General features: G+C 37.4%; 3 protein-coding genes across 4 annotated transcripts; all 3 read right to left on the bottom strand.

The window, feature by feature from the left end:
- Positions 1–38,389: 38,389 nt before the first annotated feature.
- On the bottom strand, positions 38,390–43,288 carry LOC140319603 (histamine N-methyltransferase-like). Its single transcript, XM_072397298.1, has 7 exons — positions 43,207–43,288; positions 42,944–43,086; positions 42,382–42,434; positions 41,853–41,960; positions 40,621–40,751; positions 40,096–40,189; positions 38,390–39,764 (listed from the first exon to the last, which is right to left on the bottom strand). The coding sequence occupies exons 2-7, from the start codon at positions 43,075–43,077 to the stop codon at positions 39,412–39,414; spliced, it is 873 nt and encodes a 290-aa protein (XP_072253399.1). The 5' UTR covers positions 43,078–43,086; positions 43,207–43,288; the 3' UTR covers positions 38,390–39,411.
- A 1,200-nt stretch (positions 43,289–44,488) lies between these two features.
- hnmt (histamine N-methyltransferase) lies at positions 44,489–52,062 on the bottom strand. 2 transcript variants are annotated; one of them, XM_072397292.1, is made up of 7 exons: positions 51,994–52,062; positions 51,323–51,473; positions 48,627–48,679; positions 47,750–47,857; positions 45,850–45,983; positions 45,581–45,674; positions 44,489–45,354 (listed from the first exon to the last, which is right to left on the bottom strand). In XM_072397292.1, the coding sequence occupies exons 2-7, from the start codon at positions 51,457–51,459 to the stop codon at positions 45,002–45,004; spliced, it is 879 nt and encodes a 292-aa protein (XP_072253393.1). In that variant the 5' UTR covers positions 51,460–51,473; positions 51,994–52,062; the 3' UTR covers positions 44,489–45,001. The 2 variants fall into 2 exon arrangements, with proteins under 2 accessions (XP_072253393.1, XP_072253394.1); XM_072397293.1 differs by having other exon boundaries at positions 51,323–51,469; positions 51,994–52,016.
- Positions 52,063–59,740: 7,678 nt separating this feature from the next.
- Positions 59,741–239,617, bottom strand: thsd7ba (thrombospondin, type I, domain containing 7Ba). Its single transcript, XM_072397299.1, has 29 exons — positions 239,421–239,617; positions 196,051–196,379; positions 191,151–191,327; positions 160,511–161,369; positions 155,949–156,197; positions 154,896–155,065; positions 152,833–152,991; positions 147,527–147,727; positions 137,093–137,284; positions 134,331–134,562; positions 130,362–130,477; positions 129,286–129,418; positions 128,550–128,653; positions 116,018–116,209; positions 103,884–104,150; positions 102,894–103,072; positions 84,822–84,955; positions 83,620–83,776; positions 78,701–78,845; positions 76,609–76,724; positions 75,194–75,311; positions 73,493–73,638; positions 69,762–69,930; positions 66,363–66,536; positions 63,422–63,517; positions 61,732–61,814; positions 60,957–61,152; positions 60,515–60,602; positions 59,741–60,219 (listed from the first exon to the last, which is right to left on the bottom strand). Exons 3-29 carry the CDS (start codon positions 191,308–191,310, stop codon positions 60,138–60,140), a joined length of 4,917 nt encoding a protein of 1,638 aa, XP_072253400.1. The 5' UTR covers positions 191,311–191,327; positions 196,051–196,379; positions 239,421–239,617; the 3' UTR covers positions 59,741–60,137.
- Between the last annotated feature and the right edge of the window lie 21,042 nt (positions 239,618–260,659).

Below are 260,659 nucleotides of genomic sequence, written 5' to 3'. Positions count from 1 at the left end.
AAGAAGACATAGCTAAATGACTAAACACCTCAATATCATTGTCTTTGGTTCATGTCTTGAATTCATCAATGTGACATTAGACTTTTCATACTGAATAAAAATTGCACGATTGTTCTTTGATTAGTATGAACTGTAAACCATAAGTATTTTGAAAGTTTCTGATTCTACTTTTAATGTAAAAAATAACTTCCCGCCCTCTATTTGAACCACACCCAAAGAATAGAAAGTGACTTGATCAACAAACCACCTACTGTCAGAATTGAACCAAGACTATTCAAATTATTAGCCCCACTTCTTGACCTATGGTGCTTCACAATTCAATGTAACCTGAAATGGAGCACCACATTTGTATTAGTAGACACATCAGCAGGTGGTGCTCTATAGTACTGGGATCATTTTGAGCTTTGTCCAGTTGAAGGGATACTTGTATGGGCTTTGTGACAATAATCAGTTTCTCATTTTAAATGAATGCTTATAACTGTTCATATAAAAACATTTTGCTTCAAAAACAATCAACACATTTCTGTATTTTCTACATATATAATATTAAATGTGTGGAAATTATGTAATTTTGTTGACCACTTTTCACCCAAAAGTGAAATAAGGTTTTGGAATAATGGCGTCTCACAACATTGTGTCTTTTTCAATTCTCAACTGAACAAATGAACAAAATGAGTAAACATATTAGGGTTTTTATGTTGATGTTACAACCGTTTTGCAAGTCAAACAGTTGATTAAAAAAGGTCTTCCAAAAATACAAATCTACCACTTTCAAACCAGAAATGAATGCTGAAATCTAAGTTGTTGCTGGTGGGACATCTATAAAAAATATGTAGAGATTTGAATAAGACAGAGTTCACCTGTCACCACCGAAACAAGTTGAAATAACTATCAGCTAATGTTGGAGCCTTTAAATAAAGAATCATGACGAACAATTACTTTTTTCACACGACTGTTATTTTCTATTTATTACAATTATGACAAGCAATAATGACAATAATTTTAATTGGCACTACTTCAAATAGAATCAAATGTTGCTTCCCCAAATATGTCATCACTTTCCACGGGTTGTTCTTACACATTTCTTACTGTTGTTCTTACTGTTGTCAACAGAATCTCTTTGTCTTAACCGTGATTTATTCTACTGTGCATGAATTTTGTCACAAAATGACGATTTTAGAAAAACCTGTGGAGCTGACACGATGTATCATTTTCATCAGATTTTTGAGATAACCGGTATTATTTTCGATTGATGTTTAATTCATGGGAAAAGGAAACATGCACCCCCAAATAAGAAAATAAGCTTTGATATTACAGGTATCTTTATTTGCTGAACTTTTTTTTCCCATTTGAATGTACTGTCACAGCCTGATTTACCTGATCTCAACCTCATGAAATTCCAATAATTCTACAGACTGTTCTGAACTTTGAGTACTGTCTAACCTTGAAACACCTTGCCAAACTAATCACCGTGGCTGAGAGAGAATATATGGATTATTTCATGGAAAATATGCAAAGTAGCAAATGAGTCTTTTCTTACATTGAGAGCATCATGTTTTTTGTTTTACTCCCAAGGTGTCCTTTACCTCATGCATCAGAATAAGATACAGACTCGTGAAATATGCACACCTCTCAACTATTGCGCCACATTAATGACAACGAAACGCACGAGACACAGACAGTTGTTTGGAAATATGACTTACTTTGTTTTAATGTTTGGCATGTTGCCTCTGGACCCCTGATGATTTTAGCTACTATACATCATTCATGCTGTGCAGCAAATGATGTAGTGCTTTTGCATAATGATTCAATAATTAGTATTAAAGAAATTAATTAGAAATAATGTGTTAGTCCCCTCATGATGTCTACACTGTAGATTAATCCAATTGTTTACACAGAAAAAAAAGAGCCCATCATGAAACTAACATATCCTTTAAATTCACTGTAAATGGTGGTATGTGTCCAACAACATTGTTGCTGTCATTCTGATCCATGGGCACATTTCTGTGTAACTTCACTCGCAATGAGTGTAATTTTTCTCCCCTCACCAGCTATGCATACAGCTTTATTTCAGTAAGAACTCCATGATACAATGTCACACATATGACTACAGAATACAAGTGCACTGGATCTCCATTGCTTTAGGCACAAAATTTAAATCAAATGATGTGTTCTAAGTGAAGGTCACCCTAATTCTCAGCTGATACAATTTATTCAGTCTTTCTGCATGTCATCTGTCTGTGTATACGTTTCATTCGCCGTGTATCGCTTGTTAGACCCCAGTCACGTTCTTATTCTTTGTGGGATAAAACAAATGCCTTTTATTGCGTGTGATTGTGAAGTGGCCAGAGAAACTATAAAAATGTGGCAATTAAAAAAAAAAATCTAAACTTTGATAAGCTAAGTATCATCAGTGTTAAAATGCAAGAGTTTAACACTAGAACTGTCTAAAAATGAAGTGCAGGAGGAGTGCATCAGACTGAATGTAACACCAAGAAAGATCAAATTACACTTGTGTCCATTTTTGTTCTTAATTAAATGCTTTTCAAGTCTTCTGTCTCAACCATCTCTGAGCCGTTTTTAGAATTTTTGACAGGGCTGATTATGTAGCATGAAGCAGATGCTCTCTTGCCAAGATGTCCATTGACAATTATTGCTATTCTTCATAGCTCATCTCCCATGGAGCAGCGAGAGCAATTGCGCACTGGCTCTATGTTATTAATAGCGTCGCTTGATATGGAAATGAGACACTAATTTAACCAAAATGGGCAATTTTTATTCTGGTTTGATTATCACATGAACTATGACATTCTTGAAAATACATTCCAGTTATTAGTTTTGATAATAACACATTTCAGACACATTTTGCCATGTTTCACTTGATTAAAGAGAACAAATCTAATATGATATCTTGACAAGCTGATTTTGGACTGTGCAAGTTGTACATGTCTGCTTGTTTGTGTGGCTGTGCTGCTTAAACAGAGGAATACAACTGCATCTTTTTAGGGTGTATTCGCTCATGTGGTGAAAACAAAATGCTCATTTTTTGCTCTAAAAACTCTAAAAGGTGGTTGTTGTGGAATTATCAGTGAAATACGTATGTGCACTTTTAACACCTAGTTTGTCCATGCAAAAGAAAGTTGCTAAATCTAAATAGCCAGCCCAGGTTCACAAGACAGGTCTTTTGAAAGTTCCTCATTCAGCCATTCTGATTTACATTTCAAATTTACGTCACTCATCAAATTCAAGTTCCTCTTCTGCAAAGCCTCAACCTCATCTGAGCCCCAGCCTCTTGCATCTACCCTGCCAGACTGATGAAGCCTGCTTTGCGTGGAAATGTTCTGTTGTCAGCTGGATTGAGGAGCATACATCTCACATCTACCACCAGCATCAGAGGACAGAAGAGCCTTGTGGATCACTTGAGGGTAATGTTCCAGCAAGAGTTAGCAGAAGTCCGTAGATGTGCAGTAACCACTTTTCATCAGACTGTTTTAACAACTTGGTCCAGTTCAACACTGGACTGAAGAAACTGAGCCACAAAGAGGGATTAGTTTCAACTCTCGGTGCTTGAACTTCAGACGAGGCAAATGTAAGCATCTGAGAAATAATTTGTCTGGATTTATTGATGTATGTATTCATTTATTTTCGTTTAGCACTTGGTAACACTAACAGCTCAGGGAAAGAAGATGACGCACACCATCTTTTGAGGAGTTATTTCTGTAACTTTTTGAAAGAATAACCTTATTGTTATAACATTACTTTCTTAATTAAATGCTTTATAGTTGAACAGTAAAGTTCTGGGATTCAGACAACCTGCAACTGTGTATAAGGCATGCGTTCGGCACAACATCGGCCCTCTTCTCACTCACATTACCACACTGAAGGCTGCGTACTGCCGTACATGTGTGTTAACATGACATTATCAGCATGTTTCTAATAAAGATGTAGGTACAATACATAATTAGTACAATTATTTAATGATGTTAATAAATACAAAACGTTGAACTATAGTAATTAATGGCACACATGCATTGCTACGAGTAATGCTGTGTACTCATCTGGCTTAGTCCATCTCTGTTGATGACAGAGTATTGTTTACTTGCCTCTATTGTTAACTTACAGCTACACTGCTAAACTATTTTCCTCTCAAATCAATAGAGTAACTATTTATATCTAAATAGTGAGCAGGAGTGTTTTTGGTATGACTGAATGAATAGATTAATTATTTTTGCATTTACTGCTTTGAATAGCACTCCTGCCCATGTTTTATGACAGGTAGCATTCGTAAGCACAACATATGATAAAAACTCTTGTCAGCAACAGCCAGCACGACAGTCAGTGTGTCCTTACTCAGCGTACAAACATACATAAACTAAACCTTCACCAACGTCCTGTTGAAGTCATGATGATTGAACTTCTCCGGGAGCTCCTTCTTAACTCCAGTCTAACTCTGGTTTAGTATGATATAGTTGGTATTGCTCCAGTAGCTACTTGAGTACATGTTGTGGTGTGTCGTCTCACTGGCTTGCTGGTTTTAAATTAACAACAGTGTGGGAACCCTGGGCTTGTCAGTCCACAAACTATAGTACACACTCCTTCTTAAATATAAAATGTTATGAATTATTTGCTGTTACGTAACGATTCCACAAATCATCAGCAATCCACTAAGCTAGGTTGAGGTAAGTACATTTTATTTTTCAGTCATAAAAGCTCCTTGTATGTCTTGTGTATATGCAGTTCCCTCAAACTCCACCTTTGTAACATATGTTTTCAAAATTTAGCACAAACAATTTGGTGTTTTATCTGGAGCGACACCTTTTTTCAGTCAGCTGACAGAATGCAAACAATTATGAAATGAATGTCCTTTCTGCACTTGAGTAAGACTTTAGCTGCCATGTGATAGCAAACTATTTATTTAGAAAACTTTGATTTCACTAAAAACAAAAATTCAATGTAAAAATTAGCTTTACAAATGATTTAAAAACCGTGACAAAATATGGTTATTTCATTTGAGTAAGCAAAGCTGTACAGTCAGCCTCCCATGTTTGTAAACAACATTTCGTCTGTCACGTCAAAAGTGAGAATGATTGGATGGCAAAGTGGAAGAAATAAGACATCATGATTTGATGACGAGGCGCTCTTTCTCAAGCAAGGAGCTGATGATAACCTGTCGTTCTTCTGGTCTGCTACACCTGCACACTAACAGGCTGCTGAATCCGGCTTCTTCCTGACAAGCTCCTGTCTTCTCTGCCCTTTCATCTTCTCGCTCCACAAAAGAGAGTTTAGAAGTCTTTTATCTCTGCCGGAGGGTATAGTTTCAAGTCTGCCAAGAGAGGAATTCAACCAATTAAGCTACTGGTACTATGCTTATGAACCGTGCATCACAAGACCGGCTCTAAATGTTTTTCAATATTTCAGTCTGCATAATTGGCAAGCACCTCTCTAGCCAATGAAAAAATAATCAAATTCAAAGCAGCCTGTTGTTGTATTCAATGTGGGTATATAATTTAAGGCTGTAGTCTGTATTGATAGAAGAGCGTGCTTGCTACTGTTGAAGAATTCAATTATTTTAATTATTTACTACCTTTTAGGATTAAAGATTCTATCACAACAGAACAATTCCAGTTTAACTAATTTCCTCTCCTGCCTGTCTATTTTAGTCAGACTGGAAGATGCATTATCATTTAAATATCTTATGATAACAGAAGCATCACTCTGTTTGGCTCATCTCTGCTACTCTGCACGTTCCTTTTACTCTGCTAAAATCAGTCCAATAAAGCTAATATTTCTTCTTTAATGTAAACTTTAAAAAAATCCCTCTTCATAATAGTACTTTAAATGCTCTCAACTCTCTTTGTCCATTGTATACACTTCTTTCTTGTTCATTGCATTTGCAAAGCACATACTTGTGCTCTGAAAAGATACAGCATGGCATCACCGAGCGACTGGCGGTGAGCAATTGCTGATTCTGGGGATAGATAAAGAGAGCTGGGGCTGTCTGAAACCTGAAAAAAGGAGCTGGAGAGAGTCATGGAGCATATAGACCTGGAAGGTCACCAGCTGCCACAGAAGGGCCAGACCGTCTCCAGAATGTCCTTAGCTTTTCCTCGATTTCCTGACACTAATGACATTGGGAGCCTGCAGTGTTGCAGTGTATCAGTAGGAAGACAAAATTATATTTGAGGCAAAGAAAACTGCTCTTTGACAGAATGAACATTAAAACATGTGCCTTTGTGACTACAAAAACAGAACAAAGACATGATCAGTTTGAAATCATGACAGAGTGATCTTGGCCTTAACACAAAAATGCAGATTGAAAGTGGATTGATTAGAAGATATGCAAATGCTAAAATCCGCTGGACATCCTCACTATCGCTACCTTTGCATATGGTCATTTTAAGGACACCCTTATCTCTGGCACCATGCTAATAGATTTGTTTCCTGACAACTGTTGACAATCATCCCCCCCATACATTTGCATTTGTTTGGGGATCTACGCTTAAAAGTCACATTTTCTCGGCCAAGAATTTTACATAGCTTTGTTCTCGTTTAAAGCTTAGCCACTTACTGCCAGCACCCAGCGTTTTTCAAGGAACAATGTTTTCCAGTGTTTTACATTCATTGTTTTTAATCTCTCATTTTCTCTCTTTGCTTGGTACTTGTCAGACAATTTAATCTTATTTTGGATCTGTACTACCAGATTGCAGTAGTATTTAGTCACTTATTTATCTGCAGGCTTCCCCAATCACATTTCTGGGCAGGTGCATGGCTGCCCTCCACAAATTACATCCAGGATAATTTCATATTGATTAATGCAGATGCGTTCCTCTTGGCTCAAGCACTCTACCTGCAGTCTATTTGGTATAAATTACTGAAGCTATTTTGCTGCACAAAGCCAGCCCTCTCCAATAAGGTGCTGGCTCATGTGTCGACTGGGGCCCCCAAACTACCCCTCTGCCTGCAGGAACCACTAAAGCTTTTAATTGCCTTCTGTGCAAATGGTCCTTATGCACTTGATAAAGTATCTGAAAAGCCTGGCACGGGCTGGTAGAGGCTTAGGGGAGTCTGTGCACTTTCACTGTGTGTGAATGAGTCAGAAAGTGTGTGTGAGAGATAGGGAGGAAGAGAAAAAGGGAGTGAAACAACTATATAGATAGAGTGACTTAGTGTCAGCTGCTTGGTGAATCTTATCCATGATATTACAGCTTTTATGAGTACAGTGTTAAAGTTATCCCTTTATGAGTGCAGTCACCACTCAGCAAAATGCTCGAATAGGCCTGCTTGTGGCATACAGGATTATTTCCTTCTGTGTACATTCACTACAGTAGAGTGGCCGATAACCCCGGGTAAAGCGATAAACAATCAAAGCGCGGCTTCAGTGGAAATGATTGCATTCTGTACCCTGCCCAGAGACGGGGGCCATTATTAACGTGGGTTCTGTCCTGACAATGCTATTTTCTGGAAGGTAATTGCAGATTCAGATCTCTGAGAGGGCCCGACTGAGAGTAAATGCCACCTCTTTAATTATGGTCTCCTCCACGTCTCCTCTATTGAGCTGCGGAGATGTCTATCGCTCCATGGGATCCTGGGGAAAATGACTCTAATGGGAAATGACCAGTGTCTGGGAAGCCAGCTCAGATTAGAAGCGACGTTTCTAATTGATGGCTAAAGAAATCCCTGGCTGGATAACTGGGAAAAGTCACTTTGGAGCACATGTAATTGGAGTGATTGTGGTTCAAACAAGAATCAGTGGATAATCTCTCCTGATTTAAGCTTGTCCTAGTGCAGACAACAAGCTCAAACAGAGCTTGGAGTATGGTAGAAATTCACAAATGCCAGAGTTTGACACTTCTATACATTATACAGTAGAGAGTTAAGATGAAATACAAAATTAGACTCCCTTCGACACTAGAGTCTATGGAAATGTGAAAGCAAAGCTAGTGTTAATTGATGTGACCATAAAAACAAACAAAAAAAATGTTTCTTCAGATGTGTTGTGGACCTGTGCCCATTAATTGTTACTGGTGATTCATCTTCTTACTGGTAACATAGACGCCACTGTGGTGGTTTCACCCAGCCACAATTTTTTTTTAATGAGTTTGTTCATCAGATGATGATCTTAATTAAATCCAGTCTTTCTTCTACCATTCAGAACGAAAGAGTGAAGGTTTCACACCTCCCTACTCAGTGCTGATGTAAAATGGTCACACAGGAATCAAAAGGCAAACACAGCAATCTTTGATCTTCTTTCATTTGATATTTTGGTATAGGAGTCAACTTTATGTATTCATAATCAACACCATGGCCCTTTTTCAGATTTTGGTGATTAAATACTGGCTTCAGAGTCTGAAAGAATCGTGAGATGACAATGTTTCGGTAGGCAGTTGTTTTATGTAGGGTATAGCATTACATCTTTTCTACCCACAATCATGAATTTTTAAACACGTAAACCTAATCATGTACATTCATTTTAACCCCAACCACATACATTCAACTCCTAACTGTAAGCATAAGAAGTTTGGAGTGATGCAGTAATTGCAGAAGTACAACAGTGAAAGGACTTTGGAAAGGATTGCATTGGACATCATTTTAACCAACGATCTCTGACATGGAGGCCAGGGGTTTGATGCTACATCATCAAGCTGCGACAGGAATGGAAATGACGTCAGCATCTGTGTCGCAGTAGAGAACTGAGGAAGAAAAACATAGCTTTAGTACAATTTTTGAGCCTTCATTGTAAAATTGCTACATATTTTTCCATGGACCTATGTAAGAATCTTACTGTCATGAGATTACATTAGAGGTAACAAAAACTGGCTTTACACAAGGGCACTCTATAGGTCTTGACAAATACAGACACTTACTTTCCACCTTGTTCCTTATTATGTTGACTTTGGTTTTTATCCTCCTTCACTTTTGACTTATGATTCCTTTTTTCTTGCTCCAATTGAATGAGATTCATCTTCATCAATAAGTCGTCCAGTTTATATAACCAAATAGGTTGATTGTTCATAGCCTTAAATGCAACCAAAGTGCTTGTATGTGTGTGTGTATATTGATTCATTCAATTGTGACAAAAATGGAATGACATTATTGCATTTCCATAACAAATACCTGCATAACTCAAAATATGCAAATAAATTGAGCTTAATGTATTTATTTGTTACATAATTTGAGCTTCATAGACTGAGAAAATATAAAAGCAGCAGTAATTTCTTTGAAGATTTCACATTGAAGTCATAAATGCAAAGTTTTTTTTTACTAGTAACTGTACACATTTTTTTTCTTTTTTCATAACAAAACAAATAATTATGCACATTTTAAATTCATATATTTTCAAACAGGCTAAAACAAGCTTTTGCACTGCTGCTGTATCACTAGACCTTTCAGACTGTCTGCAGCCTGTTGTTTTGTGGATGTTCTCTCTTGAATCCATCACTGCTTTCTGTCAATGGTAACAAATCTGCTGCTCTTTTCCGGCTGTCCAGTCATTAGTTGACATTCTGGTGCAGGGCAACAGGATCACTGAGGTTCTCCTAGTGTTGTAAAAAGTTGAAATGACAAAATAATAACAACATCTGTCTTGTGTCCTGTGGTATTGACATAACATTACAGGTACCAAATTGTTTGTGTTGTGAAGTGTGTCTGGATGATACCTCAAGCTTATGACTCTCACAGCTCCAGTCTGTGTCAGGCTTTTTGAGAGTTGTTGGCTGATGGTTAGCTGGCAGACAAATATGTGATGATGTAACTGCTTTTGACTGAATGGATTTAATAAGGTGCCTTTAAGGTAACATATTTTGCTATCTATCTGGCTGCCTTAACAGTAACCTTTGCAAGATCTTTATGTAGAAATATCAAAGCAGAGGAAAAAACTCATCACTGTCAAAGTGTAGTATTTCCCACTTTGAAACACTGCACCCTAAGTGCTACATCAGAGTATCGTTAGCAATGCTGTCAAGCTCTTTATTGGATTTGTGGAAGTTCACGCTCCACTAACCACAGACAACCTGTTGTCTTGGACAGCATTACAACTGTCAAACACACCTAAAATTATTTTCTTTTGCAAGCTTTTGTAAGTAAAATATGCAGGCTTATAGCATGAAAATATGAACAAAAATTTACATAACCTTAGCTTAACAGTGACTGCAGTCACTGAACTAATCATCCACATAGGAATAGTCTGATTTTATTTATATTTTCTCAAAACTTACTTATAGCTTAGAGTGAGTATTGCTGGAAACCAGATAAAGTACAACATTAAATTTGAAACCAAACAAATAGGGGTGATCTCATTAATGGGGCCCTCTTCTGTTCAGTCGGTAAGGGATAAGCCTAAGTAACCCCTACTGCTTGGCATCTTCAAAAGTACATCCTCTCAGGCCGCACAGAGGAAGTTACATCTACCTTCAATGATGTAATTCTGTGCATGCCAGTGAGTATTACATTTGTTGTTATACAAGGACAAACAAGCTTTAAACTGAAATACAAGCAGCTTCTGGAGCTGGTTTGTCACATATGCTAAAAGTTGTCAGTAACAGTAGTCATGTCACTCAAAAAAATTCAACAGCTTTAGGTTTAAAATGCCAAACACACACAAACATTTCCATGTATTTATATAGTTACATACATACATATATATATATATTATGTGTACACAAGCAAGCAAAGCAAAAAATATGTTAGGTATGTTAGGTATATTAGATAGGTTTCCATTGACATTGGTTTACATTTTATGTAGAAGATGTAATTAAGAGAAGCAAAAAGGAATTATTAAAATCATAAGAATTTAATAAAAACTTTAGAAATGTCCACTAGTTGCCATGGTTCATGGTTTTTGTGCTTTAATTTTCTGGGCTTTGGAAAAATGGCCTTTTCTGTGATTTTGTTTTTTCTTGGTACCTGGGTTTATTCTCTTTTCTGTGTTGTTGGTTGGCATTTTGCTTAAATTTTAATCCTTGTATTCTGTGCTTAGTATTTAGATTTGTGTTTCTTGTCATTACCCTTAGATGTCCTCGCTCTCTAGTCAACCTCATAATTTGCCTGATAATTGATGTTACTTTAGATGTTGCTATTGTCATGCTCCTTGTGGTTTTCTGGTTTTAATGTAGTTTGTTATTCCTGCCTGAGCAGCACCTTTGATTCTTTTATTTAAATAACCGTTTACTGTCACTGCTTGTCTTCACCTCCTTTCTCAGGTTGTCCTGCGTTTTGGTCCTTAACCTTTAGTCACGCAAATCTTGATACTAATGTGCAATAAAGTTTGTAAGGTGTTTTAAAGGAGGCTTGATGTGGAATGGTAGCAACTTTGTGAATCACATCTGACCTTGCAAGGATTAAAATGATGATTCACCAGCTGGTTCCTGTCTGAGTTGGCAAACAAACATATCTGATCAGTGTCTTGCCAGATGGTATAAAAGTCTGTCCCAGATATTCCCAGAGTTCTCTCTATTTCCTCCCTTTGGATGTCCACCACAGTTGTTGCTTTTTTCTTCCTTAAAGCTGGTTTACAGTTAGGACAACTGCTTCTTCTATCAAATTACAACCACTAACATGCCTGTGTAGTTGTCCTAATCAGAAACTAGAGCTCTGACATCAAGGGGAAACAAAATGACAGCAACTCCAGTGAATAGATGATGAAAATGTTTCTTCAAGGATGACTTCTCTGGGATTATTCCTTTTCTATTCACACCTTCTAAATGTAAATGAAAACTGTCAATGGAAATCTTTCTTGACCACTTTTTTAGCTTTCAGAAAAGGGCTTATGAACCAGTCAAATCCTGAGTCCGCTGTCTAACGATTAAAAATAGTTTTACCACTTTCCTTGAAACATGATACAGACCCCACATGTAAACTATTTGCTAACGTCAGTGCATTTTTTTTAGTATCTCAGGTGTGAATTTAAATAGTTACTGCTCTTTGGCCTGTGAGTGTGTAACTCAATCATAGTGGAACCTTCCCCTTGTGTGAAAGCTTTATTCACTTCCAAAACGGTGTGTGAACTCTCCCTCTCATATAAATATATATATTGAAATTATTCTCTTTTCTACCTGTTCCCAAAGGTCAACATTCACATCTTATTCACTGAGTATTTACTGACCCTGTCACCTACTTTGTATTGAGTGTGGATGAATGAATTAAGATTCAAGGGTCTTGGTAATGGAAAAGTGTTTTAATTTCCCTCTGACATTAAGATGTTGTGCCTCATAGGCATTTGTGGCGCATTACTCGGCGCCTGCTCTGTGGCTCCTCCAATGCCCCCCATGTTCCACTTAAACACTTCAATCACAGCAAAAGATCAAAGGAGCTGTTAAACTAATCAAGTGGAGACACAAGAGATGAAACTCCCCCTGTATTTTGTGTTTTTCCTATTAGGACTCCCCTTCTCTCCCTCCTCTTGCTCCCTTCTTGTAACCCTATTAACGACCAGTGTAAATCCAAAGAGGAGGTTTGCTGGCTCAATTGTCTGCAACATATATAGAGCAAACAATGATCCTAAACAAATGGGTGTGCGTGTTCTATATGAGCTGCTTTACTGAACAAATACTTCTATCTGCAGTGCTTATAGAGCAATATTGCCATCATTGCCCTAGACACAGTACTGTGTAGCATTAAGTGTTACACTGAATGCACTTACAGTAGGGACAGTTCCATTAAAGGGAATTTATTTCTGCAACAACCCAAATAATGTATAAACTTGACTTTCTAGTGATACTTAATTAGAATAAGACAAATAAATCCATATACAATGACCATGAGAAAGAAATGGAAATGTGAGAAAAATATATCTCCAGAATTCAAACCTAAATTTGTTGTCATCCAGGAAGTTTAAGAGGTAAAACTGTGAGAGATATTTATAAAGACCAAAGAAGATGAGACCAAAAGTGAAATGGTGGCTGTGTGGTTTCATAATGTAACACTAGGAGTTGGAGGGACAGTCTATTGTAGTCCTTAAGAGTCCATACTCCAGCTTAATAATATCCCAGCACAGACCCTTTTTCCACTTTTCACAAGCTCTCATAAGGCTGCCACATTGGAAGATAACTTGGTAACAAGCAGCTAAAAAAGAGGCACATTTTGAAGAAAAGGTCAAGGGGTGAGGCTGCTCACATTTTCCTCCAGAAGAAAGCAATCTTTGAAATCTAACAAAAGACAAAGTTAGAAAAAAACAGGCAGTTTGTGCAACAGCAAAAACAAAATAGCACATTCAACATTTGTAAGCTTGATATCTTACCAAGGCCCTTGAATCTTAATTCATTAACTTGATTCAGGTCCAGTAATTCTCATAAACTGCTGAGTGTTCTGCTACATTTGATGAGGCAGAAGATATGCTTTGAATGGATCATTGTTTCTGCAGGCCATTGCTCTCATTCACAGCAGCGCAGGACGACATCTTTTAACATTGTGCCCTTTTTCAGGGCCTCATCAAGCCCAGACATATCAGTTTTTTCAACTGTGACCTATATACTGATATCTAGTACCAACCTTGTAAAAATTCATTTTGGTGTAATGAAGAAATGTAATGTAGTGGAACAAGGGTTAATTTGACAGGTCTTTATGTTTCAATCACTAATTAAGTGGTTTCATTTTGGAGCCTAAATAAGGCAAACATTCGACGAATATATGCTACTGCAGAAAAAAATGTCTACAGCAGAACCGAAATGAAGCAATTAATGGTGAACAACAGAAACTCATTAGTTTAATGGGGAAATAACAAAATAGAACAGTGCCGAGGGTGTTTTCATGCCATTGTCCATTTGTTTGCTTTTACTGATGATAAATGTGCCTGCATTAATGATATGACCACATTTCCTTTTTGTATTTTAACTCTGTTATCATAATTGCAACATTTGTTTTATTATTGAATGGTGTCCAAATTAGATTAATTCATTCATGAAAAATTTACACAATCATCTAAATATCACATTTCCTGTTTTATAAGTGAAGGACTTCTAGGGCACTGCTTCTCAGCCTGAGACAGAAAAGACTAAAAAAAAACAAACAAAAAAAACAATTAAAAGCAAAAAGAAAGTACATAGAGGATGGAGAAGTTTCGATCTGATTACAGAGGAGGGAAAGTTGCTCCTGACAAGGCACACAAACTCTTTGGAGCCCTGTTTTGAGTCTCCTTCTGCCAGTCCTTTCACAAGGAAGTTAATGATGCTGGCAAGAAGATGAATCACCCCAGACAGCACACAGAGCAGCACTGACAAGTGAGCACCGGCAAGTCTGACACCTGCAAGTACCAGAAGAAAGACTAATAGTCATGTCAGCTGCTACCTGTAGGAGTTGAGCTATGTCTCTCTGAGCTGAAAGAAACTGTCCCCATGATTGTTGGACTAAAGCAACCTGAGGGATATGGCTGACTGGACTATAACAAAACATGTCCAATGTGAAGAAATGTTTGATGACTTCTATTACAACATTTTTTGAGGTATGGCATTTTATCACGTAAACCCCATTTGGCATTTTACTTATTTTGCAACATATTTGACTTGCACATACAGCAGCAGAAATAAGTGACCTATCTCTCAAAACTGTGACTAAGAAATTATGCCTATAACATGTAACATGATATCATAACATTCCTTAAAAACAGTGCATCTTATGGGAAATTTCACGTTGAATTTCAACATGTTTTAATATCTTAGCCATTATTTTTATGCCATTAACTAACATTTAAATTTAAAGTTTGACTCAGCATTCAGGGTGAGCTGCCATTTCATAGGGATTCCATGGGACTAAAATAAAACATAAAATGACATAAATAGTGACTTGGTATGTTATTCCTACACTTTCACATTGCATGGCTGATCAATTGTACCCAAATCACTTCAAACACATTTCATTTAATCAGTATCATAACTTAATACTTTTATTTTTTTAACAGTAAGTACAGGTACAAAAACATGTTGTGCTTATAAAAAGATGTTTTTTGTTAAAAAGATGTTTTTTCTAATTCAACCCCTGTAACTGAAAATGACTGAGTCCATATGTCAACGTGCAGCTCAGTGTCTTTGCCTGTAATTTGGTCCTGAGCAGATGGGCCATTAGTTTCTAAAAGCATATTTACAAGATAGTGAGACATGAGCAGCCAGGTCTAAGTCCTAACTCCTCATATAATGTATGGACCTTGGCAAGTTGTTTCAGAAAAAGGATATTTCTCCATTTTATGCCTGCAGACCTCCCTTAATGTTAAAGTTAGCCTGCATGTGATCAGATCACAATATTCTAAACTGGTGATGTCAAAGTTGTTTGAGCACCCTGGTGGCCCAGAAAATGGAGGAGAAGCTTGTGAAAACTGACTAACAATATGAAAATCAGTTTTTTAAAATTTATACTGTGATGTTTTCCCAAAATGAGAAAAAGTGGTTTTGTTGTATAACGAACCAAACAACATTAAGTGAAACATATAAAACAAATCATGGTTTCATGTTTGGAAGTCCTGTGGTGTTTAAATACTCCCTAACCAATAAAAACTCAATAAAACAGTAACAAAATTTGTCAGAAATTAAAATTCCTAAACTAAACCGAAAATAAGTAGATCTCAATCCTGCTCATTGACACGTGACTCTAAATGGGGAATCAAAATTTGTTCTTTGGGGAGTCAAGGATACTTTAAAGTAACTGTTAGAATGACTTGAAATTCACTAAAATGGCGTCAGGCCTGGAATCGATTCATAATGATTCTTAATGACTCCTTTCACATCACAAAATGTAATTTTGTCAAATAATTGTTCAATTTAACAATGCTCAATGAGGCAGTTAAAAAAAAACAATTCCTGCATCTTATCAAATCTCTTGTATGTTGGTGGGTCATATTGTAGTGGCACAGCAGCTTGTGTAGTTACTGAGGTCTTGGCTCAAGTGACAAGGCAGAAAATAAAATGCAATAAATCCTCTAAAGTATATATTGCTCTAATAAATACGAATTGCTATATACTGCTAGGAAATTACAGCAGAAAGAGATAAAACAAAGGAAAATCAGCAATTGATAATTAAATACACTGAAAAAAATGAATGATGCTGAAAACATAAACATCAGGAATATATGATCAAAATTGTTCATCAAGATTATTAGTCATGTTGCTTTATGCAGCCTTTCAGTTTGAGCTGAACTTTTTATAATATAAAATGTAACACAAAGTGCTCATAAAAATTAGATGTGATATTGTTAAAATTCATTAGCATTGTAAACAGTTGTTATGCCTTAAATAATCAAACAATGAGATGAAAGTGTATTTATTACTTCATGGTTGAAAAGCTCAGAGTTGAGTAGCAACAATCATGAGAGATTACCAAGGCTAGGAAAAATAAGAGCTGTGACACATGGTTGAACGATAATTGTAAAAAATAATCACGCAACTAACAAAAACTGTCTTTAAATGCCCCTGCAAAAGCATACAGATGTTTTCTGATATGGCTGAATACTGTAGGGCTTAATAAACTAAAAAGGAGGCTCTTACTGTCCCACCTTCACAAATGCAGCAAATCCATCAAATGAGTCAGTGGGAATCAGTCAGACAACCATGTATCTAATCAGATAAAATCATTCTGCAGGTTCACAGCGCCATCAGTTTTCAGGACCCTAAAATGATCTGTGTATGTAAAATACACAGATCATAAAAGTAAATGTGAAAATAGTCCATAATCCAGTCGCTTTTCGCAAAAACATGCAACTCAATGATAATAAAAGAAGACATGCAAATGTTTGATAGGTTTTCTCTTGCCATTATCAAATGAGCAGTAATATGTGCATCAAAGGCTGCCTCAGATGATCTAAAAAAATGAAAATCAAAGGCCTCCAGGGAGACTATTGTTGCCCCTACTGACCCCACAGTTTCTCATCTTTAGAAGCGCACAATGCAGGAGTTAGATAGACCAAATGAAATACACAAAATGATTTGACTCCATACCTCAGTATGTGTGTAATGAGATTTGGTACATGAGCTTCCTTTCTTCTAATCACTCTTCAGTTGAAAAACAATCTGGTATTCTTTCCTCAAATGATAAGAAAAACTATAGCATAAAATGGAAGTCATTCATTAATTGATAAAAGATTTTTCTTTATTGTTCTATGTTTATTTGCAACTCCTGATCCTTAAAGAGAGATAAAATTACAATTAAATCGGACAGAAAATTATGTATAAAACTAAGATTAAACTGGAAGTGAAATCATTTCATACAAATGTTCAATTATAACCACAAATATGAATTGTTCCAAAAACTACAGTATATTTGCAAGAAACATCTTTCATATATTTTTCCTCACTCTGCTGTTGAATTATGTTAGGTAATCAGTTACATCCATCAGCCTCAATTTTACAACCTATGAGTGATTAACACCAATTATCTCGTTAAGTTCTGCTGGGAAAACCTGCATCATGGCCTTCACAGATGTTACTTTGACACTTACCACTGCCAGGGCTGGGCAATAAAACCATCTCAAAGTTTGATTGAAGGTCGAAATTAAATTAATGTTGATCTCAGTGACAAGCATCACATGTTTTCAGTTGATCCATTGACAAACCAAACAGCCTGTTCTTCATCAACAGCCAATGTTTCTGGCCATTACATCGAAGTACATACATATTTTTTAAAGAATCCAAACAGGAGACAAAACACCAGACTGTTATCAACAACAAGTAGAAAAGCCAGGTTCTGTGCTTGTTTGGGGTCATAACAGTGGCCCCTGCAATGCTCATCCACAATTCTGTTATGGCAGAATTAAACAGGAAAATACACTAAGATTTTACTATTATGCTGCCTTCAAGACTACATCTAATTTAGGGACAGCTGTGTATTCTTTAACAGGACAATGCAAAACCACATTTCGCAAACTTTACAAAAGTCTGGCTGCGAAAGAAGAGGTTACTGAACTGGCATGCCTGCAGTCCTGATATGTCCCAAACAGAGAATGTGTGGAGAATTTCGAAGAAAAAGAAAAACAACGACACTGTGCTTTTCTATATAAGTGGTTGCAGAAAGAGTGGGATGAATTTCAAGTGTTATGGGAAAGAATGGCAACATTAGAAAGTCGTCAAAGCTTTACTGTTTTAAATGGCAAAATATGTACATTTTTGCAGGCCCGAATAGAAGAATTGTTGTTAACAAATTAAACAAAGTTGAGAAAGGTAACGGGATCCCAATATTATTTTGTTTTGTTTGTTTTTTCTTTTGCATCTACTATGCCAGCTTTATAAATTCAGGATTGTAAATGCATTAGCTTCAACAAATGTAACCATAGATTAGTACGGGTAATAACAGATAGAGATGGGTATCCACAGATCCAGTTGCTGGGCAATGAAGAAATGGCTTAATGAATTTAAATAACAGCAACCAACTACATTATGTTATAAATCCCCTGTAGCTGCATCCACTCACTGCTGGCTTTTCTCTGTATAGCTGTTATGACTTCCACCAGTATTTTTGGGAGGATTCAAATAACAGGCTTAAACCTGAACCAATCTGAACTACTACAAGCATGAAACAGATTGTCAAACCCACTCTGTGACAGCCCAGTGTTATCGGTGTGAGAGGATGTCGTCACAGCTAAAATCACAGCCATGTGTTAATGAGAAATTCCCGTGTGTATCATCTTTTAAAGGGGAGCCATTATCAAAAGCAGTAAAACAAATGTGACAGCCAAGAGATCGTCCTTTCTCCCCAGATCCTCGTAAAGTCCCCACAGGGATGGTGTGATGAACGATTCAAGGCCAGCTCTGGCCCAGGGATGCTCTACTGAACCATGCTTTGATCTATCATCTGGCCTTCCCTTATTAATGATGAGGTCATAGCGTTGAGGGTCACAGCATTGCTGATAAAAGTGCAAAGACTGCTATTTGTTATGAGCCCAACTTGACTGATCATAAGTCTTTTGATGAAAAGGGACAAGATTTCACACCACTGTGCTGTCACTGCCAAGACAGGCCTGTGCTCCTCATAATATACTGTCTTGTGAGGCTCACAGTGAATGAGCCCTATCATAGGCAATGTAGAACTAAATGAAGTGATTGTTATCACTCATGGGACAATGATTATGGTCTTCTGGGGATAGTTTGTGACTGCAATCCTGCTGATGAACAAGTGTGCTTACTGTAGGCTCCGCTAAAAGCGCTCTGACCGTGTGTAAGAGACATAAGGGGTGGGAAAACACTTTAAGGTGGACTTAGTCAATTTAGGGTTTGTCTCTATATTATTACTGTAGAAAAAAATAACGTTTTCATGTAAAGTACACTTTACTTTGTGTAGTTCTATATTTTTTGGCATTTCATTTTCAATACTTTTGTAAAATTTGAATTAAATTTGATTATATCTATAGATATATCTATATCTATATCTATATATATTTAAAAATCCTCTGAAATTGTCATTGTAGTTCACGGTTTAAGAGTTAAAGTGTTAAACAAAGCAGTTAACCATGAATTTATTAAGTAAAGAAAAAAAAAACTGACAAAATATGCTAATGATTGAGAGAGAGGCAAATACGACTGCCTGGTGTCTCCTATCAAATAAGGCAAATACTGGCCATAAAAGTGTGTAGTTCTGTAAATTGCATTTTGTTGTACCAGGATAAAGTGTACCCTTCAGCATCTGGAGAAGACGGTCTATGGTCAGCTCTGAGTTATTTATTTTGCTGTGTTTGCTAACATATGAAATTACACTCCTCTTGAAATGGTGATGAGTTCTGCAGAAGAAAATCTGCTAGCAATATTTGGTCAAGGAAATCTTGACTTTCAAAGAAAACAGATAAAATCTTAAAGCTTTACAATAAACATGATCACAATTGGCTGATACGGTCTGTCCTGACTCGCAGAGCATACAGCAGTGGTGTGACAGGGAGACAGTAGCCATACACGCTGACTGTTTAAATTCAGGATTTAAAATCAGGATCTAAAATCTAAGCTCTAAGTATGATTATATGTAGTGCTGTTACAATATTGCAGAAGCTGGACACTTGTAGTATGCAGAAGCATCAACTGATATGGGGTGAACCACTAACTAAATAGTGCTGGTCTTAATCATAAATTTAATGGACCCATGCATTTTACTTCTCAACTCTACCTTCTTGTCTAAATATGGTCAATTTTGGCTCTTGAAAAATGGAAATTTTCAAATGAAACGCTCAGGTCTTCGCCACTGCAGCTTGCAGCACTGCAGCGCCACACTGAACCAGTGTGTGACGTGTCCGTGGCTGTGCCCACTTTTGTACAGTCTGTGATGAATTCTTTCTGTATTTGTGGTCAGATCGATCTTCATGGAGGAGTATGTTTAAGATCTGTGGTCACCAGCTTGCCCAACCTGTCTGCTGTTAATCATAATGTTTGTTGCATCTCTATGCTTTTGTCTTTCTCTTTATTTCTCAATTTCATTTCCATATTATCGACTTTCCCAAAAATTCACTAAAGCCTCCAAGCTGAATCAAAATGCTGTAGCGAGGGGTCTGATGAGAATCATCAGGTCAGATCAAATTTGTCGGATTCTAGTTTCTCTTCAATAGCCAACTTCAGAATATAAATCAAAATTGTTCTACTCACATATACAGTTGTTAATTACCAAGCTCCATCATATTTTAAAGACATAATAGCTCCACATTTCCCCAAAAGAGCACTTACTTGTGGTTTCTAAAGTGGAATGGGATGAGGCAGATGGCTGGCCTTCCTAAGTATGGTTCTGCTGGAGGTCTCCTCTTGTTGAAAGGCAGACTTTCCTCTCCACTGTCCCCTGCCGGTTCAGGAATGCTCAGAATAAATTAAACCGAAGATTCAATGCAGTTTTTTTGATTCCTTGGCAAGTTTTCTTTTCTTTATGAATTGGCATTGAATATATATATATATATACATCTACAGATATGATAGATTTAAGAAAAGCAAATCAAACTTTGTAGCTGCATCAGATTAAGTTGGATTCTAACTAAACTGCAAAAAATTGTGTTTGACTGGATTAGTTTTTTTCTCTCTTTGAGGGGCCTTGAGAAAATATATTTTGTGAATTTAACTTTATTTCTCTCCAAATGTTGCCATATCCAGCTCAAAAATAATCACCAGGTTTCTCTACGATATAGTGACTAATTTCAACTGAAGCAGAAAAGAAGAAATTATTTTGTGTTGCTGTATTTAACCTTTAGTTCATCCTAGACCAAGGTTGACATCTTACAATACTAACTCAGATTATTTTTTTTTTTTTAAATTGTGTTAAACAAGCTTCAGTGAAATCCTCACCTCTTTGTCTGTTTGGTGAATCTTGTTGTGACATCATCTTTCCCAAATAGTGATATACACTCTCCAAGTCTGCCACTGCTGACATTTTTTTTTTTTAGTCATCTCTTGTTGAAGATTAGATGTGTTCTTTGAAAGCTTTTTTCATTGCACAGCTGCAATGAATAATGAATCTGATTATTTCCCTCTGACTGCTGTCATCATCAACCCTTCTGTCCACAGGACTGGAGACCACTAGTGCTTCTTTTTTTTCTTCTGTTTTTAGAATCTAAGAAACAGTCATATTAACCCAGCTGGTGCATTCATGCTATGGTTATTGCTATTCTATCCTATGATAATCCTATAACCTACTGCATGATCAAAACCTCTTGACCTGCATCTGCAAAGCTTTTTGAACTGCATTGCTGCACAGTTTTAACTGAAAAATGATTTGTAATGTAATTCAGTGAATGATAAGAAGAAGTGACCTGATTGGTTTAAAAAGTGAGTGAAGTAGCCTACGTGACAACTAAATGATGTTGTGTTGATGTATCTTTCACTTCTCCCCCATCTTTTTGTGTCCGTTGTGCAGGAGATGTCAGCAGCGAACAGTAAGTGAAGCTGTCACATAGCACCACGACCCACGCATACATGCTTTCACATCTATTCAACAAATACCATCATTACGTTTTGTGCACATTAACTTATGTTAGTGTAATTAGCTCCCAGCAATATTACAGTGACCTGGCCTTAATCATTCACAGTGCACTCTTAATGTCTATTATGGAGCTGTTTGCTAAGATAGGACCTGTAATCAGTGTAAACTTCTGCAGATATACAAGTTTTTCTGAAGGCACGCAAAATGAATGAGTTTTCCTTTTAAAAACCTGTATTGTTTTGTGAGATTGAGCTATAAATGGGCATTCCTATCTATTTTAATGCCATCTTAGGTTCTAAATCTGAATATAAACTTCTTATATGTGACAAAAATGTGTTTATTTCGATTACTACTTAAGTTGGACATGAGCTGAATGTGTTAAAAGCTGTTTCTTCACCCATTTTCAATATTACCTCTTTTACAGTTTAATCTTCAAACACATTAAATCTTCACATCAGATTCCCCAACCTATTCTCTCGCCCTTGGGGATGTATTGGGGTTCATTGAATGAATCTCAAACATCAGAGCAATCACTGTCCCGGCTGAGTGGCATTTCTCTCTGCACTCTCAGTCTAGCAGCCTCGTTCTGCTTCATTTGAGCCAACATCCGGCCATAGAATGATCCAAGCTGCCAGAGGAGTCTTCCCAGACGTTTTGTGGGCGTATAGACGTCTTGGGCTCCTCTGTATTCATTAGCAGGCTAGTCACAGTGGTGCGATGGAGCATATCCTCTCAGCAGCCCGCAGGGACTGTCAGTTGAATGACTGAGACAGATCGCAGGTGGACTGGCGAGGAGACCTGCCATAGATTAACTCGTCTGCCAGCAGGGGGACTTCATGGTACCATTTGTTTTCACCTCAACAGATACTTTTTCTAATTAACCTTTAAGTGCATTTTCATGTTAGAATTAGAGCGGGAAGACCAATGAATACTCATGTTCCTGGGCGTTGATGTAATAAGAAATACCTTCAAGAGAATTCCTTCAGCTTCAGGCTTTGCCAATGCCTGCTAGTCAGAGGCTCTCATCGGCACTGTGAAATGTCTGCCATATGCAATATGTCATCTTGGTTTTTCTCCAAAATTAAACCATGTAGTATTGATCCAGTATATAAAGCCACTAATGGACCTAGAGATTAAAAAAAAAAAAAAAACAAGGCCAAAAAACGTTGGTTTATCCATGGCATTTAACATTTAAAAATAGGTTTGGGGGACTCACATGTCATGGAAAAATTGTATGGAATTAAACCAAAAAATTAAGAAGGAATTTTGTAGTTTTGCTTTCTAGAAAAGATGAAAAAAAGACTTCTCAAAAGTAGGCGTATTTTCATTCAGAGAGTTGGATGATAAGATTTATTTACTTTTGCATTTTCTCGACCAATATAAGGCTGACATGCCAGCGAGCTAGCTAGTATTTCAAGCCTTGTCCTGTCTGGCAATACCAAAATCTACCTAATACCTAATGTAAAAAAAACAAAGAGTTTCAAAAACTTTGAACTAAATTAGACAATATTTGAAGGATTATAATTAATATATTTAAAAATAAAATTATTAATAGATTGCAGAGAAATAACAGATACAATAATATGTCATAGGGATCTCCAAATATGGTCCTCGAGGGCCACAGCCCTGCAGCTTGTAGAAATATATATCCCTGCTTCAACAAACCTGATTCAAATCAATGCATCACTAGCACGCTTGTGCGGAACCCAACTAGTTTTTGAAGAGCTCTATTTCATTTGCAGGGAAACATCTAAAATTTGCAGGACAGCAGCTCTTGAGGACTGGATTTGGACATCCCTGGATGTTTAGTGTATTGCAAAGATATTTAAATTTCCACGCTAACCAGAGAGTGCAGGTCCATAGCTCTATGTTACAGCTTACAGTAGCATAACAAGGTAATCAGTACTTTTCCATGAAAAATTATTTTAGCTTTAGTTATAGCTTTTTAATAGATTGGACTTTGCTTGTACCAATATACAAAAGTGAAGGGGAGATTTATCTTTTTACTGAAGTATGTTCAACTCCATTTTAGGTTATGATATACCATGGACATCTTCACAGATCTGTATATTTAACAAAATCATTACAAATTAAATTTTTTTAAATGAAATGCCCAGTATCACCTGTGCGTACCCTTTGTTAACGCTGGCTTTTCTTGTCTCACTCGTGGGTCAAACATTGTGACAGGAACTTTGGAGCACCTAGGCCACTTTGCCTTCTATTGAACACATACGTGCAAACCTCCAAATCTGGATATGTTAGTCTGATATGAGGGAGTGTATTACTTTTTCTTTTTAACAGGACCTAGCTCCCAGTAAGCTGAGATCTTAAAGCTTATCCAGCAAATAATCCTGTAGGATGGTCATTATATGGATTCTTTGTTTTCATAGTCTCTGGCAATTGATGGTTGTATGTATATTTAAACAAAATGATGCAGCCTTATTTTTCTCAAATCACATGCATTTACAACATGCTGTAAAAGTTTGACTTATCTCAGATTCTAACCAAGTAGACTCAGGACATTCAGTGTCAAACTTCTTATTAACCATCAAATGCTGCCCCCCGGGCAAGACACTGTCTCCTCTGCAAATAAATCCAAAGTGGCTATCCCAAGAAGATTTCCCCAAGCCTCAAGACATTCATGCTTTAGATTAAAAAATGTGTAATTCCATAGCCATCTGGCTCGAGAAAAGGAATTTAAGGGCTGTGTGGATGCCAGCCCGATGCCACATCTTGGAATGGGCTATTGCTTTCCAAACTGCTCGAGGCTGTCCCCCCCCCATGTATTTGTGCAATAGCATTAGGTTGTTTTGTCTCTGCCCTACCCTCCTCACAAAGTTTAAAAAGTAATCTTTTCTCAGGGCATGGCTGTTTTTGATAAGGAATCTAAACTGGGTCAAGGACTCTGAGTAAAGTCACTGAACAGTAATTAAAGCATCCGCCAGTGCTACAGTTCAAAATGTCTTCACCATGAGCTTTGAGATAGAAATCCATTCAAGGATTTGGAGAGCCTTTGTTTCTCTCTCCTCATGAGTAAAATCATTTTACTCTTTCTTTTTTTCTGGGAAACTGGGTAATTAAGTGAGCCGAGTTATTATCGAGCCACTGGAGGGAGAAGTTCTGCCTGATCACCTATAAAATATAATGTCAGTCATTCAAATGGTGGCTGAAAGCATTTGCAGTGCTGGGTGCCCAAGATGCTACAATCTGGCCAATCTGACTTTGAAACAATCCAAGAAAAACACATAGTATGTGGTGTCAGAAAGCAAAAGATACAAGTGAAACATGATTTTCCATGTTTGTATGCTACAACTGCTCTGTGTAATCCCCAATAATCCTTATATGATAACTCAATTAAAACTTGGCCATTATATTGTACTTTCCACACCAATTACTTAATTTCATTGTTTCCTTATATAAGCGAGGAACAAAGCAAAATAGTATTAAGAAAAAATTACACTCTGAAAATTGTCTTTTCATCATGGTTTATTCCTGGACCTGACCACACTGAGGAAGTTCTGAAAGTCAGAAAAATAAAATAACATAAACAGAATTACATTTAGATCTGGAGAACAATATGTGAACTAATATTCCCACCAATGGGACCACCATTGCCTTATGAAATACATAATCCCCATCTGTAAGAAGATGATATTTGGCAGCCACCTCCATCTACTGTAACATTGTGCCTGTGGTCTTTTGCGTCTTTAGGAGAGCCACTGGCTGAGCATTTGAAGTTTTTAATCTGGAGCTCCAGAGACTAAGGTCACCTTTCACTATCCCCCTCTCTCACTCTTTTATTTGCTCTTGCTTAGTTCTGGCAACCCTGCTATTTCACACACTATTAAAAGAAATCTGCTAATGCAAGAAGCGAGGTCCTTGGCTTGTGGAATGGAAAATGATGGCATTACTGAATTCTGTCTCTCTAAAAAGACCCTGGGCGTCTTGTGCAGGGTTTATGACCCTAAGATTAGTCACTTTTTGGTGCTGGATGTACTGCCCTGGGCTATTTCTGCCAGAAACTGATTTTCATATTGATGTGCGACGTTGAACCCTCTCCAGTCCACATATTGGCTCATGCATCACCTGGATTGTGCAGCTGTCAAGCCTCAGTGATAGCAAGTGAAGCAGACAATTTCTCCGTTAATAAATAAACAAGTGCAGCACTGCAAGTAAATATTATATTCCGAACGCTTGCGGCATGCAGGGCCAAACATTTCATTATCATTAACATTGCATGATGTTCAGTCTCAAGTTTGTACAGATTTCCTGTTGTAAAGCAAAGTAACTTACTGTGTGGCTAAATTAAAATCATGCTGATTCACAAGCTAATAAAATGCTACATAATGACAACCTATTCTGAGCTGCCATTACTTTGTAACTGACTCTCAAGTGAGGATTCATTTTTATTTGTCTTCACTTTTAAAACACCAAGAAATTGAAAAAAAAGACATCCAAACGTAGACTTCTTACTAAGTTCTGCTTGTCCTGCCTATGTACAGTAAGTATAAACAACCTTTGTGTGGACAAACCACTGACACAGGCTTATGTAATAGTAGGTCCAAAAAGAAATATTCAATATACTTCACACTGCTGGCCTTTTTACACTTGTCAAGGAAAAAAAGAAAAAAGAGAGAAGTTGGCGAATTACATGGAGCAGAGCTTTGCATGCATTACAGCATAGAAAACTAAGGAAAGATTAACCAAGGCCAGATGTGCCTCTCTAAAAGGAAAAAAAAACTGCAGTCCGCTAAGAAGCAGCAACGTCCTGCTGCCGCTGGTAAGTGTCAAGCAGTGGGGCGTCAGTGGTCGGCTGTCTGGAGCATCATGCAGTCTGTCTCTGCAAATGCAAGATTTCAGGTTTAGAAAGCGACCGTCTTCTCTTGTTGACGACACATCATCCATCATACTTTAGGCAAATATTTTCCAAGTTAACTGACTGGTGGTAGTGCAGCATTATCTTATGTTTGCTGCGAGGCAAATGTCAGGCCTGTTCATGCATTTTAAGAGGAGAAAATATGGGTTTCAAAATTTGCCTGTGAGACCTGTGACGCTATCTTCCCTATGACTGAAACCCTTTAAAATAAAAGTTAGGCTATATATCACTCTGTATGCCTAATATCGCCACACCCACTTTTTTCCAGCTTAATTATAAAGAGTGTGTTATTTGATGAGCATTTCAAGGCTGCAGCTCATGAGCTATGACTCCACAGCAGAGAAACGAGCATGCTCCTGTAGGTACAGAATTGCGTTTTATTGAGCCGGGTCTTGTCAGCATTTTTGGTGAGCTGGTAAAATATAATTGTGTCATCCTTTATAAAGCAGTGTTGGCTTGACAGCAGCCAGAGAAGCTTCATTACTCTGCTTTTTATTGGGGTGTGAAGAAGGGACATTCTCTTGGTGATGAATAACGTCTCTCTCGCATGAAGTCAAGGTAAAACACACTCACAGTGCTGGTGTGCACCAGTGCATGTACATGCATCATCTAAAATGAAATCAATTCAGCTGAAGAATTAGAACTGGTCGCCATAATGTTTTTTATTTGACACCCATCAATACCTGCATTGATTTGCAAGTCGAATCAAATCTTGGGAGAACTGAGAGGGGGGAAATGCTACATATGTATCTGAGAACAGCTGTGACTAAAGTGTGTGAAGTGACATCTATTTATCTGTTATGATTTTCTTCATACTGGCTTAATGTTTTATGTACCAAAAATAAATCAATTTGCTTCCAAGTGTTTGTGTAATTTTAATGTAGGAATTAGTTCTTTAATTTAGATAAAACTGCAAGTAGAGCACCACCATTGTGGTTCTGGATTTCTTGTGACAGTCATATTGATGTTACTGTGTAGAGATTCTGCTCTCGCTAGTTGCGTTGCTGGAAAACACCACCATCTATGTTTAAAATGAGTTAGCTTCACAGTGTCTCCCAGCTCCTAAATAAGATAGCAAATAGCCCCATTCACTTTTCCTGTGATTTATCAAGTTCAACAGCCATCTTTATTGTGTTTGGATTCTCATCAGGACAGTAAACAACTTTTATACGGATGGAAAACAGCACTGTCTGACAATTTAGCAGAATTAGTACTAGTTCAGATGGAAACATCGGTGAGGCTAAATTAAAACGCAAGGACCCAAGGATCCTGATCATAAGTTATTAAGGCGGGGAGGGGGGTTGCTCCAGGGAGTCACACTTTAAATAGAGCTCTGAAGTTTCCAACTTAATTTTCTCTGCACAATCAAGCTCATACCCGTGAGAGGGAGGATATTTAAGATCCACTGACTGGATGTGAGGCAGAAACGGCATTTAGTAACAGCAAAAGAGGAGATGCAAGTTGATTAATGCACTGAACAATAATATAGCCACAGCAGATCTGCAGGAAAATGTAAGGTCTCATTTTCTTTTTCTCATGACAGGGATTAAGTACAAATATCCCTAGCTGGTATTAACTTCTGGCACGATTGCTCTGTTTCAAGATCAGTTTTTCAGTGCAAGTCTTATATCTCTTCACTATTACAGCTGCAGGAGAGGCAGACATCACCCTTAGTAACAAGAGTAACAAGACACAGCTGATACCGTCTGCAGGGTTCAAATGAAAGGGTATTTGATGGCCTCTGTCAAAGCAATAAAGCTGCTCCGATTCAGTATGGAAATATTTAGTTCCTTACATTTAGTTATTTTCAAGCCATAATGTAATTACTGACTTGTGTTTCCTGCAGATTTTCTTTTGGACCTTTTTCAACACTTCCAAATTGAAATATGTTGTAGCCATTATTAAGATCAATGCTGAATAAAAATTCTGCTGTGCCCAAAAAATATTAACAAAAGCACTACTGACATAGGATATCAAACTTACTTTATGGGAGCAAAAATACTCATGAGCAAACATGAGTTTTTTTGGGTTTTTTTCTAATGCAATAGCATAAAACGACAAGAACAGCCCAGAAACACTCAACCATGAGAGGGGCGTTTAGTGAGGGTAAACGTCACTGAGTGTAATTATGGAGGATTGCGCCCTCAGGAATGCTCCCAGATGACAAAGTGAACAAGTGACGGCGACTTCTTTTTATCACTCAAGCAAATATTGGCTTATGAGAGCATGGCTTAGAGTCAACATCAAGCTGTTTCTCAAAATCATTATCACGGTTTGTCAGGCACAAACAAATTTCTTCTTAAGTAGCCTATTTTTACTCAAACTTTCCTCTCAACAGGAGTTTTACACTTGTAGTGGTAAAACAAATAGTCTGGACTGAAATATATAATTAATGAATTCACTCAAAGTGTTATGTTATCTGAAATTGATCAAAGAATGAACAGAAAGGTTGATTAGTGGCATTTTTTAACCTGGTTTATCTCTAAAACTGCTGTTACGACAGTTGACATGCAGAATGAATATGGTGCCATTGCTTATCTGTGGCAATTCTCCATATTCACACCCACAGGAACAGTGCGGAAGATCAGACTATAAGGCCTTGAATCACAAGATTAACGAGACAGACAAAGGTAAACTTGATTAGTGCAGAGTCACTCCGTTCCACCCTTTCTGATTTGTGGTTAATCACAGTGATTTAATCCTGGAAGTTCATACGATGACTTCTGTGCTGCAAAATTAATCTAGAGTGAGAGAGAAAGACTGCATTCTGCAAATGAAATTTCCTGCCGATACCTTACTTTGTGCTGAATGCTAATTGACGTGAGGCAAAATTTTAAAAAATAAAAAAAGTCCTGAGTATATCGAGTCAAATAGCCATATTCTGCCATAGTCAGACCTTTAGAGGACAGCTGCTATATAACAGCAGCTGCTAAACAGGACTAATTCTCCAGAATGAAATACACCACAGAGGCCGACCATTTACAGGACTGGTATCAGAGCAATATTTCAAGGCCTGGCTGCAGCCTCTGCCCATTAAAGTGTGTCTGATATATTTTAGGGCTGCTTTATGTCCTGCTTTGGTCTCAAAGAGGGCTACAAACTGATAGAGGATGTCTCTGGCCAGATATTTGCTCACCATACAGAAATACCCAGAAGAGAAGTAACATATAAAAGAAAATAAGACTCCTGAATAGTCGGTTTGGCAAAACAGTATGTATGTAGTTTAGAGAAATACCACAATGCCATCATTGTGCAGGCAGTCACAAAGATTAGGTTTAATCCTCGATTTGATTACTGGCACTGTTGATTGAAGCAGGCTATTTTTCATCTTCTGAAACCCATCATCACAAAGATTAGGAGATTTAATGGAAAAAGAAAAGTAAACATGTGGAAAATCACTGTGGACAAAAGCTAAAAACATGGGAAAAACATACAATGGCATCAGCTGCTGTTCTTTATAAAACACACTGGGGATACTAACCACCAAATAACAACCAGCCTCTTTAATAATTGTTTGGTGCATTTGGTTTTAAGGTAGAAGGTAGAAGTTTTAACAAATCTGTGTTGTTTTTTTATGTGTGCATGTGTGTTTTTGGTACCAAACCTTGTTTACCATTACATTTTTTTCCCCATAAAATTCAGGCACCATGAAATGTGGTGAAAGATCCTCATGACACTAAGTCTAAGCACTAAGAGGAAAAAATGTTGCAATAACTACAGAAATTAATACACTCACAAAAGACCTTATGTTAAAATACACAGACATACACCGGAGTGAGCCGCTTATATCAGAAAAAAAAGAAATAAGAGAAGATCAAGATGAAATAACATTGAACATATGGCCTGATTCCTCATTGCACCACAGATGAGCACGAAAGAGTCAGAGGTTAGAAGTTCAAACTCTGATCAGCAACCAGATGCTTAAAAGAAGCTTAGAAGAAGATCCTGAAAGCCTTTTTCACCTGGATGCTTCTGCAACCATGTCAAAATCTTTCTTCAACTGCAACATTTAACCAATATCCTGTGGCGAGTGAGTATTCATGGGTTCTGTATTTTCACTGCAGTGAAAACAGACTGTTTTAGATGCAGTGAAAACAGACTGTTTTCACTGCATCGCCTGCACTATATGAAGACGATGAGGTTCATATGCCGGAAATGTACATGAAACTCTCTTGAGAGATGCAGCTTGTCATGATGGCAGCGACTAATAAGCAGGTGGCAGAAAGTAAATGGATACAATATCTAGCTAACAAGGTAACTATGTCCAGCTGTTCGACACTTTTAACTATAATAAATCACCTGAAAAGCAAGGCGATTTGTAAAAATTCCTCACATTTATCTAGTCAAGAACTTCTTCTGTGATAAGACACCAACAGGAACGTGACGTGAATAGTGCTTGAGGCACATTAGCGGCAAACAGTGTATTGAGGTTGATTATCTCAGTGACTAATGCTCTGTCACTCTGTAGTATGAGGGAGCCCAGCGAGGACCCCTGGTAATGGAGCCGGAGCAGGTGCTGAAAACCCACTGACATCAAGGGGGAGTGCACTGACAAGAATTTCTGATGAATTTCAATTACTGATCTATTAAAGCTAATGAGCTAAATGGGCAGCCAGAATACATTTGCTAGATAGCTCGAGACAAGACCTTTGTGGTCTGACAGACTTTTATGCGTGTGCGGACACAGCAGACGGCTCAGTATTAGAAATGTCTCCGTATTAGCTTGATGAGTGAAAATAAAGGTCTAAGGCCTCAAATTATTTGCTACATTTAAGAACTGCTGATATGTTATGTTTAATAAAAAGTTGGGGTTCTTACTCTCAGCTGTCATATTATGCCACCTACTGGAGTGAGTATCACAGAGCAGAGGCAGGATAAGGTTACTTCTTAGACATGTGGCGCCATCTGCTGGCTTTTCGATGAAGAGCATCATAGGGAAGTTCTAGGACTCCTTTACTTTTGGCACTAATCCTGCTCTTTTGAATGATAATAGATAAATGCCGGCAAATTAATGAATACACATGTATGTACTTCAAGACGACATGATTTTCATTGAAATAGTTACATGTCTCACTTTCAACATTCAATGTTTTATTTGCTATTTTGTGATAAAATATTGGTTTCTGAGATCTGCAGATAATTTCATTCTGTTTTCATTTCAATTTGACAACATGCACCGCATTTTTTAAAGTTTTTTCATTTTTTATTGGGGTTGTATTTTAGAATAGTTCAATCTTCTGGCATACTGTTACATGTCAAAATAATTTCATGATGGTAATGAGACTGAAATGACAACTATGTAATAGAAAATAATAATGAAACCATGAAAGTCTCTGCAGAGTTTGGTGGAAAAAAACCCTCTGAAGGCATATAATGATGAACATCAAGCTTCCGTATGCAGGTGGTCATAAGTTCCATTCAAATTTAAGAATCTTTATTTTTTTTCTTTATGAAGGTGAAGTGAATCTGTATGCCTGAGAAATCCTAAATACTGCAGCTTTGAGGGAATTATCATAAGCCACTTTTACATAATGTAGCTCAAGCTTAAAATTGCAGGGGTTTATACGGGCTACTTAAAGTTAAAAGTCTCATATTGTATATTTGTAATAGTGTCTAAATGGACAAATACAGCACAGTAAACAACGTACATATGAGTTATCAGCCTCATCATTTCATCATTCATCCATAATTTCATAATTCTTGCCAAAACTGTGAGAAAAACACATATATGTTATTTCTGCTACACCTTGAAAATTCCTCTTTGAGACAAAAATATATCCTTGCAAAAGATGATTATGGCATTTTTTGCTTATAAAAAAGTTAAGAATATGGAAATTTATCTGGAAAACTAAAAAAAAAAAAATGATTCATGCTGTAATTGTAACAAAATTGCTCTGTTGGGACACAACAAAAGAGCACCAACACACAAACGCACCTGATTTTTTTTTTCACTACGTACACAATACCTGAAAGAAATATCTGTTTAATTTAACCTGGCACAGACATTCGCAAATTGTTGAGATAACACATTAAATATGAGTAAGTATAAAATAAGTAAGTGTATATAGTGACTTTAAGATGCTGTGAACAGATCATATGCTCTCATTACTGATAAATGTAAAGACTGAAGCTTTGAATAATGCTGCCCTCACAACAACAAAAGTCTGCTTTCTTCTTTAATAACGAGTGATCCCTGCACAAGATTACCTTACATTACTTAGGTGGTACATTAAAGAGTTAAAAATATCTCACATATCTTGCAGAGAATGAGTATACTGTCATGTCTGGGCCAGTTTGATCCACTGTCTTTTGATCCAAGTCCTTTTGTGCATTTATTAATGATTGCAATTGAGATGTTTTCTCTGCTCTTGATACTTTGAAGTGTCTCCTGGACAGCACACACAGGAGCCAAAACATCTTGCACAATGTTTTGTTTACAGCATTAAGAATAACAGATCATGCCTAGCTTAGCTGTAATGATGATTGCTTATGCTTTGATATCAGTACTTATGTTTAAAAGAATCTGCAAATCAACAAAGAGAGAAAAACATATGCCTTGCATTCTAAAAAAGTACCAGGCAGCAAACATCATTGGCGTGCACATGGACAGTTACGCAGATCTTTTCTCTCAAGGGCTCATTCAGACATTATTTGCACTTTGTGCTGCACCAGGGAGCTAGCTGGATAATCTCTGTAAAACGTCTGCACTGACTTGGACATTTAAGCCCTCGCATACATCTTCTCCAGGGAAGTTACAAAATTACAAGGCTGCAGTGGATGTGACAAAGTTAAGATTGCAACATTCAAAGCACAGAGAACACATCAGCTCCCATGAATTCTTACACACCTTATTCTTTGTTTCTTAACCAACATACATTTTTAAATAAAATGTTAACAGCACTTTTACTGATAAATGTATGTAGGAGTGGTAAATGCAAACTCATAACCTATATATTTATATATAATCTCTATGCTGCTTTTCATTAGTATGTCAAGTGCACCTCTAAATGTTACATAACTCATGAACTTTACTTACACAATTAGTATAATCTGGGCTGTCATATTCCTAAAAGAACAAAAAAAAAACAACAAACAACAACAATAATGCATGGTTCTTTATATATAACATCACAAAGCAACTGATTTTATTTATTTACAACTAAAAACATCATTTCCGCCTGCTTTGGACAAGAGCCACATACCAAAGACTGATGACCAACAGTGATCTAATAGTTGAACCTAATAAATCTTTTTTGCTGGTAAGTGTGAGTTTAAATGTCATTGCTCATATGTCTTGTATAAAATTGTGTGTTAGCCCTGTCTCACAATGAATAAAAAAATAAAGACACCAATCCATCTCAGAGAAATCCCTAACCAAAAAAGGCTAGCCAAGGTTAGAACACATTGCTTTAGATGCTCTTAAAACACTAGTGAATTCCTAAATTCAAATTTGACATACGATATTACACTATACTGTATGTCACGGTTATATGACTGTCATTGTCCTGATTGATCTCTGAGTTTCAAGGTAAGTGAGTCTTATCTAGTATGAGGCAATGAGAGGCAGATACTGGAAAAGGAAGAAGGAAGCAAGAGTGCTGGAGCAGCTGCTTCACTGGAGCAGAAATTTCAATCTCAAGGTTCTACTTGAGGTTTAGAGAGCAGTTGACAAATTCATTAAATTATGGTGGGGGGGGGATACAATCCACAATCCTAGCTGGCATCGGGCGGGAGGAGGGCACACCCTGAACAAGTGGCCAGTCTATTGTGCTAATATTGCATTTGGTATAATAAATTCAAGAATGTACAGAACCATAATTGCAACAGGTTGCTTTTTTTCCCCACAAAACATTAGACTAATAGATGAGAGTTTAAATCGTCTCTTCCCTCGATTCTCATAGAAATTGTGAGATTGCTTGCAAAAAAAATGGATGAGCTTTGAGTGCTTACGAGGACACGGCAGGAAAACTGAGAATGCAGTATTATGTGCTCCGTCAGGACAGGGCTGCAGGAGCATCTTCTCTCCAATGCCAATGCATCCAGTGCTCCTCCTTGGCTTTCAGACTTTACTGGCAGACAAAGACATCAGAAGTAGTGGCAAAAGCAAAGATGGAGGTGTTGTAGCACTTTGTTTTACACATGACATTGAACGGTTGACTGTGAGTTCAACACAACTTTACTTACTGACAGAGTTTACCTGTATTATTCTTGTAGCTGTGTATATCTTACTCTACACCAATGCTGACACTACCTGTGATTTTATAAGCTATATATACTATATAAGCTATATATATTATAAGCTTTATACATATACCCCAGTTGTCAACCTGTGATGGAAAAGAATTTGAGGAGATATTCTTCAAGTTGAAGAAACTCTGAAGGGATGCTTTGAGGACTACATTTACTTCCGTGTGGAGACGATCATCCCCATCAGGACAGCAAGTTGCTTCCCCAATAACCAGCCCTCAATCATCGATGGTCTGAAAAAGCTCCTGAACATGAAGAAGAAAGCTCCCAGGGAAGAAGAGATAGTTATTCAGTACTGTTCAAAAACAGCTGCAACAGAAGATAAGATAGAGTGAGGAGTACAGAAAAAAGCAAGAAAGCAAGCTCCAGCAGAACAACGTGAGAGATGTGTGGTCAGGGATGAAAAAGATCAAAAGCTTTTAGGTAAAGGGGGGATCAGACAGACAGAAGTCTAGAGACTGTGAATGAACTGAACATGTATTTCAATAGGTTCAGTTCAGAAGAACACAGCATTCTCCTCCCCTGCCTCCAGCCACAAAGACCTACCGTCCTTCCTGTACCCACAGCTTCCCTGTCACACCTCCACATTGTCAAGTTGGACCTCAGTCATGGATCTTAACACAGCCCCAAAAACATTCCACCCCCCCCATCAGGACACACTGACCTCATCTACCTCCTACTCCAGCATATCTGTCTCCAGCTGTCAGGTGAAGAAGCAGCTTGAAAGACTGAATCAGAACAAGGCTGCAGGTCCAGATGGTGGGTCCTCTGTGTCCTAAAGGCCTGTGCACAACAGCTATGTGGGATTCTTCATAGACATCCTGCCTTGCTTCGGTACCTAAAGAATCTCATCCCTCTACTCTCAACCATTACAGACCAAGTGCCATAACATCCCATGTCATAAAAGTCATGGGGAAACTGTTATTGGCTTACCAAAGTTAGGAAGTGAACCCCTTAAAGGACCCACTACAGTTTGCATATTGTCCTGAAGTTGGCATTGAAGATGCCATCGAGGGCAATAGATGTTTTATGCTTTGGATGAAAAAGACAGCATAGTGAGGATTGTGCTCTAAAAAGCAGATGTCCTCACAATTTTTTGGATAATCATCATCTAACAAACAGACCCCAGTTTGTGAGACTGAGAGGTTGTGTGTCCGAGAAGCTCAATAGCAGCTCAGGACCACCACAAATGACTGCACTATCTCCATTCATGTTCATTCAGTACATCTCAGACTTCCAGTACAACCGAAGAGTCCTGTCATCTTCCAGAATTACTCAGATAACTCAGCATATGTTGGGTGTATCAGTGACAGTGACAATAAGAGCAGACTCCTCATCTCGAGGAGCTTCGGATCATCAGTGTTTGAAACAAGATACTGCACATCTTCTATTAGTGTGAAGCAGATGCAAGCAGTATCTGTCTGTGCCTGGCACACAAACATATAGTGGTAACCTTAATGTGCTGTCGATATCTGAAGGGTTTTTCTATGATAGTCAGGAAGGCAGGCAGGAAGAGCTCGAGAAAGTTGCTGTCTTTCACTTCAGCAGCAAAGTTGTGCTGCCTGATTTTGGTTGCATCATGTCTATAAGCTGCACTGGAGCAAAGAAAACAGTAGAAACAGAGAAGAGGAAGATTGCAACAGACAGATGGAACGCCATAATAATACCAAGACACGTCAGGAAGAGGAAGGTATCATGAGACATGGAGTTAACACAGCTTTTCACGGTTCAAAAGCATCCCGTCACATAGAGCAGAAAGTCTCAAGCATCCATCAATCTATCCATCCATTTTCTGTACCCACCTTATCCATTTCAGGGTTGTGGGGGTACTGAAGCCTGTCCCAGCTGTAATCAGCCGAGAGGTGGGGTGCTCTGAGGCACGAGTCAGTAAATTTGAAAAAAGTGTTAACATAAAAACAATTGATGACTTTCTTGTCATTGTCAAGGTCATCGTTTATCATTTATTCATGTATTTATACTGTTAATCTTTCTGTAATGTGACGCAGAAATTAACTAAGACATGATTTCAAAAGCTATCTTACAACATGTGCATAAAAAGATGACACGGAAGCTTAGTGTGCAGGGTACCAGCATATAATACACAGCTTTGGTGTAAGCACTCTTCTAACAACTTCACATTTTCTACTATAGTTTATCAATCATTTATCTGGCTATGCTGACATGCATTTCCCAAAGAAAAGTGTTTCTCTACTATTTTGATATTAGGCCTATGTTTTATATTCCCTTTAATTAGTGCATGTATTTTTTTAAAAACATTAGGGAAGAAGCAATAATATTATTTGATTCTGGACACCAATGGGAGACACCCCCACCCTCCCTAAAATGGTTAAAGAGACATGGAGGAGCCAGGGGAGTATAAATAAAATAAGGATTGAATGAATTAATAAAACTGTTCATCAAAATTGGCAAAAATTTTATGTAATTTATTCTCATATTTACCAGTTGTTTGTGCTATTTGAACAACAGGAAAAATGTAACTGGTAAGAAGCAAAATGAATAGAATGAGAATCAGATGGGGTGAAGTGTCCACTGCTGCCAAATATTAAGTGGCTCGGCCGCCGTGTGATAGAGGAAAAGTTGGACATAAAAAACAACTTTTCTTCTTTTTATTAACTAGGGAATTTTGACACTTTTTTTTAAACTACATTGGATTATCATGGGGATGAAATAAAGTTTCTCTATGCTCTGAAGTAATACTGAAGGCTATCTTCTGTTATTCAAGGGGTACTGAAAAGAAACAAACAAGTTCTATTCTTCAATGCAAGCAACTTCTATGCACAATATGGCATAGAAGTGAAAACACAGGTATTTTAGGAAAAAAAGGTTTCCATATCATTGTTAAAATTGCTTTTCACCTTATCTATTAACAGTTGGTATACAGCAGAAGAAAGCCATATAAAGTATCAGATACTACAATGATAAGAATCTTCCTATTCTTATTGAGGATACACTGGAAAAAAAATATATCGCTGGTGCATCTATTCATATCATCGCACATAATGAATCATCAAGTGCATTGAATGAGAGTATAATCACATTGCTATGCATGTTTTCTAATTGGATTAATTAATGCCAGGTGTCACCAAGTGAATGTGACCTAAATATGTACAAAATACATTTCAAGAGACAATTCAGTACCAAATGTGAATGAAGTCTGAACTCTTTGTTCACTTTTCAATACTACAAAAAAAAAAAATCAGAGGCAATCTTGTTGTTTGATGTAAATTTGATATATTTTCAATGGCTTCTGTGACACTAAAGCTACAAACTATAGATTTAAAAAATGTACATGGTCCCTGAAAGTCTTACTTTTGTGTCCACAGGACTGCTATATGTCTTCAATCATAAACTGATTAATAAATCACTTTTCAGTTTATTACAGGATGGTGATTTATCTTTTTTTTTTTTTTAATTCAGGGAATCACTTTTGCTTACCCAAGCTCAACTCTGGTATGCATTTTGTGGAAAAGCTGTACATGAGGAGCTGAATTTTGTGTTTTCAACAGAAATAATTAGACTACACTAGACTTATGTGAAAATTCATCCAATAATGTTATTGAATTTCAGTACTTTATCTTGATGGTCTCCTCAAACTTCCTTTCAAGAGACTGGGCACCGAGGAGAACAGTGGATTTTAGAAAAAAGAAACTCAACCTACTCTACACTTAATAACATCTGAACTGTCTCAATGAGACCAAATGCCCTTTTTGCCCATTGTAGACAACAAAAACAGATTCAGATGATACAATAATATAAGCGTACTGTTTTATGGCGATTTCCACATTTCTTAGTCAATATCACCATCTTAGCCTTCATGTTCAGGTCTTAAGAAGCTAAATTACAATGCATGTGGATCTGACAGCAGTAAAATGCAAGTTTAATTCCCTGTCTGTTCTTGTCTGATTTGATCTTTCTCTTAGCCTTGATAGAAACGTAGTTCTTTAGTTGCTAAGTGCAACACAACTCTTATCAAACAGTAGACAATGGGCTGTTGGGGCTTTTTAATTCTCTTGCCTGCTGTGGCCAAAAGTGAGGCAGAGGAATCAACAATATGCAAAAATGATTACTTTGCAGACTATAAACAACAATGAAAGACTCTCGGCAGAATTAGGTTATAAAATGTCTGTAGTTTCTTCCCAGATAATGCCTTCTCTACATTCACGTGCTATTACATTCATTACTTTTATGACAACACTGACTGTGGGGCTTTATTAGAGAAGGTCATATCTGAAAGGCAGCCATTTCTGAATAATTTTTTCCAAAAGACCAACCAGGTTGTTATTTAGACATAGTTGTTTATCTCTCTATGTGATTTTGGAGGGCATCATCTGTTCATACAGTATTCATCAATTAATTTAAGGAAACATATAGTATACAGAGCAATCAAAATGCACAGTATGACCTAGACTTATTCAAGCATGAACAAGAATGCAGCTCAAATTACTGTTGAAGAATACCTTGCCATCTTTTTCAGTGCTGCATTTGCTTCTAAGAAGGTCTAATATGCCTGCTCTAATCTCTGGGGTGAAGGATTCGTAGAAGTGGTCTTTTCCTGTCATGAAACTCAGCAGACGTTCTCCAGTTACGCTGCTTGGATTGAAGCACTCAGTGATGTCAAAGCTGTTAGGAACTGAATGTTCCACATATGTAAGACCCTGGCTCTTCAGACAAGCAACAACTTCCATGGATGCACGGTACTCTTTTATGGCGGAGACACACAGATCCTTGCTGTAAGCCTTCCACAGGATGTCCCAGCCACTGTTGGCTAAATATAATGACATAGAAAATTACAACCTTGTCAATACCCTCCACCCCCGACACACACAGTCTTGTCACGATCTTGCAATTACTGACAATTTTATACGCAGCATGTTTCCACTTCAACCAGGATATCTGCAAACTAATCTGAAGAGGGTACTGTTCTTCCAACAATGACAATGCAAAAGATCATCTGAATCATATTTTGCTCTTTAAAAAGAAACCAGATCCAACCCTTTGCTTCTCAGTCAGAACTGGTCTTGTAGCTTTTACACTACAAAAGAATTGGACCTACACGAATTGAAGTGTGACAGGCAAATTAATTCCAGACTGCTTACTTGATTCAACGATGATCATAAGCCTGCCATTATTTTTCAGAAGGCTGTGGTAAAACTTGATAGTTTCAGGAAGGTTTTCCACATAGTAGATCATCTGTTGAGAAGAGCATTAAGGAGAAAATTCATTTGAAGGCTTTCTGAATATTGTTAATGCAAAAGCCACCTTTTGTTTTCATTAAAGGTATGTCTGCTACGTTTGTTGCTGCATAGCTAACATAATATTACACACTTTTGTCTGCCCTAAAGTGGTGGGTACCACTGAATCCAACAAGCAGTGACATAGAAAGGACCCGTTTTTTTTAAATCAACATGCAGCAAAGGCAATGTGAAAAGATATGTCAAGTCCAGCGCATAAAAGAGAACCCACATTCTTCTAATCCAAATCAACTGTCACTGCAGGAGAACGGAATCACTCACATTAGAGTTACAGGGCAGCATTTTTCATAGGCAGGTGGATCAAACTTTGCAAAGTGACAGTTTAGTGGGCAGAAGCAAACAAGAAAAACCATCTTGCTACAGTAGTACCTGAATCATATGTATGAGGTCAAACCTCTTCATGTCTCTCTTTGCTTTCACTTCCTTCGCATAGTCCTCACTGGCCATGATGTGCCAAGAAAATGGGATCTTCTGAAGGTTAGCGGTCTTTGCTACCAGTGCTTAAAAAAAAAGAGAACAGACAGTTCTTTTATTCCGACCAAAACCTGACTTTGAAAATGCCTGCAAACATGTTTGTCCAACTGAAATCATGCAAAAATTAAGCTCTGAAAGACACTCAAACACTTAGATAATGCGGTTGAGGCTCCTGTATGTATATGTGCAACAAGACTTATAATATATATATATATATATATATTATATTGTTTGTTTGTTTTGTTTTTTGTTTACCAGGAGATCTTTTTTTCTCCCCCAAGTTCAAACTTCAAGTTACTGTCTAAGGTACCATGGACATATTATCAGAACAACTGAATGCAGCAGAAGTCCAAAGCATGATCAATCCAACATGGAATACGTGTTCTTTTAATTTAAATTCAGCATTTTATTCCCCTTCTAAACATACTTTTGCATATTGTAGACACAAAGCTCTATTTAAACTTAATAAATCCATAAAACTCCCAAAACACATCAGAATTACTTAGGGGCTCATTTGTAAACTACTAGCTACTCAAGAAGGTCATATTTGTGCAGGTGTGAGCAGAGCAGAGCATCACCCCTGCAGAGTCTGCTTAGTCTTCCTGAAGATCATTTGCATTCAATCTGGGGCTTGATTTGCCTTTCATATAGTAGTGTTTCCTTCCACACCTCAAGTTGACCTTTACATTTGCTGTTTTCTTAATTATCTTAGAAGCTCAGGAGCTGTAGCAGAAAATACTCAGTTTGTTTTTATATACAGCCTTCTCCTGCTTTGTGGACATCAGTTATTTAAATTGTCAGAGGGCCAGGCAACTCCTTAGAGAGGCGCAGGTCTGCTGGTTGTTGGGTAAAGGCTGGAGGGGTCAGAGTGCTGACAAAGCTTTCATCTTTGCATCAACTGACCTTTCCTAATGATGACTGTGAATGTTCAACTTTAAGCTTTTTGCAGATCAGTTAATCATTTAACTCCTCTCAGTAACAGAAAAAAGATGATTGCTAAAAAAACGTTTGTATGCATGTACGTGAACAATGAGAATTTCAATCAACAATTATGTCACCATTGTCAAGAGCTCATTGTTATAAAAATAAACATGTCAGGGTGTGGTAGAAATGTGAACTGTCAGTACCTTTGAAGTTGTCTATAAGCTCAGAGCTGCCCTCCACGATGTCAGCAGTGATGGGAACTGCCGGGTATGCCGACTGCAGTGAGGAGAGAATCTGAGCATCCATCTCACCTGGAACACACCGTCAAGTTTAAAACTTTAAGATCACAGCTCCTCTGTGTAATGCTGATTTAGTGTTGAAATACTATTTCTATTCTATAGAAATTCAATTTTTCCAAAACATTCAAATTCATTTCAGGATACTGTGTCAAAAATAAATATCTAAAATGACTGTTCTCTGTACACTCTTATCAGGAACGGACTTTGATAGGGCTCTTGTGCAGTAATCATGGTGAACTACGATCAATATCGATCAGTGGTGGGGCACGGCAATAACTGCAATAGTGTTGACAGTCCTCCAATATCCAATCAGTGCCACCAACTATTGTGTTTGTGAATTCTCTTCATTGCACCTCTGTAGTAATAAGTAATGAAGTCCTTTTGGATGAGGGGTAACTTTTATGGTTTATAAAAGCTGCATTTAAATACATACCTCCACCACTTCCAACACCAAGAACATTCAGGCTGCTTTTACCTGCTCCAATTCTGCAACAGAGGTGAAAATCATCATGAAGGAAATGCAAATAATTTGGAAAATATTTGCTTTGACGGTTTATATTTCTGACTTGAAGAATGCACTGTGTGGTCTGCTACTCTCCCAGATTGATAAAAAAAATAATAAGCCTTCTGCATCCCTGCCACAACACTTCACAGTGAGGATCACAAATAGAAACAGAAACAGAAATTTACACAGTAAACCACGACTTAAAATTAATTCATGCCTGATAGCAATTAATCACAAACTCAAAAACTACAGTAGTTCAAAGGAACATTGCAGCAAAAGCAAAAATACCCGCAAAAAGTATGAATGATTTTGGAGTTGTTTTGGTACCACTACCAGCTTTGCGTCTGCAGAAACATTAGATAATTGCATCTCTTTTGCAAAATTTTAACAAGCAATATTGCTATTGACTTAGATCTACATGAGCTCCCTTCAGAAGCAAGAGGGGACTATCAAACATATGTACATATGTCTAGGCAAAAAAAAAGTTAACCTTAGAAATTCTCCAGGCAGGACGTTTTGAACACACTGGAGAATTGCATTGTGTTCTCCTGATTTTTCCAGGTAGATCTGGAAGCTGCTGACACCGGTGCCCTGATAACAGGTCTGCTTTGCCTCTGCAGTCATGATTGATCCCTGCATTTCAATAAATCGTCATTTTGAATAAAATAAAACAAATTACTGACAACAAAGAAATATGACGAGCTTACTCCAAATCACTTATTGATTAAGTGGCACTCAGGCATTAATAATTACCTTGTTTTTGTCGATCTGAAGAACGGACAGAGGCCTTTGCTGGCCCACGTTTTTAAGCAGTTGTTCTCCCCCTGTGGTCTCCTCCCACAAACTCGCTGGCCCCGTTCCAATGAGTTTTTGTACAAAGTTGCCAGGTCCGCTTTTTATAAGCGACTTTAGGCTTGGCCTTCGCGGATTGCTGGATTGCTAAAGTTGCTAAACTGAAGTTGCTTATTTGTGCTTGCCCCAAAGTATTATTCTTTTCCAAAGAAGCATAAATCACCCACTCCCTCCGCTCCTTCCCTTCCCCATACACACAACCAACATTTTTCACATTTTAAAAAAAAGTCCCATCAACTTAGTTTGGGACCTAACTGCTCTGTGTGTGGTTAAAATGGGGAGGTTAATTGAATTTAATCAGAGATTATTTAATCTTTATTGCTGGCCAGATTGTAATTTGAAAGTATCAGGAAGTGGCCTGCCCTTCTCAAATAGTCCATATGCTCACTTGGATTTGTTTTCACATATCTGGATGCTTGTTTCTGTCAAACGATATGGCAACACTGATTTTCTTGCATAACTGAACTTCGGCTGAAACAACAGACCCAGTTACTGGGTGTTTTGTAGCACTTTTTCTTCAACCGTCATAGTTAATATATTGCTATCTTGTCATTAGTTATTTCCATCTTTATAAAAAAAACAAAACGTTGAAAAAAAACACCAACTAAAAAAAACAACATAAAGTTAAGTGCAGATATGAATCACTTCTTTTAAATCCGGTGATCTTGTGTAGATTAGTATTATGAGGAGTGATAAATTACTTTACGTGTTTTAACTACAAATATAGCTTGGCTTGCAATGCTCATACTGCCCTCGAGATGGTGCCAACAGTTCACAAATTGGCCTGAAGTCAAACAGCTGCTTTCTACCTGAGTTTCATCTCAGAAATATATTGTGTCAGTTAAAATAGGGACAGTACACATTAATGAACACTCGTGTAAATGTGTCAGATTTTAGCCTTCGGCTAATTTCCATCCGTTGTAATTGGTATGTGGAGTTGGCCTACACATACCAATGAAGAATGCTGTTCAATTCAAAGGACATTTTGTAAGTTATTCTATAGGTTAGAATGTTAGATTTTGTCACGTTAGTGCAACAAATATGTCAGAATGCTGAAATTCCCCAGTCACTCACTGATGAAAGCACAATTAAAAAGTCCAACATTAAAAATCTCCAAAGTAGCTTCCAACCTCCAGGGTCTTGTCTTTAGTAGGCGCTACTCAAATCACTTCTGCAATTAGAATAGGATTGCCGATGCAGTTTTTTATTTGTCAGTTCAAGCTCTTAACGATACAAATAGTACCTACAACCATCTATTGGATACATCTCATATCTAATGCAAAGATACATCAGCTTATTTTAAATGAAAGGCTTAATTCCCTCGAAAAGTTATTCTCCAATTTTCTATTTATTATCAGATTCCAAGCCCGAAAAAAACTACATGATGGTGAAATCTGAGGCTAAAGTCTGTGTGGGAAAATTCGAATTAACAATGAGAATAATATAAAAAAACATACAGTCAGCATGTTCATTTTGCACAATAATTTACAAGATTAAACAAAATGGATAAAAATAATCAGTAACAATCAACACGCATTAGCTACGTATGGACAGGGTAAAGTGTGTGGATAAAGGTTGGTACGACAGTAAAAAAAAAAAGATAAAGCAATGGTCATTCATTGTCTTTATGTCACTGTCTACTTATAAATCTACTACAAATTTAGCAGCCACTATACTAGCATGTTTTTTAAGTTAGCTAATCTATTACGATAACTCCAAGGTTGTTGTTAAAGATAACTTTGCCCTTGTACTCCACACTACAGTCTTCGTGCCGGAGCAACTCCAATACACCGGCTTTCAACTCTGGTGTTGCTGTCTTACTGAAGTCCAGCACCTCAGTGAGAAAATCAAGAAGCAGCTCTCCCTTCTCATCTCCTTCAGTGAAACACTCGGTGATGTCCATCTGAGATGGCAGTTCATAGCTCTGGTAGCTCACTCCCTTGGAGTCCAGAAGGCTTTTGATGTCACCAGTGGTCACGCACTGACTTATTTCTGTGTTACAGAGCTGGTTCCTGTAGGTCCGCCACAACTTTCCCCAACCACTCTCCCCTGGAAGAATTGCCGCAAAAACAAGACTCACATTAGCATTCTTACAAGTACTGACAATGTTTATAGGCAGGTTCTGCACAAGGTAACGTTCACCACAGTCAATTTCATATTCATACAAATTCCTACTCACATCCCCTAACCCTGAATATTGCTCATAGGGATCACTGTTAAACTGGCTTTCATCCCTAAATACAAGTATCAGCAATAGGAATATTAGTCCACTTACCAGACACCAGAATGATAAGAAGCTTCCCATTTTTATTAAGGACACTCTGGAAGAAGTTGATGGTGGCGCCAGGATCCTTCACATAGTACAACATCTGTCGATTTCACCAAGCATAATGAGCTGGTAACTGCATTGATGGAACGTCTAATTATAATGCCATGCAAGACAGATGCTCTAATGGGATTAATTGTTGCAGAGATCCACCTAATGAATATGACCTAGATGCGTCAAAAATACAGTCCAGGAGCTAGAAGCACATCAGCACCAACCTGTATCATGTGAATGAAGTCTGCTTTCTTCGTCATCTTTTTCACTTTCCAGTGCTCCTCAAACTCAGAGGCGGTCATCTTGTTCCACGTGAACTTGATGTAATCCAAGTCTGTTTTTTTCTGTGACACTAAAACTTAAGATAAACAAAAACAATTATTTTAAAAAAATTAAATGTGAGAGAGAGAAAAAAAATACACAAAGAGAGAGAGAGAGAGAGATAAAAATACACATCCACAGAAAAGTTACAATCCCAAAATTTGGAAGTGGTACTGCTGTTCCTCATTGTCTTGAGCACATGTCGCCTGTGCACTTTTTTGCAAAACCATTTCATTAACTTTGTTTTTACAACCACTATATGATAAAGCAGTTTAATGATATGGGGAGAAATGTCATTATGAGATAAAATGTTTTATTTCTCAAGAACGCAGAAAAACCACATCTGAGTTCAGTGCAGTAAAACTTCTTAATCCATATATTCTAACTAATCTGTCTTGTAAAGTTCTTTGAGTAGCTGTGGAAATGCATTTTGTTTTTAACTAAAATTACAGTAAGTGCAGTGCACAGCTAACACAGTGCTGAGTAGATATAACTAAGCAAAATTATGTAATGCTGATAAAAGTGTCAAAGTTTTCAGCAATTTTGTGTCTCGTGTATTAATATCATTATAAAAACTGTATTCTACAAGGTCCCAAAAAAAACAAAAGCTTGTCATCAGCACATGTTTATAACTTGGTTATTTCAGATCATGTAAGTTGCAGCTGATGCTTGTCATGTTGCCTAAGAAATTAGTGTAATTTGCACCTGGAATTTTTGTAATGTTAAAATTCACAAAAAGTCTTCATCAGTTACATTTGCAGCACGAAGCACAAGTCTGGTAGATTTTCTGAGGGCATTATGCTGGCAATGCACTTACTGGTGTGTTTCACCAGTATGGACTTAAATTTTCTTTACCAAAGAGTCTCAGCCAAAGGGTAACAGGTTTATTTTTCACATTCGTAGTGCTGAGGACAACTAGATAACAGAGGACAAAGTTCAAGAGAATTCACAAGGAAAAAGAACACTGACTCCTCCATGTCTGGGCATTTCTGAATGCAGTAAGCTGTCAGTAATGACAGTGACAGTCTATGTTTATTACAAATCTCATACTTAATGTTACATCACAGAATTACTTGAGTTAAAGCTTACATATGACACAATTCTAATTAATGAATTACTTATTACGCAAAAAATAATAAGTAAAATGAGCAATTGAAATGAATATTTTCATCTAAATTTGCGGCCTTTCTGTGAACTGGTCATTCGCAGCGAGGGCAAGTCAAGAAATCCCAAAGGATTTCGACATGCTTTCCAACATTCTTTTGATAATAGTTGTTCTGACAAAGGTGTGAGTCAACAGACACTAAGCCTGAAAATTCAAACAAAGAGATCCACCCACAACAGATATTGTGAAAGTCCAACACTAGCAAGCAGTGGATATTCACTTTTATTTCAACTTTCAATAGTACATCTTTTAAATATATAAGATTTATGAGTGCGTAACTGGAGCCAACAGTTGTCTTTCTGTGCAAAACCCCTGATGACGAAGCAGCAGAAAACGATTCAGTGTTCTAGTCGGACAATTCTGAGGAGTGGATTCTTGCTCACATCAGTTCTGAGACCTATGGTAGTATTGGTGGTTCAAGGACTATTTTCTACTAATAGACGAGGCACCGTATTACTAATTCATTAAAGAGAAAGCCATCGACCGCTTTAAAACAGTTTCAGCATTAAAAATACAATAAAGAATATACCGTTTTCTTTGCGGTTAAATTAAATATTGAACCATATTTTGGAGAGAATGTGAACCTAAAGATGCATTTTGTGCAACATGAGAGAACCGTGTGCCTGTAAAGACTGTACCTTTGTAGTTATGCAGCTGTTGGCTACTAGGCTCCACCACCTCATTTTCCACCGTCACCCCTGGGTGCTTCTGACGGAGCTCAGAGAGCATCTCTAGGTCAATCTCGCCTGAAGGCAGCAAGGAAGGTTTGATTCTAACAATAAAAACTCTATCTTGCAAAGACAATCTTGACCCACTTTCCCCACAGCACCCAAACTACGAAGGAGAAATTTGTCAGTTGAGTTTCATTGCAACATTGCTGGAAATTAAAGAAAGGCATATCTACAAGCACTTTCAGTTTGTAGAAAATCATGCATTTCATGTGACAAATTTAGAGGAAAAGACAAAGCAAACAGAAAACTAGACCAGCGAGATACCACTTTGATACTTATTTTAGCACCATTTAGCACCAGAGAGGAGATATTGTTGTAGCTTTGATTGAGGGTGACAAATTGCCATGTACTGTGCAGAGGAGTACATTAAAGCGAAGGAGCTGATGTGGACATGTGCTGAATCGTTTTTATTAGAATAATACCTTGCAGGGGAGTTTGTAGTCATTTTAATGGATTTTACAGTCCATTAGAAAATCCATTATGACACAGACATGACAGCTCAGGTAAATTAAAAGGATTGGCTTTGACATAAGTAAAGGGTAACAGCACTCTGGGGCATGTAGTGGGCTAGCTCAATAAAAAATAAAAATTAAAAAAACATGACACAATGTGCAGAAAAAACTATATAATGATGAGGTCACTTTCTCAGACTTTCTTTTTCTTGCAGCAGCCAACGCCTCCTCACCTCAGCTGTCTGCTGCAGAGGTTGCCCAGTTAGTTACTGTGTCACACTGCACATAAGGTCAGTTCAGCAGTGATGGTGTCCTGCGGTGTGTATTCTTACCAGCGCCGCTTCCAACTCCAATGACATTCAGATGGGACTTTCCATCTCCGATGCTGAGGGGAGAGTAGAAGTCTTGTGAGAAGCAAAGCCTTGAAATTCACAGCCTCCAACCTGCCAAATGTGGGTCACATTTGTCTGGGCCTGTAACTGTCAGTTCTGCCTGACGCTCTGGAATGTGAGATGTTCTGAACCAGCGAATGAAACATCTACAAATACCAAGGCTTTGATTGTCGCTATGGTGTGCTCTGTCACTCAATGTCTGATTTTTAATAACACGATTACACCTTTTAATTAACTCGTGAATCATATCTCTACAGATTTCTCTCTGATCTGCTTCGTAGGCTGTCAAAGGGAGAAGGGAGCTTGGTTTGGCTCTCTGCAGCATGTCAGTCATCTCCTACAGTTTATACCAAGAGAAAAATAATCCAGGGATCTTGCACATCATTTTTGGCTGCTTATTCTGTACAATTATGTAGTCAATTAATAGATTTAGCAGGTACGGTGACAACAATGACCTTTACATAGTCTGTTTTGGGATAGAAGTAGGAACAACAACAACAACAAAAAAAAACACTGTTGTTTTTTCTGCATTAAAAAGTGAGACATGACAATCTATTTGCATAGGTTATGTAACTTCATGGTCTCTGTGATGCAGATACATCTATTCACATTAATTTTCTCACGTCTCTGTTCTTGTATTTCTTAAAAGGTCTGTGTTTTTTGGAGAACTTATACATTTAAAAACTGAATTATTTTCTTGTGCTGAGCATTGTAACATACTTGATTAAAAAAAATTACGTGAATAAAATTAATTCAACATAATATCTGTATGCCTTCCATTTGAACCTCTGCGTATTTTTCATAAATTGTCAATTACCTGCTAGTGATGTAGAAACCTAACATATTCCGACACTATAAAGACAACCGATGTTGTGGAATACATTTGTCATACGTTACTCCTACATTACTAAATATTGTGGAATGAAACCTGTTCTTAGTGTCACACATCAACTGCTTAAAGTTCAAGAACGTCTCTTGACCTGTGCTACTCCAGTTAATCAGCAACAATTGTGGCATGTCGCAACACAAGTTATAGGTTTATTAGAGTTCATTTCCAAGGCTTTTTAAAAGCCTTTCAGCAGATAAACCTGTATAAGAGATACCCAGTTTTCTGAATTGACTGTTTTTTTCCATCTATCCATTTTTTTAGAATAAGCACATTAAGTTATTGCTAGACAATAAACAGAAGCAAAAGGCATGGTAAGAGAAGCAAGGAGTTGTCAAAAGGAGTACTAGCACTCTGCATTTCACACATTTATTCATTTTACCAATTACATCCAATGCTAATACTAGCTAAATATATATTTAAAGTTTTAAACCTCAAAACTATGCGCTTCTGGCCCATTGCAAAGTACAACAACTTTTGTTTTGCACATTCCCCTGGCCTGAAACTGTCCCGGAGAACCCGGGGACTGAGATACCGCACTTCATAACTTTGGTTTCCAGACTGGTACGACAGTGTTTTTAATTTACTGCACCATGCACCAGTAACTACCCACTATTACGAAAATAAATATATAAACATAAAAAAAGAAAACCAAGACACAGTCGTCATTATGAATTAAGCAAAAACAATAATAGAAACCCTTTGGCAGATGCAACAAACAGCAAAGGGACCCAAGACAATGATATGGGAGGAAGTAAGGAAGAAGCAATCAAGTGGACTTTCAAGTTAGGGACAAGAAAAAACAAAAATGGATTTTACTGCTGGAGAGAGCTAAGAGGAAAAAAAGGATGTCAGATGGATGCAGAGTTAGCTTAATTGCTGTTGTTGGTTACTATTAACTGACTATGTCTCTTTTTCTGTGGCATTTGATGTGCTTGGCTCTGTCTCTGAGGTTGCACCTGTGCAGGTTAAAATTGATGCAAAGATTATGACCATGATCATTTCTCCTGCTCTGCGTAGGCATGTGAATAAGAGTATACTTAAGACATTTACTTAATGCACAATTTTACAACGTCAGAGTGTTCCTCTGTAGTATGTTCACAAGAAACTGAAACTTCATTAAGTTAGCCAGCCCAGTTCTATTTCAGACTAAAAAATAAGTTATTGTCAAGTACAATTGTTTGGTCAGTTCTTTTTTTGTACAACAGAGTAAACTAGAACATTGCATCTTTTTTGTCTTTGAGCATGTTTTATCATAGTAAATAAAACATGCTGTCTTAATATTGTTAGGTTCTGTAATATTACTGTTCCTGGTCTTTTGGCATTTTTAGTGGCTTCTAGAGGTGTCTTTTATCAACTTCTGTAATCTAACAATGACAATATGTCGTAGAAAAAATGCTTTATAATAGTCGATATAATTATATCACTAGAGGGTATGGTGGGTGTACTATCTATTGATCTATAGATAGATAGATAGATAGATAGATAGATAGATAGATAGATAGATAGATAGATAGATAGATAGATAGATAGATAGATAGATAGATAGATAGATAGATAGATAGATAGATAGATAGATAGATAGATAGATAGATAGATAGATAGATAGATAGAATATACTATAAACATTGACACATTTTGTGACGTTTTAATGTGTCAACGTCATCTTGTACAATTAAATATAACAGGCTATCTATGTCAATATTGTGTCCATGTGGATACATACTGGAAACTACACGAAGTGGGTTACCTGGCCAGGATGTCTGGCAGTTTATTGTGGATGAAGTCCCGCATACACTGATGCTCAGAGGAGCGCTCCAGAAAAAGTTGGAAGGCTCTCTGGTACCTGTTGTCATCATTAACCAGACTCTTCAGTGGAGAGGCCATGGTGCATAATCTGGCTTTGAAAAGAAACATTTTTCACTCTAAATACATGAACATATCACGTTTTCTGGCACACGTCGACCCCTTCAAATATCAAGCTTCACCGACACAGATGATAACATTTGTCAAATGGATTTACTGTCTTACGCAAAGTAGCCTACATGTCGTTTAGTGTAGTGTGTTTGAACGTGAATATATTCACAAAGCTAAAATCCAACCCGAGGCGAGCTTCATTCTGTTGTATATTGGCTCGGTTATAGGAACGCTGAAGCTGCCCCTTTCCTGCTTGTTCCTATCTATGCAAACACGACAGACCTGCCTGAGTCTTTACTTAAAGGGAAGCCCTCAACTATAGCGGAAACACAAAGCAACAGGCGGTCTCTCTATGTCTCTCGTCGTGAGCACACCCGGTCAAAAATGCGTGGAAACGCACGCCGTTGCTCCCTCAGTGGAGATCTAAGATCGCGTAGCCTATGATCGCACGTATGTTCCAAGCAGCTGAGAGATAGCGATAAAACCGCGACGAATATCACTTACAAGTGTGCAGCTGCAGGCTGACGTCCGTAAAGGGGAGGCTGGAATGAGCCCTCCCAGCAGTGTCACGGTTTCGCTTTAAGAAGGGCGAAGGATGAAGAGAACACCGCCCAATCCAGCTAGAACAGTTTGCAAGTCATCCAAGGCCTTTGTGTAATTTCAAACTGCCGTGTACAAAAGGTTATTTGATACTTGTGAATATTTGCTTGAAAAAATTCCCTGCAACAAATAGCTATAATAGCATGAATACAATATATAATCAGGGCCTCCTAACCTAAAAAATCTAAATAACTTCCTGTCTGATACTTGTTATATCCTGGTATAGACATGAATTAAAAGTCGAATTTGCTTCAGTGTCACGGGAGATATTTTGATACAATACATCATAGCTATTTTGACGAGAAATTAAAAGAAAAGGAAAAATTCAACTGCCGTGTTATTTGATTTAGCATATTTTTGTAAGACCAGCATAACTGTGAGGTGTGATGCAGGAACATTTGTAATTTTCTCAAAAAATACTTTTTATAGCTTCAAAATTAACAAAAAATATTTGCTTATTTCATTTACAAAATACAGCCCAGTGTCTGTTCACCTCAGACTAAACTTAAAGTTCCTTTATCACTTCCATGAGCTTGTGCCATCTAATCTCTCTGACCTCATTGTTCTCCATTTGCCACCTCTGCACTCTCAGATATAAAGGTTTCAGACTTTGTGTAATAATGAGAGCTGTAGAAAAAAAAATTAGAGCGAGGAAAAGTTACCCCTCTTCTACCAAGATTTGCGTAATTGCCAAGAACTCCCTCGTCCAATTGATGAAATAGATTCTGCGTCTGACTAAGTATGTCTAATTCAGTACCAGATGCTCATTAGAAAAGCCATATTCAAGCCTGTTTCTCTCTCTTTCTCATTCACACACAAGTCTAGCTGTACTCACGCTCAAAACTACTGTTGTACACATGCAAAAAATACAACACTTATAGTTTATCATATTTATTAGTATACCACCACATAGCTCTGTGATGCTGTGCTTTGGCATAAGGAAGCTTTGACCTAAATGTGAACATACAGCCCTGTTCATCGTGACAGTTGTGCTAACCTTTGATTACCGTAGAAATTATAATGTGTGCTTTCTCAGCTAGAGTTTTCAATTTCATATTGTGTTGGGATGTTAACAATAGTTAATACGCTCTTTGGACAAAGTGTAGCAGAATCAGATGGGCTTGTCTTTGAATGAAATTCTTACTTCATAACAGTTGGGGTATGTGAAATTCTAAGCCATCCCCAGTTTCTTTTTTTCTATTTTCCCCTTGTCCTGTCCAGCATTGCGGCAGCAGAACTGTAATCTGAATACCTTTTATGCCCAACGGATTTGCTTTGCCAAGGGAAGCTTTATAAATGTAAAGCTCTCCTTGAAGCCCATCAACTGCCCATTTATTTATTTTTGTTACAATATTAATAGTGCCGAACCGGACCGGGGGACAATGAAAGAGGAAGAGCAAAGAAGAAAAGCCAGAACAAAAATAGAAAGAAAAACCAGTCAACCAGCTGCTACACCTGTAAAAACAAAACAGACGACAATCCACGGCCTCTGTGGAGAATCCCGCCTTAGCGCCACCAGGAGTACCTGAAAGCAGACAAGCAGAGAAAAAAACAAACACATAAACAAGCACAAGTAGCAGCAATCTCATACAACACAACTGTGGATATAAATGACCTGAAACCACAGGATAATACAGTAACTGCTTTGCGAGCATGCTACTGGGCTAATGAATGCATGTGTGAGTGTGTGCGTGTGTGCGTGTGTGTGTGTGTGTGCGTGTGTGCGTGTGTGTGCATGAACATGCAATACACATGGCACAGGACCTACATAATAACCGTGCTTAGTAATGAGTGTATAATTGTACAGAGCCACAATCCACAGAAGCAGGCAGAGAGGGCCAGAAGACCCAGGCCACCAGCAGCCCCAACATAGCACAGAACCCGGGAAGCCCACTGCAGGGACAACCACACATCCACCCAGAAGACCGCAGAGGAAGCCCCCAGAAAGAGCCCCCATAAGCATAGGGCAGAGGCCCCCCGGGAACTAGGGGCAACAGCCCACAGACCCCACCAGGCCCCAGCCGACCAGACATGGGCCATGCACCCAAACCAGCAGAATAACTCATCCTCTTGGCCCCTCCCGCCCCAGGCAGCAACCAGGCAACAGGGGTGTGGGAAGACCCCCTCCCCATCCCCAGTTTCTGGTAGTTCAAATAGTTTGAGAAGAATTAAAGACCAGAACATAAATGTCAGCTTTACTTAAGAAAAACTTGCATCAATGAACCAATTGAAAATCAAATTTTAGAAACTATGAATATTTGTTGAAACATTAAGTTATGTTGTTAGGGTTGTATAATTTTATTGACATACACCTGTTGTCATTCCAAAGGTGTCAAATGCTGCAGTTTGTCAGTAACGTCTCTGATATGATCACAAGGCGGTTATTGGCCTTGCTCTATCTACAGGCTGCAAGGTCTCAATTTATGACCACTTTGGGTCATGTCTGTTTAATATTATAGCGAGTCATATTTTCTGAAAGAAAACATGCCTGCAGAGAGAATGAAAACCGTGACCATCTAATTAGCAATCAACAACAGTAACAGGTAACGTCGGGTGTATTTGGGAAATTTCATACTTACTTTTAAAGTACTGGAAGACTGGAGAGCTTGGTCTTCCTTTGGCATAGATAGCACACAAGCTTTACAGCCATTAAATCAATTTATGATTTATATAAGACATACAACTCCTTTAATTATGATGTCCCGGATGAATTTATGATATTTTATATGAAATATTAAAGGTATTGAAATCAAATCTTTGTGTAAACTGAATTTTGACTGGCGGTGTACGATGGAGAAATGATTTTCTTGCCAGAGCCTTGATCTCATACTCTTGCAGTATTAATCATTTAATTACTTCAGCGTGATACTCCCTTCCCTGCACTTATCCAGCTACATATATTACATGTAAAATGTATGTAATGTTATATTAAATAAATGGAACTAAATTCTTAAATAGAACCTAGCAGACCTCATGTCACCTGCCAGTGAAAAGTGACTTTTAAAGATTACCCTTGAACTGATCGGTAATGTCTGCTTTTCAAGCTGCAACTGAACAAGTCCTCCTTGAACAAGTGTTTTAACAGATAGAAAAAAAAAATATTTGGATAATCTAATGTTACACACAAATGTTACTTCCATTTCAGGTTACTCCCCTTTCTAGCAGTCCTGCAGACAGAACCCTCTCAAAGATTATGCTAATTCCTTTAAATATGTCGTGCAGGGATTCCTGATCAAGACATGTGAAGAGTTTGAAGTAAGAAGTCTTGTGATCCTCCATCAGCCAGTAAAGTCAAAGGTAACTACATGTGCTCTTTGGTCCTCAAGACATTTCATCATTCCTCAAAGATGCTTCAGCCGTTTTACTGATTAATACTGACAGCAAGGATGTCCAACCCAATCGAGCCTTGATGTGAATGTGAATAACCTGAAGGTGTTGAGTCTTGGTCATCCAGAGGTCTATTATACAACCCCAATTCCCAAAAATTGGGATGCTTTGTAAAATATGAATAGAAATACAATGTAATGATCAGAAAATCTTACAAATCAATGTAGTTGTTTTTTCAAAACTGAACACGTTTTAGATAATTTGAATTTGATGGCTGCAACAAGTCTCAAAGAAGTTGGGAGATGGGCAACAAAAGACTGTAAGTGTTACAAAAAGAAACAGCTGAAGGAATATGTTGCAACAAAATAGGCTGGCAACAAGTCAATAACATGATTAGGTATACAAAAAGGCACCTTAGTCTCTCAGATGTAAAGATGAGAGGAGGTTTAGCAATTTGTAAAAAAAACTGCATCTGCCAATTATGGATCAGTGTCCTAATATAACATTTTAAAGACTTTGAATGTTCCGTGATCTACAGTGCATGGCATCATCAAACAATTCTAAGAATATAGAGAGATGTCAGTGCACAAAGGACACGGCTGAAACTCAGTACAGGACACCTGTGATCTTTGGGTTCTCAGCTGGCACTTCATTAAAACAGACACGATTCTGTCATGGAAATCACTGTAAGGGCTCAGGAACACTTCCAGAAATCAGTGACTGTGAACACAATACAAGTTAAAGCTGCATCATACATAGAATAAGCCACATGTGATCATGACCCAAACATGCCATGACCTTCTTTAGACCAAAGCTCATTTAAAATGGACCAAGGCAAAATAGAAAACGTGACCACTGCAAATTTTACATTCTGTTTTTATTTACATTTTACACAGTGTACAACCTTTTTTTTGGAGTTGGGGATGTACATGTACAACAGGAAACCGATGGTCCAAGTTGGATACCTGCTGGTCATTCCTGAGCAAATGTCTTTTTTTTTTTTATTTCCATCTTTCTTTCAGGAATAGAGGGAATACCATACATAGCAGCTGTGATGGTCTCGGCAACAGCTGTTGTTACAAGAGCATTGACTTGTATTTTGGTCTGCCGATAGGTTCATACACCATAGCCTGAGTGGGTGGTTCTTTTGGGACTCTGACTTCTTTTGAGCACCTGGGCTCAATGCATCTACACTATCTATATAAGGCTCAGCACTCAGCAATATCATCATCACCCTGCCCACAGCCACTTTTTGTTTGCAGTTTGGTTTGTTTTACACTTGACAGCACCATATTCCATTGATTATTTGAACTACTGATTTGCTGATTCCTACATGGTTGATAATTTCACACATAGTTTACATTTTTTATCAAATAAATATTGTCTTTTGATGGCATTTTGCATGTCCTTTCCTGTTTTTGTCACGACCTAAGCTGTGTTGTGACAAATTAATATACATGTTCTAATACTTAAACAATAGGAAGTAATATTCATGAAGAATTCAAGAACAGAAGACTTAATACCACAAGAAAGTGATGAACAATTTCATCTGCAGGGATGTCGACGAGCGCATGTTTAATCAGTGATAAATGATAAATATTCATTATTTTAATGGTTATGCATTGTTCCTAAGTGTTTTCCATGAATGTTAATTGTGCGTTCACCTCTGACGAGCTTCAGTTGACCACATTTTATTTGAATGATCCGTCTTTCATGTTTAGACAAATTAAATAAATTAAACCGGAACTGCGACTGTGTTCATAAATCTTCACTAAAAGTGGCAAATATATCTTGAAAGATGATCAGATGAGATGGATTGGACATGACAAGATCAGCCCACGTCTTTACCACAGATCAGATGGCCATGACACAAGCATTTTAATTCAACCTCATCTTAAACAAAAGTGACAGTCTTAAATAAATGAATTAGATGAGACAACATTTTAAACTCTATTTCCCTTGCAGCCCACAATCATCCAGGGACTATTGGACTGGGAAACTGACCGGAGGGCAAGATGAATCTTATTCACTGCTTATCTGTTCTGGGCTTTGCCTAGAAGCCTGCAGTAATTACAATTTAGCGTGACTCGAAAGTCAAGGAGCATCGAGGAAGATCTTGGCAGGACTAGAGCATCTCTTTCAAAAAAGTTCTTCTCGTTTTAAACCTTGAAGGTGTGCCACAAACAGGAAGGAAACACTGGGCTTTTTTTTTCTCCACATGGTTCAACAATTTATTTGCACTTTTGTCCAGTTCTTCATGTACACACAATAGAAACACAAATAGCATGATACTGTAAACAATGGGTGAACATTCCTTTAGATTTCTGGGACATCTCCCAACAGAGTTATTTTATGCACCCAAGGTTGGCCCTTCTTTGTGTTATAATAAAAATGGGACTAGATAACTGATGATATATTATCTTGAAATTGCAAATATTTCACAATTGGGTGTTTTATTTATTTATTTTTTTTACCAAACATTCACCATGTGTGCTTTTTGTTTGCCAAATATTAGAAACACTGCCTAGAAGAAACTACGCTAAAATGTTTGGCAACATTTGAAATAAGAGTCTTTGCAAGGCCACTTGGAGCACTTTCTGCTGAAAAAGAGATCAAGCATGCCTACATACAGTCAGCTGTTGGAACAGAGTTGTTAAAACATGTTACAACCATATTTGTACAACCATAAAGATAATAAAGTTACTGATTAGATACATTCAGAAGGACGTCGGATAACACAACACCTTCAAATCTTCAGTTTGTGGAGGCAGAATGAGCAACAGCATAAACTCTGGTAAGCACCAAAATCTCCAATTATTCAAAACTCATCTCTTCACTGGGCTGAAGGAATAATGCACTGAAGGATAAATGTCTAAATTAGACTACAGTCACAGAAGTTTATCATTAAATTTGAGCTTTTGGGCTATGGCGATTAGGGGTGTCATGATATAGCCATATTGACAATAATCGTGAAAATAAAAGATCAAAATATCCATATTGTGTGGATAACACACATAATGTCACCTTTTGATCTAAGCTGAAAGAATAAAAACAAGATCGCTTGAAGGATTTTTTTTGACAAATTTGCACCATTCTATTCTAATATATGTTAAAAAAAAACAAAAGAAAAAACAAAGACAAATCAGTCTGATAGCAACGTAATATTTTTTACTTTTCTACAGAGTTTTGCAACAATATCGTTATTGTCAATGATTTTAGCCATGATAATCATATTTTGAAAATTCTATATAGTGTGGCAGTCCTAATGGTGATAAAAATCAGCGATGATTTGAACAGTAAGTGGAAATATGCAAAATAAGAAAATACCCAGCGCTGAAAAACACAAAACTTTATAGAGAACTGAAAATTAAAGAATAGCCCAGATAATTAATATGTTCTCAGATATATTTGGCATTTGCAATGTTTCATGTTCAAAGCCCTGTTGTATTGTGCAAAAATACAACAAAAAAAAAAGAAATATGTAATGGTGAAGAAAACTTTGTCAAAATTATTCAGTGCCAACTGGCCTTGCTTTTTGATGTGAGGTAAAAAAAAAAAAGTTTAAAACCAAAACCAAGTCTGACATCTTTGAAAAAAGTCCATGAAAAAGGTAATTAAAATCATACTTTCATCATCAAAGACACTTTGTGTAACCCGGGGGAAAAATCTTCATTCCTGCCCTCTTGTGTGTTTTGATGATCGATGCTGCTTTGTTTTGCATCCAGTGAAAACATGTACATGAGGTATGATTTTTATCATGCTGGTATTTGAAAATTTGATTTGCCTTAAAGGTCTTTGTGTGTTGTTTTCTGAAAGCCATTGCACCTGGCACTACAATGGTGCCTCAAACATTGTTTAGGTCGTTGCTTCATTTCATCGACGGTGGCCGAGCATCTTCTTGGGGAGGAGAAACAACTGTATCACTGTATGATTAAACTCAAGGCAGGCTCGCTTTTGGTTTCCACATATACATAACATATGGCATCATCGACAAAACACAATCGGACAGCAAAAAACTTGCATTACAGTTGAAACACTAGAAAAGTCATTTGAAAGAAAAAAAAACAGAATCAGCACTAACGTAGTGCATAAACCATCTTGTTTATTTAGAAATTCAAATAAAAAATAAAAAGAAAAAGGCTGTTTAGTTTACCCAAAGGCCTTTTGACGTTTCCTTTCACAAAGATCCCGTACTGATCAGAAAAATTCAAATGTTCTATCTATGGGCCTTTGAATATCATGAGTGACTGCAGAATCAAGATAGTCAGTCTTCCTCAAAATACAAGACCTAAAAAAAAAAAAAAAAAAAAAAAAAACACGCCCCAACCCTGGGAAAAAAAAGGAAAAAAGAGTGGTCCCCCTGATTCTTGAAACACTAAAACCTTCAAAATCAACACTTAGTCTTTACAGTTCTTGCCTTCTTGTTTTGGGATTTGCAAATGGTGCTTCAATTGTGCGTTCATGTTGCAAGCACTTAAAATAACTAGAGGTCCATGTCTTGCTCTCGCCTTGACTGGCTTTGGTTCTGCTTCCTCGAGCTGGCTGCAACCAGCTACATCATCCTACATCACCCTTCATCACCTGTCTTCTAGTTGCTCAACTTCTTTTTTTTGTTATATCCAGCACTCAACTAAAACATGTCAGCGGTATGTGCCGGATAAAGCCTGCTCGCGATCTCAACACAGCCAGGATTCACATCCTTGTGAGGTATAGCACCCTGGTTACATATCCATGTCACCATCGTAGGCCAGAGTCAAGGGCTTCTGTGGTGGAGGAGACGTCTTCGTGTTTGTGGATGGCTGACTGAAAAACAGGCAGAGAGAAAAAAGAAAAAACTAAGAATGCATGTGGCTTGGTAGCACAAGGCAGCCCGATTTGAATCCAGTCTTTCTGGAATTCTATTATCTGATAACAGCAGCACACAGCAGGCAAAATATTGTGGTTAATAGAACTCATATTCGACAGGGTTCTATTCACTGAAATAAATTTCTTCATTCTGGTCTCATACGAAAAGTCTGCGACCAGGCTTCTGTTTTTGAAATCATGCATTGTGAAGAATCTCTCAAGATTATATAAATACATATTATGCAGTACGTACCAGACCATGAATGATAACGCAATGATGAAGAGTATTATGATGAATCCAACGACCGTCACAGCGTAAACCCACAGCTTTACTCTTCCATCTGTGCAATTAGAAAGAAGTTTCTAAAACAAAATTCTAAATACATTTTTTGTCTACATCTCTTGTCTGAATATCTTCAAAGCTTTTCACCCACATTTCAGAATAACAAAGTAGGTTTATTGTCTCTTCAAGCACACAGGATAAGACTGACAAGAAATTCTAGGCAGTTTTGTGGTTCATGAAGGTTTTTTTTTTCTTCTTCCTTCAATCTATAATGACGAGCCCAGTAAAAACATTGACCTAGAATGATTTTTTCCCCCAGCCCATTGATCTTAGAGCTACAAAGGCAATTTCAAAGGCAAGAACAATCTGAGGCATGCTGGCTGAGCCATACATGTGATTTCCATTTCAGTACCTGGGCCAACGGGTCGTAAGGTCCACTCGCTGAATGGGTCACTGGCCTGAGGTGGTCCAGGTTTTAATCTGCCAGAGTTGGTTTTCACATCGGCTTTTTTGCTGATGTCCATCCCTGGGGTTCTTGTGCAGTAGTCCAAGAAGCCATGCGAGGTCATCACTTCAGTGTAGCCTTTCTCACAACCGCACACTCCACTCTGTATGAAGAAGTAAGAACGTTTAAACCCAACAGAACAATTACTACAATGGTTACTTCCTTATTCCAATTCCAACAAAATGCTACTGACAAGAGTTCAACAGGCATTTGGGTGACATTTCTACTCTTAACAAGGTTTGTTTTTTTGTAGATTCTGACATTTAGCTGTGCACCTGGGGAGGGGGGGGGGGGGGGGGGGGGGCTAGATTATGCTACTCTACCTGTTTTAGGACTGATGACAACATGCCCCAAGTCAGGAAAAAAACAGACACAATTTAAAAAAGCTTAAATGCAGTTACATGTGAGTACTCTAAGGGGCAGTAAAATGTCAAGGTATGGCTAGTCTTTGTCATTTTAGTGTAACATGTTTGAAGTCCTGTCCCCTTCCCTAACACACAGGTGCAGTCCTTATTTGACACAGAGCCCACAGTTATTGGTATTAATCTGATAGGCTTTTAATGACCTGTCGTGGGAAAATAAAAATGCCATTAGTCAAAATCCAACTAGAATGCGAGCAGGAAACAGCAAAAGCAGAATTACAGAGATCACAGCTCCCTGATCAAAAGCACAATGATCTTACCGGTGTGCAGTGTGAGAACGGTTTTGTGCACGGAGGATGGCAGTGTCTGAGTGTGGTTGGCCTTTTTTGTAAGAAACAACCCCCTGGAGAAAGACAACACATTTTCAGTTCTGTTCCTTTTAGCCATTGATCACTAAATTAATGTTCTGTCACACCTGATTAATGGGCTCAGTGGCCTATCAGGGTCCCTAATCAATTGGCAAACATTTTAATTCCACCATAGAAAATTGCATGTCAAAGAGTATCAAACGATAATGCCTTGGGCTCTTCTCTAAAGAGGGAGGTTGTTCATTCTGGATTCATATTTGCCAAAAATACTTCCCAACAGCGATCAGATCACATTCGCCCACTGTTTACAGCACATCAAGCCTGCCTAAAGCTTTCATTCCCACAGCTCCTTTACCTTTGTTCTGTTTCTCCTTGCTTGCTTCCCACAAACAACAAATGCATGATTATATTTATATGGACTGAAAGCGTCCCGGCTCAGAGTCTGGCTTATTGATTACTTATCTTAAGAGGGAGAGAAGAAATCAATAGAGGCTGCTCTGAGAATGGGCCAAATAAGGTGTAAAATTCAACTAGAGCATTGTACTAAAACTACTTTGTATGACTGCATCTACATGTGTGTCTAAGCCTATGTTTACATTACCTGCCACATTGTTCAGTTTTGATTTAGTACATAGTCAGCATCTTACTTTCATATAAACAGGGTAGCCCACGGAAATGGCACGCATGTGTACTAGATACGTTTTTGCATTAATCAGTTGTATCAACAGCATAAAAAAAATGTATTTGTGGGAACATGTAGTAGATTCGAATGAGACACATACATACTTCTTAAGTTGAAGCTATCACAGTTAAAGCATGGCAATTATTTGTCCTCCTCTAAAGGAAAAGATTGAAAAGGACAAGGAAAGCTAGCTTTTGCAGTTATAGTAACACTAAAGACATGCATATAAACAAAAAAGGCAGCAAGGACTCTGATATGAGCTTCCTCAATCATGTCACATAGTTATATATCAGATAGATATCTGATGTAGGCCACAAACTGTAGTGACACAATCTGTATTTGAAAATCATAATTCATGACCAGATTTCTGTGTCAACCCAGCCTGAAAAAAGGAACATCAGTTGTAGATTTCATACACAGCAGCCCAGGGATGTGAATGTAGCCAAGGTTTGTGAGTGAGAGAAAGCACAGTGCGTTGGTTAAAACTGCAGATTCACAGTATAATTTTGAGTTGATATCATCTGATCTTCTCCTGAAGGCACAAAATCATATCTGATAAAGATCAAATCTGTTATAGCACGACATCTTGACAATATAAGGGTATTGCAAACTCTAAGGATGATACTTTTGTATCTACCACTGTCAGAGCTCTCCAAATGCCGTGCCTCCTATTATGTTCCTGATCCGATGATGACATCTGCTTGAAATGTAATACTGAACCACCTGCTTCAACCCTCCCTGCTAAATGTAACAGACAGACAACTTATAGAGATAAATATCCATGTGATCCAGACGGAATTGAAAAATGTTCGAACTGATTCACTTCACGGGATGAAAAAAAGGGCTGCAACACTTCCACCTACAGGCTGCTTTAAGCACGAAGCATATACAAGTTTATTACTTTGTGGGTTTCTTTGTGACCTTTCTATAGGGTGGCTTGAGGATACTGCAACTGTTCACCTGTGACATTGACACCATCTGAGCGCTGACACCACACTGCCCTCTGATTGTTGTTCCATCCTCCTGTTTTCCACTGGTAACTGTGGCATTTTCCTCCTGTGGAGTTGGCAGAGACAGTGCTCATTAGCAGTTTGAGTTGGGCTTTCAGACCTGCCTGCAGGCCCCTGTGGATGTTAACCTCCACTTCTTTTAGTAGTGTATCTTTATATCATATGGTGAGACAAAGTGTGATTGTAATGACAGGAAAAGGGAAAGCTTTTACATTGAAATCAAGTGCTACGAAGCAACAAGCAACTTTGGAGAAAATAAGTCTGTATGATATGAATGAACTAGACCTATTATTTTTTTTTTTAAATAATGAAAGTTAGGTTCCAGGTTCAACTTCCGGCTGGGGCCATTCTGTGTGGAGTTTGCATGTTCTCCCCGTGTATGCGTGGGTTCTCTCCGGGTACTCTGGCTTCCTCCCACCGTCCAAAAACATGCATGTTAATTGACGACTCTAAATTGTCCTTAGGAGTGAGTGTGAGTGTGTGTGGTTGTTTGTCTCGTTTGTCTCTGTGTAACCCTGTGATGGACTGACGACCTGTCCAGGGTGTACCCCGCCGCTCGCCCGATGACCGCTGGGATAGGATTAATAATTTAAATTATTAAATAAAAATAGTAAAAGTGGAAGGACAAATAGTTTCTAGGTGTTTTGGGTACATGAAGGTATATAGTGTTGGCAATCAATAAATGGGCTAGATTATTCACAGACATAAAGTTCAGAATCTTACGATAAATCACAACAACCAAGTATTGAGACCGTTAAATAGTTAATAAATAGTTAATAGAGAAATCATTAATCAAATCTCTCAGGCCAGTATTTTGTCTTTGGAGGTGGCAACTGTTACGGTCTTTGGGATTCCATTATCCAAATCATTTATTTCTGAGCTAAGACTTTTTCTTTTGTTTTCCACATAGCAGATATATTTTCAAAAACAACGGCTATAAAGAGTTAAATACTTGGCACATTATAGTTGATAGTTTCAGCCAATACTTTCCAGCTCATCTACTCTCCATTCACACTTGGGTGCTTTTTATTGTGCTAACTTGTGCTTTCTTGCAACCCCTCTCCTTCTATCACACTTCCCATGAGGTCACTCCCTCACTGGTGTCTTTGAAGATAATCACAGGCCGTAAATACACACTGATGAGACAGGGGTCAAAGAGAAATTAATCCGGCTTTACGTATAAATGCTGTGCCGCCACTTGTAGCATGTGTGCCTGACATAAAGAGGATGAGGCTTTCTCATCTTCCAGTTTTGGCTTCTCCATCATTGAGGCTCTTCTTAGCATCTCTCTCTTTCATAGATAGATACTTACTGGGAGGACTAAGAATGCAAGGAAGTGAAGAGACACTCACGCATAACAAAAATAACCTACTGTTTAGCTGCATGTAACCAAGGTCATAGCTCAGAAGTGACTGATAGACCGCACCAGCTCCTTACTATGGATTCTGGATATGTATATATCTGTATATATGTCACTCTTAAGTCAGGAACGTATGGCAGTCATGAGGTGCAAAACACAAAAACAAAAGAGAAAATATGACTCTACAGTAACTATCACAAAACTTTCTTTCACAGATCTAAACATTTGGAGAAAACAGTTGTAAAATCATCTTTTGACCTTTAACTTCATAACTGGCAGTTTTGAGATACCCCAAAGAGCTCTTCAATCCATAATGTCAGTTATGAGCCGTAGCAGTACATTGTCTGATCTGTGTTCTGTCCACGTGCAAACATTATTTTCATGACTTTCCAAGGTAACACAGCCCCATTACACACTGATAACCACTGAGATAGTGTTTCGATAACAACAGGAGCGATCAAAATTTTCTCTGTGGCCACCCTGAGCAGAGCTAAAGTTAACTGAGCATTTATCAGGGGCTGATTTCCACTATTAAGATCCATCTTGAGGAAAGGCTTGAGTTCTGGACCATGCTCTGATAGAAGCACTAAACAGAAAATGGAGAGGTTAAGCTTTTCTGAAGGCAAATAGTGACGGGCAACATCCATGATATTCACATGATGCTATCTTTTCAAAAATTTAAAGAAGAAAAATTTTTAAAGAAACAATGAACATTAACAGCCAAACAGCTAGTGGGAAGACAGTCTGGTCTCATGTAATATAGTGTGTTAATAACATCTCAAGTCATGTCAAGGCTTATTACTACACAATTTGTGTTGTTTGCTTTTCATAATATGCAATGTGCTGTGAGTGGATGACTCACTGCACAGTGTGATAATGTTATAATTATGCTCATTCTTAACCCCAACAGTTATCATTCAATGTATCATCGAAATGACACAAAAAGAAAAAAAAACCATTTATACGAGCATGCAAAATGGGACAGATATGGCTCACTATTTATAAACTGTGACAAGGGAAGATGTTGAGTAAAATGGCTTTGGGGGCACAATTTTCCACTTTGAGTAGAGTTACTCTTTAAAACAGCATTAGCTGATTTTGTTGCCAAATTAGGAGTTGACTCCTTAGGAGACACACTGGAGATCACTTTGCAAAGGATAATATGGTAAACTTGTCATGTCCAGAGGACATGGAACAACATTATCATTTATTTTCAGTCATGGCAAAAACATATGTTATGTGTTAATCCAAGGCTGGCTCTTGCTTTAGCTCTGAAAATTTCAGCTCTTAAAAGTTGCTCTAGTGAGACACATGGGTTTATTAGAACATTTTTTATGAAAACACCAGCCTGCTATGTCAAAATGAATAAATAAATAAACAATAAGAGATCTGAAGATCTCACCATTTTCACACATGAAAATACATGATTTAAACCTGAAGCACCCTTGATATATGGGAACAGACAGAATAATTTTTTTCTTTTTGGATAAAATAGGAATAAATCTGTGTATAGAATTATCTTTCTCAATACCTTTACATGGCCGAGTCTCAAATACTTGATGGGGGCAGTTGTCCTGATTCTCCAAGGCCTGAATGATCACAGCTCTGGAGCGTGCCTGACGACCAGTGGACTCAAAGCTCCGTCCCTCCAGGCAGGTCAACTGGCAAGAGCTCCATGATGACCACTCAGTCAAATGGCAATCTCCTGAGGGCAGAAACAAACAGAAAAACATTGGCACAGCTTGGGCAGTAACATTATCATGCTCTCTCATCTGATTAATTTGAAGCTGGTTTAGATTCATCAGCTCAACAATTTACCAGGTTTTGTTTTATCATCACCCCTGTTATCTCCTGACACATTTGGTGGAGGTTAAAAACATCCTCAGCTGATTATGCATTAAATGACAAATTAATTACTCAGACATCCCCACAGGACTATCAAGAGTTCATTTACATCGAACAACACAAACTAACTCCAAGTCCAGCTGTGAAGGCAACATCAGATAATGAAGCAGATCTCAGGAGAGGAACAATATGGTTTGGGAAATATTTTAGCTGACAAAGGTGAGTTGATTTTTTATATTTTTGTGCGTGTGAGTTGACAAATTCCACACAAACACTTGCTTTTTTGAATGTCAAACACAAATACCCTTTGTAATACTTGATGAGGTTATCCTGAAAGGAGAATATCACATCCACAGCTCCTCACATCCCTCTGATTCTCTGCCCTGCACATCCATTAGTGACTATCTGTGGATTGAGGCATCTCATTATCTTTCATCTGTGTATGGATACTCAGCTCTTTCTTTCATGTAGCTTCATCTGCTGTGGCAAAAGCTGCATTAAACAGCATAAAGCATTTTATGCGTCACATGCATGGGCTCTACACTGCATCTACCACCCTCACATCAACAGTAACATGAGCACACAGCACAAATACACACACTTCTCTTCTCAGTGTCAAATTCTCTTGATCACGAGCCAAGAGTCTCAGCAATGGTGGCTTGAGTGATGAATCAAGCAGAGGATTAGAGGAGAGAGATCAGTTGAGATGACTACTGACTCTTCTAACCAAAGGCTAAAAAGCTTTGTGACGCATCGACTTTGAAAAAAAAGAGGTCTGACAGGTCATTTAATCAGATGATAATGATTGTGTCTTTTAAAAGTGACAGACACTCAAATATAGCATACTTCATGACGGCTGTGCAGCTTCATAAAACAATTTCCATGTGGAAAAGCTGACAGTAGCAAATAAAGCAGAGAAGCTGCCAGCTGGCCACTTCATTTAAAGAAGTGGCTTAAAGAAGAGATTAAACATCAGCAAGCATCATGGGATATCAGTCACATGTGATTTTCTGTCCTTTTGTTGCTATGGTGATGCTTATAGTAACAAGTTTGAAAAGATTTAATTGAAGAACACGACAACAGCTTCTGTTGCAAGTCCTTAATTTCCTCAGCTAAATGATCAACTAAAAGCACACTGTGACTTTTTAATTTCAATGCGAAGTGTAAAAAAAGCTACACTGTTTTCTCTTTTCATATCAACTCACTGTCAGCATACAGGAGCCTGCATAGATGAGCTTCATCTAGCCTGAATTTTGGAATTATATTATATTATATTATATTATATTATATTATATTATATTATATTATATTATATTATATTATATTATATTATATTATATTATATTATATTATATTATATTATATTATATTATATTATATTATAATATATGTAATGTACTCGCTGACCCTGTTTTACCTATCCACCCATTTCCACTGATGAGGTACACAGACAGTGAATATGTTGCATTTCTGATCCTAATTTCTTCATTAATTTCCCATGTTGGCCCTCTGCCAGCACTGGTGCTCTTTTCAATGTGATCCATTACAAAAAACTAGCCCACAGGCAGTTTTATACATTTAGTTTATTCCACTCTATTTCTTAGTTGCCTATTTATTAATTAATCAATTTATTAAATAGTGAATTTTTACACTGAATTAGGATTACATGTTGCAATGACAATGAAGATATTCTTTTTTATTATTTTCTAAACATTAAAGGGAAACAATTCCATGTTATCTTAAGCTTCATGTATAATCTAAGCATTTACTCCATATTTTAGGAGGATAGGTGATTTTAAAATGCGCTGGAATTTGGTTAATGTCATTAATGAAAAAAAAGGAGAACATCCAAAATGTTCTACATTTGGAAACTAAAACTAAGATAAAATTGAACAAAGTCATGAGCCATGATTGCAGAGTTAATGACTGATGACTATCTAGACACTGTGCCAGTATTTCATGGCAGAAACAATTAGCTAAAGGACACAAAGGAAGACTTAAAATGCAAAAGCACGCAAAGGGAATATTCTGTGAATTTGATAAATGTTTCACCTCTGAGTACTTTCTACTTCTGTACTGCTCTTCTGCCTCCATAGGTTTAGTTAAATTAATAGGCTATAACACATTTCCTGTTGCAGATCTTAAGACACTGTCGGAAAAATCCATCAAAACTAAGGTTCAGCTTTTGTTATTTGCTTGATGAATAAGCTTTGAAACACACCTACTTCTAATACTTGACAAAAAATGTGCTTAGTTTAAGATAATGGATAAAGTATTAAATATTGTCTTGGATTTTATTTGTCAGGCCAATGATGATCTCAAAACTGCTCTTCATGATTTTACTCTGAATCTGATGAAGAGTTTTGCTGATAGAACATCACTGACTTTACACTTGCACATAAGCTAAGCTCTCCTCATGCAGAATTCCCACAGGCGTTAATGAGTTCCTGTGATGAGTGGAGTGATTGCTAGAGACTAGATGCTCTTGGCAATGTGATCTGTTAATCGTTTCAATTAGCACAGAATAATTTATCATGCGTTTGTTATCTGTCAGTTTTTAGACAGTCGAGTGTAGAAAAGGGAAAAAAAAAACTCTTGTTCATGTTATTGATCATAAATTCTACTTTTAGTCACTCACTACTGACTATTTTAGCAATGATGTTTACACCAAGTCAAAAATCTTCAATTAATTTTTTTCTAAGTGAATGGCATAGCATCTCCAGGCTAAACAAAATCATTGAATGTTAAATGGGGCATTAGTTAATCTATGACTTTTATTGATTTTGCAATTACTATATTTAGTAGCAGAAAATGTCAAGCTTTTGGAGGAGGGAACAATGTATTGGCAAACTACTGCAAACTCATTTGCGTTAAAAGATGAGATCATTGATTGTTTCGTCAGGCAGACTCAATAATTATTGAAAGAATGAATCTAAAATGATGACAGCTACAAATAATTCTTGCAGTCATGTAGTTTTCTACTATTTAAATCAACAAAAAAGCCACATGGTTGTTCTTGTATATGGGATTTGAGTATGTTTAAAAAGCAAATATAGGAATTCAATAAATTTGAGTGCAGCTTTGCCTGGGCAGGGGATGAAGCACAGCTGCTCCATCTCCTGTTGGACGCGCTGCCTCAGAATATCTCCACAGAGCTCTGTGTCTGCTGGCTGAGGAGCAGACCCATCCCAGTTACCCCAGTGGATCACACATGACAGGTTCCTTCTCCGGACCCCCTCACCGCACTCTGCACCCTGCACCAATGCAAACAAACACAGACAACATATATCATTTGTCAGTTGCTGCAAGAGCAATTTCATTACCTTATGGACCAATGTGTTTGTAGAGTCAGTATATTTCATGAGATGAAATTAATAAAATCTGAAAAGTTCTCAGTGGGAAAATATTTATTGTTTAAAGAAAAAAAATCAGAAGTAGCTTTTTTTTTTGTCTGCACATCAGCATAATATGTCAGAGGTTTTGTGTGTATATACCCATGCTGAATCATTTCTATCCACATAAAACTTTTAGCAAGTCCATTTTTACACCTGTATCATGTTTACATCTGCATTGTTTCGATCTCTGCATACGTGCATGAGTTCATCTTTTGTACTGTTGCAGTTTCTTGTTTCTTAGTTTGTTGCTGACACGTGTTTGTTGTTGAAAAAGTTTGAAAGCATTGGCACACATGTTTGTTTCTGTACACATGCGCAAACAAATCAGGGATCATCTCAGAAAAACAATTCTCCACAGCACCTTAGAAAATTGAAACCTCACCATGGAACTATAATGAAAAGTAACAGCTCAGTGTGATTTCATTCTCTCCTGCAACTGGAAATAATCAAAGGAATTTTTTCTGAAATTACAACTAAATCACGATATGCTCAGCTACTGCAAAAATGCAAAGCCCTTTGATGAGTGGATTTACATGCTAAAGTCTGATTCTGTCACTGGGAGCAGTTAAGCAGGTGAACAACAAACTGTTCTCTAAATAACATAAAGTAAAATAAGGACTAAGTGAGATCAATTAAACCATATACAACCCTGAATCAGAAAAAGGTGGGGCGACAGATAAAAAAATAAAACAAAACATGGATTCTTACATTTAATTTTACTTTTATTCCAAAACTAAAAAATTAATCCAAGATATCTACCCATACATCAAATTTAGCATTTTAGGCTTGCAACACAATAAAAAAAAAACGTTGGAACCAAGAAATTGAGGGCTTGTAATGGATTGAAAAAAAGAGTGTGGTCATAAACAGTTTTGTTAACAGGTGATTGTAAAAGTTGAAAATGAAATGGTACAAAAGCAGCATCTATGAAAGGCTGATTCTTTGAAGAGCAAAGATGGGCAGAGAATCTCCAGTATGTCAATACATGTATGAGAAAATTATCAAAGTGTTTGAGGATGATGTAGTCAGAGATGGTTCGAAAGGGATTAGCATATTTCTCCATTCAAGGAATCTGGAGGACTGTGTAAAGGCTAAGGCTGATATCCTAAGCCAGACCTGTAATCTTCTATCTCTCAGATGGTGCTGAATCAAGGACTCTCATCCATCAACAGCTGATATGACCACATGTGCAAACTCTTGTCGAGCACTAAAGATGCCACAGAGTTACATTCACAAATGCCGCTTCAAACTTTGCAGTACATAAAAGAAAATAAACATCATGCTAAGCTTGTTCGAAGGTGATGTTGACTTCTCTGGCATCTGGCATAAACTACCACGCAGTTTAAAACGTGTGATATGGTCATAAAAATGAGTATTCCAGGCCATTTTGGAAGAAATTGACGCTATATACTTCAGACCACAGATGAAAACTCACCATCCTCACTAATATAAGCAAAAAGTCCAAAAACATGGGGTCCGTATAGTATGGGCTTGTATTAGTGCCCATTAGTGCCCTTTGCAAAGCTCATTCACACTTCTAAGTAAATGAGCTTTGCCAAGGAATAATGCTGTAGAGGACATTGAGATTTCAGAGCAACGCATGCTGCCTTCAAGATAAATCATTTTTCAGGGGTGTTCATGCATTTATTTAACAAGACGATACAAAAACGCATTCTGCACACATTACAAAGGCATGGCTGAGGACGAAGAGGGTACAGATACTGAACTGTCCTGCCTGCAGTCCTGACCTGTCCCCAACGGAGAACGTGTGGAGGAAAATATAATAATGTGAAAATGACCCTGTACTGTCAACACCTTAAAAACATGTTTGTTGGAAGAATGATAAATCAATAACAACAGGAACTCTGATTGTTTGGTATCTTCCAGAATAATACATATTTTAAGTATCATAAAAGCAGTGGCAACATTACAAAGTGGCAAAGGTTTTATGTTCCATGTCTTTTTGGAATGTGCTGCAGGCCTAAAATAAAAACAAAATAGATGCAATTTAGAAAATTAAATTAAGTCAATAAGAAAAAACACTGAATATCTTGGTTTCATACAGTCTGCAGTTGCAATGAACAGAGACTAAATGTAAATTAAGGTTTTTTTATCTATTAATTTTTTAATAGTTTTTTTTTCTGATTTTGGGTTTTAAAAACATTGAGCCCACAGACCTTGAATTAACAATCAGCAGCTTAGGGCTCCAATAAGCAGCTTTGTAATACTGAAAATTAAATCAATTGATGCCCACTAAGCAGGCAAAGGCTAAAATTAGATAGCTAAGCATTTCAAGTAGCTGTATCCTCAGTTCATAATACAATCAAGAAATGGTAAGTACCATGGAAGTTAACTTGAGGAAAACCAAGAAAACTTTCCAAAATAACTGCTAGAGGGACTGCGGGAAAGGCAAATAACAGCCATCTTTGACTGAAGACCTTGCAGATTTTGCAGAGTCTTAAGTGGTGGAGCATTTTTCTTTATTTAGCAAAAAAAAAATGAAAATAATTTCTTTAAGGAAATCGTCTGATATATACAAATGAACAAAAAGCTTAATGCATTGTCCATGAACAATGTTAGGTGAAATAGAAATATTCAATGTAAGAACAACCTTTCTTGTGGTTAAACGTTCCACAGTCAGTAAAAAAATTCCTGACTATAACTCAAAATAAATAAAGGACTACCTCAAGAGACATGTTTAGAATGTTTCCATCCCTAACAGTACAAGCCTCAAAAGAGCAGTGCATGCAAAATGACCCATTTATCTAACAGACATTTTGCAGGAAAAAATGGACAAACAAGAACTTACCGACAACAAAAGTGTTATCAAGCTGTGATTCTTGCAAAACACAGTAGCAGCAAGGTTGAAGATTGCCAGTGTTTTGCTACTCCTGGTCTGGTCACATATGTCAATTCTGCAAGCTATGCTGGTGCTCTTGGATAGTTTGCCAAAACAGTCGCTGTCCATTGGTCTATACTGCTAAGCACTGGTTGGCTGCTGTTGTCAGCATGTAAATCTTAACACAATGGCTTATTTCCAAAAAAATTATTTTGTTGACTTTATATGATATTTTTAGATATGTCACGATTGTTGACTAAGGCAAACTTACTGTGGTTGTAAGGCTGACCTCAGCTAAGTGAGCTCGTATAAGCTGTTATTTTTTAGGCACTGACAGTAAGTATCTTACATTCAGATGTTTGAAAAGCATGTAATCCAACAACAGAAGAACAAAGGATGGGGGTGGGGGGCCTTCTTTGAGTTCAAGTGCATCTGTCTTGTATGGTCAGTAAAGATAAAATTCAAATACAAGCTCCGGTTATATTACAGTACTAGTTTTGAAATTGCATTTCTGGCATTATACTTCTGTCACAGAGTGAATAGAGAGAAGATCAAGCAATACCTGCTCAGTGCAGGTCATACCTCTACAGTGCATGGGAACCAGTCACTGAGCAACCACACGTAGCAAGGCCTTATGGGACATGGTTTGGTCTGGGTGAGTCGAATGGGACAGGGACGACCCTCCTCGTGAGCCTCTTGCAGGATTCTCCGCGTGCGCACAGACTGACCTGAATTAAATCAAGGCCGACATTATTTTGGAAAACAGTTAACCAGATCCTAGTATTTGCAAGTTGCAACTAAGGCGTTGTAAACAGTTTTTGCCCTCATAAATGTGAAATTCCATTACAGATATATTGTGAAATGCTACTGTTAACATGAAAAATAGTCTAAGCATAAAAAAAACCTGGGAGTCATACTCTTGGGACTAAACAGCACATAAAGCATTTTGAGAAAAAAAAAGCATCAGTGCACAAACATAAGGCTCCATAAAATAGCAGTTAATAAAATGAATGGCTGATATGAATGATCATCATTTATTTAAAAGTGAAAAAAGCTGCCTTCACACTTAAACCAGTGAAATGTTTTCCTTTAGACAAAGAAGAATTAGCACAACAGCACAATACATCTGTGTCATTGGGCCACTTTATGCTGTTTCCTACCAGAGTGTCTTGCTTAAGTGAGCCATTAATAATGTGTTAAAGTACAAGTTTGGTAAATGACCACATAGCTGTACTGTATGTGGTAAGTTCTGCAAGGCTCAGTGAAGATATAACCTCCACTGGCTATCCAACTGGCAGCAGTTGGGTTTGTATGTGTATGTTTCGTTGGGGAAAGATGCAGAGCTCTGACAGCCCCAGGCAGACACAGTAGCTTTGCCATCTCAAAAATCAAACCAAAAACATTAACGGTCCCATGGCATCCTGACAAAACAAGATCCTTGTGTCGTCTGACACAGATACGACACAAATCCCTCATCAAGGCTGACAGATGTGTTTCACTATGTGTGAGAATGCATAGAGAAAGTGGTAGAGAAAGTCACAGCAACCATGACAGAGCTGTGAGAGACACTTGGAAGGTGCCTGGAGTTTAAATCTCTAGTTAAAAGCCTTAGCCAGAGTGAGCTTTATTGGAATGAGGGGTTATCTGTTGGTTGACAGACAGCCAATGACAAATTAAAATTAATGAACTTAAGGAGACAGAGTAGACTTTCTCTAATTAGCAGGATAACACGCTTCTTCTATGGGAGATTGACTTTGTGAAGTCCAAGAAAGAATGTATGCATCCAGGTTAAATCATTAACTTTGGTATATTGGATGAGCTTCTGACATGGCTTTCTCAACATGATGCAGAAGAAGCCACAGGTTGGTGATTACTGACTGCATTTTTCCCATCATGCATATTTAGGCAAGCTTAATTATTTAGGCTGCATGTATAGGTGAGCTGCATGGAGATTAGTTTAAATTAAGCCCTATTCTTAAAACATAAACATCATGAAGCAAGTTTCAAGCTGATGCATACATTAAAATAACAACATAGGGATATTAATTAATAAATTACTGAGAAAAAACCCTGAGTGCTGAGTTTCAGTGTGTAATAAGGCTGTGAATTACACAGGCCAGTAAATATTTTAATGCATTTAAATGTATTCATTCAGAGTTCAACATCTTACTGAATGTTTGAAAAGATGGAGTAATAAGGTGCTGAATATGCAGTTCAGTGTGTGTCTGGTCAACAGAGTATTGTTCCAATCAGTTTAAGCTAAGCTGCTTTGCTCATGTTTACCTTGGCTTCCACAGGTGTGCGAGCATTCTGCCCACGGCGACCAATCAGAGAGTATACAGTTGACAGGACAGTCAACCACGCAGCTCTCCAACAGCCGCCACTCGTTGATCAGACCAAACTGTAGAAAAGGAGAGCAGAGCTGAGAGGAGGGCAAGCTAATTATTGCCAATCACAAAAAAAAGGAAAAATTCAATATTCCAAATTGGCTGCAGTTCATTTCAGGATGGTGGGGATGTAGCAATCAAATGTTATAAATCTTTGTTGTCAGTGCATCTAAAGTTACTTGAGGCACAGCAAAGACCACCAACAACGGCATTAAGCTGTGCTTGATCTCGTGGCAAAATCCTTGGAGTTGGAGATTATAAACATACATATGTAAAACAGACAAGTGAGCTCCCAATAGTACATGAAAAAGTGAGAAAAGTAGAAGCTGCAGTGTAGCATTATCGATCAAGATCACTTAATTTGAAAAAAAGCAAAACTGTACATTTTTCAGTTGTAACATACGGGTGGATCCCTGTGATTTGATTCAAGCGATTTGGCTGCGGCTGGCTGTAATATTTTTTCTTTCAAAAGCTGCCCAGAATAAAAACCTTTGCACTGTACATTTGCAGCAACAAATGTGAGCAAGAGTGTGCAATCCCAAGATAATTTGCAGTGGGATTGCTGAATGAGAAGCTGCTGATTATCAAATTTCTCTCAGCTGTGAGTTCCAAGCTGCAGTTGCGGTTGCCATGGTGAGACGTTCCCACGAACACATATGTGATATCTCTGTTTCTGGTGTAAATTTGGACAGCCAAAAAAGTTAAAAACAGTTTCTTTTTCTCTGAAAATACTTCATTTTGTATTGGAGTCTATGGGGTAGTAGAGGGTGTAATCCTGTCATTTGTAAGATTATTGCACAAAACAGTGAGTCTGTTGGTTTTGAGAGTTACATCGTGAGTGAAGACAAATTTTCCAATGTTTTGATAAAAAATTCATGCCTGTTGAGGCAAAAGTGTAGGCATACCAGCAGGTAATAGAAAAAAATATATATCTGAAGGATTTGTCAGTATTCCTACTCTGCTGAATTTTAGCAACATTCCCCTGAGTCGTTTCACTGGGGGTTACTTCTGGAAAATTGGTTTCCTTCTGAGAAGGAACAATGTATGTCTGAAAAAATCAAGCATAGCTTCACTCAAACAAGTTGGTCGTTTTGGCGTTTGAACGCTTTTCTCTGAAATCTAGTGATGAACACTAGTTAGTTGCCAGAAAACAAGGAAGATTATTAATTCGACCTGTCCAGGGTGTACCCCGCCTCTCGCCTGATGGGATAGGCTCCAGCCCCCCCGCGACAGATTAAGCGGGTATAGAAAATGAATGGATGGATTATTAATTCTTTAACCATCAGATTTAAAGCTCATTTCAGTCATTACCTGCTCGCACTTCTGCAACTCGACAATCTTGCCATCACTTCGGACGCAGTCCAGGAGACGCAACCGTGAACCCTGACCACAGATGGCGTTTTCATTCAGCTGGCATGTACTCCAGTCTGCACACACAGCAACACATCTGTATTAGCCTCAATCTCAGATCAGGATTTTTTTGTTACAAAAGAAAGCAAAGTGTGTAAAATGTCAGCATTAGAACACTCAAAACAGCCCTAACAAACTCAGAAACAACTGATGAAGTAATTTCAGTCTGTATATCTGTACAACGGCTCTGTTGGCTCAATCCACTTTACACATATTGGGTGTTGTTGCTGGAACCTGAGTGCAGTGTTGTGTTTGAAGTCGTGTGGATGAGTGCTAATTATATGTTGGCTAAAAGCTGCTGTCTGTCATGCTTTTCCCAAACTGCTACAGAACATAAACAGTGGGCTTTTATTTGCATGTCAGAGCAGAATGTGACAGGCATATTAGTCCCAGCAAAGGTAGATAACATAGTTAATTGCCCTTGTCAGAGTGAGGGGATTATGAGGTGCTATTAGGAGGTCACTAAGGAATGTGACATTATCTTTTAAACAATGATGACATTTTGTTTAAAGTCATAGTTAGTGACAGAGTGTTTTTGATGATATTGCGTCGCAACAGGAGCAATATGGGCTCCAAATCCTAAAACCAATCCACAGGTATCATCTGTCATATCTTTTTTAATGTTGCCAAAAACATGGGTGGCTGCTCTAACCCACAGCCTGACCAACTGAATTAGAGAAGACCCCACCCACCCTTCTCTGTGTCAGGATCAACATAATTCTGTATGCTCAGTGAGTGTCATTTTATTTTCTTTAATGATAGATGCATAAAACTACAAAGCAAAGTCAATTCCAAAGAGAGGATTTTACTCCCACAGAAGACACTGCTCTCAAACTACCTGCAACACCCATATTGTAACTCAGCTTCTGTAACAACTAGTTGTATAATACCCACTTAGCACATTTGCGTGATACAAAACTAGTAGCTAGTTTGGCAGAGCTAAAATAAATGACCTTCTTCATACTTCACAACCATTTGATTTGCTGATCAATTTGAGCAGAATGGCCTTTCAGGGAGAGGGACCTTACAGAATCAAGAATAAAAACAGCATTTTAAAAAAGAGGGTTATGTGAAGTACGGTAGGAATTACAATATATATATATATACATGATATATATTAAAGCATTTTCTAACCTACTCCTGTTTATCCTTCAATACAATTAAGAATATGCGGGAATGACAACAGGTCATTAAAATCCCTCAGGAGACTAAGTGTACAAACTTAAAGCTATATTGAACTCTTTCATGACTAATCCACAGGGTAAAAGTAACCAATGTAACCATAGTTCAGACTTGGGATAAGCATCTAGTGTTTTAAAAAAAGTGGTAATAATGCAAGCAGACACATATCTGTAAAACAATATTCAGAAATAAGAAAATCAGGTAGATTTGCCACAATGGCAGACTGCTAGGTAGCTGAACATTTGCCGTGTCAGAGGATGAACACTGGTGGTGTCTGATCAACCAAACAATGCTTATCCTTTTTAGGCATGACAAGAGGCATAAACCTGAATAATTCTTTCAGCGATCCACTCTCTAATGTGAGGAGAAGGGGACGAAAATGAGAATATAGATATTTTTTCATATCGTTCACGTCTTTAGACTGAAAAAATTGTAAATGTGTCATAATTGCATTTAAAAACCATGACAAAGTGAATTTTTCATGATATGCCATCTTTGATTAACATTCGAATGATTAGATTAAATCACCATGAAACAGAGAGATCTGCAGGTAAGGATAGTCAACTCGTCCTGACAGCACAAATAATGGGTCATCAGCATTGAAAATGCCAATGTTTCCTATCATTTTGTGTACTATGGTATAGCATGGTAAACAGTAAGGAGTTGGAGTAATTATTAGAAGGTAACTGTAAGAACACACATCAAAACTGTATCAAAAGCATATTCACAAAGAGTGCAGATGAGTGTTGCTGCACTCTTATAAGAAGTAAGTAACAGTCTTGGCTCAGTCATCACGGGTTGATCTTCCTACCTGTGACTTTGTACTGGTAGGTGAAGCAGGTACTGTTGAGAACACATGGATCTGACTGGATCAGCTCCGGGCAGGCTGCGCTATCTGAGGATGGGAGGCGGATGATAACTCTGCTTCTGTTCCTTGCTGTTCCTGGATCACATTGCTGCACAACAATGACAGCACCAAAAAGAGTAGCTTTAGTTTTGGAAACAAGGGTTAAAGGATAAAGTCAGTTGGAATCTAAGCTACCTCTTGCACATGCACATATAACCACCTGACTAAAATATTCTAATTAAATATTACATTATCCTTCTGCTGTGTGTGACTAATTCTAAATTTATCCTACCACAATAACGGTCTTTACAACAGTAACTTGAATTTACTATTACAATAATTCATAGTTTTCAGTCAGTTCTAATATATTCTTCTTGTTGTCTCTCTCAAGGATAAACTCAAATAAAACATCCTCATAAGACATTTAAAGGAGTAATCTATTGGATTTTATTTGCATTTGCTTATTTGTGGGAATATATTGTCCCCTCCTCTCATGATAAACACACTCTATGTTTTTGTTGCAGAAAGAGGATGAAAGGGGAAGTCAGCTCTGGGTTTAAATCTGATATGACCTGCTGCGTTCACACTAGCATTGTATTTTTCCTCTTGAGTGCATATCAATGAAGATAGTCTTAAAAACAAAATGACAGCTTTCATCCTATGGTCAGTAAGATAATGTTAATGTGTTAGTATCAGAATGAAAGAAAGTGCTTATGATTTCTAGGTAAAAAAAACAAACAAAACAGCGAAGGCCAACTCTCAAGAAACCATTTGTCCTTTTCTACCAGACTTTCTACCAGAATTTCCTTGTATGTCTGGAATACACCATAGACTTAAAAGTCACTGTGTAGAAGTAATTTATTTATAATGTAAATATTGCATACGTGTTTTATTTTAATATATAATTTATTCGGTTTGATTTTTATAGCCTTGTTTATACGGTATATAATTACAAAAATGAACTTTAATATTGTCACATCACGTTGATAGAAGAGTATCATGTCATTATGAGAACATAAATGGTTGTAATGACATAGTATCACAAAATTATGTACTGATGCTTCTAATGATATTATCACACACGATGAGAACACTTTGGTATTAAATACTTCATGTTTATGCACATTCACTATTACTTATCTGTCTTAATATATTTAAATCTCTGTGCAGATAAAAGCAAGCATGACAATTACTGAGAGGGGAATTATGAGAACATTCACCAAATATCAACCATCAGGCATGATAAGAATGTGTAAATCATTCACGCCACATTATGTGAGCATGGAAATCTGTGGCCAGAGGAAGTGTAAATGTTGATGAAGGGTGAGCTTCTGATTGAAGGGGAAACAGATAAATGTCTTTGCACTGAGCAGCATTTGTGCCTCTGCACCTGACGCACAAGGACACACACCTCAATCACTGTCAGCTCCTAATGAGGAACCTGTGTGTGAGGCTTATCAATCAGCTGCACTCACTGTACTGTTATAGTGTTCGCACTTCCTGTCACAGAAACACACACACACACATTTGTATGCAACATGCAATCTTCTGTGAAGTCCAGCATTCTGAAAACTAAAATTTGTGCTCTCGGCAGCTGACACATTGGGACCAAGTTCAGATTCTTTTTTCTTTATTCTACAGTACAACAGCACTTTATACTTTATTCTAGTATACGGTGAGGAAAAAAGCAACTGAGCTCCTAAAATTAATTCACTAAAAGCCAAATGAAAATGTTAATTTGCAAGCTGGGCTGCCATAGGTTCCAGTAAGTTTCACATACGTTGTCACATTTCCCAGACAGAAACACCCACACAAAGTGGAGATTCTGTGCCAGTGCTGTTCATTATCTACAACTTTTACCAATTATGCAGTCATTGCGACTAGTTTACATTCAGCTAAAATGAACTTAATACGTGCAGGAAGCTTTGACAGCAAAAGCTTTGTCAAATTGAATATGAAAATGTTTCTTCTAACAGAACGTAGGAGTATTGTTCATATGATGGTAGGACACGATATCACTGAAATTCTTCATTTATGAACACACTGATGTCATATTGGGACTCCTTGGTTTATGTATGAGGTTGTGTCCCAGTTCCCTAAGTGAAACATGATATGTTTTAAAAAAACCTACTTAGGCATTGTCCTGCATGAACAAATACCATATACGCACAAGCTCAGGTTGGAGGCTGCAGGTTGGATGAAGTCCGAATGTAAGAACAATATTTTTCACTTTGTGTCAACTTGGATTCTTATGTTTCAGTCTCTTATCAGTTTCATGTAAGACATTTTTCACTTTCATTCTAACTTAGTTTTTGATTAGGTTTAGGCATTAAAACTTCCTGGCTAGTGTTAGAAAAAAATCACAGTATGATATAAAATTGCCTAAAACCTTTTTAAATCATCAATATTCCTCACAGAGCTTCACTACAAGATGAGGTGGGAGTGCACTGGACTCTTCTGCCCAAGAAACATTTAGATTATTCATATCTATGTTTTCTAGAAACACATTAGTTGGCAAAATTTTAGTCCTTTGACTGAGCTGGGGAAAGTATTGCCTTGAGCCATGCACATTAAACATGATACATTTTTGGGGTGTCCATTTTTCCAAAGTAAAGAAGAGCTTTACATGGATGAGTGCATGGATGACTTAGAGCAATTAGATTACCTCCTATTTTAGTGGACAGGCATCATGCACAAAAAGGATGTTTTTCTTTGTGTGAATTAAGATAGATACTTTTTAAGATCTTTGTCTCAGTCAGATGTGCCAACAGGTGGGTGTGAGGGAGTTTTGAAAAGATCAAGGATGTTAGTCAATTATTAGTCAAGAAATGGAACAAGGAATGGAACAAAACACACAAGTCATGTTTATATTTTGCATAATTTGTAGGCTTGGAGCCAAACTTGGAGCCAAACAAAATAAACCGGACTGAACCAGGGTTTAAACCATAATCTCAGTGCTAAACAGCCAATACTGCACCTCCATCTCCACTGCACAATGGGTGTTATCCTTTTTGTATATTTTGTATCAACAAATAATCCTATAGTTTTCATTATGGATCTATTTTTCCAAAAAATCATCCTCCAAGTTTATAGTTTTGTGATTATCATATCCACTGATGCATTTGTGTATGTTTCAGTGCTGCTAAAAGTTGCAGATAGAAAGACTGAATGAGATTAAATGTAGAGATAACTCACAGACTAATTAAGTGCTCTAGCTCTTTTTTCCACATTCTGCTCTTTCTCCGAGTCCAATGTTCCAGTTCAATGAACTGTTATGTCTGACAGAAAATCCATAACATTGCTACATGGCTATGTGACCACTAGCCTGTGGCTACAAACACTGGGGAACATAGGCAGCATTGTTTAAGCCTGAGGCCTACGCTTCAGTGGAAAATGGAAACACATTGGTAAACACAATTTACATGGTGCCCAAAATTGGTCAAAAGGGTAATTTTTGGTATAAATAACTCTCAACAGCGTACTAACACATTCTGATAAAGTCAATTTGTGGTATATATGATATTTTATAAAAATGTTAAATTTTGCTGCTCTGTTTTGGAAGTTTAATGACTCATCATGCTTTCTTCCAAGCATAACTAAGACATAATCATATAAATAATGAACAGTTGTCAGTATTTTTAGTCTGAAAGCTACTATCTGAATTTTCAAAAGTTTCGGATATTTGCAAATTTGGACCATACAAAACATTAATTTTTAATGACATAAACATGATTTTAAATTAGGTCAGAAAGCATATTTTAGCATTTGTAAGGCTGCCAGCAGCAAATATTTGTAAATTCAAATTCAATCAATTCCCACAACTATTACTATATTATGGAAATTGTTAACTTATGCACTACTTGACAAAAGTTAAAATGGCCACTTTCCTTTTTTTCTTCTCTTTAATCTTTTAAAAGCTTCACATATGAGATTAAACTTGTATGTGCTTAGATGTAAATTATTAATACTCTTAAATGTACATGTCTACTCACAATTTATGTAAATCTACAGATCAGTCTCACAAGAAAAGATAAAAAAGGTAAGTTTGTCCATATTCACAGTTTTGTTCAGACTGTAATATCACGAGGGTCCATAAATCATCAGATGGTAATGTTTTTCATTGTCTGTTGTTTAGTATAAGGTAGCGTACAGGTGACACAATACCAACCTGTAACTATGTACCCATTCTCATTTAAGCCTCCCTATTTGGTTTTTGTTCCAAACCCAAATTACAGCTTTACTATTATCTCAACCTAATCATGTGTTTTTCATGCCTAATCTTAACCACCTGCGACTGACATCAAAGTTGAAAAGTGAAACGTTTGTGAAGAATGTTTGGATGGGTTTAAAACCTTTGTGACAGTCTGCGGTGTAAGACCACTTGTTGTATACCCCTTACCTGCCTTCTAATATGTGTTTGGGAACATCTAGTACAAGTGCATTATTTCCCTTGTAAGAGTTCTGCATAATGCAAATGTAAGCATGTAAAACATAGGCATGTCATGCTTTTGGAAGCTTGAAAATACAGTCATTTAAAAGTGTTTCTCAGTATGTGTGGCATGGTAAGATTTTGAAAGGCAGGTGAGGCATATAACAATTTTAAGAAGGTGTTGTAATTATTCAATTTCAAATCTTAATTTTAAAAACTACTGTGTTTTGTTGGACCAATTTAAATATTACACATTCTGTTTTGAGACTGTATTGAAATAAAAGTATGACAAGACACAGACTAAAATGTCATACCAGGCCTTCTTTTCCTACAAACTCTTCAAAGCATTTGAAATGCATGCATATTTTAGATGGATGAAGAACACAACAAATCAATCACCTTCCTGTTATGGTCAACTAAAACAGAAAACAGCCAAACAATTTTTGCTTCTTACCAGAGGGCAACTGTTCCAAGGTCCCCAGGGTGCCATGACACAATCACTGGGGCAGGCCAGATAGCAGACCTGGGCTCTGGGTGGCATTTCGTCCTGATCACATAGACTATCGTCCACACTGCCATCTTCCCGACTCATTGCTCCCTTTTTCACACACCTAGTAGAGCAGCAGATGCATCTGTATAAGTAATCTCTAGGGCCATCACAGCTGAGCCTCGATTTGAGTTTGAAAACCCATGTTAAAGTTTATGACTCAGAATGATTTGCTCTTTTCCCCTCAGGTAAGATTGTGAAGTTAGTTTATTCCATTATTCCATTTGAGCTTTCTAAACATCTAACTAAACCAAGCTGAAACATCGGCTCAAAAAGTTGTTCCACTGTTTTTGAAAGAGAAATGACAGAAACATACATTTTTCTTCAAACAACTATCCAAGTAGAGCAACCTGTTACAGTTATGTGAGAGATTGTCAGCATGTTTACATTCAGAGGCAAAAGTCGAGGTTGCATGACATTGTTGTCCTGCAGCTAAAAGAAAATGGCTGGGTGATTAGATTTACCAAGTCTTCTTTCTTATTAGTATTTCCTGAGGAATTACTTCTTTGTGTCTTTTGGGGGCATTATATCATCAACGACTTTGGAAGAAAGCGGTTCCTATTGCTCTTCAAAATGACCAAATTGCTACCTTATGTTTTATTAACATAAAATCTTCCAGTCTCTTCTCAAGCGGCTCATTATCTCCGAGTTAGTCCTTGACTCTGAAACATTTGAGGACTTCTCTTTTACTTCTCATTATCAGGACAACGCTGTTTTGCTCTGTGGAAACTACTCGCATTTGTGTCACATTGTACTGTCACCTTCTCTCTTCCATAGATGCACGATCCCGTTTTCGTTTCTTGAACTTAAAGTTGCATTTCCTTAAGGCATCCAGTTCAGTGTCTACTTTTTACAGAGGTGCTCAATCCAATTCCAGTCAACAATTCACTGCTCTCCCTGTAGCTATTCTAAGTGCCACTAAACTGCAAACAACCTATCAACACTCATTGTGGCACATTAGTTTGGTGTGACTGATTGTTTTCCCTTAGTCCTGTGAGTGTGAATGACTAGTGAGAGTGCCAGCCAAAGCTGCGTTGGCAGTCTGGCTCCTCCTGTTGTGTGTTGCAGTGCCAAACCAGCAGTCTGCCAACCATAACCCGTTTGCTGACCTGATCTTGCGGCTTTGGACTCCCTCTCCGCAGGCTGGCAGGTCATTCATTGCATTGATGGTACAAATGGACCAGGGCTCGGTCCTCCACTCATACTGGCTGCACTCCCTATCGCATGGCACAGCCTCGTACACCTATATGCATGCATAAGCAAACCCACAAACACACGCACACATAAACAAAGGGAAAGAGACATACAGCATATGAGAAATAGGAGAAAGAAAGTACCTGAATTTGAAAAAAACTTACATACATTGAATATAGAATCAGCCTAAACACTCATATGTATACTGACCTGCCTTACAAGCACAAGCATGCGACAGGTACAGTTAAAACTAGTTAGTCCACAGCACAGGAGAAAGGTTGTTTTGGACACTTTCATGTTTTATGATTAACTAATACTATCTGTTTGGGTTTGAAGCAGTGCTCCTCTAGATTTCCCTTAAGTGAATCTTCATGCTGAAATATATTGAAAGAATATATTTGTGTTTTCAGGTATAATCTCATATAATGCGAGCTAGAATCCTCCTTTTCTTACAATTATTTTTAAGATCAAACACTTATGCTTCTCTGGGATTCCACTTGTGCTTCTTTGAGGTCTGATGAGGCTTAATGTCAGAACAATTTTGCTTTTATTTTAGACATCCCGAATATGAATGGAGCTAAATATTAATTATTAAAAAAAACACAACTGAAAGCATGCATGTACATTTAGAAAAAAATGAAGTTCAATTCTCTTTTTTAAAAAAAGGATATTTTACTAAAGAGGGGCTGATTATTACGATGCTGGTGGAAAGAAAAAAACTGCAATCCCAGAACTGAGGAGACCAGTTGGTAGACCTTTGGGAGAGGAATGTTGTCCCATTATTATCTGATATAGGATTCAAAGTGCTCAACAGTTCTGGGTATTCTTTGTTGTATTTTGTGTTGTATGATGCATCAAATGTTTTCAGTTGGTGGAAGTCTGTGGTTCAGGCTGGCCAATCCAGCACCTGGACTCTTCTGCTACAAAGCCAAGCTCTTGTAATAGATGCAGTATGTGGTTTAGCATTGTCTTGTTGAAAGATGCAAGGCTTTTTCTGAGAAAGATGTCATCTGGATGAGAGCATCTGCTGCTCTAAAACCTGCATGTATCTTTTTGCATTGATGGTGGCTCTTCAGATGTGCAGGTTGCCAGTTCCACAGACACTAAGGCATATCCCCAGAATTAACAAGCCAGGGGATCCCTCTCCTCTTTGGTTAATCATTTCCAAAATAAAATTGAAAAAAAAACCATTTTGACCACAGAACAGTATTCCACTTTGCATCAGTCCATTTTAAATGAGCTTTAGCCCAGGAAAGACAGCAGCGTTCCTTGACCATGTTCACATATGGTTACTTCTTTACATGAAAGACCTTAAACCTCATTTGTGGATGGGACAGAAAACTGTATTCACAGAAAATCATTTCTGAGCCCAAGCAAAGATTTCCATGACAGAATCTGACTGTTTTTTAATGTCGTGCCACCTGAGGGTCCAAAGATCATGGACATCCAGTATCAATTTTCATTGTCTCTTGTGCAAAAGTATTCTTGATTCTCAGAATATTTTGATGATATTATATACTTTGGAAGTCATAATACATTTACACTGAGGAGTATTATTTTTTATAGATTGCCCATCTTTACCTCAAGGAGACGCAGCCTCTCGAAGGTACACTTTTTATGCTCTATCACACCTGTTGAGATTTAACCTAATTAGTTGCAGCGTGATTCTCCGGGTTTTTTTTTGTTAGTGCCACTGTTGTGCCCATCCCAACCTTTTGTAAACTTGTTGCTGCCATCAAATTTAACAAAAGCTAATATTTTTCATGAAATAGTACAATATTTCTCTTTTAATATGTGATATATCTCATATGTGCAATCGTGAGTAAAATATTGGGTCATGAGATATGCGAACCATTGCATTTTGTTTATATTTACATTGTACAAAACGTAACATCATTTTTTTTAACCAGGGTTCAATCTAAAGAAAACCTACGCCAGACACTGGGAGGACAGTACAGGGTAAGTAAAACGACAATGACCACGGCAACAGCCCCATCGGCTGTCGATGTAATTGTGTGGATTTTGAGCCAATTCACTCCTCCCTACTCAACCAGTGAATCTGGCGTGTCTGAATAACCAAGGGAGCAGGCAGCACAATGCTCCTGTAAAACACATGTTTACTCTCAATCTATGTAACTGTCTGCCACAGTAAAAGGTATGCTCTTGAGGACAGTTTGGGGAAAAAGCTATGACAAGCTGTAACGTGTGCCAGAAAGTCTATGAGTATGAGTGTGTGTATGTTTGTGTGCGTGTGTGGGTGTGTGTGTGTGTGTGTGTGTGTGTGTTTGAGTGTGTGTGCACAGACAAGAGAGTGGGAATGAGTGCTGAGTATTCCCTCCCCTGCGGTCCACACAGATGCCTATTACACACCGTCATCATCTCCCATCTGTCCCTGCAGATGCCCCTGCTGGGTAAACTGGCAACTGCCCTCTCACTTTCTCAACTACTACCACAGAAACACAGCTCAGTAACACCAAAAAAATATGACTTGTGGATCACTTTTCTCACAATACATAAAACAAATTGAGCAATAGAAGCATCGAGAAACATTGTGCTACCATAGCATTAATTGTTTGAGTGCCACAACACATTAGATATTGAATATTGAATAGACTCTTACTGCAGTTAAGCTAAAGTCAGGTTACAGCTGGTGTACTAAACTACAAAACAAAGATGGAAAAAAAGGATTTGCTTGCAAGGTCACGCACATTTACAGGGAGCAGAAGAAAGTGGAATAGTAAATCAGTTTGAATCATCTTCTACAAACCAGCACCACTCATTGGTTCGTCTCTATTTCTGCTCTTTTGTTCTCTTTTAAAAAGTTCTGGAATCAATCTCTTTCATAAGCAATACAAGTATATAACCCTGCTCAATTTCTTTGAGCCCACACTCAAAAAGGTACTACTCAGGATATAATGAAGTCCTAATATTCAAGGGCAGATGAAAAGCAGATGGAATATCATCCAATGCATTTCACATAAATAATTTCCATCCATGTAATACTCTCCCCCATGAAACTATTGTCTTCGCTCGAGTTCAAAGTGGCAGAGAGGAAAGGAGATAATGCAACTTGGACAGATCTGGCATGCACTTTGTCCTCATTAGCTAAAGCAGAGTACATGAACACAATGAATGGCACTGACCTGAGCCTGCGTGGATGTCCATATTAGCAGTGCATGACAAGCCAGAAGTTGGGGAAGGGAGAGAAGAACAATGATATGATCATTAGTTTAGGTTTTGCCTGTAGTGACAGAAATGTATAGCTCTGCTTCACTTTGATTTAAAAATCTACTGCATTCTGCTCAGTGTTTCATTAATGAGGGTGAAGGATGATTAGGTACTTCATCATCTGCAATGAATCCTGGATATATTACCCAAATAGAATGATTCATTCTGCTGAGAGCCTTTCAAAGTTCTGCAGTGTGTTGTAACAGCTGTACACTGACCAGGCTTGCAGCTGAGGGCAACTCAGAGAAAACTAATTTGTTTGGAGATGTGAGCATGAATTAGCATATGCTCTGAAAGACTCCCTGCTGTGTATCAAAACAAGGTTCCGAATAGTAACTGGTAATGTAAGTGATTTAACAAAAATGACTCATCTATCAATTATGAATGTCCTCGGTATTGTCCAAAAGTAAGTTGAGTAATTCTGAGTTTAAACATGAAATTCCTTCATGATAAATGGTTTGCTATGTTGTTGACCAATTATCGTTCTAGCAATATTTTTATTTCAACTAAAAAATAGCCTTTTCATTGAGAAGTGATGATTGCAGGCACCACTGGGTACTCTGCAAATGCCTGCTGACATTTATTCATTCATTTATGACTCTAAGTGTCTGAATGGTCAAGCCATATCTGAACAGTTAATGATTAAAAAAGTGTAAGGCTCAAAGAAAAAATACAATATTGTGCAAAAGTCTTGAGCCATCACATATCTCTCTATATTGGCAAAAAACTGAAAATAAATGTAGCAATTTGTTAAAATATCTGCAAAACTGAAGAGAGATACAGCATACAAGGCAAAAACGAATTTGTACAATTTCAGTGAGCATCAAATCTATAATTTGGTACGACCACCTATATTTCTCAGACAGCCTAAACCTTTTTAAACAAGCTTTCTTGTAATTTTCCGCAATAGTCTTCAGATTTCATCCTGTCCCTTAAAGACATCACTTTATGATACTGTTCATGTGACGTACATAATCCTTTTAGGCCTGACTCTTCTTCATTTCCCTGCACTTGTCAAGTTTCCTTAAACTTTCTAAGGACACACAGCACATTAGGCTGAGATATGTCAAGTTTTTTGGCTAATATCTCTTTCTATTGACCTTGTTGGTGTAACAGTACTATGTCATGTCTGCCAAACTGTGTTATCTTCGACATTTTTTTGTAGATGCAACTTTAGAAACGCCAATAAATGATGTGTCTCTATGGCAGACTACCAGTAACAAAATGCCTAAGATACAATAAAAAATGGTTCTTTGCTTAGTTGTACATTATGTTTATGAGAATCAGATGTATACAGACACATATATAGTACACAATCAGTGCACCTCAATACTGATTCTACAAGTCAACTGTACTGAGGGTGTGTAACCCATTATTCTAAAAGATGTTTCCATGCTTGATATTGGTCCAAATGTTCCCGCAAAATCTTATTCAGGCATCCAATTAATTTGAGATGTTTTGATGGGATGTATTACCCCCCCCCCACACACACACGCACACACACACAGGATAACAGAGATGCCAGATCCTCTCGTAGTAAGGATCAAAAATAAATTTTTTTCTTTTAATTTGCAAAGCTTTCTTACAAACCTTCTGTAGGTGCCTACAGAAAGATACATCAGCACATAAAAAGACCATGCACATGAATATACACAAATAACCACAGAAAATACCAACACAAAAATACCTGAGAAGCTTGAACAGGGTATAATGCTGGGATGGCGTTTTTATTGTAAAAAGAGAGAAAATGGAACACAGAGATTTGAAGCAGAGCAGCCTTCTATAAATCTCTCTAAAAGCGTCAGCGTGTGACCACGACTTCAAATAGTCTCTGCTATTACTGTCGGCAGGCCCATGGATGAGCTAAAAAAAAAACAATGGCTCCTCTGAGAAACTCTGGGATTTCTTCCCATGTGATGATGACCTCTCAAATGTACTCATGAGATGACAAGTTAAAATGTGCCAAAAACTAGAAAGCACATCATTTGTAAGACTCTTACGAAAGACAGCTGTGTATGAATTTTCTGCAAACACTGTGCCCAGAAAATGAGCTTTAATCTTGCTAAAAACTACATTGTGATATTTATATCTGTAAATTGAGCTTGTAAAAAGATTCAGATAATAGGGACTGAGAAGAAATTGGCTTCCAAAGAGTGAGAATGCAGCTGTTGAAAACCAAACAAATGGAAAATCACTCACTAATTAAAAGTTGAAACTGAGGATGGCAAAACCCAACAACAAGAGAAAGACTGTGCAAAAACAACAGTTCTGACTTGCTCATCCATTCTATCTGGATCTTTTCAGATGAGGAGGATAACACAGATAATCTTCTATGCTCTGTAGTGTTACAGACACATTGAACATGTAGTGTTAATCAGCTTTATACAGCTTATGTTTTGTCTTTAACCCTCCTCCTTATCTCAGCTCCTCTGTTTCATAACTTTCCTTCAGACAAGTTTCTCACTATCCAGGCTGTCAATGAGCCAGAGCCCTAACAAGTTTTGCAGTATGTTTAACATCCTCACCGCATCTACTTTTGTGTTGGCTCAAGAGTGGAACAACAGTATGGCCATCCACAACTGCACAAACTGATTGGCTATCAAGCTCTGAAATCATTTCCTTTTCTTATTCACACTATAATCTATTACCAAGGCCCAGTTCAACAAGACAAGAATGCATTAGTTGAGACATTTCATAAGCACTTAACCTTGTACCGTAACAACAGCTGTGGTCAAATATATTGTACCACACACTTTAGCTCATGCTGCCACTGACTCACTTTTGGATTAGTAATGAGTTCACTATTTAAGCTATACGTACGTCAAATAAAAAAAAAACTAACAGAAAGCACAACTGTTCATGGTTTTGAACCCTGTGTACACGCCATCACAGCCATGCTCCAGCTTTAACTGCAGTCAGTTAAAGGTTGCAGGTGACCAACTATGGTAAAGAAATTAATGTCTACAGTCTTTTCAACAAGAACTTTCTCCAGTCTTAGCTGAACATGTACAATGACCATGCATGATCATTTCTGGAAACACACATCATGAAAGAATATTACATCAAATGAAAAAAATCAACATTTAAACACTTCTACACTGTTGCACTACATACATGAAAAAAAATTGCAAATTAAATTTGACAAAAGAGTGTACAAACTTGAGAAAAAGATATAAATATAAATGTAAATGTAAATCACGACAGGACTTAAGCCTAGTTTATGCTTCTGCGTCACGTCGATGGTGTAGGACGTCATTGAGCATTCAAAGTTCTGCGTCAAGGGAAGGTTTTGCTCTGCAATTCACCATGCCGCTAGGGGGCTTTGGTTTCAGGAGTTATAGCCAAATCCTTGCTTTTTCTTCCGGTCACAGTTAACAACAGTAAACAATTGCAACCGAGCAGCTGCAGTTGGAGCTCATCAGGGTTGAAGAACAAATGCTTATATTGCAAATGCTGAAGCACAGGCGACAGAGAAGACGTTTGTGGAGGTGGTCTGGTTCACCCACCGAGGGACCTGGATGAACAAATGCTCTTTTGATACTTTCGAATGTCAACGGGTCGATTGACGAGCTTCTTCGCTGTATACAGCCATTAAGACCGGAAAAAGCAGCTGCTGGAAATTATAATCTGCGCGGACTAATCACAACCCTTGCGGTCCGCGTCAGCTTGACGCATAGTTAGGATTTTTTGGAGGTGCACGTCAGGCTACGGCCACAAAAAAATGTTGCTTTCCACCTTTAAGAGGTAACTTCCACATGATTCAGACATTTTTTTCAGCTTTTTTTATCAAAAGAAAAAAAAACAACTTTTGTAACAATTGTAAAAGATCACTCCAGCTGTCTCAAAAAGAGACCATTGTCCCATAAACTTGCAGTTGAAGATGGGAGAGGACAATGCACGTGTCCACAACAATCACTCTGGAATTTCTGCAGAGATCTTCCACCTTGATCTAAAATGTATGGGACATCAGTGGATGACACGATGAATGAACGTGTCAGGAAATGTCTGGGAGCATTTGCTGCCACTGTGAGAGTGAGTGTGCTGGTGAGAGTTTGTCCTTTCATCTGAGCGATTTCCACAGCATAATTTCTGCATCAACTGCTGCCTCCTGCATGCTGTAGACGCCCGTTCCCTTACACCCCCGTCCTGCATTCCTGCCGGGAGAGCTCATCTCCAGCAGAAAGCCTTCTGTTGGGGTGTGTTTGTGTAAACAGCGACTGTATGAAATTGTCCGCACATTTTCCTGAGCATGTGAGGTGTGCACACGTAATTACTCATGATCAACAAGCAGAAATGAAGTGGTAAGTAAGTATTAATAAGTACTAGTATTAAGAAAACAACATGATCTCATGACAGATGTAAATTGTTCTGTGGAAAAATATATAAAATCATCACAGTAAAGACTAAAAAAGTGTACAATACCTATGCATAGCTGTTTATAACATTAGCAGTTTATCCTTCTTTACATACGATTCAGTGCACTAACTGGTTAGCAGCAAAACGAGTGCAGATACTATGCTTGTCCATTTTAGGTGCTGCCAACTTGGTGCCTTGTTTCCTTCCTCTTTTATCCTTCTGCCTATGACCCAGAAATCAATTTAAGTACAACATCTTGAAGGATATGTCAATTCCTAAGAGGCATCTGGAACAGAGAGGTAAGAGAATAAAGGCAGCTTGCTGGAAAAGCAAAGATTTATAGTTGTTTTTTTAAAGGTAAGAAAAAACAAATGTTGTGGACAATGTTATGCTCATGTGACAGATCATAAAATAAGTGCTAGGTTTTCCCAAAGCAATGGACATGTATTTCATCTTTGACAAATGCAATAATTAAATGATTTTGTTTCACAGCACAACAGTAATGATATCTCATTTTATCAAATGCCTGTCTTGATTCCTTTCTCCTTGAATCTTTTATTTGCTTCTTCTTCTCCCATCTCAGGTGGGAGGAACTAAGACACAGAGATAAAGCAAGAAGTAGAATCTGTATCGTACAAACAGAGAAAAAAAGAGGAGGGGAAGGTGATTGTACGGTCGCAAAACAGCAGGAATGAAGTTCCTCTTTTAAAGCAAGTGGTGCAGTCTGCCATAGAGAGAGCTGTCACAAGCACTTTTCGGTCTACACAGCAGGTGGAAAGTATTGCACATGGCTCATGTATTGCTCATCTCTTTTATACTTGTGTAATCTAGGACAGAAGATCTCAAACTGAGCGTCACAGCAGCATGGTGTGCCTTGAGTACAGGCCAAGGGGCCATAAGATTGATGACATCATCACCAATTTATTGTATTTTTTACTGCATTAGCATAAACTAGTTATCATATAATATTTCATACATATCAAATAAGAAAAAAGTTGTTCCAAATATGTAATTTGGTATGCATCCGGTGTGTGATGACTTATGCTTTCCAGTTGTCACATTTTCAAGAGTGAAAAATAGTGAAAGTCTGAAATAACATGACATCTAAAACTAAATTGGCTGAAGGCATTGCAGACAAGTTTTGGCTGCTGAGAGAAGCATCATACTCAACAGTGTCTTGGGGTTTGTGCATACCCATCATCTTGTGCATGTGAAGAGGCCCTGTCTTCGCTGGAATGCACGGAAACAAGACTGCAAGACCTGGGGGTTGTGCTGTATTTCTTCACATTCCACTTTGTGTGCAATGGCTGATCTCATTAAAATCACTTTCTGAAATGTTTTAATTTTGTTTCATGACTCTGTAGCACATTTTCAATCTAATTAAAACACAGTTCTCACCCACGCTGACACTGAAAACATCTCAACACACTCTCAAGATAAAACACTGACGTTACTAGTCAAAAGACAGCTAAATTAACAAGAAGACTATAAACAACAGACCATTAGTTCTCCATCGCACCACTGACACAAAAAATGCAAACAGTCCAAGCGACCCCTCCTTAATAACAGGGGGTATTAATAACCTGTGAACTAGGTTTTTCTCCTTGTTGACCAGACAGGATAAATCTGGCCTTTTTTTCTACTTCTGAGATACTGAAAGGGGCAAACAACATTCAGATAGCTGTTTTATTGACACCTGACATACTGACATATGTTGATTATGAGTAACCTGATAAATCTAATCTGAGTAAATTCTTTTTAGAACAAATTTGATTCAATACAGTAAATAATGCAACATCAATAAAGGGGAAAGCTCGGGTAGTGGGGTTATAGTGTATTTTAAAATTATTTCTGAAAATCTATCACTTGAGTAGAAAATTAAATTCATTTGAGATTAGCTGATTAACTATAATAACTAGTATTGTGCAAAACTTGATTCTCTCACACAAAGGGACATACCCTCAATACAGCTGATTTGGAGAATCAATTCTAAGATACAGTCATCTTCATCCACCGTTCATTTCCTCATATTTTGTTTCCATAGAACCAGACTATTATAATCTTTAGTGGCCTGAGCAGTAATTCCCCAAGTTTCTAAAAGTTTTTTAGATATTTTCTTTAAACATTGGCAGATTTTTCACTTATTTTTTTGTGCAGTCATTGTACCTGACCATTTTCAGGAAAATGTGACTTTGTTTGTGAAGCCACTTTACACTGACCTATAAATCATGTGAACCAGTGCTGTGTCTACAAATAACTCACAGTTTAGCAAAGAATCAATTTTAAACAGTATTTTTAGGCAATTTGTTACCAGCACAAAGCAAAAGCCTGTCACAAAGACACATAATTCCTTTCCATTTCTGTTGCATCTATGGAAAATACGACAAAACTAGTGAAAAGCTTTGTTGATTTGTAGCAACCTTTGAACTTATAAGCATTACAAGATCAAACATTTTAGCTTGGAGCACACAAATTATCCTTGAACTACAGCTCATCGACAGCAGATGGTCATTAGTTAATGGAGTATGAATAGCAAAGAAATTTAACAAGAGTTATTTTAGATTGAATCATAATATAAGTTCAACAAAAAAATGTCTAACATTTCTAAGTGCCGTGTGTAGCGTACTCGTGATGACCAGTAAAAGGGGGGAGACCCAAAGATACCCTTTTTCTTTGATCTGTTAGGAGTGGTTTCAAAATAACAACCCCCCTAATTTACAATCATGAGAAACTGAGTGAAAAACATTATAAACAAGGACCTTCCACCTTTGAAAGATTCTGGAGTTAGATTAACATCTGCTTGGCTGGCCAGAGCTGAGTTGGATAAACACAGACCCACCTCTTGGTACCAGATAGGTCAGTGGGGTGCGTACCAAGAGCGAACATTACCATCCTTATCTAAAGAATTGTAAATTAAGACGTGACACTCACCAGCCGGACAAAAGACAGACCCTTATTGGAAATAAAGAAAAGCTACGGAGCCAGTTTCAGATGGATTAATGAATCTGTTACCAATATGCCTCATAATTACCTACTGACTGTGAAATACGAAAAAGGACAGCTCAAGTATCATTTTAAGACTTTCCACGACGCTGTACGTAACAAACCAGGAAAGTTAATATTACGCCATGGAACCCGACCGTCGTGCCGTAGAACCACAGTGCTATCTACAGATCGCGACAGCAAATCTTGGACTTAAAATCATTCTGTATTTTATTCTTCTGTTTATAGTATGATGACTACTGCATTAGTGCAAATTAAATGTGTGTGTGTTACAATGAACTGGAGGTCCAACCGACAGCATAACCATCAGTCAATGAACCATGTGAATAATAAATTTTGAATTCTATTGGTCACTCACCATAATCCATCGTCATCTCTTGTTTGAACATGTCAACTGATTCATGTTTACATTGCTTTTATTTAATGCCTGTGTGATAAGTATGGTATTAATGTATTCTTTGAATGTGCTTTGGGATGCCGGGATAAGAGAGATTAACTTTTCTTTTATAAAAGTTAATTTAAGAATCAAAGCCGCTTTGTGACGCCCAAAGGCAAACCCGCCATTTCATTGGCTGTAATCCAGTGACGAAACTCTGTCCTCGCCAGTGAAAGTGAAGTGCGCTGCCAGTCAGGTTGAGTTGAGTAAAGTTTAGTTTTCTTTTTCAGTCTAGTAGTTTTGAGTCTTTTTCTCCCCATTCTTTAGTTTTTGTTTTAATTTTATTTCATTTTGTTTGTTTCAGTTACAGTTTATTTTACACTTTCAGACTCTAGACTCCTTTTTCCCTTTTAGTCACTTATTTACCCTCTACTTAGACTATTTCACTTATCTCATTTTTGTTACCTTTATGAGACGCTCATTTCCTAAGCAAAATCCACAGGACAAACTTAACCAATCCTTTTTTTTTACCAAATTTACTTGAAAACACAATTTTTGTTGGGGTTATTTTGACTCGACCCTGCTCAAAAGCCACTCAGCCACCTGCCCGCATCATTCTGCAAAAGGGGAGACGAGATACCGCATCAGGTGCCTTAAAGCCGAACCAGAACCAGAGACTGGACCGCACGCTCGAAGGATCCTGAGCTGCTCTACCGGCCACCATTCCACCGGAGAAAAATAATCTACAAGCGTCCGCTTGGGGACTCGCTCATTCAAACTCCTGGGAAGCCGGCGGCCAAATTCTCTGGATTCTGCTCAAAGTAAGGTCCACCCTTGTCTACCTCTCAAGGAACCTCGGCTGTGGTTTGGTAATAAATAGGGCCGAGTTAAAATAACCAAGTTTTCATTCACACAGTAAGTCACCCCTATAATTAGCCAGAGAAATATATACAGAAATATTAAGTCCCATGTCTCTCTTATCTCTGGTCTATTGAACTGAATCTTTGGTGTTATGCCCTCATTACCATATGTCCTGAGTGCTGTCTTAGCCCCATGTTAAATAAATGAGCATATATATAATCGATCCGCGTTTCATGTTTCTTAACTAATTACGGTCAATTCAGAGAGAATTCTAACCTTCAGTAACGACTCTTAATATATATGTCATACGTTCCTGCCAGCTTAAATGGTAGGTGGTGCCCCATCTTCTAAACGGGATCTTAAGAATTAATGTCATATCTAGAATGCTACACGTGAATTAATCATGTTTCTGTGAGGCAATATGAAACTATGTAAAAATAATCATAAAGTAATGACTATATAACAAGTGATGTGTCAAAGGATTAAATGCCACTATGCCATCATTACAATCAAATTGCTTCTCAAGCAGAGCTAAGCCAAAATATCAACAACATCAGAGGAAACATGTATTTATTAAAACTAACCAAGAGCTAACAAGATTTGTCAAAATATTACTGCTGTTGTAAACAGAAGCAAGAAAAAAATGACTTGTTGTTGAGGAAGAAGCAAACAAAAGACTCATCATGGGCAGATAGGAGTATTATTAAAGCTTAGCATGCCAGTTAAACCAGTAGCCACAATGACATTGCCCTCCAATTGAAATTTGGGAAAGCAATAAAAACTTCTCAACAAATGAATCCAAACAATAAAGTGATTTGATTGTTTTCTAGCCTGCTTCGTCTAAAAAGACATCACAGACAGCTGCTTTAGCAGCCTCATTGCTTTCTGACATTTGCCAAGAACACAGAGAGATTCCCTGACTGAGCCAAGACATTAAATCATGAATCCAATGTCCAGGAAAAGACCAAATGCTTTATTTTTAGACATAAAACAGAGGGACTAGCAAATCATTATTGACGATAGTGATAATAATGGTTTAAAAAAGAGAAAAGTAATTAAGGGCAACAATAGAACAAAAACAGTATGTGTTTGTAGACAACACTAATATTAGATCTGTCTTTGCTTAGAGTCACAGCAGCTGCACTGGAATTTAGAGTTCAAACAATGATTTTTCTCTGTAGAGCTGTGCTGAGGTCACAATATCAAATGATTGGTACTCAAACTCACTCATTGAAGAATGTTCAAGAATATCACGACCTAAATGGAGAAAAGCAATGAGAAGACCAAAACTACTACATCATACAATTATAGAAAAGTGAAAGAGTAAAAGCAGCCCAGTTTCACATGAAAATGTGTGATAGATACATTTGTCCACTTCCCCAAAATGCAGTAGTGTCACAGTCGATAGTTGTAAATCTGAGATGACAACATATCTCTTGTCATCTGTTATTTTGTATCAGCCACGATCCATATGACATCACTGTATATACAATCCATGAACAGTGAAATATACTTTCATCTTTACCTACCATATATTCAATAACATCTTAACCTGACTGTGTATATGTTTTACAACCCATATCATCTGTTGATTAAGTGATACTAAATGAAACATGATGATAAGTTTAAAGTTTGAATTATATCAGTCTGCAGTCATCTGGGCTTTTTATGCCTTTAATGGATAGGAGTTGAAGAAAGACAGGAAGCAGCAAAGGCTGCCCGATGCAGGACTCAAACAGGGGCAAACTGCAGTGAGGACTATAGTCTAATGGGGCGCCAGCACAAACTACTATGCTACCGACCAACCCGTTCCTGAGGCTTTCTAATGAAAATCCAACATTTTGGCAAGTAGATCAAGGTAGATAATTTCCGTTTTTTCGTGAAATTTAATTCCAGAGATTTCAGCTGTGCACATAGGATGTTGAAGCAATTTGAATTATTTCTTAAGTTTTAGGTGAAAGTGGCCTATTTAAAAAAAATAAATAAATGAATAAGCCATTTTCAGAGACAGTTATTCTTCAATCTGCATTCAGAGCACACAAACTAAAATTGTAACAGAAACATATCATAAACACTTTTTGTATAAACACAGTGTTGCTGTGTTTCACAGATAGAAGTATGTGACTGAGTTATGTGAAAAAGTTACATATGGAGGTGATATTGTGTGAAAACAATCAAATGAATGATTACTAAGCTGTGAATTCCTTTAAAAAACCCAATAAGAACAACATAAACCGGCAGGAAAATAGTTTGTGTTTAAACGTTCCTGTAACAATCTTTCTCCCAAACAAAGATCAAGAAAAAACTGCACAATCAACAAACATATGTTTCACAAAACTACAGACAAAACAATGTCATGTACATTATTAAGATTTTCCTTGTAGCCTGTAACCTGACTATTCTTGTCAGAGGTGCATAGTACAGCTGTCATAGGCTAAATGGAAAACAAATGAGGAGGAGAGACTGGTGCAAATCTTTTTCTCAGCCTTGGATTTTCACATGTTATCCACACCAATATCTCATCTCTTTCCATATTCCTGTCACACACACATAAAACCCTTCAAACAGACCCACAGGCACAGAAAACACAGGCAGATAGGGAGATGTTTCTGAGTAGAACAGGACCAGAGAGTAGTGGAGTGGAGGCATTATCAGAATTAAAAGCAACTATTTGACTGTTGTGGCAGCTGCCAGACAGTCAAGGCATTTTTTTTTTCATTCGATATGGAACATGTAGTTGCCACTTGACATTTGGCATTTGGCATCAAACACATGTGAAGCAATGATGGAATTCAAATGTCTCCTGTAATTATCGTTCCAATTTGTGTGTTTGTCTGTGAGCTCAGTTTTGACTTCTGTGAGTCTTCCATGGTAATCTTCCAGGTCATCTTGTGTTTAGACATAAGCTTCTGGCAGTGATACTGTAAAATCGGCACTTTGCTGAAAGTGGTACGCGGTTTTTCTATACTAATTTTAAAAAGAAAGAAGTCACACATTGTATAGCATTAAAGAAAATGTTTAAGAAGGTAACGTTTCATAAAAAATAAGGATAGTGTTTTTCTAACACCACACGCTGAACACACTTAATACATACTCTCTTTAGCTGAGGACAGTATGCAAAGGGATCTCATTTAAATATCTGTGCATTGGGTCCATATTCAAAATAAACAAATTCCTCTATGAATCACAATAGACTTGGAAATGTGTTCACCGAGAAACACTCATTGACTATGGGGTGCTTTATAATCTGCTTTTTACTCTTCTACAATAAACATGATTATAACAAAACCAAGGTTAAAAACTTAGGTGTCTATACTCATTCGTGTCATACACTAAATATCTAAAATATTATTTCCATCCAGCCATACTGTATTCCTCGCTTTATCCTGTACAGGGTGGCAGAGGATGTGGCCTCTTGTATTGAGAAGTAGAGTATGACCAACACAGATTGCCATTCTATTACAGGGCTAACCAAGCTCACACCACAGGCAATTCATGCTTTTCTTTTTTTTTTAGGGGGCAGAGAGGTTTATCGTAGCTGAAGAAGCTAAATGTGTCAGCTTGAACTTTCAACCTCCTACCCCATGGAAATAATAAACATTTTACAATATTTTCATAAGCTGCAGCTTGCCAGTTAACTATAGTTTAAACAATAACCCTTATGGTCTTAAATAATACACTACATGGAAATACAGTACAGTGAGATGAAAGTGTAAGGCTCAATGTGAGGAAAAACAATCCTCACCACCTGATGATATATAGAAGTTATGGAAAAAGAATGAGCATCCTATAGTGACATGCAGAGATAGTCCAAGCTTAATATGTTGAACAAATCAGCAGCTTGAGTTTGAACTGTTTCTTATCACATTATAACCACCATGGTCTGCTTAGCTAAGATACAAGACTGAATTAAATTGTCTTTATAATATTGATTTGGAACATGTTGATAATATATTAACAATGTAATTTTGATTTGTTGCGCAGCCCTTACATCATATCATCGCCATAGAGATGTTGTTCTTAACACAAAAAGAATTATCGCCATGTGTAATAGTCTGCTGATCTCATGTATGGCTTATTTCTAGATTTATTCTTTCATTAATTTCTCTTCATATATCCTCATACATTTGCTTAATCTTTTACAAATTCATTCTCTTTTGTGACAAAATATCACAGGACACCTTTTGGCAAAATTTGACTCACTTGAATTGACACATGACATACTGTTATTGCTAAGCTCTGACTGTGACTGCAGTCCTACAAATGTTAACTGGGCCAACCTGGATGGGTTAAAAAGTACAAATTTTGTGTGTATGTTTTGCATGAATGCATGACAATAAAATATGATCTTAATCTTAATCTTAATGTAGGATAAGTTTAGCAAAGACTGAAAAAAGCCTCACTGTTCAGTGTATTAAATATCCTTCCACTTAAAGTATGGTAAGTCTATTTCCACTTGTACATGAGAACCTGAGGGGGCGTATTCACTAAGAGTGATGTATGAATTATTCATGTTGATTAACTTGTACATTGTCTGATTTTACTGTTGCAAAAAAAAAAAGAAGAAGAAAATAATTTGACGACTTGATTATCAACATTCTTATATCTTGCTTCACAGACTTGCACCTACACAGTCTGTTTGACATTCTGGCCAATTTTTGCTCATTATTTTCATTGTGACACTCTGTCTCTCTTACTCCTATCTTTTGTGCTCACTCAGCCATGTGATGAGAGGATAACTTATGCTGTGCTGTATATATTACATCTGTCAAGCCAATCACCCGCTGTGGCTCAAGGGGAAACATCTGCTAGACTTCGGCCAATGAGTATCTCACTGTCACCAGCTGTGGAAAAGGGAGCGAGTGTGTATTAAAGAGGAGGTTTAGCCATTAGGAATGAGAATATTCTAAGTCAATTGTGGGAACCAAATGTAAGAAGCCCAGGTGAAATGCATCGATTCAAAGAGAAAGCTTTCTCTGGTAGCATGTTGAGATGCTTCAGGGGTTTCCTCGTTTTACATAGCAGAAAGGATAAGTCATCTTACTGATCTTACCTCAGTGATACAGCATAAAGGTTAAACTATCTTTCCACACACACCTCAGGCAGACGTACTTTACTTTAAATGGCCAATTTTACAATGTTAACAATGAGCCACAGTCCACCCTCAGGATAAATTCACAAGGACGACGCCAACAATGAGCTTCAATTTCAGCAGGGAGGGTTATTACAGGGCATTACAGCAGAGGCCATATAGACCTTGTTAGTGGGCACTTAACCATCTGTACACAAATCTCCACTAGAGCCCATCTGAATATTTTTCACACAGCCGTGCCTCATCTCGATGCTGACCTCTACAAACTAAAGTGTCCTTTAAAGCCCATTCAAGCATACAGGCAGCATTCGTAAAACACTTCCTCTCTTTGAACCGTGACCCCCATGAGAGATGTTCTGTCACAAAATATTCAGAGCCGTAGTAGAGAAGTAGAGTATGGATCATCAAAATCTCCCATCTGTCCATTACTCTTCTCACTATCTACTCTCTGTTATTATGTCAAAGGAAGTGCACGTCTGGCAAAGCCAATGATTTAGTCTAACTGAAGACAACAGGAAATGAACAGGTCACCCAAGAGTCCAACTGCCTGACGAGTAATAAATATTGTCATTGAAATGTGCCCAGAATGCAACACTTCCACCATGATGACATTTGGATGCAACACAATGAGGGCTGGAAGAAACTATTCCAAAACCATGCAAGAGATGCGTAAAGAATTAATATAGAAGCTGCTGCATGTGTCATACTAATGTTTCCAGTTGGACAATGTCTATGTAAGTAAAGTATGGTGTGTGGGCTATTTTAGTAATAGGCAGGTTGTCACTTAACATAAAGTGTGACTGGCCTATCTGCATTCTATCATATGGGTCTCTGGAACAGGGGAAAAAAGTTCAGGAAAAAATAGAAAAATATAGATAGGGTCAACTCTGTTTCTCAACATGAAATTTGAAATCTGAAAAGAAATATTCACGTTCTCGCAAATGTCTCAAAATATTCTAAAGGATCACTGTATGCGTTTTTTTTTCTTTCACTTTACAACTGATAAAACCGTTATGTTCGTTAAAATGAATTTTCTGCATTGGTATATGAAAGCGCTGAGGCCAGCCTTACCTGGTTCTTCAAATCCAACTTGGGGCATGGGCGCCCTCCATTGAAAGCTTTCTCTCTGAGCCACCTTGATCTGATCTTTAGCCCGCTGCCACACAATGCACTGCAAGCCGACCAGGATGACCAGTCACTGAGCTTACAGTCAAGGGGGCAAGGAGTGTGGCAAACCTCCATGATATAGCCTGAAATTGAACATTAGCAGACAGAGAGGGAAGGTCTGATTTAAACTTGGTTAGCAGCTGCAGTAAGAATCACATTAATAATGTTAGACGTGCTGCTGGCCTGTGTTACCCCAGACCTTGGACTTACTGTGAAAGCAACAGCTAATTATATGACTAATGAGTGCTTCATTTCTATGCCGTGCCAGGGGTTTTCACTGGGTTTCGTCTAGTGCTTTTCATTCCCAACATTTGTTTGTTTGCTGTATGGTTTTGTTAGCATTGTTTACTAAACTTCCATTCACACCTACAGAAGTATGCTTATCACGAGAACTGAGACATAGTAACTACACACAAACCACAAACAAAAACATTTTAACAACTTTTAACTTTTAACAAATATCACAGTTGCATTTCTTAACAAAGATTAGTGTAATTTCAAGCCAACATTTTGGCAACTACTGGTCTCTAATAAGGAGTCAAGTTTTGCAAAAAGTATCCCAGTAAATGTGGTGATCAGTGTTGTATTTAGTTTATTCTCCTAAATCAACACTCAAAACGCAAACTGTTCCCAGAAAACCAACTTACCTTTCATATGAAAATTACATTGTTTGGAAAGATGGGTTTTGGCACACTTTTTTGTTTACAAAAAAGTTGTTTGCAAAAACTACATAAAATGACCCCATTCCTAACAATAAAACTTGACTAACAAGAACACAATGTCAGATTCAGTTTCTGACTTGATGCAGAATGCAGATTGCCTCTGATGATATGACTACGATGAGTAAATCCAGCTCTAAATCTGTAATGGTTGCAATATATTTCTGTCTCATACCTGAGTCTGTGCAGAGCATGGGGTTAACCAGGTGTCCCTGCTGGTTAATGCAGGCCACTGCTCTGTAGCGCAGACCTTGGCCACACTCCTTCACCTCCCGGTGGCTCATCCAACCCTGCAGTGACACGAGAGTTGAAGGATCTGGGAGGATGCACTCAGACCAGTTCCCGTACGGCTGAGATAAAAACTCATCACAGGGACAAGCCTCTGTCTCTTCCAGCGGATACAACTTCTCATTCAGGCAACGCTCCTTCTTTTTGCTGCGACCTAAGGAGATGATGGACAAAACAATGAAAAGTTATTACACTGGGTGCATAATTAAGGCTGTGTGAATAGTGCTTGAAGCCAACTTTGTCTCCGTTAGGATTCGAGGCTGAGCTGCTGAATGCATAAATAGTTTTATTGTTTGATTTAATGACAGTTGATGGAGAGCCAACACATACTGTTCTTTAATTGGGAATGGCAATGACAGAGCTTTGATCAAATATTCATAAAAATGTGAACTACAGTGATTTCTGTTGTTCATATATCTATGATCACGCATTTATAATCTTTCAAAGGTGGGCAGGTGAGGAGACTAGATTACCAGTTAGCTGCTTACAAAGTCTAAATGGTTAATTTAATGTCATTGTAACTGTGGGTAACAGAGGCCAGATTTGGGTACAAACAATTTACTTTTACCATTCTCATATTCACCATCCCTACTTACTTGTCCAGGCCCAAACCTTAAAATGCTGAAAGGGTGTAAAAATTACAAAAAAAAAACTGTTATTCTTAGATTTACTGTGAGTTTTATTCAACCGACATCTGAGCCCAAACTGCAGCTGTTTGCTGAATCATGGTATAAAAGTGTGGAATGTGTAATAAAAATGAGAAACACCGAACTCAAAAAGAAAGTGGTGCACAGAGTTATCTAAGGGTAACAGATATGACAGCAGTCGCTGATGTAGAGTAGTCCGGTTTAATGAGGCTCAAAATTCAAGATGATATGACTGTGCTTCAACAATAAGCCTTCATCAACCTACATCAAGACACCAAATTCAACAATATATGAGACACAAGCGAGTCACAAATCAGCACAGAGCATAAATGATTATCTGAGGATATGCGAGAGGAAAAACTAATTTGCCTACCAATACAGTCTGAAATACAATATGCATAGTATACAGGTGCTGATATTCTATACATTAGAGTACATCATTAATACAGAGTTTGGATAACTATATGAAGCATTAACAGGGAGCAGAGCAATCTTAGTAATTTTCTCTATACTGTAGCATTTATTTTCATACATTATAATAAAGCTACACTCACACAAGGATAAAGGCCATTAAGTCATCTCAAATAATGTACTTTTATTTTGACAAAAACAGAAGTGAGAATAAATGCACCTTCTGCTTTTCCTATATGACGGTTTCCATCAAAGAATATTTCAGTCAGATGACAGACTTTGAACTAATTTATTTCTAAATAACAACTTTTAGTGCCAGTGTGGATGTGCAGTCAGGTTGTTCCTCAATATAACAGTAGTTTATTTTCTTTAAAAGGAAAATAATAAATTAGTAGAAAATGTATCTAAAGTATGTCATAGCTAGTTTAAAATACCCTCAGGGGACTATTGCTGCTTTTAGCAACCACATTAAACTTTAATTTTCCCATTCAATTTCCAACTCAGTAAGAGAATAGTGCATGCTTATATCTAATATGTCTTATTATATATGAGCCTTGATAAGGTGAGACCTGAGCATTTGTTTTTCAACAGGCAGTATTATAGTATATTGACAACTTACACATTCTGTCTAGTTGAAGGATACAACAAACAAGAATATAGTCTGTTCAGCTGAACCCATTTGTATGCTCTTTGCATGCGTATACGCCGTATTTAGGGATTGCATAAACAGACATTTTGTAGATCTATAAAGACATCAAAGACTGAATATTGCAGCAGTCCAGTGTGCTCCCACTGAGCAAGAAGAGAGATATATTCCTTTCAAATAACTTTGATGCTTTATCCTAATACACATTAATTCCCTTTCTTTTTTCCTTTCTATTTCTACATTGTGGCTGCCATTTATTATTTAAGAACACAAGGGCACAGCCTTTGATTCAAGAGGGTGACAACAGTGGAGAAATGGAGAGGCAATGAAAAGCTGCACAGAGCTTGACTGTTGTATCATTCCTCAGATATGCAGCTGTGACTTACTGATAAAGTTCTGCAATTCTCCTTTTAGAATGACCACCTTCCAATCTGCCACTTCTTGTTATACATCTGTTCATCATTCCGTGTCTTGTGCTATGCCCTGCTTTGCTTACAACACCAGAACAGTTTACTTTCTTTTCTCTTTTCTCTTTCAACACACTCCACAACAACCCAAAGAACACATGTCTGGGGATTGCCTTGGGGTCTACCGAGATTTCTATTCATAGAAAATGTACAATCAAAATTGCTTCTGAGAAATGAAACATGATTTTAGGTGTACTGGAAACCTTATTCCATTAATATTTCAGCAATGAATGTTCCCTTTAAAATCTCTTGTATGCCCCAATCCCTACAAGCCCAGTGTCAAATGACAGTGAAAATGATTGGATGTGATGCAATTGTGGATAAGTACCATTGAGAATGTAATATAGCATCTGGAGGGCATTACTTCCTGTCAGAAAATGTGATTTCTAGTATCTGGCCAAGTAAGTGATGTGTCGAACAACCGACACAACTTGTCCAACCTCTCAGAAATCTTCCTCATTTCTTTGTCACATCTGAGAATAGCATGATTTAACATATGAAACAGTTAATTTCTACTGATAATGTTTCTCCTGATTTTATAACCACATCACAACTACAACAGAATTAAAAATGGTCATGTTTTTCATAGAATTTAATAAAACAGTATGCACGTTTCATTAGACCCATCACGTGATTTCTACAGAGAAGATTGTGCAACATTGCTAAATGAAAAATTTAAAAAATGAGCACCATCTCATTGTTGCAGCACGAAATGGTGGCAGCAGGTAATTAGTTGAAACTGACTGTGAGAAACTGTCCTGCGTCTTTAGTATACTGGGCTGTGTTTTTTCTAAACGCACAGTGTGTGATTCAAAGCGTGTCTTGAATGCTGAATGTGTGAAAATGTTAAGGTAAAAACGGAACCGTCTGTCAATCAGCATGTTTTAGATCTGTGATGGTGTCCTCATGCATTCCTGAGTGGTTTGAGTCAGACCACCAGTAAAAATAGGGGCGTATCACAAATGTTAACCACCTTATAAATGATTTCTGTGTGCAAGGGTTGGATGGTCTCTCTTACTTAATATTGCCATATTCTTTTCTATAAGGGTATCTTTAACATGCTTCCATTTTACCTAAGAATTGATATATTTAAAGAAAGTTTTTTTTTTTGTCTTTAGTTCACAGGGTTTATTTTAGCAATTGGTCCAAAAAGTCAGCACTGAACTAAATTTAAAGTAAACAAAAAAACAAATGGATGTAGTTATCTGTGCTCAAACATTAAGTCACTTCAGAGTGTTTAAAGTGTAAAATCACCAAAGGCTACAAGCCACTGGCTCCACTTCAACTCCTCCTTGTTCCCTAAATATCGTCACTTCCCTCTCCAGAAAACCCAAGATGGCCAGATGCTGACCTCAAGGCAATTAATGGCAATTAACAAACCAATGGATGATGTCACGAGACTTTGTTCATCATTTATCTATAGTCTATATAATCAACCTGATTTCAAGAATTATACAGTTGTGTAAAAGTCTCCAATGTCTCACCAAAAGAAATCCAATAGTCTCCACCACAGAAATTGGTTGAAATTATAATTGTTTCAATAATGGCACTGTTAAACAAACAATGGAAATAGAGTGTAATGATTTGACAATTCTGTCAAATATCAGGCAATTACAATTTCCGTAAACTCATTAAAAAGCATACAATGTAAAGCTTTGCTAATCAAAATAAATTATAAAAGAAAAACAACTATCAGAGTAAAGATATGTCACCTGTGAATATCTTACTGTTAGTGACGCATTAGTTTTAGCTGTGGTACATTGGACATGCACTTAAGCAAAACCTGTCATCTTCTCTTCATTTACTTGTCAATATTAAACACATAATGTCTTTGACCAGAGTACAGGCCTATAGGCAGAATTTCAATTTACTTTACAGCATGTAATAGATAGTTACAAGATAATGCAACTGGCAAGACTGGAGTTTGAAAGAAAAAAGCTTTTGCCATATCATTATGTGTCATCACATGAGATAAAGTTAAATTCTGTGAATGAAAGTTGAAAAAATAAACTAATTACTCATGAGTAACAAACACTACTTCTGGCATCTTACTTAAAGTCAAATCCAAATGAAATTATTAGAGAGTTTTCTAAAACTTTAGGTTATCTTGAATGAAAATAATTAAACTTGCAAAATAAAATAGTGATTTCTTATATTCTTGTTACTGTATTTACAGGATGATAAAATAAAAAGTTTATTTACATCATTTTACATCTACATCCAAAATTTAAAATCCCATTTTTCTCACAGCCTTGACGCATCTATCTGCTAAACGAATTGAGTCAGCCGACGTCTCTTGTTTAAGGAAATATATTGAAATGTTATAGATGTTATTTTAAAACGACAAGTATGGCCTTTTTTTTATAACCCTCACAGATTTAACTCAGAATTACAACAACTGTCACTGAGCACCGGTACACTTTGTTCAGATTACACTGCTGCAGCCACCAATAATGCATTTAGCAGACAATCTGCCTGCTGGGCAGCACCATGTAATTAGATGAAATGTAGGTAAATTTGTGTCTTTCTGGGTTTTGCTAGTGTTTATTGGTTAAGAATCTGGAATCTTTAATAGTGAATTAGAAGCCGCAGTAGAAGACGACTGACAACAGACCTCTTGGGTTGTTTGGATGACATGACTGCTCCTAGTCATAAACATCACATTCTTTCCCTCATGGTATGGACATGGCATAAGGCACAGAGGTACTCACAGAGTAGCAGAGATGGCAGCTTATTAAAAGATAGTAATATGACAAATTATATTGTCAATAACAACCAAAAAAGAAGAAAAAAGGAAAGACTACATTTTTATGATAAATCTCTCAGTAAGACGTAACAATTATTTAAAATTTCTTCATGTGATCTTACTGTCCTATCAAGTATTATCACAGCATATTAAACTCATATATATGGGCTAGTAGGAATCTGCTCTGCAGGCTGTTGTCACCCGTATCAAGGAATTCAACATCATTATAAAGTGTTCTGTCTTAACAAACAAAAGGCGGGTTAAGAGAAGGAGAGGAGGTGGATGGATGGAGCCTGTATGAGCAATGCTTTCTAGTGTGGGACTCTATTTCAAGATCATGAAATAGAGTCCCACACCGCCACACTTCTTTCACTTCCTTGTGTTGATTCATCCCCTCTTTCAGTTTGAGTCGCTGTTTCCACATCACAAATTCTATCACTGATTCCTAGTTGGGTTTAAACACTACAAGCAGTTTGTTAATTCTATTACAAGTCATGATTGGGGCTAAAAAACATTATTTCTGATAGCTTATAGTACCTGGACGATGTTTTAACAACAGAATTAATGTACCTGCTGCACCAGCAGGGACAGTCGGCACATTATGACTCATGAGTCTGAACCAGCATGCAGAGCAGGGACCTAATGGCCCTTATGTAAGAGAAGGATGTGCACTATTACCAACAGATAGAATATCATATCAGCAAGATTGTGTTTTTTTCTGTTCAAAGTTTTGCCTTGACTAAGATCGAGGTTGGACAGAAATTTTGTTAGGTGATGAATAATCTGTGTAACACAGAGTAAACGATACAAAAGATTCCCCATTTAACTTGATGAAATAAAAACAACAAATTATGCTGATGAGCTGCTGTATGCATTTACTTTTTGTTTTACGTCACACATGCTGAACTGGAATGAGAGAGAATAGCTAGTAAGAGCCAAGAAAAGGGAAACTGATCCAGTGATGCATCTAATCCAAATACAAAGTTCAGGACAAGACACTCTAAGTTACTGATCATACCAGACCACGCAAGGCCATAAGAACAAAAACATTTTATTTACAAACCAATATTCATATGTGTCTTAATATGGCAAAATGTATTCAATCTTACTTAAGAAAAGGGAACAGATGGCAATATAATATTTTGATCTTCCTATGCTATTGCATCAGGGATTGTTATTTTTTAGCTGTTTGGTTAAAATGAATCCAGCTTGTCCCAAAAGAACAGAGGCAGTCAACACTTTAATGAATTGAAGTCCTCTTGGAATAAACAAATTACATTGTAATTGTCACAATCAAAGTAAACACCTTGTGTACTGTAAAATAAAAGTCCTGTCAGAATTATTTGACCTGAACCAGATGGCGAGAGCACACAGAGACACACAAACATAACCGTGGTAAAACAGTGGCACTGCTGTTTTGCTAATCCTGCTATCCTTATGCAGCCATATTTGTTTCATGGGTCCTCAGCCTCCTGAGCCTCCATCTGTTTCTGAAGTGGGTGTTATTGCAAGCATTCCTCACAGAGTGTGAACCCACTGCTGTCACCCTGCAATTCACTAACAATCTGTTCAATCTACACAACTGGTAGTGGCTGATTGAAAAGTGCCAGTGTGACATCACTTCAGTTTGACAACCACATTACTGGTGATACCAATGCATGGGCCATAAGCCTCAGGCAAACAAAACAATCAATGTTCAAGTCTGCAATTTTAATCATACATGCATCATGGAATACTAGTTGTTTTAATTGATCTGTCTTCTGCATGTCCCAAACAATTTTCTGATTCTTTATTTTCTTCTGCAGTACTCTGGTAAAATTTGCTGATTGGGCTTGAAAAAGCTTGGGAATATGAAGTTTTAATGCCGTGAATAGCTTGTGATTGGTTGATGAGTAGGTCATGAACACTTTTAAACATCTCACATTAAACTTTGATAATAAAATGTTTGTCTGTATGTAGGCCTGATGAATAACATTCATTTAGTGGAAAAAATGGCTCTGAGGCTGTTTTCAAAGACAAACTAGAAAAAAAAACAAAGAGACGCTCTAAAGACTATCGTATAAACAAGAGTGTGATAATACTGACAAATAGTTTGGCTGATAATATTAGCAGGCTTTAGCGCTAACTGATGCACAATTTATGGAAAGCCTCAATTTTCTACATTGTTATGTCCCAATGTTTGCACAGCTAAAACAGTTGAGTAATGCCATGAATTGATGATAACTCACTTTTGTATTCGCTCTATGCCTCTCCTGTGAATTAACCCTGATGTACAGTGACAGAAGAGTGTAATAAATTCTGTAAATACTCTCCTTTTCCAATCCAGTGTTGGATTGAGTGTCCAAATGGTAAAAAAAAAAAAAAAAAATTCCCTTAGGTTTCCTGAGAGTTTTAGCCTATTTATTTACTGCCTATTTCAGCAATAAAGTTAGTAATCAGTCATTATCAATAGAACACATACAGAATAGAAGAAAAACAAAATCAAATTTACCTCCAAAATGAAAACAAAACTAAACAAGAAGAAAAACTTTACCATAGTGAGAGAAAAAAACAACAACATAAAAACATTCATAAACTAGAGAAAACAAAGGAGCAAAAATAAAACTCAACCATAAAATGAAAAACAAATAAATTCTGTTCAAGATGGAAAATTGACCGTTAGAACCGTAATATTTTTATATAGAATGAGTCTGAAATTATGCACATGAGGTACTTAAAAGCTTATTTAGACAAAGCAGACTCAGAGCGATTGTAAATGGGTCAGTAACGATGCTGGATGGGGAAGCTAAACCATTTATCTGCAGTTAAGCTCTTAGAGATGCACACACACACTCTGCTCTCTGATCTTTAGGAGAGATAATTCAGACAACTTAACATTTGAATCCGTATATAACCCTTTACAATGCTGATCAAGAATATATCTACAACTTAACATGCCAAGAATGTATTCAGGAAAAAAGAGAAGAAACAATTATGCTTCTATAATTTTTGAAAATACATTTTTTTCATCGTAGTGAAATTGTCCTTTAATCTGAAAAGGCCAGATTTGTTTGGCTTCAGCATGTGTGTATAATCAGACTTAAATAAATGACCACTTACATGAGAAGATATTAGTATAATTAGTATAAACAAACAGGAAGATAATCTTTTTCCATTTGCTTTTTTATGAGAAAAAAATCTTTCAGCGCTCTTGACAATGAATTACATTGTAATTACACAGGAACCATCTCTATTTTCAAAAAAAAGGATTTAAATTTGGAGTTCTTCAAAGACAGAAGTTCTCCATCTTTCCATCTGCAGTGAAACTTCAGTACATTAATTTCAGTCGAAAAAATGTCATACATATCACAGATCTATTCCAGGTTGTGTTCAACCACAAGCTGCAGAACACCATCCAATGAAGCTACTCATGAGCAATACACTCACCCTATAAAAGACTGTCAGAGACAGTCAAAAAGAAAAAAGCGAATTGATATAGTGACTTCACTTGGCAGCATCCACGGACACTCAGCAAGAGGTGGTAGTGGTGTACAGAGGATGTGTATTCTGGGCAGTCAGACTGTAGGCTGACTCATATTGACACATTAACATATTCACATCTACAAGCAGTTTAAATCAGTTTGAATCCCCACTTCACCTAATCTGCATGTCTTTATACTATGTGGAATTTGAGTTCTTGAGGGCATTCTGCATCGAAGAACCTCCAAACTCACAGTGAAGGCAGCTCTATTGCGGTCTCAGAACTCTCAGAATTTAAAGTAACACTGATTAATACAGAGCCACTGCTGCTTTAATAGACTGTCACACACAGATCGTTTGTGTTCACAGTAATTTCACAAGGATGTTTACAGTCACAGCTATAAAATCAGACATTTTAGGTACAAAAGCAACAATTTGTTTGTTCTTATACACTAAACCGACATGAAGAACCAGTAGTGATGAGAGGCCCCTGCTGGGTCTCTTTGCATCGCCAAAACAAAATAGAACATGAAAACACAGCAAATATGACTTCCAGCTGCAGACAAAGACATAATATTTGGTCCCTCTGGAGATATGCTAATCTGTTTATTTTCTGTTTTGGAGAAATGAGGATGACAAAAGAGAAGAAATTGTGTGTCACATCTTAAGTTAGCCGTTAGCTTTCTGTCGTCACTGCTGCCTCATGCACTAATTCGCTAAGTGGAACAGCCAATCAGAGGAAGATTATTCATCAACAGCTGCAATATCAATTCTACAAGCTGAATCCGCTGAAAAAAAAATCAAAAATACAAAAGAAACAGATGTTTACTGATGGTCTAGACAAGTCTGATAGCCAACTGTCATCTTGGTATACAACGTCCCTGAGAGAGCTGGTACGTGGAGGTGTCAGAAGCTGACAGAAGAGGAAGCACCAGCCATGCAGGTTTGTTTTATGTGTTGTACTTTGATGCCTTTACAGTTTGTTGAACCAACTGTTTGTGTGATAAGTGGCATGTAATGCAATGCAATTACTCAACAATTATTTTGTATAATCCAAGAAAACCCTGACTGTAGAATTATATTTCTTTTTTATTCCAATCAACACATCTTGGTAACAGGTCAATAGTGTAACAACATTAGCAGTTCTTGTCAAAGCTTGTTTACATGACACAGGAAAAAAAATATTATTATTATAGTCTAACCAAAACAGGACTTTTAAATAAATCCAAACATGTTAGTTTGACCAAAATCAGACAGATGAAAGTTTCTAAAAGCCATACTGACACACTCAGATAATGTGGATGGGGTTCGAATCCCTCCTGCATGAATACGCACTGGACACGAATGGGCCTAGTTGTTCCGCACAAGCTCCAAAATTCAATACTTTTGCATTTTCTTGTAAAACCAGTATAGTCTAACTGTATATTAATATAAATTCCCCGTAAAGTTTCTTTCTCAGGCTGCTTAACACATCAGAAATTGTGATTGAAAATCGGCCCACTACTACAGTCAACCTCAAGTATTTCACCTCAAGTATTTCCAGACTGCCACACTGCTCTAATAAAATCCTGATATTATATCACCATTTAAATACACCACCTATTAACTAACTTAAAGAAGGGCTATACTTACATTCATGATAATCTATTTAGAAGTGGTAAAATCTCTCAAATACAATATTTTCCATGGAGTTGGAAACACTTTGGTTAACAGCTTGATTCTCCACCCGTGTATGTATAGAGGAGAGTAGGGCAAGATGAGCAAGTGGGTAAGTTGACCCACCCCCTGTAACTTGGCAACCATGAAATTTCATTTATGTGACCATTCATTTTGAAAGCAGCTATCAGTTCTGCCAGACTGTAAAAAGAAGAGGCATACGGGAGGAGGGATTAGCACCAGTTTTATTTACAAATATCAGATATAATTGCTGCTACAATAATTCCAGTTATTCAGGTAAACTATTTATGTTGTAAGTTGGTAATTTGTCAATGTATAAAACCAGGCAAATAATTTAGGTAAATATTTGTCTGAAGTAGTAAGCTAGCTGGTTTCTTTCAAAATATCTGCTTTGGTGCAAAGTGAGTGTCAGGTCAACTGAGACAGGCAGGAGTTTGGACAAACTGAAAGAGAGAAGCAATCTATTACATTTCACTGCGACCTTGATGAATGGAGTACTGAACAAAGACTTCATCATGCCGATGTTAAATTGGGCAGCCATTTTATTTATTTAGTTTTAGACTTGCTATTTTACATGTTTATTACTTTCAGAGGCATTTATTTATTCATCCTTTTTTTATCAAGTATTATTCAACAATCTTTTTGAAGATAACAACTATGTTGTGGTCTTTACGTTGGGTTTTTATTAAATTCTCTTTAAGAATAGAGACATTGCTATTGTTAAAACAAAAATAGACTATTGTGGAATTTGTTTTCAAAAGAGGCAAGTCTCTCAAACTTCTTGAGTTAGATTCAGTTAGATAAAAATGTCTCACCGTACCCCACTCTCTCCTACTGGGGCAAGGACAATGGTACAATAAACTGGCCGGTTAAGTTGTAACCACAGCGAGAATCAACTGTACATGTAAGCGTACTGAGTTGGATGCAGTTGTAACGACCTTGACCTTGTCTGCCAGTTCACTAATATATGCTGACTTTAGCCGATACAATGGACTATTCACACTTCAAAGAAAGTCAAGAGGCACTTCAACTGAACAGTATTTTGTTGAACAGCTTTTAGCTTCAGAGAACATACTGTCTTAGGGCTCAATGAGGCTTTATAATATAGGTGCACCATCTAAGCCTAGGCCTTGGTATGCTGCCGACTTCTTTAAGCAAATACCGGAGCTTAAAACCCACAGTAAGTTCCCTTCCCATTAATTTCCAGACAGAAAAATTTAAGTAAGCTGTAAAGTTGACATGAAAGAGTTGAAGAGCTGACCTATAATGACTGTTATAAGCCAATGAACATGTGAACACATTCTTCAAGTAGAAGACCACCTAAAAGTCAACTCGTATGCCGTGTTTTGGTTTCTAAGAGCTTTACAGAGGGAGACAGGGTATGTTTACTACAACCCCTCCGGCATCAGATAAAATATGCATGAAGACAAATAGTATCCAGTCTGGTTTGCCACAGCATGTAATTCAGATTTTGTGATCTGCACCTAAAAAGGGATTACAAGCTGTGAGAGACCTAATTTAGACCCAACAAAACACCACAGGTACAGTATAAAGTTACACATGGCAGAGAACGAATGTAAGGAGCCACAGTATATTAGCTGTGTTTGTCAAAGTACAGAAGCTTTTCATCACATGAAGAATATGTTGCAGTTATTGCTGCCCAGTAAAGAGTGAACGAATCCTGTCTGCTAGTGCCTTGGCAAGATCAATAAGGATCAGGCTGTACTGGAGGCAACGTGCACCAGCTATGACCTTACACTCTGTAGCAAGACATGACAAAAGCTTTCCTCTTCACCATTTTAATTTATTTCCAAAGTCACTGCGAGCCATATCAATAAGAGCATGCAACAACATTGGGAGAAAGCTTGACCTTTGAGGACAATCCAATTGTTCCGCTAACAAAGATAAAACAGCCGCCTTGAATGATATTTGTGTCTCAGCGTGTGACAAGAAAAGTCGAGTACTAACCTGTGAGGGAGCGCTTACGAGTTCGCAAGCTGCCGCATCCTGCACAATCAGAGAACTTGGACCATGCAGTTAGAGTGCAGTCATCCTTGCAAGCCACCCAGCACTCTCTGATCTGAGGGGGCAGGGGACCAGCCCATCGCAGGCACTCTGTCAAATTGGCCAACTCTCCATTCTCCTCAATGCAACTGACTCCTGCAATTATAGTATGTGAGAATGTCATTCCAATTTCATGCAGAAATTATTAATAATACCTCATCAAGTAAATTTTTCAAGAGGACATGAATTTGAAATATATATTCTTTTTTAAAACATGACTACTAACTCACTCGCTGTGCCAATAATAAACACAACAGAAAAAAAGCAATTTTATACTGCTGCATTATCAATAAGTAAAAGAGATCATGTAAGGAAGCTTGAGGGGAGAAGACGGGAGAAACCTAGTGCTCCCAGGTAAGAGACTTAAAGTCCAAGTTTTGCTTGTCTTTGCTCTGCTGCTGTACTACTCCTATTACTTTATGTATTACAAATTAGACAAAGTATTTTATTAAGGTTAGGCATGAAAAGAAACTGAGTAACTGAGTTTTCGAAAACATCAGGGTTAGTTGTTAAGATACACAATGAAATATACTTAATGTAGAAAGCTTTACTTCCATGTTGCCGTGGCGATGCGGCCTGCTAATGTCAGCACGGGAAATACAGTAAGTGCAAAGGTGACACTTTGGGATCCTCTGCGAATAAAACTGGTACAGAAGGTTCCTGACCAACTGTCAGCATGTGACAAGTTGGAAGTGACAAGGGATTAGTCTTTCGTCAGGCCATTGAGATTTACAACCAGCTGTTGTGACAGCCAGTGTTCAGATAAGAATTCTCCAGCCTGGCATCAAATTTCATTTGTTGTATGAATGTAAAGCCAAAATTTTTCCACCACTATGAATTTGAATTACCAATTTGGGAAATAAACACAACTGCCCCCAGGACTGCTCTTATGCTTTGCTATTAACTGCAAATTCTTATCAGCAGTCACATTTTTCACTCAACTTAAGTAATAAATTACCATATAATGCTCAACAAGTACTTTCTCCAATGTTTGACAAGATCATGAATAACAAATTAAAGATTGTACATTTAATTAGTAATCTATCCTTCTAGGGAATTACATATTGACTGCCAGGGTTGACAAACCATACCAGACTCCCAAACGAATAAATATTTTTTCAGTTTATCTTGAGAGCTTGAATAAGGGTAACTAGAATTCTGTGTTCCAGTTGCCCTCATTAAAGATTTAAGGGTTACCATTACCTGGATAACTGAGAATCTATATTGACCAATTTCAGGTAGAATGTTCTTTGTTCTATTTTTTTCCCAGTTAGAAGTTGGAGGTTTAGAGTTCTAATTTGTAATCAAATGAGGCATCAATGGGCTATAAAAAGAAATCATGCTTTGCACAATAACTGTTTATTGTAAACTACTCAGGGCAGCATGCAACATCGACTCCTAACCTCAGATTACATAAGAATATATAGGTGAGCTCAGCTAACTGTGTCTGCCAATAAGAATTTTCATACTGGGTATGCCTACCGTGTGTTCTCACATTCAATATAAAGTCTTTTGACAATTATGGAGTGTTATTTGTGTCCAAATTCACATGTGTATGGTGGTGCAAAGCTGTACCACAAATAGAGTTGCAGTTGGGTTGAGCGTCTCACTCCAGCTTCTAAAATTAGTTCTGAAATGGATACTGTGATAAGTAATTCTGTGGAATTTGGACCAAAGCGTGTCACAGAAATGTAATAAAGAACTTGACTTGTGAAAACAAAATGTAATATGTCTGCTTTAAAATTTTATGCAAGATGAACTTTCATTTCTATCTTTTCAAACTTCAAAACAAAGAAAACAAAAAAGGAAACAGTTGCTTCCAAAGGTTTGGAGTTCAGTTCATTGTTTGCACATTTAACTGTTCAAAGAAAGAAAGTGTCACATCTGTTGGTTTTGTTATATTTTTAGTTCTTGGTTTTTCTGTTGTAACGTTAGGTTTTTCATATTTTAGGTTTAGATTGTGTCATTAGTTTTATCATTGTTTTTCCCCAGTCACGCTACGTCATTAGGTTAATCCATGTCACCTGCCTTTGTTCACAGCTGCACTCCATCATGAATCACCTCCACACAGTATTCAGTTTCCAGGTTCCCTCATGTCATTACAAAATCATCATCGTCATTCATGTGTTCAGGTTTGTCTTGTTAATGGTTCACGTTCATAGTATTTTTTCACAGCCATAGTCAAGTTTTTTTTTTTTGTCATACTTAATCTTTTTTAATTCCGGTTAAGCCGCGCCTTGTGTTCCTTTTGTTTTAATAAATCAAGTTTTACTTTAAATATCTGCATCTGGGTCCTACCAACACCACAACCACCAAACGTGACAGAAAAAAGTTTTGTCTTTTGTTGAATGGCCTTAAGAAGAAAAAAAGAAAAAGAAAAAAGGTCCTACACTCAGGTCATGGTTATTTAAATAATTCCGAACCACCTTTTGTGTTAAAATAAGTCTTCAAGAATAACACCTTTGTCAGCCTGTGATAAGTTTAATTTTTATTTTTTTACTAAAAACAGGACATTCATCATAAAAGTGTGAAATGAAGGCTTAACTTCAAATAATTTCTTCTTATTTTGCACACAAGGCCTCAGACTACATAGGCCTTACAGAGCTTCTATAGTCTGGGCATGAATAAAGATTAAAAAAAATTACATTTCTACTGAACAAGCTGACCAAAAATGAATAAAGATATCAAAATTTAGTCCTGAGGCTGCAGTTTGAACCAGGTTGTGCTAAAAATGATAACTTAGAGCCACAGCAGGACAAGATGATTTTATCATATTACCACCTGGTCCAATACTCAGTTGACTGAAAACATTTTAATAAGTTCAGTAACTTTACTTTCAGAAACCTTTCTTTGTCAGAGACAAAGACACACAGTAGCTGGATCAATCAATGGTCGGGAGCAATTGTCACGATTTACGTTCTGTTTCATGTCTTGTCTCGTCGTTTCCTGTTTTATTTTGAAATCACTAACTTCCTCTTGTTTCAGTTACCTTGCCCTTCCTCCTGCGTCAAGTGTCCGATTGTCTTCACTGATTCCCAAGTGTTTCCACCTTTTCCCCTTGGTCCCTCATGTTCTCAAATAGTCTGCGTCTCCCTTTGTTCAGTGCCAGTATGTACATACATTCTGTAATAACATTCTGTTTCAACCTGCATTACTCGCCTCATGATTCACAGCCATAGCCTCCAGACTCTCCTGCAGAGCATATCTATTTGTGAATTATTCCTAAATTATTCCTAGCCATAGTTTATGTATTTAACAACGGTAAGTTCCATAGCCTTGCTTTGTTCCTCCCGTTTGGAGTGATTTTGATTTGTACCTTTCATAGATACTTCCATTAGAGGAGCGTTGCGTTCATTACTTAAATTTCATAGCCAGTTTTGTTCCTCCGTTTTGGAGTGTATAATGTTTTGTTCTTGAAAGATTTTATGTCGCCGTTAAAGACGAGTTTTAAGTTAATAGTTAACGTTTAATAGTAGCTCGGTTTTTTTTGAGAGAGTGTCCTTGTTTAAATCCTTCTCGATAGGAGAGTGTGACCTTGTTTTGTTATCATTCATAGCTTTTCTGTTTTCCTCCTGGAGTGGAGAGGTTTTTTGTTTATGTTAACTTTCATAGCTGCACTCGTCCTCAGCCATAGTTACTGAGGAGAGCGCTTAGGTTTTTCATAGCCCTGTTCATTTGCTCTGTGAGGAGATCCTCATCCTCATCCTGCCTTGCCTTGCCCTGCTGTGCTTTGTTTATTTAATAAACATCTTTGAATCTGAACCGACCCTGCACTTGTGTCCTGTGTCCCGAGGCCGTGACAGCAATAAGCAGAATCGATCCGAGATATCAATCTAACTGACTTATAAAAAAAGAGAGTACTAATCTAAGTGCTAGTGTCATCATGCTCACAGTGAAAATGCTGTTTTGCAGGTTTACTTTTTTTGAATATTTGCATGTTAATCACTGATAAATGACCTATATCATTCTGTGTGAAAGTCAGGCTAGTTCAGTTCAAATCATTTCATCTATCCTTGATCAATCCATCCATCCATGCCTGCAAAATGATGACTAAATATAGTACTTTGCATCTTCAAGTTCTACCTTAGATAACAGAGACATTTGGGTCTAATATGGGTTTCTTTTGGCGTGTGTCATGTGGGCTAGAAGTTGTCCAAAGATCATATGACCTGAGCTAAGACAAATGCAAATTTGGGTCATGTCTAGCTGACAGGATGAAGTGAGTATAGAAAATAGGTATATGGATTATCTGTTGTAATAAATTATTGTAAAGAAGTCCAGACCTCATTCTTTTCCTAAACCTTACCAAATATCCTTTAGTAGTCCAGAATGACAGTTAAGATTGGGAACAGATATCTTGTTCATACAGAGACAGAGACACCAGAGATTTTGTCATGATGGCAGTATTTGAAACAGGTTGTGGAAGCGTGTGAAGTGATAATTACACAGATTGCCCATGGAAAGCAACATGCTTCTTCTTCACTGACTAGGTTACCAAGGTAACAAGTCCTATCTCAGGTGAAGCTGAAAACTCGTATGTGCAAAAGGTTTGAGAAAAGGAATTGTGGATACTATTCTGGGTTCTCTGTTCATGTCAGGCTGCCCAACCATGATCCTTTCCTAAGCCTGAGAGTAATTGTGATGCTTAATCTAAACCACACACAGACTAAAAGGAAAAGTAAAGCTTTCTTGACTGAAGTTAATCAAAAAACAGCTAAAAATATAATTAAACACACGCTACAACACATTGAATCATACAAGAGTCTCTTGATTGAAAATCTTCCAGAGGTGCGGCTGCATCCCTTTATTCCTCTGTTAACAGACTCCCTGCCAAGCCATGACTGTCTCCCAATGTGGCACAATGATCATTTCACATATTTCTGAAACTAGGTTGTGGTGGAACTGTCCATCTCGAGTATAGCTAAAAACATACGCACGTTCATGCAGAAGTCAGACCAGATTACTAGCAAGATATCAAACAAGACATCAAACTGATTAAATCTCAGCAAGGAATTATTCCCACAGGTATCTTTCAAACATGCAAATTTTTTATTGTAGGTTAGTTATACAACTGTTACAGAAACTCTGGTTAATATGTAGATATATGCATGAGCTACTCCAATTCTAATAATTTTATCTACATAGGGAATATCTGGTGGAAGATGGACATTTCATTACTTAATATCTGTATATCTGGGGTTTTAACAACCCCACAAACAACCTCACACTACTCTCGCACTTCATCTGACTTTACAAGTGAAAAAGGTAACACAGACTATCATTTCTTTCAAGATATGAATAGTGACAGTGACTTTGGGATTCCAGTGCCACACTCGATGCCAACACTCCCCAGGCACAAACACAGGATTTTTAACAATCATTAAATCTTGTGATAATTTCCCCTTTCTTACACTTGATCGTTCGGTCTGCATGTTCTTATTGGAAGAAGGATTTGGTGGCAAAATGGTTCGATTGTAGCAAAAGAGGAAACGCTGACCATGCACGGTCAGCTGACTGAGAAGAGGAAGGGATATTTGGAGGTTTGAAGAGGGCACTGATTTACAGGAGCAGCTTCTTTAAACCAAGAATAGGAAGCAAATGCACATTGTAATGGGCACAAGGGATTTAAACAAAGTAATGCTGTCACGGTGCACAGTGAGAAACTTCTCCTCCCCCAAAGCCTCAATGCCTTTGAGGATTCACTGATCTACAAACATGGCTTTAATCCATTGTATTGATTTATATTTGACTTTTAAATTTCGCCCTCTGACAAAAACTGTGTGGTTTCTACATGTCTGCTGTTAATGCGTGGGGTGTTCATTTCCATATTAGACCTCTACACAGGCACTGGAAGGGAGATAATAGTCATTATTAAGGTGCATTTATGTAATTCTCAAGTCACAGCTTGAAATAAAGTATTTTATTTCACAAGGTTTGTGCTCCATAGTGCTGATTTTCAATTAAGTTTTAAAGGTTAATTCCATTTTTCTTTCAACAATCTATTTAAAAAACTAATCCAGACGCTGTCACTGTAAGAACAAATGCATATCTTCATTGGCATTTGTGACAGCCCTTTTACCTTGAGTCTTACCCACCCAACTCCACCACTGACAACCCCATTCTGTCATCCCCGGTGGCTTTTATTAGCAGAGTTATTCTGATATTGAACTGTGGGTCCATACATTTTTAACATAATTATTTCAGTCTCTGGGTTGCCTCAGCCCATTTGTGTGGCCTTTAGCATAATCTCCTCTCACAAATGGTAACATTTTTGTCACGGTACTCCGCCAATGACAGCGTGGTCTTTGATAATTCAGTTACTAATAAAGGTGAGCATCTCTGAGGACCACTTGAAAGGATACGCTTTGGGCAAGCTCGCCAAACTCCAAGTCTTTTTTTTTTTTAATCTTTCAAGTTAATGTTGAGGACTTAAAAGCAAAATTACATTCTTTAAATCAAAACTACTTTTCTTTTCTGCAGGTAGCTTTTGTCAACCCAACCAGAGTATGCTACATTTTCTATTATTACTTTCAGTACCAAGATTTCACTGTTCAGTACTGTTACACCTTACCCACCCACTCATCCACTATTAAATATAATCTTGATGTCAATTCACTGATACTGTTCGTATAATGTTCTTCATAAAGTATTGAGAAGCGTAATGTAGACTGGAATCATCATAGCCATTAAGCAACATCTTTCCTCCAGCTAAAGATAATCAGCGTGACTCATTCTCTACTGAAACACCTTTTACAACAGCTCCAGGTCTACTCAGAGCAGCGCATAATGCTTTCAGTTAGTTATGAGACTTTAGATTTGAATTTAGATGGAGTGTGTTGTTTGTGTAAAATTTGAGATCACTTCTTATTCCTAGTAAAAAGCTACAACTTTAGGTTTTCTAAAATTACAACTGAAGGTTACCCGATTAACGGATTGACGGTATAGAAAATGGATGGATGGACACCTGAAGGTTTTCCATAATTGCCTCCTCCCTTTTATTCAAGCTTTTCTTGTTCTTTCAGGCAAATTAGAAATAATCTTCTAAAATCAAGATTTCCACATTACAATATGTGTGAGACTCATTTGAAATTGATTTGTTCGATTCTTTTCATCCCAACCAACACACATACTAAACAATGACAAAGCAAGCACATGTTTATGGTATGTTTTCTTAATTCATCAGAAAGAGAAGATATACATATCCAGTTTAAGTAATTACCAAGAAACTTTCTGTGAAACTCACTGTTGAGCTCTGGTATATCCTACCTCTATCAGGGGTTTTTGAGATGCACCAAAAGGCACACACCTTTACATAAAGTTTACAGCTGATGGTGTATTTCAAAGTGAAAACTAAGCAACAAGATCCATAAAACTGTGAGTAGACCTGCAGAACCTGGATTGTGTCAAGGTACAGATTTGGTGAAGTATAGAAGAAAATTTCTGTGGTATTAAAAGTGCCCAAAGGCACACAAGCCTTCATCATTCTCAAATGGAGCAAACTGGGAATCTCATTGTGGTTGGATAGAGTGATTAGGTACGAAAAGCCTTGGTCCCACTGTGGCCCCAATTCCCAACAGCGTGTGTGAAGGAAACCAGCCACTGAGCTTCACCTCATTAATACCACCCCTACAGTCAAACAGACGGTGGGCAGCTTCTTCATGTTGGGATGTTTTTCTGCTACAGGGACACTAGGCAGGATAGAGGGAGAGACAGGCTGTAGGAAAATAAAAATAAATCCTAAGTGATAACCTTTTGTCAGGCAAGGCAATGGTTTACATTTTAACAAGACAACAACCAAAAGCAATCTGCTAAAGAAACACACTTCTGACTACAAGAAAACTCTATAAAAAAAAAAAGACTCAAATAGAGTTAAACCAGGAGAGAATCTCTAGGAAATCTGAAAAAAAAAATGATGTACATTAACACTTAGCTGCACTTGAATGATTTGTCTAATAAGAAAAACCTTTTAAGGAAAGGAATGTGTGGCTTCCTTCTCAAGATAACTTGAGGCAGCAGTTGCTCCCTATACTCCCAAACATGCTCAAAACTGAGTCAAAGATTAAAAACTTTTTGAATGCACTGTATCAGAACCTTCAATCTATTCTATCTTTAGCTAGTCATTAGCAGTATTCACCTTTGCAGCTTTGAATTCACATGGGACCAGACACAGAAACACTTAAGGGGGAGGAAGGTCCTCAATCCAAAGAGACTGAATATTAATGTCATAAAAATTTTTTTAAAAAATAGAGTTGATACACTTGTAAATATAGTTAAAACAATACTGGTATACTGAATTCAAACTTTATGGTTTTATATTATATCTACCAAAGACAAACGACTAGAACAATTCTGGAGCTGACTTTCTTGTAACCTCAGATGTTTGCCACAGCATTGTAGCTTAGTTATCACCACAACAAATATGACAGTCAGACTTCAACTGGCTGATTGTGTCCAGAAGACATAAGTACAGACTTGCAGCCTAAATCACACATATACACACTTATCACACAGTCATGATCAGATGTTTTTATAAACATTTACACAGTTGACATGTGTCCGAGTGAATCATACCAATCACCACATGCCAGTTTATATTTTCTCATATTTCTGTTACATATATATTTACAATAATTCTAATTGCTCTATACCTTTAATAACAAGTTCTGTAAACATTAACTGAAAATTACAGTTCTCTGATTTGATCTATGCCATTTACCAGGCCAGTATGCCTACATGGTGAGTAAATAATCATTTTATCAACTAATATTTTATTGAACTGCAAGAGACTGTAATGACCATCAATTTTTATTGCCTTGCAGTCTGATGGGTTACTGCTCTCCCTGCCTAATTTTTAAGTGACTATCTGTATTCTTATGAAAAAAAATCTGCTTGCACAGCAAGTCTGTGGTTTCTTGGAAATTAATCTGTCATTTCACTTTTCTCTAAAGTTTTTAACTGCAGCAAACAACTTTAAATTAAACCTGCACGCGTGATGTAATGATTTTTAGATATGTTGCTTGTTATCTGCAAAGCTAACCACCTGATGGAAACTGTTTTACTACATTTTATCTTGAAAAAGTCTCTATAGGAGAAATATATTATTAAAACATGGAAGGAATATGTTTCAGAAGAGTTAAGAACATGCAAAGACCTTTAAGTTACTGCCTGACATTTGAAAAGTCAGCACTAATCAAAACCGAGCTTCAAAATATCATAACCCTGGGTTTAAGATTTGGGTGCAATTAATCCAGACCCAGATTCCTTATCTTATTAAAATGCCATCACTGTATAATGTTCAATGCATTTTTCTACACTAGACATTTCAACTTGTAAATGTATCTATTTTATGGATTTCTACAGCAGATGTTTGCACTGACCTGCGAGACACTGCTTATATTACACATTTTCATTGCAAGATGCTTTTCAAGAAAACTGTTGCAATGTAGGCAACAGTCGGCATATATTAAGAACTTCACCTGATGAATGTCTGATATGCTAATGCCTCTAATAAGCCACAACATTAAAACTACAGGTGGAGTGAATAACAACGTAGAGTTATGCCAGAAAACTTTTGATCCTGTCATTCATATGGATGTTACTTTGAAATGTGTAAATCATTTTAGGATTGCTGTTTTCTTAAACATCTCTGTGAAAGCCTATGAAAAAATGCTGTGCCAGAATATTTAAGAAAATTCTCTAAATATTTGTTTTTATCTTAAAAACTCATTCGAGTGCTCGTCCACTGTTATTATGACTGCGGGCTGCAAGGCTGCAGTTATTTATAGCACTCCACAATTACTGTCCATGAAAACATGTGAAATAAAAAAATTTGAAAATTAAAAAAATCACTATCTTCATGGTGACTCTTAATTAAAAATTCTTAAATGTACCCTTATCCATAGTTTCTTTGCCCATACTAAACCCATTCTCCAATTATTGTGTCCTAATTATGCAGCGATTTGACATTTACGTCATTTTTATTGAAAAGGTTCAACAAGTGAAAGTTACTCAAAGTTCTTTGGTTTTTAAAAGTCTATATTTAAATTCAGTGTTTCCACCAATTACAAATTCCACCGCTCATACTTCCATTTTTGAAATGTCACAGGTATTTAACTTAGACTTTTCTAATCACATTCAAGTAAGAGGCTATAAAGGTCAACGAGGCTTGCCCTTAACCTGGGACCACGACAAACACCTTTTCCATGCTCATCGAAAAGTCATAGAAATTCACTTGAGAAATGTCAGTCATAATTACATAGCCAAGTAGGAGTGAGCCATGCTGAGAGATGCAGAAATGATGGAAAGTTCTCAAGACAGCACAGTGTGCTACTGCAAACTTCTCTTGAATCAAATGAAGAGATTAGATAGAACAACTCGTTCCTGGGATTTATTGGGATGTTTGAGCACCTATAAATAAGTGTAAAATGATCCAATTAACACGCTGACATTTTAACGGTTCGGGCCAATGGCGGTTGTTTTCACAACAGCAGTGAGAGAAGCATAGATCATTATAAAGAATTTTACCCATGAAAAGAGCACAGTGTAGAAATCACACATCACATCACACTCCTGTCTGCACTTCTAGAACACAGAAAGGTATCAACAGAGAACAAACAGGGCACTGCAGGATGCTGTGCACAAATGAAAAAAAAAGACACACTTTGAACTAAAATTATTTCAGAATGATCATTTTGGTGTAAATACTATACTGTGTTATTCTTATAGAAAAACATTGTCCAGCCTTACATATTACCATTATTCATCAGACACAATTTACGCTGTTGTACAGTCTCGACATAGATACAACGTAATTTGACCTTCCTTCACGATGGTGTCCACTTCCCATGTGTTTCTAAAGATTTTATTTATAACTAGGGTGGAGGGGATGGCGAAAGGGACTAATTACAAATCACTGATTTGAGTCCTGCATAATGATCTCAACAGTAATTGTACTATTCTAATTGATTCCTTACTTTTCTACTGTACTCTCACCCTGGAATGATTAGGGTTAGAATTAATGTAAATGGTTAGGTCTACATGCTACACGATTCCAAAAATCTACTGTTTGTGCACTTTGATATCCATACTTCACATTTTATCACGTCATGTAAGCACTACCTGACAGAAAACGACAGCCGAGAGATACATTACCATCTAAGACTTTTCAGCTTTTATACACTATATTGGACAGGTGATCAAATGGACACGTTACTTGTTTTTTGGTGAGACTGGCTTCTATAGAATATCATAAAGTGCTGCTATATACTATGTGTTATTCCAAAGAGCTTTTAAATAAAAAATGACGTGATTACGCCCAAAACCACATGCAACTCACATTAGGGTAATTTTACTCTCAGTGAGGAAACAAGAAAGATTATCACACAGAATCAACTGAATATGCTTTATAAAAGATAAAAAAAAAGCTGAACTATTAAAAAATAATGACATTTAAACTTAACCCTCTATAGTAAGAAAATAAACTGTGTTTTTTAAGCACTGGCAGTAATTGTTATTAAAAGACGATATCCTTTAAATCCATTTTCAGAATAACAGGTTGTCAATCTTAGGACTAATTTCAAGAAACTACTTTTAATTATTGCATCTCTAATTCAATTCTTGCTACCCTCTTTCCCTCTTCTCTGATGCATTTTTTATATGAAAAATACAATTTGTAAGTATGATATTGCAGTAGCTCGCCAGTTTTGATTGACAGCCACTTTGATTGAAAAATGCATTTTAAATGTTAGTTCACTGGATTCTTCAGCAAGCTACAGTGTTTAAAAGGAAGTTATCTTGCATCTGGGAAGTTTGATCAGAAGGAGACTTTACTTTTAAAGGGGAGTTGTCTGGCTCTGCCCGACTGTCTGCCCTGACTATTAAGTCAAATCGAGTCAAATCAAGTCAAAGTGTATTTTTGTTGAAAATTCAAAACAACCACAGTTGACCAAAGGTGCTATACAAGCTGAACAAATATAAATATATTCAACAATCTTTAAAACAGCAATAAATATGAGAATAAACAAACTGTTAAGTATAAAATGAATTAGTAAAGAAAAGTTAAATAGAATAAAAACAGTTCTTGCATGAATAAAAGCCAAGATATCCCACACAACCAGGTCTAAAAACCCAACATTACATTTCAAACTGAATCCTGAAATTTACTGGAAGCCAGTGAAGAGAGGCCAAACGCGTGATGTGATCTCGCCCTGAATATGATACAATGTGATTTACTGAACAAATATCCTCTTTCTTGAATGTTACTGCCACTCATTATATAATAAGCACTTCTGAGAACCTATTATATCTGGTTAAACAAGGATAGAATGAAATTGGAGGACCTTGAAAAAAATGGCTTAAAACAGGTGATGCACAGTGGCAGCAGCTGTCTGGAGAATAGAGTGTGCAGAAATGGCAGTAGGTCAGGGTTAATACTTGCCTCTTGTCTCTAAACCATTCCCACAGGCTTCTCCTGATCCAGATAATCCCCGTCTAACTGAATCAGGGACCAAAGTGCAACTGTGCCACTTGTGTGTCCTCCACCTACATTTAAACACAAATACAGAATGACCATATATGGTGACGTATCATCAGAAGATAAACACATCATAATCGTCTTCTTATACTTGTTAACTTGTGACTGGTGAGCTGAGCCACATGCAGCCAAGATGCAATATAACTCCATCTCGTTAAGATAGAAAATATGGCACTAAATTTGAGCTTGGTACACACTTCAAAACTACTCTGATTTTTTTAATGAACTTTTCATAATCTTGCTCTAACTTAAACAACTTCACAATTCACAACCAATGAAAACAAGATACATGTTAATATTCATAAGTACACAGTATAACAATTTGTTTATAAAAATGCATCTTTTTCATTCAAATTAAATCTTTATCTTTCGGGACCTGATGAAGCTGTGAATACATGGGCCCATCTGTAAGGTGTTCTCTGAACCGAATTGAACTGAACAAGCATTAGTGTATTTTCCCACTCTGCTCTCAGCTCAGTTACACAAATTTCACTACATAATTTCACCCTTGTGACACAGGGTATTAAACGGCTGGTTCCACTCAACACTTCTCACCTTGTGCTATTATATAGTTGGTGACTTAGGTTAACTTATCTGTACATAAGAAAAGAATACACTTCATGATAAATAGTGTATTTACCTATATTCTGGACACACACAATGTGATTCACACTCCCTCTCTTCGTACAATGTGTCAGGGCACTCTTGACCTCCATTAGCAGGCCTCTGAATGATGGTTCTGTATCGAGACTGCGTGCTGGAGGTTGTATTTTCTGAAGAAAATGAAACACAGTGCTCAGAAAAAGTCTATACACATTCATAAATTGTTTACACAGTATCATTTCTGTGAGCAGTTTCGATGGGGAAAAAGAACATGAAACGACAGAAACAATGCCTCATATATGTCTGGGATGCCAAGCAGATGAAGATTTAATAACCTCAGTGGAGTAAAATATGTTAAAGAGATGGCTGAAAAACAATCGGTTTCAAAATTTATCTGATTCCGAGTAGCGTGCCCTTGGCGGCTGTGATGTCCTCCACTTCACTGCAGTCTGTTTTCGGACACAACACATTGTAATGGCTTAATTTGGTTCGAGTTCCAAGGCTCATTACACAACACTAATTACTAAACATTGAAAATAGTGCAATTAAGAAAGTGATTACATCGTCAGCGGGCCCAATGGACTACAGAATATTTACAGAGATGAGATGCCTGCTCAGTTCTTCTAAAAACAATTTGGTACATTTTGATTTCCAAGATATTACAGTATACATATTCAAACCCATTAAACAGCCATTTTCCTCTTGATGTGTCAGCCTAATGCAAAAGACACTGAACAATGTAATTTACAATTAAATGTAATCATTAACCACACTAGAAGACAGTTATGTGGCAATTTGTATTTGTTGTTTTATAGTCTCACTTTGTGATAGTTCTCTGATATTGTGCATGTACAGGCATATAACTATAGTGTATGACCAGCTTTTTTTCCAGAAACATACACGTCTTTGAATAGCTAATTAATGCTGCTGCAGTTATGTTTAGTTTCTCTCTACCACTGTACATTAATAATGTGCTCTTTACAAAATGATTTGCATTCTAATAAGACTGTGAGCAAAAGTTAAACAGGCCATCTGGCTAATTCTCAGATGGTATTCTAGTTATAAGAAAGACATTTCTAAAATGAGTTGATAGGAATTCACAAAATGAGCTACCTGGAAGGCAAGTTGATGGGCAGGCTGTCCATTCACTGAATGGGGTCACTATGCAGTCTTTCTTACAGGGGAGCGAACAGGGTCTGACAGTCTCTGGACGAGAAGAATCCGAGCACCTAAACACACAAACATTTTTTTTTCACTACAACAGATGAGAAATGTTCTGCTGCTTACTGGTAAGAGGACAGTGCAGTGAAACATCTGCCCTCACCTTGACTTCACACATTTTCCCACAGAAAAATGATTGATTACATATGGCCCTGCTGGCATGTTCAAAAAAAAGGTTTTTACTCACATTCAGTGGTTTCTTTGGGTGCAAATATTTCTCAGTGATGAGAGTTATCTTCATATTATGATTCACAATTCCACCATACGGACCTAATTGTCTGGTTCATAACACATTATCACTTTTAAAATCCAACCATCTCAAAGCTGCTCGAAGGAATATATTTTTTTATGTGAACAATAAAACAAATCGCTCTTTAAAAAGCTTTAAAAAGCTTTATCTGACAAAAAACATAATTTAAGTAAATTAGAGTCAATGTCTGTGCAAGGATTTCATATATATTTATATGTTTTATGATTTCCCTCAGAGAAACCTTGAAGTGGCAAAATGTTGTCAATGTTTTCTCACACAGTCCACAACACTGCAGAATCAGGCTTACTTTGGACAATACCTCAATTCTCCTTCCATGCATGTATGATGGGACAGGGATAGTGGTCTACTTAAATGACCAAATCAAACTAACTATGCAGTTTCATACTGTCAAAAGACAATGTAAAAGAAAAATAGTAGCTTTACAACAAAGACTTGAGAGGCTTGTCACTCTGACACTTTTGGAGAACTTTTTCCCTAATCAAGTACTGAATGAAAATTACATAAAGTCTAAAATGATGATAAAACAAAATCTAATAAAACAAAATCTCAAAAATATAATGGTTACAGTGGCTGAAAAGGAAATAAATTTACTGTCACCAGATGGAACATGAACCTTGGGTTTTTCTGGTCAAAAATGAGACCCAGAGCAGGGGTGTTTTTACGACCTGGAAACACTGGAGGCTTAGCGAAGCTTGGTTATTAATATTTCCAAGTTATTTAAGAGAGGTGTTTTACCAGCCATTTGAACTGAATGGCTTTTACAACATGAAATCAAAACAAATTCCAACCCTAATTTTTTTGGAAGAATTGAGATTAAGGAAGTTCTTTAAAATGAGGTCCCAAACCTGTGTTGTATTCAGGTCTTCTGACACCAGTCACACCAGTCTGAACACTGACACCAGAAAACACCACGCACTTTGAACAAAAATTAGAACAGGCTTAAACATTTTGTTCAATGAAAGTCCTGCAATACCATCACCCTCCAAATTCCTGATGCAGGTGACTTCCTCTTTTTAAAAAGAGAATGCAACCATTGACAAATGTGAGATAGCAGTCCAGTACTGAAGAAACATTGGAAAGAAACAGCCATTTCACATTTTTTCTGCCCATTAAAGGTTTAAGGAATTTTACAGTCTTAAAATAGAAAATAATTATGCATTTCACCTCTATTTAGGTTGGTACAGATCTCGTGGGATGCATCTGTAACAGCCCTTTGGCTGTGTTGTATTTTCTGTGTTGTAGAGCCTGAAAGTGCTGCGGATTAATGCAGTTCTGTAAAATCAAATCATTCATAAGCTTTGATGTCTTCATCAACCAGCAGGCAAACTCCACCTCCTCAACATGCAGACAAGCGCACATAGACCTCCAAATTTCATTTCAGACAGAGCGACTTGCTTTGCCCGACAACCAGATCCAGGTCTCGCTAGAGACCCAGCATGGTGCCACGTCCCACCAACCGCAGAAAGCCGACGAGCACGGGAATGAGATCAAAGCCTGCCAAAGCATAAGGAGAAAGGATACATAAAACCCATCTTTCTACAGGTTTTTCCATTCTCTTCTTTCTCCCTCTTTGCATCGATGTATGCCAGAGGGCATTGCAATGCAACAGAGTAGTTGTGGGAACATTCTTGGATCTGCCCAAAATGAGGGTGTTAGACTTTGAGTCAAGGCCATGGCGTTCAGTTGTGACAACATCGGCAAATTTCAAGGTCTCCTACACATTATTGATTTTTTTTCTTTGAGAATGCAATCAACAAACAAGGCCATCCCCACCATAGAATGTGATATAAGAAATAAGATCAAACACATATATATCAGATTAATATAATTAAATATAGATTATGTATAGATTATGAAAATGTAATGCAAAACTAACTGGTAGATAATATGGGGCTTGTCATGCTATATGTAACATACAGGACATTTAATATTACAGAATGGTACTATGAATATTATATTAAGTTGTGAAAGTAATACAATTTATAATATGTTACACCCTTTAAAGTGTCGATACATAGTCTATCTTCAATATGTGACAAAGGAGAGCAGAAATGAAAATCAATCAAATATTTTCCTGCAGGCTCTGAAATGAAACCATGAGAAAAAAAATAAAAATAAAAAGCACCAGGCTTTGTGTTGAGCTACTGCTCACTGTGGAGATTATTGCCCAGCATGAAATGCTTAGATGTTTGCTGACTGAGGTGACTCTTCTCAAGCAATGCAACATCAGCTGCACTGAAAGGTTGTGAAGGCATTTCTGCATCAGACTCAAAGCTTAACAATTCACCAGGGTAAAAACAATAAAACCCCCAAAGTTTTGAGGTGTGATTTACTTAGATTTTAGATTTATTTTTTTATTTTTTGTATTAACCCAGCAGTACGTTTTGTATGTAATGCCTAACATACTCTTCTCTATATGGACACAATCAAACCTATATATCAGTTTGCTAGGATAGAACAAAGGTCTTTTTTTGCAGGATTAACACACTAACTCACTTGTTACTGACAGTCGAAATCATCTATGATGAAAAGCAACATGCAAGTGCATGTACAGTGTGCCGTTTCATTAACCATCAACCATGAATGCTCCTCACTCACTTATGAATAGGAACAAAGTGATTGAATTCACAGCATACCGTACAGACGAGATCTGTTGGTGGAGCAAAAATGACAGCTTTCATTAAAGCCTTTGTGGTGAGAGACAGGACAGGCATAAGAAAAAAGCCTCTCCATAATCTATTTTATGGCCCTGTCAATAATATATTGAGCCAAAGAAGGGCTAACTTTGTGAATTATTTATAAATCTGTCTTACTCGTGTAGGCTTTAACATCATTAAAGTGACAGCACAAAAGCCCTTAGCAGTGTTTGATATTGTATCACTGAAAGAGGAAGATAATGGGAGAGCAGACGCAAGATGAATCTGTAGTTCCCCAAAAAAAAACATTAAACATACAAACCAAAAGCATAAAAGAAGAGCTCAAAGCACTGAACTCTGGGGATATAATTTCACAGTGCATCACGTCCTCTGGATCGTCTATAAATAGCAAGTAAGATGTTTTTGGAATATGGGGGTTGTGTTTTCAAGAAAACTTTTCTATAAGCGGAACATGACCATGTCTTTGACTCCTCACCCATTATTCAATATTAATTTCTCTGAGGGCCCATTTTCTTGTGTGAAAGCAAGCAAGGCAGTGCTACAGGATAGAGAAAGAGGAAGAAAAATATTTTGACGCAACAAAACATTTCTATCCTAGAAAAAAAAATGAATTACCATTAATATGTTAAGAGTGGGTAAAAACACTTAGCTGACTGAAACCACCCATTGACTTAATTTGTTTCAGAGCAAGTGCGCAGAGGTGGAATTACCAAAGTAACATCGGAAATGGAGGATTAGTTTTCATCTGTGAGAATTAGGGGATACAGTGGATGTCAGATTTAGTTTTTTTCATGTGAGAAATACAAACAATAAAATCTTACAGACTATATGTGGCATTCGTGTCATCTTGAATTCTATACACATGTATGCTTGTGAGAATCAATTATTTTCATTATGACTGCATTACACAATTACGACATACAGCTAGCGCACCTTTTACTTATGACAGGACCAACATTCATCTTCATGCAGCTGACTTTGCGGCTCTGGACACCGACACCACAGGTAGAGGTCCAATTCCAAAAGCTAGTTCCATTGAGATCAGCAGATGGGTCTTTGATACAGGGACCCCATACAGAGGCCTCCCAGTAAAAAAATGTGCAAGGATGGTCATTGCAGACTCGCCACTCCTCCAGGGCTGAAGCTGCCGGACAAGCTTTGCCTGCTGTGAACACACAAGGAGAAACTGTCAAAGTGTGATGCACAGAAATAGTACACAACATGGCCCTTGCTGTGCTTTTAAACAAACTAAATCTAAATCTGCTGGATACATAACACATTTCATGCAAAATACCTGCTTTATGCTGGAATTCATATGCTAATTTTATCTCTGTCACTACCAGTGATACTTTACAAGCTCCAAAAGTTTGAAGGTCAGTCCAATGGAATTCATGGCTGATTCGTGGACTGCTAGCAGGCGCAACACTACAATCTTTTACCGATCCTGCTCCCTGTGCAGAGACCATTATATATTTATTCATTGTTTCTATTCACCCCAAATGAAAGAACAACATTGACAACAAGCAAATATGTGTATACTTGAATTTATTTGAGTGTATGCTTGTTTATGGGTTATGCTTGTGCTGCAAACTGTCACGTTTTATGTTTTGATTAATCTTGTTTTCAGGTTCCTCATGTTTTCAGGTTTCTTGTCATGTTTTTTCACCTGTCACTTAGTCTCATTCAAGTCACCTGTTTCTATTCACCGCTGCACGTCATCACGAATCACCTCCCCACAGTATTTAGTTTCAAGGTTCAGTCTCACTCATTGCAAAATCCTCACTTCACTTACCCTTTCATGCCACAGTCTTGTCTTGTCAAGTAAGGTTTTGCCACCCTTGTCATTGTCTTGTTAATTCATAGTCTTGTTTATTTATCACCATAGTCTTAGTCTTGTTTCGTTTTTCACAGTTTAAGAATTTTGATAATCCGGCTCAGCCGCGCTTTCTGTTTTTGTCTTGTGGTTTTGGAATAAACCTTTTTGAGTTTTTGAAGTCTGCATCTGGGTCCTCCCTTCCTCCTACACCATCGCTGTTGACACAAACCACAAAAGCTACAATAAAAACATACTGAAACATTCAAATTATTTTGTAAAATTGTGGTTGTGATAAAAAGCCACATGGCAATAAGGAGTGATAATAGCTTTTAGTGTCTTAACATCTGCTTATGTGTGTCTTTTTGTATTACCTAGATATGAAACTGTCTTAATTTTTTCATAACAAAATAACATATCATCATCAAACCACAGTAAGCTCTTTCATTTAGAAAAGTTATCTTCTTGAAAGCCAAAATGCACAACACTGATCAGCCACAAAATTAAAACAGCTGACAGGTAAAGTGAGTAACAGGGCTCATTTTGTTACAATGCAACATTCTGCTGGGAAACCCATATCTTGACATTCACATGGCTCTTACTTTGAATCTTGCCACCAACCAAAGGTTCTCTGGACCAGTCATATGCGTGTGGGAAACTTACAATCCACTGGGCCAAAGGCTCTAATGTCCCAGTACCAGACACTCCAGGACACCCTCAGGTGTTCTTTGACCACACACTGAATGAGCTCTTTGGCAGTAATGATATGGCTGATTGATGTAGACATTCTAACAGTATTTGTGCATTGGAGCAAGGACTGTTGAGTCTCAATGGAGGTATAACAAAAGAACAATTAAGTTGATGACAAATTAGATGCGTTACCTGGAAAGGTTTGAGAACCCCAACAACAACAACAAAAAAGAAACCTGCACTTTTCCATTTGCATTGCATTCCAAAGCTCTTCCATTCTGTGACATAGAGTTACCAACATGGCACACAAACTATAAACACATTCACTGTCAGTACCTCTGCCAGGGTGCAGATAGACAGCAACATGGCAATAAACAACACTCTTTGGACCCTGGCTTAAGCTCCGAGATTCTTTCATCAGCTCCTATTGCTGATATGTGTTTAGTTACAGGGATTAATGGGCAGCAGCTGGCTGCCAAGGTGGCCAGGGCTGTCTGACTTGAAAACACAAACACATGGAGTATGCAGAGAAATACTGGCCAGAGGAAGAGTTCCTGATAATGGATGGTCAGCTCAAACTTCAAATGTTTTTTGAGATGAAAAATGTCTATATAAGACTCTTAAATCAAGAGAAACAGCCAAAAAGGCTGCAGTATTTGTGAAACTACTCTGCTAAAGCTTCTGTCTCAATCGATCTTTATTTTCTATTTGCTGAGTTTGGTTTTCAGTAAGCTTTAAATTTCTTAGTTTAGTTTCCCAGTATCAGGAACAAAATGTCTTTCAGTCACAGGGCACTCAACTCATGAAAAACAGTTAAAATCATAAACAATTTAGTGTTTTCATACTGTCATCTAACAAAATTATTGCATGCTATGGAGCACACAGTAATTCTAAAAACTACATTTACAGTGTATAGTACACTCTATTTACTTATGCCCAACCTTAACCTCTTGCCTTCTTTTCCAAATGTTGGCCTTATGCATATCAGTTTGTACATTATTATCTAAGGACCCTGTTTTTAAAGAAAAAATGACTTTCTAAATATCAAAACTTTTTCTACCAATGCTCAACAGATTAAAACTCAAACTGAATAACAAGTAAATCTGAGTTATAAAGTATCAAAAATACAGAAAAGATATAGTTAATTTACACCCAGCCAGAAGAGGCTTAAGTGGAGGAAATTTTGGATTACCTTTCCCTGGAATGGCCAAAACTGTGCGAGTCCGGCTCTGCCTGCCCTCTGCAGTCTTGGTGGCACAGCTGTGTGAGCAGGACGACCAGGAGGACCAGGACCCAACCACACAGTCTGCAGGACAGGGTACCTCACAGGCCTCCTCTGTGGGTGGAGGGTCATCAACACAGTGGGTATTGAGCACATCTTCCCCTGAAAAAGGCACAATAACAAAATCTAAATCGATAAATCGAATTCAAGACCTTACACTCAGCGCAAATTGTGTATATCGTCCTAACTAGGCAGAACGCATGCTAAAAACTCTAGTCCAAGCAGAGATGCATGAGATACCGGTATAAGAAACCCAGAGTAAGTCTAATCTCAGGCCTTGTGATTCAAAGCTGAAAAGACTGAAGCTTCAAGGTAAATTCTTCTTCATGTTAAATATACAAAAAAAACCTGAAAAAGACTGTAATCAAAATACTAGAACCCCTTCAGAAGGAGAGCAGACATTCATTTTAGCTGCACTTTAAGTAAATGTGCATGCATTTTCTATCAGGCACAATATACAGTGACATAATGAATGACTCACACAATCTAAATATGGAAACATCATAATCGAAGTATATCCAGTATAAAATCTTATGCATATGTGGGCATAAAATGTACTAGTATAAGCTAAAATAAGCATTTTAGATGCATTTTTAAAAATAAATTAATTAGTTACTATTCACTATTTCTTTATTACTATTTTTATTGCAGTATGCAGGTATTTTTTTAAAAGAAGTTACTTAAAAGTATTGCAAGTATGCACGCTGTAAATACTGTCACAGTATATTACGGTAAGCAGCAGTAGATTAAACAGTAACTCCCTGGAACAAGAGACGGCAGTATCCCACTGTTAGTATCTGCTCTAATATACAGTACACATTTTCTACCAACATCTTATTTGCCCTGCATAGTTCCCTTTAAATAATTTGCATTAATCCCCAAAAATGTTAAAAAAAAACAATGTTTCAATAATTTCTCTTTTTTTGTAGCAATGAATCATTTTAAATAGATATATTCAGTTCAGTATTACAATTGATACTGCTGAAAAATAAACAACATAAACAATACCATTATCGCTGAATGGATTGAAGCCAGTGTGATGGTAGATAAGTCCTCTGCAAATTAATCTAATCATATCATATCTGCTTTTCAATCCCAAACTTTCTTAAAAGCAGGCTACCAGTTTAAGAATATGAATGTATGACATTGGGGACTATCATAAATCTGGCAACCCTCCACATTCATGGTATCAGTGAGTGAGAGTGGGTGGCATCTGTCTACACTGTTTTATACTGATAAATGTTAGCTGATGGCATGAATTGTTAATTTACATGCAAGAAGTGTACTTTTATCATTACCCACAGTTACTGTGAAATGCAGTTAGATCCTGTTGAAAATGTTGGTGAAAATTTACAACAAGAGATGATTCTGCAAATTGTTGGTAGTTGATGAGACTTGCAGGCAAACTGACATTCTCAAGTATTTTGTCAAACTCAGACAGATTTTTATTGACTCTAAAGAATGTTTTAAAGACATCTCATTGGAATTCTGGGATAGTTTAAAAACTTGCCCTTCAGCCTTCATCTTGCAACCGTGTTGTGAAAATTATATCACATCTTCCAATTAACTCTTATTTATAGGAGTGAAACAGCCAAAGGAAAAATTAAGCTGCTTTTCTTTACTGCGCTGGATCATAATGGTGTTCTTGTTATGTGATTAATCATCATAAGTGCAGAAAAAAAAATCCTCCAAAAAATCCTTGCTTTTTTTTTTTTGTTGGACTCTCCAGAGAGATTACTACAGATTTTTCCAAGGCCCCTCTTTGGCAGAGGGCGTGAGATCGATTTCTGAACCTGGGATGCCACCATGATGTCAAAACAATGCCAGCAGCTGCTGACATATAACTTTCACATGGACACACTTTTTTGTATCATTTACTTGCTTGAATTATGTCACTACATCATGGAATATAGTTTGCAATAACAACCCTTGGGCAGATTTGTCATCGGTTTGTCATTTTTTATCCCCAAGCAAATACCCTTGATACCGAGGGAGGCAGTAAACCCAGAGAGAGCAAATGTTGGTAACGCCTCATCAGATAGATGTGAAATACCCCCTTGGGGAGGTTAAAAACCTTTTGTCCATAAAGTTAAAGCATTGCATATCTACAATGATCACAGTGACAGGCGTGTGTACAGCAGGAGACAAGAATCTACTTGAAGTAATGGTGAAAACCCACAGCCTATTGTAAGCGGTGCATTATTTCCGTCATCATGCAGATGCAAGTGGGCATACAAAGAACTTTCCAGATCAGAAAAACTAAACACAATAAAGGAAAAAAATATCATCTTCTTCAAACATTTTTAGCAAGCAGTACAAGCATAATGGAAGCGAAGGATAGGATGGACACTGAATGATTTGGCATTGAATATCAATACCAGAAAAATAACTATATTTTTCATTATCACAGATCTCTAAATGCACCTACTTGAATCGAAATTGCCTTTAATTGATTTGAAATGACAGCAAGATTTTAAGCTGCGTGGGAATTATTTGCCGTGGTTCACCGTGGCTCCCACCCAGATAATTATTTTATGTGTGTGTGCCTCAAACAAAGTGAGCATAAAATGAAACAGGATATGCACTATAGATTTCTGTAAATCTACCTCCACATTTACAGGGATGAATACAAAAGGCCAGAAGTGGAAAGGGAGCAATGAGATGCAGCAAGACAACATTTAAAAAGTTTAAATAAGGAGCTGAAATGTCAAACGTTTTATTGAGAGTTGAGGAAACGTATATTACTTCTGCTGCTCTCAAAGAAATGGTAGCACAGTACGAGTTTGCCATTTCCACCCCCTATTCCCAACATGAACTGGGAATTGGATTTCCATGTAAAGTTCTATCATTTGTAATTCATACTGTGAAAAGACAGAATAAGATCACTACTGGTTATTCTAAGTTATATACAGTATATGGCCTATTTCACCCAGCTGGAACACATTATGTTTTTCTTTAACACGATCAGTCACTCTCTGCTATAAGTAGTGCTGTGATATATGCTGTATAGTCATGAGAAAAAGCCAAAGCTACAGCAAACACAGAAGCTATTCAGAATCTCACAAGCATCAGCCTATGTACAAAGAGTTATGCAATTTTGTATTCACCCCCATGGGAAACGGGTACTGATTGTACTTATTGACATGTGAGTTTATGCTCCACCAAAAACTAGACATGGCTGCATTCTTTAAAAAAAAAAAAAAACTCATTCATTATTAGAAAAAATATCATCAAATATGATAGAAGCAGAGTTTATTACCCTTTGTAAGCAAACACTAACATGTTGTTAATTACTGTAAAATTATGTCAAACCAACATTTATTGTGACATTTTGTAATCATAATACTATACTGTAAAATGAATTACAGTAAGTGTACTGTTATAAGTATTTTACTGCAATTTACAGAAAAATTCTTAACAGCATAGGGCTATTCAAGGACCAGCTTTATTTGCTAAAGGTGGAATTATTTGCTGTTCTTCTTTCTGTGGAAAAACAGTCATTTAACAGTCAGTTTGCTTGAAAGTCACTGGGTACTAATGAATATATTAGCAAGCAAAAACTCACAAAGCTTTGGCTGTATACATTTCCTAAAGAATAAATGACATGATAACACAGAGCCAAAGTCATAACTCATGAACATGTGAATATGTTTGAGGGTGTATGGTTCTTCAAATAGATGGCTGCCCCTGGGGTCCTTTTGCATTATTAATACAGTTATCTGTATTTAGGACTCTTACTCAGATATAATATTACTGCCTCCTGCATGCAATTTTAACATGATTTCTATTCCACTCGCCCACCAACTAATTAATTCTCTTCATTGCTATTATTCCTGTGGATATAAAAAAAAGCGTCTTTGCCTATGCATGAAAGTTGTCAATCGTATTTATTCAGTAAGGCAGCTTTTAAGGCAGAGTCGAAGGGATAAAAGCAACAAGGTAAATTGAACAAAATTGTTGTTAATATTCAAGTGAGCTCTCACAAACTAACCTGCCTCCATCTGTCAAACATGAAACTTTAGAATTTCATTGTCACTGACAGTCACCCATCTGCATTTACAGCTGCTTTCCTGAGTTCCTCATCACTAACATATTGCCAACCAGTGGAGCAGAAAGGGACTGGCCGATGGGAAACATACTGTTGGGTTGCTGTTGTTGGTTCGCAAATGTGAGAGGCTCTGTAAGTAGTAGGAGGTTAGCCAGCATGCATCCATGAGGGGTTAAATTGGTCATGTCAGCGGTCAATCACAAGCGCACCTAGCATGTTTGAGTCAGCAGGCCCAGTTGTTGGTGGCACTGGCTCCTACAGTGTAGCAGTGTAGAGAGAGGCAGCTGAGTAAGCTGCCAAAACAAGCCTGGGGCAGAAGTCAGTGGGTAAGCTATATCAGCACTTCTTTAAGCTAGTTTACAGCCCATTAAAATTATAATAAATTACAATAAAGAATACAAATGTAGATCCAATACTCATGACTTCACATATAAACTATCGCACATAAATATATCGATGAATAGAACATCTTAGATGAATGACCAGTGTGGCAGAAAATTTGATAAATCCTCAAAAGATGGCTGAAGTTAACCATTCTTCCACCATTTTTCTTTGCAAACCTGCTTCAGTCTTTTAAAGCCATTCCACATAATAATAACCTGTTGGGTTAAAGTTGGGTCTCTGCCAGGGCCACTCTAAAAGGTGGATTTTTTAAATAGATTCACCTCTCTGTTTAGGTTCAACCATAGTTTTATCAGTTCACATTTTTGTGTTTCATGTCATCGTATTCTTTGGAAAACGTACGCACAGAATGTTGATTTAGTTTTCAATTTCTTTTGCAAAACCATTGTGGTGTCCTGCCAGTTAGCGAGCCTAGAAACTAAAATGTATCAGATGTGTGGACAAACATTCCTATCTCACAATTTCTGCTAAGACTGGGCTAGCATATCCCTTCATCTTGCAAATATGGAGATTTGCACCCGTTAAAGATGATAATAACTTTGTCTGTGACAGTTTTATGAAATGTCAGGAGATTTTTACTCCTACATGTACTTATATTCATGCTTATGCCTACAAATAAAAAAGAGAATGATGCGTCCCAGGACATGAATCAATAGATTATGATTCATGGAAGTTTCCAACACTTTGGTGAGAATGTCTTGTGTATTCAGTAGGGACAAACACAGCACATAATCTGTGTGACAATAATGTCTGAGCTGACAACCATCAGCACTCTCACCTATCTTGTGTTAAAAAGTAAAAGTCCTTAATGTTTGCCAAAAAATAACCTAACCTGAATCTTATTGCCATTGAGGTACTTTAGAATATAAGTAGTTCCTTACAAGAAATATATATTTTATAAAGGTTGAATAAAAAAATGACTAAACATTCAAGATAGCACTGCAGTGGTAAGGGACAAATATTAGACCATGATGCTAAAGTCTTTCAGTACTGAGCTTTATCCATAGGACCTGAGGTTGACCGGGTGTTTTCCAGAGTAGAGATGAGAAAAAGGACTGATAGGAAGCAATAAGACCTGTGGCCAGATTGCGTGATGCAGTAGATTGATGTGTTTTCTTCAGAAAAATAACAGTTTTTCTCACAAACAGATTTCTCTGGCTGAGACCACAAAATGTCCTTCAACACCCTGTGCTGTTTGATTCCCTTCTATCCATGTCTGGGTGGTATCGGGATTTATGTTATACATCTGCTAAGCAAAATAACCTAGCATTTAGTAGCATCATAAGAGATGTTTTCCAACAGCCTGAGCAATCGTTGATAAACATTATAAAATATCCATCAGCAGAAGTTTGGCTCTTGATAAGCATAGACTTTCCCCAGACAACTTCATTCATCTTAAGACTCTGGATGCAGTTGTTTCATTCTGGGAAATTGGAAACAAAATGCTCTCTAAATCTAAGAGATTAAATTCGAGAACAACACTGCAGATCGCTGGTGCACATGTCACTTCAGTGTCACTTCAGTGACATGTGCACCTTTCCATAAGCTCACATAAGAGCTGAAAATACAGTATGCATGGTAATAAATGAGTAGTCACTATGAATAATCTATTCTACAGAAAAGAGAATGAACAAATGAAAAATTATTTGCCCAACTACATTGTGTGGATATTTTTTCATATCAGCACATTGTCACTGACATAAATCAGAAGTCAAGCTTTGTAAAGCACAAGTGCAAGTTCAAAATAAGTTATTTATTCCCACATGTTCTGTCTCTCTTCCTGCCTTCTTTTCCTTGCTGTCAAAATGATTTAATACTTGATTTCACCTGCTTTATCAGAGCCAGTCAGCTCACGGCTCGAGTGTTTGTCCAGGTCATCTCATCTGCTTCAGCAATAACAGCATCTGGACTTCCTTTGGGACCCTTTCAGCAACCTTCATCAGGGGCTTTGCTCTTTGATGAGTCAATGAATACTATACTTTAACTTGTCTGTGTGTTGAAAAAAGAAAGAAAAAAAAAACTTTGCTCCAAATGATCTTTACTTACTTCAGCTTAACTAAAGAGAAGTGAAAAAATGTGATATGCAAGAGGCATATAAGTGGGTTAAAGCAGGTCTTATATTAATGAGAGCGAAAGCTCCTGCTTAAAATGGGGACACTGTGAAACTAGACCAAGGCGATAACAAACTGACTTGGTGAGTTCTTCCTATCTCCCAATTAAAAATGTATTTCACTGAACAACAAGATAGGGTAAGCCAAGATGAGCTCAAGTTTAAGCTACACACATATATATATGTATATATATATATATATATATATATATATATATATATATATTCATTATTTTGAGAAACCTGTCACTTTTTTTCACACAAACAACCCTGAACCCATACAGCTCAAGTATGTGTGGTGAAACCTGAGAGCTCCTTGGAATCTACACTCTCTTTGTAGACAAAGACATCTAGGTCAGCTGATTGTATTTGCATGATTACAAGAAACGCTGCGACTATTGAAAAACAATGCATGTGCGTCCTCAAATATCACACTCGGTTCCTGTTTATGACAGCAAATCAGATCATCATAAACAAGCCTTTCATCTCTGCTGATATTTCACTCCCACCTCTCTGCCTTTCCCGTCCTGTCAGAGTAAAAATGATTGAAACCAAGGCAGCGGCAGGTGTACGTGCAGGTATTCTCCACAGTCAGTGTAGACTGCAACAGTCCCACTGCTCTCTCCAACTGTGGAAGTATTGTAAAATATTGTATGAAACATTCTAAATGTCATTACTACTCCATCCGATGGTGAGTTTGTCCTGCTTAGATTAGCGCTGGATGAGTGCTGCTTCCACACAAACAGATTTGTAAAGGCTAATAAATAACGAAAGCTAGAGTTTACTTATCTTGAAGAATAAATTTTGGTATGTTTTTTTTGGACAAATGAAATTGTAATAGAGCATAGTTTTGTGTGAGAAGTTATGTTCGTTATTCTGTATCTAATCATTCATTTTTCTCATTCTATCTCAAGGACAACATATGACAGCAAGAAAAAGAGTGGGAGAGGGGCATGTGAACTTCAGTGACATGTTATGTTTTGTCATGATATTGATAGTCTCTTAGGGATAGCACTAGTGTAAGTTCCGAATACACTCCAACCTTTAAACAGGATTGTGGAATAATTATATTCCTTGTGACAACCAAAACATATTTTTCTTGGAAAGAAGCACACTTCTCTGCCTTGCTCTCGACAGACAAAGTGTCCATCATCCTTATTTGTGTAACAGCTGAAAGTGAGAGCTTGAATGTGTTGAATCTGAATGTGCAGAGTGGCAATTAGCAGCTGCTTTCTCCAAGGTTTCCTACGTGTATATGTCAGACACAACAGCAAAGCAGCTAAAAGCAGATTCTCACTCGAGAGAAACTTGACCTTGATCAAAATGGGTTACTGAGATATCGGCACAAAAATAAGAATTATACTCTTAGTCTCTGTATCTAATTGCCAAATTTTCCATCTTTTTTCAGTGATTCTTTGATTTAAAGAAATCTGCACTATGCCCACAATATTAATAGGTAGTGGCTGTTTCAGGCACAATGAGCACATTCAGTACATGGTGCAGTTTAGTTGACTAATATAAGTCCATCATGAGTGTCAAATCATGGGCACAAGGCTGGTCATTCTGCAAAACTTTTTTTGTTTTTTTTTCTGTCAGAGGTAATTGTAGAGAAACAACTCTGTGTGCGCGCTTGTGTGTGTAGTATTACTATACTGTGTGTACTATATGATTGCAAAAATATGGTAAGTTCTTTTCAGCAGAATCAAATCTAAAACCAACAAACAGATTGCCACAAAATGTTGATCCATTCAACCAGTTTCTATACCTACTTTATCCAATTCAGACTCACAAGTGACTGGAACTGATCCCAGCTGCAATTGGGCAAAAAGCAGGGTACACCTTGGACAGATTTCCAGTCCATCACAGGGCCAAAATAGAGACAAATTACCATGTCTGCTCACACTCAGTCCTATGATCAGAGTCACCACTAATTAGAATCACCAATTAACCTAACATGCCTGTTTTTGGATTTTGGGAGGAAGCCAGATTACCCAGAGAGAATCCACACATACATGAGGAGAACATATAAAATTCCACACAAAAGAGTTGGGATCCAAACCGAGAACCTTCTCGCTCTCAGTCAGCATTGCTGACCATCACATAAGCATGTACAGTAAATGTGTAAAATGTACACAATGTAAATGTGATTTGAAAAAACAACACAAGTTTTTGGATTTAAAAAAAAAAAATCCATGTGCCAGACCTTCCATTAATTGAAAACACTATGGTGCATTATGGAATAAAAACTAAAAAAGTGGATCTGTCTAACTTGAAGGCCCTGTGGACCAGTAAAGCTGGGGAAATATTTTTTCAGTCAACAATGGGGAAATATATTGCTTTCAAAATCCAGAAATGATGTGTCAAAGCAACAGTGATAGATCTGCACCTGCCCCAACTTTTCTGAAATATCAAATTCAGTCATTAAATCTATATCAAATCAATTTGGATATATGAAGTAGATTTTTTTATTTGAATAAAATATATGGTTTAAAGTACTTTAAATGTCTAATTTACTGAATATCAGTATCAATATTCTTTCTTTTATCACTCTTACCAACAGTTCTATTGTTTCAATACAACTAACAGGAGTTTGCATCTCTTAACATACTTAACCATGAAACACAGTGTTAAAGACAGTACCCAATAGGCCTTATTGTTATGGCTAATCAAACAAATTAAAGACACAACCATAACCAACTTTTCAATATTCATTATTCATAAAATAAGCTCATATAATTCATAAACCGTTTCCCTCAAACCTCCCAAAGATCCCGTACTTACTTGTTCGTCAAAACTCATTAGAGTCATATTGGCTAATATATTTAGACTTTTCACTGGCTTTGTGATAAACATACACATGATCCATTGTGACAGAGTAATAAAACATGGACAAAAATGGCTGCAATGGTATGGTTGATAATCAATGGAGATGAGCAATTAATGCACAGTAGAGGGCTGTGATTCTGACTTTTAATCAGGCCAGCGTTTTCTGTGCCCATAAACCTGACAATGGTCCATAATGAATAATGCATGCTCGGTTAATACTGATGTTCCTATCACCAAACGTGATGATATGGCTGAGCACAATGGATCACATTACTCTGGGTGGTTCATGCATCACAATGGAAATGATAGTATTACAACTCCAGACCTAAGCACTGATAGCGCCACTGTAAACTTGATGACTTTTGCCACCACTTGTAGCTTACAGTCTAATTATTTTTATGATTAAGTGCTTCAGTTTCTGGTTAGCACAGACTTAATGTGAAAAAAGGGTTCATGAGCCCATGCATGACAAATAATCACAGCTTTGTTTAGCAGATTTGTACAAAGTTATATAACAAATTCTGAGTTTTTAGATGGATGGATTTTGACTATGATGACATGAATTTGTTGAAGAAATAGTTTGGCATTGTGGGGAATGTTATGCAATTGATCACATAAAAATATTAAATGAGGTAAGCAACTCAAGGGCAATGGTTGGTTTTGCTGAGGGTTAAATGAAAGGGAAAAAAAACTAACTTAGCTGTTTCCAAAAGGAACAAAACTGCCAAAAGCACATAATATTATATATAAATATAAATATAAAAGGTTTTTACCATCTAATTTTGAGCAAGAAAGCATGTAATTCCCAATAATCATCACTTTCTTTTAGCCAGGGTTTAGTAAATGCAAAAAGGTCAGACTGTTGAATGTTGAACTGAAATTTAAAAAAAAAAAAGTGTACTCACAAGGAGTAATTATTAGCGAACAGTTTCATTATGAGTCAAATCCAAAGCATTACCTTCAGCGCTGACACAGGTCGCATTTTGGACTGCAGATCCAGGACCACAGGAGCCTTTGGTGGGAATGCATCCTCCCTCTTGCTGGACCAGCCACAGATAGCAGGCAGGATCCTCACAGGGGATAAACTCTGTCAGATGAGGGCAAGTTCCTAGAGTACCACCAGACTCCCACAACACCTCTCTCCTCCTTTGTCTGAAACCTGATGGGAAGCAGAAGAGAAGGCACAGAATAAGGTACAGAAAATGTCAGAGAAGAAACGTCATCCTCCGCATAGTAGTAAGCACGTTGTGTTAAGCAGTAAATGATACATTACCCTTTAAACAAAGCAACAGAAGAGATTGATAAAATTGATAAATGATTGATACAAAATATTTTGGGGTGATTATTATTTATGTATTGTTATTATTATCATTATTATTATTACTATTATTACTGTTTAATTATCTATGTGAGTATGCTTGAAGTTTTCAGAATATCTAGAAGTTTCTTTTAAACTGCTCTAGAGAGCAACAATGATCAAAGCTGTCATGTTTTTCATAAAATTTAAAGGTGACTACAAAATGTATGTGTCAAAGACAAAAGGGTGGAGAAGTCTTTTTGTTTCCCCTTGATGTCAGTGTCAGGCTTCCACAGCAAAACAAATGCATTTTTAATATGATTCCCTTTTGGTTCAATAATTCTTTGCAAATAAAAAAGGTGTCAGTACACAAAATGTTTTTTGTTATTCATCTGTTATCTTTCTCACTTTTTATGAAGTAAGGTTAGAGACAGAGATATTGGAGAGAAACTGTTACATTTATTTATCAGACTCTATTTCAGAACCAGCAGTTTGTCACTCAGTGATCTTTAAAATTGCTCCGAGGTGAGTGAAACCCAGAGTCCGTGTCTGTAACTTCCACATGACAGGATCAGCAACAGTATATGCATTACCATGATCAATACCTTTGGCCTGGTATTTGTATTATCAAATCAACAACACATATGAAATTTCTGTTTAATCTCAAGGGAACATTTGACATTAGTAGAAAAAATCAAACCCCATTTAAAAGATCTTGTTTGCACTGGGATGAATTCTGTCAATTAAAATGATATAACTCACTTCCTCAAACAATATTTTATTTTAAAAAAAAAAAGCAAGACAGAAAATATGTACATTTTCAAGGTGAACTGAAAGAGAAAGTGAGAAAATAAAAGTTCAGCAGAGGAGAAGGTGTTAAGAAAGTGGAAAAATCAGGTCAAGCTCCAGTAATAGTTTTGTTTTCACAGTGAAACCCTTCTTTCCAATTACAGAGTCTCACTGTTTTTCTCATTTCTGTCACCAGGTAATTGTGGTCTTTCTGAGCTCGCTTGCATATATTCGGATGGATTTTTATAGAGACAACGAAGACATACGCCAGCCAATATGTGAAACTTAAAGCTAATATATTTGTAATAGCATTCAGTAAAATAAAATGTAAAAAGGCAAAGTACATCCGTTAGTTGGTTTCTTGACACAGTATTCTAATATTTGTCATATTTTGGTATTCTTTTATGATCTATGTTTGTTTCTTTTCTTTGGAAGCAAAAAATGTGTTTGAACTGCTTTGCACTTGTTCTGTACTGAATAGGAAAGATTGAATGACTGAAAATAATTTGAAATTGAAGAAAAATCTGTCAAGATCTTCAGCTGGTAATAAGAAAAAAGATAAATCTTATCTCTAGTGTGTCAGTTTATATACCTTTGCCGCTTCCCCCCTCAGCTTAGCAATCTTATCAGCTGACAAGCCATGGGAAAAGAGAAAAAAAATATATATATAAATCTTATACCATATAAATCTGTGGATGTCACAGTTACATGTTCTGCAATGACAATCCCCAATGACTGAGCCTGCTGAAGTCTGAGATTGGGAACTTTCATCTCTGGAAATTTCAATAATAATAACTATAATAACAATAACAAACCAACAGAGCCTTGATTGACAAAACGTGGGATTTAACACCACAGGGGCTCTTTCTTCAGTTTGTTCAGCTTAAGATAAAGTTTAGAATATCCTCCAAACTGTTCATTTTCCCATCCACTAGAAAAGCTTTAGGAAGGGAGCCCCTATGGGGACCTTTGTTCAATATGGACAAACACAAATTGACTTTTATTCGAGAATAACTCACCACTTAGTGGCCTCACTTACTTTAGGATTATCTCATCTCCCAATGCCATGTGTTTAGCAGTATACTTATCATTTATCATATACTTTGTGGATGGCAAATTTCACATTTGATGAATGCACAAAAACACTTAACTAAAACACATTAAAGCAATTAGCAAATTATTGACTAACATTAACATTTTGACTCAGTCATTATCCATATGACAGTTACCTAATCAACCATGTCACACATTTTGATTCATACTCCACTCGCTACTAAATTGATTTTCCTAAAGATGGATTGTTCATAAAATGTTAATTTTTCCATGAAAAGGTCCTTACTGATCGGACAAGTTCTAATCTATACTTTGTATTGACTACTGAGCACTTCCAATTCCCCGATGACAGGACAACGTTCCTGTCGACGAAAAGTTAAAGGATAAAAACGCTAAAAGTTAAAGGATAAAAAAGCTATTTCTAAGCTCCAGCCTTTTCCGCCAGTGGCAGCTGAGCAGTAGAAGCATTTATTTTTGAGCCATACTCATTTTATCTCAGCTCTGACATATGGCAGAAAGGTCCCACATTCTTTCCCTCCACAGGTGGTACTGTCTAACCCCTGGACACTAACTCTGAAAATTACATCCCTCAACCATATACTGGAGAGAAGCTGCAGTTCAGGAGGCTGATGTGAGCGATGCTGCCCCAGTGTGCTCTCCAAGAGCAAAGACACTGTGGATCGATCGCAGTATTGCCCAGAGCACTTACTGCTACTCGCATCCAAGCCACAAAAAACAATTTGGCTGGGCATGCCCTCGTGGATATTAATAATTGAAAGGTTTCTTGGCCAAACCAGGTTTGTTTCAGGGAAACTGGGGCCAACAAGTGATTTTTAGCGCACGCTTGTTCAGTTATAGACCTTCCCTCCAGTTCTGTAAGATCTGATAGAAGCCTTACAAATATTTAATCCAGTAACCTCCCATGTTCAATTCATTTTCTCATATACTGTAGCAGAAAATGTGATGGGCTAAGATAACATTAAAAGATGTGAAGCAAATGCCAGGCAATCTAAATTCGTAATTTTACAGAGAGAAAAGCTGGGCCAGCATTAGCGTTTATGCTGGTTGACTCCACTACCTTAAGACGGGGAATCCAGCGGGACTTCGAGTAGGAGACGGATCACAGTTTACTCTGAAGCAGTGAAACATGAAAAGCTATTCAATGGAAGCAAGAAATTCTCTGAAGCTCGAGGGCTACAGGCAAACGACTTGGATCATAACAATGCCCTACCACTCAATATCAGCTCACTGCATCGCAGGCAACACTGCTCACTGCGAGTGATTCTGTATTGGTTTCATTCTCTGTCTGCTACGCGCTCTGACACTTTATGAATGCCATTAAAAGATAGCACACCACAAGAGAGCTCTGTACAAAACAGCAGATGCTCTGTTTTTCACCTCCTGAAATATATTAATGACAGTGTCTGTGAGAGGAGCCGGTTCATCCCATTGAGATCCAGTGTTTTGAGAGCGCGGCCACTGACCTGAACAATCCACACTTCGGTCGCTCCCCGGGGCGCTTTCATGCACATTTACTCACTGCAGAGACGAGGTCATGCTGCCCTTTCAGCAAAGCACTAACACACTAACAGCTCTGCCACTGCCAGTACACTAACTGTCAGACATACTACGTTCCACACATAGTGCATGGCCTCTCTTAAGCGGTCAAATGTGACACACTTTTCCCTGTGCAAAAAGACAAGAACATTACGATGGATACTTTTGTACACTCACACAAAACACTCACATACAGGAACCAGGTCATCTTCTGGTACTTTCCTCACCCTCCTGGATACTGAGACATGGACTTCAGGTGCTCTTTTTCTTTCCATCTACACGTTCATGTTCTGCTTCTTCCAGAGCACATTTTTTCTCATACAGCCATTCATCAGCAAATTATCTAAATTCAAAGCAAAAAGCTACTGCATCCTGCTCTGACACCATCAGTCTGTTCTGATGAAATTTTCCCTTATAGCCTCTGTCTGACACATGACCCCTCTCTCTGACAGGTTCAGCACTGCCAAAGCATCACACAATCTATCATCAAGACCAAGCATGTGAGTGACAGCTCTAAGGTTAAAGTAAAGGCACTGGCTGATCATACTGCAAGCAGTTTGCTCCTCTGTAACAATCTTTTATACGGCTGATTTTAAATACCCAGCCTGTCGCATAATTCAACAGTTAATTATATTTGAACTCTGTTCATATGATTTTTAATGCTGGCCCATCTGTACAATTCTAAGTCATATCAGCTTGTTAGCGAGTTATGTGTCATGTTTCTCAATGTTGTGTTCAAATTGCTCTGTCTGACCATCTGTCAAACATGGTTTTGAGAAAACAGTATTGTGCAGTAAGAAAACGGATGCATCTTGGAACAATCTGTTGGCATGTAAAAGATTCTTTAATCCATTACAGCTGTTATCAGGGTTATTAGTTCTTGTTATAGCTCCTGTCTATTGTCATAACTAGAACTAATGACAGTCTGCAGTTTTAGGTGGGGCTCTACCATCGTCAAACCCCTTTCCATGAAATTCGGCCTCCATAAAACCATCTAGTTATAATAGATATATTGTCATGGAAACGTTTCTTAAAATGTTTGTTGAAATTTCCTTTCAACAAACTATACATGATACATAATCATAAAATAATCTTGGTTACTTCTGAGTGTATTAACATGTTCAATGAGATTTCTTTTTCATAAGTTTAGACCCTCAGAGTAGATCCTTCAGGGAAGATGTTTATTTAAATCACATTTTTAAAGTTGGCAACTGTTCATCTGATTTGCTTTAGATATTCCAGATGTATTGATGGCAACAGTTTTACAATTAATTCAAACATGCATGATATTATGCAATTTTACAGTCCTCTGCTTTATTTCCTCAACCTCTGGTCATTAAAAAAAATCACAGCAACCATCAACATCCATCATGCCTTAACTTTGTCAATAAATGCTTGCTTAGAATTTCATAATAAGACAACATTTTGTTGGCAAGAGCTGACATAATAAGCACTCCGATACAGTAAGCCCTGACCACAACAATCCAACACTGTAACAGATCTGCATATGGTTCTACAAATCTTTCAAAAGCCAAGTTCGTTTTCATGTCCACTTTACATCCACATACCTTTCTTCCCCTGAGGTTCTTTGCAATTCTCATGTAGGCAGGCACTCCACTGTGACCACTGAGAGAGCAAGCAGTGGTGCTGGCAGGGGACAGAGCAGTTCTGGATGGCCAAAGGGGGCTCAGCACCTTCACACAGCCTGGCATTCACTGGCCTGGACACTGAACAAACAAAAGGAAAAAATGCTGGGAAGGATAAACCAAGCTCAAGTAAAACCACACACAGTTAGCTGTAAAGAGAAAAAGACTGTGTGTGCGCGCACATGCATGTGTGGGACTGCTGCCAAGCAATATGTTTGCGATTGAACCCTTCACAGAGATTTGTGCTTGATGATGTGAGGAAGTGAAGAAGATCAAAAAGTCTCACTGCCATCAGACTGAAAGTACAGATGTAATCCACTTGTGACTGGGTACTGCTACAACTTTTTACGAATGTAATTGTTGTTAAAAGCTGGCAGCATCTAACAAGCTTATTGTGGAAAAAAAAGTGGAATAGATGATTTAGTGGACAGTGGCCAAAAACAGAAAAACAGAATATGAACAGGGAGATCACACAGTGTTACCAATTCACCGCTAAGCATGCCTGACATTATTTGAATATTGGAGAGAACTAAGCCACCTGTAATGGGTGCTGATATTAGTCTCTCTCACAGAGTAAGAGAGTATTTTTTGCCTGTCCATAACATGGGGAGTTATTCAATCTAACATTCCCTTTTGATGCACGTTCGCACATCGCTGAGAGGCAAATTTCCATTTAAATGAGAGCCAATAGAAAAATTCAGTCAATGCCCACTCAGCAATTTGTCTATTTACCAAAGTAATTTACATGGTGTTTGATCTCCTTTTTATCAATGGGATGCTTGCTTAAACAAACTGACAAAGTGCAGCACAGATCTTTCTGCTTTGTTCTCTATGACTGTCAGCCGCATTACCGCTGCAGACAACCAACAGCAGCCAACTGCTCCCCAGATTACATGTACTGTGGCCTATGTCTTTACATACACTAAAACTGTAAGGGTCATCCTAAGGTAGATATTGGATTTGATGTATTGATCTTTGTCCCTCACATTTGTTGGTTGGAAGAGCTGCCTTCTTTGATATTCTATACACAAACCCAAAACACACTTTCAAATTTCAAGCATTTCTCTGAGCGCATCAGGTAAGTTAAGGCATCTTCCCACAAAACTGTCATAACATATCAAGTACAACATGAGCCCACCCAGAACTGAGGCAGACACTATAAGAAAATACAGATGGAGGCTACATTGATATACTTTCCTTTAACAAACGGTAGTACAGTTGTTATTTAACAGGAAAGAGTGTGATTTTCCAAAGAGTATTTTTTAATTGACAGCCATTAAATGCAATACTTGGCATGCCTCATTTTAAATGTATGTTATTTTATAAGGCAAGAACTATAATTTAGCTGTATAATTACGCCAATTCTTCATTCAGTGTTCAACAAATCAGGAGTTAGATGTTCACTTACAATTAATGTATATTTTACATTTCTTCGAATGGCACAACTAAAACATGAATTTAGTGTTAAAATAACACTAAAGCATGTTTCTATTCATATTGTTATGAATTTATATAGAGATTTGGAAACAGAATTAGTCTGTTAATTAGTATTTTTTGGCTCTTTTTCCATTAAACTCAAGTTTAAAATGCTTCATTTCATGAAAGTCTTAAAATAATAAAACATTACATCTTAAAAGGTAAAATTAGCTATCTTACATGCTGACCAGTGGTCCCCTGTTGTTCCACTGTTGATCCCCTGTTGTTGTGGTCCCTTAGCTACAGTACATTGTACTTAGTAAAACATGCTTTGATTGAATTGATGATGTTGTCCATTTGTTTCCACTATAGTAGCTCAACAGGCTTGGTTTGATTTTTTTCCATCCATGTAGCCAACATAATGCTCAGCTAATAGCATTCACAATAAAAATGAAACCACAATTCAAAGTTTACTTGAAATGTATTATTATTGTACCTCTTCAGTCATCATGTACTTCCAACAAGCCATGGGTCTACTGTGATGAGGATGATTTTTTTTAGTTTCTCACCTTCCTTCCTATGATGTGGTGCTGAATCATCAGGGACATGAACACAGTAGATCTTCCTGGTCTGGATGCCCCCTCCACACAGATTACTGATATTAGCGAGCCGCCGGTCCTGCTGGCTCAGTAAGGGTAGTATACGGCATTCACCCCAGTCAGTGGTCCTCCACATGTACCTAACACATCACATAGGCATGGCAAATATATTTACAGGATAAATTAGTAAAACAGCTGGTAAATAGACTTAGTGTCATTGTTTGATATGTCTTAAAAAATATATACACCCAGAAACAAAATGAAAAAAGAATCTACTTCAAGAGGATCAAGTATCAATTTACACACATCTGAGACAGTTGCTTTCAAAAAGTCTCACAAAGCAAAAGACAAATTAGCGTGTGCAGTCTCTGGCAAGAGCTTCTCTCTCAGCGTGTGTCAGGAGGAGGGAGGCATGATTATTTTGATTTGAGAACTTCCAAACAAATGTTTGGTTTCAACTATGAAAAATGCAGTCATCCAGAAAGCAATAATATTTGAGGAGATTACCAGAACAACAGCCTCTAGTAATCTATCAAATGCTTAATTTCCGTAATGAGTTTTCCCTAATCATGTAAATCCTCTGCTCTCAGGCACTCCATGTAAATTTAACGAATAAAACAAAATTAACCGACAGGGAATGTAATTCTCTATTGACTACTTTGTTTAGCGCATGTTATATTAGCTAAAGCCTATCCTAACTCCAGTGCCTGTAAAACAATGTGGGTATGGCAAACCCTGTTTATTACCAAGTCTAGTCATGCCATGTCTGGTCACGTGATTCCAACTCTATATAGGTTTTACTAGCAGGCGCAGGACAACTGAAAAAATATAAATGTTATGTCTCATAACTACTCGGATGAAAAAGTCCAGAGACGCAGAACACCACTAATTGGTTTTGGAGTTTTATGCGTAAACATCTGCATCAAGAGATTACTCATGAGCAGAACCGAACTTTGGAAGAAGTTCTAAAGACTGTATGCCTAAAATGGGATGATAAGCACTACGGTAGATATTAAGAATGACCTGGGGCATTTTGGAAGTAAATCTCCAATGATGTTGCAAGCTTCTTTTTCTTCAAGGGTAGGACATCGCTTCCCCCTGCCGTGTGGGATCTGTGTCATGATCCGTGATCGAAGGCGGTAACCAGGAGACAGGTCGGTGGATCGGCAGGTCTTGGAGCAGGGACTCCAAGATGTCCAATCAGATGTCTGACATTCTTTGGGCATCACACATGCCTGGAATGTCAGGTGGGAGTTATCCTTGGTACACAGACTGAAGATTGAAAAGACTAAATTAGATTTTGACATCTCAAAGAAGGTGTTTTTCAAAACATATTACTTGCACCCCTTCAGAACTTTAGAACATGGTGTTCAACAAATCAGAGTTATGACAATGTTCTCTACTGGTGATTTGTTTCCCCTCCTCCAGTAACTAATGCACTTGAATTCAATTAAACTTAGTTTTATTGTAATCAACTATTTATTGCCTTGCTCTACCATTTGGTAGAGGATATTTCTTAGTGGCTATCCTTCAAAAGATCTGTCATATTAAACCTGCACAAGCCAAATTCATCACTCGGTTTAGGTTAGGTGTGTAATGCAAAAAGTAAACATATGCTAGTACTTTTTCAGTTTTTAATACTTTTACCATGAAGTGACATTTCAAATATTTGTGGAAAAAAATACTCTTAATTGTTGTTTATCCAAGGAAATGAAAAATAATATATTTTAGAAATATTTTTAATGTTTTTTTTCCCCATTAAAAGGTAAAAAGTGACAAAGGCCGAAAAGAAATTGCAACTATGTACTTCAAAATAGCAGTCCTTAAAACCACAATTATGTACAATCACTCAATCAAGCCACAGAATCCTAATAAGGTGGCAGGAGGGAAGGAAAGCACTGTGTATCACTCATGAGATGAGTTCAAGACTAACATATGGCAGCAGGTTTTTTCACTTCTGAGTTAGGCTCCGTGAATATCACAACACTTCCTGGCTGACTTTAGGTGATACTATTAATTCAGTAAGGATACAAAAAGATCATGGTTTTGGTTAAAATACATTTTTTAAATCGTATAACCATTGTCATTTCGTTGGTACTGCTAGTTTCATATAAACACAACATGTTATGACAAAGCTTCGTCCTGGTTTAGTTTAGCCAATAACTTTATTTGGTTAGGGTTAAAAAAAACGTTTTTACATTCATGGACGCCACTTTTACAAATCATATGCAGTTGCCCTAGCAACTGAGACCTGGAGGACAAATAGGACAAATGCATGAAATGCCCCATAGAAGAGTATTTGAACAGAGGGCAGTTAAGTTTGTTTAGCTGAGGAATGTACAAACAATATGACTCAAAATTGTAGTTTCTCAAAACTGACATTTACTTAGTGCCTGTGCTGTCACAAACCAATGGATGATATTATGGTGTCTACATCCATCATTAAATGCGGTTTATGTTTATCTACTCTTGTTCTGAATACCATTAAGCACCAAGATTGCAACTGAAAGCAAAGAGCTAAAAGTGTCCTTCACCCCAAAAGAATACACCTGCAACACATTAGCATAATGACACACACAGCTGTGATTTCTGTTCAGAAATACTTGTGCCCTGATGATTTGGGGTATTGAAGACTTAAATTTGTTCATTCACACTGTCTGCAGTTTTCAAGACTTTGTCTTTCTGGCTTTGCCTGGCAAAAATGTGTTGTTTTTAGCTTGGAGTACATTTTTGTCACTACAAATTTATGAGGAGGTTACTATACTTGATTGTGAGATCCATGTTTTTTGCGTGATCATGTGGTGCTAACATTGTTCCTTTTGGCTCCTTTTGCACAAATATGATAATAGCTGGAGTTGGTGAGAAGCTGACTTTGCTAACTAACTAAGCAACATTGCGATGATGCTTAGCAAGATCGAAGTAGAAAGAAATACAGTGAGTATATGTCCCAAGTGTAGTTGGAATTTAAAAGATCAGTGGACATATTCAATTATGTAATGTATGAAATACTCGAAGAACCTACTAATTCATGGTTATGTTGAGTTCACGAAGTATAATTTACCTTTGCTGCTTCGATTTCTACATGACAAAATACAAAGCTCTTTTAGATTTAAAAAAATAAAATAATAATTAGTCATGTAATTACGTTCTCCATTGTTTAATGAAAGGTTATTGAGATGTGAGTACAATCCTCATCTTAGAATTTTATTTTATAATTAGAAAAAAAGAGGATGAGGCAGAATCCATGTGGGAAATCCATAAATTCAAAAGCTCCAATCTTCTGCTTTAGTAAAACCATGCTTATCAGGTGCTGCACAGTAAATGGTTCCTTCACACTGAAGTCATAAAGCTAGTGAACCATTGAGGATGATAACTCGTGAACATAACAAGGTACCAGAGTTTAAGCTTTTTTGTCGAAACAGCATGGAGGAAAAACAAATCAGATCAAATTAAAACTAGGCTGGCACTTAATTCTTAACTTTACAGATTAAATGCATTGCTGATTACCATGTAAAAGCAATATGAAAAAAGAAAATCATTCAGCCAGAATATCTTTGAAAGTTTTTTTTCTTTTTATATGCTGACCTCAATGAAAGGCAGTCTGATATTGATTTTAACAGCCAGCTAATAGTGCCACTTTACACCAAGTAGATGGTATTTAGTGGCATTTAGACAATAGGCCATAATGTAGATGCAGTGCTTTTTGTTCTCACTGAAGAGAAAGTTGTACATGTAGTTTAGAAATGTGTGTAGAGTATAGTGTGTGTGTTTTCTTGGTTTGTGTTTGAGCAGCAAAATCTATTCTTATCAAATCCAAATACCAATGTTAGCTCCAAAAGCATGGACTGAGGGGAGCACCACTTGACATTTAACACAGTATTACCTCGCGTCCCTGCCAATATGATCGTGAAACACCAGCTCTCGCATATTAGTGTAAAATTGAATAAGTGAACACTATGAATAAGAGGCATCTATTTTTTTTTTCTACAACTTTACATGAATTAAATTTTTCACTGGGATCATGAAGGTGGATGACCAATGATAGTATGCCTCTCATATAACAAAAAACATTGAATTAGGACTATTTCAACTGACAGAAAACAGCATCGTTTATCCTAGATCCTTTTATTTTTTACAAATCCCTCTTTGCTACACTGAAGGAAAAATAGATGTAACACAAATGCAGTTATTTGTAGAGGTCTCCTCACTTGACCAACTTCTTCTGATACAGCAAACCTGCTGTCACTATTATCTTGGGCTTATCTTTGACCTTGAGAAATGCAATATTTTTACTGCGTGGTTAATTTCAATCTAAAGCCATGAAAAATAGGTAATTAAAATTGTTGACTTTTCCCATATATCCTCTTTTTATAATAACCTGGGCAAAGTAGGAGATATAGGCAAATAATATCAAAACAAGAAAGCTCTTCACAATGCATGGAAGGTTTCAGACTAAGTCCAGAATCCTTAGATTGTACACTATGTGGATGGAGGGAAGCCGGGAGCTAGTGAAACTCAGAGTCACTATTGAGGATGAATCAACACAGACCCAGGAATGTGCTAACATCCTGTGGGACTTCCAGATCCAGACTGATAAACCAATGATGGGTACCCAACAGAACATCGTAGTGTAGACTACAGAAACTACAGAAGATGACAGTACTGATAGATGTAGTTTCCCAAAGCAAGAAGGAACATGAGAAGCTTGAAAAAATAATAAGGGCTGAAATAGGAAGCATAAAAGATGGAAATAATGGCCACAGTGTTGTCAATGGTAATCTGATGGCACAGCATGGGCTGTGACCCCATACTTGAAGAGTGGCTCCAACAGATCCCAGGAAAAACATTGGAGATCTCTGTCCAGAAGAGAGCAGTTGTAGGAACAACTAACACACTGCATAGAACCCTCAGGCTCCCTGACCTTTGATAGAGGACCCCTTTTGAAAAGGGGGTGAGATTTTTTTAACCTACATTTCTTTTTCCTTAAACCTATTTCTCAAGTTCACATATAGAGAACAATAAACAAGACTTTGTGACACTCCTGTCCAGAACAATCAGTCACATTTAATTTTTCCTTTCATAAAATAACTAATGCTCACCTATACCTATACCTCTGGCAAGGGATTAAATTTCAGGTGTGATGTTTTTGACAGGCTTTTGCTCATATCATAACAAGGTACAGAAGTCTCCAGCTGGTAGGTGGTACTGAATGGGAATATATTCTTTGAAATTGTGTGTCTGGATGCAACAGCATGTACTCTCATAATGAAAAACTTTTTGCATGCATTCTCAAAGAATATTTCTTTGAAAATGAGTAATTTTGAAGGGTGGAATTGTAGAGGTCTGACATCATGACTATTTGATAAGTACTTATCAACAGAGGTCAAATTAAATCTCCCAAAAGATATTCATAGAATGAGTAATTCAAAGTCAAATTGTTGCTTGTCTATTTATGTCTTAAAAAAGCCATTTCTGGCACAATTTTTTTTTCACCATTACCATAGATATATAGATAGATAGATAGATAGATAGATAGATAGATAGATAGATAGATAGATAGATCACAGGTGAGATGTACATCTTACCTCAGCATGACATTCTTGCCATCGTTTCTTGTGCAGCGTACGTGTCGTGTCTGATATCCCACTTCTAGTTCCAATGACATTGGTTGTTTGATTTGCATGTGAGTACGGTGGTGGTATTTGTGATGGGAGTGATGGTGAGAAGCCAGTGTGCGAAATGTGACTGTGTTGTTCTCATTGGAGCTGGTGCTAAAGTCCACCGTGGTCCTTCCACTAAAAGGGGCCTCCTTGTGATGCAGTAGCCGGCACTCACTCCAGGCTCCTACTTTAAGGTTGTACTGGTACTCATCCTCTGCAACAGGGCAGTCGACAGACTTAGTACAAGTCCTGGTCTCAGTGAAGTTAGGGCAGTTTGTCCCTCCATACATTGGTGTGGCCAGGACATGTCGAGTCCGATGCTGCAGGCCAGCACCGCAAGTTTTACTGCAACTTGACCAAGACGTAAAGTCTGAAACCACACAGTCCTGGGGGCATGGGATTAAACATGCCTGCTCTACTGGTGGTTTCTGGGAAAAGAACTCACATATCCTTGAGGTGACTGTGGTTCGATTTGAAGTGCGAACACAGTGTATACTGCGCCTCTGAATGCCATGCTGTGCTGTAATGCACTCAGCCATCCTCAACTTGAGCTCATTGGAAAAGAAAGGAACAAGGACACAGACCCCCCAGCCAGAAACCTCCCATTCGAAGAGATCCTGGTGCCAGTCGCACATCTTAAAGCACTGCCTCTGGCTTTCTGGCTTGTCCATATGTTGGCAGTGGGAATGATGGGTGGTCCAGCCCTCCACGTGGATGCACCATATTGTCCTTGTCTGAACCCCACCTGAACCGCACTCTTCCCCAGTACACTGACCCCACTGGCCTGCAACAAAGACAACACAGAAAGAGGGTATTTTCATTAAAAACTGGAGCTTTGGACAGAAAAAGCAATGATTTAAATTGCAGCTATCTGGTGGCTTGCAATCAAGCACAATTCAAGGCCATTCACTTAACCTTCATGATTGCTTTATTCATGAACTGAGGGGAAAAAAGGAACAAAAAGAACACAAAGTAATCAAACCAGTGGCAGACATCAATATAAAAAATACAAGGCCAATTTCTCTGTCACAAGGATTAGATTTATTTGATCAATACTTCAGCCTATTAAAGGTATATCCAAAAGTATATTGTTCAGGTGATATGGAGAGTTATGCTGTTTGTTTAATATCCAAACTTTGTGAGTGTGTTGAATGTGGCTTTAATATTAATTATCTTGGTTGTTAATCAAATCACTGTCTGCCTGCTGCTCATCTGTCTTGACTACTTGATTCCATCTACTTCAAACTCAGTGGGTGTACTGCTTGGGACTTGAGTGAGTGCAATGCCATATTTGAGGATGTTCCAATAAGAGGTATTCTCATTTCAAAACTCTTATCCTGCTCTGTGGGTTGTGAATATGATAGAGCCTTAGCGGTTCATGCTGCTGGGAAATATCAAAAAATTCTTGTGACATCCTCTTTGACCATAGAGATGATGCTGAACTTCAGATACCATGCCTTTGAGAGCTGGCATCTCTACTTGTTGTATACCTGCAAAAGAAAATAAAGTTTTCTATAATGTGGAATCCCAATGCAAAGCACAAACCCAAGGAGAGACAGTTGTTGATAGCTATAGCAACTACATTACAGTTTGAAGAGGTTAACATATACATAGAAATACAGGTGACATCCATTTAACTACACTGAATTCCACATCTCACAGGTTCTGACATTTGATTTAGACAATGCCTGAGAGGTCTCTTTGCAGGATATATCAATATTCTTAAAGATAATTTTATCTTAACTTTATCTTTGCTCCAGATGCATTTTCTATTGTAAACTTGGCCATACTTAGACCTGAAACCAACGCAGGACTCAAGTTAGAATACTATCACAAGTCTTCTCACAACAGAAGACTTACAGACAGAGTTCTACCGTGACTAAGCACGACAACTTTATTTGAGAACTATTAGTTCTGACATATTTTATTTGTGCAGCACTAAAAACAAAGCTTGCAAAACATAAATATTTGTGTGACACACAGTCCAGTTGATTAATCTTTAACATTGGCTATTTAGTTGAAAGACAAATTTGGTCAAAGAGAGGACGTAATTGCATCAAAAAATCTTTCATCTGGAGCTTCAAGCTGAGCACAGTCTTGTTTCTCTGAAGATGGAAGCCAAAAACTTTAAATAGCCATATGCAAGCTGAGTTATGAACAAGAGGCAAAAAAAACCAAAAAAAAAACAGAACATTATGAAAAAATATATAACCAGCAAGAGGAAATGTCAGTTACAACAATGAAGTCATCAACCTAGATATCATGTATTTTGACAAGAAGTATTGATTCTTTTTAATCAGAATAATATTCACAGTAAGCTTGTTATCACCCAGAGAAAGCTCCTTTGGCAGTTTCTTTGATTGCAGCAATTATTTTATGAAGCACATGTCTTTCATTGATCATGCATGGAGCAGTTGCTGAATACCAATGTACATTTTATTATCCATCAGTCTCTAGGTCAAGTTCATTAATTTCAATATGCCCTCAAATCAATAATAGACTCTGCAGATTTCATATGATAATGGTAACAAAAAGGGGGCAATCAAATCTCTTTTTTATAATATGGAAATTTCATTACTAAAAGCTCAAAATAAAACCCCCTAAATTTAATTATTTGACCTTTTGTTCTTATTTTTAAAAGTAGTAGACAGAAATCAACATGAGAAAAAAAAAAGATCAATTTGCTGATATAATGTAGTTATAAACGTCAGTCATGTTCATTTCTAAGCCATTTATTTTGCAGCATGCCGTGAAACGGCTAATTTGATTCATTGCTTCTAATTGGAATTAAATTGGTGTAATAATGAGATCCTACTGCTTCCTAAATTGCTTTTGAATGACAATGTGCTGAAACTGTTCTGTGTTTCCATGCCAGAGGAAGCTGTTGTTAACACTTTGTTTCCTGGCCAACTGCCAACATGGCAAACAGCAACAGTTTGAAGGTGAAATGCTCAGAATTCTTTCACAACTCATTAAAGAGTCTTGTTGAGGTTCTTTGTCTTGGCTTTGCAATGTTAATCAGCTGTTATTCTAATGGTTGATATTTTTGTCTCATGCAGTTACATTGATTTCAGAGCAGGTTTAGTGTATCAGCTGAAGTTCACATATGACAGTGAAGCAGTGTGTCGGTTAGGGGAGTAGGGCAGAGTTGATTTGAAACATTATTGTTTTTAATGAGGATGTGCTGTGTATAACATTGTTTATCATAAACAATGATCATAGTAAACAAAAAAACAAACAAAAAAGAATAGGACTCTAATACAATTTTTCTTTTTTGTAAAAAAGGTTTAAATTTAGAATGTGAACTGCGAAAAACATAATTGGTTATATAGATTAAAAAGTGGGTTACATTAGCCTTCTTTAAAAGAGTAGTCAAAACAGAATGAAGTCTGACATTTTTTATAAAGGCTGCCTTTAAAATTTCTTCCAAATTGGCAGCATAAAACATGTGGCCAAACAAAAAAAGAAAAATAATTTCACGATGAAATTGGTTGAGCTTTCCCACGAACCAATTTGATATTGCAATAACGACAGCCAATTGTGTAAAGGCTGAAATATCCAGGGTTTACAATAAAAGAAAGCAAAAAACATGCTTTGCTTCAGTTTTAATTTACAGTTTGAGCTCCAGTTTAGAGGATTTTAAAAGAAGTGAGCTGACAGTATTTATTTCAGCGTCAAACATAGTTACACCTCTTTGAACAGACAGACATGTTGTTTCTGTCAGGAGAAAGAATCACTCACATAACTAAGCTCTGAAAATATCTACAAAGTTGAAAACCTTTTATTTACTCGTTTGGATATCAGTCAAATTGAAATTCAGAAAGCATAGTCACACCCACACACTTCAAACATCCTTGCTAAAAGAATAAACAAACAAACAAAAAAAAACTTTATCTGTTCAGGGTTACAACTTCGAAACAGACATCTTAAGCTTTTCAAAGTAAGCTTTCAAGGTAAGCTGTAAGCAGCACATATTCTTGCTGTTCCTTCAGCTGCACTGCCCTCATGGTCAGTGGTGGCACTGTTTCATGACAAACACTCTTTCATTAGCATGACCACCTTTCCTTTATGGTGCTCTTTTCAAGCTGAGCCAAATATGAGTGTGTGATTTATGGAGGTGTGATTGGGAGAGATTCAGCTGCCGGGGGAGCCAGCTAATACAAGCACTAGTTCATCTCTTAAGCTCCGAATAATCACTCTCTCGATCTGTCAGCATCAGCATCTGTCTGCCTCTCACAGGGAACCAGCTGCCCACAGCTCCTTCATTCATGTCGCACTCAGTCGCCTTGCTTACACCTTAGGGGGGCTCTGGCTCCCGGGGGGGGAGGGGGAGGAGAGGGGGGTCCTGCTGTATTTACCATTCAATTTATGTCCTGGAAACGGACTCTGAATACAGGATAAGAGACTGAACAGGCCAAAACACGATCCAGAGAAAGACCGAAATTAAACTTGGCCACTGTACCGTGACTAAACACAAATGTTCCTTTTCAGCAGTGATTATCTGAACCCCTTAAGTTGGACAAATGATAGTAAAGCTGCACTATAACAGCAAACAACACAACAAAAAGCAATCTCTGCAATTCACCAAGAGTAAACTGATGGCATAAAAGAAGATGCAAACAAAAGAGCAGTGAACTGTCAACAACATTGCTCCACCAAGAGAAAACTGCATCCACCACTGGTAAATCTTTTGCCTGTCTGATCCCTTTAATTACATTTGGTGAAGGCATCACTGAGTCAGGTCAGTAAATAATTTGTAGGATTTCTAGGTGATCCAACTGCATGTATCCTTTTTCATTTGCAGCCTTTGCCACTGCAACGTGAGACTTTTACACTCAACACATGTTATTGTTATTCTAAGTTAACACACAATACTGACAGTTTAATACGTTAAATATTAATAGTAGATTTAATGCTTCCTGTGATGATATTTTTAGCCAACCATACTGCCTCAGTGTTTCAAAAAGCTTTTTGGACCATTGATTGATCAAATTACTTGTGTACTGTTCCGGCCATCTTACTTAGCTAAAAGCATAAGAAATACAGACTAACCTTGTTGTGTTAATCATTAAATACTGCAAAACAACCATACCACTACACTTTTAAGGGCCATTTCTCTCTTCTTTTTTTCTTTTTGTTAATTTAACTATTGCTGAATCAACATGAGAATTAGCAGATAATTTCCTGCAAGATGCACTCATACAGAGCTTTTGCTTTTAGCAGCATTTCCTCACCAACATCTGCTGAGTTTACTTACCATCCATCTTCACATTCTACCCTGAGCTTGGCTGTTTGGATCCACATGTCCTTTGTCACAACACTTTTTAATTAAATGATACCTGTGCCACTGAGCCTAATTATGCGCAGAGCCATCCCCCCTGCCACAAACCACCAGTTGTAATTTATGAGCGGTGAGGTGCATCCTTAATTATAACATTCATAGGTGCAGAAATGCATCAGATTACCATCAGGTATTCAATCCATCTCTGAAAAACCTAACTCAGCTTATCTAAACCAGGTGTTTACATAGCAGCTCATCACCGTGTGCATTAAATGACGCTCACAATCCTCAGCTAAAAATAAAATTTGTGTATGATGAAAATGAGCAAATAGCATTAGAAGGCTGACCTTTCTGCTTAAGAATAAAACATATATTTCCATAATTTCACAAGCAGATAATTGATTCTATCATTTGTATTTTGGATTGATAGTGAGATACATAATGCAGCTACATTTTTTATATTAATGAATTTTATACCTTAGGGCTGCAGTACTACATACTTACATACCCCAACAGGCTTTTGTTATAATTCAGTATTCAGCCCCACAGCGTCGTTCCCTTACCAACATGAATGGTAAATCAGTAACTAAATGGCTAGCAGGATAAAACTGGACTGCACTGACATGTAATCCCCACTAACTAAACAAATGCAGTAATTCAAAATCCCTCTTCAGCCAAGCTAATTCAAAAATGTTTAGTGTTTCTTCAAGCATTTCCTGCCATGAATAAAAATCTGATTACTGGTGTGTGAGATATCATGAGTGAAAATGGACAAACCAATCAGTTCTGATTCACCATGTTGTTACTGTGAAAAGAGACCCTTCCCCATATACAAACAATAATGCAACACTCACAGGGTCTTCAGCACTAATTCCTGTCAAATCAATACCCGTAAGTCCCGAGGATCATTGTAATAGTAGCATTAAGATTTTTAAGTGAGTAATCAATTACCAGTATGAGTGTGACAAAAGTGATCCAACAGAAGAGCCAGGAAAGCATAAAACACAGTTGTCAAACAACATAGCCACATGGGACTCACAAGAAGTAACAGAAACAGAAGGAAGCAGAACAAAACAAGCAGCACCATGCTTTGTTACATGATCATTATAAGGAACACTGTTCCTCCAGGCAATGCTTGTGTGAAAGCTGAAATACAGCAATGGCAGGTGACTTATCAGCAGCTGTGTTCTAACTCCAGCCTTATAAGACAAGGTGCAATAGGTGTCAACATGTCTAAAACGTAGTACCGTAACAATAACGGCACAGAAGTTGTGAGATGGTAACATTTCATTGCTTGTTGTTTGCAGTGGACCATTCAGGTGAAGTGATTTGAACCTGTTACCATGTATTTATCAATATTTACACCTGACCATATGATATTTATGCCTAATTTAAAGTAAGTGCAAGATCGGGTGTGTATTTAACTTTGTCCCCTTCTGTGCCTGTTTATGGTGTACATGCCACAATATACAAAAAGTAAAAGCATAGTGAAAACTTAGAGCATGCAAAAAAATTTCACAAGCTGCAAAAAGTAGACATGTTACAATTTTGAAAAGCAGATGTAGGCATAATAACAATTTTGCATAAAAAAAATTGAGCCTTAACCATGAAACTGCTGAGTCCTGCGCTGTGGACCAAAGTAACTACTGCTAATGGAAGTGAGACTAAATCATTTTACTCCAAGAGCAGAAAAGGTTCCAATCACAGTGCAGAACTTCTTTTGATTTTAAAAATCACACCACTAATGATGCATTAAGTTGCGTCCTAGCAGCAGCATCTCAATATTAGCCATTCTCCTCTCACCCTGTAGGGTTTAAATCATAGGCAGAGGCACATGAAAAACTTTAATGCTACCTTTTAAATAACATTCAGGCTTCTTAGGACTGTCTGTGAATTTTCATCATTGTTACAGAATACCTATATCAACACTGTTTATCTATGGTATATCACATAACCAGTTTATGGCCAATTTTAATGTCTTCATTTGGATTTTAAGGTTGAGACAAAGCCTTGGGTGTGAAGCCATCATTCAATGTTGAGTTGATCAGTCAAAAGAAAACGTTCATCCTGAACTTATGCTAAGCTTTTGCTCAGGGCCAGTTGTACCTTTTTCAGCATATGTTCAGGTGAAAAGTAAGTCTGCATTTTCTTTTTTCTCATCTCTGTTTCAGGTCGTTGCTGGAGTCACATTTATCTTAGGATTTGTTTTGTATATGAATCTTGGTCACAGCACTGGGCTGTCTGGGAGTTCCAAAAGGGGGCTGCTGAAAACACAGGTTAGTTTCTGTTAAGTCAACAAAAGAAACAAGCAAAGGTGGGTGGAAAAATAATTCAGCACTGGACATGACCATCTTTTTTCTGGGTTTCCTTGTCTTCATGATGAAGATCCCGGACTTACTTACTGCAGATAGCCAACTCAGTGGATTTTATGGGTCAGGATAGGCTGCTAATCAGTGTTAGCCTTTAATCTTTTTTTTTTTCAAATCTAGTGAACAACATCTGTGATGTTAGGGAAAGGGTGAATGGGTTTACAACAAGAAACATCAAATTGTTACTTTTTCTGACAATCACTTGCAAATAATTGTCATTTTGTAAGTGAAATGTTATCAAACGCAACGGTTAATTGGTCAAAACTGTTTCTTGGGGTTATTCGCGTACTTGCAATATCATATCGGCAGGACACTGTTGTTTCTATATAAGTACATTCTGGTATAGCAGAAATTCCCCTTCCAGAGTAAAAGTTTTTCCAAACACAAATTGTGGCATGTCCTGCTGTCTCTGTAAAAATATCTTCATTGTCCAATCTAGTCAAGAATCACACAAGAATCAATGCTCTATTAACTAGCCCTGAGAGCCCGTAGTTCATATACAAAACACACATTGTATTTCCTCTTGCAACCCTTTTATATATATAGATCTCAGTTTTATTGTGTTGGCGAACCCCTCTGGGTTTTTCAAAGAGAATCAATGTGTTTGCTTGTGTAAATGCCACAATACTTTGGTTTGTATTACTTTTAAAACATGAAACTATAGAGGGGGACCAGGCAGAGGTGTGCTACACCTCTACAGTGATCAGAATCTTTTTACGTGTAATTGCTTGTCTCATGTGATCTTCTCAAGTCCCTATACACCAGCTCGGTAGAGGTGACATGTAATTGGATAGGATGTCATTCACTCCTATGTCTCACTGCCTTCCGCTGACCTGGGATTTCACTTCTGTAAGCACAGGAGCAGAACTAATGGCCATACCTACAGGCAGAAACCTGAGGGAAAACCCTGGTGTTTTGAAAATACAGGTGACCAGGGCCATTACAGGATAGAAATAAAGTATTTATGGCAGTCCAAAAGACTGAATATGGTACATCAGCTGATTATTCTGGGAAGAAAATTAAAATAAAGATCTGTTAAATTCAACAGCACATCAATGCTAAGTGTCTTGGTTCTCTTGCAGACAGGAACAGAGTAAATCAATTCACCTAAATCAAAAAGAATAAGAATACATGTTTTTGTCTTTTTTTTTTCTTTTTTAAGCATTGGTTAATATAACACAGGGATATACTGTAAGTTAATTAAATGCTTATTTAGTATAGGTCAGTTATTGGGGGAAACGAAGATTAGACAGTTGAGAATAACAGCAGAGGAGCCATTAACAGATATGTACAGTTTTAACAGCTTTAACAAGGTCGCATTTATGGTTCAACATCATGCTGTAACTTCATGTCAGTGTTGGTTGCTGATGCACCTCACAGGTTTACTCTGAGCTTTTCTCACACTGAGCAGCAACAACTGAAGTGCTGCTCCACTTCTGGTCCAGAATGAATTGAAAGCACTTCAAGTTTCCAAATGGTGGGCAGGTTCAAGTTAATGATTACTGAAAGAAAAATTCAACAGTGAATTGGTTTGTATTACTTTTAAAATATGAAACTATAGAGGGGGACCAGGCATCGATACGTAGCAGCTTTGTTTGCTGGAAATATTTTTAAACTCTTTCTAAAAGACTGATTTCTTTTCTAATGTCTGAAAGATTAATTGACAGGGAAGCAGATAGGTGAAACCTGTATTTCCATAACAGGAACTTATTTGGAACCATTGGAGGTCCTCAGTGGAATTCTTCACAGAGATCAGGAGCTAAAATTGAATGCAGGAAGTCATTTTTATGTGCTGATATTGCCTTTCTATGGTGGTAAGTTATTCTCAGTCCAAACCCTCACCAACAGCAGTGGACCTGTCCTCATCCAAAAACATTCACATCCAGAAATGATGAGGCTCCAGTTGAGATGACAATGAGTCTCCACATGGACTGACAGGTGGACTCTGTCTTATCTAATGTCTGAAATCTAGTGTCTGGTGTTATATTTGCAATTGAAATACCCATAGTTCTCCATGGGTCATCAAAAAATAAAATAAAATAAAAAATGACTTGAAATTATTTTGAAATAAATTTTATCAACCATAAGGCAAATCATCCACAAATGGTGAAGATTTTAAAACTGACTTTGGGTAAACTGTATATCATATATTGTTATTAAACTAATGTTCACAATACATCCATAAAAATATAGAAATTATATATAATACATTGACTGATATATGTTAATGTTTGTCATTTACAACAAAGGAGTTTTTAAAGGAGATTGCTGCTGTTTTTGAGTCTCTCCACAGGGTTTCCACAACCCAGTATTATTTCATGGTACAGAAATAATGATTTGTGTTTGTCTCCTGGGCTGAAAGACCACTTCTATGATGACCTCAGAATACGACAGCTCCTCCTCTGACAGAATGATTACTCCAGTCAGGGAGCCTGCAGAGCTGAACCTGCAGAGGATAAATACTTCACACAACCTCCATCTGTCATTTGCATTCCCTTTGTCCCTCAGATATTAATCAGAAGCTTTCTCATGTTTTGGTTATCTGCAGGAGGTAAAATAAAAAATTACTGGACAAAGATACAGCTCACAGCATCTTTATCACCGCTTGATCAAATTCTGCAGCAATAGAGTGAACTACACCAGTGTGGGAAGAGCTTTTGTTTTCTTGATTGCTAATATATGTTTCACAATTTCTTCCTACAGTATTTCAGAGTGAAAGTACAGTTTAAAAAAATACAATATGCTTTCATATGTGAAGCTTAAAAGTAACTTATCAGACTCTGTAACCTATGCCAACATACACTGTTAGCCATTTAATCTCAGTCAACAGTACTAGGCTTCTTTTTTAAGGGATCTAAACAAAACCATCAGCTACTGTGCAGCTAAAGTAGTTGTTATCCCTGAGTCTATTGGAGAGATGCAGGCACCACAGACTCCATTCTGGTAGGAGACTTATTGGAGTGGACAGAAAACTAATGGACAGTTTGAAAGTAGTAATAGTTGAAGGAGTAATTTCCTTAATTTTGGCTATTCTGCCAAACGAGTCAACAGCTCAAAGTATAGTAAAAGGGCTGCAGGGACTGTAAGTCTTTACAATTAGCATTAAACCTTTTGGTTCGACAGAAATATCTCATAAGCTAATTGAATGAGATGCTATGTAAATCAGGAGGACCTTTGATTGTTTCCTAATGATCAAAGCAAAGGGCTTTTATCATTACAATTTTTTCATCCAGCAGCAGCATCAAATATTTTAGCAGAGGCTAAAATGATTTAACAAAAAAAAGATGAGGAAAAAAATTACTTTCAACACAAGAACTTTGGACTTCTGATAGCAGTAAGAAAATATCGGGTCAATATAATTTGATTCAGTATTTTACTATTGTTGTTATTATTAAGTGCTTATTGAACTTGCAACATACAGCTTAATCTTACAAACCTGGAGATCTTTGTATTTATTTTTAACTAACAAGCACTACAAAGTTTATATATACAATGCCAGAACTAATTAGGACTTGCAAACACTCAATTTAACCCAAGCTTCATGGTAAAAACAACAGAGCAGCAATGGGTTAAATTTTCTAAAACTTTGTATTCAAGCATGGCTGTGGGTGAAGGTTGGCAGCACTCACAAGCCACACAGTTATTGTAATCAAATACACAAATTTGTAAAAATAGATTGTGGAATTGACTGCATTACAGAAGCTCAGGCAACTTAAAGGAGATACCATCTATATCGACAACAATATAGGTTAAAAAAGATGCTTATCTGCTGTGTGAAACACATAAGAGAAGAATACTTAGAAACCAAGGCTGACAGTCTGTAGCCATAGCAGGTAAAGGTTATCTTGTTCTACATGATCAAGTGTTTTTTGCTCAATTGCAAAACTTGAAAGTGAAGAAGGAGGAGAGGTGGGGTGAACACCCTGCTGTGCCATGCAAACCACCTGCTTTCATAATACAGCACACAGTTTCCAGGAAACATGCACTAAATATGAAAACCATATAGAAGTAAAAAATACTCACAAACCCCGAATCTAGATTTTTTTTTTTTTACAGACGTAAAGTGTTGTTTTATATCTGGATACAAATGTCACTAAGATCAATACCAACATGCACACAAAATCTACTCTGACTCGTGCTCTTAGTGAATTCCAAAACATGTATGTGAATTTAGCATTCACAAGAGAATTTCAGTTGTATTTTATGACATGGTTTTGTCAGATTCTCATAAACCATCAGATAGTTTAAGATGATTCTTTTTTCTCCCTGCACACTGTTAATCTGTACACAAGATATTTGTAAAATGCAATCTCAACTACAGAGATACATGTTTGTATAGTCTCTGTTCAAATAACTATGTCAGCTCAATAGACAAACAAAGAGGATGAGTCACTGTATCATGAGGATGATAATATGTGTAACATCTTTTTGTGTTATAGCATTCTATTGTTGTTATCATTGTAGGGTCTATCCCAATGTTTGTGTAGCTAAGAAAATGCTGTATCTACTCAACCTAGTCTCATTACAGAGCATGTAATATCTATGTTTGTCCACAGAACAAAAAAGCGTATTCTATTTTGCTGCTGGTTGATGGTTGTTTTTGAAGTTGCAGTTTGAAGTTCAATCTCACGACATGTGATGTGGTGAAACTGAAGCATTTGTTAGTGGATCCCTACTGTTTTATATGTTTTCATTAGCGTGGGAAAATGATCAAGTAGGCTGTAGACAAAAACTTTAGATATATTTTTTTTTATCAGTTTGATTTTGAGTATCTTCACAGATAGTTAACAGATACATTAAAAAATGTGCATGAATCTGTTTAGATGGTCACAATGCCCATGATTCAGTTTTCAAAGAAGAAAATTAAAAGAACTTCAAAACATGTCGGATGGTGTGCAGACTTGGGTCTTTAACATGAAAGTCCTCAGATTAATAACAATGGTCATCCTCCTCCCACCTCTTTTTAAGTTTATTGTGTGCGTTTTAATTATTATAGAATATTAAACAAATGCCATTTACCTGCAAGGCCCACACCGTTTAAAAAGATAATTCCTGTTTCTACTGACATTTTACATTTCACTGAACCTTAATCAGGAAAATTTCTACATTAGAGACTGGGTAAAAAATTAGACAAATCCCCTCACCATTTCCTGTGTAGCTAATCAGGGAGTTTTCAACACTTTATACATTTTAGAGTTAATTCAGATACAGATTCCAGCTGCCATCCGTCAACATGTCACAGTAAGTCACAGATAATCAAAGACAGCTGAAAGTTTTGAATATAGCTGTCATATTTATACTGGTCATATTCCAATCTGGTGCCTTTACAGTGGGTAACCCCAAAGAGAGAGAGTAATTTCTATTTAAATCATGCCTTATATTCTGAGCTTCTCCATGACACAAAAAGAATACTTGAACATTAAGTACACCTCTTATCAATCTGCAAGAACAATAACAGGGTTTTTTTGGAGCACACTGATAGTGGAAAATTCAAAAGTAATTTGTTTGTCCTCATGATGATACAATGAAAAAGTATATAGATATAGAAATTTTTCAGTACTATTAACGTTCGTAGTCAGCATTCGACATTCATATAAAGTCAGAGGCAATCAAGTGACTGAGCTGGTAATAAAAGATCAAACATCACGGCGCAAGTCCTAATTAAAAGTTCACCTGGCTTCTTTCCTCATGATTAAGCACTGGGCGTCTGGGGTTATAAAATGATGCATGGCATATCCAAGCTATATTAATTAGGTTCTAAGAGTTTCCTGCAAAATCTGATCCTGTAACTCCTCAACTTTTTGGGGGATTTCATAGAACACCCCTAGCCAAATTTCAAATGATCTACCAAAAGAACATTGCACTGCAGTGCATTTCTTCCCTGAGATCAATAAAAATGACTATTTCAGGCTTGTTTCTGGGGCTATTTTATAACAGTGTTCTAACCAATCCAAGTTGTTTAATTATGGGAAACCACATCACCAGATATGTACTCTTGGTACTCCTTGATCAAATAACTGATATTATTGCTCAGCCTATTTTCATTATTAATCTTATTCTACGTGATGCTTAATATGATGCTTCTCTGTTTCCATAATGAGTTTGCCTTTTAGACTGAGATACAGGTTCACTCCCTAAAGCACCTATATGGTCGACTAATTATGATGATTATCTGATTGCTACCAGATATATAGATCTTTGTGGGGTTTTTTTTCTTAAACCGTTGCTCTGAATAAGTTCACCCATATCATTATAATAAATATCATTATAGCCATGCTTTAATCCATACTAAAATTTTACTGACTGTCTAGTGTGAAATTAGCCAGGTCTCATGGTATATTCATGCTTTTAAACATACTCCCAGTGACTTGTTCCACTTTATGTGTGGAAATAGGGTGTATTTTATTTCTGGGTTTTCTTTTGTTATCATTTCCTTTTTGAGATGGAAGATAATTAAAAGTCATCAAAAAGCATGAGCCTATGGAAAAATTCAGTGTTTAGATATGGTGCAAACAGGCTCTTTGGATATGGAATATCATCCCACTGGCGGGAAAAGAGCCTGAGCTCGTGTGTGATGTGGAGTGGCATCAACTAGATATACAGTGGCTTGTAAAAGTATTCATTCCCCTTGAACTTTTACACATATAGTCACGTTACGACCAAAAACATAAACATATTTTATTGGAATTTTATGTGAAAGGCCAACACAAATTTGCACACAATTGTGAAGTACACAGAAAATTATACATGATTTTTTTTTTTTTTTAAACTGAAAAGTGTGGTGTGCAAAAGTATTCTTGGCATGTCTTGACTGACACGCTTCTTCAGTGTTGCATGTCTGGGTCAACACCTATGAACACCTATGGTGCCTCCCTGTTCTTGACTCACCTGTGTTCCATCTTCCCTTGATTGCCCCATTAGTTTAAATACCTGGTCTTCTCTGCCATTCTTCGCTAGTGTCTTAATGATTTTGTTATGCCTGTTTGGTTAATAACCTGGATCTTGACATTTAATATTTTTGTGGATTACTTTCAGTTCTTGGAGTACTTTGGTTTTTTTTACCGATCCTGCTGGCCGACTTCTCTGCTCACCAGGCCAGGTTTTTCTCTGTGTGAGAATTTTCTGTTCTCAAATAATTGTTTGAACTAAGAGCTTTGTTTCTCCTGACTCTGTGGCCGCACCGGGGTCCGCACTGCATTAAGGTGTGACACTCCCATTTTTAAGAAAGGGGAGCAAAGAGTGTGTTCCAACTACAAGGGGATCACACTACTCAGCCACGCTGGGAAAGTTTACTTCAGGGTGTTGGAGAGGAGGCTCCGACCGATTGTCGAAACTTTAGATTCAGGAGCTGTGTGGTTTTCAACTAGGTCGTGGAACAGTAGACCAGTTGCTGAGGGGTTCATGGGAGTATGACCATCCAGTCTGCATGTGTTTTGTGGACATGGAGAAGGCTTACGACTGTGTTTCTTGGGGAGTTCTGTGGGGGGTGCTGCAGGAGTCTGGAGTACTGTAGTCACTTTTACAAGCTATTCAGTCCCTGTATAACATAATCTAATATGTTCCCTCAGGTTCTGAGTGAGTCCCTGTCTGAGGCACAGAAGTTTAAGTAACTCGGCATCTTTATCACGAGTGATGGTAAGTTGGAGTGTGAGATGGACAGATAGATTGGGTCTTTGTCAGGAGTAATGAGGTCATGTTGTGCTTCGGTCCATTGTGATAAAGATGGAGCTCATCCAGAAGGTAAGGCTTTCAATTTACTAATCCATCTTCGTTCCAACCCTCATATATGGTCACAAGATCTGGGTAGTGACTTAAAGAATGAGGTCGTGGATACAAGCGGCTGAAATTTTGCTTCCTTCAGAGGGTGGCTAGGCTCAACCTTAGACACAGAGTCAGGAGCTTGGCCATCCAGAGAGAACATGGAGTAGAGCCGCTGCTCCTTTGCATCAAAAGGAGTCAGTTGCGGTAGTTACAGCATCCGGTTAGGATGCCTCCTGGTCGCCTCCCTTTGGAGGTTTTATGGGCAGGAGGCCCGGGACAGACCCAGACCTCACTGGAAGGATTATATATCGCTTCTGGCCTAGTAACACCTTGGGATCCCCAAGGAGGAGGTGGGGGGAGGAATTTCTGAGTTTCCCGTGACCTGACCTCGGATAAGCGGAAGACAATGGATGGATGGATGGACGTATAGCTTACATCTGTCCAGGTGTGGCACAGCGAGCCTTCATGAAAGACTTCATCTTAATGATATTTGCACACTTATTTCTTTCTCTCACACTTGTAAATTATAATGTCAGTAATATCATGTAACTATGTCAGTCAATAGCTGGTCACTGCATGTGCAAACTGTGATGCATAGCTTTATAATAGCTCAAAAAAATAAACTAAATAAACTAAACAAGAAACAAGAACTTTCACAAAGCATGCTCATGAGTATGATAACAATTTTGTTTTTTTTAAATCAGCTTTTATAACATATTCTACTCTTTGCTATATATGACTGCCACTGTTCTTCATGGTTATGCATTGGGATCCTTTTTTGGTGTTCTTGTAAGACCTTGTTGATGTTATTTCGAGAACAGAGCGAGTATTTATAGATTTGTTTACTGGCACAAGATGATAGCTGACTAATCTGCCATTTTAGGTTTCACAGAGCAGTTTCTTTTACACTGTGTGATGAACTCAGTCCAACAACCCCATTCTGTTTTCGCCTCTTCTTTGTGAGGGACTGTTCTAATTTATTTATTTTTTACTTCTGCAGGGTTTCTTTTGCCCTGAACTTCTGATCCCTTTGTTACTTTTTTCCAGTCAACAGTTTTTGCTCTGTTCAAGGTTATAATGACATTAACATGAAAATCAGAAGTGATTTTTTCTGTTTCACAGGTTAGTGTCTCACTTTCACATAGAGTGAAATTGTGTTTCTTTATTTAGTATTGCTGTCATTACCATATCTGACAGCTACTTTGACATGTCATGGAGAGCAAATAATATTTTATATGTAAATTAATAATCAAGAGTGTGCCCATGTAACCAAGCCAGTCCTTGGTACTGGCAGGTTCAGTTCTCTCTTTCTCTGATAGTACCCTGCGTTGTGTTTTAGGAATGGTATTGAGACTGGTTTGATTTCGCCTGCACCGGTCGTTTATTCTCTCCTGCATAACACGTGAGAATGCTGGTCAGGCACGGTTAATTCACAGTTGGGTCACACACATACTCGGATGCATCCGTCCCAATACTGACAATATACAAAATGAACAAAATATGCATTTACCTGCATAACACGTGAGAATGGTGGTCAGGCACGGTTAATTCACAGTTGGGTCACACATACTGCAGGGGAATGGAAATGCTTAATGAAGGAACTTAAAAATAACTCCCACATACAGACTGCTAAAAAGGAACCGACTTACCTCGGACACATCCGTCCCAACACTGACGTCTATCAGATGCAGCTGATGACGTAACCACGCCAGCATTAAGGAGGAGAGGCCCAAGAGCCAACATACCACACATAATGCAGTAACTTCCAATATTAAAATAATAAAGGCAAGTGGAATAATAACTATTTACTCCGTTACACCCATACATGTTCACAGCTAAAGAAAGGAGAGGAAATCAGACCTCTGCGTGTGAACCCACTTGACAAAAAATGATGGTGACACAAACCGCACCTCACCCATCGAATAAATGACTTCCACACTCCAGCTGGGTGGCAAGAAAATAAGAAATTCATAAAAATAAAAAAAACTTGAATTTAAAAATACCCTTTCATTGAGTTTCTACTTCCATTCACAGGCTCAGGCCTTATGCTGCCAAAAAAATAGCCAGTTTGAGAAAGAAAGATCACTGATCAAGGAAACCCCTTTAGCACCCCTAAAGCAAAACCCACCAGCACCCTTTTCCCATCACCGTCTGTTTCACATTGCAGCCGTGTTCTCTCACTTCGTTAGATCTAATTGAAATGCAACTTTGTGAAGGCCTCATTTTAATCTCTGTGAACTGCGCTCCCACTTGAGTTTCTCACAAGTTCGAAGTTACAACTTCAGGTTCTATATATAGTCATACATTTTTTTAAGGATGGGAAAATGAAGTCCTGAGAACCACCTTGTTGGGGAGAATGAAACTTTGTTGGGTACTAGATAACTATTCTCTCAAAACGATGAAATACATATATATATATTGTTTCCCTAGCCATAGTCTTCCTCTAACGTAAATGTTTCTTAAGACAGCAAATCTGTTTATTAAAATATTATTACTGAAGCTTTGGTTAAAGTTACATGGATGGTGTGATTTATTGGATTTACTAAAAAACTTTAACAACTCCAAAAAATGCCGGAGGATTCTGATAAACCCTGTTGACATTCATCATCTTTTGAAATTTGTGAGACACTATTTCTTTCTATCTGTGCAAATTCAACCATTGTGACACATATGGTAAACCATGTTGTCTGTGCTTAGCGTCAGTAGGCTAGCACTGTATCAATGCATATGTTGACGTTTGCATTTAGCAGACTGAGACTGATAAACAAAAGTATAAAAAGAGCAACAATCCTTGAGTGAAAGCAGAAATACAAAACGGCAGCAGACTGGTACATACCCTGTTATAACACTTTCAATCATTCAGTCATTGTATACTTTGTTCAGGCTTTAAATTGTCTGAAATTCAGGGTTAAGGTTATGTCTCATGTGACTTCACACATTTAATTTCTTTCCACAGTAATGAAATGACCCTTACCTGTTGTAGTTAAAGCACTAAATTGCAAACTGTGAAGTGTACCACGAGAATGAAAAGTCACCGCCCCCACAACCACCCCCACCTCCGCAAAAAAGAGGATAACAGGATTACTTCATAAAAGCAAAAAATCTAAGCATTAACAGAATTAATTGAATTGCATTGTTGTGCCCACTGAGTCCAATAAGTTGATCCAGCTCTCCCACTGCTCTCAACAACAAATAATTATTCAGCTGCTCATCCCAGGACAGGATGAATAAAAATAAGCAAAGTGATATAACTGACTGAGAATAAATTACAAAGTGCAGAGGTGTAAGTGGAACATGGACAAACTTAGAAAATAAACGTTCTTCCAAGTGAAATAATGTTTTCTACAAAAACTCCAATTATATTCAGTGGCATCTTGACTGTCTAAATGTTGTGAAAGTCTTTAATTAGTCTTTAGCTGCCACATCATTCCGTGAATCATGCAACTAGACACTGCACCCACTCCAATCTCAGGTAACACATAATAAAGCAACTGAAGTAGAGAAGGCTGTCGAGCTATGAAAGGAACAAACAGACATCCAGGCAGAGATTCATCTATATATTAGTAAGATATCTAAAATGAGGTGCTTTGGTGGTGGTTGGGTTGAGAGAGAACGAAGTGTTAAAGTGTTCCACTTTGTCCACAATGTATTTTGTTGTGTTGACAGATGAGAAAGGCTTTGGATAAAGTGAGCAAAAAGTTTTGACAAGTTCAGAAAAGTCTCAACACTCACAATGAGAGAATTCATAAAAAAAAGAAAATAAGACCCACCCTTAGTAAAGTGCATTGATTCAGAGGGTAAACTGACACTGACAAACTGACACAAATTGAAGTCAGTTCAGAGTGGAGACATTTTCCTGTCAATCAAAAAAAGATTAATAAACCAACTCATTGGGTCCTGTCAGGTCAGGGACAACTTTATTAAAAACTTTACCTCACAAAGGTGAGACTGGTTGCTGGTTTTCTGGGTATAAAAACAACCATGCATTGTTGCTGAAGTTTATTTGCATTCATGGTGGTGGCAACAAAAGTATTAAATTAGGGTCAATGAGTGACTGTGGTGTAAAGGTGGAGCATACGTCTTCTGTCTTATATTAACAAGTATCTCAAGAGTGGACAATGGAGAAAAAAACTTAAATCTAAAATGTTCGCTGTCACAATTCACATCTTGGAAAATAAGTTAATGTAAATTGTTAGGCATTTGTTGCATATTTGTTCATTTAACAACAACAAATAAAGGAAAAAAAATAGGACAAATTTGCTTTTGCCAGTAGAATATAAAAGAATTTGAAGGTGACAGGACTTCTGAGGAGAGTCATCCTGATAGCTTCACGTATCTCCTTCCTGGAGCAGAGCCCAGATCTCATTTACGTGTCAGCCTGGTTTCAAGGCAAAATGTGAAACTGTCATGAAGCAGAAGTTTTGTATTTGTGCAGATGAAAACGAAATCTGTATTTTTTTCCTTACCATCAGGATGTCTGGATCATATGTCCAGCTTTTTCATGTCTTGAGCTAGGGGGGTGAGACTCTGCAGCCAGTAAAGCAGGAAAATATATTGTTATACAGTGCAAAAATAGCATTTCAAAAATTCTTTATTCCCTATCTTAACCATGTCATATATAATATATAACCTATCTATGTGTTTATCTGTTAAGTTGTTTTCATGTTCAGTAGTCGCAAGAAAAACCTGCAAAAATTGTGTTTGTGGACACAAAAAGATTGTGCTTTCATGACTTTCACATTTTGCCCTGAGACTAAGTTCCATTCATGCCCTATTTTCAACTTGTTGTTTTGCTGTTTAATGAGTGACATACCTATCATTCAAAGGTATAATTTGAATTTGCTACTAATACTGGCAGGATAATCCCACTGCAATCCTTTTCACTCAGCCGCTCTCCTCTTTCTTCCACTAGATCCTCTGTTTTGATGAGTCTGCTTGAGCACAGCAGTTGATCAAAGGGTAAAATAGAACAAGCGCTCTCTGATAGACAGTGCTCTGCAATCAGAAAACAACTCATATGGGAGTGTTTCTCAGGAAGGAATAAAAATCTATTTCACCTCACTATCTCTCCAGTGTGTTCCCAGCTGGGTCAAATACAGAGTAAACACAGTAGATTTTAACTATTTTAACAGGTCTCTGAAGATGCTCCTGTTCAAACTCAGAGGAGGTTATTAACATTTCTCTTTTCTCTCTCATTGTGTATAATGCAAAGATTTCCCATCCTCCATAGTTTTGAAATGAGATTTTCAGTGAATATAAAAATCTTCCCCAAGACATAAATATTTTGTTTTTAACTTTTTTTAAAAAAAATCATATAGATATGTAAATTGAGAGTGACTTCCAAGAAGAAATAAGAAATCTCTTTGTAGGTATCCTATTTACATGTAGCTCCGTTTGCAGTGGAGGTGTAACCACTTGTGCTGACAAAGGCAGCACAATCCGGCATGGAGAGCAGCTTGTCAGGGAAACTGCAAAAAAGAAGATTAACACAAAGGATGGCTTTTTGTTTTTCTTCTTTAGTGTTTGGGTTTCAGATCCCTTTGCATATCCTGCAGTTTCTTCCAGGACTAATGATGTCAAAGAGTCGTTGAGACGTCCAGGCTTATTTTTTGCAAAGCGAAGAGGAGCTCGTCTCATTAAAACTATTGTAATTACAACCGGCTTGCAGTGTTTTGTTAATGCAGCAACTAGCTTTTTTAAAAATCTGAAATTACAAAGACGCTTTCTCTCTAGAGAGCATTTAGAGCATAAGAACCCTGACAGAATCAGAACGAAAAAGTAATAATGCTTCATGACACAGTACCTTAATTTATTTTGCATTGTGCAACAGAAGAAGTTGCTTAGAACCATGCAGATTCCATGCAGAGACAATTTGCCTTTATTTGTTTTTTTTTCTTTTTGTGTCTGACCTTTTCATGTGTAAAACCAAAAGTACAAAGACACTCATCAGCCTGAAAACTTAACACTCTCAAGTTCTTAGTAAAGCGTCAAAGAGAAAGGTGTTCTCCTGTCTAGCTCTCCTCATTGCTGATTTACCGGATTCTTTGTACTTGGGCAAATTTGCAGCAGCAGAAAAGAAAAACCTCCTCTCAGCAGTTTTACTTAATATACATTAAAGGATTTCAAGCTGTTGACTAATCAGATTTAGCATTGTGACTTTTTTTTCTTGCTTGTGTGATGATGATGATATGGACACATTGAAATCTAGAAGACTATTTCAGTTGTGCTTTCATTTTTTGCAAACATTACTATCATTATGGTGTGTGTAACCACCTGATTTGTGGGTTAAACAGAATAAGCCATTTTCACACACACACTGGAGTCTTAAAAGATGTCCTAGAGTGGTGGTAAATATCTGAAGCACTCGCTCCAGACTGCTTCCACAGATTTTCCACCCAACGCCCAAGTAAAATCTTGGGGAACATCAGTAGATGAGACAGTGTGGGAACAAAGCAGCAAAAAAACGGAAGCATTTACTCTATGTGTGTGAGTGAGTGTGAGAGTCTACTGGTTGGTCCTCTCTGTTGACCTGTATGCCGCTTTCCCCTCGCTCACCGCAATTGTAGATATGGACAAATACATGTGGGCTTGATATCAACAAGACAAGGAGCGTCATCCACTATCACTATCAGTGATTTCTACAGCATAATTTCTTCATCATGCTGTCCCTCCTGCGAGCTGGAGACAGAAGCTCTCCCACACTTTTTCCTTCAAAGTTTTAATATTGAGAACACATCTCCAGAAGGAAGCTGTCAAACAGCAATTACAGAAAAAAGTCTGGACCAAATCATCTGCATATTCTCCTGAAAATCTCTGGTTTTCATGTGTGAAAACTTTGCCGATATTCAACATGCACACTTGTTTGTGTGGTTGTTTCATTGTATAAAATAAGAGAGATTGCAGAAATGCCAAATAATCAGTTTAATATTACAACTATAGCTCTGTATTTATTAATGCTGTAGAATGATGAATAGCCTCTACGCTTTATTATTTTATTATCAGTATTAAAATAAGCTGTAGGAACCATTCAGCAACAAGATGACCTTCAATTTTTGATTTCCATCATTTACAAAGTAGCACCCTAGGCGGAATATTTTCAGTGGTCACGTGAACTCTTTATAATTACTTCTGTCTCCAGTTACAAACTAGTCTTATGTCTTTCCCAATTCCTTCTTCAATCCTCTTATGAAAAATTCAAACTGTGGGAGATTTGTTCAGAATTGGAACGTTTTGTAAAGGAGTGATGTGAAAGGCCTCTGCTATTTGAAAGGGACTTCTGAGCAGAGAGATGCTTGGAAAGCTAACTATTCAGAGAGAATATTCTCATGGGATTAAAGATCTGAGTGTTACCAGTCTTCTGCCTTGTAGCTCTCGTGAGAGTTGCCACAGGCTTTTATGATGACCTCAATCAGTTTCATGCCAGTCTGAAGGAAGGATGCAACTTCAAGATGACATATCAATTGAAAAATCATTAGGGCTTTTTAAGAGATGTGTCAAAATTTGTCAACGTTGCTTTAATAGCAGGAATTTTTGCCCAGTTAAAATTAGACAAAGCAGAAACTCAGTTTATCACTTGCCTTATTGGTACTTTATCTTTAACAGTCTCTTTACGCTCACAGCAATATTGAAGAATGCAGAATAGGTTTGAAATATGGAATATCTAACTGGGGCAAAATATTTTCAGTCTCAGATCAATAGTCAGCTGTGGATTTTATTCCCGAAGATGCTGATCGTGTGCTACATTTTGCCTACCCAAAAGAGAATCATGAAGGCGGATAACATGCCACATTCCACTACTTAATATTGTAATCAAACAGCATTTGTGCAAATGTACAGGAAACAGATAAACTGCCAAGCCCCACAAATTACTGGATAGTGTAGTGGTAAGATTATATACAGAGTGAGACTTTGTTTTGACCTGAGAGAACATTTTTGAAAAGCACCCTTTTAAGGAGTGGAAAATTCCTGGAAGGCTAAAACAAAGAGGAAACAATGTGTTTGTGACATTTTATACTATAGTGTCACATTTACCTGACAAAGTTTATTGCAGTATTCCAGTTGTGCAGTGAGATGAAAAAGAAAGAGTATCAATCACAGCTCTATGAAAATCTATTGGATCAAATGTCAGACTAAAACATAAATATAGAATAATAAATCAGCTTGAAAAAATGTGCAGTTCCAGGTTAAATTGAAGGCTCTTTGTGATTTTCAGATTTATGAACACTGGGGGTTTCGCCTGCCTCGGTCTCAGCTTATGTGAATAATCGGGTCACAGAGTGGCCTGGAAACACATTCATAATTTTCTACAATATCCTGTTTTATCATAAATTCCTTATTTGTTCTTTACAGCTTAGCATTCTCTTTCAAGGATCTTTAAACTAATAGCACAGGTCACATAAAAACTAAATGTATAATTTGTTGTTGTGCTTTTATGTTTCAGAGCAGGATCAGAAAACAAAAGGTGTGCTTGTTCACAAATCCAAGATGTAGTGCTGTCTCAATAAAAAGGCAGAAAATGGGAGATTGCTGTATTTTAAATTTGCCTTATATTTTGTATATAGCAGTACTCAGTTGATATGAAGCAAACCTCTCACTGTGTATTCAGTTTGATCACAGATAACATTGACAATTCGTTCTCTAACTCTAATCATGTATTATTATCATCTAACCATAACCATATAATTTTACCAACTGACAAAGAAGTATTTTGGATGGTGGTGTAACAATACAATCCATCTCCTCCCTCTCCCTCTCCCTTTATGAGCACTTCTGAATATGGTAGACAGTGCAATATAACTTCTGCTAAAATTTGACTTAATCTAAATGTAGGCATGTTACAATTTACGGAGGCTGTCGTCTTTAATTATTTCTACAGCATTGAAAAAGTCGGAATTCACACACGCTAGACAAGACATAGACATGTTATGATTTTTAATGTAAGACATTGGCTATCAACAGGTTTGACAAATTGGCTGCTGATCATCCTTCCACTGTTAGTGTTTTCAACCCTGCCCCCCATCTGCAGCCCAACAATCTCTCCAAGAAGCCTGAACCTTGCAAGAATCCCCACACCTAGTACCAGTACCTGCACCTCCATTGCAACTAGGGACCCAGCTTCTGCGGTCTTCAGTTCAACAAATGCCGACACTACTGATACCTCTTCTTCTTCTACTCTGGGACACTCATCTGCACCATAATTCACTGTAGATGAGGTTAGAACAGAACTATGGAGACTGAGGCTGGCAAAGGCAGCTGGACCTAATGGGGTTTGCCCACAGGTGCTTAAGATGATTATTCCAGATAATCTTCAACCAGAGCCTACAGCTGGGTAAGGTCCCGGTTCTGCGGGAACTACTTTGGCTTCCTTCCTGTTCACACCGGAACAAAACAGACTTTGTGTACAACTCCACGTCCTGCAATTTCCATAACTATTTGGATGATACTGCGATTGTGGCATACATCAGGAATGGACAGGAGGATGAGTACAGACAGATGATGGAGGCCTTTAGAGAGTGGAGTAATAAGAACAGTCTGCTTTTGAACACTGCGAAGACCAAAGAAATGGTGGTGGATTTCCGCAGGACTGGGCCTTCTCCTCAGCCAGTGCAGATCCAGAATGTAGACATTTAGTGGAGACCTACAAATATCTAGGCTGCCACTTTGGCCACCAGCTGGATTGGCCCTGGAACAGAGACTCTGTACAAGAAGGGACAGAGTCTATTGTATTTCCTCAGGAGGTTGATGTCCTTTGGTGTCTGTAATATGCTCCACATATTCTACCAGACAGTTATGGTGAGTATACTGTTTTATGCCACTGTCTGCTGGGTATGCAGCATCAGGGAAACAGACAGGAGAAGCCTGGGGAAACTGGTGAAAAAGGCTTCGTCAGTAATTGGACTGTAGTTAGACTCACTGAGCTCTGTGGCACAGTGAGGAAGTTGCAAGCTGTGCTAGACAATAAAGACCACCCTCTCCACAACATGCTGGCTAGTCAGACAGGCAGTTGTAGTGGATGGCTCATCTCACCGCAATGCAGAACAGAGAGGCTCAGGAGATCATTTGTCCCCTCTGCCATCAGATTCTTTAACCTAAATGTGTAGAACGTTTTTATTTTATCACCTGTGCAATAATGGCCCCACCCCATCCTTTTAGGTTTGAGTGCACAACTCTTTAAAACTTCACAGGGACCCTTTAGACCCTTGGATCGATTGTGGCAATGTGTCTCACGTCTGTTTTGTCTGTTTTTTTGTTGTGAGCTGGTGGACGATGGAATTTCCATATGTGGATCATCAAAGAATGCCTTATCTTATCTTATGATCTGGCGAATATTTTTTGCAACAAGAGGGGATCTTAATAGTTCCATCAACACCCATGTTAGCCCAAATTTTCTGTGCCCTTTGTTAGGGTAGGGTTATAACTAACAGGGTGTTGCGAGAGAAGAAATCATATGGAGTAATTAGATATTTTCCAAATGCAGCAGCTCATCTGGTGAGACCAACCTCCTGAAGATACATTTCCCTGATGTGATCTTCAAATATAAATAAATAAAAAAAAGAGCCCTCTGTAAATTATTCATGGTTATTTGGTTAAAAACTAAAATCCTCACAGGGCTTGATCCTTGCACATTGCTTTCTCTGAGCTTATTTTGAGAAACAACAGAAGCTCAAGCAGCAGTGGTGTTTGACTTCAGATTTGATGGTGCAATTGTGTGGCAAATTTGCAAATACATACAGTCAGACAATGAAATGAAATGTAAATGTTTACTGCATCAAAGCTCATGAAAGATTATTTCATGCTCGTCGTCTTAGATCCTGAAATCTTATGAAAAGATAAACTATCTTATTCGCTTGACAACTAACCTTTTTCATTAAGGCTGTAGTAGTTAAGGTGTTGTTTTTATAATAGAAATTATATTTTATTAAAAAGAAATCCCATGCACATCTAAAATAACACATAGATATGAGCAGAATTCTACTGTCAATGGAATGAAATGCCTTTAAAAGCTGCAAATACAAGGTCTTCATGCTAAAATCTATCTTTTGCCACCACTTTTGTTTCTAATAAGTTGAACAAATGAGTCAAGCTAAGTTCATTCAGGTTACATTTTGTGTTTTATAAGTTGAACCCATTTCATATAATTAATCAAAGTATGAACTAGGTTAGGCAGTTCCATAAGCTTTTTGAGTGATCCAACAGGAGCCAAGAGTCCTCTCATTAAGAAAAACCCTTATTGATTTCTCAGTCTTTTGCTTATCATTTCCCTTTAGCTGAATCCTACAGTGGTATGTTCCCACATAGCCTAATTATTCAATTCTACAAGTAACTCTTGGCAACAACACAGTAGCCCAAAAAGAAGAAACTTAAGGTGCAACTAAGGCGATAATGATACCGTAGCAAAACCAAAACAGATGCACATGGTGCTATTCTATGATGTATTGTGAGATTTAAGGTGGGGTTTTCTCACTTAGTGTTAATGATGCTTCACTTTCCTAAACTTGTTGGATCCCCTATTCAGCCAAGCAGATAAACATAAAAACAAACAGACAAAAAACCGAGTAAAACTTCATTATTTCCTAAAGGAAAACTTTGATTCACTCTGCAGACCCAAAAGATATATTGCATGTACCAGTGAAGCAATTCCATTCCTGATTTTTATACTGGGCTGTAAAATAATATAAGTAAACTTCGAGGAATTAATTCCAGTCTTTTAAAGGGCTTGACAATAAGACAATGATGGGTATACTGTAATTTCTCCCACAGAGGATCTTTTTGGGTTCGATGAGTTATGGGTTGGGTTTCTGTAGACTTTGCATAGACTCTGCATAGACACCGCATTGTTTTTGTTTCCATCTATAAGATGCTTGACTGGTTTAGTATCCGATCAATGCCTTTGGCGGTTTTTTGTCACGTTTCCCTGCGCAGTTTTTTTAACTGCGATCAGGCGAACTTCCTTCCTGACAGAGAACAGGACCTAGAAATTCCAATATGCGAAGCTGTTTAAATTAGTGATAGGCATCAAAGTAAAATCCACATTAGGTTCCAAGCCATTAAATAGTAATTAAACAATTTGAGTGTAATTCAATTAGGCCAACCTCATGGATAGATACAAATTGGTCTGTGCTGTACTAGTGTGTTGTCACACAGTGTCACAGAGTGAAACAGCTGAACTATAACCCTTACCTTATATGATAAGTCAGAATAACATCTTCTCACAACATGCAAAAGGAAACTTTTTGCAGAGAAGCACTACACCTTTACAGAATGACCTGGTTATTAACTCCTGTTAATATCTCATGATATTTTCTGATAGACCACATGCCAGTGTCCTTTCAGTTAGTGGTAAATTCCGGACTCAGTGCTGAAAAGAAACATGAACGGGTATTCGAAAGGGAATGTCTTTGAGTGGTCATTCTTAAGAGTTTACGAATAGTCCCATTTGCCACAGCATTTAAGAACTCTTTTCTGTTCCTCAAGACATTGATGAAGGTCAAGCATAAACAACTCCAGCTCCGTGTTTGAGCCTGAGACTTGCAGCTTACACATAGCTCTGGGAACTGGCTCACATAAAAGACTTAGCCCACAATGCTGCTGGCCGAGATACACACACCAAACACAACAAAGTGGCTGTGCAAAAGCAGATCTAACCTACGCTGACAATTCCGGCATTAAAATAGTTGCACGTGAGCCAAATTAAAAATCAAAGGCGTATTTGTACCTATTTGTACTGTAGAGGTTTACATACACTCATCATGGATATGAATATCATCTTAATACTTGAATTTTAATGCTTTTACTGGTCTAGGGCACAAAGACTTTACAACATACAATTTGAGAAAAAAACATGAAAGCATAAATTCTGCTTATTGCAAATCTTCCATCCATCCATTTTCTATACCCACTTAATCCAACCGTTGGGGGGCTGGAGCCTATCCCTGCAGTCATCAGATGAGCGGTGGGGTACACCCTGGGCAGGTCACCAGTCCATCACAGGGCATCACACAGAGACAAATGCGACAAACAACCACACACACTCACAGGGACAATTTTAGAGTCCCCAATTAACCTAATATGCATGATTTTGGACATTGGGAGGAAGCCAGAGTACCCAGAGAGAACACATTCATACACAGGGAGAACATGCAAACTTCACACAGAAAAGCCCTGGGTGGACCCCTCTTGCTGTGAGATGACTATGCTAACCACTGCACCATGTTCAGCCCAATATTGTAACTCTTCAGAAGTGACAACTACAACCTTGACTGATCAAGGAAGGTTTTATGGTAAGATGACACAATGACAGTTCTCTGGTCACAACTACCAAAGATACTGTGTATTTGGAGGTGCAGAGGTTAGGCATTCAACTACAAGAATTGTTAAGTTTGGTGAAGACAGCATCATTTTCTGTGGCTGTTTTGCTGCCAGTGGATATATTGAAGTGTAATTAGCTGGTAAAAAAAATTTAAAAATTAGGAAGGAGAGTGACTTTGTATGTATTCTGCATAAAATTAGTCTGTCAGCTTGACAGAGGTAACTTAGAGACAGATATATGTCTCAATGAAACAATGACCCCCAAATCCACACATGCAAAGGCCAAAGCTGACAAACATTAGGCCATCGGAATGGTTTCACCTGATCTTAACCCAACTGTTAATATGCAAGATGTGCTTTACGGTTGGGCCTGTGCCATGAAAAGAACATATTCACTTAAATTCTTTAATCAAAAGAATTGACCAAAGGTGCAGGTGAAGGTGCAAGCTGCTTTGAGATTTCTTACCAAACATAAAGTGTGTTGTAAGCATATTTTATATGTAAAATATATTTGAATTTAAAATTTCTGAAAACCTACTGAAAACCTACTCTAAACCTACCTACAACTACTCTAGAATGTCTTCAGTATCTCAGCTAAAGAAAAAAATTACAATCTGTTTCATTAGAAACTATTACATAGCCATGACATTCATATTAGTGATAATCTCACATAAACTTCGGATCATGCCTTGAACTTATGCATAGACATTGAATGTTTGTCCATTCAAACCAAACTGTGCCAAATACATCTACAGTTTGCCTTTGCAACAATTTATGATTTATTCCACACTGTATCATATGAATAAAATCTGTTATGTTGGAGTTCACTTCAGAGAGTTTTGATACGATTTGTTCCATTCCCATAGTTTTCCTTCAGTCAAACAGATGTAAGGAGGATACAGTCAGAGGTGATGCATTGGTAAGTTTGAGCCTTTCTTTCTTGTTTCTAAATTGATTTTTTTTCCAGTCAAGAAACAACTCATAAGCCATCTTAGCTCTGCAAGGATGTCAAATCCTCACACTTGGTGTCCCGGTTACATCCCTTTTGAACATAAGCTCTTTCAAGTGAAATTAATCAATCTCTTTATCACTTGGGCAGTGTCATTACCCAACCACAGAGTGAGAAATGAAAGCACTAATCGCACAGCAAGTGGGGCTTTTGTGTGGGAAAGCCAAGTTTTCTTCCTCAAGCTGCTTTGCAAATGCATTTTCGACTGAATTTGTGAAGCGAAGAAAGGATGAATCATGGGCTTGCCACAAAAATGTCCTTTAAAAGAGATGGAGGTATGCTATCATTTTTCAGCGCAGTTTTACAAAAAATCACTCACATACATTTATGGTGAATGTTTTCATTCAAATTACAAGATAGTTACATAAAAATCTAATGCTAACACAAAAAAGGTACTTTTGCATTGAGAACAATGTCCACTACATGTAACTAGGGTAAGAAAACATCCTCTCATCGTGACAGCGCATTCTTTAGCGTGAACCAAAATCTCTTAAGCTGCAGTACCGCAGTGTATACATCGTCATAATAACAGTTCTTGCCCTGCTGCTCACACACTGGGATTGTGGATGAATATACAGTTTTAAAGAAAAAAGAAAAAGGTATTATTATGCTCACCACCGAGGCATATGGACCTGCAGGCAGGATGATGTCAAGCAGACTGAGATTTATGTTATTCATGTGTCTCACAAGGAAGAGGGTTACTTTCCCCATAGAACAGGTTGCAATGAAAATTAATGGAATTTTTGTGTTTGATTAGCGGAAATGTTTATGGAAGCAGCAATGGTAAAAAGTGAAAATCATTGGAATATTTGTAAAGTGATTGATTAAATTTTTTACCTGCTTTCCATAAGAAATGACGGTCCTTAGGAAGTACAATATCTGAAGGGACTGGAATGGAAAAGAGAGATAGGAGGAAGAAGAGGTTTAGGAAGTTCCCAGCTTGCCGTGTCCAGGCAATGACCCCAAAGTCATCTTTTAGAGTCATAGTCCAGCTCATCGCTTCCTCTCTTACTCCTGTGTGAAGAGAAATAAATGAATCAGTATTTCACTCAGAAATATGACCAGAAATATGGGCCATAGAAACCAGAGAGAGGATGGAGTTCTTATGGGCAAGGAAGAGAATGTCACTCAGACACTCTCTTGTAATGAAAAAAAAAAAAGTTGTCCTAAAACCTCAAGCTCAGAAATACAATATTCAGTGTCACCCCCACAAAATGCAGCACATTCTTGCACCTATGGATCATAGTGTTTCATGGCTCTTATTTGATTTTTTTTTATATATATATGTGATATCATATATGCTTATACTGCCCAAAAGTAATTAGTGAGGGAAAAAAAAAACCTGCCTCCCATGGCAGAAGTAGACACAAGAACTGAAAGTAGGGAAGACTTTTAGCTTGTAGTAATACAGGGTATTAGTACCTTTTTATTGCAGCTCATTTATTCCTATCTCCTGCTATTGTGATTCACATGTCCTTGGAGTTTTTCAGGATTAATCCTGGATTCACCAGGCTTCTAATTGTGTTGCATTATGCCGAACATGAATTGAGTCTGTAACACCTGATGCTTTGTGAGACTATGTCATGGTGTTTGAGACTGCAGTGTTTAATTTATAAAAAAACAAGTTGTGCTGTACTTGTAATACTTGGATATTGATTGGGGATTCATAACTATCTTGCCATCTGATAGAGCACTCACACCAAATACAAAAACACTTTTTAATAGACACTAAAACTAATTACAACACACTGATATGCTGTTGCATGAATTGCAACCATATCTCCCCAGCAGGTCCTTGAGGAACAGGAACAGGGTGAACAGGGTCTGCTGGCTGTGCAGCACACATGGTTAAAAACTAATGGTGACAAAGCCTTTGCAACAGTGGCTACCTCTCTCTGGAACACTGATCTCTTTTAAGAAGCAGCTGAAAACCCATCTTTTTAAACTTGTTTCTGATTAGTGTTTGTTGTTATGTTTTTATATTTTTCATGTTTCCGGCATTTCACTGTGAAGCACTTTGTGATTTTTATCTTGAAATGTGCTGTATAAAATAATATAATTTACATAAATATAAAGTAATAAAATGTTACTTAATTTACTTTCTTACTAACTCCACATAAAAATAATGAAAATGGTAAAGTTCCACTCCAGCAGTTAATAATCCTCTAAACTCTCATTTGAAGAAGCCTTAAACTGACCAGGGAATGGCTTGGATTATGACCTTGGGTTATACCTTTTTTGTCTTTCAGTGAAATTATACAAGGTTGCATGCACATGGAAGTATCAGTGTGGTAATGTATTCACTTTCAATTGCCTTCTACGATATTAGAAATGCTGACAAGGCTCTCCCGGCTGGTGGCCTTGACAGATCTCCTGGCAAGTCGCTCTCCTGATCATTGACTTGCCGCTCCTTGCTTTTTTTGTCTTCTCAATCCTAACTTATGTTTACTTCAGTAGCTGGCACTTGTTTCTCATTTTATAGGGTCCTCACAGCACATGCAAAAAGGCCAAACAAGCAAGCTGTCAGGATTGTGACCGTACCTCTCTGATACTGTAGATGATAGTCTCCGGACTCAAAGTAGATCTCCTCTGCCTGACTTGATGCCTGATTTTGCTCATGAAATTTCATATAACTAAACAAAAAACAATACATCTTTTATGTAAAAAAGATTACAAACCATTCTTTTGCAGGGTAATGTTATTGTTTTTGCTAACTACTACAACTCCTTTATCTTGACGCTAAGATGCAACTCTTTAACTGGGTGTTGTCTTTGATACTGTGAGAATGTTTTAACCAAACAGTTCCTCTCTTAACATCCTGCACATGACCATAAACTGCATCATGACAAAATGAAAATCTGTTTTTAATTATTTTTTTTCTGAACGCTGCATATCACTACAAAAGAGAGGGTTTACAACATTTTGTCTCAGTGATTAGTCATAATAGTGTATCTAATGGTAGATTAACCACTGAAAGGCAGCAAGCATTTGAGATTCAAGATTATTTACACATATTATGTCTGTGAAAGTGTGGGGCTGTGGATTATTTTTGCTTGATCTCATTTAGGGAAATTAGATTTAGATTTTACTGCTCTAGCTGTGTTTTGGTGGGGGTAAAATTTGTTTAATGAGAAATAAATGCAGGGATGGAGATGGCTTTGTGCCCAGAAGTGGGCTGCCAGATGCACAGTTATTGATGGACTGTCCACTTCTCCTTCTGCTTTGATGTGTGATTCTACAGTCAAAAGTGTTTTTTCTTTCATGTCTGAAGGTTTCTTTCTATCTATCTATCTATCTATCTATCTATCTAGCAGTCTTATGAATTTTCAAACTACAATCTAATTGGGGATGCTTTGACTAATTTTATAGCCGGTATATGTACTTTCTTTGGTTGAGTAAACAAAATAGTCTGGCACTTGCACAGTGGCACTTGCATATGCCAATTAGACACCTCTGGTTGCTAATTACTTGCGTTCATCTTGGGCTACACTGTTTGGAAGCCATACCTGACTGCATCTAGATTACATCCTCCCTCTAGCCAGTCTATTTAACTGTTAATGGGAAAAGCTGCACTCTCTTTTAGACTGACAGAGCAAGTCACAACTGACTGAAAACCATGATATTGAAAAGAAAGAAGCAATGAAAATTTGTATGACTTCAAGGCCTGCCAGTGTTTGTTTGCAAAGTGAACAAAGGTAGATCTGAGGTGAGGTCAAATGAGCTTATAAGATTTAGCTGCTCTCATGCACCTCAGACTTGGACTTGTTCAATCGGTGCATCTCAGTAGAAGAGGAATACAGAATATCCTCATAAAAATACTAACTCCTAAGCTGCTAAATATCTAGGTCAAATAAGCTTGCCAGGCTTTCAGTGGCTGCAGACAACCTGGCAAACAGCACTACAGCTCAGATGCTGGTGTACATCCTATTAGGAACTCCATGATCTGATGGAATGCAATCTGTCTCTCTTTGTCCTGCGGTCCTGGTTTTGGAGCCCACTCACTGGATTCAGAGAGTAAGAACCCTGCAGCTATTGTGGGGGAACAGATGAGCAACACTCTACAACCTTTCCTTTCACAGGTGGCCATAACAATTTAGGTCTGATTAGATGTTTCCAAATGAAAGGCAAAAGCTAGTTTGGTATGCCAAGGCTCTGAACAGTCACCATATGATCCCACAGTCTTTCTTTAAATAAGCCAAACACCCTGTTCTGTTTGGAGTGGAAAGTAACTAATTCCATCCCAGTCTGTTTACCAGAAATGCCATTATTTTCCCTGAAAATACACACGTCAGCTCTTTCTGTATTTACATTCTCAAGAGAAATTTATACATATATCCCTGTTGTCCTCTCTGTATGCTGCATCCTCTATATTCTGGTTAACACGGCTGCAGGTATTTTATCCATGCTGTCGTGCATGTAATTGTTTTTGATTGCTGGCAATAAACACAGCAATCCATCCTCATCCAAACGAGCTGATTTTTGCAGATGTATTCACTGCCAAAAATTACCATAAAAGCATTGAAAGAATCAATGCATAACACATTTTTAGGCTGCTTTGATCACAGGCTTTTGCGAACAGTTTGATTCATTTATCTATGAGGTGTATAGTTATTTATAGTCCATCTTTATTTTACAACTGAATTCTTTTGATATTATGTGCATCCTGCTATTCAGAACTGAAACAAAAACTCAATTGTCAAATGAGCATATGGTGAAAACTCCATAATAAAATTTGTGCTTTTCACTTAATAAAGGTTCCTTTTTTGAATTGTTATCCAACACATTCCCATCCTCAATTCTTCACATACTGACACTCGGCCCAGTTGTCCAGCATTTCCAGCTGCAGAGCAAACAGCAGCCAATTAGATTGCCTGACTGATCACATTCCTGATCTTGTGACAAATTGTCCCGGCATTTTCCAGATGTCAAGCCCACCCACCATTGAGCCTAATCACATCATGTCCATGTGAATTCTGCATAAGTGACACAGCGGCAGCAACAATAGTAAACTGTGACAGAAAACAGTTAAAAACAGGATTTGATAGTTCTTCTTTTTTTGTATTTATTTTCACTTCATTTGCTCTACTACTTAGTTATTTATTGCACATAAAAAGCACCTGTTTGAGGTTTGTCAATACAAACTGTGGATTAAGCTTAGATAACATCAAGGCTCGATTTTAAATTACATTACATAAAAATTACTTCTTTTTTTTCACAAAAGTGAAGCATCCCACGACTGTTACTTTTCCGGTAATATCTGACTGCCCTGCTCACAAGTTATGCTTTGGGGGTAACTTCTGTATTCCAAATTGGTGCAGAGGGATCCTGACCAAGTGTTTGCATTTGATGAGTCTGGAGTGAGAATGAGTTGTTTCATTATGACTATAAAACAAACTGTCACTGCTGATCTAAAGAGAGTTGAAAATGACCACCTGAGGAAAGATCAAGAACTCAGTCCAGTTTAATGACTGAACAACAAAGATTAAATACACTGTGCAGCATCTCCAATTAAAAGTAACAAACCTAAGGGATATGAAATACTCTGTGTTCTAATCTAGTGATAGGGGCAAGCCACATGTTTTATTTTCACTCCTAAACCAATAATGCCTTATGTAACATACGAGCATGCCTGTCTACATTTCAAGAAGGCAACTTAGGTCTTAAACACAAAGATATTACCCTCTTAAACAACTGCAAGCCAAACTTTGTGCCTGTTTCAAAATATTATACACTGTACCTTTGTAAGATGACTTCCAATCATCCCTTTGGGCGATACGGTTGGGACGTTGGCAGATGGTTTTCAGTACACCCTCTGCAGAAAACAGGAGTGAGGCAGAGGAGCTGTCCGAAGATGTTAAGTCTGACGGGGATGGTAAATCACCTGCACCAAGCCCTTCGCCTGCAGCATCATGTAGTGACTTAATTCTGTGTGAGTCAATGTGTTGGAGGTTGGGAGTATGTCACACCTCCAGCACCTTTGAGCACCCCCCTGGTGCTAGCTCTGTCAAGCACCTACTCAACGAAGCGCCCAATGTGGTATAGCCAGTCCAGGCAATCATAAGAGGTCTGAGGAAGACAAAAACAAGGAAGAAAAAAAGGAGACGCCGATATAAATATCCGACAAGAGTACAGTCAGAGCAATGAAATTGTTAGCATTGTATCTTTTCACACTATGGCCAGCTGCAGAGCCACAAACACCAAAAGAAAATGGAAGATAGGCTCCTTCACATGACCCAAATTTGAGGTTTATTCTGCACACTATCAGCAAATACCAGCCTTGAGGTATGACACCTGTGATTTTTAAATCCACTCATCTGTTTTCTCTTATTCTTCCAACTCTTCATCTTAGCAACAGCTCAAAGAGAAAGTGCCTGTGCATATGAAGAAGTATTAGTATTATTATTATTCCAATTTTTAGACTTTTTGCAGCATTAATGGACACAGGCAACGTGGCTTGTGCCGAAGCATTTATAGAATCAGTGTCAGCGGTTGTTGTTAGTACATTTTACTTGAAACAGCAAAGCTAACAGAGATATGTTATTCTCTGTCACATTCTGACAGTGACATCAAAGACAAGAATTAGGCCAAAGAGGTGAGGGTTGGATTTTTTACACTCCTATGACATTCAATGATTACCTGTCAACCCTCCAGCTAAGACTGTTCGAAGAGCTCATCCACAGGACACTGATTCTATCAACGCCTTCTTCCTTTTTTGTTCGATCTACTTCCAAACACTTTCTCTTGGCCCGAGCTCTACACTCTGTTTCCACACTGAACTGCCAACTTATGTCCCTGGAATCCACAGATCCCCATGACTCAAACCTTATTTACGAAAGCTTTTCCCAACCATTCCATTGTAGCTCAAATTAACCTGTTTCTGCAGCTGCACATCTCCACCTCCAGCTGGCAACTAACTATATAAAAGACAACAAATAGGATTGAAGAAAGGTTCTCCTTGACGATTGAGCAATCACAGGAAAACATTTTATTTTCATGAATGAACAATTCATTTGATGCAGTTTCAACTTCTTCTATTACTGTCATGGTGCCTTTATTACTGTTTTTTTTTTGCCTAAAAGTACACAAAAAAAAAACTATAGCTCTTTTCAACTTTCAAATCAGATAATTTTTCAAGTATGATAAGACATAATAATAAGACATCTTCACACATATGGGTTCCGTCAGCTTGGTCCAAAATAACAACCATTAGAAGAATTGACTATTAACATCTGAAACAGGTTTTAAAGTTTCTCACACGATTAATTCTACCAACATTGGTGCTGGTAGAATTAAGTGCTACCATGAGATGACTTGTCTTTTAGTGAAATGGCACAACTGCTTTTGATTGAGTTGTTATCTGTTTAGTAAACCCATTTCAGACAAGAGTGCGATGACTACCAGTCTCTTGAATTTTCATTTAAAATAGACAGGACATTTTGTGAGCCCAAAGTCGTTTCTATAAACAAAAACATAAAGCATCTCTCTACAGTATCAAATAATTTCTGTCAGTCCTCTTTGTTTGTCTCAACAATCATTTGTCTAATACTTCTAAGTTGGCAGGTGTGTACAGTTCATTGTAAGGTTCGAGATCAGCTGGATAAACTGTTTTCTCATAGTGGGGTTATTCCTTTGGTCTGTGGGTCAAGAAAAAGTGTGAAACCCAAAACATCACAGTCGCTTGGCAACATCTCAAAGGTCATCTGATATCCCAGTTACTTGATGTATGACTTTGCAGAAGTTACTCTCACTCCAGTTCATATAAAATAAAAGTGACACTGAGCAATGCACTTCCAGCAAGTCCAGCAAGAGCAGCAGATAGATTGTATACAAATAGACACATTTGAAAGCATTGTTTCCCTCTCAAGGAGTATTCAAGCATTGATGTCCACCACAGATGCTGCAGTCATGTCTCTACCTCACTTCAGATTTATTTTTTACTTCCTGTTTCACAGATTATCAAAAGATTCATACATCTCAATCTGATGAAAAATTTATTCTGAGCCAGAAAGGCTCAAACTGATCTGACTGGGGTGTGTACATGAGGGCTTTCTGATTAGACAGTTAATCTGATTAAAAGTAGTCAATGTAGACAAAGCCAATAACACCCATAATATGGAATGCCAATCTGTTGATGATTTGGGTAATTTCCATGCTGAAATACATAGAACTGGACAAATCTAAACAAAGTTAAAATACCTCTGTCGTGTGCCAAATTGACAAACAATTGCCTTACCCTTCAGCCTCAGCTGTACTTGGCACACATGTTAGCACAGCAGCATACCACACTGATATGGAAAATGTGAAAATATTTTCACACGAAAAATCACAATTTAAGGCTAAGATGTAATGCTAGCATTCACATGTAAAAGCAAAGCTGTTCCTGTACAGCATCATGAAGTCTTGGTTGATTAAACCCCTAAAATAGCAGTTATATATATCATAAATAACTTGTTTTATCATATACAAGTGAAACGGCTAATGTTACACTGAATTACACTATCACACCAAAATAACTCACAAACACCAAAGCTCACAAAGCTGTAGAGGCAACAGTGTCGCCTCTACAGCTTTCTCTGCTCAACACCATTTACCTTTGAGTTCAGACTGTGGGGAAAGGTGTTTGCCATCCTCTAATTGAGACAACAATCACCCCCAGCCTTAAACCTGCCTTTGATTTTCTGTCTGACTTGAAACTGGTTACCCAGTCTGACTTCACACTGTCCTCCAGTCTGAAGGCTAAAGGCTGGCTTGACACAATGACAAGAGTGTTTCTTCAATATAAATCCACAGGGTGCATTTTGCCTCACACCCTGCGTCTGTGTTGTGTTTAGCCTGCTAGTCTTTCACTATTTCAGTGAATATATGCTATAATTACAAGACATTCAATCTCTTTAAATGTCAAACTTGATAAGAAAAAAGTTGACAAAATATCAACTCTTTTCTTATGTGTCTTTAAAGAAACAATTCCCTCACCTTAGTAAACAAATGTCAGACTGGACAATGCAGTCTCACTTCTGAATATGTAATAGCCACTTTGATCTGCAGCACAACAACAAAAGAAAAGGAAAACCTCAGCGAATATGATTACAATATATTTTGGGCCCCTCAATTGTTACATTTTTTCTTTGTAAATTGTAATATCTCTTTGTGTTGTGTTGTGTAAAAGTGTAACAAAAGTGATATTGCACAACTTATATGTCTTCACTAAAATTTTAAGAAGGTAGGAAGGGGTGGAGAATGGAGTTACGCAACAAACTGGCATGCAAGAGTCATTCAAGGTTGATAATGGTTAAGGATAAATACAGGTTTGTATCACTTTGCAGGAACACTATCCTACACAAAAAACAATTGGCAACAAAAAACTTCACTATCTATCAGTTTTTGAACTTCTATTGAGAAATCGCTACATTTTGGACATGTGGACAAATGTGCCAATTACATGTTTTCTTGTGAGATTCGACTACAGTGCTATGCCAGTGAGCGCACATCACAAAATAGGCAATATTTCCAGACTTTGAAAATAATTTTTAAGATGTTGTACGTGGCAGTATCTCAAAGAGAGCGTAGTATCTCTATTCTGCCGGTACCTCAGAAAGTCAGACAGCCCAAAGCAGGTGCTCCTGATGCCTGGGTTGTCAACTCAATCAGCTGCACGTTTATCTCTATGCCTCTGAACATACTATGTTTCTTTCACGCTCCCTCTGTGTGCTGCAGGTGCAGCGGTACAGCTAGTTAAGCAAGCTGACAGGGTCACAGCATTGATAACAGCAGGGAAGAATTTTAAATAAGCTGCATCCATGCAGGCTCACCACACAAAGATCACTTAAATGATACCATCCAGGTGACCTGTTTTTTTTTTTTGGTTTTGTTTATTTACCTCACAAAACTGGGGAACTGGTTTTAGTCTGTATTCTAATCCTTTTCATCTCTACTTTTTTTTTTTTTTTACTTTCAAAACGCTTACAAAAAAACACTTCAGGGTGTGTTATCATTGAATTAGCTGATCTGCAAACACATGTATCTTTGCAGGATTGCTGGATTACAGTGATTTACTGCAAAGTAAATATGATCGGACAGGGCCAATTTGAGAGAGGCAAAAATGACGAGGTGCAGAGAAATTCATAATCAAATGAGTTACATCAAATATGGTTACGAGGGAAATCTTCTCTCTAGTATGCCTAAGTATATTTCTTATGGAGTCACCAGCAAATTTTCAGTTAATCTTGGTTACAGTATTTCTTGCTTCTTGATTAACTTCAGATGAAAGTGACAATTAAACCAAGCAAAGCTGAATCTTGCAGCTGTGTTTAAATTTCAACACTCCTGCTCGACTGTTCAACATCTAAAACATCTGAAAAAGAATGACAATAGCTGCTCAGTGTGACTGATTACAGCACAGCATAATGTGTTTATGAAAAAACAAAATCCACAGAGTCAGAACAGACGTGCATTTAAAAGATACATCAATGTAATGAAATGTTAACAAACCTTGATATTTAACAAAGAAAAGTTCCTTCATGCATCAAAGCAGCTCCAGGCCTATGAAAGGTGTTAAATTTCACAGTTTGATAGTCATGCACCATTTACTCGTGTACACGTTTCCTGTTCAAAGTGAATCAATGGCTCTAAGGGAAAAAAATTCTTTAATTGATGCAGTGCCTAAAACAAAGTCACAGTGCATTGTCTCGTTAGCCTGATTATTTTCACAGAATTTTTTTTTTTAACGCATAAATATTTCACCAAAGACATGGGTAAACTTTTTCATAAAATATGAAATTAGCATGGAACAAAAGCTGCACAATATGAGGACTTTCTTTACTTATTAGAGAAAACGTGCTTCATAGAAATAAGACTGGCCTGCCAGAAATCATTTGTTCCTTCTTCGGTCTTCGGTATTAAGAAACTACACTTCCTTGAGAAAGTGCAATGACATGCAAAATAAAGTGCAAAGGATATGAACTCTAAAAATTAATCAAAGGTTAAATGTATCTGCTTTCTGAATTAGAGCTAAAAAATTATCACACAAAATTCAAAGAGAGAAAAATGAAGAGCCTGAAAGATAGAACAAACCGGTACCGTTTAATCGGATTTGTTTTGTGCAGCCGTTCCACCTGGCCTCCAAACCCCTGCCTTCCCCCTCATTAAAAAAGGTTAATTAACGCAACATCGGCTGTAATCCTCGTCACTCTGCCTTCCCTTTTCAATTGATAGGCACCTCTCATGGGATGGTAGTATGCAGGTGAGCATGTCTGAGTCCCAACTGCCTTGAATCCAGAGGGGAATGTCACCCAGAAAGGGAGAAATCAGTGTGAGCAAGAGGAGTAATGTGACAGCGTCAGGATTAATTTTTTTGGAGGCCTGGTTGCTGAGGCTGGCTGATAACACGGGTCAGCAGTTGCAGAGACACCTGGACCCTAAAGCCACGAGAGTCCCTTTGGAAAAAGATTGTTAATATACTGAGGGCCATGTGTATTCATGCGTGTGTGGGTAGGATAGAGGAGGAGCTGTCGCTTGCTTAGCCTGCAGAAGATGTCCAGAGATGGCTGAAACCTGTGAAAAGTAAATTATACAGAGAGAAAAACATGCGAAATGGGGAATCATGGGTGAAATTAAAGCCCTGCTTCTTATGATAAGTGGTGACAATAAGAGGTCTGGTCAGTTTTTTTTTTTTGGCAGGGAGCTCAAGTGGTGTTACAGAAAAATTCAAATGTTCCAACACAATGGAGAAAGAAGAGGTGGCATGCTATGTGAGAGAACAAAACATGAAGTATGATACTTTGACTGCATTGTAGCTATTGTAGTTTTCTTTGCAAAAATGAACAAACATCCAGTACTCAATAGGTTCTCCACTCACTCAGCAAGAATATACGCACAGCTGCATATCAAGGTATGGTTACAGCTCAGCTTAGTCATTTATCTGGAACACCATCATCGCCCCAATATACATGCACAGGAGGAGAATCAAGTTATTGTCTGTCCAATGTGAAGCAATGCAACATTATGTACTGTAAAAGAAAACATTCTGTTGCCTCTAGCTCTTTTCTCTGGGAGATCACCAGCTATACTTACTGCACAAATGTTGTTTTAATTTACTTGAATCATGATTTTGTCTGATCAAGCTGTGCAAATAAAATCAGGATTTTATTAGAGCAGAACAACGGACCAGATATGCTTTAAGGAGCATGTAAGCCGACGCATACAAGTTTTAGCAAGCTTATTTTCTGTCACAGTCTCCGACGTGTGTAGCCGTCCAACAATAGAAACATAATATGTGAATGAGAGCAACTTTATTGAGAATCTTAGCTGTATTAGTATACGCTGATGATTTACCGTTTTCACAAAAAGATATGAAAAGATGTAACTGAGCATTTACAGAGCACCTAGGGCCATTTGAGTCCAGTTGAGCATATACATGCAGGAGTCATTTAATCCCCAAATGCATTATCTGGGTGTGTTAGTCCGGTTTGGAGAAGCTCAACAGTTTTTTGGACTAACATGTTTACATGCATTGTAAAAGTCCGGTTTTGATTTGTTTGTTTTTTCTAGTGTCATGGAAGCATACTTAACAACAGATGTAACAGAGGACTACTGAAAGTGACCAAATTGCATTAAAAAAGCTGATGTTCAATTATCAAAGCAAATAATTTAGTCTGTTGAGTAACTGCAAATTTCTAGATGAACGTACAGGTGAGAGGAAGCAAACATTTGGAAATCAACAGTCTATCCAAAACTAAGGTAATAATAAAGAAAAATATGCAAAAAAGAACACAGAAAATTAGTAAATATATCAACCGAAGACCCTAAGACAAGTTTTTTTGCCAATGTCTAAGGGACATTTTTTTGAGTCATTAGGAATATTATTAATAACTTTCTGCTTATCTCAGTTCTAAATGTCAGAACATTATGTTCACTTTGTTTACTGACCTTTCCTTACCCAGCAGCACTCCCAGCAGCACTTACAATACAAACACACACAGTCCTTTCTCAGACTGTACTATTTACATATTTGAAACAACAAGACAGTTGGTAGAGGGGGAACTATTGTATTCATTTTGTGCCAAAAGACAATGTGACATTATCAATCCAAGGCCATAGGTTTGACAAGAGGGGTTATTTGTTTTTCTCACTTGAAGATACAAATTATCAAAGGTTGGATTAGCATTGCCATTTCCAATGGCTAATTTCTTATGCTAATCAAAACTCCTTGCAGCACCTGCAGGTGCACACCAATCACTACTCATATTTCTCTGCCATCTCACAGAAGTTAAAGAATAACTTCATTAATAATTCATGGAGAATAAAATTGTAATTAGAATTTTAAAAATATCAAACAAACCAGAAAACTACTGGCAACTGTAGCTGATTCTCCCCAGTGTTAGAGCTCAAAGTTCAATATTTTCAGGAGCAAGAAGAAACAAGCAGGCACTTTGTGCTTGAAGATGGCACAACTATTGCGCTCGAAGGTAAGTTCTCAGAACAATAGAGAAACACTGTCAAAGAGACCGGATACTGAGTTTGGAGGGGAGGAGGGGAAGTGATGTGAGAAGGCTTACCCAACATCTGTTACTGGGAACTATGGTTCCATGCAGAGAAAAAGCACTGAAACGAGCGACTTCCTGTATTGACTGGTGGTGTTCCAGGGATTAAACCTTAACCTTATTGATCTAGTTTACTTTGAGAATGCGGATGCACAGGAAAGGCTCTTGTCTCAAGACAGCTGTTAAATTTCCTCTCCCTGGTTTCTTAGTTTTAATTTTCAGTCACATCACACTAGAGCTTGTTTGTCAGATTTAAATCCATGTATGGAAAAATTACATCCTTTATAATTACAAATCTTGAAATAACCCCATTGAGTAAACTGTGCCGTATAATATCTACCTGTCAAGTATACAAGCAAAGACAAACAAATATAACAAACAATGTCTGACCCAGATGTAACAAACAGCTGGTGTATGTGCGCTGAAAGAATAGCAGCCTGTTAGTTTGCCATCACTCACAAGTGCCGATGCCACAAAAGGCTGATGAGCTGTAAATGGAGATGACAGAATATAATTTGTCACTGACGACATGGGTGTTTATGTCAGGGGTAGCTTGAAAGGGAATGAACAACTACTTTGTTTTGGCAGTGACAATTAGGCTGTTTTAGTGTAAGGGCATTCGATGGAGTTGTGTTCAAATTGTGTTCACAATTTGTGATGACTGCAGTGACTGAGCATATGATGCACTATGGTGAAATTCAGTTTGCAAGGGTAATTAGGTTGTTACAGTGTCAGGTAGCTTTTGTTACCACAAAGATTTACAATAAAATAGCTTTTTGCAAAATATCAATAAGGGAAGCAGTGCACATTTTAAACACAACTCAACATATTTCACACAAAGTCTTTTCATATTGTTCATTTTCTTTAAATAAAACAATATTTCTATTTTTCTGATATGCCTTTTTAAATGTTAGAATTTTGGAGCGAGCCAAATGTGGAAGTGCTCTATCCTTTTCGAAAATGACAGAAAAAAATGACAGAGACAATATCAAACAATGTCAAATTGGGCTATTTGGTACGATGCTATTGATCTAACTGTAATTGTGTTTATTCCAGTACATGTCTCATTCACTTCAAGTCACATAGTGATGAAGAATGTGAATCTCTGTCTCTGCCTGAAAAGACAAATACAGATCACTCATTGGCTAGTCTGCAAGATTAATGTGAGTACAGAATTGCTTCACAAGAAAAACCTTTTTTTTTCTAAATTTGCTGCTCCATGCTGAATTTTTGCCCTGTACCTCGTGTTGTCTCTCTGTGATCTTACGATATGTAAGAGAAGCATACCACTAAGGTGAACGTGCAGCAAGAGGCTTACTGCAAGTTGTGGAAAAACGATAACAAACTAATACTTTACTTTGGATAACAGAAGAAGCAAACATCTCAAACCATGTTGGTAAAGATTGTAGATTTGATGTAATGACCTGTAGAAACAGTGTGAAAATCACAATAACAAAAAACTTTCATGAAGAAAGATCGCATACACGTGAGGACCTGTAGAAAAAAATGTGTGGGAAATCTTCACCAGCAGAATATAATATATAATGTGAATATCTTTTTTCCCACTTGTGTCTAATTTCTCCATACAGGAATAACTCAGTGATTATTACTTCTTCTGCTGCTGAAAATCTATTCTCTAGCATGACATTGTGACAAAGTTGGGTTTTGACCTGAGAAAGGCATTGTGTAGCTGAATCTGCTGAGGTGTGAGCAGGGCAGGGGTGTTGATGAGTGTTGCAGGGTCTAGCTAGTGAGAGGGTGTCAGTATCAACTCATCAAATACCAGCATTAAGTAGAAGTTCTGTTTCTGGCGATAGCTTCAACTTGACTTACAGTCATAATCTAATAACAGTCAGGCATGTAGCATACATTCCTATTTAAACCCCATAAATATTATTGTTATAAAAACCGACTAGGGAGTTGTGTTTACAGTGAGGAAAGACAATGTTTTTGTATGTACTCAACAATTCATGAAAGATGAAGTCCGCATGAACAAATGTCACAAACTAATGTAATTGGGCAAAGTACCATCTTAAAAGTCTACAAACTTTCACAATTTATCCTCACAAAATCTATCGTTATGTGCATGTATTTTACAATAGAACAGCTTTAGACTACAAAATTATGGGAATTGAGATATGGTATTTCCAAGCAGAGTATTATCACATTTTTATGAGTGAGCTGCTTACTTTTCTCTCAAATAAAAAAAAAACAAAGAAACAAAAGTACAATGACTGGTTTTGCAAGTTAGTCTTTGCAGGAACAAAAAGCAAAGACTGCAGTCAAATGCAGATTGCTAGACATTACTTTCTCTCACATATATGCATTAAAAATCTACTTGGTAAGGGAATGAAAACTTACAAGCTTAAATAAAAGCCCCTACTTAGAATCTCTGAAATCTCCTTTATTTCAAGTTGACCTGGGTGACGACTCCTGTCCTACCTTCTAAATACAAAGCTAGATTGCCGGCCTGTCAGGGTCCTCCACCTGAAATACAGTACTTTACTGTGTACATACAGTGATCTGCATCTCTGTGGTCCAAAGAACAGACAAAAGAATGGAGAAATTGAATTTTCTTTGATTTAATCAAACGCTTACCACTAGAATTAAAACCTCTACTTTACATGCCCAGGCAAAAGCCATAACACTTTCAGGCATATTATTGGCTGAGAGTTGAGCATTAGCTTAAGGAACAACAAATAGTTCAACTGAGAACTTGAGGATGATGACGCATGGATCAGACAGGTAACCAACAAGACTATGGCCACAATGAGTAAGATCCAGAGTTTGTTTGTGGAGACAGAAGAAACTTAAAGAAGGACAACCATAGGGCAGCACTCCCCCAGTTAGACATTTAAGGTAGATTGATGTGAGTGAAGCATTTTATCAATAAAATTAGAACCTATTAGAAAATTTGCCAAATGACACATGAATGACTCAGAGCTTGAGAAGCAAAATGCTCTGATCTGATGAACTTGTTGCCCAGTTTTCTGTTTGGATGGATGAGAAATAAAATATGAAATTAATGCATGTTCAAATTAATCAAAGGCCTAACAAAAATTTTGAAAACTCCAAATGGTGTGAAAACTTGACCATTTCCAACAATCTTCAACACATACATGACTACAGATACTTGTGTGACATAACCAGACACAAAAACAGATGACCTTGTGTCATACCCCTAATGCACACTGAAAGAAATCAATAACTGTACATAGACTTAGCCCGCAGAAAGCAAGAACAATTAACACTGCAAACTTACAGCCCAGTTAAGACATTAAAACAATCGGAAGAGCTTTCAACAATAATGACATCCGTTATGAAGCCAGGAAAAAAAAATATGACTGTATTGGATGATACAAAATAGACACTAGACAAAATGAAAGGGTAAACCTTTGGGCCAGAACTGAGAGACATGTGCCAAGCATTGATATAAAGAACCACATCGAAGATGAGCAAATGCTTATAACAATGTCAACATAATCATAAAAGCTGAAGTCAGAAATGGGTATCCTTTTTCCCACAACATTAAACATGAAACATAGAATCTGTATGTCCCTACGCATCTTGTAGAGAACTCTATTGTGCCTCTTATTTTGTGTTATGAATGGTTTATGTTTTGGTGCTGTGGAGGCTGCTGGTACCATTATGTCAGGAAGAATAAAGAAATAATTCACTCAACCTGACAGAGATTAGGGTTTTAGTAAAAGCTACACCAATTCTGGACCATGAAAGGCAAGCCATTTTTTTTTCAATATTTTCTTTGCAGAACAAAAATAGCACATTGTAAAGCACACTCAACAAAAATAAATGCATTTCAAGAATTTTAGGCCTTTTTTTGTTTAAAAAATGCAAGTAAAATATAACATATATTTCATAAAGATTAATGCACTGCTAATGCAATCTTAAAGCGACTTTTGCTTTGTAATATACACGCAAGCATGTTTGAATTGATTAAACGAGGTATTAAGATGCAAAAAGGATGGTGTATCATATTATCCTCTGCTTGCATTCATCCTGTGGTACAAAGAGTTTAATAAGTGATTAGAGATTAGTAACAGATTAACCTTTATGTAAGACATTATGCAACACTAAGCAGTATCATTTTTAAATTAGATGCATCCCCTGCCAGATTTAACAATCTATAAAGTAGATTGCATTTAGAAACTAAAGGGAGGATCTGTGCCTAGTTTGTGCAAGAATTCTCCTTTGAGCTTCCTCATATGGCCATACCTCAGTTTATCTGTACATCCATAAATATAAACAATGAAAAGGATATACATTTTTTGACAAAGTTGAAGTTACAGTTTAATGACTATGATTTTAGGGGATTTTCTTTGGAACAGCAAAGGCCAAAGATGATACTACCACTCCGCTGCTTTCAATGTGGCTTAATTTCTTTGTTTACAGACCACTGAATAAGTTTAACATAATGCATTTTGAGCCTCTGAAACAAATATGCCAGATAAATTTACCCATGGCATTCCACCATATGCAGCTTTTTATGACTTTCAAATGCCAGAATTTCAATCATATGTTACATATTGTGAACAATATAAAAGTAAGTCAGCTGCTTACTATATTTGTTGAGCAGACACTGTGTTTGACTTTGATGATATTTTTACCATCTGACTTCGCAGAAAGCTACAACCCTTTAAAACAGAATGCCAAGAAAGCAACGGCAGAAGACATCTTATGTATGGATTATTCCATCTGACGTACATTTGTGATCCAGGACATTGTTCAAGCATCATAATTTACATAGGACTGTTACTACAGGCTTGAAAATGACATCACGGACAGCTAAAAGCACAGCATGATATGGAACTTACATACAATAGTACAAAATTTACATCTGAAATTCAGCTCTCACCAGGGTGCCCCACAACACTATAAATCTTTCACAGTGCCTGCTTCACAGTACAACTATTTCAAAGAATCTTTCATGGAGGCAACTCTCATTGTTAAGAGATCGTGGTAATGCCAGTAATCGAACATAGAATCCGTTTCAGCGAGCGAAACAATGCCTCCAAAAACTGCCCTGTGTTCAGCAGCATTGTGGTTCTTTGATTCAGAAAACTGACTCTCTGATCTCCTGCCAATGATCCATGAAATCGTTTTGAATCCCCAAAACGGAACTGGAGCTTGCGGGGAATTCGTGGTGCTTTATGGCATGAGCACCAGGATGAATAGCTATGATATTCCTGGAGCTGACTGTCTATGGCTTACATACATATGATAACTCCAGATGACCTGGTACACTTAAAAGATTATTTGAATAAAAATTTGTAGAAATAAATAACACATCACATTTAACTCACCAGTGGAGTTAACAGTATTTAAGCTTGTTTCACTCAGTGTATAAATATGCAGCATAATTCTTACCCTTACCTATTTTTTAAAGTTTTTTAAAGTTATTTGAAATAACTAGTTCTGAAAATCATTCATATAGATTACAGTGCCTTTTTATCTCCTTTGAAAATAAAAGCAGCATTTAGATTTGGGTTAGGGTTAGGGTTAGTTGCCTTACGCCTAGCTTTGGACTTTGAATTAATTTAGATTTTTGCAGTCTAAATTAGTCGATTTGAATGGTGTATGAGTAGTGTTTCCATCCCCCTTATATCACTATATTCGAGTAGAAAAGAGAGTTCAGGGGCAAAGAGGTTGTTAGTCAGATATGGCTGGCTCATTGATCCCTTATCTGACTGATGTTAGTGCATGTTATAGTATAATCTATGGTCCTCTGGCCCTAAACACAGCTCTGATATATCAGTAGTCTAACTGTGCTGTACATTGATAAATCCAAGACACTGTCCATGGTCTTGATGTAGCAGTCAGATTTGTTATCATGACAATCTTTCACTCCCAACCTTCCATCAGTTTTGTCTTGGCAATGCAATACTCTTTCAACTTTATGACATACTTACAATAAAAAATATTTCAAGGAACATATGACTACACATAAGGTTTATAACATATATGGACAAGTTTGTTGCTACCTGGAAGTGGAGCGGGTAATAAATTACTACCACTAACAACACAACTTTAGGCTACTGCAGTTAGGTAGAGGCATTTCATCCCTTGATGTGTTTCATTTTTTTCAGCATTTTGAACAAGCAAACATACGCTGATAAATATAGCCAACACTCCCACACGAAAGGTGGCAATCATACCACAATTTTATCCAGTTCCTAACTATGACTGTCTAACTGTGAATTTCTAACTGTCAAACAGCAAGAGTATTCCCAGCTTGTCCAGGACTGGAAACCCTAAAATATTCTGTCCTAGAGCTCACTGTCTGATACAAAGAAGCCTTTAAGATCCACAAACTTCCATAATAGGATCTGCAGTTAAATCTTGAGCTGTTGGTGTCAAAGTGCAAACCTCTACAATCGAAAAGGAACCACACATTTGAACTGCATGAGGCATTAGAGAAAAGAGGTAGTTTTAGACAGAGGCAAAGAAAATGCATTTTGCAATGGTGTGCAATGAACAAATAAATCAGAGATAGAATTGTTTAGCTGCAGCATCAAACATACAGAAAGATAATGAGAAGCACCAGTCAGAGGCAGAAAATAATGATAAAAATGATAAAACAGACAGTGTAAGTGGTCTGTGTATATAAGACAGCCAACTGAGTTTGCTGTTTTTTTTTTATTAAAATGAATCATCAAAATGAAAAACAGAAAACAAAAAGCAAGCTGTTATTTGAATCAGGGTATCATTCGTTCTTTCCATTTTCAATTGCCAATCAAAACTCAACTAATGAAAAATTGACTGGTTATTTTGTTTTTTGTTTTTTATTATAAGACAAAAACTAAAAAATGCCTGGTTTTTCACATTTCACTTTTAGGATCAGATCAATAATACGAAATGGAAAAACGGGCATCAGGACAGAATTTGATTTCGATATTTAATTGGTCGGGTTTACGTGACCCGGAAGTTTGGTCAGGCTGCTCAGCCTGGGAGGCTGCATCAAACATATACATAATTCGCCGCATCAACAGTGGAAGGGCGTGCCTAAAACATCGCTTAGTACAGGACTAGCAGTGGCAGCGGTGCATGAATTTACGAAGGAAAGTGGTACTTCTCAATCTTAAAGTAGAATTATTCGCAGAATTTTGGACCGATTTCCAAATGTATTGTTTTGTTAAAAACGTCACACATGTAGCTATGATACAGGGTAATTGGATATTTTAAAAAAATGCTGGTTGTCTTCCAGTGGACTTGCCTCAGCATTTCCCTGAAGCTGAACCTCATTCTAATGTTGTGAGTATTTGCATGTAATATTTTTCAAACACATGAGAGCATCATGAGAGCTGGACGGTGTAGGTCAAGAAGTGATAATGGACAGCTAGAAAAGACATTCCAGTCAAATTGCCTGATGACAGATCTAAATTATCGCGCTGGCTCAAATGCTAGTTGGTAACCATGGCAACGGACACTCAACGTTATTTCACAGTTTATTTATCACAATGGCAAGACAGACACAAACATGAATGATATCATTTATTTGAACTTATTTGGTGAATTTGATAACTTTGAAGTCTGGAAGTCTTCGTTGCGTTGGACGGTTTAGGCCTCCATGTCATCCATTAATTTCTGATAATGGACACCTCGTTGGGCAGTATCCCTTACATATTTTCATCCCTCTTTCCACTAGGACCACAATTATGCTCTGCCTGCTTCTCCCACTGTTCTAAAGGCCAGACTTAGTGATCTTGCTTGAGTGGAGAGTCTGGAGCGCAAGAAGGGGAAAAGCATGCTCCGGGAGCGAAGGGCGAAGAAAAATGTGCACGCTCTTCTCGAGGATCTGAGGGAGAAAAAACCTCATGAATGAAGAGCTGAAAGAAAGGCTTGAATGCTACTCGGGTAAAATGGAAATACTAAGTTGAATATTTTAAATAAGTTCTTTAAATAAAGATCTGAATAAACCTGATCTTTTCTGGGTTCTTTTCGTTTTATCTATGTCTGTCTGTCTGTCTGACGTTTGACAAACAAACCTCGAAAAATAGCTTTACAACTGAGTGATTTATGATCACTTTCATTGTGTAGAAACACCATTGCATAGATATAATGTAGGAGCGAGTGGCACTGTACCAAGATGACCACCCTGTAGACACGCCCCTCTAGTGAGCTGCAGCAGTTAATGCGGTGTCTATGAATATATGTCCAGAGTGACATGCAATATGAAATCATTATTATCCCAATAATTAGCCTACAAGGCACTAATTTCTCCAGTCACTCTTGAAAGTAGCTAACAAAATACTGAAAAAATATGCCTTATGTATCAACAAACTAGCAAAGCTAGTGTTAGCAGTAACTTGCAATTAAAAATTTCAAGCAGCTCAACTAACCAGTTTATTTACAAAATACTGTATAGTCATTGGGCTCAATGGCTGCCGGTGAGCTGATTGATTGTGATGTAGCTTGTGATCTGATTGGTTTTTGTTGGGCGCTTGTGCAGCCTCCCAGGCTGAGCAGCCTGACCAAACTTCCGGGTCACGTAAACCCGATCAATTAATATTAATATAATTAATATTAAAATCAAATTCTGTCCTGGTGCCCGTTTTTCCATTTCGTATTTTTGAGCTGAGCCTAAAAGTGAAATATGAAAAACGAGCATCAACTTCAAATGTACAACGAGAAGAAAAGTTCAGTTTCATTCATGGGTGTTTTCTTTTAAGGCAGAACATTTAACCAATTGAACCAACATTATTCATATAAGTAGTTCATATTAGAGTTTAATTTTACCACCTTTGAACTATTCAAGTACAATCTTTTCACACTCCTCAATAGTCACACTTGGTCAAGACTTCTTAATGTCTCTTCTCAATGTACGCTTTAGAAAAATTTGAGTAATTAATTCTTATATAGCACAGACAAAATCTGAATTATCATTGTGTAAGCACTTTCTTAATAGTAGATTAATTTGGTTCCCTCGATTTGTTATCAATGCTAATCTTTGTGTGCAGCCCTGGATTTCATCAAGACCCATTGGAAATGAGAGCCAAAGTAGCTGCTCCACTTCAGCTCATCAGGGGGGCACCTAAGGGAGTACCAGACAGTCGAATGAATACTTGGCCAGCACTGCCCTAACATGGATGTTTAAAAGTCAGTCCTTGCAGTTTGTAATTTGTCACGGAAGGTAAACATACCCATGCTTGCCTCAGCAGCAAGCACAGCAGGACAGAAATTCTCCACCAAAATAGTTAAATTGAACTCAAAATAACCAACATTCATTGTATTTCACCAAGACAGTATTGCAGTGATATGGAAACACTAAAGCAGAGGAGGATAAATGGAAGCAAAAGCATCAACACTATTGCCAAAAGTTCAAAATTTGTGTCAGCAAATGGAAATTGCTTATTATTGACCCATAAGGTTAAACATAGAGTCATTTGTTACAATAGAATTGAAGGCATTGATGACAATTTCAAGTTCAGATGTTTGCAGTTAAGCATACTGAACAATGCAAGCCATGGTGATGTGACAATAATAGTCCTTAATGATAAGCTCCTGAAGAGGCCAAAAAACAAACATGTAGGGTTTTTCATTGAAGCTTCTTTGTTGCTTTACTTTTTTATCTCTGCTCATATTTAACAAAACTAACTAAGATCAGAATCTTGACATTATTTTGATCACTGACATTTAAAAGTGTGACATTTAAGACTGAACAGTTTAAAATGTTCAAAAAATTAATTATTATTAACAGCAGAACATGAAGAAATAACCGCTATGACAGTATGTCAAGGATGTCTGTGTACTGTGCTGCTAACCAGATAGTACCTGCTCTACCCTCGTGTCATACCACTTTATTTCTTATGAGATGATGGTGACTCACTCAAATCATTAGTCTGCCCTCAGTCCAACATCAGAGGAAGAAGAAGCACTTCTGCCCAGAGATATTATTTTTGATTTTTATAGTCTATGATTCCAACTTCATCTGGCTTCACTTATGCCAAAATCCTTATGGCATCCTCTCCCTGGTGTAAGGCGATTCAAAGGACAGAACCAATCAAATCAAGCTGAGACTGCAAAGCATATCAAGCCGGCTGGATGTGGGATCATTACTTCTGCCAAGGAGTTTGAGTCATTGGTTTGTCCGTTTGTGTCAGCAGGATTACTGAAAAGCTACCAAGCAGAATTTAATTTTCACTTTTACTTACTACACCCAGCTCCTCAGAGAACTGCTTCCAGCACTGTTACCAACAGTGCATGTATCAATTATATCAATACAGAACATAAACAATATACTCTATATGCATGACTCAAGCTGGTTTGGGATGTTTTGTAAGATGGTTAAAAAGGCTCTTTTAATGCCAAGTGATGACCCTTTCCTTACCCGAACCAAGCAATTCTGCTGTCTACATCTGCACGAACCTTGGCTGTAGAATTACTAGTGGTTTTGGTGCAAAACCAAACAGCAAGTGAAAACAACAGTACGCAATGGTCACAAGCAGGACTTAAAAGAAACTGGAACAGATGTGTCCAAGATGATACAAAGAGAGAAAACTATGGTCGTTCATTCAATTTTACCATGGTTCTTCAGGGAAATGATCTCCAAAAAAGGGCAGAACGAGACACAAGCTTGTTAAAAAAAATTAAAATAGAAAATTAAATGTTAATGTAAGGAAGCATACATACTCTACACATGAGGTTTCTATAAAAATGCACTAACTAAAAGGTTTCATCTCAACTGCAACAACGTCTTGAGACAGATTCTTGCAAATCCTAAAGTGAGCATGATTTTAAATCAGCCTGACTGACAAAAAAAGCAATGGCATCTGGTAATTTAGTATTAGAATTTAGTAAAAACTGTTTCAGCCTTACAATCTAACCTCAGAAGTTGAAAAGTTTCTCAGTATATTGTGCTTAGGAACAGACTAGGACTGTGCATCAGCAGAGTGCTCTGTCTGACCTTCCCTGCTGTTGAGCCCATTACGCTTCAATTAACGACAGCAGCCTGCTGTGACCAGTAGGAACAGCTGCTCAGCACACATGGTGGTAATTCAATGAGAGTCACAGACAGGGGGACATAAAACTTGATCCACCAATCAGATACATCAATGCACAAGGGGATACAAATTTACTCTGCTGTATTGGGCTTTGAGAGGGAGGACTGAAATCAACGACCTGGATGCCACAAGCCTCACACAGTATGGAAGATCAAGTCAAAAACAATGCTGAGCTACGCCATATGGGTAACTCAATTTCATGTGCAAAAAAGAAAAAAAAAATTAGATTAGTGGCTTTGCTCTCAGCTAACAGATCCTCACAGTTAACTGCAGAGACTTTCTTTTTTCCAGTTTTGTTTTTATAACTCTCCGAATGGGTGATTATGATCTGGTCTTTTAACCTGGCTGCTCCATTTGCTTTTCACCTTATGTTTTAAAACATAGTTAAATATTTGGATCCTGAAGTTAATGCTAGAATTGCACAGAATATAATTTGAGGCAATTAAAGTGAGGTTATACAGGAGAATATCATCATAGGTAACAATAGGTAACAATATTAATATCCACCGTGATAAAACAGTTTATTATTGTTTACTATCCTTTAAATCATAGTAAGCATCACTTTACTGATTAGAGAAATCCTCTTTACACAACTTTCTAAATGTAATACAAAAAGTTCCTAATCATTGATAGATGGATTGAAAGCAACAGAAAAATAATTCTGCATTATATTTACTCAGAAAAGAAAGAAACCTTTTGGCAATTTATGTATCTGGGAATCAGAGCTGAAGGAGATTTACCATATGTAAACTCTAAGCAACTTACCCAAACAACTGCTGCTTGCCAGAAGAATTCAAATTTGGCACGAGAGTTATGATATAGTATTTTTGAAGTTTTTTTTATTTTTTATAGAGAGAGTGAAGTAATAAAGAATTAACCATAAAAGATAAAGTTCTGACACTGCAAAGAGTCACCTTGAAACTTTATGTTCATGATGCAAAGTAACACCAAATCCTGACAATGCAATTAACATGAAAAATGTGAAACAATATGTTTGTGTGGACAACATTTCCCCAAGTCCCCTAACAATGTCCACACCTTATCTATAACTTTACCAGGAGTCTTAGAGAGTGTAATTACACCAGCACCCTCTAGCTTGGGACAGTGCTGTTGTCCTGATTGGATCTCACCTTGACGTGACCCCTTCAACCTGGGGTGACTGAAACAACCCTCTACATGGCAACAAAGAACAATGCATTACTTAATCAACTGATAAAAGCTCCAGATAAAAGTGTCCTGATCCTATTAGTGCTGGAAATAACTCTCCAGCCTCAGCTGGCAGTTTTACTGTTGCTAACGATGTAGCAGAGCATTCTATACAGACAGTATCCTTTATAAGGGGTTGGCCTCATAATGAACCGTTTCTTTTGATTGCACAGTCAGCAACGCTTGTTCAGAGGACAGAGAGATGAAAGTAGGAAACTTTCCTTTATTATTTTCTCTTGTATTTTTCTCAGATTTATTTACCATTCAATTCATTCATACATCAATATGTAAATGTAATGCAGGTCCAAAAGAGTGAGCTGAATGAAATAATCCACTGACATAACAAACTGACCAAATGAGGAGATATAAGCCACTTATATCAAGACAAGAATGCTCCTCACAATGCATAGAGGTCTTTTCACCCTGAGACTGTTCACTAAAAAGAAGGCGGGAGACCCAAGGCATTGCACTTTTAAACAAACAGCCGTAACTATAATATAATATAAAATCCTTCAGCAAACAATATTTATCTATTTACTTATATAGTACTGTGCCAACTGTTTTTCCTGTTTTATCTTATTAAGTGTGTCAGTGTGTTGAGGGTCATGTGCAATTAGATCATGCATTGTATTATTTCCCACGGTCAACACCGGGTTGCCATGTGTGTATACTGTTGAGTGTATGTTTGTTGTGTATGTAATATGTTGCACTGTACCCAGCACTTTAGCCCAAGACAAATTTCCTTTGGGACAATAAAGTTCATCTTAACTTATATCTCATCATAGGTACTTTAAAGGACCAAACAACAAAGATCTAAAAGAACATCAGGAAGATGGTAATGAACTGCTAAGTGAGTTCTTCACACAGTAGAAACCCAACAAGGAATAGGAAAAAGAAAAGGAAATATCATAGAGGTATAAACCCTGCATGGCATGCACCACTGACAGGTTCAAGAAGAAGCTGATATCTAGGAGTACTAAATGTAATTTGTGAAGGCTGGTCTGAAAGACAACATGGAGACACTAATCACAGCAAGAACAGGTACTGAGCACAAGAGCATTAAAGGCCGGGGTCAACTACACCAGATAGGACCGCAGATGCAAGCTGTGCAAAAAAGCCTCAGGGACGAGACTGGCATATAGAAACAGGATGTGAGATGTAGGCAGGTACAGCATAAATGTAACACCATAGCCGAGTGGCAAGAATATTACACAGGAACTCTGTACTGAGTATGAGTTCAAAGTCCTACAGCCAAAGCGGGAGATACTGTACCTCCAAAGGTGGTGGAAGCTAGGAGCCTGTTTGACTTCCACATCCAGACTGGTGAGGGCTAACCAACTGGACATTGTGGTGGTCAACAAACCACAGAGGAAAGCATTAGTGACAGATGTCGCAATTGCAAGTGACAAGAACATCAACACAAATAAAGAGAAGCTTGAGAGGCTCGAAATATGTTAAGGGTTGGAATAGAAAGTAGAAAAAACTGTCACTGTCAGCACACTACTTAATTTATCTCAGGAAAGGCGAATAGATAGTTGTAGTAGTTGTAATTCAAGATATAGAATGGTGCTGGTGGGACAACAGTATGGAGCTCATCTGTTTCTCAGAACTCCACAGTACAGGACACAGAATATCTCTGACTCTTCAAGAAGTGTAATCAATTCAGACCTTACATGGCACATAGTCAAGACAGCTAATCAAATCTGAAACAGGAAATGGAGTCTCATATCAACACACCAACCAAGAGCTACTGCACTGAATAATGCATACCTCATAAAAAACTATGTGCCAGAGACTTGTGAGACAGTAAGGGAGGGCACTGCCAACTGTGAACCTGATGGTAAATGAAAACAAGTAACACAGGTCTTAATATCAAGCAGCAGTTCTCACATACAGACACTGTAAATGTTTACTGACAGCAGCAAAAATAATAATCTATGCAGCTATTCATAGCATTGTCTTCAGTCTAAAAAAGAAACAAATACTACTAATATTATATGGCTTCATCTTTTTCTTGGCAACATGGTACTCAGTCAGTCTCCAGCACAACACTGGGTACAATAAAATAACTCAAAAATCAAATGATAAGCAATAGCAAACAGTAACAACACTTTTCTACATTCAATTTAAATGCTGGCATAAAAAAATTATCAAAGTGAGAAATATTGAATTCAGAAATGCAAAAGTGAAATTAAAATTCTATCCTTAAAAGTCTTCGATTCAATAATTAATGCTGATGTTCCATCAGAATTAATTTAATTGACTTTTCAGACCTTTAAGGACAGCCCTCCTATAATCAACTCTTAAAGTCTGTAATCTACAAGACCTCAGATTCCTTTGCATGACACTGTATAACATACATGTTTTAGATTCAACCCCCCAGTTCATTTCCCACAGCAGCTTTGATATATAAAAAGAGTTACGAAAGGCAAAGCAATGTGCCCTGTCACAATTTCATAAAACGATCCACAAAGAATTGAGCAATCTGCATGTGATGTTATAGAAATGGCAGTGTCGCATAAACATGCAATTAGACTGAAAGCATCTAACATTCATTAAATATGAGCCTCTCTGAAAATAACTGAACTATATGGCGGGATTAGTTGTTTACTTCATTGTGAGTCATGTTTGGGCAGCTTTAAGAGTCGAAATGAGACTTCAGGATCAAAGAGTGTTTTATAATATCTATACTGTTTGATGTTATCCGTGAACTGATCTGTATAGATACTTGTTGCCCATTCTTTGACCCAGTCTAAATGTACAGCTTCAGTCTTCACATTTTGCTAAACACCCACAGAGACATTATATTTTCCAATCTATTCTGTTTGCAGAATTTAGCATTGCCCTGTTGCCCTGTTGGAGGATAAGCTTCAGTGTGCTGTTTTAATGTTTTAGTTAGGATGTATAAAATATTCAATCTTTCTCCCAACTTAAAAGTTAATTATATTTAGAAATGAGCTGATAATGGAGATACAGTCCAACTGAACTGATGCACTCTAAGAGTAGCAGAAGGATGAAACTTAACTGTTAAAATGTAAGATCTTAAAATAAGCCACTGTGAGAAAAAGCAAACAGGGCTATATTAGCCACTGATAGCAATTAAGAGAATATTTAACCTCTCACATTAAAAGTCTGTGTTGCTGTTGTTATCTATCCCTGGGTGGACAGACACTGCATGACAAATGGACTCACAGCATGACGGCTCTATCTCGTCTGTTGTGTGGGGCCCTTGTCTGGTTGTGCTTTCCAGATAAGAGAAGAAGGAGAAAGGGAATGCTAAAAGTGGGACTCTATCGAACATTCTGTCTCAAGAGTGAGAAAACTGGAAAGGCTCGCTTTGGGAAAGCAGAGACCTCATCGTGGTCAAATCAAATCAAATTTGTTGAGACCTGACAGGTTAAATCAGTCATTGGCTGGTTACTGCTCACCTTCAGTGTAGGGGGTGAGCTTCCAGTTACATATGTTTACGATGCCAAAGAAAATTAATGTCAGTCAAAAATTACCTGACGAGAGAAAAGGATTAAGCTGAACAATGTCTCCCCATTCTCTTCCATTTTGATTTTGATCTATTGCATTACACTGTAATATTGGCACATAATTCCATCATTTCTACAAGACAGATTGCTTGTAACAAAAAAGCAGTTTGGTAAGCTGTAAAATGGCTTTTTTTTATCACTAGAATCTGTCAAAAGTTTAGACTGTTACTATCTATATATAGCATGTTGTTACTGCATTTTTACAATGAAATCTACCTTTATAGCAACTACATCATACTAAAAAAAAAGAAGAGCCTTTATAGCAAAATATGAATGGGAGATAAATGGATTGAGAGAAAAAAGGAAAAGAAAGATATAGTTTTGCTTTATCCAGACTGTCCTTCACACGTGTCCATGTGGCGTTTGTTTATGAAGGCAGATACAGACAATGTTTAAGTTCTGTGACTTCGTTGAGTGACTTCTTATGGTGGAGAGCTGTATATGAAGGGTAAAAATGGTGTCCATGAAGGTGGCAGTTGTATCGTAAAACAAATACTTTTTTAGCACTAACCATAAGGATTTTCTAACCCTACGCCAGTAGTTTTGATTTCTAATCCTAACAAAGTGATGTTACTGTCTAAAGCCAACTGGAAAGTGACACAGTTATGACTGTTTACTAATGCTACGGAAGAAATGTTGCTATCTAAACCTAACTAAGTAGTGACCAAATTATTTTTTTTTTCATTAAAGTGTTGTCATGTTATGATGGAACGTATGTTGGTTTCAATCTCACGCTCCACAAAAGCCCTTGGTTGTAATTGTTGAGCTTGACTGCGCCATCCACTACCCCTCCTTCCTTCTAACAAGGAAAGGTGTGAGAATGATGGCTCTTATATGACAATTTCACTTAAAGCACTTAGTTAGTGTTATCTCTGTAAGAGGAAAAGGAGAGTTGTGTATTACTTATTTCAGTCCAGTTCCAATCAAGTTAATCACTTAATATTGCCTTAATAGTGAACTTAATAGAGAACGAAAGATATAATCCCATAATAATTTTACTGCACCTTGTGTTCTAGTTGTCAATCTGTGGATAGCACTTGACATTCACAGTCAGTGATGATCACAACCAGGAGATTATCCCAATCCATTGTTTGGCTGTACACTGGCACAGCAGAACATTCAGATATAATTGTATAGGGATTATAAATCATAGAAGTAGTTATACATAATAAATTAACCTGATGGCATAGCTTGTTCATCAGTTTAGATGCTGATATTCCATCTGCCACTATTAGAAAATCTGAAATACAATTAAAGGTCACACTAATTTAAATTCACATACCATCTGTGGCTCCAATACGACCACCAATTTTCAATATCATGCATAGGACACGATAACATTTTTGTCCGAGACAGTGCCACTGAGGATCCTGATGATTTTCACAAGTGCTTGAAAGAAGTGTAACACATTAAGTCACTGCATGTGATAGAATGCAACATAATTCAAGTGACGATTTGTAAATGTGCTGGAACTGATTCAAATGTAATGTAAAACTGCGATACACTTAATGCTCAGCAGATAACATGTAACATTACATCTGTAAGTATATTCTAAATGTGATCTTTTATACTTTGGTATTAGTAGCTCACACAGTTATTCCTAGTGCGCTTTGCTATTCTGTTTCTTGTATTAATAGTTCCATTTCAAACTTTTCAAACCTTTTTTATACAGATAAGAAGTCACCTGTGAAAATCTCCACTGTTTGGCTTATACACTGTTTCTATGTCAAACACAGCTTTCCATTGGTTGATGTGATAAAAGCCTATTCTATACTATTGTTCTTTGTTCAAGGTGAAAGAAACAAACCTTGTGAGGCAGATGGATTGTTACAAGATTTTCCAGATCATACTTACAATGAGATAAAAAAAAAGTTAGGACTGATAAAGGTGGATTTTAGGTGTGCAACAAAGCCGGGTGCTATTTACTGACTGGTTCTACTTCGTTGATTTGATTGGTTTAAAGTCATTCATGTGAGACCCAGTTATAAAATTTCTGTCCCTGCTTTTCCAAACAACTTCTACACAGGACTTTCTATAGTCATGGAAAGTCATGTTGGAAAGAAAAGGTACAGATTTAATTTTAAGTCCAACATATTGCTTTTCCGTTAGCATTTAGCATTAATTTAAAAAAAAACAGTACACTGCACAATTCAAAATAACTTCTGTGGGTGTTTAGTTGTAAAATGTGTATTTATATGGTCTAATTTTATCAATGTCTAATGTTCATCAAACTGCACATATGCTCTCCTTTCTCAGTGTTGGTATTCTTTATTTTTTATTACAGACCTGTTGCAAATAACATCATTAACATACTTAGAGGAGCTAGCTCAGATCAACCTTGCAATGAAACAGTCCAAAATCAACTAGAATGATCAAAATAATATGAATAAATGACAGCTTTGAAGTTATGTCAAGGGAATCTATTTGACGTATGGCAGAGATGCCACACCAACAGAAAGCATGCAAATCAAGAAGCCCTGTCCCAACCTGTAACAGTCTGTCAGTAGTATGTAGGTACGTTTGCATCAGCCTGTTTAGATGCGCAACGAGAAGTATTGCATTGGAAAATTATGATGGAAACGCCATAATTTAAATTAAAATCCCCTGATTCACACAAATGAAAATACACTTGCTTGCGCCAGGTTTTGGTTTATTCGAAAGGGATGGAAGCAGCTGTATTCGCATCAAGTCTGACGTAGCGCACTTTCACCCCAACCGCTTCCGGTGTTTGTGGGTCACCTACAAGACAACAAACATGGTGGACAATGGAAGGTTTTGTGTGAACGGAGGAAGAAGTTGTGACGTTAGGGTTACCCAGCTCCAATACCACTTGCCCGATTCTTAATAAAGGTTCAAGTCCTCTCTCTCCATGGTGATACTCTGGGTCGGGAAGCCGGTAAAACATTTACAGGCTGGTTGTCATGCCAACCTGCGGAAAACTCGCGCGAGTTAGTAGTTTTCACCAAAGTCTTTTGATGGAAACACACATGATTCTAATTTCGTTTAATGCGCATTTACCAGTCAGTGGGGTTACATGAGTGCCATCGGATCAGATTAATGGCTAAATTACAATAAGACTGAATTATTTAATTCATGTAGACACCTTAATCTGCAGTTACTCACGATTGGATTAAGACCCCGAGATAACTCGATCCAAATGTACACTGAACGTGCATGTAGATGACAGTGGATAGGATTAAGAGTTCTGCGCGTGCTCGAGTTTTTTTCCCGTGATCGTCACCCAGAAGTCGAAGGAGACGATATTACTGTTGCTGCCGTCGGAAAGAAATAAACAACGCGATAGAGAATGCGCCATTGTGCATCGCGTTTGTGCCATAACCATGCTCATCACAAACTAAATGTAGAGGGATGTAGCTTCATCTTGCTAACTTTCTCGAATGCCTGAGTTTTGTTGTTGTTGTTACATCATAAAGGGTGTAAAGAATAGCAAATGAGACCAAAAAACACTCAAGATGTACAAAGCATTATCTAATATGTCTATATGCTGATGTGACTTGTGTGACCATAGAAAGGGTGCAAGTTTAAGACACTGCATAGAATTTACTTTGAATATTCCAGTTTTTATATAGTCAATGTTTGTACCCAAAGAGGCTTTAGTACAAGTAAACCACAATGACATCTGGTCTGAATTCAATCCAACATGAGAGACTAAACTAGCAGCAAAAAAAAAAAAAAAAAAAAAAAAAAAAAAAAAAAAAAAAAAAAAACAGATTTGCTGACCTGGTTTGAACTAATCAAAATGGATTTATGATGAAGCTCCTGTATGAAGTGCTGTATTATGTTGTCTCTTTGAATTTCAGCAGTCAATTAAGTGATACTTCCAAGTGATTATAAAGTAACTGAACATCCAAATATCATTCCTTTTTTCCATGGTGCTCTTTGAACACCATGTTGCTTGTTGGGTGAACACCATATTTCCGCTGCAGGTTTTGTTCGATTGCATTTTCCCTTCCTCTGCTTTTACACTATTTATTTATTTTGCTCATATTCTTTTCTTCTTTTTTCATAACCTTATTTGTTCAGCTTCAGTGCAGCTGGAATACAGTGTTGCACTGAAACTGCAGATTAATCAGGTAGCAGTTCAGATTTTATACAGTCTTGACAGGAGTTTTTTTTTCAGTTATTTTTAATCCTAAAATAATGTGGTGCATTTTTAAAACACATGGCGTACAGTATGGGCTCATCTCCAAGTGGCAGGCCAGAAAGGTCCTCAGCCCTCCCAGCCTTTCCATACTTTGTGTATGTGCGTCTCTTTTTTTTTTTTTTTTTTTTTCCAAAGGCAGACATGTGGGGGAACGTAACTTGTATGATGCATTAAAAAGGTGTATATTTGCTGGATAACAATGATAAAAATAGCCTGTGGCTGTGTTTGTTTTCTATCCCTCTTCGTCACCACTGAGAAAAAAAAAAACACAATGTTGTCCTGAGACTGGCTGTCCATTTTCTTGTTTAAGTAAAAGTAAAATGCACTGCACAAACAGAACAGCTCCCAAAGCAGCCCAAGAACTCACTGTGTCCTCTGATATCCAATTTAATAATTATTCCTTTACAAATTAATAGCAGTGAAAATGCAATGCCTGGGCTTTTTGGATAACCTTCAACATAGAATGGTTTATGTCATCATATTATCAGCTAAATGTTGATACTCTTTACAGTAGTAGGGATCATAGAAGGTAGCTGCTTATTCAGCTGTAAGAGGGTTGTACTCTTTGTATTAGTGTGTTTGAGAGCTATTACGTGGACACTGCTATGATTAAATCAGATGCAAATGATGCACCCAAGATGCAACCTTGCATGCCGGTGGTCTCCTAATGAGTTCATCCACACTATTTATATTGTACAAACAATAATTTCATATGTTAATCTGTATTCTCTTCGCTTTGTACAAATCAATATACACTATGAGGCAAGACATGACATGGTTATTGATTTTCTGGTCAAGGATGTGAGAATACATCCACTTAATTTTTCAATTTCGTTTTTACTTTACAAATTTCTTGCATTTTACTAGACAATACAATAGATCTTGTCATTGTTAATAAGAGCAGCAGACAGATTTTTCGAATGTGGAAAAAAAGGACAAAGCTATAAACTACTATCAGCCCAGCACTGATCATTGGAGAAATTATTTATGCATTATTCTTGTTTTTAAGTAGGCCACCGGGTGAAAAAAGAAAGAGAAAACAAAAAGTAATTATAAAGGTAAATCCATTTGGTACTAAACAAACAGGTTAGTTCATTACATCAATAAATACAGTGACTTATATGAAATACATTCAATAAATAGAAAGACATCATGGCCTATGGACTGAAGGCTTTTAAGTAACTCTATAATGCAGCTGAACTGATAGAACTGTAAAAGGATGATACAGAGCTAATGAAAGTCATTGACATTTTTAATGTCTTCTGATTTTAATAAAATAACATGCCTGCAGCCAATTGGGAAATTCATTTGATGGAAGTAAAAAGCTGGGATAATGCATTATAACCACCAGGGCTTGTAAAATATCCACCTGCTTAATCTCACAGGTAGTCATATGTCCTGCATGAAGGCATCTGTAACAGTGCTCACCAAAATGTTAAGAACATATTATACCCCTCTGGGTCCTTCAGTGTCGTAATGTAACGTTTCTGTACATTTTAAAAATGTTACAGAGTCTAAGAGCTCTATGAATTAAAAAATGGTTGAGTTAACTGTTGGTTTTTAATGTTGTTTGGGATGGGTGTTCTTTACTATCAAGTGGTAAAAGTTTAGAAAAAGGATTGAGATTTAGAAATAAACAGGGCACTCCATAGGTAAAAATGTCTTTATCTGAGCAGACATGTTTCTGTCTTACGGTCTTACTCCTCATATAAAACCTTCTGATTTATTTGGCATTTCTTGAAGCAGTGCATGAGTGGCTGCTTCCCCCTTTTGTTAAATAATAACATGGCAGATCAGAGAAGACTAAGAGATGTGGCCTTACACTGCATTGACGTCACGAAAACTGGCAGACTGGGTACTTTGTGGCTGGTCATGCATCTGTCATCTGTCGCAAGCTGCCTGAGTGGTGCATGACAAACATAAAAAGCTACAAGGAAGAGGGTGTGAACAGGTCTGTCCCTACAGGCATCTGCTTAACCAATGAAAACCCAAGAAGATGCGATTATTCAACTTCATACAGTACTACTCCTGCAATGAAGCAGTGTCATTTCCAGTGTCATTTTTTTTGTCAAAAGACGTACTGTTTAGGATGACAACTGCATACCTCCAGCATACTCCAGCATACCTAAAGTGCTAATAATAATGGTTATGGAGCTGCATGCTAACGCCACAATTTGCCAGCACAATGATCAGTGGGGCGAATATAATCCCGGCTTTAAAGAGGTAAGCATAGTTTTTCAGACACATCGTGAAAAGAGGTGCTGAAATTCATAGTATTTAAAAAAAAAAAAAAATGTTTTGTTGTTGTGTGAACATTGAAGCATTTAAAGATGGTTGAGAAGACTTTCAAAATAAAATTATGAACCATCAAATGGGCACTTTAATCCATATTTTTTCGGAGCAGCCAGCAGCAATAGCTCTGGTAATATTGTATTGTTGTCTTTTTTGTATTTTCTTGAGTTCATTAAAACCCCTTTTTTTAACATTTCTCTGGTTTGGATGCTGCAGATACGACTGCAGAAACAAATTTTGAAAAAAAAAATTACTTTTGGCTTAATTTGTAGATTATATTAGCGGGCAGATACTGCTGTGTCTGCAGTGAGTGTAAAAGAGGAGGGATAATAGTGCTTGTTAACAACAAATGGTTCACCCTGGATGCACCCTTTGATATTAAACTGTTGGCTATGAGTTTCTCTCCACATTGTTCATCGCAGAATTCTAATGGGTTACCAGATAAGGCTGACTGTGATGTAATCCGCTAAGTTGCTGCGAAGCTACAAACACAACACCACACCGCAATGAATTTATGTTCATAGTGATCTATAGTAATTCTCACTGTATCGCTCTCTCTCTGCAATACTTCTAACTTTCCAATATTTCTTCTGAGTTTTATCAAACTTTTACAATTACAAGTTTTTTTTATATAATTTGTTATATAATTTCACTCAGGAAATGTATTAAATATCATTCAAATCAAATCAATATATTGCAGACCACTGATAATAAGTGGCCTGAAATTTTTTTTTCTTAATCAATTCCTCTTACTATTCTGGTGAGGGCAATAATACTTTACTGACCTTGTAAGAATTCAATGATAAAAACTTGTGACTTTTTGGCTGTTGGCAGTAACATAATCATGCTGCAGCTGGGTTAAATATTTCTTTGATATTTAAGTTATTTGGTGGTGACCCATCTAATGCTATTAATGATGACGTGTTAGATTTTGTGGTATTAATTTCTCTGTTCATTTGAGTACAACAAAAGTATGGCCAAAAAAGCACAACATTTCAAAAGACGTGAAAGAACTGATCCCAAGAGATGTTATGATTAATGAGAGATTCTCTTGTTCCTATAAATGTACCAGTTTTCAAGACCAAAATGCCAGCTGGAGAAGCCACAAGATCTCTACCTTGTCACTACTCGTGAAATCACTGACGGATTGGAGTTTGATCTAAAAGTCATAAACAGCCATAGCCTTTTTTTTTCTAAACAAAGCCATCTTGCAGTGATTGAAGTCACACTGACGTTTTGTGAATTTGAGTTTTGTAAGGGTCACCGCATAGTAAGTTATTGTATGCTATGTGAACATGAAATGTATGTTTTACTAGTAAAACTATTATATACTGTATATTTAAAGTGATGCATTTTTCTGACTTTTTTTTATTGTTGATTTAAAATTTTTTGATATAATACAGACATATCTTTGTGAGTTCCTTTATGTTCACACAAAGTCTTAAAAATGATGCAAGCAAAGACATTTGGCCCTATACCTATAACTGTCCTACCTGCCGATACGATAATCGCCAGATCACTTGTAAACAAGATAGCAAACATTATATCCAACAGAAACCCCATACACACGGTTTCATCTTAAAATTTATTTCAGTTATCTGAATATTGGATTAAAAACTAAAGGATTTCTGCAATAATTTATTCAACTTGGCTATCACATTCTGGCTTACTGACAAAATAACTTACTACTTATCTTCAGTAAAACAAAATTAGCATCTCTTTCATAAGGCCAGTCTTGCAAAGTGTTGGTTTATAAAGAAAAGACCAATGAAAAACCTACATCCCATCAATCAATTCATATCATTGTAACACAAACCCACACCAGTAAACAGTCGATGGATGGTCCAGCTCTGAAATGTGAAAATTCCCTTTCATTAGCCAAAATGACTGTAGCTAATTATGTAGCATGAGATGATTCAAGATATTTTTTTTCACTCTGTGATCTTTTTTAACTGCCAGTTATGATGGTCAAAACATCATAATACACTATTCAAAATTTATAATACAAGCCAAAACAGTCATGATGGGTATAATGAAGCATGTCATGTAAACCATTTAATAAATTGCATGAGCTTGTATATCGTGACTCTGTTTAGGTGTTATGAAGATAGGACATTGTTTGTGCAAAGACAAGCTGATGAGACAACACCTAAACCTATAAACTGACAAATAACATCCCAAAATTACCATCCATTTTTTATACCCGCTTAATCCGTCGGTGGAGGGTGGGGCTGGAGCCTATCCCAGCAGTCATTGGGCGAGAGGCAGGGTACACCCTGGACAGGTTGTCAGTCTATTGCAGGGCCACAATCCCATAAATACCCTTCTTCCTAAATAAAGTGCTCAAGAGACTTTTTTAACAGTTAAAACACCATGAAAACCAAAGTCCCGGCACAGTTCAAGGCATGATGTACCTAACCAATGAATACCCACATGGCCAGGCACTCAGCTTTGCCACATTTGTGTATGAAGTGATTCCCACTTCATGGCTCTGGTGTTCAGCCAGGAGGCCCTCAACCTAGCACAAGAAACCAATGCTAGTCATTATCCCATTGTTTGTTTAGATGCACACAGCCTGTCCTAATTAGATGCAAAAAGAAAAAAAAAGACAGAAACTCTATATAGTGGCACTGCAAATGAGGATAGAGAAATTCATCTCAAAGCCTGCTGCTGGAGGATCGTGTATAATGAAATAATGAACTACCACAGGATAGACTCTCATAAGAAGGCACATCAACAGGCAGCCTTTTAGAACAGGCAACTGCTGGGGAGAGCAAAGGGCCATCACAAAAAAAGACTGATTCGTGCACCTCGGGTGTCAGGGCATGAGGGTGAAATGTGATCGATAAGAATTGATCCCTGCAGCTGCTCATCCACAGATCCTCATAGGACCAAAACAGCAATAAATAGAAAACAGTTGTAAACAAAAGCATCAGGCTGTTCAAACATACAGCAAGAATGTTTATGTGTTGTTGACCAGACTCCTTCCCAGATCTGGCATCGCATGAGGTATAATTCTATTGTCTTTGCTGCAACTTTATATGCCTCTTCACTGCATTCATCTAGCATCCTGCAAATGTGTGTGTTTTTCACTGCTTACTCAAAATGAAAACAAGATCTTGGAATCTTGACATTGTCAGGTTGGCCGCAAGGGTTTTGCTTGAAACTCAGGTAGCAAAAACTTTGCTCAAGAACTGTTCAATCTTCACATTCTTGTTGACTTTAACTCCTGAAGGAAATTCTGTATTCACTCATCGCTGTGGCGATGGGATTAAAGAGAATTTCATATTGTTATCTTTAATGATTTAAAAAGCTTTTTATATTGACAAACCAGAGAATGTAAAGATGGACCGAACTTTATAGAGGTTGAACTTGATAAAAAAAAATACTTATTGATGCAGCACAAAACTTTTTTTTCACAACATGGTATTACGAATGTGGAATTCTTGAGGTCTTCAAATGAATGTTTGCCTATTGTCACTCACATGAAGAAAGGCTAGAAAGAGTGAGGCTTCAGGGAGAAAGACTGCAGCAGAATACTCAGACAGGAAGAATGAGAAAGATAACGGAAATGCTACATCAGTAGATTACCAGCCTCTAAAGATCAGAGCCTTGGGCTTCCAAACTCAGGCAAGCATGCATCTTTTGAATGCACTGATAGCAAATTTCTCATTATAAAAACACTCACGTTATGTAAAATATTCTCTCTAAAGTCAGAAAATGTGAGGGTTGTTAATAGGATTTAGTGTACATGTGTGTGGGTGTGATTGTCTGTTTACACCAAATGACACTGCACTAGAAATACGGAAGGTAATTAAGCGTAAATGAAAAAAATACAATGTAGGCAGTGCAAAGTAAAACAATACAGCTTTTTAAACTTCTGCTTGCATAAAGGTTTAACGACAATAAGTAAAGCATGATATGAGGAGCCTCATGCCAAATAGCATCAGAATCTGCTTTCTAAGGATTAACCCATTGATACATAGAGCAAAATCCCAAAAAACATCCCATCGGTTGTCTGTACTCGTTGCCACAACCTATCTATAATTACATTAGAAGAATTCTACCTCTCATACTTGTGAGAGCAGCTGCATGTAAAGGGTCACAATGGCATCCACGAGGATGATGGGCACGTTGTAAACATGTTTTAGCCTTAACAATGATCATTTTCTAACTCAAATAGTTTTAAGTTCTTACCCTAATCAAACGGTGATGTGACAAAGTTTTTTCATAATGTGTTGCGTTTGCATGTAACCAAGGCAACCAGCAAAAACGGAAAAATGAAGGTTGCAGGCAAGTATAGATGTATTTTACCCCGAAGCATGTTTGTTTTCCAACAATTTCTCAATCTCAAGTCACACAAAGTGGTATGTTTAAAAGAATTCCGGGTAACCGTGCCATCCATATTTTTGGTCATGTTACCCTACTGGCAGTAGAGAAATATGACCAAAATATTTTAAAGTAAGACACACCATTGTACTTTGATTACAAGTTTTCTCTGTGTTGTGTAATTTTGAGCTCGTCCTCTATTATCCGATGCCATACATACACATAACTGCAGCAAGTGTATCCAACACAAAGCTAAGGATAAATTGCAAGAAACGCACTCTTCACTGATCATTTATGTAAACCCCAGTGATAAAAAGAAAGCACTCATCCTTCTTTCAGAATCAATGGGTTGATGTTTAATTTAGATCCAGATTTTTTTTAGATATTTTAAAATAACAGCTGGGCTTGGTTTGTTTGCCAAAAGCTTTCAACAGATTTCATATTTGTAGCACACAGAAGGAGATTGTCCACTCAGACACATCCTTACTCCTGGAGCCCGGTTAAAGCTTGAAAGAGGCAGGACAAGATACAAAAAATATTCTGTTGTTACATTGCAAGTTTGGAATTTGGCGAAGAAGAGTGTCTTGCCGTTTCTTTAATTCGTCTTGTGATTTTGTCACCACTACTTATTTCCAGAAGATCTGTATCTTTGGTTGTTAGATGCAGGCGTCACCTTCTTACACATGGCTTCACCAGAAAATCAAAAGTCTTATCCAAAATTTCATGACTGCAGTGCATATGTGAAAAATTAAATTTGATATTTTCCCTTCTCTTTTGTAATTTCCACATGAAGACAGGTACTTATCTTGGTCAATCAGACACGATACAACAGTCACAGTCAAAAGAGTCAGTGAATCAAAAGAGTGTTGCTCTTAAGCATCTCCACTGGAATTAGTCTGACCTCTCACCTTTCAAGTTCACATTACTAAGGCTCGAGTTACATACCTTTCACTTGCTAGTCATTAATTGTGACATCCACTCATGTATAATATCGTCACTTTCTGATTCCATGAGATACAAACAAGCGTTTGACGTTAAAAAGCAGTGCTAAGCCTGAATATCAAAGTGGCATCAAATCAAAACTGACTGAAGCTTCACATTTCTATTTGAGTAATGGCAGGAACAGCATATTTTCACTAGAGGTCATATGTCTGCTTCAGGTGAACACTTTCTCATCAAATGCAATTACTACTGACAACTCAAAGACATGAGAACGAAGGTCTATATAGGGAGGTGAACAAAAACACATATTTGACCATTAAGAGGGAAGTGTAATGCTGCACTAATTCTATTATGCGCAAGGAAGATTTAGAGAATATAGCCAGTGATCCAAAGTTAATAGGGGTGATGGAAATAGCGGATCCAAACTAAAGGCCAGTGAACCATCAGGAGGCTGACCAGGTGCAGTGACAGCCTCCCTCAGCCTCCTGACAACTGCATAACACTCAGAGAGCAAACTGTGTGGCCAGCTGGAAAGAGCAACAGACAAATAAGCCGGCTACTTGACAAAGACCCTTGAGATAAGCCTTGTTCAAGCTGCGACATTTGTATTCCAAGTGTGGGGTGGGGTGGGGACTGATGTAATTGAAAACTGTTGAGGTGTTGGGGGTCAGCAAATTCAATAGAGTAAGAAAAAAAAAAGTGCTTTGTGCTCTAGGTTGCAATGTGAAGAAGTATTAGCCCAGGAGAGCATTACGGTTCCTCTGCCCAAATAATAGCTTCCTTCCTGCCCTCTATCAGAGTGATGTGAAGAGGGATAGAAGCATGAAATCATCATCACAAACCATGTCAGTGATAATGCTTCCTAAAAGAGTTTTCCTTTGAAGAGGATTTATTTTTTAAGTAGATTCAGCTATATGTAAGATGCAGCTAAAAAAGGTGGAATCTAATACAGGAAAGTCATCTGTGTGAAGAATTCCTCATACATTTGAATTGCTTTCATGTAAGCAATGATTGACACAAAAATATTGTTTAAAGAGGTTTAAATATGCGCTCAACAGAATAAATATTACTTCAAATAAAAGAATGAAAAAAGAAAAAAAATTGCAACACTAGAAATCTATCTTGAGAAATGTGACCTTCATAGCTGTCACTCTGGTACTTTACTGCCCCATGTTAGCAGAGACAATGATATCAAGGAATCCCTGGTTGCTGCTGTCATGGTTAATAACTCTGTGAATACACTCACACCTGTGGATGTACAGGCAGGTGTTTTCTTGAAGAAATGCAGAATTCACCCTGAAAACAAAAACAACCCAGTGGTGACACTTAGCAGTTCGTAAAGCCCCTCGACAATTAAAATTTGTTCAGTGGGGCTTGATGCACTCTGCAATTCTAATACCACAAGGGAAAATGGACGTGAAAACCAAAAGTAGCTCATAAAATGCACAGATTTATTTCAATACCATTATTCTGAGCATTTCACAAATCCAAAACCTTGTTACCCAAGATGATTATGGTGCATATTAAAGCTGTGATTATTAGTCCTACTCTACTGGAGGATTCCCATGTGAGGATGGTCCCATCGTGGAGCTGAAACCTGATACATTGAGCAGTAGCTTTTATTCTCTCTACAGATATTCTGAGGTGGAGACAATCAGTACATTAAATTATTCTGAAAAGCAAGTTGTGCTATATATATATATATATAGTTTGTAAGAAATCACTCTACAAATAAAGTCGGACGGATGTACTGATAATCAAATAGGAGTTTCTCGATGGCACTCCAGTTCTATGCATAGACTAATAGACCTCTGAAGGACTATTCTATGATTCATAGGCTGGCCATAGGGGTGGTAAACCACCCCAACCACCTTCACGTTCAGATTTGCATGTTTCGCTACAGTAGAGAGCGTGAGCTGCAGTTTTTTTGCTCAATCTGAAATGGGCATCTTGGTTTAGTTGTTAAAGCGAGGTTAAGGTTTGACAGCACACCCCCCCCCGCCAGTTATGTGTTTGGCAACTTCAAAGAAACAAGAAGGAGAATAGGATTCACGTCAGGTAATGCTGTTTCAAACAATAAATAAGAAAAGAGAGACTGACACGGACAGTGCACAGCAGGATGAAACCATCAATAAATAATTTGTCTGTAGCAGAGACAACAAAGTCTTTTAGAATAGTAAAGAGATTAGGGTTTAAAGAACTGATAAGAACAGCTGCTGTAAAATATGCATTCTCTAAATGTATGTTGTTTCACATTGAACTGTATTGGTGACAGAACGTTGCGGATTTACATTTTCACTCAATACAAAGCAACTCATTTTAGTTTTTGTTCATTTTGTACACTTTAGTTGCACTTAACAACTCTCTACATCTCTCTACACTCATATTTTGAGCGCAAGGATTTGGCCAAACAAAAGAAAAAGTATGTAATGATAAAAAAAAGCTTAAGGCTTTAAGCTGATAATTGAAAATGGAGTGGCAGAATTTTCAGTGAGCCTGTATTACAGAAGAATGAATTAAATAGAGGCCATGCTCAGAACTGATGAAAAATTGACATTTTTCCTGTAAAAGACACCTGTACACAGTTACGTGAATGTGAGACTCTAACAGTCTCAAAATAAGGAAGTGCCAGCCAGCAGTTTTATGATATAAATGCATGAATCAGTCACATATATAAGAAAATTGCTGATGTGAGTGAGAGGGAAAATTGTCATCAGATAACATCATTTTGCAGGTGCACTGGATTTCTTTAGAACTCCTTTTGGTAAAATTTAGCATCTGAAGAAGTTGTGAAGATGAAGAGGTTGTCAAAAACATCTACACTATTAACTTCACAAAATCAGGAAACTAAACATCGAAGGAGATACTTGTCGTATTTTCATGATGTGGATCTGTCAGATGCTTACACTGGACTTTTGTTCCAGATGTATTATGCAGGAAAACATCAAATTGAGTTTCTCAGACACATTTTTAGGTATCAGATTTTAGACTAAGATTTAGATTTGCATTTGGTTAAAAAAACAAAACTAAGTTTTCCTCCTATGAGAGACATTTCTTTGAAGGACAGACTTGGTGTTAATCTCGATATCCTTTCCAAGTGAGAGATTTCTAGCCTACATTTGATATTACATTCATAATACATTTATACATTTAGCAGATTATCAGCAGTGACCTACATGAGGAGGACAAGGAGTCCCCACAGTACAACAATTTTGTATTGTACAATTGACACTTGGTATCTGCAAAGTCTTACGTAGCAGTTTTACTAAATTTAGGCTAGTTGCCAAACGATTTGAACAAAGTCAAACACAGAAAATGAAGTTATAGAGGGTTTTTGATAGTAAGTTTTGTCACGTTAAATGCAATGTAAAAGTGTCTTTTTGTCAGAAAGATTATTCAACTTATTTTCCTTTCTAAAAACAGTCATTAGGAGAGACTGATAGACAGACTATGGCCAGTCATTAGTTTTCTTTTTGAGAGCAATTTATTTTAAACTTTATTGGTCCAAAGCATATTTTTGATATCCGTGTTAACTGCGGCCAAGCTTCCCAGCTGCAGCTCATCCTGTTAGCAGAGAGATGTCATTGACAAATATCTTCCTACTAACTCAGCCCTTTCATATATGCAATAATGCAGAGGGCCTTTACTTATGTATGTATACACTTAAACATCTCTCCATTATCTGTCCTGTTTCGAACGTCAAAGCTCTCTTATGAAGAAAATTCTGTTTGCAAACAGGAACACCTGCTCACAGTCCATGACTAATTTCATTGTAACATATGTAATCAGTCCCTAAATCAAAGCACCTGTAATAATTTTGTTTTTTTCAAGTGGCCACCAACTGGGGTTGCTCTAATGATGGAGACAATGTCTAATCAAGAAAGTCACTGGAAATGTTTAATGTAAACGCAGTTTGTTAACAACACTTTGATTGTCTGTTTATTGAAAATACTGCACAGGACCTTTACAAACGCCATACACCTTAACAATGTAGGAGTTGCACCCCAGCTAGGTTGTAATAAAATGTAATTTAAAGAGTCAAAAGTCTTTGATCGATGCAGTTATTGCATGTATGTGTGTGTGTGTGTGTGTGTGTGTGTATCAGACTCACAATGATATAGTATTGTTGCTGATTGCCAATACAATAGTATGTTAGATAAATAGTAATCTTTCTGAGATGATTGTGGCTGGAATAGTAACACATTTTTGCTTTTTATATACATTATTTCTAAGCATCTTTTCATGGGGTTGTATGTCTCAGTAGTTTTCGTATATCCAGCCAGGATTAGTTTGTGATTAAAGTTATTGGCCACGTTTCCCAGATTCGCTCATTGGCTTCCAGTGATTAGGGCTGCCACAATTTCAAAATTTTACTTTATGATTATATGGCATACAAAAAGCTTTGAAAATGTATTCCTATGTTCAGTGTTTATGTGACGATCATTGTACAATCCGAGTAATAATTCAACAATACACATATTTACGATTTATGATGTAAGTCAAACATAGAAGTAACTACAAAGAATGACAGACATTTTTATTTATGTCTGCCTTTTTGGCTTTAGGAACAAACAGCTTGCATAAGGCAGGCATGGCATTTAATAATAACAACCATGAATGAACTATTCAGTCAGTTATTAACGTCATCACACTGTTTGACAATGTATGCTCTCAGATGCTGTCACATCGATCTTTACTCATTCTAACGGTTCAGCAATGGTCATGTGCCGGGACAGACCTGCAGATGTTGTTGTAATTCCAAATTTGGTGAATTGGGTGGTGGGGTATCCTTGGCTATCTTTTTGCTACAAATCTAACAAATCACTTCTTCTAAGTTACTAGACTTTCCCTTTTCACTTGGCATAAAACTAAAAACAGGGTGTTTAGCCTTTGGTCTAAAAGCATCAAATCTGATTCCAAGCTTATGAATTCAGTGAAATATAATGAAAGAGATGTCTTGAACTACAGTAGACAAAGTGCAACAAGGTAATCTCATTAAAAGGTGACCCAAACAACTCTAGAAGTCAGATGTTTCTGTTTGTTTAATGTCCTGAAATATCTCAACAACCATAGTATATATTGCCATGAACAGCAATTCAAAGTCTCCAGAAGATGGTTTCTTTTGACTTGACTCTCATCTTTTTTTTTTGCTCTGAGCACATGTTGACATACCAAAATGCTAAACTGACCTGATGAACACAGCAAACATTACACCATCTAAACAGTTATGCTCATTTGCATCAGGAAGCTATAAAAGCAGCAGCACACGCTACTTTCCTAAAAAAACATTTTTGGGCAATTTAATTAGTTAATTTTGAATGCTATGTGATCAAAGAAGAGACAACAGTATTTGAAAGAATTCACCCCTTCACTGGCTTTTTTCTAAACAGACTTACAACCAGATGTCTATTTGCCAAGAAACACTGCACTCTACTGTACAAACTGTAAGGTAATTTCTTTGCCTTGGCTCCCAGTTATATGCCCTGATAGCTTTATAAAAGATTAATTATCACATAACCTCTTCAATATTAGTACAAATTATGATATGGAAACAAAATCAACACACACACGTACACACAGTTCAACAACAGTCGTGCTTTTCTGAAATCAAATCACTGATTTCCCACATGTGTAAGGCCATGCACCTGTAACTTGACAACCAGCCTGAATGGGTGCTATACACTGCTGCTGGCCTTGCATCCAAAATACCACCCTCATATTTCAATCAATAATCAGGTGGGGATGCAATTAGTAACTTGGAAGGGTCGTGAGAGTCACGTGACAGATCAATGGAGCAGAGAGGGGGCACACTCATTGAGGTGATTCACAGCCTAACAGTTTGTCCCACGCTCAGCCTGAATCCATGCCGTCTATCTTCTTTATACGAAGCTTTCAAGGCTGGAAATATGCATCTGTCAAAGTTCCCCCATTACTCCGGCTGCCTGTCACACCTGGGGCAGCTCACAACCAACCGGAAAAAAGAAAAGACAGAGTGTAGCTGTCAGCATAGAACCCTCGGTGGAGTGAAAAGGCACCAGCTCCCCGAATACTTCGAATCTAATTTCCTCAAAACGTGGATATTTTCGTTGGTCTCTGGCAGAGCGCTGGGTTAATGACAAAAGCTGTGTCAGGCAAGCAGCTGAGGCAGCTTCTTTTCGCTCTAGATAAGATCACACTTTGTTTTATATGAAGATATTATAAACCATATCCCTGGGAAGATATACAGTACACAGCAAAGTATGACAAAAGAAATACATCTCAAAGCTGATGTTTGTGTAGCAGTAACTAAAAAAATGTGTCATGAACAGCTGTTAGAAAGCCCATACCATGAGTTATGCTATGTCAGTACTTTGAGCAGATTTGCTTGCAGTGGTCACACTAAATGGCCTTGATGCCTAAACTTCTCCTGTGGCTCTGAGGCAGTGGACTGTCACCAGTGTGGCTAAAATGAGAAAGTTTATATGTGGATCCTCTCAATTAAAGTGCAGTATAAGCTTCTGCCGCTAGCATTTGCAATGCAGTGTGCCTGGATGTTCTCTCACCTCAACAACCAGTGTCTTTTCACATCACAAAGCTATTTCTCTCATTTCTCTCCACAGCCCCAGAGAGTGCTGCAAACTACGTCATGAATGAAATATAAGCACATCACTGTATTACTTATGAGACCTAATGTAACATTGCTTAGAGCTATTTTCAGATTTCATTTAAATTCATCAGCGTGATGATTATTCTTATACCTCAGACGCGGCCGATGGGGCATTGGTCCTTGAGAAAATATTAGCTGAAGATGAACTTCATAGATTACTTATCAGCATAAACCACCTTTTAAATCAGCAATAATGAAACATCAATCACTGTAGTACAAGCCATCTTGCAATGCTCCTCCAAAGTATCCAAACCCACCAAGAGACATGATTTAAGTGACAGTAATTTCCTCCCTGCTGAATTTCAGATGTAACATTGCATTGTCCTTTCGTTTATTTAAACTTCAAAGGCTAAACATTGCTCATGGGAAATCTTTGTACTTCTCTTTAATTAGATAGAGGCAGGAATAAACGTATGTAAATATGTATATCAAGATACACTTACAAAGCCTGTAGTCTAAAAGAGAACCATTTTCACAAATGCAAAATATCAATAATTAACAATTACCATATAACCTGCACTGTGACCTAACATTTTCCCTCATCAAAAAGCATTAGACCAAAACTAATTATTCTCTTCCTCGCTGCTCTCCATGCACACAGATTTACAACTTATGTCGATTAGTCAGTAGTAAAAAAAAAACATCCAGTCATATAGCCACAGATGCTCCAACTTATACTTGAAAGCAGCTGCCCTGAATCCATGATTCTTCAGGCAGACACACTCACCATCAGGCTTTTTTTTTCAGGGTATTAAGTCACATCTGCTCACACACACAATATACATATATATATATACATATATATATGTATATTGTGTGTGTATGTGTCAGAGACAAAAATAAAATCTCTCACATCAGCCTCTCTGGATTTAGCCTCAGCTTAGTTCTGGGAAAATACCAGCCCCGTATCAATAGAGAGTCTGCTCGTTACCTGCTGATGTGTGAACACTTGAGCTCATGATTCTGCAACTCCTCACCCACTTTCTACCACCAGCTTTGAGAGAAAGCACATCTCCCTATTCGTCTTGTTCTGTCTTTTCATTGTGTATTTCTTTATAGCCAAACATATCAAAACCAGTCCTGCATGCACACCTGAAGCACACTCAGTTCTGATTGAAGTCAAATTCCCGAAGCTGCTAATGTCACAACTTACTGCCAGTGACAGCGTATAAAATTCATTTTGAGCGCCTCAAAAAGGTATGTAACAGTGTAGCTCTCCTGTTCCGCTACTCTCTACTTCCAATTCATCACGGCAAACAGAGCGCGGAGAAACTACACACGTAGGGAATCAATTTGTGCACACTGGAAAGCATGCGATCAGGCTTTTTTCGTTTGGTTTTTGTTTTGAGTAGGTTTTTTTTAGTTTGTTATTTTGTTGTTTTCCTGAGTTATGGACCTTTGGTTCAAAGTAAATAAAAAGCAGAAAATGACTTACCTGCGCTCTTGGAGGACGTGATGCTGTGTGTAACAGATCCTATCGCTCCCTGTGGGACAGAATCACAAAGAGAGAGAAGGAGGAGGGGGTGCGGGGACAGCAAAGACATGGACGGAGGGGAGTCAGAGAGAAGGCAAGAGAGTGCCCGTGTACGACGGAAGAGAAACGCAGGCAGAGAGGAGAGAGCAGAGGTAGTGATGCTCTCACAGCGCTGCGATACTCTGAAGGGGATGTGCTGGCTCCGGGAGGTGGTACGTCTCAGTCAAATGACATCTGCCTCTCCCTTAAATACCATTGGCTTAGAGGTATGATTTCTTAATAAGCCATCCCCACTGTCTCCAAGTGAACACACCCACTTCCCTCTTTCCCGCTGCACATGTATATGCAGATGTATGCACACACTCCTAACACACATGCCCTGCGATCTCTCTGCTGTGGCATCTTCAAAGAATGTCTTTGTCTCTCCTTTTGTTCTCTTTTTCCTCCTCCAATTTTCTATTCAAGAACTTTCACATCTCTTCACTGAGGCACTCTCCATACATGCTCTGTCATTTTTAACCATTGTTGCAGGAAGTGGATTTGCCTTTCAGCTCAAAATTGCTTTTGCTTTCAGTACTGTCTTGTTTTATTGGATATTTCCAGTCATTTCCTATGGATTTCAAAAATTGAAAGATAGTCTTTGGCCTCTCATGATAGTTGTAGTATTAATTTATTCCTCTAATAACGAATTATTTTTCAGTGATTGTGGGGACACCGACTTATAATTGCACAGTATGGCCATTTTGGCAATCATTGTTCTTAATCCTTTTCAGCACACCCAGACTAGGATAGGGAAACGTTTGAACATTACTTATTCTGATTCTGATTATTTGTTATAAAAGGAAACCTTTACATATACTTTATCTGATATGTACATAGCTTTTCACCTTGATGCGTGTCATAATCACACAGACAGTTTCATGCAATTATGTACACACATCCTGACAAAGAGGAACCCTTTATTTACAAAATGGCAGCCAATCCAGTTGGAAAGGTGGTCTTAGAAAATAAAATAACATTTTTCTATGAGTACACAATACTTAACATAATTGTCTTCATTTATTCCTATTCGGAATCGAGTTTCGATTCCCAACTCTAACCCAGCCTTGATATTTTAATGCCTCAAATGCTGACATCCTAAAAGCTTCCCTCTTTTATTTGGATTAAAGTTTATCATGTTTTGGTCCAAAAAAAAAAATAATTTATCTTAATGTGACCACCAACTGTGTTGAGCTGTGTTTTGTACATTTTCAAATGTGTGGGAGGTGAAAATTAAAGAATTGCTGGATACGAATCAGTTCAAAATTTCAAGTGGTGTCTCTGAATAAAATGAGTGATTGTGAGTAATACTGCCCACTCACGCATGAGTTGTTATTAAGAGACCAGTGTGTCGATGTAGGAGCAATGTGTTTTCGATGAAAGACAGGAAAGGAAAAAGCTCCTCAGTTATGGTGTCCTTGGGATATCTCCATCACATCTCTCTCATTTTTTTATTTTGTTTTATTCGTTTTATCTATTTTGGAATTTATCTGTATGTTTGTTTCTATTTATAGGACACACATTTTTAATAATGAAATATTCTATCTTTGAAGTCTATATATATTTCCAGTGTTTGTACAGGGAGTTTCATCTGCTGCATGGGAGAAAACACCACTAACTTAGAAAAGCTTAGGAAGGTTGTATAGTTACTCCTCTGGTTTATCTCCTCCAAAACGGATAAATATTATCTGAAAACATTTGATGAGTGCAACACTCACTTATCTTTAACCTAGCCACTGGGCTGTACGCTCATATGCTTGGCAATTATTCAACCCTCTGGACATTAATAAGAGACAGCTTTAGTGCGACAGCTTTAGTATACCTACAATATATTTCCAATATCTGGATTAGCTCTTTGATTTGGCTGGTATTACTACATCTAGATCAACCTTCCCACCCCCGGTGCACAGCTGATATCCTAAGCATACTGGAGGTGACATGGATATTTTTACATACATCTGTTGGTGGATAAAATCCCACCCACAAGCATAAAACTGGAGAGCTGATCCAGCAAAGCTGTGGGGTACTAATCTGAATATGCGATGAATCCAAATCCCAAAGAAAAAAAATACTATGTGATTTTGCTTTACAACAGAATTAGAAATCGATATATTGAGGCATCTATATTGCTGTCTTTTAACATTACTTGTATGGTTGGAATATTTCTATATTTGGGCACAAGCTTATTTGTTGGTGGTCACATGTATTCTATAATTGCATTTTTGATTGACTCCTTTTGTTTGACCCTTACTTTTCTCTCTGGCCTCCTGTAGGTTAATTGGCTGTGTTACTGATAACCCCTTTGAGTTTCTGTCATTCTGCCCTGACATCCCTTATACTGCAGGATCACATCCTTTGACCAAAGAGAAATATAGCCATGATAATTGGATTTTTTTTCACTCTGTCAACTAGATTCCTTGTCAGAAACAAGAAACTTCTCTTTGTAAAAATATGTAACATAACAGCTGACCTATAAAAGCCTCTAACAGAATTATTAAGAAGAGAATAATTCTAATTAATCTCACAGCTAGTTATCCCTTTGCACTCTGCAGATGCAGGGGGGCAAGTATTTTTCCTCCAGCATTTAATAAAACAATTTGAACTGTCCACCAGTGTTGTCCCATTTCTCATTGCTTACCATTGAGAATTTCACTTGAGCTTTACTAGTAACTGGGCTGTACAAGTCTCAGACATTTCCTTCCGGAGCTCTTCAAAGTAAAAGGCTGTGAGGAGAGAATTCCCATCACCACACAGACTAGACTAAAGTCATGGAATAATCAGTCACAAACTGAACAGCCACATACCAATTTAAAATATACTGATGCCATTAATCCTGACAATAAATTCAAATCCCAAGTGCTGCTGGGCCAAGTGCATCCAAGTCCAAAAATGCTCTTTTCTACCTATTGTTAGCCTAACAGCATAATTGCCTAAATAATCTTTTGGCCAAATTGTGATATCTACCTAACTTTACTCTCCTACCACTGCTGCATCACCCTGCATGATTGCCTATGTTTTCAGACTATCAGAACACATTTTAGAGTTCAAAATCAGCCTTAGTCATCTTTTCGACTTGGGCATTTTTGACGCTACACACAAAGATTTTCCAAAAACATTAAAATATGACTTAGGCAATTATGCTATTAGGCTAACACTTTGGAAACACATAAATCTCCTGAATATGTATGTTATTTAATGCTGTTGTTTCCAAGTATCAACCAGGCTTTCCATCAGGTTGCCAGTCTGCTTTGACTTTGAAGCATTTAAACTGAAATGTCAGTGTCAGCCAGAAGCACTCTCCTGGATTCATATCTTAAAAGGGCTGTGCTTATATTCACTTATCATTATAAGTACTTCCGGAACTCAGTGCTATCACTCTCCTCATGAAATGGAATGGTGCATTAATTACTTACCAACTACGGTAAAAGTGATAGCTTGTCTACTTCTGAAGCAGAACATATCACCTCCACTTTGACATTTACAAGGGTGATTAAACTCATGGCAGGCTGAATGTAAACTTGATAATAACTGCTGAAACAAAAAAGAAGAAAAGAGCACCAAAGTGCAAGATGTGTAAGAAAAGCACTTGGTGCGACCTTTAACAGCTAATATCTAAATATTATAATGCAAAATAATTCCGTACAGCACCCTCATTCAGATACTAGTAAATGTGTAATTTTTTGTGAAACCCTTGATTGTTGCTGACAAACTTTACTTGACTTGTGAAATAATATTTAGAACATAGCAACCTAAAAATACTCTGACTTAGAAAACAAGAATTTAAAAAGTCTAATTAAAGGTTAGGGCACTCTGTGGTTTACCAGGTTGGGGGCACACCACATATACAATGAATCTGTGACAGCTTCCCAAAGCGAAGATGCTTTTGACAAAAGTAATTAAACTAAAGTGTTGATGAAACAGGAGCAAATTCAAAGAAAAAAAAATAAAGACATGGATCCTTCATTTATTTCTAAATTAAATAAGGTAAAGAGAACAATATTCCCCCAAATAAAGTATTTGGTAAAGTACCTACATTTTTTGTTGTACATTTTGTACTTGAATTATACCATACAATCATACTACTTTATATTATATTATACTATACTATACTATACTATACTAGAGAATACTATATACCTACTATGGTTGTCTATTATTTACAACTTAAGTGATTTGGACCGTTGGTTTTGATATTAGTTAAGAGCAGTTGGCTATTGTTAGCCTTATGGATTTGCTAAGCAACTCCTTCACAAGCTGCTCCAGGATCATGAGGATCCAGATTTTATCTCATGATTAATGAATCCATTTGAAGTAACTGCGGCAGCCAGGATTATTTGGATTACCAAATAATCTTGGCAAAACATCTGTACGGCCCAAGGTCAGACTTCTTCATGTGTCTCACAGGGTGAGTGGGTCAGTGTTAAAATGGCTCATAACGCCTGCAGTCTGAAGCTAACCAAAGCTATGTGGCAGGCTGGTTCCATAACTTGCAGGTGCAAAGGCAGATACCATCATACCGTTAGAACAATGCTACCTCACCAAAATTTTTTATGATATTATTAGCCTGAGTTTATTGTTAATTGACTAACATTATATTACTAATCTTCAGGCTATATTGTGATAATGGCAACATAACACACGTTGTCTCTAATGTTTATGTCATGATCTCTTGAGGAGACCTTGTTTCATCTGGAACCTTACTGGACTCCAGTTACAGTGTTGTATTGAAAGGGTAGGAAGGGGTTAGTTGCCTGCCATGTAAGGCTGTGTGCTGCTATCACCTTGGTTTGGCATTAGAATTTGTGCTCATTTCCTCCTTGTTGATATACCAATGGGAGACTCCAGCAAAATAACAGCTGTGCTAATCTTAGTAAGGGGACCTTTTACAGTTACTCACAAAGAGTTGTGGAGAATCGTCGTGCACGGTGGTGTTCACAGTTGCTATATATGATATAATGCAATGTAATCACTATATCACTATGTCACTGTGGAACTTGTGTTGTTCTGGTTGTGTTTTGCATTCCTCTGTGGATGGAGGTTGTTTTACTAAAATGTGTTGTGTGGATGTGATTTTTGTGGGGGATCAAAGAAAAACAAAAACTTTCTTTTTCTTAGTTTCTTAGACTACCCATTTTTGTGCAAACAAGGCTTCCGTTGAGTTGGTTATTATTTTCCTCTTTTGTTACATACCTTAACTCTATGCATCTCATGGAGCATTTGCTCTGTGCACTGAATTTTGCTGCTGTAAGACACCTTGTGAATATTTGGGAGAAGCAAGCAACTCTGCCCTGGAAATGAGAACAGAAGGAGCCTTGCAACATGCTGTTATCAATCAGGATATTTTCCAGGTCACAAGAGCCAGCCTTAACCATAAGTTTGAACAAAATGCTAGGTTTTAAGGTTAATCTTAAAAAAAATTGAGCTATTTTATGTTACAATTTTAGCTTGAAATTTTAGACAATTGTATCTGCCCAGTCTAATAGCAGTATTAGTCATCAAGGACTAAGATGGGACTGCTGCTTTGGAGGTCCAAGAGGGTCATCAAAACAGCAATATAAACAGCATTTACTTAATTTCATTTCATTATGGGGGATTATTCTACCAATTTCAATGAAAACAGTGTTGGCAAGACAGTAATTGCAGCCTTGGTAATGTTATCCACTACAACTGAGAGTACTGGGAAGAAGGTAAGCTCACCCAGAATTGCTGTTTCTATTTACATTTAGAGTAGCCATTCTAAGATGACAAAGCCCCTTTCCCTCATGACAGACTAAACAGTCTTCTAATGTCCTGTTGATGGACAGAAACTCATGAGCTAAGATTCAGGACAGTATGCAGGGCAGCAGTGGGCTTTTTAAAAGCACTGCAGGTTTAATGTATAATTTAGTTTCCATACAGGCTGTCATTGTTTCCACAGATATATTTAAAGCAGCTTGCAGAGTCTGCAGTGTCAAGTCCAATCAGTCATAAAAATAACTAGTTTTTCATTTTTTCAGGTGTGATTTACAAGCACATCCATAATCATTGCAGATGCAATCACATTACTTTTCAATTCATTCGTCCAGCAAACATGTTTTTCTGCCCTTTAAGTTTTATTACAGCTCTACACTAGCAGGTGAAGAACGTCATTGTCTGTTATCATCTCCCTCATCTCCCATTTTTAAAAAAATGCAATTTGACTTGTAATTCAACAGTATATAATTTCTTATTCAGAAAATTATTTATTTATTTAGTCATTTTTGTAATTCCCACCTTATTTTGCTTTAAAAACCAAAATGACTTTGCACAGTAAGTTGACTAAAACATTCAGCTAGACCAGACCTCACAGACAACTTCTTTAACACCAGAAGAAGTTGCTCATAAAACATATAGAAGTTTATAAAAGCTTAAAATGACTCTTTCAGACTCTAAGGTACTGCAAAACTTGAGGCAGCTTCATTTCTTTGCATCTTTTATAGCTCTTCTTGTCCTTGTCCTCCCTCCACTATATGTCTATGCAGAAAACTTCACTCAATATTCTATAGTGTCTACCTTTTAGTACCAGTAGGAGAAGCACATCCAGCCAAAATAGTGACCTACGCCTATAACAGGAGTCCTCTTGTAATGTTGCCCTAATTACTTTCAAAACTGAGATCTGACAGAAAACTCATTTCACTGCCCAACAGCATTTTTTTAACCTTAGCATTAGAGTTGTAATTTGCAGCCAAGACACAGAGTCTAAACAATTGCAAATTTGTTTATGGGGAAATTACTGTGGGCATTCAAATTAATCCAATATACCAGCAAATAACTTATTTTAAATAACTTCTGTGCATAACTTGTGTGTGAGTGCATCTGTGTATGAATATGCTTTCTTTTGTACTGTGGATGGATCCTTTAGGAAATAGCTTACACAGAACTATGTGTCATGAGAAATGCCCCACATCTCAAGACGTATTACATTTATGAACAAAATTACAAAGCAAATTCGTAAGATTTTTATTCAGATAACCCCTAACCTGATACTGCTTCAGACATGAATGTAAGACCATATTTTAAAGTAATTAAAGAAAAAACAACAGCCAATTTTGAAAATTATCATTATCTTTTATTTGTTTTTCACAACAAAGTGAAGAAAAGGAACAGAAGGATGCTTAAAATTGTGTTGCTTAATCTCTTCTTTAAGCATCACCCTGTGTGATTTTTTTTTTTGTTTTTTAGAAACTGAAAAGGCCAATGGTTATATGTAGACGTTTTCCAGTCTTGCATCATGTAGAATTTTCACTTTTAACAGTTTGGAGCATCTTTGTGGTATTTTTCATCTCATATGTGCCAAATCTTATAAAATGTGACAGATGTGGAATGCGGGCAGGCCTCTGAAGCACCGTGGTTTATGCTGTTGTAATATATGAATGTGGCTTAGTTCTGTTTTGCTGAAGTGAGCCAATCCATCCTTGAAAAAGCCATCATCTGGTTGGCAGTGTATGTTTTTAAAAAAAATCTGTTGATATGATTTAGCATTAATAATTTCTTCACAAATGGCCCTATACCTTAACCGATGCATGCTTTTATTCTGATTGCCTGACATTGCTTGTCTTTGGAGGGACAATCATACACACTCTTTGACATTTTTCGTCAAAGTGTTTATCTAAATGATAAGTAAATCACTTTATACAGCACAGGCCTACCAGCTTTTTGGGACAGGTGCCATCACCTTAAACAGCGCTCTACTGTCTCTGCAGTCTCAAGCCTTCATCAATACATTTCTAAAATGCATTCCGTTTTGAACTTGGAAGTCAGAATTTCACATTTACCGGTACAAGGAAAACCAATAGGATCACCCACCCAAGTGGAGGAGCCTTATCAGTTCCCACCTGAAAATGCAACATGGCTTCACCACACATACAAAGTGGTGATGACCGCAGTATAAACATTTATTAGCACCTCCGTCAGATTTTCTCTTGTTAAATCATTCTTACTCAGTATTGTTCAACCTTTATCAGTTGACAGGTTTGTTTGAATTCCCAAAACAGAATGTAATGGTTTATTTTCAGCTTGTATTGCTTCTACTGCTTTTCAGACTTCCAACAGCAGCATGGTCAACCCATGTAGCATCAATCCCAGTCCCAAGCTAAGAAAAAGTGCAATATGCCCAAAAGTCATTGTTGATTTTGGGATTTTCCATTTGAAAAATGTTATCTATCTATCTATCTATCTATCTATCTATCTATCTATCTATCTATCTATCTATCTGGTGAAGAAAATAATCTAAGGCCACAAGATGTGACAAAATGACAGGGAATTAGTACAAATCAAGCAGTCTGTAAACACACAGTGAGGGACAACATCACATAAGACACAATGAGACTTTACATCAAATGTATGACAAGTCCCTGCTGAATTTCTCAGTGATGGATAGGATTAATCAGTTCATATTTATATAAATAACATTTTCATAGCTTGTTCATTTTCATTGTCTACCTACCGTATGAAGCCTCATGAACATACACACATCATCTCACACATATATTCAGTTCATTCTATATCCGTGTAAGCCCATTACTGCACAGCTTCCAATGACGCAACATGAAATAAGCAAATACTTTCTCCCTCTCTGTCTTTGACAGATGGTTTATTGCAACAGCTGTTTCACACCTCTTGTTTTGCACCTGACAACATTCACCATTAGCATTAATAGATCACAATGGAGAGACTTTCTTCCAGGGCTATGGTCTACAGCCAAGGCGAGGCGGCACAGTGTTGGGGTTACAAATGTGACACACTATTCTGGAGGTGCCCATTAATTGCGGACTTGAATTTCAGGGAATGCTCTCCCAGTGCTTCCTCAGCCTGCCAAGGCAATTTCATATGGAAAAGGGTGGTTGTAAATATAGCTAATGTGCTGAAGGGGCAATGTTGCACCAACATGCTATTAAACAAGACATGAGATGTGATTCTTCCCACAACTGGGATGTAAAATCCTGTATCATAAACTAGGGCTGATAGTGGTTCTCTAGTGTTTAATCCTATGAGGGTGAGCACTGAAGCCTTCTCAAATAATATAACATTACAAAAATTAAAGGGAGACCATATTGAAATCATGAAGAGTTGTCCCTGCCTTGTGTCAAATCAGCCTTTTATAATTATAATGGCTTTCCACAAAGCTTTTCTGCAAAAATGCTGCACAATTCATTCAAAATGTATCATATTGCATATCAGCATGTGTAGTATCAATTTTGTGAAGACAATCACAATGTCACAAACACATTTTGAGTTGAAATAGGATAAGCACAGGCATATTTATGAAGGCTACATTCCATTTAGAGGCAGTTCTGCTTCTTTGCATGTATGCACAGGTGCATATGCGTAATATAGCCCTCATTAATATCTGAGATTAGCACCACATATTCAAAGATTTGATCTGATTATTTCCTTTTAACCTTTTTAAGGGTCCTTAGCCTGGGCTTCACAGACTCAATCACCTCTGTTATTTTTTATCCCTCAACAGCTTTAAAAGCTAGTCTTAATTCCAAAACTGAGACGCCAAATAAGACAGATTTAATTTTCTCTACTTCATAGCCTCAGTTTGACATTCGATAAGACTATGCTTCAACTACACAGTTGCTTCTCAGTGTCATGTCGATTTAGCTGTGGTGCAAACAATGGTTTTAAATACAAGTGATGAAGTAGAGGGGTGCCTGCATTCATTCATGACTAAAAATGGTAGTGGAAATCAGGCTCATGTGTGCATGTAGTGTGGTAATGATTGAAGTTTATAAAAAGAACCACATGTATGCACGACTGTATAAATCTGTATAAATACTGAACTGTATAAATCTGGCAAAATAAATATGCACAAAGGTTTTTTTCTACACTTGAATTGATTATGTATAAGTGTTTATATAAGGTTTCAATTTTACAGAGATTACAGAGAAAACTGAAGGTGGTTCTCACTCTGGGCTGTCCGTTGTTTGATGCCTGTTGCTCTCATCTCTACTGTCTGTCTCACCTATGTCGCTGCTATCCAGGCAGAAGTGGCTGTAGCACTAAAATGTTTGTAATTTTGAGGAACTTTGTTGCACCTGCCTCGAACCCCTTTTTACTGATTTACTTATTTACAGATTTTTGGCTCCATCATACTTTTGGTCATGGTGTTTTATCCGTGGCTGTTTAATCTGCACGCCATCTTGTGTTTTCTTTTTTCTTATATCCTTAATCCGTACTCAGTCTTGTTACAACCTGCTCTGCAGTGTGTGACAGGTTGAAAAATCGGCGTTGACTTGTTGAGACCGACACCCTTTCATTTGCGGTGATGTTTAATTGTTTACTCTCAATCAAATGACTACTGGCGGCAGCCACGATGAATGTTTTGCCACTAAGAGGGCATGTCTGGATAGAACTGTGACGTTGATGCATACACTCTGTTGGCAGGGGAATGAAAAAAGGGATGGGGCAAACTGAAGTGGGCAAAAGTTAACTGGCTAAGAGGATGGGTTACTGAGAATATTTGGTAAACCATAGTAAATAAATTAGAATTAACTCCTTCCTTGTCTCCATCTGGTACCAAATAGACCGTGAGCCCAAATGTATGCAGTGCACTTTCAAATGAGGAAAAGTGAGCGCAGTGATATATTTCTCTGAAAAGATAGTTTTCAAATGGTCATTTGAATCTGACCATTTAAAAAAGGCTTTTAAGATGAGACGTTTCAATCAAGAAATGTTATTCTGTCATCTGTTTTCATTTGAATTACAGAGCAAAATATCAAAATGACCTGTGATGAAGCAAAGACACATCATAAAATTTACTGAGACTAGATGGGGTTTGTTAGATAAGTAGGAAAAGAAATAACTCATGTCTAATTTGATTTACACAGACACTGCATGAGCTGTAAATAACTCAGCCATGAACTCTGCTATCTATCAATTTCTCTGGAGCAGTTCTATTAAATTTTTCACACACCCTGCGTTGGGACTTCCTTGATCTACCTGGGAGGATGCTGGGATCTGAGACCACGAGACTGTAGCAGTGTGAGCTGTTTCATCGAGGGGATGACATATTTTTAACAGTGCTTCTTAACCACACTGACCTCTCAGAAACAGAAGAGTCACCCTCTTAAGACTAGAGATTTACCCTCATCTTGAGAAGGTGACACACCCATCCACCGTCACAATTTCAAGAGGATATTGCGCCCTTATTCCTAATCATCTATGGTCTGCCAGATCCATAAAACTGTATTTCATGGCCCTTGAATATGAAACATCAGTCACTGAGATCTGTTTACCACCAGACTGCAGCTCATTTTGTTATCATCCATCCAAAAAAGGTCTGGCCATAATAAGTTTCAGTTGTCTCATAAATTCAGACAAGAATAAAAGGTCTTAAACAACTTAAAAGTTGCTCCCTGTGATGCTTCTCTTCTAACGCTGATAGAGTTGTAGATGAGAGTATCCAGTATATGTGGTGGCCCTGTCAGGAGAGCAAATGAATGTTGAATATAAATTTCCCTGGGATTTAAAAAGTTTACATGTCGATCAACTGACTGATGCCTCCATGTCACAGCACATCTGTTCATAGCAGATTTTTAAGTTTACCCAACATACACATGTCAGTTAAAACCAAAATGATTCAAAGGTTTGAAAAGTGAATTATGAATTAATGACACTGCATTTTATCTCAAAAACGCTCAGACATTTAACCAGGAGCAAATTTAAAATTGTACAATAATCATCACATTTATCAATCTTTCTGAAGGTTTTCAGACAAACAGTGAATGGATACTGAAATAGCCTTCAAGAGAATTCTTGGATTGGGTTTTAAGTGGTACTGTAACATTGCTGCAATATTTTGGACCAGTGGAAGTTTGGATTATTTCTGTTGCCAACGACTAGATATACCAATTAGCTGTGTTCCCTGCAATACCCCACCAAAGACAGCATAATATAGTTAAAGCCTGATATTGTAGTTTCTAAGGATTTAGCACTTGCATACACATGGAAAATAATAATAACTCCAAATATGAACTGGGTAGGAGAAGAGGAATGCACATGAGTCAAATTTCCTTGCTGCATGTCGGGGCTTTAGAGCAGCAATCGTGATTGTTGGACCTGCACATTTCCAGCCAAATACCTCAGCTGTGATGATGTGTTGTTCACTATTAATCTTATTCAGTGTCACAGAAATGTTTCAAATAAATTTTAGAATGTCAAATGACATAATGTTGCACCCAGGTCGACAAAGCTTGCAGTTCCAGATTATTCTACCGCAGCTCTATACCACTTCAAAAAAATATCAAAATTTGAAATTCTTTTATCTCATACTTAGAGGAAATCATCCAATAGGTCTGAATTATCCAAACAATCAGTATTCACTCATTCAGGATATTCCGAGCAAAAAATTTAACTTATCACTCCAGTACTGAGGTCATCTCATAGGCTACCTGTTCAGAATCACGGAATCACCTTTGAAATCCTATTACAAGCCATAAGGTACTTAACGTTTTTTTCTCCCCCAGTAGGCTTCTTTATTGCTCACTGTGTATAACCTGATCAAGTGTCTCGGGTCATCAGGTACAGGTATTTTAGCTGTCCCATAATAAAATCCAATTCTGCTGAGAGTGCTTTCAGTTACTGTGGTCCAGTTCAAGAACAAACTGCCTGCTGCCCTGAGAACTGTCACAGCTGTGTCTGTATTCATGACTACACTCAAACGGTTATTGTTCTCTCAAGCCTCTAATTAATAGATATATGTGTGTTTCAATGTCAATAGCCGCATTCGGACAGAGACGTTCTAAGAACGCAGTTCTAAGAACTGTCCACCTCGAATTTCATTATAAGAACTGCCCTTCCCCAGGGGAACTGTTTCATTTTGCATTCGCACATGAGTCAGGGACCTAGACAGAGACTGTTGTGACGCAACCGTCTGCGACAGACGTGTTACTGTAGCACCACACTCAACAACAAAACAAAACCTGAGAAAAGTAAGGAGAGAAGAAAACAAAACAACACCACCAACAAGCTAATATGGAGAGCGAGGAGGCCACCATGTTAAGGTCTGCATGACGGTAATATTAATCATGGATGATCACATCAGGCGTCTAAGATCGAGGCTGGAAGAGCACACAGTGAGAGTCAGGAGACGAAGAATCGAGCAGCGGGCGATACTTCTTCGTTTCATGAAGGAAAGAAGGAGAGCAGAGCGCCGCAGACAAAGGAGACTACGTCTAAGTTTAACTTATTAAACATGCACCGGTTGTGTCCGTGTTGTATGAGTAAATATTTCAGACAAGGGGTGTAGCTACCAATCACCAAACACCTACGTCATATGTGTTCCCATGGAACCCAGAAAAGACCCTGCCCCGGAGAAGGAGCTAAAATGGTTATAGGAACTGAGGGCCGTGGTCCCTAGTTCCTGTATGTCCGAATGCGCGAAAAAACGGCCTAGTTCCTGAAAAGGTTATAGGAACTGCAAAAGGTTCCTACAGTGGGAATGCACCTAATGTGAACTTGAACTGCTTTTTCCTGTACAGTTTCTGTTTTGTGTATGCTTGCAAATTAGTGTGTGCATGCATATGAATACGTATATTTATACATAAATAAAGCTGTGCATATCTATGTTTGTCACCGGTTATCTCTGAAGATATCACATGTTGCTTGTTTTCTCATGTGTTGTCTTTCTATTTTTAGCAAATTTGGTTTAGAGGTTGTGAAAGGCTCAGGATGTATGACAGTATGACAATTATTATTGGTGCTGATGCCTGTTGGAGACAGTCATCAGCACCAATAATAATTAAAGTTCTGACTACAATAATAAAAGAAAGAAGAAAAGTTGACAGGCTTTCAGAAATTAGACTGGACATATCATCCCTGGACAGAGGTATGCAAGGTCAAGGTAGTTTCTTACTTTTAATGAAAATAATAATGCGAGTCATTGTTTCGGAAAGGGATGTAAAACATATTTTTCATTAGGTTATGGACACATATATCTGTCTTTTTTTTTAAATATACCCTTCTTTGTTCCCACACAAATACATCATGGTCGCACAGCACTGGTAAAAAAAAAAAATCTTTGTATACGTTAAAATGCATCAATACAATTTAAATTAAATTGGGCGGGGTACAACTTTTTTGACAGGGCTGACCGAAGCAGCTTAGTCAAATGCAACAATAATGTCGCAGATATGTGAAAATTCTCCTGCCATTCTTCAGTGAAAACTATCTTGACAAAAAATACTGGGAAAAAATGTATAGTTTAACCCCCTCTCACACACACACTTCCTCTGCACAATACAAAACAGGGTGAAGGCTTAGTTAACCCCAGCTGTGCACACAGTGACAACCATCTCATTCAGTGCCTGGTCAGTTGAAGCATGCAGCTAAGTAGCAGAGGACAGGTGGTACCCACACAGGTCAGGCATGCTGCAAAATCATGCATTCTCTCCAGTGCAGGCAATCCTCAACTTGTCTCGTTATTCATTATTCATAAAAAAGTCACTGTAAAGAATATAATTTTCCCAAATTACAGCCGACTGAAGCTTAAAGGTGATGCGATTTAAGTTTTGAAACACTGTATTAATGACTCATCAAACTAAGGAAGCTAAGGATGGCATATGGTTAGTGCATATTCAGAGAGACCATTAAACTATTGTCATTTCTGTCTATTTAATCATGAAAGGCACTATTTGGTTTGAAATATTTCTCCCTAATGGGAGACAGTCAGTGCTATGTAAAAGGGTTTTGTGACAGGACTGTGCAAAATGTTCAAAAGCAGGCAATGACCTGAGTGAAAACATAAATTTGACCTTCATTTCATCAAAACGTGGGAAGTATTTTGTGCAGAAGTTTTTCAATGTTTTGCTGTGATAATGACCCTGCCTGAACTCACAACAATGGAAAAAGGTTTGTGTGCAAGGTTTATCTCATTTTCATAGATGAAAGTGATTGCAGATTGTCCTGATTCCACAATGATGTGGAGTTTTTCCGTATTTCTTTGCAAAGTGGATTGCTTGGTTAATGTTATTTGACCAAGAGAGAGGTAGGTCAATAACAGCACAGTTCAATGATAAATCAGCAATCTTCAGTTATGCTTTCATAATAACACTACTGGTCCTTTCTAATAGTGTGGAAACAGTGCAGTACAGATCCTCAATTTCACAGCAACCTTATGGCACCTCTCAGCACTGAGAGCTATTTGTAATTGTGCCTGGTAAGCAACTCTGTTGTTATTACAATAAAATGAAACAAAAACAGCTGAATCCTGATCTGATTATGGCCTGTGCAGCTGCTAAAGGGGGCAAATGAGGGAATGGAAGATAACATCCAACAGCAAACAGACGAAACTGTTTAAGAGTTGTGGCAACATCCAAGGGGACTGTGACGGTGCCAGACCTTTTGTTCATAAGCTTCGGTGTAGCAAGGGCTCCGTTCTTTCTCAGTCTGACGTCCTTTCCTTCCATCAATAGCATAGATAAGTGCAAGTCCCATGGAGAATTGAAGTAAGAAAAAGATTAGAGGGAAAATCTGATGCATAGAAGCGGCAGCTCTTTTCCCCTGGGACCGAGAATGACTGGTTTAATGTCAGCCCTGCACCTCACTACTCTCACAAAGGCACAGTTTTCACCAATTCAATGAAAATGGAACCCCTCACGGAAAACTTTTCAAAAGTTTGGTTGTAAATGTAGGTTGGCTGCAAAAATTATTGTGAAGCCAAAAACTGAATTAAATGGAAAAAAAACATCTTGATGGAGAAATGCCACAACAAGTAGAGGATGACGACAATGAACAAAGCAAACAAACAAACAAAAAACATCATAATATATTATGTCACACATACAAGATGGTTTTCATGGACATCATGGACTTAAGAAGGAAAATTGAAAGATACTAAAATAAAATACTAATTTTATTTGCCAAGTAAATAGGTCAGACTTTAATATAAAGTGACTGACTTGCTCTGATGGAGAACATTATTCAACTATAGGACTTTCTCCAAATGTAAACTGGCATTCTCATTGGCCTCTGAGAAATTTAGAAAATATTTGTGTCAGTGGCCATTTGATCCTGACTGATCCTGTCTCCATGATGGGACAAATGAATAACTATTAAAAAATAATCCAGTTGCAGCTGCTGCACTCAACTCTCCCACTGTGGAGGTACACATGTTGATTCTGCATCAGGTACTTAATGACTTAATAAGGAAAGGAAAAAGGTCCTTCAAGTACTTCAATTTCAATTCAAAGATTATTTATATAGCACATTAAAACAACCTCAGCTGACCAAAGTGCTTCACAATAGCAACTGCATTGCCACAAGTGGGCGAGGGGGGTTGTGCATGACGTGGATGTGGTAGGACCCAGATGCAGAGTTCAAAGGAAAACTTGATTTATTAAATTAAAGAACGAAAGGCGCGTCTGAGCCAGATAACAATAAATCTAAACTGTGGCAAAAAACAAAGCAAAGCTTTGGCTGTGGACAAACAAGAGGCAAAACATGACCAGACAACACATGAATGAACGAAACATCAATGGTGGTGAAGGTGAGGATTTTGCACCGAACTGAGGGAACCTGGAAACTCAAATACTGTGGGGAGGTGAATGGGGATGAAGTGCAGCTGTGAAAACAAAGACAGGTGACTTAAATGAACCTAACGACGTGACAAGGAAAAACATGGCAAAAAACTATAGAGTAAAAATAAACCTAAAACCTGAAAACAAAACCCAAGACATGACAGAAAAAACCCAAAACATGACATCAACAAGAAAGGCATCAATAAAATAGCCATAAGAATAACTGCATCACAGATAAAAATAATAATAATAGTATTTGTTATAATTTGTTTTATTTTTTTATATTATTTATTTATTTCTATTTCTATTTATTATTATTCTTTTTCAAATAAAGGACAAATTAAAGACAAACCTAATTACTTTTATAAGAAAAGTTTGAAACAGATTTACAATTAGGTAAAGAAGACATATTGCCTTGAAATCACAGATCTCTTTATTTTTTTACCGGCACTTTTAAAGGTTCATAATGAACTGCCTTAACATAGATACATACTTTGTAATATAGTCATATAATTAAATGTATCATTTATTATTACATATTGAGTTTTATTAGGGTTAACCAAACCAGCTGCCAGCCATATAAATTGAAGGCAGACAATCCAAGCAACAGTGATGTGCTTATTAGGAGGAAAGAGAGATGGCAGCTGGCTTTAAAACATCATGCTTTAACCTGAGAGACAGGTCCAGTCCCACAAGAAAATGTGTGCAGTAGGTACATTTGTTCACGTCATAAATATAGTGGTGGAGACACTGCGCTGAATTTGAATTTGTTCACTGATTTACTTTTTATATGCAATTACTTGTTTTTTTTTCTTACCAAAACCACTTGTTTAGAACATTCAAAGAAAAAGCTAACTTTCCAAAACACAGCATTCTTAAAAATAATGGAAAAAGAAAAAAAGTCTTGGCCGTGTTTGTTTTGGTTTGAGTTGCTGCTGCTAAGGCCCAAGACACTGGTTGGCAGGTTAAGAAACAATATATCTGATTAGGTTTAGGAGAAAAAACACGACTTGCAGAGACATCGGGCTCCTTTGGCTAAGGAATGCACAGCTTAGTAAACACAGTAATTGTGTTTTCCAGAAACTTAAAATGGCAGCATAATTCTCAGGATACTGAGTTGCATTCTCGTCCTCCATGGGCTTTGCTACCAGTGTGGTGAAGCTGTGCTCAGCTTGAAGGTCATTCTTCATATTGGAGCCAGAGTTCTGTGCCACTTATGGAAAGTTATTCTCACCTAAGCACAATTTACATTTCCCTGTTCTTGTCCTTTTCACCCATAAGTTTAAAATAATGACAGCACCTCAATACCATGAAGCTTGTCACCTCTGTTACATCACTGTCTAAGATACACATGTACTCCCGAATTAGATAACTTACACTAATATACAGTTACCTGCCAAGAAGTGGAAAAGAAAATGTGCAAATGTGTTTGTTTTGTGGCAACAAAAAGACAATTTTAACAGTGATAGGTTTTTTGTTTGAAAAACTAAATGATTGATGGCTTGTGTCAAATAAATATAGTAAAGTACTTGTTAAAACAAAAGAGTAATCTTAAGACTGTTACAAGGCGACTGACTTTTTTTTTCTTAGGTCTTAATGTAAACGTATGCACTCACCCTTAAGGATATTAAGTACAGCCTTTTGAATAACAGTGGTGCATACAGCAAAGAGATTTTCTAAACTTCTTCCAAAAAGAAATGTATATTTGCATTGCGCTTCTTCAATTTTGAGCCTATAGAGCACAAACATTAGTGTAAGTCTCTGTAAAGCCAGCAGAGAGCAAAATTGGCTGAGATGTGGGCTAGCACTCTTTCTGTTGGCTCCGAGCATGCATGAATTGGATGACACGGAATAATCATATGGCTCTTCTTGACATTCAAAAATGGTATTGGATCAAACTCAGATGATGAAAGGAGTCATTTTGTGGGGTCTGCAACACAGAAAAACAAAATTATCAACCATTTTACTGTCAAAGCTTTTCAAATGATGGGTCAGTGTGCATGGTATGATGAGATTTTAGTACCTACCTGCACATACAAGTTGCATTCTTGGAGGTTTAGCCCAAACAAACTCAAACTTCAAACATAATTTTGCTGTGTAATTCCTTTGATTAATCACTGCAAAAACAGTTTTTACCGATCTAGTGAGCATCGTGTTTTGGCCTGGTATTGTAATGAAAACTCCCCAACAGTGATTTTCACTGACCAGAGAAAATATATCTTAAGTTTTTTTCAATTCGGGTCGCCAGAAACACTCGAAAAACTCGAGAAGTTGTTTTTGAACAGATGCAAGAACTTCAGAAATCAGCTGTCAGATTTTGAATAAGTGGAATGTGTTCAAAACAAAGATATATACATTTCTATATTACACATTAGATATTAACAGAGTCATTAGAAAACAGGGGGATTCATATGAGCAACAATCTCCACAGGGAAACGAGAGGCAAAAAGACCCCTGAGAAGCAGACTCTAGTTGAGTTCCAACTTTAAATCTCTCCCACTCATTGTACGGCCTGAGCAGGAACCCATGTCTCACACTCTTAACAGGTGGTGGACTGTCTATTAACACAAAACCTGGAATATGAAACTTTACTCCCCTTTGACATCTTGCATTTTTCTGGCTTTTCAGAGGTTAAAGCCAAGCAGATCCTCGCCTGCAGCTGACTCATAGCTTGACTGGGTCAAACAATCTATCCTTAAAAAACACCCACAAAAGAAACATTATAAATTTAGTAGATGCAAAGAACTTAGATTCATCATCACAAGTATACATTCTTAGATTGCTTGATTGTAGAGTAACACTTCAAGATGGCACAGTGTTGTAAATTTCAATGGGAGTCATGTGTTTCTTGTATTTTACATTTTTTCTTCCTTGCTGGATGTGGGAAGGATAGGGTCAAAGGGATTTTTCATAACAAACAATGTATAGAATACATGGATGCAGAATTTAAGGACAGGTTGTGGTGAGTTTTTGCTGAATAGCTTGGAATTGGAAATGTAGGTAAATCATGCAGAAAAGCTTAATTTGTTTTAGGAAGCTAATCAATAGCTATTAATTTCTCTTGTCTACAGCAGTTGAAGCTGTGAGGAAAACATGGTGAAACCCACCAGAAATACAAAAGTTAAACGACTACAAAATCGTCCTTGCTACTCATCAACTCCATTTTGCTGTTTTTGGAATTTACGCAACAGACAGATTAATTAAAATGCATCAGGCTCAGTGAACAAGCCTTCTGTCAGAACAATTTTTGTCGGATGACAAAATTCCTTTAATCAACTCACTGAGTTCTGAACGAATCTAAATGACTTTGGTGGTCTTTGTGTCACTGTCAAACTAACATTTTCTTCAGCCTCTTCTGTGCTTTGTCTTTAGTCCAATCAAATTCAAGCATACAAGCATGGCAGACTTAATGCTGAATATTTACTTTTACTTAGTCGAGACAGATGGCCGTTCTTCCTGAGTCTGGCTATATTGGGGGTCTCCTTCTCTGAACAGGGAGTTTTTTTCCTTTTCACTTTAACTCTCTGCCACCGCATGCTCAGGACGAGGATTGAATCAAAGTAAAAATTTGATTGATGCTATCTGTTGGTTTTGTTTGCTGAGAAACTTTTTTATGGATTAGTGTTTTTGAATCCAATTATAAAGAATTTCATTCAATTAAATTATAATTGGGTTTCAGTTCATTCGATTAAGTTGGACAGTATCTTACTAGACTTGTGTTGAATTTGTTTGCTTTCTCTATGCTATTTAACATCCACATGCTAACGTTATTATTAGGAAAATATGAGCAGACATTACCATTTCGTTAAGTGCACCACTTGGTTAATTTCAATGCTGCACTTTGGGATCAAAGAATATGCTTGAAACTAGGCCTGTGCTAATTAACATTAGCAGTAATAATGGCTCCCACTAGGAAAACATATCAAAATGAATTTTTTCTGTTTAACAATAAAACTGGACATTTTCTTGAAATCAATATGAGCACTTGCTGTTAATGTAGATGGAACTTGCTGTTAGTGTAGATGGAACAATATGAATACTTGCTGTTAATGTAGAAGGAACGCATTCACTTTACTGAAGTGAGCTGTCAGCTCTTTGGAACAAAGTTAATAATAACCTTGCACCATTTCTCCTCTGTTGTTAAGGACAGCCGTTTTAACCATAATAGAGGACTGCAACATAAAAGTGCATTATATCTATCAGCACTTTTGTTACCCTTAGTATTCTCCTGAGTGAGTCAAGTAAAAGGAGCAAAATAGATTGACAATTTTTAAGTATAATAGAGCTAATTTCATTCTTTAATCTCAATCTATTCTGTACCTACTATGCTGTGCAGGCTATCAGACATAAAGTGCCTGGGTTTTAAATACTCCTCACCCACAAGTATAAATCAAATAACCCATTTAAAGATAATATAGAACAAGATTTGACACATTGTCGTGTTTATTATAGTGTTCTTGCCTTTCTAAATGTGTGAAGAAAAATGTGTGTTATGGTTGTTGCCAGAAATGTAAAGTCCTGTAAAAACAAATCTACCGCATGTTGGCTGCATATTTTACTGCCACTCATGGTGAAAGTACTCATTTATTTCCTCAAACTTTGATGGCTGAGATGAAAAAA

This window comes from Leuresthes tenuis, unplaced genomic scaffold (assembly GCF_036924035.1).
Source record: "Leuresthes tenuis unplaced genomic scaffold, fLeuTen1.0.hap1 SCAF_12, whole genome shotgun sequence".
NCBI classification, from domain to species: Eukaryota; Metazoa; Chordata; class Actinopteri; order Atheriniformes; family Atherinopsidae; genus Leuresthes; species Leuresthes tenuis.
The sequence above is the reverse complement of the archived record's forward strand: the minus strand, read 5'-3'. Positions and strand labels throughout refer to the sequence as shown.

Coding starts and splice junctions, on each gene's coding strand:
- LOC140319603 (XM_072397298.1), bottom strand. CDS start 43,077: ATGACTGCAGAGGCAAAGCAGACCTGTTATCAGGGCACCGGTGTCAGC. Junction 40,752..41,852: donor GCTTATAGACAACTTCAAAG/GTACTGACAGTT, acceptor TTTTTTTTTAAG/CACTGGTAGCAAAGACCGCT. Junction 39,765..40,095: donor TATGATCATCGTTGAATCAA/GTAAGCAGTCTG, acceptor CATTATATTTAG/CCAACAGTGGCTGGGACATC.
- hnmt (XM_072397292.1), bottom strand. CDS start 51,459: ATGGCCTCTCCACTGAAGAGTCTGGTTAATGATGACAACAGGTACCAG. Junction 47,858..48,626: donor TGGAGTTGGAAGCGGCGCTG/GTAAGAATACAC, acceptor TGCTGCCTTCAG/GCGAGATTGACCTAGAGATG. Junction 45,355..45,580: donor TCTTATCATTCTGGTGTCTG/GTAAGTGGACTA, acceptor CAATTCTTCCAG/GGGAGAGTGGTTGGGGAAAG.
- thsd7ba (XM_072397299.1), bottom strand. CDS start 191,310: ATGAGCTGGACTATGACTCTAAAAGATGACTTTGGGGTCATTGCCTGG. Junction 116,210..128,549: donor GAATGGTTTAGAGACAAGAG/GCAAGTATTAAC, acceptor CTATAATTGCAG/GAGTCAGTTGCATTGAGGAG. Junction 60,603..60,956: donor CTTACGACCCGTTGGCCCAG/GTACTGAAATGG, acceptor CTAATTGCACAG/ATGGAAGAGTAAAGCTGTGG.